The sequence below is a fragment of the Acanthochromis polyacanthus genome, chromosome 19, assembly GCF_021347895.1.
Source record: "Acanthochromis polyacanthus isolate Apoly-LR-REF ecotype Palm Island chromosome 19, KAUST_Apoly_ChrSc, whole genome shotgun sequence".
NCBI lineage: Eukaryota > Metazoa > Chordata > Actinopteri > Pomacentridae > Acanthochromis > Acanthochromis polyacanthus.
Genome location: NC_067131.1, coordinates 3,723,259 through 3,956,038, shown reverse-complemented (window position 1 = coordinate 3,956,038; position 232,780 = coordinate 3,723,259). Strand labels below are relative to the sequence as shown.

The following is a 232,780-nucleotide window of genomic DNA, read 5'->3' as shown; positions in this document are numbered from 1 at the left end:
CACTGTGAATACTGAAGCATCACTTGCAAATTACAATGTCATTTCAAAAATATTTTCCACAAAGCATGGAGCCATAAATTCAAATCATTTGCAGTTCTATAGAAAGACGGCTGAGATTTATCATCCTTTAACCCTCATGTCGTCCTGTGGGTCAAAGTCGACCCGTTTTAAAGTTGGAAAATGTGGAAATTTTTTTTATTTTTTTTCACATTTTCAGCATTTTTGGGAGAACTTTGAACATTTTTGGTGGAAAAAAAAGAAATGTTAATGTTAAAAAAAATCTATTTTGCTGGATTTTGGTACATTTTTTGTGAATGTTCTTAAAGAAAATATTAGAAGTTTTACTGATATATATGTAATCACTTTAGATTTTTTTGGAAGATTTTTACTCATTTTTTGAAAATATTTACAAGAATTTTCTTGCCAAATTTGGGGGATTTTTTTTTTAAATAAAACTTTTAAGGGAAACTTAAGGAATTATTAGAGTTTTCTTCCTGAAAGTTCTGCAAATTTTCAGAAATTTTGGGAATTTTTTTGCTGAATTTTTGGGTATTTTTCAGACAAGGAAACAATATTTTTTGGCACCTGTAAATGAAGAGAATCGGATTAAAATCACAAACTCAACCTTTAAGTCATTCATTATAACATGTGATCAACATCAGAAATAACATCCTAAGTGGTCAATCGATTGAGAGATTAGTTGCTAATTAAAAATTTAAATGCTAAAGCAATAAATAGGAAACAAACCCTTTAAAAATAAGCGCGACATGACACGGCGCTGTAACAAAAAGTGGTTTATTCTCCAAAACCGACAAGCAAGACATAATGAAAAACACTACAAAGATTACTAGTGGACAAATTAAGCACAGAAATCGTATCCGTACACCAAACGGGCATGATTGAAACGGCTAATAATGTACAGTTTTGCCTTTGAAAGCACCAAGGTTTTCTCTTCTTTTTTTTTTCTTCTTTTAAAAATGGCACTGTAAAGAAATAAAAACATCACCTCACTGATACGATGTCATAGCAAGATGACCGAGCACTGACCGAGCTGTGAAATGAGAGCGGAGTGGATACTGAAAATTAACACTGCGCCGCTTTACATTTCATTGGAGCGAACCTGAAGCATATATACATTTAGTTTATATCCAGATAAAAGTAGAATCAGATGAGTGATACTACACTAAAAGACAAATGAGTCCGATGGTGTCTTGCTTGTCTCGGCCCCCCTTCATGCCCTCCCGCCGTCAAAACCCCCGCTGAAAGTACAATGAAATTCAAAACTACAGTTTCCTTTCCCCTTTCCCCTTCGCCCGCCGTTAGTTTTTGTCGTCCTTTTTCTCATCCTCTGACGGATACGAGTGCCAGGTGAGTCTCTCTTCGTAGAAGGAGATGACCACCTGCGGACACTTCACGTTGGCCTCTTTGGCCGGCACAAGGTCGGCTTCATCGGAATTTTTCCTGCATAAACAAACAAAAAAAAAGGCACGAAACAAAGTCAGCCAATTTAGAAGAGGCTAATATTCAATGACACATTGTAATTCCCCAACAAACAGGTTAATTTTTCAGCAACAGGTGTCCAGAAGTTAAAGGGAAACTTCGGTTTTTTTCAACCTGGGGTCTGTTTTCATGTCATTTCATACATGTGAGTGATGGCGAAATGAATTTTCGACATGGCTCCAGTATTTAGCCAGGCAGGCAGCTTAGCTAGCAGCTCGGCTCACGAAAAGTATGGGGCAGCTGGCCCCCCGCGTCAAAGTCCGCCCTAACGTGCTTTTTCCCCACACTGACCGGCTCAGATAGTCTCAATGAGTGTCCCACAACATACTAGAGATGACAAGTGAACGAAAACCTCCACATTACCTGGCGATCGCTCTTTGTTGTGGTCTGTATCCAAATCTCAGGATGCTAGAACGCAAATCTCGTTCCGAAATCACGCGAGAGCTCGCGCCAAAACCGGTGTTTTGAGATTTGCTTTCTAGCTCCTGAGATTTGGATACAGACCACAACAAAGAGCGATCGCCAGGTAATGTGGAGGTTTTCGTTCACTTCTCATCTCTAGTATGTTGTGGGACAATCATTGAGACTATCTGAGGCGGTCAGTGTGGGGAAAAAAGCACGTTAGGGCGGACTTTGACACAGGGGGGCCAGCTGCCCCATACTTTTCGTGAGCCGAGCTGCTAGCTAAGCTGCCTGCCTGGCTAAATACTGGAGCTATGTCGAAAATTAATTTCTCCATCACTCACATGTATGAAATTACATATGGAAACAGACCCCAGGTTGAAAAAAAACGAAGTTCCCTTTAAGGCCAATCCATGCTCTCATGAGGGTCAGACCAAAATTTGTGACCATGCAGACAAGAAGCACACCAACTGAACATGTGCAAAGAAAACAAATATCTGGTTGGAGGAAAGACAGCAGGAGGTGATTCTGTCATCCACACCTTCAGAATTCATCATTAAAAGAGCTGTAATTGAAATAATCTCAGCCAGACGTCCTACTGATGCAGCATAAATGCAGTAAGAAGTCCTCATTTCTCCAGATATCCTGTGCTGCGTTCACACACTTGAAGAATAATCTCACTGACACGGTGGTACAACATAACCTGGAACCAGCTGCTATATCTCCATGTTTACCTGTATTCAATATGAGGGGAAACAGAGCTGTCCCGTGTACACACTGTGGAACGAACTGTGCACAAAGTGGACATTACTGTGCTATCCAGTGCTGCTATACGTACCATTTCATGAGGAACATGAGCTCTCCTGTGGAATCTGTGGCACCAATAATCCTTTCTGGATCCAGACCTCGAGCGAAGCCCCTCAGCTTCTCTGTCTGAGGATCAATCAACAACAACAACGGGACTCAATTAAGCACAAAAACATACTGAACAATTAAAACACTGTAAATAGGGTGGGACGTTTCCAAAACATGTAAATTTGAGGCACAACAATGAGTTTCTGGGGGTTTAATCAACAACTACAGAGGGACTTTAAAGCCGGTGTGTGTTTGTGCCTTTAAAAAACCTTTAGATTTAAATGTCAAACAGAGATAAACAACGCAGGTAAACAATCTTCAGCCCTCTCTGTGTATCCTGAACCTGAACTCAAAGGTCAGCCCTGCACACTTAATCCTGTAAATTCAGTTTAGGTGTTAATAAGTCATGAATTCTTGCCAGACTAAACATCAATCATCAACCAATTAGAGCCTACCATCTTTTACAACCCGTGTGATGTCATCAGGAAGGAATTCCACGGACAAACAACGAGAATGTAAACAAACGACGGCTTCCGAAGTTGTGTGTTTAGTATGAAGCAGTCTGTCTTTGTTCCCCTCTATCTGTGCTGGACTCCTATTGGTTGTGACGTTGTGACGTGTCCTACATGCAGGATCAGCTGGAAAATCAGTCATGGAAAGCAGCTAAGCACACCTACTCTGTAAAGAAGTACTAATTGAGGTGTTTCTTTACTTAAGTTATTGTAATTTCTGCTACTTTGTACTTCAGCTTCACTACGTTTTAGAGGGAAATATTGTTCTTTCTACTTCACTACATTTGCAGCTTTAAGTGCTTTTAAGGAGATTTTACACAATAGATAACATAACAAGCTTTGAAAATAGAACACATATTACACATTATATTAGTGGTTTTAAAACTTTTTCATGTGTGGTCAGATGTGCATTTCTGATGTTTTTCCTCTAAACTTCTCAGTTTCATTTCAATAACATGATGAAGAACCTCAGCAAAAACTGAAAACGAGAGAAAAACTGTGAACAGATTTTTGTACCAAAACTTAGTTTTTTCTTCTCTCCCTGAATATTAATCATCAGATTTATCTTCTGTTCCTGCGTATAAAACTGGATATAAAGTAGCAGCTTGCTGTCGACACACTGATGCTTCACTTTCAATAATATAGATTGATTAAATAAAAATATAACGATGTACAAATATAATAACATATTTGCCAAACCAGGATATTACTTCAGCACTATATTAGTACATTTTGCTGTTATGTATTTCTACTGAAGTGAGACATTTCATGCAGGACTTCTGCAGTGTTACTGTGATTCTTTTAGCGCTTTTTTAACCCTTAGATTCATAAGTGGGTCAAAAATGACCTGGTGAGGTCATTTTCTTGCGATATCTTTGTAATGAAAAGTTTTTATCATTTCATATTCCAGTCCCAAAAAACATGTTTTGGACATCATTTCATTTACATTTTTACAGAAATTGTAATATTTGTATGACTACCCCAAGCTGTTTACCAGTGATAGTATCATACAGAGGTGATGGAGGGACTGAGAGCAGCAACAGCAGGAGGAAAAGAGTGGAAACATGTCAACCAAATGGATGTTGACATTCTTCTGTAATATTCTTCTTTTTCAGTTATCAAAATGTTCAAAATCAGTTATAAAGTGAAAAATAAACATATTTCAAACACGAAATATAAAAAAAAACAATACAAATTATTATTCTGAACCAAAATGATCAAGACGGCATAAAACGCATTGATTCTTATACAGTCTTTTTTTTTACCCATTTATGGAAGAGTGTAAGGCTCACTCACTGGTGCATCTAAGGGTCAAAACTTCTAACATAACTAAAGGATCGAAATACTTTTTCCACCACTGGATAGAATGTTAAATTGCTGTGCCCGTCACCTGTACTGGGATATTTTCATACCAACGTAATCGACAATGATGGATCTAGAAGAGAGGTGCAGTTGATTTTTACTGAAGCTCCTATGATTACCGTGGCCTGGATGACTGACAATCTTCACAGATTCTTTTGATTCAGTTCACATGAACCTGTTTTCTGACTGCACTAAAGCACTGAGAGAAACAAGCGTGTGTGGTTGACTCCTTCTCGTGTGCGACCACACTGAGGATGCTTTCTATGATGCCTACATCCTCACATCCTCTCTCCTCCTACGACACGGAAAACATTCCCCCTCCGCCAATTACCTGAACGCCCGTCATGCGGACGAAAAAAGGAGGCTTAGAGCGAGGAAACGGAGCTGTATCCGACACAGAAGCCTTTAAATTCTACACCTTTGACAGTTGCTCTGACAGCTGATACAGATGTGCAGCACATCATAAGTAACTGACATTGCTTAAGACGGACGCTGTGGAGCTCAAGGGTTCAGCCTGGCAATTTCCGTCTTTTCCTCTCATCTCTCTCTCACACCCTGTTGATGTGAGGAAGAGACACGAGGGAGGAAACAGAGGAGACATGTGAGCGTAATACAAAGCATCCACAAGGTCTCCTGCATGTGGAGTGATGCTGAAGAGACGCATCTGAGTTTCCGTATGGTTTGGAAACAAGCATCCTGCAGCACAATAAGGACCTGAGACGAGAGATTGTGGTGTGGGCACCGCACATGAGAAAAAGTCAAACAGCTGCTTCCATTGATGAGGGTTAAGGTTTGCCTCAACTACGACAAACACCTGATTTCTATAGCTCTTCCACTAACCAACTCAGCTTGGTTGGTTTGTGTTGTTCGTCCCACATGAAATACTGAAAAGTGTCTCATCTCAGGCTTTGTCGATCAAATGAGATTCATTTGTGTCCATCTTTTTTTATGTTCTTCCTCAAGCATACTACAGGAACATTTTACAAGGCATACTGTCACATATTCCAAAAACTACTGAGTGGTTGTGTCCTTGAGCAGGTTAAAAACATCCGTTCATGTTGGTGGTCAGCTGTCGTCTTTGTGCTGCGTTCAAGTGCCACATGAGTTTCTGTCTGTCTACACTAAGGCTGTATTTTGCAGCTTAAAACTGAACCCTCCGAACGTCAAACAGTTTCTTGCCTATTTCTGCTCCTGTCCCATTTTTCTTCACTTTGGGCTCATTTTTCAGTCCAAAATAAAGTCCTGTAAATGCTGCATGAAGCATGTAGGCATGATCTGATGAAAGATCAGCACTTTAAATATATTCCAAGTTATTTTTCTCAACAGAACCAACCTGTTTCTGGTGTAATTTATATATTTGTCATTTTTCTCTTGGGCTGTAATTAATGATTATTTTCATTGTCAGTTAATCTGTTAATTATTAGCTGTTTCAAAATGTAAGAAAACTGAGAAAAAAAATCTGTGTACATGAGACAGTCACACTTCTGATGACAACTAGTGCTGCAACTAACAATCAGTACCATTACTGGTGAATCTTGGCAGTTATTTTCTTGAATAATCAATTGGCTGTTTGGTCTATAAAATGTCAGAAAATGGTGAAAAAACTGACAGAAAATAGTGAAGAATGTCAGAAAATTCTGAAAAAATGTCAGAAAATTCTGAAAAAAATGTCAGAAAATTGTAAAAAAAAAAAAAAAAAAAAAAGATTCTGGAAAATGGTTTAAAAATGTCAGAAAATGGTGAAAAAACTGACAGAAAATAGTGAAGAATGTCCAAAAATTCTGAAAAAATGTCAGAAAATGGTGAAAAAAATGTCTGAAATTTGTAAAAAAAAAAAAAAAAAAAAGATTCTGGAAAATGGTTTAAAAATGTCCGAAAATTGTAAAAGAAATGTCAGAAAACTGTGAAAATTTTCTGGAACATGGTTAAAAATGTAAGAAAAAGTGAAAATTGTCAGAAAATGGTAACAAAAATGTCAGAAAATGTTGAAGAATGTCTGGAAAATGGTAGAAAATGTAAGAAAAAGTGAAAAGTGTCAGAAAACGGTGAAACTGTCTGAAAAAGGTGGAGGCTGTTTTAAATGGAAAAGTGTGTTTTGAGGTTCAGAGAGGTGTTTATTTAATCTAAATACTGTCACCACTGATGTTAAATCTGAACAGGTTCAAGATCCTCTTCCATATCTACCTTTTTTTCTCACAAAGCTAACAACATATGATTCATTGTGACACTAAACATATGACTTCATTCTTTAACGTCATTGCGGCCATTTAAACCAGTAAATTATTCTGACATGAATGTTCTTATGGCGCCGCTGCAGTAAATTTGAAGAATTGGGACTTACATCATCTTTTTTCTTCTTTGATTTACTTTCATCTCCTTCTCCGTCTCCGGCTGCCTTCCTCTTTCCGTCGTTCGCCGTTTTCTGGGACTGCAGGAATTCTGCAATCAAATCTGGACAATCCAAGTTGTCCTCAGGCTCCCACGTGTTGTCTTCACTGCAGATGGAAGCACAAAACACAATATTTACTGATGAATGTAGTCACCGGTTAACCCTGTCTGCATCTCAGTTTTCTCTCCGTTAACTGATTTAGAGATAAAATATAAAGAGGAGGTAAAAGTTCAGAAAACCCTCCCTAAGCACTCACTCAGAGAAGCCTTTCCACTTGAGGAGGTACTCTACTCTGCCTTTCACCACTCGCCGATTCAGGACCTTTTCCACCACGTACTCTTCCTCTTCCTCCTCTTCCTCCGGCACGTCATCTGGCTTCTTGTCCTTCTTCTCGACTGCGGTCATTTTGTTCTCTGTCGGGTCGTAAACGTGGCATGAGAACACAGTTATTGCTCGGGAAGACACTCACCTTTCAACGCCTTCAGAGCCGTGAAACTGAGAACTCTCTCTGCCTGCAGGTGTTAAGACTCAGCGGCAGAGTTCGAGACGTTGACTTTTGTTTGGTGTCTGCCGAGTACTCACGGATCACAAACATGTACAGTGCCACTCTGTCCACATACAGAATTCATCTCTTGATTCTTGACACACACCTTTACCGCACAACGACAAGTGATACAAAGAAAATGTATGTTAGAAAAGTAATGATGTGTAAAACCTTCTGTAACAGTGGGACCATCGTTAGAGGGCTCTGTAGTCAGGCTCATACTCAGCAGGTACACCTGGGGACCAGCAGGTTCCTGGTCAACATCAACATTGTTGGGAGCAAGCGGCGGTCAATGTGGTAGAGAGGAGAAAACAGCATTGGAGAACGGGCTTCAGTGAACAGATACATGGGTGACAACGTGAGGCAATACAGATTATTAACAATCAATACACGGTTCGCTTGGTAGGGCTGCAAATGACGAGGAAGATGTTCTGAATTTCCCTCAGAATTAATGAAGCATCTATCCATCTATCTATCTATTCATCTATCCATCCATCTGTTCATCTATCCATCCATCCATGTATCTGTCTATCCATCTATCTGTCCATCTATTGTCTATTTATCCATCAATCATCCATCCATCCATGTATCTATCCATCCATCATCTATCCATCCATCCATCCATGCATCCATCTATCCATCCATCCATGTATCTATCTATCTATCCATCCATCCATCCATGTATCTATCTATCTATCATCCATCCATCCATGTATCTATCCATCCATCCATCCATGTATCTATCTATCCATCCATCCATCCATGTATCTATCCATCCATCCATCCATGTATCTATCCATCCATCCATCCATGTATCTATCTATCCATCCATCCATCCATGTATCTATCCATCCATCCATCCATGTATCTATCTATCCATCCATCCATGTATCTATCCATCCATCCATCCATGTATCTATCCATCCATGTATCTATCTATCCATCCATCCATGTATCTATCCATCCATCCATGTATCTATCCATCCATCCATCCATGTATCTATCTATCCATCCATCCATGTATCCATCCATGTATCTATCTATCCATCCATCCATGTATCTATCCATCCATCCATCCATGTATCTATCCATCCATGTATCTATCTATCCATCCATCCATGTATCTATCCATCCATCCATGTATCTATCCATCCATCCATCCATGTATCTATCTATCCATCCATCCATGTATCCATCCATGTATCTATCTATCCATCCATCCATCCATCCATGTATCTATCTATCCATCCATCTATCTTCCCTGTTGATTAATCTGTCCACTCTCTTCTCAAGTAGTCAATTGGTCGTTTGGGGAATGAAACGTCAGAAAATTGTGAATAATATCAATCAGTGTTTGTTTACATCACAAAAACATTCATTTTACTGTCATATAGGAGGAAAGAAAACAGAAAATATTCACATTTAACGGGCAGAAAACAGATAATTTAGACTTTTTTCTGAAAACAAACCTCAAACTAATTAATCAATTATCAAAATACCCGATATTTAACTCAATAATTCTTTTTTTTTTTTTTTTGCAGCTGTACTTCTCAGAGATTTCTGTCTAATCTGCATTACCTACTGTAATGCAGTAGGTAACCATTAACCTTAGAACATGGTGTAAGCTCACTAGATCTCTAAGGGGAGGTTTGTCTAGTATATGGTGGAGAGTAAAAAATAGGTCCTAATCAAATTAATTACCGATCACCTTTAATAAGATAATTGTACATCTTTATTAGGGGTCGACCGATTATTGGCCTGGATGATTATGAAATCTGATATTCAGCAATTTTCACATTCACAGTATCTTTATTTTTTATTATCTGAATTGTTAAATTCCTAGTAACATAAAAACTTAATGCCAAATCAAATTAATTTGGTTCTAATGCCTCTATATGTATCATCACAAGCAAAGTTATTTTTCCAATTGTACGTATTAAAAATGTAAACTAAAACATTTAAATTTACTTTTTGTGACAGAGTTTGTGTATTTTAAATGCTTACACCAGGATTTACATTTTGTCACTATTTTTAATTAGACTTATGTAAAATATAACTAAATAAAAGCATTTAATTCCTATTTTATGCCATAGTTTATGTTGTTATGAATGTTTACATCAATATTTTATTGTTTTTCTGCAAATCAGTTCTCTCTGCATCAGTTCTAAATATTGGTCATTTTTCTCCAGGGCTGTAATTAATGACTATTTTCATTGTCAATTGAGCTGTTAATTATTAGCTGTTTCAAAATGTAAGAAAACTGAGGGAAAAGAATCAGTGTAAATGAGAGTCATGCGTTTGTGATGACAACTATGCTGCAACGAACAGTTAGTACCATTATTGGTTAATCTTGTCAATCAATTTCTGGAATAATCAGTTAGTTGTTTGGTCTAAACAATGCCAGAAAACGGGTGAAAAATGTCTAGGAAATGGAGGAAAAAATCATAAAATTGTTCAAAAATGTCAGAAGTGGTGAAAAAAAGCCTGGAAAATTATGAAAAATGTCATAAAAATGGCAAAACATATTTAAAAAACATTTAAAATATCAGAAAATTGTGAAAAACGTCAGAAAAATTGTAAAAAAAAACGTCAGAAAAAATTCTTAAACATGTCAGAAAATGGCGAAAGAGGTTAAAAAAAGTCAGAAAAGGGTGGAAAATGTCAGACGATGGTTCAAAAATGTCAGAAAATGTCGAAAAAATTTCCAGAAATGGTGAAAGATGTTGGAAAAACGTCAGAAAATATGGTGAAAAATGTCAGAAAATGCTTTAAAAAATGTCAGAAGGTGAAAAATGTTAGAAAACTGAAAGATTTCAGAAATTATGAAAAAATGTCTGTTAAATGGTGGAAAAAAATGTCAGAAATTGGTGAAGAATGTCAAAAAATGCAAAATAAAAAAATCTGAAAATGGCGAGGAATGTCAGGAAAAAAGGGGATATATGTCAGAAAATGGTTAAGAATGTAAATCAGTGTTTTCTACAGCCTAAGATGACGTCTTGTTTTGTCACAACCCAAATGTGTCCTGTTTTCTGTCACAGAGGAGGTAGAAACCAGATGTGTTCACGTTTTTGCAGCTAGAATCAGAGGACTTTCACTTTTTTCCCCTCTATCAATGAACACCTAAAATCGATGGAGCTATTATTGAAACAGTTTAATCATTGCAGCTCTCTGTCTATTCTGAATAAGCGCCACATCGGTCGACCCCTAACGTTCATCATCCTGCTGGTTAATAACAAACCAAACACAGACACGTTCATGGCAGCATCAACAACAGGAGCTTTGCAACACCTGGCGGCGGCAAACACCAGCAGCATGTGCAAACGCAGGGCTAATTGTGCAATAAACTGGGCTTTACTTTAAATTAGCATCGTCCTGGCGTAAAATACAGCCTCGGTGCTCATCTCAGACATGGCTGTTGCTAACGGTAGCGAGCGAAAAGAAGAAAAACAGCGCGCGACAAAAGCCCAGAGAGGAGCCACAGTTTGCAGCTAGCCGCCGTTTCCACCATATTGCTTTCGCGATATCAACTAATGCAACACACTGAGGGATGCCTGTCTGTCGATGATTAAGATTTATGGTCGCACGTATTGTGTCTCCCGAACTAGACGTTAGAGCGCGGAGGCGGTTTCATCAATGAAAATATGCAGTAACGGCTAGCTAACGTGCACCATCAAACGTTACCGAAACAACACGTTTGGAAGGAGGAGGGGGAAAAAAAATCAACTCACCGATGACTTACAGTTTAAATGTTTATTAAAAACTTCCACCCGGACCGAAATAAAAACTACTCGGCCGCCTCTGTGTCGCAATTCTACAGTGATAACGTGGCTGTTGGTGGTGATTTGTTGTCAAAACGCAGAGCCGCTAGCTTGACTACAGCCAAATGTGTCGTTTCCGCCCCTTCGTCTGCTACAAGAGAAGAAGAGCGCGCGGCCGTTGGAGGCAGTGGCACAGGCGCAGTTTCACCGACTGAGAACCGTATGGATTCAATCAGCAGGGCGGCAGCGGCACGCGCGATTGAGAGCGCAACTTTCATAGATCTGGGAACGCAGCATGCGCGCAAAGCGAGGAGCGGATGAACGGAGCGTCTCCGACTGCATGAGGAACACAGACAGAAGCACTTTATGAATCCCAATGGGCCGAACATCAGAGCAGACAGGACAACCAACTAGGGGCCCCAGCTTCAGGGGCCCCAAACAGTCCACAATTATCCCATATAAGATAATAACAATAATAATAATAATAATAATAATAATAGTTCAAGTTCAAGACTTTTTTTGTCACAAACAGAATTGTACACAGTATAACGTGCAATCAAAGTGTCAAATAGTGCATACCTTACACAACATACAAGGAATATGGTTTCAGCTGTTGGTGTCACCCTAGGAATATGGAAAGAGAATAATAATATTTTGTGTGAATGAAATTTTCTGGGTGTCACCAAACTTTTGAACAGTAGTGTATTTACAGTATGTTACAGTACAAACAGAATGAACAGACCAATATATGAATATGTAGATGTGCGAAGAATATAAAATAGATAATCTAAGTCTACTGGTAGGGAATGATACTTATATAAAGAGTATAAATAGCATGAATAGTCTAAACAGTATTAATGCAACAAGATACATGCAGTATATGTACAGGATGAACAGAAAAATCATTATGAACAGAATTAATTCTATGAGACGTGTTATATATGATATAAGATGAACAGTATGAACATGTAGGATATGTGAAGGGGCATATCTGCAGTATATACACAGCATGGACAGGGTAAACAGAATGAATAGGATAATCACTATGACTAGTATGTCCAGTGTAAATAGTAAACACTGTGTGCTGCCCTCAGGTTGTTTAGAAGGTTTCTCCAAAGACGTGGACCATATTAACCAAACCCTTGCTTCACTGTAGGTTTTTGTTTTTGTCTTTTGATTTAATTGGAAGGCCACTAACAGCAGACCTGAGGGTCCTAGAAAGTTCATAGGACAAAACAAATCTAATAAATAGGAAGGCCCAAGACCATTAATGGCTTTATAAACCAATTAAAGGATCCTAAAATCAATTCCAAAACAGAAATTGATTTAAAATGGCAGCTGCTGTGCCAATTAACCTCACAAGTATATGTTTTGAGGTTAAGACCCTTTAGTTTTATTAATGATCTGAATTTACCTGAGTATCCTAAATACTAAGGTCTAACACCCTACAAAAATGGTATAAAATACAACTTTACCTGACAATAGTAAGTATTAAGGATAAGAACCTACAGCAGGGGTGTCAAACATGCGGCCCTCCGGCCACATCCGGCCTGTTCTGTTCTTTATTCATATCATTTTGAAATTATTTCCCTTTGTGTTTGCTTAACAGTAGTTTTTTTTCACTCCAGCTAAATATAATTTTTTATAAATAAATTCCAATAGTTTTAAATGCAGATACATTTTTTATTGCTTATTTAATTTGAAGGGACACATGTATTATCTTATTATATATTATATCTTATTGGTCTCTATGTTTAGGCACTGCATTTCTTATGTAAAATAGTTTTTTTTTTTTTTTTAGCAGTGACTGGCACAAGAATTCTCTTCCTTATTAAAAAAGTTTTTATCTTATCTTATATACTTACCATATTATTAGATTGCTTTTAAAGAAAGCCTTTCTTTTCCTTTGTTTATTTTTGGTATAAGTCCAGACAAACTCATAAAAGCTTAAAAAAACGAACTCTGGGGTTCATTGTAATTCCACACCCATACCCTACGCCCCTCCCCTGTTCCCGACGTCACTCTGACCACGCTCGGTGATGTAACCACGCTAGGATGTGACGCTACGACGGGGGCGCTTGTGACTTGCGAAATGGAGATAGGAGCTGTCCGTGAAAACAAGCCTCCTTGTTTGAGGATTTTGTTCTCCGGTGTTTCAGAAATATCGACGGGCAGGAAAACGGCGACAGCAGCCGGCCGGACATCACCGCAGCAGCCCGCACAGACCTTATGAAAGTAAGTGAGGGTCGGCCGGAGTTAGCCTTTAGCTAGCTTGTTATTCAGGCCAGACAAACAGAAACCCGAAGAAAGTAGTTAGACGTTAGTCAATAGCAACAGCTCACGATTTAACAGTTATAGGTTCTTTATTTAATGGCTATTTCTGTTAGTTTCTCTGTACAACTTTTGGAGAGTCGCTAATTTAAGTCAATTAAACTAATTTAAGAGTACATGTACAAAAAAGCTTAATTTCAACAATCATAGCTGAATTATTTAGCTTGATTTGGTGGAGAAATAGTGTTAAAAATACCAGTAATCGTGGAAATCACTGGTAGAAGTTAATTCTAAGTATTAATTCCTTTATTTTCTAACATTATAAAGTGAATGTCTGTACAATGTAAATGTCACCTCAGGGTGTTTTCTCCACTTTGCCCTTTAACAGTCATTACTTAATAACATTCTGACGTTGTCCTCCTGATATCCTTTCTTGTTAATACAATTCTTCTCTGAGGGAAATAAATAATCATCATCAACCACTGAAAGTATCCCATCGTGGGGAAATGCCTGGGTCAGTTCCTAGTAGTAGTAGAAAGTGGTAAAATTAGTTTCTCTATGTCACATGGTCTGCTTTTTGTGTGTATTTTTTAGTGAAACAAGTGCAAATTGTTTAAAAAAAACAACAACAAAACTCATAAATATTTGGTTCCAGCTTCTCTGGTGCTGACTTCTCTATTCCATTATATTCAGTGGAATATATTTTTTTTTGGGGTGGCGATTGGTCACACAATGACATGACATGTTGTAATTTACAATGTATGGAAAAGTCACCCTGTCATCAAAGTAGTTTTTTATTAGTTTAAAGCCAAACTGGTCCCAGTCCTGACCACTCTGAGCTTATGATGTATGACTAATATTGGCAAAAGGAATCTAAATCTACGGTAAGTGACAAATAATCTGCTTAAAGGTAATTTTTCAAGCAGTAAACAACCATGAGTCGAGAGGAGGTGGTGGCTGGTTACTATTTTTAAGGAAATAAGTCCTAATGGTAAACACAAATAGCAGCAAAAGTGACTAAGTTTCCTGAAGCTGACCGGTTTCTCTTTTTTGAGGGTGATTCATCAGCTCATGACAACACTATAGAATATGTACCCAACATGCTACAGCTCCTGATGCGTTTCACTGGAACGTTCACTCATTGATTTCTCCTTGCTTTGCAGTGCAGCACTCGGTAGGATGATCAGACATCACGAAGAAGATGTGAGTAGCATCCCGCTCTCTCATTAAACATTAATCCACCGTTGTGAAACGTTCCTTTGGTGAAACATCTACAGGGATGCATCAGGCACCCGTTAAGTAAACTCCCACTCGTATGCCAAAGAACAATACCACTCATTGATGCGTTGAAACTCATTTGAGGAACTTTGTTTTTGCAGAAGAAGCATGTGTCGTGCCTGCACAGCAATCTAGATCTCAATCTGCTGGGCTTTACCACGATACAGCAAAATGCAAACATGCGAGCATCAAGTGGTTTTCTTTCGTGTCTTCTGAAACGGTGTATTTGTTTTCTGTCCTTCAGGAGTTTGTTGCGGTGCGGGTCCAGGATCCCCGCATTCAGAACGAAGGCTCCTGGAATTCATATGTAGATTTTAAGATATTCCTGCATGTGAGTATGAAGACAAGTCTGAAGGGCTGAGGGGTAGTATTTTAAAGTACAACGGAGACTGAGTGGGGTATTTTTCTACCATTTACTGAAGTTATTTCTCCTAAAAGTGGGTTTAAAATGTATGACAGACCTGTTAAAATCCTTAAAGTGCGCCCTAAACAGTCTGTGAAAAGTGCTTTGCTTAGAAAATTCTGAAACAAAACACTTGATGCTTAATAACCTCCTCTTGCCCGGTGAGAATTACTCGTAGTCATACACCGGTCTACAAACACGCGCTTTGGAGCTTCAGCTTCCACTTGCCAAACGAGCACAGAGCAGACGGATTCCTTACACGCTGTTCGGACAGGAGCTGACGTTGTTGTCGAGGCGGTAGCCGGCGTTGAGGAATGCTGTGTCAGCGCTGAGGCTCCGTGCCCAGATCGACATGTTGAGTGGGTGGTGACTCAGGAAATTGACTAAAACCATGTGACTCACCATGATCTCACATCGGGTTGTTTGCTGCTGATTGCAAAGTTGAGGTGTGAAAACCCCCAGTGGTGTTTGGTCAGCTGGTTGACAGTTATTTTCGCTGCACAAACACCCTGCAGAAAAACATTTATTACTACATTTATTGCCTCATTTTGTACACAGAGTGCCCTCAATTTAGCTGTATCATCGCACACTGAAACACTCGAATAGAACATTTTAAACAAAGAACAGCTGCAACTAGTAGTAGTTTTTATTACTGATTTTTGTCTAATTGTTGCCCAAACATTTTTAGATGTCAAAAATGAAAATCTAGCCTATTTATGCATGAAATGTGCAGAAAATGTTCAAAATGTCTGCTTAAAAATTACCCAAATAATGCTGCTATAGTGTTACTGCAGCTCTAAATTTCTGTCTGATTAAACAGAAATGAAAAAGAACAATGCTCCTGAGAACTTTCCCTTAACTGGAATTTGTTCATCTGCGGTAAAGACGTGACTTTAAAGAACTCGGCTCCAGTTTTAATCGATTACAGGCTGTCAGAGGGGGGCTTGTTTTGCAGACGTCACTGGACTGTGTCACACGTTACTGGAACAAATCTGACATGTGATAACGCTTCGGTCCCGCCATGAGCCCGGCAACCGTTTGAACAGCTGGAACACGAGCCATTCCGGTCACAGCAGGAATCCCCAAATGAATAAAGCGGCTTCATTGTACTGAGCTGTCACATTAAAGGATGAAGACGCTGTGGTTTTTTACTTCACTGACCTCCCTGCTGTTTGTGATTTTAAGCCTCAAGCGTGAAAACGTACATCCTGAAAAATAAGTCACTATATTTGGTTGTGCTCCATAAAAAATGGTTCAGAGTTTTCTTCTAAACAGCCAGACGTTGGGAGTAAATAATGCATTTGTTTGGAACAGTTTTCTGCAGCGTGATAAATTACATTTGGTGCACTTGTGAGAATTTCTGGCTCCCAGAAATAAAATAAATCAGGCTTTGATACACCGACAGTACATTTGAGTCAGATCAGCTGATTGGATTTATCGATCACTTCGAGAAAAACGCATAAAACATCACCTGCCTTCTGTTTTAATGTGCTCTTACATCACCTCAGACTGTTGCTCTGTGTTTCAGTGCTGCTGAAAGTAACACTTTTTTTTTTTTTGCCTCCTTCCTTCTCAGACCAACAGTAAAGCCTTCACAGCTAAGACGTCCTGTGTGCGGCGGCGCTACAGCGAGTTCGTCTGGCTCAGAAAGAAGCTGCAGAAGAATGCAGGTTTGGTGTAAGTCGACCGTTTTAATGTTTGCTCTTTGCCGAGGCGATAGTAGTGAGCATTCCAGTGTCGGGTCGTCCCGGACCAACAATGTGGGCTGGAGGCAGTTTAACATACCAGCATGTCTGAGAGCCACACTGCACCTCTCAGCTGAAATAAGATGTAAAAACACTCCCGCATAAATTCATCTGTAGCTTTCTGTAACTTCTGAATCAATACATTCACTCATAAAGACATATTACCAATGTAATTTAACTGTACATGCAGACTCATAATCCAGCACAAGACTGAAATCTATTCAGTGTATGGTATAAAATCAATAATAAGGAGAATTTAGACTCCCTAGAATTAAACACACATTGACATTTATCTTGCTCCACTCCTAGAAAACAGCCCATGGAGATAACGATAGATATTTGTGAACAAAACGTGTAAGTACATACCCATTTTTATATCTGAACATGATTAAAACATGCTAAAGAAGGGAGGTAAAGGACAAGATGAGCAGATCAGTAGGTAGCAAGTGCTAAATGATGACATCACACAAAAGCGCATAGATAACAGTCCATTTTTAAATAGATTAAACATTGTGTGTACAGAGTATGTGAGCCTCACATCCTCTGTGAGGCTGACTGAGAAGGCCTGTCCCCTCTCTGTTATTGATCCGGAGTTTGGAACAGTAAGTGAAGACCTGCCAGAGGATTCGGAGGCTGTGTGGAATTGTATGAAGAGGTCAGGCCGTGAATAGTGATTAGTAAAATCTTATAATCTCAAAAACAAAGCGGAGGGATGCCAGAACTGCAGCAGCTTCGTTCTGGGCATATTTCTGTACAAACTATCATCACCAACTCTGCAGTTCCACTTAGCTCCGTGATGTATTTTAACGTCTTTCTGCTCATTTTGGTTTTACAGCCGGCAGCTTTATAGTTTAAAATCACTCTTAATTTAAAAAGCTAAACTGTACGCCACCTGCTCGGCACCAACAGACACAGTTAGAGACGAGTTTGAGGAAACAGTGGAGCAGTTAGCAGCTAAAGAGTCAGATATTTACCAGAACAGAGCTAAAATGACACTGAATGCCGGGTTTAGATCCATCAGGTGGCCAGAAAATGACACTAAATAGACGATAATGTTGCTCCAAAGTCTGCTGGATGGGTGCATAAACAACCATCAGCTTTATAAGGCGATAATATGTCAGAGTTGTGTTTGTAATATAATATAAATGTGCTTGTTTTCATCCTTGTAGACCAGTCCCAGACCTCCCAGGAAAATCCCTCTTCTCCTTCAGCAATGAGGACTTCCTGGAGAGGAGGAGGAAAGGACTCCAGGTCTTCTTGGACAAGTCAGTTCCTGTTCCTCTAAACAAAGCATCAGATTTGCTGTAGAGTCACAAATTTTATTTAATGTGTGTTGTACCTTTGTCGTGGCAGGGTGGTGCACACGACGGTTTGCCTCTCGGACAGCCAGCTCCACCTCTTCCTGCAGACCCAGCTGCCGGTCGGCCACATCCAGGACTGCGTTCAGGGACACACTCCCTACTCCGTGACGGACGCCATCCTCACCTACGCCTCGTCCAATCGGGGGCTGGCTCAGGCTCAGGAGGACGATTCCATCAAGGAGCCCAGTTTGACCGTTTCTTATGAGTCCATGGAAAGGTACGAGGAGGGATGTAAACTCCTCACACAGAGCTAATGATCACCTGTTTACATTTCAGTTTAGATTACTGATGCTTTTATATTCTGGACCATTAGTTAATGAATTGCAGCTTATAATTAGCACTCAGTTTAATGCCAGTACACTTATGAGGCACTTTTTTTAAATAAAGTATTTTAATTCAATTTCAATTTTGTATTTTAAACTTGATTGAACAGTTTGACATTTTGGGAAATTCACTTCTAGCTGGGCAAAAACGAAGCTACTTTTAGCAGCTGGTTGGCTAACTGTCCACCTGCTCTGCTAATGAACAGCATTACCCATAATCCTTGTTAAACCTGCAACTAGTTGTTTGTGCAAAACAGTTTATTAAGATTTAAATAGACAAGCTGTATCATGGGAATTATTCATCTTCAGAAGTGATTTTTTGTGTGCGGATTTTGTAGATAATTTGCCGTTTGCAGTTTTTAAGCTATGCTAAGCTAACCAGATGCTACATCGCCTCTAATACATAGACATTTAAGGGAAATTAATTTTCTAATCTAACAAACAACAGGGTCAATAAGCAAATTTTCTTCCAAATTTCCCCTTTAGTGACGTTAAAGTTGCAAAAATTAGACCTGAATGATTTGAGGAAAACAGCTACATGCAGTTTTTCTGACAGATATTTTAAAGAGAGTCAGTTTTTTTTACTATTTATCAGATTTACCACATGTGATGTAGCGTTACCGCATGAAATATCATCAACAATGTGACTGTCACACAAAGAAGGCGGCGTGAACATGTAGAATCATCAGCACGACAATTTAAACTCTGAGTCACATGTGCTGCATGACTTACACGCTAAATTGCAGCCTTTGCTATTTGCTAATAGCAGTTAGTAATAAGCTAACATCCTCTTATTCCTCTTCTTGTGTCAGCTCTTTAGTAAACGTATATCATGTTGAAGCTGAGAGAAACAAGGTTTGGAAAATTCCAATAATTCATTAAAAGTTTCCCTTAAAAGTTTTATTTTAAAAAATCCCCCTAATTTGGCAAGAAAATTCTTTTAAATATTTTCAAAAAATGACTAAAAATCCTCCCAAAAAATCCTGAAAATATCTAAAACAATTACATTTATATTAGTAAAACTTCTAATATTTTCTTTAAGAACAATCATCAAAAAAATCAACCAAAATCCAGCGAAATTCGCTGGATTTTGGTTGATTTTTTTTTGATGATTGTTCTTAAAGAAACATTTTTTTTACATTTCTTTTTTCCACCAAAATGTTCAAAAATTTCCCAAAAATGTTAAAAATGCGGACGCGAGAAGTTTCACTGAAAGTATATATTTTTTTCCACATTTTCAAACTTTAAAACGGGTCAACGCAAGGTTTAAAATCAATGCACTCAAGTTAACGTACATGTTTCTCTCTTTTCTGCTCCACAGCCCAGCTCCTCATCAACCTTCTACGCAAACTAACGAGACCTTCAGCCCTCAGCTTCTGTCCTGTGGAGACTCCGAACCTCTGGAAGGTTTAACGGAGCTCAGTGAGCAGGAGTCGGTGGAAATACTGCAAAAGAAGAACTCCTCAATAAGGATCTCCCAGAAGAGCAACCATCTGGAGGCCGTCATCGAGGACTGTCAGCCATCAGAGGCGGCTTTTTATCTGGGGGAGAGTCCCAGCTCTGCAGAAGGCACCCAGCACAGGAGCTGCCAGATCCAGACACCGGTGGAGGTACACTCGCCCATGGGGTCTGGATTTGACTGTGGGGTTGAGGAGGAGGTGGAGCATCCCGACACCCAAGAAAATAGAAGGAGAGAAAGTGACAATAATGAGCCTGAAAAATGTGCGAACTCTGTAGTGATTTTAGATTTAAAGGACAGTAACTCTGAGGAACAAGTTGCAGAAAGCAGCTCTCAGGAGGAGGAAGTTCTGGAGGACCTCTGCTCTGAGAATCAGATTTTAGGAAATCATGTAATCTCTGCGGTTAATGAGGGTCACGCTGCAGATGTCGACGACAAAACAAATGAAGAATCAGGAAACAACGAGGAGATGCCACTTCAGCCAGAAAGCCATGACGGCGCCCACAATGTGAACGATGTGCCAGAGGTGATGCGAGATGGTGACGACAAGCTTCCAGGAATAAGAGATAAGCAGGAGCTGGATTTGATGGGGACCAAAGACGAGAGCGACGAGGATTCGCTGCCATCCTCCAACGAGAGCATTGTGAAAGTCAGCGATGAGGAAAGCCTCCACGAGGACACCGAGTACTCTGTCCAGGCCGCTAACGGCTTCATGAAGGCGTCTCCTGAGGACGTGGCTCACTGGTCAGCCGTGGAGGCCTCCAGCAGGAACATTTTAGACCTCCAGATGAACGGATGTCCTGAAGAAAAAGAGGACATTCCAGGGCAGGACGACCTGGATAACCTGCAGTACGTGACCAACATCGGCAGCCTGAGCAAATCCCTGGACGTTCACTCGACCGTAACTGACGGAGATTTGACTGAAAACAGTGATATTAGCATCTTAGAGACCAGCTGTGTGCCTGGATTAGCGGATAGTAAGTTTACAGAGCAGGAAGCCCTGTCCTCGCTGTCTCTGGACGCCTCAGAGGAGACTCAGGAGGTGGAGTTGCGTTAGTCTGATGGATTCCGCTGCAACAATGAATCGTGAGAGTCGTCCTCTGCCAAAGACGCATTCAATCACACAGACAAGGTACAGACTGGAGGTCATGTAAACTCTGCTCGCTGTATACACAAAGTGGTTTAACAGGTCTGTTAGTGGCAAACTATATTTTAAAAGCACCGTATTTACATCTTAGCCTCACACTGTCAGTCATGTTGTTGCTATTGCATTTTAAATATACAGCTAATGTTAAACTATATTTTAATTTACACTCAGGTACATAACATAAATATCGGGCACTGGTTTATATCCTCTGACTGACTTGAGTTACCTTTTGTGAACAGCAGAGGGCGCTGACGTTCACAGAAGCTTCATTTAAGATAAAATAATCCTTTATTGATTGGGAAATTCAAGTGTTGCAGCAGCACAGGGCAAATACAAGGATACCAGGGTAGTAGCATGCATTGGGTCCAAGAATTACACAGTTTTAGGACAAACCAAGGGTCACGTATAATAAAAGAAAAGGGGAAACAATATTTCTCTGATATTTCAGTTTTGTGAGCTAAAGATGAAGTAAAACGAACATGTTTGGCTCATTTTTTTTCCTGAGATTATTCTAAAAACCAAACACTTGACGGACAAATTATGACTGGAATATACACTAAAATTAAAGGGTAAGTTCACATTTGTTTACAGTCTATTTTAACACAGGACTCCATGAACGTTAGGGTTGAAACAATTAATCGATTGGTCATCTTCTACTAAATTAATCTCCAACTATTTAGAAATTTAATTACCTGATCTGAGTCTTTTTTTTAAGAAAAAAAGTCGATTCCAGCTTCCTAAAATTGAATATTGTCTGGTTCTTTATGACATTAAATTCATTTCCCAACTCAAACAACTAATTGAATATTTGAAAATATAACAAATTAGTTGCAGTCCTCCTGATCATCAAGCAGTACTTTCCTGATGTGATTTTAAAAAAAGAAACTTAGAAAATGGACATTCTTCAGTAGACAAATCATGTGGGTATTTTCAGAACTTCTTGTCTGTTTAGTCCCACTTTAACTCCCTTTAAAAAACTCAGTATTTCTTTGCCGAGCTGCAGTGAAAAGACAGGAAAAAAAAAAAAAGACTCCACTTGATTTGTCTACGTCAGACAAAATCACTCTGAATTGACTATCGCAGACGGAAGGAACAATTAAAGCAACCGAAAACCGTTTCACTGTACATTCGGGTGCATTTCCTTCAAAACGGACTCCTAAAAATGAACCCATCTTTAAAACCACTGGAGACTGTGCACGGCTATTCCTGTTTTCACGTCCTCACTCATGTAAATCATGATTATTTTAGTCAAAAACTGTGTCTGAATGTTGTTAGAAGTTAAAGAAACAGCCGGTGTAGAGTTGCTGCTCAATAATCCTGCTACAAAAGACACGTCTCACTTGTCTGTGCCTGTTTGTGTTGCAGCATTTAATGAATCACAGGTGAAAGTCGCCACTACAGGATGTAAAGCTTCGACTAGAGAACTATCACAGATGGACTTAGATATTTAGACCGAAGCCAAGCAGACACATAGGTGACCTCTTTGCACACACAGCAGCATTATATTTATGAACAGATCTGAGATTTGAACAACAGCAGCGTGACTTGAAGTGGTTAATTTACTCCGGAACCGCCGTGCAGGAGACACTTGAGGCTTGTGACCTTGATTCTGATGTGCACTGTTGTAATATGTGCAGTTGTTTTACTGGATTTCATTTCTTCATCTGGCCTCCCTGATGAGAAAAGGGATGAATCACACAGCGCTGCCTCTTTTCTAACCAAGTTCGGTTCATTAAGACGAGCACTGTTTGTTTACTTTTTTCCCGGATCTGTGAGCCTTAAGTCCAACTGGTGCAACACATGTGTAATATGGCTGCAAATGTTTCCACACTACTGCTGTTTGTGCTTCTAATTACTTTTCAAAAGGGACCCAGAGGTTTTATTGTGGTGTTTAAATGTCAGAATTACACTTTTTTTTGTCTTAGTGTGGCGATAGTGTCAGACCTACTGCAGCAGGTGGATTGTAACCTACTGGGTTTTGTTTTCTTTCTACACTGTAAAGGACTGCAGGTGTATTTTTTTGTTTCTTTGAAAAAGTTTTCTTTTTTAAAAGGAATGTTTTAAAGCAAAAACCCCCCTTTCAAATGAGACCTCCCTTTTAAAACATGGATCTACAAGGGTAACGCTGACATCCTGAGTGATGCATCCATGTAAATATGCAAATTGTAACCTTATTTTATTTCAAATAAACAGGTTTTCTTCCGTACTGTGTCGCCTGTGGCTGGGCTTTGTTGTGCACCTCTCACCAAACGGATACTAGAGCAATCCTGCCACCTAGTGGCAGAAAACGAACAATGAGTTTAATAATTAAAAACACCTAATTGCAACTGGAAAAAAAAAACCCAGACACAAGCAGGTAATGTTTGGTTTCTTCAGAACATCTTTTTCAAATATAAGATAATGTGTTTTTGGAATAACAGTTTGAAATATTCTGCGTATTGGAAATCAGCAAGTGATGAAAGAACTTCTGCTTCAAGAGGAAATCATTTATAAGTCACTAAAAATCTGCATGTTGCTAATTTTAGCCAGCGGATTAATAAATGCATCGGCCCACAATTACTAATCATTCTCAACTAAGGGTGCAGCTAATGGTTATTTTCATTATTGATGCATCTATCAGATTTTTTCTGAATAATACATGAACTGTTTAGTCTATAAAAATGTCAGAAAATGCTCTTTGAAAGTTTCACCAGCCCAAAACAGTGACTTAAAACACAAACTTAAAAAAACACACACACACATAAGAAGGTGTAAATATAGGTATAATTTATGACTTATCAAAATTCCTTGTGATTAATTTTGATTAATTAGCTCATTATTTCAGCTCTAGTTTGCACATCAACATAATGCAGGCCTTTATAGTGTACAGGAACAACATTTACAGGACAGAAATTTACCGCCTTTTAAGAGGTAATCATGCTCAAATTACAAAAGATTATCTGACGGATCCGTGTGTGAAATTTGCGGCTGGACGTGGCAGTGGCGGTGGCTGTAGAAGAAAATAAAAAACACCATCAGAGGAGCGTGCATTAATAATTCAGCGTTCATTTTAAGCCGTGCCCATCAGTGCAGCATTAGGGAATCATTTTCTTAAATAGGACAACTGAAATCATGCTTTTGTTGCATTCATACACTCTGAGCTGTTGGCCGTCGCAGCATTTATGCAGTTCTTCTTCCGGCCAGCAGATGCCACAAACGGCAGGTCAACAACTGAACATATCTCAGCGGCAATCTGGACGAGCACCAGGGGGACCGTTTCTGTGTATTAGGCCACAGTAATGGTCCATAATGCTGATGATAAGAGAGTGCCTCGGTACCTGTCGCAGCTCAGAGGATGTAGGCAGGGTGCAGGAAGTCCTTGGGGACGATACCGACGGTGCCGTTCAGCTCGCCGACCCACCAGCCGTGAATGTTGTACTCCTGGACCCAAAATGAACAAATAAAGAACAGTGAGTCTCCGAGGGGTCCGGGAACAAAGCAAACCAAGCAGGGATCAAGCACCAATCTCACATTTTTATTTGATTTGAGAGCACCGTTTATCCCGCATTATTAACACAAGAACAACCATTCGAATGATTTGAGCTGCAATCGCACGTGGCCCCAGTCCTTTTTTATTGGACACTAAAATACTGGAACTATCAGGTGCACTGCTCACACTCGACTCCAGCGAAAGGAGAAAAGCCGGATCCCGTCCACGAGCAGCCATGTGCAGTATTCTAATAGACATTTTGGAGCATTAGCCTCCGGGGCTTTCATTCAAAAATGAGCCAAACAGTAAACAAGGCTATCGAGACAGTGAGCGTCGAAAATAAAACAGCTTTTTTTAACTGCACAAAAGCCATAACCACAGCTGGCCTGTTTCCCCAGACTAATTATAGCCAGATTTCATGTCTGTGCTGTGATTAAAAAAAAAAAAGAAAACACAGGATCAGACTTTTTCATGTGTTTGTATGCAGAAACCCTGGGTAATATTAATAATATTAAATCCTGTCGACCCAGAAAAAGGCCTCAAAAAAGTGAAGAATCTTTTGCTGACACAATTTTCTACATAAAATAAATACCTTTATGGCTTTTTTTGACAGGCTGCAAAACAAAATAAGCAATTTGGGGAAATCTTTTTTTTTTTGGAACTTTTGATGAAGTCTTTACTTTTAATTTGAACATTTTTAACACCGAACAATTGCTGCTGAAAATATAACTGATTTGATTAGGTAATAACAATAAAATTAAGGGGTTTATTACTGTCTGACTCATCTTTATGCAAATAACAAATCACATATTTGGTGCTTGATTTAAAAAATAAAGTCTGGAAGAAGACCTGAAAATAAAAGTTAGGAAAAACTAAGTGCTGTTGCTTGAGGCTAAAATCTGGCCTTAAAAATAAAAGTTATTCTTATTAACAGAGGCCTAATGTAAAGATTCATTCCTGTTGGTTAAATCAGTTACTATTTTTATTTTTGTTGCACTTGTTGGAAGCATAAAAAATCAATCCAGGGCTAAATAATGTGAAAAAAGATCATATGATTATGTTTTTTATTTTTACAGATATTGCAATAGGATTTTGGTGCAAATTGTCATTTTTTTCCATTTGCTTTCCACAGAAATAAAACTAACAGTTGATTTTTTTTGCAGTCTGCTTCGAACAATCATATTTCCTTACATCTATGGAATATGATTTTTTTTAGGGTATTGTAGCACCACAATGCTTTAATGGTTTGATTTGACACGTTTCAACTTTACTAAAAAAAAAAAAAAAAACGCAGCTCCTTCTTGCTATCTGACTGCTTCATTCGGTCATATTGTGATCCTGATAATATTTTGAATAATTCGTAAGCTCTAAATTAATAGTAATGAAAGATTCATGTAAAATATTAATACACACATAACTGGTAATTCTGACTGATCACTAATACATTTTTTAGAAGTGAAAATATCCTTTTTCAATGAGTTTGTGTCATTTTTTTTCTAATTTAAAAACTCTTTCATTTTTAAACTATTTCAGTCCTCTCATGTAAGACTGAAACAACAGAACCCTTCATTCGTTTAAAGAGTTACGTCAAGCTGCACCTGATCATCTGATCCCAACAGTCGGGCTCTAACTACATCTGTACTGGATCAATATTTGGCCAAAGACCAGAGGGACGTTAAAGCCCAGCGGAGGAGGCACCAGCCGGCCCTCATCTTCCCGCCCTGATGGAGCAGAGAGCCGTGGACGCTCATCTCTCCTGAAAATGGCAGTTTGAACGGTTCATCTACACTGAGGAGAAGATGAAGCGTTCCTGTGTTGCATATGTGCGAGCAGACACGTGTAGAAATGTGGTTCTGTGGGTTCGAGTTGTAAAAACACGCAGTGACATGATGAAATGTCAAAGCTTTAGCCGATCATCCCGACCTGACACCTCTCTGCAGCCAGAGGGATGAGGCCCGCGGCTAATGAGCGGTGTTTGGACAGCAAGGATGAATGAATCGCTTCGGCGGTGATAAACCACAAGACTCAAGTGTTCCTACAGCACAAACAGGTACCCACAATAAGCAGATTGTCCACCCAGGCCTCATCGTTCTCCCCCACGAACCCCACTGACAGCTCTGCCCGCGATGTTGCAGTGTGCTTGGCTCTCTGACAAGCCGACAATTCGCTGTGTGTCTGAGCTCGTAACGAAGGGGAAAGTTAAGTCCGAAATGGTCTTTTTATGCTCCCCATAAGACTGTGGAGGGGAAAAGCCCGGTTGCGGAAAGCTGGCTCTGGTTGCCATTCGAGGCAACATGAACGGAGGAGGAGGAGAGGGGAGACAGACGGACGGGGGGGAGGCATCGGAGAGAGGGAGCGAAACAGTTTTTCTCTCCCTTGGGGGCGTCGCAGCACTATTCCACCAACCGTAGTGACAGAGAGTTTTATTTATCTCCGTGGCCCATCTGTGCAGTCGGTCTCAAATTCTCCCTCAGAAAGGTCTTTTGGATTATCAGCGCCGCCATTTTAATACAACTGCTACATCACAGAGTGGGTGCCAATGGCGGTGGAAGTCTGTCAGGCGTGCAGAGTCCATCTTCCTCATACTTGAAATGGGTTCATCCAGAGTACACCTGCTGTAATAGGGACATTCCAAAAGGCGTGGAGAGTAAATTATCCAAATGACAAAAACTATGCTAACTCCTCAATGCCCCCCTTCCCTTCTGTTTGTTTTCTTCTCTTCTTTTTGTTTTAGCCTTTCAGGTGCAATTCTGTATCTGTGCACTGATTGGAAGTTGTTGAGTTAATCTAACATGGAAGATGCACTGACTCCTGGGAGATTTTCTGTGAGGACGTAGCGGGATACAGCTGGAGATGTGACATGTATCAGAGCCGGTGTTTTTGCTGCAACCTGGCTGCAGATCCGGCTGACTCTATGAAGGGAGGATGAGGAGGGGGGGGGAGCCGAACAGCGCCGTGTCGTGGCGGCTGCGGCGCGTTGACTCGCTGACCTCCCGGTGACTCCTCCGCCGAGAGAGCGGGGAATGGGTGTGGGCGGGGCGGGCACTGTGAGTGGGTTGCCATGACAACACCTGCAGTGTACCGGCGCGATCGTTTATTTACCACTCAGGGGGCTGGCTAATGGTGGCATTCTGATAGGCCCATCGCTCATGTTCCCGACCGGAGGACAGATTGACAGCTACCCGAGCCTGAAGCGGGGAGAAGGTGAGTCGAGGTTGGCTGGCTGGATGCGGTGAAAGACAATGGGCGAGGCAGGTGACGCCGCCATCGTACGCCGAAAGCAAAACACGCGTCTCTGAAAAACGCACCGTTTTGGGAGTAAATTCTGACTCCGTGTCCGCTTCCTTTTTTCCTATTTCCCCTTTCTCGTCTCACGTCGCACACATCCCAGATGAAACGCACACACTCGCACACAATCCCAAATGCATACAAACTAGGGGGAGTGCTAATAAGCCTGACACATGAGGCATCTTTCCTCGGCCACCAGCTGACTGAGGCAGGCCTTGGGCGTGATGGAGCGCAGGAAGTCTCTCATTGCCCTGCCGCTGAACCCGCCGCCTGGGTGTTACAATCTCTCCCCTCCCTCCCCCATTTCCAACCCCCCCTTCCCCTCTTTCCCTCCCATTCCATCTCTCCTGTAGCTCGCATCCTCTCTGTTTCTATTCCGGCGTTTCTCCTCCACGTAGACTCATCAGATGCACTGCAGCTCAGCCCGATAAAGAAACATGCACAGCTCCACCAGCCTCCTCACCGCTCTGCGATGGTCCCTAAAAACTCCATAGATTTCTAAATTATGAGGATTTTGAGCCAAAACAATCTTGTTGAAATCCGTCTTAAAATACTCCTGCATAACAAGAGATCGAAATGGCTACTTAGTGTCCATTTTTTTCCAAGTGGGCTTTTAATTAAATCAGTGAATTGGCTTCAAATTGGAAACATGACAGAGGATGAGAACGTTTGAAAATATCTCAGGGACGATGAGATTTAATAAAAAGAAAACCTACTCGCTCCTTTCTAATGCACGCCTGGGATTACAGATAGCTCCTTAACTTAATAGCAATTTAAAGTGGATTTGTGTATGCCACTGAGTGTCTGTAATGATGGCTGTTTACGCCGCCCCTCATTTATAATAATTAAGCAGAATGGATTGGGGGTGGGATGCTCGGACGCGGTTCTGGGCTATTGGCTTGGGCTGAATAATGACCTACTGTAGTTGACCGGGGGATGACCGCTGCCTCCTGCATGACCCCAAACCCCAGACTCACCCCCTGTTACTTTGGGTGGTAAATAGGATGTCTTGCCTGTCTATAGCGTCTTGGTGTCTATGGCCACAATAGCAGCTAGGGGTCTTTAAATGGGTGTGTGACAGAGAAAAGGAGAAAGAGAGGGGCACAGGGTTCGCACAAAAGGATAAAGGGATCTCCCCCCTCTTTGTCTCTCTTGCTTGACTTTTCCCATCTGATTGTTTGCCCACTTTTCCTTTTCTTCAGCTGCATTCAGTCGCTGTGACCTGTGGGCAGCGGGCCAAACCGGCTTGTAAAACAGAGAAAAAGCCACAAGAAAGTTTGTCCCAGGTAGCAGGAACAGAATATAAGTGGCGCTTTAAATATGAATTATTCAGAACTTCTAGAATTACAGTTTTTTACACGTAGGAGCTTGAATTTTTTAAAGCGCTATAAATCACAACGCGTAAATCAATAAAGCTGTAAATCAGTTCTCAATGTTGGTATAAGCTGTCATGTTAAAAAAAAAACGCCCCAGTTACGAGCTGGAAACCGCCACAAGGTGTCAGTGGTGTCCACGTTCTCATTGTCGCCAACAAGCAGCTGCAGCTGAACACTTTGGCCAAATGAGAGGTGACGCTTTGCTTTGGGAGCCGCAGTGGATTGGCTGGCTCGTCGCCCTCTCTCTGGGTTTTGGTTGGACGGCGGACGGAGGAAGAGAGGTGAGCAGGGCGACGGGGAGAAAGAGGGAGAGATGGCAGCGGCGCTTGCCAGAGTTTTAAGGACCCTGGATGGGTTTGTGCCATAAATCTCTTCCCACTCCATCCCGCCGTTCTCCATGAGTGCCTGTGGGAATACAGGAATGTGACAGCTGACCTGTAGAGCCCATGTCTTTTGATTCTGGATACATAAATTAGAGGGCAAGAATGCAGGACAACCTTATGGTTCAGAGTGGGACATGGCCGACAGAGTCCACAGGTATTACACGTGTCAGGGAGAAGTGGAACAATAGCTTTTAGCCGCTGCGATAAATTAATCTGATACTGCAACAACACGTTGTAAATCCTATCACAAATATCGCTGAGCTGCTCTTGATGCAGTGGAAGCGTGTCGGAAACGTCTCAACAATTTTAAATCAAGTTAAAAAATCTGAGAGTGTGATATTGCAAAAAACTCAGCTCCCCAGTATTTGTCATCACACACTGAAATGTCAGCGTAAACCCATAATGTGCATTAGAAAAATGCAAGCTCTCAGAAATGAAATGCCAGAGCAAAAATCACAAGATGGATTTGACGGTGTGTTTCTACCTCATGTATCAGCGGGCTGAGCATCGCCATCGAGCTCTGCGGAAAGCAAGTCAGGCATCGCTGAAACCGGCGGCAGAGGCTCACTACCAGATTAATTCTCTTGAACTAATGGGATTCGTATGAGTTGTGAGGTTCCTAATTTATTTACTTTGTCAGTGATACACAAATACGAGCGCACACAGCAACACACGAGGGAAAAAAAAACACAAATACAGTAAAAATGCCCCCACTTTACAGTAAGTGAGAGATCAATAATGATGGATGAGGGCCTTTTATACAATCGGCATGTTCTCCTCAGTTCACAGCCATATGACACCACGCCTGTGGCTATCCCATTCTGCACTTCAGCAGTCAATCACATCCCAGCTTTAAAAATAACAGTTTGTTAGCACCATTGATTTAGCACTTAGAGCGTGTCCTTATTACCTTGTAATTATGGTCAGTGTTGACATAACAGCACAGACGACCAGGCCTCCCACCCTCTAAGAGAATTTATGGGCCCTGGTTTTATTACGGCCATTTCATGTGTCTGGGTCCCCGGTTAAGCGACAGACTTGAGTTCTAGCCAAGGGCCCGTATTTCACTCATCGAGGTCAGGGTTCTCAGGAATCCCCCGTAAAACTGAACGCCGCCGGGGCCTGCGTGTACATACAGAAGACATAGGGAAGCCCTCCCCAAGGGCTCATTAAAACAAATAGCTGATAACAGGCTATAATACAAATAATGCTATTCATGAGGGAAATGCAATTCTATTAGGACGCAAAACGGGACACGAGTGGGGCCGTGTCGTCACAGAAAACCAAAACATTCGGAGGCGGTCAGGAGATCGCCTCTCAGTAATTTACAACCAGACCCCGGCTTTAAATCCATTAGAAGATAGTTAGAATGCTCTCTCGTAGTCTGTCACTGTGTTATGACTTTAGCGTACAGCTTGACAAAACAAGAGTAATCTGTGTCATTAAGATTGTGAGATACAAAGACCAACTCTTCCTTCCAACCTGGACTTGGTTTGCTTTTAAGGTCTTCAGTGAAGCAGTAACCTGATCTATACAGTGAAAAGTAATACGCCGAGCCGGTCTGAGGCTGTCTGAGGCGGATCTGTAGCACGGAGCCAGGTCCCCTTTGTTTCCCCAAGTACGGTGCCTTTGTCATCGTTACGTGAAAAATGGACATGGCTGTTTTGACATTTTCCCCTATCAACCAGCACACACAGACAGAGAAGGCTGGCATCTCATTAATCTGGCACTGCCAAGAGAACCGCAATTAAAAGTCCATCTTCTGTGAAGAGCATATTTCACCTGTGCTTTATCTGTTGTTATAAACAAGAGGCTCATATTCCCCCGTGTTTATCTATCTGAACCTAAAACCTTGACTTCTTTAATTTTACCACAAAAATGAAAGCACTGCGTTTCTCCTTGAAAACTGCTCAAAATGAAAAGAATAAAGAAATAATTACAATTAAATGTCTTCAACTGCTAATTAAAAATGCATGAAATTTTAGGGTTGAATACATAATTTCCCAATCTCTAAAGCGTAATTACTAACAAAAAAAGCTTCTTTCTTCCTGCCTCTCCTCTTCAGATAATTTAGCCGAAACACAGAACATGATGATTCAATTTGAAACCGACCAATAGCAACAGTCCGGGAACAAGTCCCTGTACGCGGCAGAGTAAAAGTGCCCAAATTACAAGCCATTGATTTCCAGTAGGGTGTCTTTTCACTGGTAGATACTCTGCATGTAACGACAAGATGGCCATAAAACACGAGGAAATAGATTGAGAGAAAAGAGCTGAGATGCAGGATGGCTTCACCTGCAGTTTATGTCAAACAGAAAGGAAGAGCTTCGCATGGCTGCCTACTCAATTAACCCCTGTGATAGAGGCTCCATAATGAACAACAGCACCATTACGCAGCGCCCGAATGGCACTTCACCCTAGTGGCCCCGGAATAGACAATGCCACTGTTGGTGCTTCTCTGCTGCATCGAGATACCGGCGCTCGCTAACAGAGGAATTTAGTTGTTGGGGATATCAGCATGTACGGAGAGTAAATGAGGACGTGGTGATTACTGGAGTTGATGTTGTTTAACCCTTAAATAATTACGCATTTTACACGTCTGCAACTCATTTTACTCATCCTAAACTGCTGTAATTATATCTTCCAGTCAAGGGTGCAATCAGGAGTGGATTTCCATTTGAGGTAAACGGCAGAACGGTAATCGCCATCGAACTGACTGGTAGAATTGGGACCAGAAACCTCAGAATTTGGAGAAGTGTTTAAACAACCTCTCTGTTTGTTTTGTACTGATGCTGACCTTGCTGATGATGTAGATGAGATCTCCTCTCTGGAAGTCCAGCTCGTCCGGCTCGTCGGCCTGGCAGTCCCATAAACCCTGGTAGTAGTTAGCATAATCTGTTGACGAAGCTGAGAGGAAACACAAATTTAAACAAACCAAGATGCTCCCACAGAGATGGAATAATCTCATAATTGCCTGTGATGAGATTCTGACCTGGTTTCTTTTCAGTGTCACCACTTTCTTCCGATGGGCCGAGAAAATCCTCTTCTAAAAACACAAAGCAAAATGATATTTGTGAAAGAGCCGTCTAACATTTTAATTCATATTTATTCGATTAATTAATAACCGAATGACACAAATTTGGTTGCAAAATAGCGACATGAAACATTACCTGCTACGAGTGTGACTCTTTCGAGAAATAATTTATTTTTGCTGCACACATTAAGGACAAATGGCCAGTAAAAAAAAGAAAAAGAAAAATGACAGAATAAGACAAACAATAAATGAATAAAAAGGGTCATCAGCAAATCCCTGATGAATCTCCTCGTGACATGAGATTTTAATTTGTCTTTAAGCAGACTGAGGATCAATTTGTTCACATTCATCAGAGCACCAGGCAGTTAAGAAAGGAAGGAAGAGGCCGTCTTTAAGGCATGCAGAGGCGGACGTGTCATTGACTGCGGGGCGTGGCACCCGGCGGTCTGAGAGGTGACACGGTGATATGCCTGCCCTCTGTCTCCCACATCCATCCTTAACACTAGCGGGCTGACAGCAATGCCACAACCCGGCAACACTATCCACCTTCCAGCACAACCTGCGCCTCTGCTTCCAGGAAGAGCAGGAAAGACGACACACTCACACACACAAATACACACATACTGGACGTCCACGTGCATATTTGCAGTCGTGTGCGCAGTTTGTATTTGAATCCATGAAGTTTCCTGTATTTTCTTTTTCAAACACATAATCATTTTCATTTCTTAAAAAAGCTTGCTGTGCAACACCAAAAGAGTGGGGAAAGAAAAAGCAATCTGTTTGCTGCGGGTTCGAGCATTTGTTCGGTTTTCTTCAACTGCAGCAGAGAGGAGCATCATTCCGTCAAGAGGCCACCGCTATGGGCCAACGCTTTCTATATCAAAGTGATTTAATTTTCCAGTCAATAAAATCAGTCATCAGCACCAAGCGCCAATACCACCATCGCTCTGCATTCTGCCTGCAACTCAGCCATGTTCTGAGTTTTGTTCGACGCGTGTCATCCCTTTAAAAATTGCAGATACATTCGTACAATATCTAGGCGTTTACTCTTAACAATTTCTGGATAAAAAACTTGAATGACAAGTTCTGCAGTGTCATTTTCAACATTTATGTGTGCTACAGAAAATAAGCAAAGGAAAGAGGGAGTACACTAAGTGGGATTATTTGTATTTCTTGAGAAAGGAAGATTCTTTAAATAAAAACAAAACAAATGTTAGCTTTCCTCGGTCCTGTTTTTTAAAAAAAAGCCTAATAATGTAGCAGTCTCTAATCACTGTGTAAAAGCTGTAAGTGAGCACAGAGAGGTGCAGAGTGATTGATAAGTGAAGGGGTGAGAAAGTGAACGAAAGAGCCCGTCATTCGATATGCCATCTGTGGTCAGGGTCTGTACCTCTTCCCAGATGGCTTTGAACGCCGGCGTGACAGTTTGAAGACTGATTCCCCTCTCACCACTGATTTTGGCAAAGGTAATGTACTCACTGAGTGAAACAGAATCTTGATGTATCTTATTTAATAGAAAGAGTGATGGACGACGGCCCTGAGAAGATCGGATCACCCCTTTTTGTCCTTCTTGTGCATCTTGTAGCCACCCTGACACACGGGACTGTCTCTCGCTCGGTAGGAACTCACACACTGTTTCTGGGCTCTCGTCAGTCAAACTCTAATTTCTATTAAAGATGTGACATTAAGAGCTCCAGAACTATTTTAAGCCCTGAGAGATGCAGTTTTTACTTCCTTTCAACTAAATTGCTGTTGCTAGGCAATTTTAGCCAAAACTCTGCTTAGTGGATTGAATTGTGGGCTATTTGTTGCCTGGCAACATTAGCTAATTGGACGTTCTATGACAGAGCATTCGAAACTGCCCGGCTCTCGCTGATTTCAACAACATCACTGTTCAGAGAGATAAGGAGGGAGAGCAGGGGAAGCAGATTTCGAGTCAGTGTAAGTGAATCTTCCCCTTCCTGTCCTGTGTGGCTCTGCAGCAGCCGCCACAGTGCTGACAAGCTTATTAGTGTTGCTTGATTTAAAATGAGTGATCATTCCGGGCGTTGTGGTGATAAGGAGGCACCTGGCAACACAAATTTCGCAGCCAGGGGAGATCACAAATATTTCTTGTTGCAAAAAAAAATCCCCTCAGGGTTTGAGAGAGTGTGAGTCACAGTGTCTATTTGTCTGACTGAGTATGATGAGGGTCTGTGGGTGCAGCGCCTTCCTGTCTATTTATCTGTGTGAGTGCTCTGCATGCGAGGTGCCCACATCCTCATACCTGGTAGCTCCTCGTAGATATCCTCGTCGTCCTCCTCCTCCTCTTCCCCAACCTCCCCCGCCTCCTGCCCTCCTCCCCGGCTCTGGGAGGCCTGGGCCGGCCGAGGAGCGGGAGAGCCGGCCACCCCCTCAATGTCATCGTAGGTCTCCTCCTCTTCCTCCTCCTCCTCGTCATCGAAAGGGATGAAGCTGGAGCTGAGATCTAAGAGGGAAGCAGAGACGACGTGATAGGCAGTGGTAGCATCGAGATGGAGCACAGCGTGGCACAAAAGACAGAGACATGCATTAAAAGGTAAAGTAAGAGAAATGTTGGAAGGGTCCTCGCTGCACAACAGGCGACAAGACACATAAGACACATGTCTGTGTAGCAGCAGAGGCAACACTGGAGCCTTGAGGTGGAAATAGTTTTTTTTTATATTAGATATGAGCGGATATAATTTAATTCTGACTAAGCAATAAATGGTTGACACTTTTAAATGTCAGAAATAGTGAAAAACAGCCATTTTCGTGCTGTATAGAAATTCAAACTTCGAAAAAAAAGCAGAAAACGTTTGGCCCTTTTGTTTGACAAATAACGGAACTGTTGCCAAAACTGAATTGCTATTTCTTTTAATTCTAATTCTCACTTTTACATCTTTCCCATGTTTCTTTAATGCTTTCTTTTTATTATATGCACTTTGTGCTGTCTGTTGGTCTTGCAATTCATTCACCTTGTAACAAATCATACCATTCTGTTTATCTTCCCTTAAATTTAAGTTAAAATGCCTTCAGAATTTCCTTAAAGTTCTTGAAACCAAGACAACACACACACACACACACACACACACACACACACACACACACACACACACACACACACACACACACACACACACACACACACACACACACATAAAAATGACAGTGCATTTTGCAAAAAGTCTGTCTCGTTCTCAGGTGAATCCGAAGGTTAAGAGGATAAATAATCATCTACAAGCTCCGGATCAGACTGCATTTTGTAGTAAAAACTGCGCTGGATGGAAGTAAGACAAACTGCAGAGTGTCTGTTACTTCCCGCAAATCAGTGGCCCGGCCCGAGCCCATTTTAGAGTAGACGAGGCACGACTGCTCGCTCAGATGGAGGAGCTGTCTCATTGCAGGCGACTGGCCACTGCAACACAGGGTATCAGGTCCTCGGCCGTACACCAGCAGCCAAGCAGAAATCAATGTCACTGGAGGATAACCAGAACATCTACCAATCAATTTCCTGTAAGCTGGAATTCGGTAGGAGGGTTAGGGGAGGAGTGGGGTGGTGGAGGACTAGAACTAGAGCTACATGATGGTGCACATGACACGGCGGGTGACATGCCGAATGGGGAGATTCAGGACTCTTGGCTGCGCAGTTAGTGATGGATCAGGTGGTTTTTATATGAGTCAGAGATGACAAAGAGCCCCCTCGAACTTCTGACCTTTCTGCCCCTCAAAAAAAAAAACTTTAGTAGGAAATTGAGAAATAGATGGTTAGAAGGTTTACACTGCTTTAACTGTATTTTCCTGTTAAAAAGTCAGCTCGAGTCAGTTTTATTTACACACGCCAATACTTATGTGTCTTAAAAGGCTGTGCAATCTGATATGACATTCTCTGTCCTTAAGCCCTTTAGAGAGAAAGGGAGGAGATATAAAGCAGGGATTGTTTTTCTGGAAAAAAAAACGCAATAGGCGAAAAGAGATGCTGGCTTACCTGTGAGTACAAATTTGATTTGGTTCACCCATTCCCTGGCCTCTTGAGGGCTGCTGGCAGTGAACTGAAGGGAGAGAGAGGCAATAATACCGTGATTATTATCGCATCGAAGCATTTATACGTGCAGGTTTTTAATCATTGAGGCATTGATCAAATCTATTTCCAGCCGTCTAATAAAGAGGAGAAAAAGAACAAATAGAAATAGCCTCTTATTTAAAATACCTATTAAATTATCATCTGTAATCATTTTAAATGTTTAATTAGGACATATTAAATTGTAGTGAGTGGGAAAACAGCGTCTGCCAATGTGCCTGCTAATGAATAAAATGTTTTCCAAAAAGATTTTCATTAAAGCCTGGCTGACACTGGAGCTTTGAACCCAATAAATAATATAAGACAGAGAGATAACAATACACTGCAGATTTTTTTAAAACATAGAAATATTTTAACTAATAATGATTTTAATCAATTTTTTTATTATTATTAACTGCTTGGTCCATTAAAGGAAAGCAGTTTTAAAACATATTTTACAAAATCCTCATCACAATTTCCTGAGCCCAAGTTGAAATCTTTAAATTTCTTTTTGTCTGATGAAAAGACCACATTCCATTAATATTCTGTTATTACTACATATAAATTAGAAAACATATTCACATGACTGTCAAAATAGCTGCTAGCTTGCTTTAGTATTCATCAGCATAATCACATGTTGTATAAAGTTTCATTAGGAGAGCTTCCATTAGCTTTTCTTTTAATGAATTGTAACCAAGAGATGCATTGAGTTTGAGGTTTCTATAGTAAAAAAACTTGTCAACTATAGTATATATGGATGAAATGGCTTCTAAATTACCTCAAACTCACACTGTCTTTAGTATTTCTTTCCTGCAATATACTGGACAACATACACAGATATTAAAATTTCTGTGATAAAATCAAAGTAGGTGTGTCAGGTGGGCTATAATCCATTTAAAGATTATATTTATTTACACTCTTCCAGACTCAAAAGCTCTTATATTATTTTCAAAACAGTATCCATCAAACTATAGGATATAGTTTTATGTGAATTAACAAACACATACATTTAGTCGTGGTAATACAGACCTGGAAGGCCCGTCGTCCAGGCGCAGTGAACTCGAAGCAGGCATTTTTCTTGGAGTCTTTCCTCAGGTTGGTCACCAGCTGTACGTCGTACTCATTGATATAAAATGAACCCTTCTGCTGTTTATCTGTACGGAGAGAGACACACGGTTATCTGATGCAGCTTACGTAGCTGTAATATTTCTGTATGCCGGCATTTCAAACAAACCTTTGTCACTCCCAAAGTAGTAGAATATTGAATTGTTCAGGACGCACCATCGCTTCTGCCACTCTGAGCCGAAGAAGCTGTGGTCTAACGAAAAAAATGCACAATAAAAATACACCAAAATGGGAAATTATTCATATGCAGCTGATTTGTTTGTGTAGAAATTAGAGCAAATACAGGACAGATGGAGAATGATGCATAAATTCATGGGACATTTTCTAGAAAATGCACTCATTTCATCTACCTAGCACTATCTATTTGTTGCTATACCTTTTCGTTTCTTTTCCAGGTAGCCTTGCTTCAAGATGTTGCTGAGGTCCTGAGCTGCCACAGGAGGGATGTCACCAAAGTCTGCCAACACAAGCACATTCAAATGACGTCTTTTGCCTGGTTTACAGTTCAAAACACAACTTATACTCATATGAACGACATAAAAAAGCAGCAAATCTGCAAAAATGAGAGCTCAAATCACTTAAAGTTTGGCATTTTTTCTGGATAAATGACTGAAATTGCTTTTGTTAATCAACAAATTAATTAATAAATGAATTGTTTCAGCACTAACTTCTAATAAGCTACACTTAAACTTTCTTAATCCCTAAGACAACAGCATGCACACACAAACGCACGTCAGAATATAGTCTCCAACCCTGTGGATCAAATCCATCCCTGCAAGGCTTTAGCAAACTGGGATCAATACTTCTACAGTGCTGCTGAGCACTGCAGTCCATTCATCTGCTCACATTGCAATTTAATGAGAGCAACCTTCCTGTGGGAATCCTGCAACTCTCTTCAATTTGCAAAGTCAAATTTTAAACATGATAGTACAACGGCACAACTTGAGAGCCGTAAGTTGATTAGTGCGGTAGCTGGGAGATGCAAAAACGCACTTAACGTAGCCTTTAGCCGACTGTGTCACCAGTAGGGTGGAGATGTGGCTTTGAGATCACTCGTTTGGCATTTTCTCTGTTAAGGGATGGCTGGAATCTAACCAGGGATGATGCAGCTTTAACTATTCCACAGCAGGTTGCCTCAAGAGATTCAATTTTAAGCAGCTGTTCCACGTTGAAGTTAGCGTTGAAGTTCTATCCAAAACTCTGCTTATTGCGTCCCATTTTCTAGTCTTTAGCTATTAGAGGGGAACTTGACCCCTGGGCGGCCTCCAGGTCCATCTCCCACCATGTGTTTCAACAGGAGTACCTGGCTTTTCTACGTGTTCATTAGTCAACTGGCATCGGGTCTTTCAGGGGGGAAAAGGAAACATACGACGAGCGGGGACTGGCTTCTTTAGAGTGGAAGATGGGAACAATTTAAAGATCATTTACACAAGTCAGTGTGACACCCCCATTCAAAGCGCCGATGACAGGGGGAATGCCTGGAGTCCATCCCCCCTGAGAGAGAGCCTGCTTAACTGCTGGGAAAAACCAAACATGTCATCCCACAACTGGCTCCTCTGGCTTAAACAAAGAGCATCCCCCAACATTAGACAAACAGAAAACCTCTGTCTCATTCACAAAAAGAAGAAAGAAAGAAATCTGAAAACCGAGTGGGCACTGAAGCCGGCTGAATGTCCACTCCAACTGTGTGATGCACTCTCTGAAAGTTGCGGCTCGCAGTCTCTTCTCGGTGGATTGTGTCTGAATAATGTTGATCTGCAGAGCTAAATAAAGCTGATGTTGCTTGTTTGCTTGACTAACATTCCAGAGATGTAGGTTCACAACAAACCAGCGTGTGATCCGATAACCCCGCGCTGCTTCGGCTTGCGGTCCTGACAGATGAGCGGGTCATTCCAGAGCAGAGCCCCAGACACCTCACAGCACTAACACGCTCACATATCATCAGCCTGCCTTTGTGGATGGACTGACCGGTGACACTATAAATACAGAGGTGCTAAGGACTGTTTTGTCAAAGAGAACCTGATTCAGTACATCATAACAAACAGCGGTCATTAAGCTCCTCCACCTCATTTATCCGCCGGCAGTCCGTCCATTTTTTTTCGGGACCTGCTTCCCTGTTGCGGCCCACTTCTAATCCCCTCATCCGTCTGCCTTCCTCGCTCTTCATTTATCTCAAAGGTCGAGCCCGGCTAATAGATGAGGAGGTACAAAATCAACACAGGATCGTTCTGATCTGCCTGAGTCAATAAACATTACACATTCATGCGTGCTTAACACTTTAACGCCAGGTGACCTGACCTCACTTGACTGTCCTTTGTATGAATCTTAAACACGGCTGTACACATGCACTGCAGTGAAACATGCACACAATAGTTCTGGATTCTTCCACAGGGTAGCAGCACCGGCTAAAAGCATCTCGCCGGTTTAACGCTTCTCGCACAAATCCTTGATCCCACCCCAAACAAAAGCACAACGTGATTGGTCCTGAGTTAACAATGCCTCCTTTAATGAAAACCGCACACCAACACCTCTTTGGGACCGATGCTATTTTAAGTGGATATTCAGAGGTAATGTTATTTGAAAATGTGTAATTCAGAGCATTAAAAAAACCCAAAACCATCATGGTGTTTGAGTTTAGAGTTTGAGTAGAGGCACAGAGAGACACATTAATGCATCTAATTAAGGCCTCATCAAAATCGCAGACAGACGGCACTCTTTCATAAAAATCATAAATTGCGTTATCAATTATTCAGGGCAATGCCATGACTTCATTTTCATCCCTTTTGCGTTTTAATTAGCACCATCCACAGCTTTGGTATTGACATTAATTTGATGGCAATTTATTGATATTTCAGCATAACCTATTTAGCTGAGTGCAATTACCAACAAAGAGAAGCAGATAGATGTGATGTTGGAGACGCATCCCGTGTTTCGTAAATCAAGGTGAGGAGTTGCTACGGGCCGCGCTAACTGAATCTAACGGCTCTCAGCGGTCATCAGCAAGAAAAGATTCGAGTCGCCCCATTTCCAAATGGAGGGGAATAATCAATAGAAATTGACCAGAGATATGTGTTTAATTGATCCCGACAAAAGGAACATTTCCATAAGCAGGCTGACCCGTGTGCTGAGAAGCTCTCCGCTGCCGTCCTGAACTTGTGTTAAACTCGGAGGGGATACACAACAATGCATCCGAGCTGCCAGCGGTTTGCCACTGCCGCAATCTCTCATTTGGTTATTCACACTCTCTCAGCATGGTGTTATGAGCTCAGCAGTTGATCCCGCAAGAAAAGGCTGATTTATGTTAGCATGACCAGAGGGAGTTAATGTATTCTCTCATTAAAATCCACTTTAGTTAGGCTGAAAGTCAATCAAAGGCTGGATAGAGAGTGAATCAAAATGAAGGGAAATGGCAGGGTGGGAGGACTAATATGTTACATTACATCTAACGGTGGTCATAACGCAACAAAGATGTTATGAAAACACAAAAACACGCCGGAGATGTTGATGGTGTTGCAGAGGATGGAAATGTTGACGCAAAGGGAGAGCTCCCTTTAGCGTGTTTTCCTGGAGATGGCAGAGGGAAGCGGCAGCACTGGTGGGATTCGGTCCCAGCAGGAAAACTTCCAGAGGCTTCGGTCTGAACAACGACCGCATCCCCGGCTATAACATTTAATTTGGACAGTCACATGGAGAGAAACGCTGCGAGATGAGAGCAAAAAGCCCTTTAACAGAAAAAAATGTGACTCGTAAAAACTGCTATTCGGGGCTGGTTTAAAATTTTGCCTTGCCGTTTTGGTTTAACATGAAGACTGTTGATAAAATGTTTGGAAAGACATTAAAATACAAATTAGCTGAGAATAATCTGCCCTGCCCATCAATACTGTATCTCTGTGATGTCTAATACTGTTGACTTTATGTGCCTGTTCTATTCTTTTAGTAAACCGGAAAACCTTCATTTGAGCAGATCTTTTTGAGATTCTTTTAATTTATTTTTACTATATTATCTCTGATTAATCGACTTTAGGGCCGCAACTAATGATTATTTTCAGTTAGAATTAATCTGTCTGTTATTTCTTGATTGCAAATTAATCTTCTGGCCGACAAAAGTCAAAAAATTTGAAAAATTAAGCCAAAGTTAAGAGATTCAAACTGCTTTTTCTGTCCAGCCAACAACCCAAAGATGTTCTGTTTTCTATTATAAATGACGAGGCAAACAAGTTTCTGCCATCACTTAACGGGCGTCTTGCTTTTAATCTCTGACATCAACCTGCCTACAAAACTTTCAGCTGAATCTTTGTTGCACAACATTTCTCAAAACTACAGCATGATTTCTACTTTTCAATCCAGAGGTGCAGAAAAAAAACACCTGAAATTGAGAATAAAAATTACATTTTCCACTGGATCTTTGATGCGTGACATCCCTTGTAACTACTTTAAATTAAGTATATATTGGTTTTTAATTTTTAATCCAGAGGTGCACAGAAAAACAATATACTGCAAGTAAATCGTAGTATTTATTGCTATTATGAGGTAAAAGGTGAGTTAATGGGATTAATAGTCTGTGAGCAGAGGTGACCCCCTCGAAGCACAGGTAGAAATTAAGATCAGAAAGTTATCATACGTTTTCTTTCTCCTCTGCTTAGACCTTGAGCGCGGGGGCTTTCACAGCGCCTTTCGATGCAAGAGGTATTGCATTGAATGCAGCATCAGGGGGCAGGACCTGACCCCCGCGTGAACTCTGCTGATGAGGTGAAACAGAAGGCAGAAAGAGGCTCCCCGGCCCTGAGGGGGCTGCGGGGAGGAATGCTGCCGATTCTACAGACGGAACGAACAATCCTCTTCGATACTGTCCTTGATTAGGAAAAAGGATTCACTCAGTGCACCTTCACCCACCCGGCGCTCAATCTGCGCACAGGCCAAGCTAAATTGATACATTTTTCCTCATTACAGTAGGAGGCCTTCGCTGCACGTCCCTCCAGCGAGGCGGCCGTCAGAAGGGAGGAGAGAGACTGAGAGGCTCTGAGGTTAAGGGCAGAATGTCTTCCCTGCCCTCCTTCCCTCCCCCTGATTTGATTAGGACTTCAGTCATCGATACATAAACCATGTTTAGAACCTCCTAATGCATGTGTTTGAACCAAAGAAAACATGCAGTGCATTATATCAGGCTGCATGATGCCTGCATCACCGTCTAATAATCTTTAATGGGGCTGGGAATTTATGCAGAAGGGATTAAGTTTTTTTTTTATTCTTTATGATCAAAGATGTCAATCAGGTTAAACAATAAATCTGACGTGAGATAAAAGCGACCGAGCGAAGCCCTCAACAGGACGGAGTAAAAAGTTTAACATACACGGAAATGATGTGGTAAATATTTTATCACACTTCTTAAATGATTCCTGGAAATTCGGCTAGATTGCAGCTATAATGTGAAGCAGAGATGTCTGGTGTGTCTGTTACACTTCATGCAATTTGTAGGAAAAAAGACATTTCTGTGCCCCCACAAAGGAAAAGATACCGAGTCATTCTGAGCTGCGTTTTGCTCGATTCATACATTCAAACATCACAGGCCGGCCACTGTAAAGACACTAAGAGGCTAAATTTACTATGTGACATCGGCTTCCCCCTGGGCAGCCATAAGCAGCGTCTACAGCGACCCTGAATTTCCCTTTTCTAGATTTACTACCACTATTCAAATGCTTAACTGCAGATACAATGATCCCCTAATCGCTGGGGATGGTTTTCAGCTGCTTCACTGACAGAGACAAAAAAAAAACAGTGCTAAGAATATAAATACCAACAATGGAGGAGTTCGGGCCCACAGAGGAGCCTGCATATCTGCGATAAAAATGGGATATAACACAGTCAACGACAGAGCCTGGAGGGAAACACTCCACAAAAAAATCAACACACTTGCCCTCTGAATATACAGTTATTGCACCTTCAAAACGCTCCTGTTATTTCCACTTAAATGCTTTAAATATAATTTTACTATGGACCACGGCATTGCAGTGAGCTTTCTGTGCTATATTCCACACCTATTACCATTTTATATAAATCACTCTTATTTTATAGTCACTGCAGTAACATATTATGACAATAAATAATTATATGATGCGTTATTATTTGACTCTTTTCATAAATCACCGGCAGGTCCTTTGGGCAACAGGTGCTACAGAAAAATAATTATTTTTCAAGGGAAAATAAGGCCAAATGCTGATTGAAATCAGTGTTTTATTTAAATCTGATGCAGTGTTTTGTTTAAAATAGACATTTTTATTTAAATAATTTTATATGGCCAAATTATATATTATCTACATATTGTATATTTTTAACGTAACAGGATTCACAGAAATAAAAACAACTGCTCTCGTTAATTAATAGTAAAATGAAGACTATTAATTTGGATTTTTTTCTCATTGTCAAAATTAATTAAATTTGCTTAAAACTTTACTTTTACATTTTGTAGAAGACCAACAAATAAATACTGCAATATTTCTCATTATATTTTCTAACGTTTCATCCAGTGTTTCAGAAAAAAGGTATGACTGAAATATTTAATTTGGATTTGGCCTTTTGAGGCAGATTAGAATATGTCTTATTCTTTTGTTTTACTTTCCTCATTCAGTGGAGAAAACATGCCTCATTTTGGAATAGCTGCATTAAAATAAATAATTCAGTTATTAATTCAGTATATCACTGAATTAAAATGTAGTATTATGACCAGTTAAAATACAAGCAAGTGATGTCATAACAAAATAATAATTGCAAAAATAGGTTTGAACTTCTGAAAATAATTCATAAACTTTTCCCAACTTTTCTTTGTCTATTCTTTCGTATTTGTTTAAAAATAATATTAAATCAGGGAAAAAAACGAAGCCGCGTTGGTTTTGCGGAGCTTCATTTGCAAAGAAACGGTAAATCACTTTTTACGACAGTAACTGTCACACAAGTCTTTTGAAACTGCTTTTCTGACAATATACAAATGAAAGTGAAATAATGTAAAACACCAAGAGTGACTATTTAATTAATGTATGTCTCAATGTTATTCTACAGCTATGTTTGCACATATTTTTCCTATTTTACCGCACGGCAGCCAACATTACAATCAGTGAACACATTTAATTAGACAAAACAGCCCGATACAGTAAATTTAAAAAAGAAAAAATTATGTTTGGTTAAGCCTGACATTTAATTTCATAAAATGCTGTCACTTTAATTGAGATCAGTGCTGTGGGGAATTTATCTTTTGAAGTTAATTATCTAAATGCATTTTTTAAATAAAACTAAATGCAGTTTTGATATTGCCAAACAGGACAAAGTTCCTTTGCAATAAAAATGTGTTCGCAATCGACCGGCTTCTGATTTCTTAGAGACAAACTAACTTACAGCAAAGGCCGCTATAAATCAATGGTAAAAATTACCATTGTAGATAAGCAAGCTTCCAGCAGCATACCAGCCCATGGCAGCCCTGTCCCACTTGGCACAGACACAGAGAGGCGACTTCTCCCAGCCGTGCAGAGATCCCGTTGTAAAGAGGGATGCAACCTCAACATCCTCAAATAACTCCACAAGGGCATGTTAATGACCTTAAAGTGCTACATTACAGCAACAATTAAACACAGGGATCCCAGAGGCATTGGGAGCCGTCGTGTCACTGTCTGTGTACAGGCCAACACATCTCTCCCATCTCCATTTATTTCCCTAAGAAATCAGCGGGGCCACCTGGGCTTGGCATTGAAACTTCATTCATCTCCAGAAATGGATTCCAGTGGAGGGCAAAATCAAATTCTCATTTGCAAGGCAGGGGGAGAACGAGAGGGAGTGAATGCAGGAGGTACCTGGGAACGCTAACCTCTGGGTGAACCCGCCGCATCTGATAGTTTTGCTATTTGTCTGTGACATTGACAGCTCTGGGGGAGATTAGGAGCCACCCTGCCCCAGCTTCCCGCTTTGCATTCTGCCTATGTGCCTCTTTACAGATGGACTGCTGCACATTTACCTTCGCCTGTTTTCCCTGGGTTTCAACACAGGCGCTGCACCAGAGGCAACGGAGGGATGTAATTATATGCGGCGCAACAATAAAACAAAGCAAATGAGGGGAGAGCTGCATCGGAGGGCTTTGCGAAAACCAGGAGGATGCAGGAAAACTACGCGGTGTGGCTTTTGGTGGGGGTGAAGCCGGAGATGAGAGTGATGGATGCCCTTCGGTTAAATACGTCCAAATCCCCCTTCAAGCCGCTCTCTTCTTGCCAGGCTGTGTGAGTGAGTGTGTGAGAGAGAGTGTACAAGATTAATAGTGTAAACAGCGAGGGAGAGAGGGAAAGAAAGGCAGCCAGGAGAGAGGGAGAAAGAAAAGACTATCAGCATCTGCAGCAGCACAGTAGCCCTAGGGGAATAGAGTGAACTTTTGAACCCTGATGGCGAGCAGTCGCAGCAATGCACAGAGCCTGCTCCTGCCTCGTAATGTGTGTGTGTGTGTGTCTTTCTAGAAAAGCACACAGACAGCAAGTGAGGGAGGAGAGGAGAGTGAAGGAGAATGAGGAAGAGTGGAGGTCATTAACATATTCCTCGCTTCCTTGCAAACGAGCAGCCGCTATCCAAATGTCACAAAATCCATACACCGATGAATGCGGTGAAAAATGAATCTCCAGGCAGATATTCTGACGGATAGATACAGTAGAAGCTATCAGCAAGTCCAAAGAAACTTCGTGACTGATGGGCGTTTTGTGACAGCGAAGGCCGATCCTTCAAAAGACCCTGGGCTGAAGGCAGACGGGTCACAGGTTGGCCAAGCAAGAGGCCGGAGGTTAAAAGTTCAGTAAGTGGGCAGACAGCACGACCAAAGGCCAACAAACCTGCAAGGAGGTCAGAAACACTCCAAATACTGTCCAGGTGCTGCTGTAAAAAGCAAAGCAACTGGAATGAGTAGATTGTTCAGCTTCAACATTTGCCTGTATTTGCTCCTCTGTGATTCAAACTTCCTCTTCCTCCGTGACTTCATTTGACTCTAAACACAGACAAGGGCCAGTTGGCAAATTAAACATTGCTGATTAACCCTCTAATGGAGCATCAATCCGTCAGCTGGCATGGTGTTTTTTCGATTTCAACTGCCAAGAGACCCGGGCATGCACCCCTTCAAAAACACTTCACTCTATATAGCTTCTACCAGCTTCAGCCAAAATGACAGACTTTAGATTTAATATTCTATTTACAAGCCGTGTGTAATAATGTTGTTACTGTGCATTGGCCCCTCATATTCAAATGAGAAATAGGCAACAGCGAGACATAACTTCAAATTGGTTATCCTACTGCATTCTATTGCCAGTAATTGGTTTAGGAAATTGGGCCGGCACAGTGATCACTGACAAGAGTCGCATTCCTGCTTTCTTTACATCAACCTACACATCGGGACACACCTGTCTTTAGAGCAGAGCCTATTAGTTAATTAATCAATTTGTCGATTGCAGGAAAAATTTAGATAAATAAAAAAAATGCTGAACGTCTTGTATTGTTTCTCTTTGTCTGATGTGGCAATAAACTTTATATCTTTGGTAATTAAACTCGAGAAAATTTCAATTTCTCCTGTTATTTTAATGCATTTTAAATTAAAAAATATATAATTTAGGAAGTAAACAATAAAATTAAAAGCTCTAGCCCTACGTGATTCATTAAATTATCTGCAACTCATTTCTAATAAACCCAAGTGTGTAAATAATATGTCAGATTATATATAGTAAATTTATAAAATGGACGTCAGATCATTTCATAAAAAAGTCAAATTACACCAGAATCGGATAAAAGCTGGTTCAACATACCACAGACATGGAATCTAAGTTTTGAGATGAAATCCTGAGGGCCTACAGCTACACCTGAGTAAATGCGGACTATATGGGAGATCATAATAGAATCATTCCGATCACAAAGAAGAAGACGGAGACCTATCGAACGCGCCATCTTTTCTGCACGCCTCCTGAAACAAAGCTCTTCCTGCAGTGCTCTGTCATCGCTGCAGCTTCCCAGCAAACATCCCAGAGCGCCCAGCAGTGCTCCCCAATCAAAGAAAAACAAACAGGCCATTCTGACTTCGTAAACTTGACCTGCAAACAGCATGACAGGGCTAAAAGCCCCACATCTCCAGCTGTCTCCCGAGGTCTATTTATGTGTGTGTGTGTGAGGGCATGTGCGTGTAAAAGAGATTTTGCATGCCAGAGGGGGAAATTTTGTGTCTATATTTGTTTGCATAATGTACTGGAATGGCATAGCGTTGGTGATTGTGGGAGTGGAGGAGGGCGGGAAAAAAAAATCTAAAATTGTGCTCCAAATAGCATGGAGGTGGAGGGTGCTAAAGGGGGCAGACGAAGCCGGGGTGAGGCTGCAGGCGCGGTCAGGTCACCGGTGCGGTCGTCGGGTGAAACTCAGTTCACATTACCATGCAGACACCCGGGCTAACAATGGAGGCTCCATCTGTTCCTGTCAGCCATTACAAATCTGGTGTCACCCAGTCCGCTGAAGACAACAGGCCACCGCATCTAATCAAACGGCACAGGCTCCTCCTGCGTGTAAAAGCAGCCATCGACTTCACACTCACTCACTCTCTGGTTAGGGAACACAGAGCAGCGAAAGGCAAGGCAGTCGATTACCACAGATAATACATTCTCCGAGTCACAAAGTCTCTATTGTGGACAGTGGGCTCGAATAAAATGATACAATCAAACTCGAGAGAGAGAGAGAGAGAGAGAGAAAAACTCCACCTTTTACACTACTGTCTAAATCACAAAGTTATCATTCGCTTTCAAACAAAGGCATTGTAATTTTTTTGTGTGTTACAAGGAATAAAAGAAAATTCAAATAAAGCCAAATTGTCATCACGGCCTAAGTGTCCCTCCTAAAATGTCACTGATTGCATTAAGCGGTCAGGTCATTATTTTCCACAAACACTCCCTCTTCCCTTGAAACCGACCGCCCAGCAGAAAAGTGTGAGCCATTTCTTTCAGCTGGCGGGGCAGTGAACAGAGAATGAACTATGAACTCCGCATGCCCTTTCAGTGAGGACACAGGCCATTCACTATGCTAACACGGTCGCCGTCTCCCAGCAATAAAAGACGCAGCGCTGCGAGGTGCACATTTTTCTTGCAAAGTCAAATGTTATGATTATTGATCCGACCGTGTAGCTACACAGAGTCGAACGGCATCAGTCGCAGATAGTCACAGCCAAACGCAAACAGAAGGAAAAAAAATAGAAATATTCTGGTTTTGCTGCATAATTAGCCACTTCTCACATTTAACACAGACAATGGCGTGACACCGTGTTCGAGTTTTAACAGCCATCGCTTTCCACAGTAACAGACGGCGCAGTTTGTGGTTGGGCGTGTTACCATTATAGCCTTAAGGGAAATTTTTAAGCATTTTTATAGTTTGATTTTGTTTGTTTCCCAAAGGAAATCTCCTCTTGTTTATACCGAAATGAACAATTTCAAAAAATGAATTATCATTGTCTTGTCTTATTGTGGTCTATCTTCTCCACACCATCTGCCGTGATTTGTTTTCTCTATTTTTCCGAAGTTGCCGAGGAAAAAGCGGCAGTTAGTCTTCTGTGGGCAGAAGAGTTCATTAAGCCATTTCCAAATAAAGCGATTGACTCCATCCAGCTGGCATTAACTACCGGTACGGCAAAATGACTGGAAATATTCCTTTTTCTTACTGGGAAATTCCACGTGAATCCAGCTTCACCTCACAAAAAAAAAGTGCAGATTGGCACCTGAGGCAGCCGAGTCAATAATGCCCACCTGCGGCATGCCACGTCAAGGGCTATTAGCTGGCACATAGAGTCAGAAATACAAAAAAGTCTGAATGGGAGGGAGGCAAGTCCGAGAGAGAAAGATAGAAGGAAAGATTGATAAAAGGAGAGAGGGATGGAACGCACATGGCCCCTCAGGTACAGTGTTGTATTTCAAACCCGGTTGTGAAAGAATAGAGGGGCTCGGGGTCAATCAATCATTGCATTAGCCTGCAGCTACAAAGCCTCCTCTCTGTGTGGGCAGCCTCCATGCCTCCATGTATGTGTGGACTGGGGGAGGATAGTGGAGGATCTGCCACTGGAGGGAGCTCTAGGTCACCATTCAGGTCTTTGTGAACCACCAGCCCTCCTTTCTCCAGCACCAGGATGGCCTACCTGCACACTGGAGAGAGGAGGAGGAGGAGGAGCTGAGCAGGGAGGCAGGAGGCCAGCAGGGAGGGAAATTTCACAGATGTGGTCTGTTTTGTCAAATTAAGAGGATGAGCAATAATATACAGCAAACCGGTCCGCCTGCGCTTCCTGTGGCGAGGTGTAGGTGTGTGTTAAAACTGTAGTTTTCTCAGAGGAATACGGCATTGTCTTCTGTGACACCGACTCCTCCTTTTTGCTTTTGTCTTTGTCGGTGCAGAATTCTTCGCACGCTGTAGCCTTTCAGTGAAAACACATGTTCATAAGGAAGATATAGACGTGCCTTTACTCGGTTGAAATTTCACCCTTTTGTGCCGGCTAAAACTAGACTGTCTTGCCTGCTCAAATTCAGGAATCTTTTCTCAAGTGTTGCTGTGAAGACAAGCCATTAGTGCTGCTTTGCCATGCACAGACAGATACATTTATAATTAGGCCTTTTTGAGCTCGGATCTCTGCATTGCGCAAATAGCCCAAGATCACACACACAAACACACAGAGAGAGTCAGAATCGGCACTGATGTTGACTTACACTCCGGGACTCCATCGTCCTGGTAGTCGGAGGCGTCGTCTGATGGAGCAGAGCGACCAAGGCTGGAACTGTGGTTGTCATCGGAACCGTCTTCATCCCTGAACTCGGCTGAGTGTGTAAAAATATGCATGTGTGGGAAGCAGAGAGACAGAACAAATGGCAGAAAGTGACCCATGTAAGAAAAGACTGTGAGGACTATGTATGTATATATATATATATATATATACATATGTATATATAATCCTGCCCCTAATTCTGTATCAACACAAATGGATGAAGATTGTTTAGAGACATTTTACTCACGTCTTAAGGGGAATTCCTGAGGGTTTCTGTGAAATAAAAACAAGCACAAATCTAAATCTTTTGCAGTGAACTGCAAAGTTTTTTTGTGTGTGTCTTGTTTCTAACACCTCAACTCCAGCTTTGCTTCGAAGATTCAATAATTGTTTCCTGCACAGAAAGCCACAAAACCACAATTTTTCTGCACCAGAACTTCAGCCTTCTTGTCATGCAGTGCAAGCAACCAGCTTCCGGAGTAAACTATCAAGCTTCCTGCTTGAGTTTCACTTATTGGGTTCATGGATTGCACCACATGCTTGGAAATTAAATCACATTAAAATTAAATTGTCCCAATCAAAAAAATTATTCCATGAGATCTTTAAAAACTTTTAATAATAATAAATAAGAGCAAGAATGAAGTCTTGAAGGTGACACCATTAGGCTAAATGAGTTCCTTCAAATGTAATTCGCAAACTGTGTTTAAAGCAATTACAGCAACAATTAAGGGTTTTGTGTGGTATTAACAGCAAAACTTAGATAATGGTGTCATGAGTTACAATGAGCCACTTCTGCGGCAAAGTAGGTTTCTGTGGCTCAGATTTAACGGGGTTAAATCCTACCTTGCGTGGACGACCCTGAAGTTATTCAGTAAGACTTGTCGTGTCTCTTCAGCACTTTCACTCAGGTTCTCATCTTGAAGGATGTCCAACACAAACAGCTCGCAGTCTGAGGAGAACAAACACAATGTAAGCACTGCTTTCATGACATGAGGACTCTTCAGAGGCACAAGCTAAAGAAAAGTCTGAAGCGTTTAAACTGAATAATGCTGATTGTGTTACACAAATTTGCAGAAGTATTTATGAAGATGAAAATATAACCTGGTGTTGCAGATTACAGTTCGTTCTATCTCGTCCGTGGGTCACAATATTCAGAAAAATGTTTAAGAATTCCTCTGTGTCATTTCAGATGTCACAAATTTATCTTTCTACAGAAGTTGGACAAAACAATATGAATCCAGTACAATGCATTAAAATGCCTTGCAGTTTTCACCACAACCTGTCTGTGTACGTAGTCGACCACTAATAATTTAATGTTTTCAGCCAAAGCCTCTCCTTTACAAAGAGTGTAGTATTATGTTTTGATGCCCACCACCTGTACTGCACACATAACACAAGTGGAAGTAAGTAGAATACTTTAACAAAGCCTTACTAATGCAAATAAAGAAAACTAGCATGTTTAAAATGTCACAGTCTTTGTCTAGTTTGTTGGATGTTGCTGTTAGTTTCTATAGTGATTGTTTGCTTGTAATCCCCCCCCACATTGCTTTTCTGAAAAATACAAAGCTACTCTTCATTTTTCTTGACCACTAAAAGAGAAATCACATTTTCAAAATTGTAGAAAGGAACACGTCATGATCAGTATTTCTTTCACTCTCGTAGTAAACTGAAGCGCTAACTTGATTTCAGGTCATAGTAACGTTAGAGAGAAATGTGAGACCCATCTTTATGGTAATGAAGGCAAAACAGGTCACTTATCTGATTCAATTTCTTTATGTCCTCACTCCCACATTACACAAATGTACTGACAAATGCAAATGTTCTTTCAAAGGCGGCATTTGCTGGCGTGGCAGTACATGCAAATGTAGTAAATGCCACGGCACCGCCATGTTGGAAACAGTTTATTGTAAATGACAACAATGGAGAAATATGAGGCTTTTTATGTTCTACTGTTTGCTTTTGTTAATGTGACAATCTGTAATTTTTAGGCTGTCACTTCCAAGTTCTCTTAACTGTCTGTGTACACAACCAGTAGAAGCATAACTCTACTACTGGTAAATTCTAAATGTCATTTTGTTGTGATAAGCGCCCCTGCGTACACTATATTTCCAGTTAGGCTATTCTTCAGTAACAGCGTTTACAAATAAAACTGTGCTGTTGAAAGCAAGACTTATTATGAGTAAAAAAAAAACCAAAACAATAAAGGCATTACCATCCAATAGTCTTCTGATGTCGGTCGGGATTGTCCCCATCCTTGGTTTTCACCTGTCCAACACAAGACACTTTAGCTCGCTGACTTATCGGCCTTTTTTCTGCCCCTTCACACTTTGTGTTTTATTCCCCGAGGCAGCCTATGAACACCCAGCCTCTGTCATACTGTTACAGCTCCATGACAGAAACCAGAGCCTAGCACACACAGTCGCAGATCAACTGGCAAAACGTCTAACCACCTGTGTCCTTTAGCACTGAAACCTGAAGCTTCCGTGCATGCATCTAGATTTGCACAAAACGGGGTGGAGCAGGTGCACAGATGACAACTTCCTCTGCAGTCTGGTTTTTCTGTCGAGGCTGGTGTAGGTTTGACTGACAGAAAGAAAACCCTCTTTGTCGTACAGTGCTGCGAAACTAGCTGAAGCAGGGGCCATGTTACTGCACATTGGGTGCCTCTAGCAGCACTGAAGCCCAATAAAACTGCCCAATACAAGGCAATAACAAAGAAATCTTATGTATGTGCAGGTGTTTCTGGTGAATGAGTAACTCCAAACACTTAAAAAGATGAGTAATTTGGGTCTCTTTTGATGCTTTTTCTTGTTCACCTTTTCCATAAGAAGATTTTTTTGGATCCTGTTGTCAGGCTTTTCACGTTAAATTATATTTAAAAGTGGTGTAACTAATGAAAATTCCTCTTAATCATACCTTCAGATATTCAACGAAATGCCCCGCAAGCATTCAGCCCGTAGAAGTGTCCTTGAGCAGCATAGTGAATCCCTATCAGCTCCAGATTTGCTGCCATGTAGCTAATCTCTTACAGCCTGACCTCCCTGCAAAGTGGGAAAAACCAAAGAGACAATTTCCCCACAGGGATCAATAAAGTACCACATTGTTTTAAAAAGTGCTAGTCAGCAAAATGGGATTTCCCAGGAAGAAGATTCTTCTTCTGGTGCACATGTGGTCCCTGGAAAACCTCAGACCAAACCGAAAGCAGCAGAGAGACAAACAGCAGCAGGCCAGTATACCAGACACTGGTGAAGTGGAGAAATTATTCAGCATAACTTTTACACCGAGCATAAAGAGTAAACAAGAGCTACAACAACAAATTAATTTGTGAATAGACTGAAAATTAAGTGAATGTTCGATTATTTTCAAAACATTTTAAGCACACATTCCAAACATTTATTGGCTCCAGCTTTTCAAATGTGAAGTTTTTCCATTGTCATTTAACATGGACATTATTTTGCTGGTTAATTAATTAGTTGTTTGGTCTGTAAAAAATAATGCCAAATGCTGATTATCATTTTCTAAAGTCCAATGTCCTCAAATGTCTTGTTTTGCCCACAACCTAAAAAATATTCAGTTTACAGCCATAAAAGAGTACATAAACCAAGAGATTTTCGGTTTGAAAAGTGTGGAATCATGACGTTTCACTAAAACCAAATAACTGACGGTCAAAATAGCTGACAACTAATCAATTGTTTGTTGCATCTCTTACATTAAATTGATTCAATCTGGATTTTGTACTGGCAGTTAGACACAACAGGACATCTAAAAAGGTTGATTCGGGATATAGTAAATTATAAACAATATTTTTTATATATTATTGATAAATGCGAAACTTTATTAGTTGTTTAGTCTTTGTCTCACTTTTCTGTGAAGACTCATTAAACACTGGACTACTTCAACAGCAATGTTTGTTTTATACTGAAATAATTCACATCTTACTGGAGAAATAATTCCAAGTGTTTCATATTTTTTCACACAACCACAAATATAGTTAGTTTAACAAACTAATAGTGGTCAAAGTAATATTTTACACGTCATAACACTAAAAACGAGAACAAATACATTTCGTGTTAGCTTTCACGAGTAACAGTAGTATATTAATTTAGCTAATTTAACGAATTCAGGACATCTTTGTCGGTAAAAGTACTTTTATTTATTAAGTTTGTTTGATTAATTAGTAGCTGTAGGCCATATTTTAACCACCTGACTGGTTATGTCTGGTTGGAATGACCTTGGAGCAATCGCGTAGCTGCTAACTAGCTTCCTAGCTAGCTATATAAACCAGTATCCCGGATGTTGTAAGTTACCATCGTTCCCCTCATGTTCCAGGTGACAATGAAGGCTTCCTGAAAGCACCTGTTGTGCTATATACGTCTAGCGTACCATTCAGACCATGTATAGCAACCACTGACTGTGAATAAAGCTAGCGTTATTCATTTGACTACCCTAAACTGCTAGCTAACTTACCTGTGACGCAGTTTGAAGACGTTTACTAGCTAACGTTAGCTTGTTTAAGCTAACCGACGCCTGAAGGCAACTGAAGTTCGTCTTCCAACAGCATTTCTCCGAGTAAGTTTAAATATTTACGACCTAAAGTTACAATAAAGGTGAAAATCACTCTTAAAAGTCGTTGTATTTCACTGCAATCATTTTATCTCCGATTTTAACGTCTGTGCTGCATTCAAGTGCTCACAGTAACTGTCTTAGCTAATCAATTGCAGTTTTTTATGCTGACGTTTCATTAGCTACACGTTTTGTCATGCTTACTGCAGTTGCTGAAAACATGTTTTTATGTCATTTTTTTTAATTGTGTAATTATTTAACGTTGGCTTTTCAATGGGCCCTGCATTCAAGTGCCATTTTGACTAATAACATCGTAAAGTATGGTATCAGAGTTTTCAATATTTCATTTATTTTTTATATGTAGTAAATTATTTTTAAATAACTTTATTTTATCATAACCTGCCTTTATCAATCCTGTGTTTTTAGAAATATTTTTTATTGAACGTTTTTGTTTGTGAAGTAGTTTTTGTGCAGATGCTGCCATCAGATATGCACCGATTTAGTGACTATGTAATTGTAAATTAAAGATGTTATGTATTCAGGTGATGTCTCACAGGAAATCATGACATAATAGAATAGAAATCCAGTGTTATAAAGCTGTCTTGTGTTTAAAGATAAGAACAGAAACAACAGCCAGGAGGCAGTTTGCGGTTTAGCAGCAATATAATAAAACAATATAAAGCTCAATTATTAACTCAGATTTTTAAGTAGTTAATCATTATCTTTTAAGTAGTAAATAGCACATCTTGTCAAACTGGGTATCAGAAAGTGTCATTTTTTTTAATGTGCCACTTTCATCGGTTTTTGATTTAAGCTGAAAAACCAATTAGGATATTTCTGACAACACACGAATGCAGCATCAGTAAATTGGTCCCTCAGTATATCTGACAGGGCACGGATGAATGGTTTAGATTACCAGTAGAGGGTGATGGGATGGACTGGAGTGGGCTTTTATACACACAGTTGACATGTGTAGGAGATGCATTTGCAGCAGCAGTATTACTAATAGAATAGCCTCACTATCGTCTTATCGATCCTGCGCTGGTGGACTGATGTTATAATTTTCTTGCCTTTTAAAATATGGAATGTGTGTTCAGGATCGGGAGATAATTATTTCAGGTCTTTTAGGGAACATCACACAGGTGCACGCAGCATTAATTGCTATTAAATGGACAAACAGACTTGCCTCTTTAACAGAAATGTGTCCTAATGCAACATTTTGTTCATGTGAATAATTTACACGTTGCACTTGAGACCACAGATTGCCTCTAATGTTGCATTTTATGACAAAAAAATTACGATATTTTCCCACGTTTAAAAGCCACAGCACCACTTTCTCTTGATTCTGTTGTCATATTTTAAGCATTTGTGTATATTTCTTATTGAATACTGTCTCACGATGCTCTCCTCTCCTGTCACTTCTCTACAGGAAGCCACGGGGTCAGTCCGAGTTGAATCCCACGTCAGGATTGTCCCCACGTTGACCTGCGCCTGACTGGCCTCCCAGCAAAAAGCCCCTGTGAAGGTAAGAGGAACTGGGGTCCCCTCCCCTGGAAAAGAGGTTCCCTCCCCTTGACAGCTCCACAGAGCCCCAGCCACCTGCCTGCTGGGTGAGCCCCATATGAAAAGGGAAGCTCTTTGTAATCCGACGGGGATTACACCACCCAACAATGCGCCGCTGAAAGAGCGACAAAAGCCCTGTATCAAACGCCGCTGAGGGGGAGCAAGGCTATGATCTCCCGCTACTACCAACACTGACTCCTCGGCCACCTCTCATCTCCCCAAGAGGCTCTTCTCCCCTTTAGCATTTGCTGCTGCCCCTGTCCTCCTTCTGCCCTCTCATCTCTAGGATCTGCCCTTTTATCAGCGCATTCCTTTTCATTTGCATTGCGGTGTGGGGAGGGACAGCAGGTCTCTCTGATCTGATAGAGCCAAGAGAGAGGGAGAGAGAGAGTCGGGAGGATCCTTGGGGCATGAAGGCATGTGAGTGTGTGTATCCTGTCTTGCAAACACACACACACCACATTGCATTCTCGAGATAGGCAAGGACTCCTTTGCTGTCCAGTGGGGCAAATGGCGAAGCACCCATGCCTGTCTTTCAAGCTCCGGTTGTCTTTATTTTAGAAGAGGGAGTGCTGAGGTTGTGCGTTTTACAATCAAAATTATGCAACATTAAAAGCTAGAGGACTCAAGTTGCAAATTATACAAGTATGATTTGTTTAAACCGTCAACATAAATCACCCTGTCACCCTCTACAAAGGCAAATATCTCAAGTTGGTGCTCAAATGTGGCCCTGATTCAACAGCATATTCAAACCCTTCGTAAAAAAGAGGTGTTTGGCCCGATTCTTAAGGGTCTGTTGTAAATGTTTGTGTTGCTCGAGGAGATAAAAAGAGGTAGTTTACTTTTCGGATTTCCTCAGAATCATTGTATTCCCAACCCACCCATTGCTCAAACATGTGTCAGTGCAGGGGGGAGCTTGTGGTGGTGGTGGTGAAGTTAAAAAAAAAAAAAAGTGATGATAGATTGAGGACACAAAAGATAGAGGAGCAAATGTGTTGCGCTAAATCTACAACCTTCAGTCAGCCCTCACATTGACTGACTCGCAGAGTTACCTCAGCTTGTAGTCGAATCAATGTTAGCCCTGAGAGCATTGAATAGAAAATCATTCAAATTGTGTTATGTTAGGATATATGAGCCATTTCAAAATATTAATTCAGCATTATTTGAGGTGTCTGTTAAGGATAGCAGTTACAGCTAGCAGCGCGTTGACTCGACTGAGTGATTACACACCTCTATTACATGTGATATATGAATCTGTGAGAGGGACCTATTTTTCATTACCAAGACATTGTCCCTAGAGGCAGTTGTTAAAGAAGAATCTGTGAATTACCCCCCTGGAACAACTGGCCCTTGTCATAAGCCAAAAAGGGAGAAGCGCAGCGCTATTGATACTGTTGGGATTGAGAGACTGGAAGGACGCCAGAAGAGTGTGTCAGCCTTTGCTTGTGATCCTGCACACCGCCGCCTCTCCCTCTGTCCAGTTAATTGGAATACAAAGCAGAGCAGGGTCGATGAGAGAGCGGCGGTGAGGACGGAGGAGGAAGCGGAGGGGGGTAGCTGCTGTCTGTCTCCAGCAAACGCTCAACCTTCACTGCTCGCTGGGAATTGACTGGGGAGCCAGCAAGCGAGACCGACACACTGTCACTGGTAAAATGAACTGTCACCTTGCATTTCTCAACCCCCTGGCAGCATCGAATTGGCCGCTTTGAACCATGTGACGTGACACTGATTGAGTTCTGGTTTCCCCCTCCTGGGCTCCAAAAGGAAGGAGCTGGTTTAGTTTCAAGTGTACAGACTCTCCATGCAAAGTGCGAGCCGCTGGTGTGCCAGTTTATGGGCAGCGGGCATCGCTTTGCGAAGACCTTTAGGCCAAAACCTTCTCTTGGTCGCTCCGTTTATCCCTCACCACCCCTCATTATTTCATTGTGCTGCTTCGTTACTCTGCCTCTCAGCTAGTCTTGTTTTTCTTACGGCATATAGTCATGGCGGTCTGACAGGCACGCGAAGGAGGAAAACTATTAGGGGTAGCCATTTGGATCCTGGAGGCAATCCCAGGGAGTATTAAGACGTTAACCCTGGCCAAGTCACTTGTCTCTCTCAGTTACTATGCTGATGGAGTGGGGAAAGGGATGCAGTCGCAGGGGGACCCAGGAGACGGGAGCTTCAGGTCGGCTGGCGCTTCCAGATCCAATAGAGCCTGACTTGGAGGGGGGGATGGTTGTCAAGAGTCTCCTAGGCTGGCCTATAAAGAGCCTCAGTGCCACAACAAAGGAAGGAGAGATTTGTGCCATTCATACCTACAGGCAGCGGCAGCGAACAATAACCCTGAAAAATCATCATTATTAAATCAATATTGATGAAAATTTAGCATAAATCTGACTGTTTACGGTTTCTTTTGTGCCTTTTTAACCTTGTTAGGAAGTGCAAAAAAGTATATTTTTCTTCTAATTAATAGTAATGTATAATATGTTAAGATGTCTTCATGCATAGTCCATTATAATAACTTTAATCCCATTGATTTTTACTCCTTGAATAGCATCATATCAACACTGTTTCTAGGTCTCCTCTGTTCTGTATGTTTCTTTTAAATGCACTCAGCTAACAGTTATCTTTATTATCTAATTGATAACTGTTTCTCAGTTAGTTATTTAACAGTTTTCTGGTTTTGGGGAAGAGTAAGCATGAGGAAAACTCTGCAACAAAAGACAGACTAACATGCAAAAGATGTCAGATGTACACAACAATTTTCTTCATAACTTCCCACTTTCAAAGGTGATTGTTTAGTTTGAAACACAAAGATATTCAGTTTATAATATCACAGTTGAGCAAGAAAAGCATCAGATCTTTCCCTTGATGGCACTGGAGGCAGCAAATGTTAGAATTTCTGCTTTAAAAAATGAAAAAAAAAAACCTTGGTCAGTTAGCAGAATTGCCAATAATTATCCTTCTGTCAGCCTCCTTTTCTTACTTCAGTTTACCCATTTGTAGTTGTTGGATTTCTTTAATAAGACTGATTAATAAGATAAGATATTCCTTTATTACTCCCCTTGTCCGGGGAAAATTCCCATGTTACAGCAGCATGTATCATACAGTAGAGCAACAATAAACAACAATATAATGATAATCATAATAACAATCACAATATTTTCAGGAGTGTAGGATGGAAAAAAAGTGGATTATGGAATGATGTGAAGTACAAGAAGACTCAAATAGTACAAGAACTGCAGATTATTTGATAAAAGCCAATGTGATAGAGTCCAGTTTTGTTTTAACATCAGCCAGTGATGCTGATGTTATAAAGTCTTATAGCAGATGGAATGAATGACTTGAGATAGCGCTCCTTCTTGCATGTTAGCTGTCTCAGTCTACCGCTGAAAAAGCTACTTTGAAACATCACAGTGTCATGCAGTGGGTGAGAGGGATGACTTCGTCCTAATAAAAAAACAATAGAAAGTTAAAGAAAAGTTAAAGAAAACACTGAAAATAAATGCATGGCTTCACTGTTCTACCCTCGACGAAGTGTTCTGTAAATATATTAGGATGCTGTCAAGAAACCAGATTGAAATATTGCTCGGTGGAAAAATTTCATTCCTGCACTCCATTTATTCCTGCGTCCTGTCAGCTGTATGCGGTGTTAACCTAAAAAGCTGTGTTTGACATCTGCCAATAAAAAATGACTCCTCTGTGGTATCTCTCAGATGACCAACCCCCCGTTATGCCATGAATACTGTATCTGGTTTTCCTTTGAAGCCCGGGGACCCTGCGGAGTGACATGCGACAGAGGAACTGGTAGAAAACCAAGGAAGTGAGCCTGGCAATAGACTTGTAAAAGAGCCTGCAACAACCGCAAGCAGCATGGGGTACAAACAGCGCCGGGTTGACCTCAAACAAAGTGCGGAGGGAGGTGGGGGGGGTGGCGGCTAAAGATGTGAAAGGTATCTGAGAGGAAAGAGGCCGCGTGGATCTATTAATAGACCTCATGTTTGTGCAGTCAGGTGTTTGAGCGATGGGGTTTTCTGATTTTATTTGTGGCCATAATGGCATCTTCTTTCTTGTCCCTTTTGTGTTCATTAACCATTCCGCGCCCCCTCTCCTCTCTCCTTGTCCTACATTCTCTGGCAGAAGGCGAAGACGCTGATCCGAAGGTGAAAAACATCCTCCGCCTCTTGCCCCAGCTGAACATCTGTCTCCGTGGTGTTGGCTGCAGCACCGACTCTGACACCTCCAGATGGAGAGCCCGCTGGGAGCGCTGAGGTATTACCTACAGAGATGGCAGGGATCACACCTCTGGAATGAAGTCCCACACTTGTTTTCTGCACCGTCCCCTTTTTTTGTTGTTGAATCTGTCACTATTCACCATATCGATTGTCGCCTCCGCAGTCCTTGGCCTTGTGACTCCTCTGAAGAGGAGGCGTTGGGCTTTTGTAAAGAGGTGCACGGCAACAAACCCCCTCAGCCCTTTTCTAATTTACAGTAATGGGCTCTATGGTATTTCAACTGTAACTTCTATTCATGGAGGTGTATTAATTTTTAATATAGTTGTGAGAGAACTGCATACTCATGCAGATATATTTCAAGTGATTGCTGATTTCCATTTTCTGAAAACATGTTTTTCAGAGGCCTCGAAGAGATTAAAGTTCGCACAGTCTAGAACATAGCCTAAATGTCCTACAGCTTTATTAGTCTCGATATTAAAAGCAATACCTGCGAAAACTAAAGTATGAGCGGCGCCGAGTTTACTTCTCCGAGCCACTCTGGTGTCTTGACGGATTGACTCTGCATTCATTTGTGCCTGAACTCTGAGTGAACCTCAGCTTTGGGGAAAGAAGGGCACCAACAGGCCAGTGCTGTTGGGGCAGAAACTGTGTGTGCAAACCCAACACCCAGTGCAAATATTGGAACTGCTGCCCCTTTACCATGAGAGGAAACTAGGTGGTCAGGTCCGGCCAGTGTTTGGCCAAAGGTGAGGCGCTGAGATGTAAAATGATACGCTTTGTTTTTCTTTCTTTTTTTGGCAGGAAAATGTGATGTAAATCATGTAAAATACTTTGTCAACCTGTGTCGGCTGTATCCAAGCAGAATTTGGGTAACAAATCACGGGTGAGACCTGGCTCCCTGGAGTTTGTTGTCATGTTTAGAGCCCCTGGAGGCATTTCGAGGTGAAAAGGTCACCGGGAGCCACCCCATGTGTTGTGAAAGATTCCTTCTTGCCACATTATGCAAGGGAACTTTGGGAGTATTAATAGAAGTAAATGTAGAGGAAAAAAGGAGTTTGAACGCCACACAAGATTTTATTTGAACAAATTCTGTATCAAAATTTAAAGCTGCATTGGGCTGAATGTGGATAATCAGCGTCTCCTTTTTACAAACACAAGAAATCAGATTCATTTTTATAGACTTTATTAAGCTAAATCAGCTCAACAGTTGTTGGAAAATACCCTGTAAATAAATAGTGCAAACAATGACACTGAGTTCATCAGTGCTCCAACTCAAAACACAGCATGGGCTTATGATAGGAGGATTACAAATACAAGAAAAGACATTTTTTAAAGAGTTTTTTCCCCCCCAGCATCCGCTTCAGAGATCAATGACTACCCTGTTTACTTCAGAAGTCCTCAAGAAAATTTCACAGTTTTTTTTTTTCTGGAATGGTCCAACTGCAGGGAACAGATGTGGAAACTTCTGCTCAGGCCTCCACTGTCCTTTTCTTTCTTTATTCCTGTATATTTTTAAGGTTCACAGTTTTTCCCCTTTGCCTTTGGAGAGCTGTCAGAGCCACAGAGTTTCTCCTCAGGTGCCGGAGTGCTGACCAGAACGCAGCCCAGCTTCTCTCGCTTCTTCTGCTTCATCCTGCGGTTCTGGAACCAGATCTTCACCTGCGTCTCGTTGAGCTCCAGACTGGCCGCCACCTCCACCCGCCGTGCCCGCGTCAGGTACTTGTTGAAGTGGAACTCTTTCTCCAGCTCGGTCAGCTGCTTCGTGGTGAAGTTGGTGCGGATCACGTTGTGCTGACCCGGAACCCCGAACTCCGACAGGACAGCTGTAGGGAGAAATGGATGAATGCATGATGGAGAGTCTCATGGAGCTGGAACGTGAATGGAAAAAACGTGAGAATGAGGAACAGAAGAATGCACAAAACATTAGTTGCCAAATGAGTCTGGAACAATTTAAAACACTTTGGCTTCATTATATCAGCTGGATTTGGTTTTACGCAGCAATTACGCACAGCTCCCTCCAGCTCTTTCTCTCTCGTGGGTTCTTTAAATTGCACTCATTCTTAACTCGAACTTCCAGGAAAAACAAACCTGTTTTAGGAGGATTCCTCTTCACTTTCATCCAGTCGAAAGTTTTGGAAGCTTCCTCCACATGCTCCAGATCCTTGTCCTTGCACTGGGGCGGTAGCCTCGTGTAAACGCCGTCTGAATATTCTTGCTGCCTCTGATCCCCGAAGTGCAGATACTGGCTGCTGGGCGCGACCCCAGGCCCGCAGCTGTCCCCGGTGTAAGGAGCCATGTTTGTCCCGAGGGGCGAAACCTGAATAAAGCTCCGGTCCTGCTCGGGGGCGAGGCCGTACTGGTGATGTCCGTACTCCAGAGGTGAGCCGTACGCGGAGTTCCCAGGCGCTCCGAACTGCAGGTCCAAGTTGACGTGGGTCTGGTGGTGCAGAGGGAGGCTCTGGGTCTGGTGGGGCGCAGAGGTCGCGGCCACTAAGCGACCGTCCGGTGCGTAACTATCACTTGTTGTGCACGAGTTGGACGACATGTATCCATGATTGAGGTTGTGGCATCCGGTCTTGGCACTGAAGATATTCGCCCCCCGGTTGCACACGGGGTAGTCTAGGTAGGAGTTCATCCTGGGCCTGCTGTTTGTTCGGAAGTGATCTAAACTGAGCGGTCATTAATCGGTGCTCCCTTTGCCCTAAACCTTCTAGGTAGTATGTCAAAGCTGTAAAAGTGCCTTCCACCCTCATATCACCTTCCTGACACACCATGTGACCCGCTAAACGCCAATGGCGGAGGACCTCCAGCACTCTGTCAAGTCTGCGGGCTCGTCCATCAAACGGCTCGCATTTACATGACAAACGCTTCAATCAAACTCGCTCATCCATCTGATAAGAACACCAACATCAGGACATAGGCTGCAGTGTGAGGGGCAACTGAAAATGACAAATTAATGACAAATAAAAAAAAAAATGACACATGTAACAGCAACGATGATAAAAAAATGTGGATTTAAATAGTTGTAATATCATTAACTTAAGAAAATCATTTTTACTGATCTTGAAATGGTAAACATTGCTGCAGACATGTGTAAATTAATGTTTATTCCAAACCTTAAAGCTGCTGTTTAGGTAATAATTTAAATGTATAAATCTCTAAAAAGTACAACAACAGACCTATTCCCACTACTTAATTATTGCAGGATTAAATAATCCAATTTACTGATTTAGATAAACCTTTAAAGTTGCAAACATTATTTTGATGGGTTCATTGAACATAATTATAACAGTAGTTGCATCAACTTAATATTTTGTGTAATTTAAAGTCAAATTTCTGCATTTGTTGACATTCAGGTTAATGGAATTTTCTTCAATGCTTAATTTTTTCTTCACCTTGTGTTTAAGATTTCATGTCCCATCCTTCATAACTTCCAATTTCAGTCACTTAGAATAGATAAATAGAAAATACACAAAGCTAATTCCCTTAATTCGGTGTAGTTTCTTGGTAGAACTTAATTTAATTAGGAAATAGGCTTAATTTTGTTGTTTTTGTTGTGCCCAATCATTCTTTTTTCAGAGTGGATAGCCTGTATGCTGTTTTAGCTTCAATATTATTCGTTTTTTCTTGCACTAATTTAGCATAAAGTAAATTTAGACACTAGAAACAAGCTCAGCCTAAATGTAAGTTTGGTCTGAAGGTGTCTTGGTTTAAATATTTGTTGTATTTCTGCACAGAATCCTGCAGACAGACTCTGAATCAGACTGAAACAGGCAGTGATCCATCATGCCTCTTTTTACAGATTGACAGCTTGTTTGGCCCATTCTGCCCATAAAAGAACAAAGACACTTTTAAGGACCTTATAGGCTCTTTTTTCCAGCTTCTTTTTTTCCTGCTTCAGAGCTTAAGACACTGAGGCTATAATGTAAAATCTTCCCAAAACTATACCATCCTCAGTCATCTGAAGGAGGCCCTGTAATTAAGCACGAGTTAATGTGATGTTTTACACCTCAAGTGCTAATTAAGCTTTAGCTAAAAAAAAAAAAAAAAAAAATAGAGAGTTGCCCTTTTTTGGCTGCATCTCAGCGAATTTCCTTTTTATTTGTGCAGCTTAAATAACAACAATGAGCATTTTAGTTTAAATTTAACCTGGATTGTGGCACTTCTAAGGAGGCCCGTGCGTGCGTAAAAGGTAACACAACAATGGATAATAAACACACAAAATGATTAAATATAAACAAAACTGGAGACTGATATATATATATATATAGATGAATTACTCCAGTAAATAAATAGATAAATAAATAATAATGCATGCATCGAGTTGGGTCAGGCGTCTTCTTTTGTGGAGTCACAGACCCACAGATGCTACAGATGAGTCAGTTTTGGAGCCTGCATGATTCTGTCCTGAGGATTGCAGCTCTGAGAGAAGTAAGAGCCGCTCAGATGGTTTGGGTTCGGTGTGTGTGAGGAGGTGAACTGCCCGTCAAACTGCGTGAAGCCTTGAGCTGGATATTTAGGGTATTCTGCCGGGTACGTGGACTGCTGCTGCTGGTGGTGGTGATGGTGGGACTTGAGCGGAGGGGAGGCCGGCTGGTAATCCCCGCCCAGATGAACATAACCCAGGCTGGACAGAGTGGGGCTGCCCGGGGCGGAGGGGGAGGACGGGGGCGAGCAGGAGGAGCTGGTGTTGGTGTTGGAGAGGCCCTGAACCCTCTCGTCCTTCTTCTGCTTCATCCTGCGGTTCTGGAACCAAATCTTGATCTGCCTCTCGTGGAGGTTGAGCAGGCTGGCCATCTCCACCCGCCGCGGCCTGCACAGGTAGCGGCTGAAGTGGAACTCCTTCTCCAGCTCCACCAGTTGCGCGCTCGTGTACGCGGTGCGCGTCCTCTTGGAGGCCGGGCTTGAGCTCGGACACTTCTCGGCGCAGTCTGTGGAGCGGGAAGAAAGGATAAAAGCTTCATTTTTAATTGTTTTTACACTTGAACCTCTTTGTAAGTCCCAGCCCCATTCCCGATAAGTCTTCCTGACTACTCCCAGCTACTCCGCACCTCATTTATTCTGTCTTATTAATCGACTCTGTTCGTGGTATTTTACTGCTATTATAGCCTGATAAAATATTAACGGGGCGACGCGTAAAAGAGCAGAGAACCTACCCTACAAATAAGTGCTAAATAAATAAATAAAAATGAATCAATGGGCGTACAAATCAGCGGCAGCACAGTCAGAGGGGGAGAGAGGTGGAAAAACACAGGAGAGGAAGGAAACACTGAGACAACAGAGGGCTGAATACGAGTGAACTGGAGGGTGACAGTGCGTGATGACAGATCAGAAGTGCGTGTGGGCTGAGCTGTGTTGACCAACTTTAAATACTTTAGGCTCATATTGCACATTTTAATGCTAGATTTTAAGTGGGCCATGTTTAATTTAAGCTGTTTTTCTTAGTTTTTCCTTTCCTAAGTTGCATTTCTGTCTTTATCTGGACAAATTCTAAAACTGTCTGATATAAACCTGTATAAAAATAATCCATTAAATTTCATAAATTATCATAAAGCCTTCTAATAAAAGGTATTTTAATTAACAGCTTTTTTAAAGCTGCATTTCTGCATTAATTGATCTTATTATGCCAATAATTGATTTTGTTTGAATGTTAGATTTTGTTAAACGTGAAAAATGCAAATATTTTTTAGTGGTTTTTTTTGTTATTGTTCTCTTGACTGCAGCTGAATTAACATCAAACTGGCCTTTTGGAGCTAAAAATGAAGCTAAAAGCTTCTTAAATGGAAACTAAATGAACAAGCTGCCCCCTTTTTTATGTCATACAAACCTGCCATTCTCCTTCCGGGTTTCTGATTTGACTGTCTGGACTCTTTCATCCAGGGGAAAATCTTTTTGCTCATGCTAGACTTGGGGTTTTGCTGCTTTGACCTCCGGGGAAACGTGCGCTCAAACGTCTCCACTTGCGCCAATTGCTGGTGCGTCAGTGTTTGGTGGTGATGAGCGCAGCCAAACGCACTGACACCATCCAGAGACTCGCTGAAGAACGAGTCGTCGTGGTGGTGGATGCTGTTGTTGTTGCTGCTCTTCTGCATTTCCATTAAATGCGCATCACCGGGGCCCCCTCTGACCTTCTGGCGGAGCGCAGGCAGCCAAATGTCACATGGCAGGTTTCCAGAGAGCCGAGGGCTTCTGGCCTGAGAGATCCAGGAAAAAGAAAAAAAAAAAAAAGAGAGAGAGAGAGAGAGAGAGAGAGAGAGAGACGGGGACAGAATCAGGGAGGAGACTCAATGATCCATCTTATCAACTCAATAGTGCGCTGACATGAATAGCAAACCTCTCCAGGCTAGAGAGGCGAGAAGAGTTTGGCAGAAAAGCAGCAAGAATCTGCACAGAAACTCACAGATTTTCCTTTTGTTTCACATTCCAAATAAGAAAACCACCTAAAAACATAAGTTTTTTTTAATAATTGCATTTGGTTATGAGAAGAAAAATATCCACCTCTGTTTTGGGCCTTAAGTTAAAAAAAAAAGTCTTATTTACAAGTGTAATTTTGCAGCAAAAGAAATCTTCTTATCTTTATTTTTCATGTCTCTCTAAAACACACAATTGCAGATTTGTACAAACACATGTAATCCAGTAATGCCCAGTCTTCTAGAGTCTCTCCATGTGCTGATGAATCACACGAAATGTGCCTTCAAGCTCTGGAAATTACGCATTTTTAAAAAATATTATCGTGTCATTCAGAAACCGAAGTAGCCAGGAAGATAAATATATTCTTAGAGGCTCTCTTTTGTTTGGTTCGGAGGTAAAAAAAAAAAAAAAAGAATTAATGGCAAGGAGAATAACGATAATTAAGAGAGATAAATGTAGATAAAATCAAGACACTCATTTAATAGCCTAAAAATTAACAGTAGCCTGTTTTTATTCTGTTTTCTGTGGTGTTTCCTGAAATTACATTAGGCCCGCATGACTGTTAATAAATAACAGCCTGTGTTCCGTTAATGGATAGTCCCGTCTTTAACATTTTCGGGGGAACAAATTAAATGTTATATCACAATCTAGTGGAAAAGTCATCCATCAAAATAATACAAGAGTCCATTGTGCGCTGCAGCTGCTTTATGCGCCTCAACCCGAGCAAAATCTGTGCTTTTTTTCTTCTTCTTCTTCTCCTGTATCTCAATTAAATTAAATTCTCCCGAAATTAAACAGAATTATCAAGCTGGATGCAGAGAGGATTGTGCGCGTAAAAAGAGAGAAGAGAGAGGAGAGGGGGAATAAGTCTGGAGGCATGCAGCTTTATGAACTCTGGTTGAACCGCGGCTGGAGTCAGGCTCGTAAATCATAAAGACACATAACCCAGTCCGCCGCACAACAGCCCGGCTGCCTTACCTTCACAAGCCACAGTCAATCCTCGCGGAAACAAACACTGGCGGCTCCTCTCACCTTTCTGGAAAATCTCCCAGATTAGAATAATCCCTGCAGAGAGAGAAAGAAAGAAAGAGAGAGGAAGGGAAAAAAGCCCGGGCGCGCTGAGGATGGAGCTGCTGGGTTTTGGTGATGTGGCTTTGGGGAGGTGAAGCCAGAGTGGACAGTGTTTCCTGCAGCTCACACCGCCCTGCAAAGCATTTCTGCTACACAGTGTCAGGGCGTGGGTGTGTGTGTGTGTGTGTGTGCGTGGAAAAAAGAAAGCCTTTCTGCTGATCATGCAAGCTCATATATGGTAATAGCCCTGCGATAAAGATAAGAAAGGGGGCTCTTTTTTTACGCGTTTCTATACCGCGAATGGCAATTAGAGCGCAGTGAAAATCCAAAAACATTAAGAGGGCAGGAATGCTGACAGATTTTCGCCACTAAACTCCCTCTGAAGTGGGTTTAGATAAAGAAAACGGCCTTTTATAGGAAAACACGCCACGAGAATGAATTGAAATAATACAAAAAAGGCTGCTGCGCGGGATTTGAAACCCCCCTCCAGAAATCACACGTCTCTGTTTAGCTCAAACAATCCCGGGAAGTGGTGCAAAGCTGGGACAATAAATTCAGACCAGGAAGCCAGAGATGCCATAAATTACTGAGGCAAAAGAGAAGCTATCAGTGTTCAGTCTGAGGTTCCACACATGCACCGAATGCATCACATCTTCTTTATGTAATGAGATTGTTTCTTTTTTTTCTGCTCGTCTCTAATTTAAATGAGTGATCAGATGGAGGCATGTTGAAGCAGAGACAGACAGCGGTCAGCAGCACAAGTTGATGCTGTAATGAGGCCTGCGTGCGCATCGATTGGTGCCGCTTTGATCTCTCATCTTCGCTTGTTTTTGCTCGATCGCTTTGATTGGCTCCTGGAGGTAATATTTAACTGAGTGGCGTTAATTAATGCTAATGGACGTGTTTGATCTGTGATGCATGAGGGGGAAAAATCCAAATATCACATGTTTGAGATGGGAAATGGTCTTTTTGTGCACAGGGCAAGTGGGATTTCTGCAGAAAAACGTGCAAATAGGCGTTAGGTGGCAATTTATTAGGTACAGATGCATATAATTTAATGCTACATCCCTGAAAACATGCTCAGTCTTTGTAGGAAGAGCTGCAGACTGCAATTAATGAGTATTTTTGCTGTCTGTAAAGCTCTAGATTAGTCATATGGTCTGTAAAATGTAAGAAAATAGTGAAAAAAGCCTTAGATGACATCTTTCAATGTTATGTTTTGTCCATAACCCAAAAATATTCAATTTACTGTCATAATTTGGGAAAGAAATCAGAAAATATTCACTCTTAACAAGCTGGAATATCAGAATTTTGGCTTTTTTCTCTTTTAAAATGACTCCAATTATCAAAATGGTTGCAGATTAATTTTCTGGTTGATAATTAATCGCTCTACCTAGACGTATTAGTTCTCCTTATGCTCAGGAAGCCCACAAGATGTGGTTGAAAGTGCTGGAAATTTGCACTAAATGGGCCTTGAGCTACCAAGTTTCTTTTTAATCAGAGGAAGCTGCAGTTTGTGGTTTTAAACTGTGTTTTTCTAACATTTTTCCCCTTGCAGAATGGGACATCTGTTACTTATTTGTAATGCAAAAAGTATTGGCATGAAAAATGTCTGAGGATTTCAGAATATGTTGGATTATGCTGTCATTTTTCTTGCTTTTAGGTGCAAGCCTCACTTTAAGGTCGCAAATTTGGCCGAATTCTAAATACTTTGCATACTGACCAATGAGGTTTTATCTGAAGTTTGGAAATAATATCTTGGTTATATCTTGACATATGAATTTGCAAAGTTATCAGATTAATGTAGCAGAATGAAAACCTTTCCCTATTTAAGGTAATGAAGTATAAAGTACGAGAACGCAGAAATACTCGTGTACTTTAAGTGCAGTACTGCTGGATACACGTGTGGTGACTTATGGCTCCATAAATCTTTGCGATAGCCAATAAAAAGTGCTATAAAAACACAAAGAAAATCAGCAATAAGTGCGCTGTTTAAACAAATAAACTGATATATGGGGAGGAGGCCGGTTTGGGGGAGGCTGGGGGTGCAGATGCTTGGAGCTGATAAGCCTCTGCTGCTGAATAAAGACACACAACGTACATATAAACACACGTCTGAACCCCAGCCATCCTTCACGTATGACAACATCCCCGAGCTGCACTTTACATCCCATCACTCCCCACTCTTCAGGCCGCCTGTCTGCTCCGTGATGGACACTCCCTCCCCCCTTTCTCCTCACCCCTACGCTCCCCCCTGCTTCCACCTCCTTCCATTCAGTCTGCAGGCCTGCTGACAAATGCAGCGCTGTGCAGCCTCTCTTGTCAATTAGCTGCAGGGACCACGTGTCCGCAGAGGAGGGGATTTATTGCTCCGAATTAATTCAGAGACAGTTGAATCAACAGTGGCAGCGACTGGATTTCCCACAGATGACACAGGAAAGCCACTAAATAAGCTCATGCACAAATAAATAAACAACATAGATTGGAAAAAACATAAGTTTACAGTGGGGGAAAAAATGGCAGAAAGCTGTAAAATCGACATCAGCAAGCGATTATTTGGCATTTAAAGCAGCAAATGCACAGATAGAGCAGATTTTGGTGCTAGATGACACAATATAAATGCAATGTATGCTTTTCTATAAAGTCTAAACACTTATATCTGCCTTTTACTTCATTATAAACAATTCACTAGCTGTTTGTGCCTCTCCTGCTGAGTATTTGTACCCTCAAATTCAACCCACAAACTTCCCTCCTGCAGGAATAACTTTGCCAAACTTACTTTTTCCTTTTCGATCTCATCCTCAGCTGCTCCGTCCGGTCCGGTCCAGCCTGCCGTCGGTCCGTTGGAGCCGTTTGTCGAGGTCCTCCTCACGTTTCCCACCCTTCGCTGAACTAAAACTCCTCCTCGGCTGCAGACAGTGGCGGTGAAAAGAAGACGTGACAAATGATGTGCGGAACAATGCCCACATTGAAGGCCTGTCCTGCAACTTTCCCCCAGATGTCATATCCTCCAACAATGTGGCGCTAAAAAAAGGAGGGAAGAAGGGGGGAAAAAAACAGCCAAACTGTGCTGGAGGCCTGCAGGCAGAACTGTGAGTAAAAAAAACTCCACACAGAACAGTTTCAAAACTCACAGAGGCCCAGAAAATGTCAGACATGTCGCAGAGATGTACACGCAGGAAGCACTTCTTGTCTTTTTAATGCATGTTTTGGAGCCGTGGAGGTGAAGCGTCATCACCTACATACTCCCCAAGAAGCGAATTTGTGGCGGCTGCTGCGTTTACACAAATTCGGATCTACAGGGTGTATATAGATGACAGTTCAGAGGTCTCATGGAAGCCTGGAGCATTATGTAAATACTCAAAATTACACACTTACACCTGGTTTTGTGAAACGTCACACTGGATAGTTCAATGCATTTATTTAAAACAAGAAAGATTTATGAGAAAAAAGTATCTATAAGATGAATGAGAGGCTTTATTAGTGGTTAGCAAGTTGTTTTCATATGTTATAAGTCATAAATCTGTTTTTATTTGGTCATAATGCAGATGTAAATGTTGGTAATCCATTTATAAACTTCCTAGCGAGTCCTTAAAACCACCATTATAAATGCTCATTAATCATAAATAAAGACTTTTAAGTCCACACTTCTATACGATAATAGTCATTAATAAAAAGCTTTTATACCTCAGCTCCACAGCGATCAACTTTAAAATCACAAAATATGTACTTATAAGTATAAATAATTCATTATTGATGAGTTTTGTTCACCAAGTCTGCAGCTATAAACATAAATAATCATTAAAAATGCTGTTTAATGCATCACATTTGTAGCTGTCGGTAACATATTAATAGTTTAAATCACCAAATTTGCACTTACAAATGATAAAAGCCATTATTTAAGAACCAAAAAACACCAACTAAACAGCTATAAATGTTAATAGTTCATTATTTAAAGAGTTAAATCCTTTAAATCTGTCAATAGTGATATTAATAAGTCATAGTAGAGAAATTTTACTCACCAAATCTGCAGTTATAAATGTTAATAAATAATTAAAGCACTGTTTTAATCATAAATGATGTTAGTCATCCAGAACGACGTTTAATGCATCACATCTGCACTTGTCAATACCATAGTAATAGTTTAAGTCACCAGATTTGCACTTTTAAATGATAAAAGCCGTTAAAGAAGCTAAATACATGAAGTAAACAGCAATAAATGTTAATAGTTCATTATTAAACGGTTAAATGCATCAAAAAGTCATAATATAGAAGTTTTAATCAGCAAATCTGCAGTTACATGTGGTAAAAGTCTTTAATAATGGGTTTTAATAATTAAATATGTAGCTATAAGTCATTTATGGAGATATTTCATCACCAAATCCAGTTAAAAATGGTAATAAGGCACTGTTTAATCATAAATGTTGACAGTCATCCAGAAGGAAGTTTAATGCATCACATCTGCAGCTATAAATGCAAATAATTTATTAATAAAGAGTTTTAATCACAAAGTCTGCACTTATATACGATAATAGTCATTAATAAAGAACTGAAGCACATCAATTATAATGTTATGAATCATAAATAAAGAGTTTCAGTCAACAAATCTGCAGTTTTTTATGTAAAAAGTCATTAATAGAGGATTTTAATACACTAGGCCTGATGCTGTAAATGTTAAGTCATAAATAATGAGTAGCTATAAATGAAAATAAGTCATTATTGAAGAGTTTTAATCACAAAGCTTGGTTATAAATGTTAAGAAATTATTAATCGAGTTTTAATCACTAATCCTGATGATATAAATGTTGATAGTCAATAAAAAAGACCTGATTCTTCACATCTGAAGCTATAAACAACAATAAATTATTCATGAAGCATTTTAGTCCTCATGGTTGCGCTCCTAGATTATATTAATTCCAATTAAATATCTAAAATTCATGAACTGTACAGCAATAAATGTTAATAAGTCACTAATAAAGAGCTTAATGTGTCATTTCTGCAGTTACAAATATTACAAAGTCATTAATAAAGAGTTTCAATCAACAAATCTGCAGTTTTGCGATGAAAAGTAATTAATAAAGAATTTTATACATCAAGTCTGCAGCTCTAAATTTTTATTAAATCATTAATAATGTGTTTAAATCACCCGATATGGAGTTATAAATATGAATAAGTCATTACTAAAGAGATTTAATCACTAATCTGCAGCTAGAGACGTTAAGAAGTCTTCAGTAAATGTTTTAAATCACCGAGTCTGGAGTCATAAATATTACTAAGTAATTATTAAAGAAGTTTAATGCATCATCTGCAGTTATAAGTCATTAATAAAGAAGTTTACCACATCAAGACCAGACTTATAAATGTTTAGAAATCATTAATGAATGGATTTAATGCATCAAAAATCAGTTTCTACAGCCTGCCGATCCAAAATCCCTTCTTATTTACGTTTTACAGCCTGTCTGTAAAGCATTAGTTTAAAATAATAAATGATAAATTACTTATTAACCATCAATAAAATCACCGGTTGAAAGCAGAAACAAAAACAATCCAGGTTTGGACCTCAGGCTGTATTATGCTTTTATAATAGCAGATATAATCAATTATAAACATGTTAAAGTGACTTAACTTATTATTTATGCACAGTATGAGCACTAAGAGCAGCAATTTAACTATTTGGGAGACACAAATATACATGAAGTCCGTCATTTACTAATTTTAAATCACATATAGTTGAATTTTCAATCTAAATTTGAGGATAAATACCACAAAAAGAAAAAAAAAACATTTTCTGCTTTACAATCTTAGAAGTACCTGAATTTTATGATCAAAATGTTAGTAAAAGCTTATTAAAAGGTTTGAAGACATTGCAGTTATTTTGTGGTTCCCAACATAAGGGTCACGTCCTGCTAAAGGGGCACAAGAGAAGTGTGAGGGATCATGCATGAGATAATTAATGATAGAGGAAAAGTTCTGCTGATAAATGAGTATTTTTCTGTTACACTTTTTATTATTGATAATTTAATCTCTTTTAGGCTCGAAAATGAAACAATCTGAGAAGTTTGGACACATTTTACAAAAAGTAGCACATCATTTTCATCAGCTGGTGTTAAAAACAGGATTAAAGTTTTAAAAAACAGAGTATTATCTGGTTTTAAAGTACAAGGATTAGCCAAACCCAGCCTCCTGAATAAAAATCAGCTTTTCTAACCCTCATCTCCAAGTGTTCAGGATTAAAGCCGCACTTCCTAAACTCAACCTGCACCAAGGAAAACTTGTAAAGAAGCTCTGATTTCCTTCTCTTCTGCTCTCCAAACCCACAAGCCCCGGATGATCGGAGGCTGAGCTGGGGGCGAAGAAGGGAAAAGAAAAGCCATCCATCATCAGCCCGGCCGGTCTGAGGCGCCCTCTGCTGGCGGAGCTGATGCCTTACAGCCGCCTCCACCAAACCTACACAGCCTGCCAGATGTTCAGCATCCACCCCAAAACACGTCCAAGGTGACATTTGTTTCACGAAATTCGTCATTATTATGAAATTAACGAGGCTGCGTTAAATGTCATGTGAGAGGTGGGGATTAAAAGCGGTGATTTCTGCGCGTCTGCATGTAAAATAAACCTATTATTGTTATTTAGAGTAAATATTTGCACTGATTTGATATTTTTATTGACGTTATTCTGATTTTATAGCACACATGCGGTTAAAACTAGAAGCTGTGACGCTTTGTTTGCTTAAGATGCACAGCTTTAAACTAGACAACCAGTGCTCTTGCTGGAGCTAAAGTTTAAATTTACGCACCAATCTGGCACCGATTTGCACCCAAAACTACAGATTCCAAAACTGCTAATAAATGAGAACTAAAAGCTGAAAAAATTGTGCTCTCTGGTGTGCTGAAAGTGTGAGTTCTTTCGGTCCCGGTGGTGACAGTGCAAAGTCTGGCTGCCTCCTCCTGACGCATCCACGGCTGCAGTCGTCTACTGACCCAGCGATGATCCCCGCCGCCATGAATTATGCATGAGATCCGGGTACAGATTACCCCTATCAATATGCAATACTCATTACGCTGGTTAAATTGCCACTTAATAGTTATGAATATGCGGAAAATGTCTGGGACCCATATAGCCCACCACTGCTTTTAACTTTTCCACCTGAAATGAGTTTGGAGGAGACTTTGAAAATATTGCGTAAAGTCTCATGGAGCCTCCAGTTTCCTCCACATAATATCATTATCTTTTCTCTTTTTTAGTATTATTTTTATTATTATTATTAGTGGCCGGTAGACAATGCACCGTGGGCCACTATAGGCTGAGATTTCTTTATGTAAAACCACTGAAGCCTGTGTGTCCAGCAGCTCCCAGCTCAGAGTTGTCCGGGACTTCACCTTTGGCCGCTCGGTGACTTGACAGATCCGGATAAATCACTCCAGGAGCTCGCTCAAGTTCGTTTCATGGCAGCTCCATAAAAGCCTCTTATTAGCCTTAAAGAGATTTTCCTTTTATTGTTTCCTCCAGAGCATTTTAGTGTTTGGAAAATTACCCACTTTAGATTATTATTTTTTTTGCCTTTTTATTAAAATAAATCTCACAAACTCTCAATATGTGCGCATTTTGAGCAGAAAATAAAAACTACTTCCTAACAGCAAAAGTTGAGATTTTTATTTAAAAGTGTATAAATAAATAGTGTTAAGAAATATAGCTTTGGTGTCAAATTCTAGGAGTGTAAACACTATTTTTAAGACTTAAATTTACGCGCAACAGCCACAAATAAAACGCACAATTTAGCCTTTAATTAAAAAATATATCCATGTTTTTAATTGAAACGATTATTCCAAGTTTTCCCAGCAGCTTAAACTAACTAAATATGACTGGACACCACTTCTTTCCCCCCCAGTCCAGCCTTTTCCAGTCCCATCCATGCAGTTAAGCCGTCACTTTCATTCAAGGTTGTGAATTATATAGTACATTGTCTACTCCCCAAAACCATAAAACCAACTTTATGGACCTCACGTGACTTTTCACAGTCTGTAAGTAATATAGGCCTATACAATCTTTGGTAAGAGGGGATTTTTTTACCAACTTCCAGCCTTGCCTATATACCTGTAAAGCCAAAGCTATACGCTTTCTTTTTTTTTTCTTAGGGGGGATTTTATCAACAGCAGTTTATTTCCCACATGGCAAACGCGCGTCTCGCTTTGGAGAGGTCAGAAGAGGTAAGTTTTTTAAAAGTCTTCTTTCACTCGTGTCTTGGTAAAATAATGCTTCAGAAAAGTGGCCTAAAAATCTTCCTTGTTCGTGTGACATTTTAACAGGTCTTCTCGGTTAATCATTAATAAGTTTAATTCGGGTCAGAGAAGTTTATCCGCAGCTCCAAGTCTGTGCGTAAAAACCGTGCGTAAAAACGTCCCAAGCGTGTGTGTGTGTGTTTTCTTTTTTAAATCTGCGTTTGCTCTAATTGATAATACAGTCGAGACACGTTCAGAGCAATTTGGGAGAAACTTTTTTTATTTTCAAGCGCTATGAGTTCACTTACAAATACAAAAAGCTTATTGGCGAAAAAAGCTTACATCACTGCCTATCCACAGAATAACCCTTTGCACTAAAAATTTATCACATTGACAGGTTGAATACATTTGCATTGCTCATAATTAGTCCTAAACAATAATAATAATAATAATAATAATAATAATAGATGCACAAAATATCCTAGAGCTACACATTGGCTTGTTTATGAAAGTTTTTATGGATCTTGGCCACAAGTTAACCATCAAAAATAGCAGTTAAAAGTTACACTAAAGCGCTTTTTGAATGGCCCCCGGAATACATTACATTCAATGAAGAGCAGCATATGGTTTGGAAACTTTTTTTCTTGTTTTTTTTTTCTTTCTGAACTGTACAATGATTTTTTTCTTTTATTTATTGTTTTTTTTACTCCTGTTAGACCGTCAAGAAGTTACAATAAAGAGCTCAAGTTGAAACACCTTCAAGAAAGAGAGACAGAAGGAGAAAGAGAGCAAAGAGCATGGACAAATACCCCCAGTAATATTTACATCTTATTTTTCCAACATCTACAGCTATCATAGTACAACAACAGGGAACTAAAAATGGCATTTTGAGGACCACAGAATACTTCTTTTTCTATCACAATAGCATGCTGGAAGGTGCTGCGCTTTCAATAGCTTTACAGTACTCATGGATTTCTTTCTTTTTTCCTTATTTTTTTTAGATTTATTCTCATTTTTTCTTACTCTCCGCCCAACCCCACAACAGCAACAACAACAGAGGAGAAAAAAAAGTTATTCAGTTGTGGAAGGCGCTGCCTCCTGTTACAAGACTCATGCTTTTCAGTTTATTGTCCTTCTTCCACTTCATCCTGCGGTTCTGAAACCAGATTTTGATCTGTCTTTCGGAAAGACACAGGGCGTGGGCTATCTCTATCCTCCGCCGTCTGGTTAGGTACCTATTGAAGTGAAACTCTTTCTCCAGCTCTAGCGTCTGGTAGCGGGTGTACGCAGTTCGGGCCCTTTTCCCATCAGGTCCAGTCATATCTACAATTTTACAGAAAATCCACAAGAATTAGCAAACCGCACTGCACAACCAACAACAGAGGGGGGATTTCACTGCTTTATCTGTGCTTTTTTTTTAGAGGGGTGGGGGGGCTTTTGCTATGATGGACAGAGGGGGTCACAGCGTGGAATGATGCAGGGAAGGAAGCATGCAAACCGACAGGACACACAACAACACTCAGATATACACTCGGTGCCTTTTCTCGTCCCTCTCGGCTCTCAGCCCGCAGCCAGCCTCTGCCTGCTTTTTGTGCCACATTTAAATCCACATTTCACAAAGCATCCTGCTCCGGCGGCAGTTAACCCGGACCCCACCGGCTGCAAACAATCCCATAAACACTTTACGAACACTGCCCCGTTTTTTCCCCCAGCCATCCACACCAGCTCTGCTCACTCATGCAACACTTGACAGATTTATGGCACACCGTCAGCGTGACATCCTTCAAAACAAAATATTATTAGATGTGTAAATATACCATGGCTTATGTGCAGTTTCCGCATCCAGGGGAATATTTGTGGCGTTTGGCAGTCGTTTGATGTGGGAGTGGAGGAGGTGGCGTTGGGTTCCTGGTGCTGCTGCTGCTGCTGCTGCTGCGCCCGCGGTGCCGTGCTGGAGCCGCCGCCGCTGCTGTGCGCGCCTTCCTCGGTCTCGGAGGCGACGGTGGCGTCCTCTATCTCCGTGAAATGAGCGGCGGTGCTTTTGTTGAGGCTGTTGCCGCCCGAGGTCGCGCTCCGGTCAGAGGGAGGAGAGGGGCTTTTTAGTTCCAGCGGCTCCCGGCTGGCCGTGGCGCACGACGGCGGCACCGGCTCTGGAGACGAGAGCGAGCAGTTGGGCGTCTGTCTGTAGCGGGCGTCCGGCCCGAATCCCCGGGCATCCTCTCTCACGGCCCCGAAGTGGCCGCCGGTGGTGGTGCGGTTCACGGTTAGGTCCATGCCATTGTAGTTGTAGCCGAAAGACCCGGAGTGCATGGTGCCAGGGTCTCTGAAGGAGCCGCTCACAGCGCCGTTAGTCCCATAATTTAGTAACTGATAGTCGGAGCCATTTGGATAGCGCCCTGAGAACGAGTTTACAAAGTAAGAGCTCATTTGCTTGGATTTTTAAAGCCTCGATTTGTAGATCTTTGTCGCTATAATCCTGTGTGCTTGCACGATTTATGGATGCAATCATGAATTATAAGCAATGAAGCCCTACTGTACTTTGCCAGGTATGCGGCCAAATATGGGAGAGCGTTCGGGAATCACGTGCCTTTGTTGACCAGTCGTAAATCCTCACTGATGACTTCAAGAGGTAATTCATGCTCCATGGTTACAAATGATGACGAAATAATGGTCGTTAGGCTCCAGTCAATGGTGCCTCCCCGCTGCGCCCCGAGAAGCGCGCAGGCAGAGAGCGCCATCTTGCGGACAGCGGCGGGAGCGCTGCGCCGGGACGCGCTGTCAGGCCCCGGAGTCATCCATCATTTATGTAACACACTGATAATATAGGCCACAAAAGGCTCAGGTAGCACATAACCGAGACTTATCAGCCGCTCTGTTGTCACTTTAACATGCAGTGTGTCAAAACTGAAATTATTTTAATGTGTACGCGGGTTTCCGGTGAATTTATGGGCTTATTGTGGCTCCTAAAGCAGCTCAAACCCCTCTGATGTTAATAATAACAGCTGGAATGATAGAAATAATGATGATAATTGTCTCGTGGAGGAATGACGCCACCAGATTTTCCAATATACATCAAAAAGCCTTTATTTCTATGTACAATTTCCTAAACAAAATATTGCACACAATATCCAGATGTGCATAGAACACAGGTGAACGACAATAAATAACATGTAACATTTCTGATCTGTACAAATGATGGCACAGCTGTAAACAACAAGCCTATAGACTATTACAGAGCAACTACACCACGAGATGTACAGTGAAAGGACAATAAAAAGCCTCTTTTAATGTCACGAGGATCAAATAAAATTATAATAATAATTTTTAAAAAACAGAATGAGGTAACAACATTGTCGAAAACCAAAAACACTAAAAGTTATTTACATTTTGGCGGATTTATTTTTTGTTTTTGTTTTTGCATAGTCCTCTAAATTAAGACACGAGCACAAGGACAAACAGAGGAGGACCTGATTTTAACCTAATGCGGACATTTGTTACCGTGCAGATACTGAAATAAAGTCACTCTACACAGTCTCTAACCTGTGTTTTGCAGCACTTTATATCTACAAAGAAATAATACATCGTTTTATTTTGGAGGGTGTGCACACAAACACACACATGCCTTTGTTTCAGTGTCCTTTTTTTTATTTGTTGATTTTTTTTTCTTGAGTTTTCTTTTAGCTCTTCTTCTCCGCCTGCTCCTCCTCCTCGGGTGTCTTTGAGGGATTCAGGAGTTTGTTCTCCTTTTTCCACTTCATCCTGCGGTTCTGAAACCAGATTTTGATCTGTCTCTCCGTCAGGCACAGGGCGTGGGAGATCTCTATCCGGCGCCTCCTGGTCAGGTAGCGGTTAAAGTGGAACTCCTTCTCCAGCTCCAGAGTCTGGTAGCGGGTGTAGGTCTGTCGGCCCCTGCGGCCACTGCTGCCAAATGGGCCTGCAATAAAAAAAGAATTCATTAGTTAATGATTAAAGTGGAAATTTTACAGTGGAGGAGGGAAATCTGGGTTAAAATATGCAATGATGTAACTGAAAAAATACCCAAATAAGTGTTTTTAACGTAAAAAATGTAGCATTTGTGTGAATAAAATAGCAAATAATTAACTGCACTATTGTAAGAATATATATTTAACATTATTTTTAATATCTTGCTGTAGATACAGACCCATTTGAGGCAATAGCTTATATTCTTTGTTAAAATATATATTCTATAATCTTCAGTTAGTATCCCTTAATTGTGCCAGTTGTGCCAAATTACGCACCATATAGTGAGTTTAGGTGTGAAACTATAGGACAATATGGCATGTCTGGTGTATTTGTCACCTCTATATTGTTCTGTAACACACAATAGGGATGTGTAGTCACATGCACGCTGCTCATTGTGTTGTCCTTTTGTTAGTTTTATTTTTCTTGTAATATTTTTGACGCTTCTTCGCTGCTGGAAGTTTTCGTGCGATATTTAAAAGTGCGTAAAAATCCGGAAAAAAGCCCATGTGACGCGGGCTCAGAGCTTTAATTTGGAGCTCGGGGTGATGTAGGCCCAGTGTGTGCGTGTGCTGCTGTGTGTGCGTGTGCGGTTCGTGTCTGTATGTGATGATGTTGTTGGTATCCAAAAAGCCCTGAAGGCGCACGGAGATCTGTGCGCAATCAGTGCAATCACGAAGGCTCCCGTGATTATTGTGGTGCAGTTTTTCCTGTTTGTAAGCTGATTAAATGTCGGACGCTGACAGGTAGCCTGAGCCTGGGTGTCTGTGAGGCGCGCGGCTGCTTCCCTTCGTGCGCTCTCCCACCTCCGGGCAGCTGACAACAACACAGCCAAACGTGCACTTTCGTACTCACCGGCGGAGCAGGCGTTCATCCTCTGCATCCATGGGTAGATCAGAGTGGAGGACTTGTCGTCGATGCTGCTGCTCATGCTGACACTTTGCTCCGGGCACTCCGCTTTGCGCTGCTGGTGCTCTTGAGTGACAAACAGCGGCTGGTCGTCGCGACTCGAGAAAGCGCACGAACCCTCCGCGTCCTTGTAGAAAGTCCCGACCGGGTTGTAGTCGCAGGGCGCACCGCCGCCGGCCCGGCCGTAGATAGCCGCGGCCGCTGCGCCCGTCTGCTGGTAGTAGGACGCCGGGTAAACCTTCTCCTGCATGTTGGCGGCTGCTCCATATGTGGCCGCGTTGGAGTAGTGTCTTAACGGATCGGTGTATCCCGAGGAATATAGCGGTATCTGACCCAGGAGAGAGTCCTGTCCTCCCGGCAGAGACACGGGAAAAGTTGAGTTAACAAAATAGGAACTCATTGGGTGGACAACGGGGTGTATATACTCCGGAGGAATATGATTTGTTGTCTTTTATAGTCCAAGTGCTTTTGCCATTACTTTATCGGAGATTTGGTTTTTGCTGAAAGGGGGGGTTGTGAGGTGCCACTGAATACAGAGGGGAAGTGTACCATCTGATCAACCTCTGGCCAATCACCGCCGTCTGTGCTTGCACTATTGCACCCATGGGGGGCTCTTGTTGCGCGCAGGAGTCCCCGGTGAATCGAAATGAAGCGCTCGAGCCTGTCGGTCTTTACGCACGCTCACGCACACACTCAGAGCTGCGACGCACAGAAATACACTTACATATATACTTTTATTTTTAAAACAAAGCAGCATATATGAGCTGCATATGAAGAAGCACATGACTTATGCAAATGCAGGAATAACGCACAAACTGCCCCTTTCTTTCTCTCTCCCACACTCACAAAATGTACAAAAAGCAGCAATAAACCAAACGAAACGCCAAACATTTTTCCTTTTACGCACAAACTACAGCCGAGCATCACCTTCCCTGTCTGTTCCCCTGCCTCTAACCTTCACCTCCATCTTATTAAATAATTTAAACACACTCTTTCCTCCACGCATGTGCCAGAAATCCACCCCAAAAATAAGCACCAAGTGATCCAGGAAACACTGTCAATAATGCAAATGTGTCACTCTCCAAAGGTGTGAGCTCAGCCCGGTTCCTGATCCATCACCAGCCAACTCTGACTCAAGTCCATGAAGGCGCGCAGGGAGCAGCATGGAGAGGACGCTACACGCACACACACACACACACACACACACACTCATCATCATCATCATCATCAGCCTCATCATCATCACCGTAACACGCCGTGATCAAGTGGACAATAACTTCAGAGGAGGAAAAAAGGTGAGTATAAAGGTAAAGGTGGAATAGTAATCAAGTATTTGTCCTGTTGCCATCTTCATCCTAATTTATTTACTCATTAACATCAGTATTTAGGATAAATTAAGCAGTTGCATTGATTTTACTGTTAGTACATAGCAATATCGTTATTATATTCATCAAATAAACATGCATTATTGATTGTTGTAATTAAAAACAATCACATTTAGCGTCTGATTCTGCAGCCGAAGCTCTTAGCATATTGAAACTATATTTATAATAACACAACATTGCAGGATTTTCGTGCAAAGAATGTAAAATTTGTTGAATTGGGTGTTTTAATTTGGATTTCCTCATCATTTTCAATCTATGTAAACGAATTTTTCCAATTTAAATTGACGTTCGTCTTTGGAAATGTGCCATGTTGTCCAAAAGAAATAGATTAAAAATGAAACAGAAGAGCTGATTTGTTCAAATAATGTGAATCTAAAAAGTTTTTGGAGTTTTTTAAAATTAATTAAGCCGACATTTTTTTTTAAATATTTGCTGCATATTCACACATACAAAAACGAATATTGTCGTTTCCACTGCGCTTCCGTCGTCTGGATGTTTAGTTTGCGCAAGAAAATATTTAAATCCTAAAATTTTAACTAAAAAATCTAAACCTTTTAGCTTCACTAAGGACACCTTTCAACCAGGCCGCAACCTGTGCAGCCTGATTACAGCTGAGGAACATCTGAAAACGCTGCTAGGAACACAAACCCGTGTTTTCATGTCAGATTATGGCCCAATAAAACTGCAGGAACCAAAACCAGACATGGGGGGGGGGAGAAACGCCGCAGAGGCGCCAGAAATAGAAAATAAATAAATAAAGCAGCGTAACGTGGTGATTTCTGACTCCGCAGATGTTGTGAAAACAGAAATAGGAAACATCAGAGGGAGTATTTCTGGAATATTGCGTAAAATGTGGATAAAATGGAGGCGAAAAGGCGACGATGGGGCGATAGCGCGGCGCAAAATCAGCATAAAGGGACATTTTGGCACGTTTTTTACGAGTAATAGCGCACAAATGTATTGCATAAAATAGCATAAAAATGATTATAAACCTTGCAGGAGAGTGAAGGTGGGGAGATTTTTAAGAAAAACGCGCCTCAGTTGGGCGCACAGGCCCCTGCAGGACCGCCGCCACCATCATCACCACCATCATCAAAGTCAAGCCTGTCTGTCTGTCTGGCCTGCAGCCGCCTGCTCCTACAGCGTCTCCAGCAGGCCTCAAAACTTGCATCTATTGACCGTTTTCACCCATTTTCAGGTGAGATGTTTAGGCAGCATCTCAGGGGTTAAAAAGACAGAGAGCAGCAACTGGTTGGGAATCGCAGCAAAATAAATAAATAAAAAAATCAGACGCAAGATGCTTCAAGGCTGGATAATTGCTCCGCTTTATTAAAAGACAGATTCCCCCCATCTGCAGCTCTCTAAACAGCAGGCCTACGCTGACAGTTCAGCCACAACAGCGCAGCAGCTCCGGCGCACTTGTGCTCAGTTAATCGCTGGCATATTAGGACCGTGGTGCCCTTACCTTTGTTGATAATCCATCATTTCCAGTGTGGCTGCCACTCCGCCGAAGCTCCTCTCTGCGCCCGCCACTCCTCTCCCACCGTCCAAATTCTTGTTTAAGTGATTTCATCAAAGTAATCCCTCCATCCAGGAGTGTGGTCATCCCTCATTTTCACGAACATAAAGCCACACAAGTGCAGCCACATTAACATGGCGCACAGTGGCGTCGCGCACAGCCTGTTTTTCTTTTTTCTTTTTTTTTTGGGGAGAGAATTACGCACGTACGCAGCGGCCGGCTCCTCACCACAACACCCCGCACGCCTCTTGCATATACAAAGAGCCAAGAAAAAGGTTGTGTTACTACTGTTAAGTGAATGGAGCGGTTGGAAAACAGCAGCTGCAATATAACCTCATGGGAAATAAGTTCCCATTCCTGCTGTCCACATGACCGCCAGCGACCAATCCCCGAGCCTGGCGAGTCGTAAACTTCCACGGCAAAGTTGTAAATTTTCATAAACAGCAGCCGTTTTTGTGCTTTTGGACGCGCTTTTCTCATCGCCATCTTTATTTCCTCCAGAAGGCTGAAGTGTTTTTGGGTTTGGTGGCAGATGAAAGAGGGGCAAAGTGTGAGCAGAGTGGGGATAGCAGAGTGGGGATGGGAGAGTGTTTGAGGTGAGGAAAGACGCCGCTCAGGATGCGCACTTGGTTCTGTTCCAGCATCTGGTTCGTACCGATTCTTATTGTTCTCTGAGCGGGGCGTTTAGCAGCTTTAATCAGGTGATTTTTGGCTTCAAATCTGCAGAAATTTTCGTTAAATTTCCTCCAGTGTGATCTCAAAGCCTCCAACGCGGATGACTGAGGCGCCTTTTTTTGCTAAAACAATGTGGATTCAGGCGTAAAGATTTCTGCATTTACGACTTTTACGATCTCTTAAAAACGACAAATTTTCTTCAGATCAATTTGGCAAAAGATGGAAATCGCCTGATTAGAGTCCTGAGGCGGATCTGGAGCTCACAAAAACTTGAAACAGCCAATTTTTCCCGTTACGAATACCAGAGGGGAAATTAAACTTCCTTCGTTTGGGCTCAAATGAATTCTTTACAAACTTATTTCTTCCTTTTATTGTTGTTTCAAATGGTTGATTTCCGCCTTCTTTTGTTTAAAAATGTCCCTTTTCACTTGGCAGGCTGGTGTTTCCCGACATTTATAGAGGCAATAAAACCATAAATACCTGGAATACAACACATTCTCCTGCTGGGATTTTCTCCCTCCAAGATTAAAGTCTAGTTCTTAAAAATGCAACTTTGGATAAAAAAAAATACACATTTTTGAAATTAGGACTAAAAGTTTTTAGTATTGTATTGGATAAAAGTTTTAAAAAACGGTCCCCCCTCCTCTATTTAGGCCCGTGTTTTATGTCTTTATTCACTAATAATCATTCCTACATTTAACCTTATAAAAGAACTGACTTTCTAATGTGGTTATAAATAAATAATTTTTAATCTGTGGGCCTTCCAGAGGAACCTGCGGGGTTTTTTTTTTACGCACAAATCACTTCAGAGGCATTTAAAGTTAAAATGAAAGTCTGGCTTCTTTCTCTTTCTTTTGCAGAAAATTCACGTTAAATAATATTAATTTATAATGTATGACTTTACATTTTAAACTTTATTCCTATTATTTTCTGAGCTATAAAAAATAATCCTGAATAAATGCACATGTCGGCCTGTTCCTCCCAGGATGCATCAGACGGGGATGTTTTGGATAATTTCGTCTCAGGTGGTTATTAATGACTGTTTTTATTATTTTCTTCTTTTTTGTTGTTGTTTTGTCTTCAGTCTGCCACAAAAACAAAGGATCAGGAAGAGCAGAAGCTGTAAAACTTTATGGCCTCTGGACTTTAAGATTAAACCAAAAACGCCATTTTTTATGAACATTAACTGACAAAAAACAAAAAAATGCACAAAATAGTATTTGTTTTAATATGAAAGTATGAAAACAAAGAATTTCACAATAAAATAAAAGAGTTTTTTCTTGCAGAATCTAGATTTCAATGAAGATGATGAAACTATATCAGCTTAAAAAAGACATTTTATTAATAATCAGTGCAAATAAAATTAGTTTCAATACTTGAATGCACAAATAAAATTCCTTGAGATAACAAACAACAGGTTTTTATTTTTAATATCCTTCACTTTAGTGATTTTTCAAATTGAATATTAGGAAAAGTTCAATAATCATGAACCAAATTTGGTTTGTTTGAGCCAATTGATGATGAAAACCAAACAATCAGTGAGTTTATTCTAATAATGCAGTTTATTTCAGGTTAACTGTGCAGGTTTGATGTGACTTCAGGCCTGTCTGCTCTTCTTTTGGCACTTTGGAGCTGAGGTTTGTTGGAGATGATTCATCCTCAGAGTAAATTATTCCATAAATCTGAGCACACAGTCAGTAGAAAAAAAAAGTTTAAAAAGCCTTAATGTTGCTCCTGCAGTGCTGGAGGTCATTTAGTGGCAGGCAGCGTAAACTGCAGGTGTGGGGATAGAAAACCTTTCCACAAACGGGACACATTCATCGCAGGCACAGTGTGTTTATGCATTTTCACAGTTCAAAGCTGCTCTACCTCCAGCTCTGCTCACATCCTGCTGCTTGTCTAAAGTACTTTAAATCAGCTTCAGAGTCCGGATGCAGCCGGTCTGGAGCTCGGCGACTTCAGGAGTCGGTGCTCCGGCTCCTCACTGGCCTTTTCCGTGCTGGGTGGCTCTGCGGGAGGCGTTCCGGCCGGCCTGAGACAGTCCAGGCCTCCTGAGCAGCGGGGCGCGGGAGGAGATGACGAGGAGGCTCTGCAGGGCGGTGGGGTCGTGGGACGTGTAGGAGCAGCGCAGGCCTCCTTTAGGGGCGTAGTTTATGAGGGGGACGCCGGGCCGAGGCCGGGGGTCGACCTGGGAGCTGCTCCTGCTGTCCTGTCTGACGGCCAGAGAGCCACCGACTGGAAACAGACGAGAAAACATCAAATGTGAAAGAAATCCCACAGAAAGACTCACCTAAAACACTTGTGCTTCAAATTTAACAGCATTTTCTGTTGTTTTTATTATATTAATGCAAAAAGTGCAACCATAGCAGAAGATTTAGTCTAAAATAAGAGCACAGATTATTTAATCGCAAATACAAAATGTTCACGTCTAATGCTAAGCAATAAGCTTTATTTTGAGGCAATATTTGTGATTAAAATGTATTAATGTTTTCTTACAGCGAGATTTATTTTTAAATTAAGATAAAACTTAATTAATCCAGAAGGAAATCTTTGAGCCAAATAAAGGAAATGGTAAAAGATCAGAAATGCAGAAAGCAATAAGAGCTAATACATTACTGAAATAAACTAAACTAAAATAAGGCTAGAAATTGAATGAAAAGTAATTCCTGGTAGAAATACTGAGGTAATGTAACAAAACAGACAAGCAGCAGTAGTTAAACATATGAAACTAGAAAACATCCAACAAACACAGACAAAAAAACAAAACAAAGGAGCTGAAAATATTCCTTAAGCCTCAAAAAAAAAAAAAAAAAAAAATTTTTTTAAACATTTTATAGAAGAAAAATCTGGTTGTGGCTGCTTATATGTGAGTGTTTTGGAATATATAATAATAATGACAATAAGCTGAATGTCTGTAGGACAAGGAAGGGCACAGGAATTGCAATTAAATGTTTTTCTCTATATTTTATAAACTGTCATTTTAATTATTCAATCTCTAAAATAATCTCCAGAATAATCAGCAATAAAAAAAATTAAAGATTGTAGTTGCAGAAACATCTAGAACAAATCCAGAAAAGCCTCCAGAAGCTGTTCAGGCTCAACAATCCCACCCAAACAGATGTGTCCAGATGTGTGTACCTGGCCAGGGGATCCTCTGGGTGCTGATGCTCTGTCGTACCTCCCCTGGCCTGCCGTGGTTCTCCGGGTCGTGCTGCTGGCCCGTGGACTCGTTGAGGCTCCGCTGGTCCACGGAGGGCCGGAGCAGACGCTGCTGAGTGGAGTGGGAGTGGATTCAATCATGAAATCACGTCCTTTTAATTCCACGTCGTTACGATTATCCGGCAACGCAAATTAACACGGAGCAGCCCGAGAGTTATGAAACGAGGAGCGAAGAATAATTCAATTTCATTCCTTTGTGATGATGATTTCCGGTGTTTACACGGCGGAGCAGCTGCTGGATGTTTGGGGCAGTTTGAAGCTTTGACTGGACGAGTTTAGATTCAGAGAAACTTTGATTGAATTAATTGAACCAGCAGGCAGCGCTTTGTCACCAGAAAAGGAAGTTTTTGACACATATTCAGGGAAAAAAAACTTGAATAACTGTTATGAGCCATTATAAGCAAAGCTGCATTGATTAATCAACTGGATGATTAAAACTAACTACTTTGATTATTTATTAATAATTTGACAAGCAAAACACAAAACTGTTTTATCTGGTTAATGCTGCTTATATGTGTGATTATTTTTATTTTTGCTGGATATGACATTAAAAAGTTTTATGCTTACAGGATGTGGATACAGACTGGAATCGTAAAGAACATTTTTTCTCTATTTTTTAAACATTTAATAGACTGTCAGCTTCATTATTTGCCTCCTAAAATAATCGGTAATGAGAAAAAACTAATTGCATTTTTTTTAACACAAGTTTCTATTTAAACTGTAGAAGTACAGATTAATGACTCTGAAATGATTATTTCTGAATTATTTTTTAAGGGGCAGGGCAGCTTTCTTCACAAAATACCTTAATTAAACCTAATTTGTTGAGAAAAAGGTGGATTATTTTTGACTATATTAATGGAGAGCTACCTGCCGTGACGTCTGAGTGCAGGGCTGCTGCTGCTGCTTCCTCTGAGAAAACTGCGTCAAAGAATCCAACTGCAACAAAAATATCAGCGGTTTCCTCATTATTAAAGAACAGGCGAGGTTTGAAGCCTGAAGCAGCTTGCTGGTGGCTGTGTTTGGGTCCTACCTTGGCCTGCTGCTGCCTCTGGTTGGCCTGCTTGCTCTGCTGCTGGCTGCAGACCTCCTTGCCGTCCTGAACTCCTCCTGCCTCGCCTCGGCCCTGCACAAGCCGCTGGATCAGCTCCACCACCCCCAGATCCTCCAGCAGCTTCTTCCTCTGGAGCAGCGAGTTGAGTCGCTCCTTCTCCTCCACTTCTTCTTCCTCCTCCTCCTTTTCCTCCCCTCGCTGCTCCTCCTCTTCCACTCCTGCAGCTTCTGGATCCAAAGGAGGCTGCAGAGAAACATTTGATTCAATTTGCGTTTATTGCCTCTCTGTGTATGAAGCCGCCAGGATGCATTCACGTCATGTCAGCCGTTACCGTCACTGAATCGCCTCCGTAACACTGTTTGTTTGGTCGGCCCTGACAGTAAAAGATATATCAATTTAAACTGAGCGCCAGACGATTAAAAATCATCTGCAGGAGTCATATTCTGGCTAATTTTAATTGCACATGTGTGGCTGTGAGGGGTCAGGCAGGATATGAGGCATTCATCAGAGGAGCGGGCTGAGTGACGCCCTCGTGTGGCTTCATGTGGGCGCTGCAGCTTTAATAACAGCAGGACAGACATACAGGCGGCAGGTCACGGTTAGAGGAGGGGGGTTGAGCGGAGGATCGTCGTGGTTTGACTTTCTCCCCCGCCGTCTCCCCCTGAGAGTCCCTCCTCTGGCCTCCCCTCTGGTATCGCTCCTTCTGCTCCTGTTTCAGACGAAGCTCCTGCAGCTGTTGCCTGAAAACAAACACAAAACATACCACAATTATTAATTATAGTAATGCACAGTTAATTAAATGTCTTATTTGATGTTTCTTTTTTCACCTCAGTGACGGAAGAAATGTATAAATAAATGCAGCAACGCCACGCTGAGGAAAATTATTCCTTTACAAAGATACGCCAAGCATCATTTCAGCAAAACTGCAAATGTACAGAAAGTAAAATGTAATTAAAGCAATAAAAGTACAGTTCAACGTCACGAAGCAATTTTGAATATACACAACCTAAAAACCATTTTAAGAAAAATTAAGACGAGAAAAAAAGGAATCTTTTAAAAACAGACTGTTGCTCAAAAGACGACAGAATGAAGCTGGTTGCTGCGCAGTAATTACAAATATGAAGCTCTTTTCTGAAATACTTCAGGCCCAAAAACTAAATATGACAATAAAAAAATGTCTAGACATAAAAAAAATGTGACACAAAAGAAGTAAAAGATGTAGATGGAAAGCTGTCTCCAGGGCTTTCCTCCCTCTCTTCTGCTACATTAGAGTTGAACAGCTGGATCTTTGTGTGTGTTGACACAACCTTGGAGCTCCAGATGTTCCTCAGATGCGGCTGAAATGTTTTAATTATTGATATAAATATCTGATTCTGAAGAAGAGAAACATGCTGCTGTTATTTTGGTTTATCCGACTGGTTCTGTTTAAATTCTGTTATGTTTAAATGTGATGGTTGAACATATAGTTCAGGCATATGGGTTCTGTAAAGCGTCTTGAGACAATTTGACCTCTAATTGGCGCTATATAAATAAAACTAAATAGTTAAACTGTCGATCAGCTCATTTAGCGACAAGTTTGAGCTTTTTGTGTTCTTTTTTATGAATATTTTTTCCTCACTGTTTGTAATTTCAAGAATCCTTTGAAACCTGGTTTCTAATTTTGCTCTCCTGCATTACTTTATTTTGAAAGGTGCAATATAAATACAGATTATAATTATTATTAGACTACCAGTCAGAAGTTTGGACACACTTTCTCATTCAATGCTTTGTATTTATTTTTATTATTTTCTACATTGTCTTTTAACAGTTTTGTTTACATGATTCCATCTGTATTCTTCTATAGTTCTGATGTCTTCATTATTAATCTACAATGTAGAAAATAAAATAAAAACCACTGAATGAGGAGGTAGTGTATTAGTGCCTGCATTTATGTACACATTTCTGTTTTTCCTGCATTGAACTGCTCCCCTTCCTTTTTCCCCTCATTTAACTGCTGACCTTTCCAACATTTCATCCTCATGTGCTCCATCGAGACAAACAGCTCTTGTTATTTCGGTGTTGACGGCGAGCTGCAGGTACCTGGCACACTCCTCTCTGGCCTTGGACGCCGCCGTCTCCTGAAAGAGCGAGCTGCTGTGTTTGAAGTACTTGTCGTATTTCTCTCCTCCCTCTCTGGGGTAGATCCTCCTGAAGCCTCCCAGGTGTTTGGCCTCGTACTTCTCCATCTGCTCCACCGTGGCCGCCTGGCACTGACGCAGCTCCTCCGACCTGGTGGGAAAACGACGCACACAAACGGGCAGGAATGTGTGGACCGCACGTCTTCGCGACCTCGGGGAAACCTTCACGCGCCATTTCTGCCGGCGTACCTGGCCTCCCTGGAGCGGTTCTGCTGCAGCCTGTCCTTCACCCTGCGTCTCTCCTCTTTGGTGATCTTGCGACGGTCGCAGGCGCCCAGGTTGATGAGGACCAGAGTGTCGTACAGCAGAGCGTCCTTCACCTCACGGTCCAGCTGGGAGTCGGTGGTGAAACTCGGGGAATGGTTTACCTGCACGCACGCATATACCGACTAATTTACACATCTAATAAAACATTTTACCTACTTAAATCTTACCATAAACTGAAACTGCACAGCTAAATACTGTCCAAACCCACAGGACCTTGAACTCACACTCTAGTGGAGATCCTAAACATTACAAATCAATAAGATAAGATTAGCCTTCATTAATCCCACTGTGGGGAAATTTGCATTGTTACAGCTGCAAAGGGAAACATACAAGCATTAAAGGATGCATAAGTACTAGTTCTAGAAATAACAGCACTGCAGGGCTGGTCCAAATAGCAGTTTCTGGGCTCTGGATAGTCATGCCCGATTAATGACAAATACATGGATATTTACTTCGTGTACGTTCGAATATTCGGTTCTCAAAATAAATATTCAGATATTCAGGTCCAGCCCAACAGTACTGCACATATTCTTGAAGAATAGAAATACGGAAAGAAGTATTAATAATGCGCATATTTTTATCTATATTGCACAAATTTGTAAGCAGAAAAATATAATTTTTATATGTTCTATAAAAAAAGGAAAAGATATTGCAATTAAAGCCTATCGATAAAGTAACTTGTGTTAAGGTTAGTGCAATTCTGGAAAATGCCTTCTCAAAATGTAATAAAATTAATTTAAAAAAAGACCTTAAAATATGAATAGTTATGTAAAAATAAAAATAAGGTCAGAGGGAATTGGACATATAAAACACGTATACAATAAAATGAATGCAAAATAAAACGTATAATAGAAATTAAGCACTCGAACAACAAAAAAGGCTCAAGATATTTGCATCTTCAGATTCTCAGGCATTATCTCAAAACTAAAATCTCCCTGAATAAAAAAAAAAATCTGTTCCCAAACTTTAGAAAAATTAAAAGCTGCCTGTTAGAAAACCAGGAGAAATATGTCAAGAAATGTAGATGCCAAAGAACCAACAAAACCAAACTTCTGGCTTAAGTTTTGGGGTAAATATGTATAAAAAGATGCACAATGCATGCAGAATATCTTCATTAGATTGAGTTATTTGACCTCAGAGATACCAAGGTTTCGGTTTAAATGTGCAAACATCACAGAGCTTCAATAAAGAGCTAAAATAAAATAATTAATAGTAAATATTACACTGTCACATGGTATAATATGATGTTTTTTCTAATGTTAAAGGGATTAAACTTGTCTCAAACAAACTATTCTTAAAACAGAAGGCAGTCCAGACTATGAAAACCTGAATTAGGCTAAATAATAACCCTTTATGTGTAGCTGGTATCTAACTGAGGCGTCATAGTTAAATCAATCACCGTTATTTTTACAGCCGGTAAAAAGTAGTCTAGTGTTTCACCTCCAGCACCCAGGGCCTGAGCCGGCGATCCAGCAGCACGTCGAAGCCCAGGATCTCGAAACAGGCGCTGCCAGTGGTGTGGTTGGGGAAACACGTGTGGTAGTTGTGTTTGAGGATGGGGTGAGCAGAGATCAGAGTCTTTATGATCACGTCCTCGATGTCGTTCCACATCTTCTCCGTGTTGCAGCTGATGGCCTCGAGGTGCTTGTTGAGGGTGGACAGCTTTCTGGAAGACACAGAGTGTCAGAAATATGCAGAAATATTAAGAACGTCTGTGTGCGTTTACCGTTTGCTGCCGGTGTCCTCGTCACGGACAAAGTTCTCGCTGTTCTTGTTGATGGAGTAGTTGGTGAGATGCATGCACACGTCGTCCTGAAAGACAAAGTTTATTTTAGTGTTATGCTAAAAATGTCCACACGAGTGCACAGGACAGAACATGAATAAAATTAATAAAGTAACATAAAAAAAGAGTTTAAAAATGTAAAGCGGCTGTGCAAAGATAAATTGTATGTACACCCCCTGTCAAAAGTTTTAGGACACTTCATCATTCAAATAAATTAGAACCTGTCCTAAAACTTTTGACAGGGGTGTATATGTTCATCCACACACGCAGGCTAACACAAATTTGTAAAAAATGAATATAAGTTTTCATAGAAAAGAGAAAGAAACAGTATGTTTACATCAAGAATAGAAGTTTTCTGCACAGTTTGTGTATTAGAATTACAGTGATCGGGCAAATAATCGATTAAAAGTGCAAAACGTTTACCGGTTAGCTCATCAATATTGAAACAAAACGTCATCAATTCCAGCTTCAAAAATGTGAGAATTTTCTTGTTTTCTTTGTCTTAAATGAGAGAATATCTTTAGGATTCAGATTCCTGCTTAGATAAAATAAAAACATTGTTTTGGGGAGTTTTGTGCAAATGTGTGGACATCTAACAGACAAAATGATGTATTTGTGCATCAAACAAAAATAAAGTCCTCTTGATAATTATTATGAGTCGCGGCCTGCAGTAGAACTTATCATTGCTGGATGTGTCCACTTTATTCTGGAGTTTTATTTTTATGAAGAACAAATTCAAATTGTGGCTTTCTAGCATTTTGTTAGTTATTTACATCTCTTACTTCGTTCTAAGTGAGGTTCATTGCAATCAAACAGTTTACTATGATGTTACAGCATCATCAAATATGACTTTTTATTGCAACATTTATTGCAGTTGATCTTTAAAGAAGATGTTTTTCCATATTTTGATAATTGGCAACAAAGCGTATGAAAACTAGTGCATCTCTCAATAATTTTTGAGTTCTGTATCCTGTCCAGAAGTTCCTCCTGAAGATCTACGCTCAACAAAAATATAAACGCAACACTTTTGTTTTTGCTCCCATTTTTTATGAGACGAACTCAAACATCTAAAACTTTTTCCACATACACAATATCACCATTTCTCTCAAATATTGTTCACAAATCTGTCTAAATCTGTGATAGTGAGCACTTCTCCTTTACTGAGATAATCCATCCCACCTCACAGGTGTGCCATATCAAGATGCTGATTAGACACCATGATTAGTGCACAGGTGGGCCTTAGACTGCCCACAATAAAGGACACTCTGTGTAAATCTTGACAAATATATTGCTTCATTTTTTTCTCAAACAGCGGACCACTCAAACAGAAAGTATTTGTTGGGGAATAATTCCAGCTGCCGATGAATCCACATTTGACGTTGCAGTGAGCAGCAGGATGGTGTGTACGTGTCTGTGTGTGTGTTCATTGTAATGAATGAATAAGTCATCCAGAGCAACAGAGCAGATGATGCTGATCAGTTCATGGTTGTTTCTTACTGCTGACAGTTTGAAGAATGCAGAAATCCTCTTACCACGTTGCCGTGTGTCGGTTCGTTGTACTTCGTGGTGCAGAAGCGAGCGAGTCCCTCCTTGAACATGAATATGCTGAACGGGTCACATGACGTCACCAGAACGTAGATACGCAGGTCGAACTTGTATCCGTCGATAATGAGAGGCTGGGAGATGGAAAAAAGAAACGGGTTCAAATCTCAAGCTGCGTGTTTTTGTGCAGGTGTTGCACGTGTCACGTCCGTCCTCTCACCCTGGAGATGTAAACCTGGCAGATCATGTGTTCTCCAGGCGGAATGTCCTTACTGGATTTGGTGATGAAGATGCCTTTGCCTTGGCAGCCGGTGTCTGGCTTACAGATGTACGTCTTGCTCTTTTTGGCCCTGGTGAACGCTTGGAAGTCACTGTAGCTGCAACATGCAATCAGATAAAGAGCTGGCACATTAACACACTGAGACAAAACAAAGGAGAAGAGAAAATAAAAGAGCGGAACCGACTCTGCAGGGAGGCACCACGTTCTGGGGAAGATGTTGTAGTCTTTGGGGAAAAGCTTGAGCATCCGGTTCATGTGTCTCGCCAGTGAATCTTTGCGGCAGATCTCACTCATCCCTGGGAAATGGTTGATTTTCTGCAAAGACAGCCGCATTTACAGGACAGGAGAGGACTGTCACCAGACTTTTCATATCAGATCATAGAAAAAAAATCTCCACTGATTTTCTAGCAGAACACTGAGGGACTTCCTGCTGAACAGTAACTGAGCTGAATTACCCAATTAGTTTCAAATTAAAAGCCTGAGCTGATAACAAATGTTACGAGCCATGAACACTGCACCCTGAAAATGATCTCATAATCTCAATCAAAATCTACTTTTCTTTATCGTTTCATGCATGAGCATATTGAGGAGAATATCACCTGCTTGAAATAACACAAAGACACTCCCCCACGGTTCATTTTCTGCCACACAAATACAATCGCACACTTAAATTCGTGTAATTGAATTCGGTTTCGATGGCCTTTTCCGTCGGTGGCGGTAATGCGAGTGTTGCTGTGGGCAAATTGAGTCGGATACCTGGTAACGCTTCATGTCCTTCACACGGTCCAGAGACACGGAGCAGTCGGTCCAGAACAGCGTCCAGTCTTCACCCTCCATCGCCTCCCTGAGTCCGTATCTACGAGCCGCTCGGCGCACTGAGACAAATCAGACATTCATTAGTTTTTAGGCGACCCAGATGTTTCCTGAGAGCAGCCGGGTGAGACAGAGTCCTGTTTTTATGGCTCTATTTGTTAAAAAGAAATTAAAGATGTCTAATTTTATCTCGCTTTTAATTTGATTTCGTCCAACTTTGGTGTTTAAGTAATTTTTCCATGTTGGTTTTATGAGTATAATCAGTGTTAATAATAGTTAAATGTATTGTTATGAAGTGTTTTAACTATTTTAATGGTTTATTTTTGTTTTTGGCCTGGCGTCTTTGTGAAAAACATCTTTACCATAAATTACACAGTGAAACCCATTTTAAATACACTACATGAGCAAAAGTATGTGGACACCTGAATATCTCATCATCTCATCTGAAGCCACGAGTCCAATCTGCTCCTGTAACGTCTTCCTCTCTTCTGCTTTCAGAGTTTCCACCAAACATCGAGCCTGCTGCAGAGATTTGCTCCCATTCAGCTACAAGAACATTACTGAGGTGTTAGGTGGTAAGATCTGGATCATAGCGGGGGTTTAAATTGATCCCAGAGGCTCTGTGCAGGCAGCTCAACTTCTTCTACACCAAACTGGGAGAACACTTGAGCCGTGCTTGTGTATGGAAGAGACGATCATGTAGAAAGAGTAAAATTATGAAAACAAACCGTCATTGACACAAAGCTGGAAGACACAACTGTCTCATATATCATTGTACTGTAGCATTAAGATTTCCCTTTAAAGGGTATAAAGGGGCCGATATGATTAAAAAACTGGAGTTAACAGACACTCCTCAGTGCTTCAGTAGAAAGGACCTGGACTTCTTTGCTTCTGTTTTTGGTTCCTGAAGACATTTCGCTTCAAATCATCAAAGTTTTAGAAAAACAGTTTCTGCTCGACCATTTCTTGTTTGCATAAAATTTTTTAGAGCATTAAATATGCATTTTTATAAAGATCAGTGTGACATTTTAGCTCTATATGTAAAATAATTACTGAGATGTTTTTTTAATTTGCTCTTTTGCCCATTTTTTTTTCCACACACTGAATTTTGAAGCTGTACAATATTTCAGGAACTACTAAAAGAGCAGCCAAGTCGTCATAAAGATTCTAATCTAAGAGATCTTATTTTAAAAAAAAAGATAATTCAACTAGTGATATCTGAATCACACTTAGCTGCATGTCACAATAAAACAAAACACATACAATCATTTTAAACATGAATTCCTTGATCACAAAAATGAAAAAATAGAGTTATTTACATTTAACTTATCCAAGTAAAGGAGAGGTCTGGAGGTTCCAAATGCTTCTCCAAACATTTTTCCATTTTTGGATCTGATAAATCAATCTAAAATTTCAGAAAGCCTTTTAAATATCTATAATCTGATGAGACAAAAAACTATTTCCAACCAGTCAGAGCTGGTTGAGCAGAAGTAGATGGAATCACTCGGCTGTGTCTTCAGGTCTAACTCGTTCACCTCCAGAGAGTCGACTTTTGTTTTACCTCAGGATCAACAAACCACCACTCTGACACCACTGGTTCCAGCGTCTGCTCTACAGTTTCTTTTATTACCCCTTCTCCAAAGGATTCTGGTGGAAGCGATAAGGTGTATTTTGGTTGCTCCAATTTGGCTCACAGATATTTATTTTCATCCCCAAATCACATGACTCGCGGCCCATTGGAGACTTAGATGCTTTAAGATGTGAATGGTTGCAACACTGTCTGGAGAGAATCATCTCAGGACTGCATTATAAGCACCTGACAGGACAGTTTATATATTGTTATTTCTATCCAAGGTTTTTATTTGTGTACCCATGTCTTTTGTTTATTTTCTTCCTCAGCTCTATAGTAGATAAAACCTCAATACTTTATTGTAGTTGGAGTTATAATAAGTATTGAATAAATATTGTATGCAGTGCTGGAGTGCAGCCTTGTCCAGCTAGAATGATTCAGATTTATGAAGATATCTGCACTTAACATCAGAACAATGGACACTTATGATTTAATGATCTAAACGTACCACTTTCATATTTGCAGTTGGTCAGGTTGATCCACAGTCATCTGAAAGAGAAGAGACACAGAGACAGGGACAGACATCTGCTTTGCTGCATCGTCCTGCGATCGGCTGGGCCTGCTTTCACAAATGATGAGGATAAGTGAGAAAACAAATATCTAAGAGCCTCTGGGACGAGTTACGGAATCATAACTGCCAGCCGTTAATATACCTGCAATGGGAAATGAGTGCAGGAGTGCAGCTGGAGGAGCTCCAGCAGTAAAGTACCTCCTCTTGTTCTTCCTCCTCTTCTTGCTGATGGACGGCGTCGTGCTGCTGCAGGCTTCAGTTTGGCTTCGACTGTCTTCTTCCTCTCCTGGCTGCTCATATTTATATGCATCATCATTTCTGTCTGGGCTGTCCACAGGTAGACCCATCCTGAACGAGAACAAACACAGAGAAATGCGCCCGTCTGATTTGTGAGCGACTGCAGAAAGCTTATGTGATAAAGCAGACAAAAAGCAAACAAACAAACGATGGCCGTTCCATTTTCCAACGCTCATCGGCTCATTTACACGATTCTGTTTTAATGGGATGTGCTGCACAGCCTCACAATGAAATTCAATCAAACAGAACAAAGTACATGCTGTAAATGTGTGCATGGAATCATGTTTCTGTTTCCATCCCTCTCATCAGGTGAGTGCCCTGGCTGTCAACACGCTGTCACACGCTGGCATTCAAGAGTTATTGTGGCAGGACGGATACCAATAGTGAGTAATACTGCGACAGCAGGGCAGGGAATTAATCCAAACACCCATCAGAACCACTGTAATAACATACATGTGCTGTATAGAACTTCATACTTAAAATTCCAGTTCTTTTCAGAATGAAAAGAGAATTAACACCAAATATCTCAGTCTATTTATTCTTCATATCAAGGTTTTAGGAGGATCCTGTTGCCAATTCTTACTAAATTCTTGATTGTGTAATTATTTTCATACACCTTATCTGTTCTACAACACCCAGACCATCTCAGATCAGAGGGTTTCCTTTCTGAATCCGGAGTACCCGGAGAAAACCCAAACATGCACAGGGAGAACATGCAAACTCCATGCAGGAAGATCCCAGGCTCACCCCGGGATTTGAACCGGGGATCTTCTTCCTGCAAGGTGAAAGTGCTAACCACTACTCCACTGTGCAGGTCACAGGTCTAAAAATGTAAATTAAGATGGGTTTAGGTCAGCTTTTGTGTCCTTCCTCTGTGAATGTCTGTCTGCACTCTGACCTGAGTCCGACTGTCACGGCAGCGTCTCGGCTGCTCACCTCTGCGTCCTATCTGGTGTCTTCGCAGGGTGAAGGACGGGTCAAGTTAATCCCTGGTAATGATCGCGGTAGAATACCGGGGGTGCAGGTGGCATTAAGGAGGGACATCCCAGGTACGCGGTGGGAGGTTACGGTGCTAGGTAACCGTATTCTGATCCAGTGATCTGGATAATCCTGGCCCTGAACTGTGAGCTTTACACTGGGTCGAGACGCCCCACTGACCTCAGCCCGGATACAGTTTCAGCCCCGCAAACGATTTCTCAGAGGCTCTCCCTCAGGGCGCAACAACAACAGCGACATGAAAAGCACCTTTGTATCAGCTGTCGTCAGCAAACAATGACTGGATCCAGGAAGAATAAGTACGATGCTTAATCGTTACTGCGTAATCTAGCATTCACTACACCTTGACACACCACCACTTATCTAGTTTCCTATTTAGAAAAACTGACACTCTAAACACTCTCTTAGTTATTCATTTAGAGGACAAACTAGTGATGTCTGACAAGCTACACTGCTGTAATGTAATGTTATAATGGAGGAAAATTCAATACAAAACACATACTGCAAGTCTTATAATAGGTAAACAATACCTGCTTTCACATGTAGACACTCAAGTTACAGGTTTACTATCAAATTTTTGTATCTGTTGAAGTGCAAAAATAACACTTAAGCTCAAAATCAGGTCTTCAAACTTCTTAATGTGTCATTCAGTAGTTAAAAACTCAAAAGAAGTTAAATTTCAATGATTTGAAAAAGAAATAATGCAATTTTTACACATTCAGGAGGCACACGTACACAAAAATTCTCTGTTTTTAATCAGATAAATACCCACAATTATGATTAAAATCACAATCAGCTTATCAATTAATGAATTAACTCTCACTTTGGTTTAAGTGGTGCACTACATTTCATGACTTAGCTAAAACTAATCCAGTTAAACGCACCAGTCCTGCAATAAATCCTCTCTTGAGATGATTGAAAACTGTTTTAGAGAGCTGCTGATTTAACATGTGGATGCAGTTTGTGTTGCTGTTGAACTGAGTGAAAGATGTAGTGCATTTTTACTGATATAAACGAGATGAAAATATTAGTAGCAACGCCTCTTAGGGTATAAAATAAACACAAAGCATCAACAGCTCTCTAAAACAGCCAAACGGAACATTAAAACCAAAGTATTCCTGGTACATTGACACCTGAGTAGCTTTGTTGATTGGAAAGTCTCTCCATCAGCCTTTGAGAAACTTACCTCAGCGGCAGCTTTAAGCCTACATCTGTGAAGACAGTGCTGCTGGAAGACGACGCCCTCGTCCGTTTACCTCTTTAAAACCCGGATCTTTGTTTCAAGAGCCCTCTAAGATGCCGTCACACTCCTCAGCTGACAATCCAGTGGACCACATCTCAGCTTCGTTGCACCGTCTGCCTCTGGAGTCTTAAAAAAACAAAAAAAAGACACACTGAGAAGATTTGTATCATCACAAGGATGGTCCAGATTGACTTACACGCTGGAGCAGTGGATCTGGTGACCAATTAGAAAACTGTGGCGACAAACACCCGATCCCTCTCGACATGATGGAGAGAAAATGAGAAGGAGACCTCAGCAGGGAGCAAGCTGAGAGGGATAATCCCTGATATTTGTTCACTGAAACAGGAGAAGTGCTTTTCAGCGCCTTGCTTTGTTAAATTTAAATCTGTGCTGAAACACGCTGCGGCACCGTGCGGTGTGAGTGAACATCCCCAACATCTAGCTTCTTAGCCAAGATGAAATGAAGCACCTTCAGCGGGAGCGAGGCCTTTTATCGGAGACATTAAAAATACAGCAGGGGCTGAAGAAGAAAAAGTGGACAAACAAGACGCTCTTTCTTATGTTTCCTGGTTGCCATGGCAGCTACCAATCAGATTAAGCAGGCCTGAGTGAGAAGGAGGTGAAAGAACGGCACAAATCTGGTGAGTAAGTGATTAATCAATTAATCAGCGTTAATTAATCATCAGCTGACATCTTACACCCTCCGATGCTCACTTATCGATGTGTTTGTTATTAAAGATCACCTGCTGATCTGCCAGGATGTGAACTGAACTGATGAGTCATGACGGTGTGTGAGCCTGCAGGTATTTAATTTGTTTGTGAGCAGGGAAATTAAATTTTAATGTGAAGATGTTGTATTTATATAGACTGATACTAAATTAGAGAGGAGAAGTCGCCTGGATGGAGTAAAGAAAAGATTCATGTCATCAATAACAGCATATTGTGTCGATTAGTTTGGAAAACGCGTTTAAATAAGAAGCACAGTCCAGTGGATTTGCAGTTTGTTAATCCCGGACTTTTTGGAAATAATTTGACCAAAAGATGAGTAACTTCTCTTGTCAAAAGAGCAAGAACTAATGATTAAAAGAGACAAAAATGACGACAAATATTGCAGCTGTTTAGCATCTTTTCATCATCCCTTTGTGTCTCTTTGCGGTTGTTTTGCATTTACTTGTATTCCTCTTCTGCCTCTTGCTTCTCTTTGTGGTCTGTTTGCATCAATTTCTGGTCACATTGCATGTTGTCGGGTTGTTTTTTCTCTCTTCACAGTTTTTCTGCACCGATTCGTGTTCATTCTGCAGCTCTTTTTAGTTGGTTTGGTGTCATTTTGTATTGCTTTTTTCAATTGTTTCTTCTCTTTATGCTCTGTTTGCAACTCTTTCTAGTCATTTTTTCATGTCACATTGCTCCGTTTGTTCCTCTTTGCCGTTGTCGTGTGATGGTTCTGTCATTTTGTGGTCGGTTTGCATCTATTTGTGGTCAAAATGACTGTGTGGTTCAGTGACTTTATGGTCTGTTTGCATCTTTATATTATTGAACATTCCAATATTGCACTGTTTTTAACTTATTTTTTTCTGGCACTTTTGCTGCCAGATGTTTACGGATTTTTACAGTGCATATTGGTTCCAAATATCAGTTACTGATCTCCTTGGTAAATTAGTATCAGCTCTAAAAACAACACATTGTGACAATTAAGTGTGAGAAGCAAGAAATGCATAATTTGAGATGTTTTATAATTAATATTTTTTAGTGCATTCAGTGTAAACTCCCCCCAAAAAGGCACAAATTAACTTTTTCCATAGTAAATTGTGTATTCACTGTCCCTTATCTTTTCAAAATTTACATGAAGAAAAATATTTTCTACTTTAATTTACTAGTACGAGTGTCTTCTTCAATTTAAGCTATTAATTGTGGTTCTATGATCCTTACATAAGATAAGAAGTTACTAAATAGAAAAGAGTTGATGGGGGCTTCTTATGTAGACTAAACCGGAAGCATCGTTGGGGGGGGGGGGGGGGGGGGACGTATCGAGATTTAAGTTTCAGTGATCTGCATTTAGTGTTTATTAATAAATTATACTGTTTTAAGGTTTAAGTTTTTCCCTGGCTTAAAAAAAACAGCAAACACGAAGAAAAACCACCAAAACAGACAGCTCAGCTTCAGTGTGCTGTGCTGTTGCTATGGTAACAGAATACCAACTTCTCCCCGGCAGCAATTTTCCGCTAACTGTCTTTAGCACCTAAACTGTGAACTTTAAACGGTAACAAAAACGGTAGAAAACTGGACTTTACCGTAATAAAAAGAGCTTCCTCTTGTTCCCGGTGAGTAACACCGACCGAGCACCGTCCGTTCCTGCGTCTGTCGCTGCTGTGTGGCGGTTCTGACCGGACGTTCCGACGAGCTGCAACCGACCAATGTAAACATGGATATATGCCTCAACACGCTCTGCCGGGCCGCTCAGGTCTCATTCAGCCAATCACAGGCCGGGGGTGTGCGCGTCCTCGTCTCTGATTGGTTGCTGACTCACCGATGAGAAAAGATGCAGCAACAGGTGCAGCTTTGAGCGCAGGTGTTTTCTATTGAGGTAATTATCACAGAATAAACCAAATCCTCTGGATCCATTCCTTTCAGAACAATTTATTAGTCATTCCTGCACTGAAATACTGTAAATAAGACGGAGTGTTTGCTATTTTATTGTAGCATTCAGAGAAAATGATTAAAATGTTTATTTTAGGGTTTATTACATATATGTTGTTGTTTGTTTCAAGGAGCAGCTACCTCAAACCGACAGACTGGTAAGTTACATACCTGTTTTAACATTTTAAAATGTATTTTATTAATATGTGCAATTCAAAAACATCATATGTTAATTACCTTTATACATCTTACTCAAAATAAATGTAGTAAAAATAACTGCTTGAAATTATTATTATTATTACTTTATTCTTACATCACACAGGCAGAGATGACATGTTTTCTGACATTGTGTATGCTTCACTAAAATACTTTCAAAGCACATACAAAATATAATTTTACTATTTAACCTATCTACACACAATATTGAACTACTGGTCTGATATCCTGCAAAAAGGGACCTTAAAGGCACATGCATCTTAATTTCACCAGGTTAAGTCCAGAATAGTGAGGGGGAAAAAAGGGATTATTTATGTCAAAATGGAGGCCTAAAAGAAGTAAAACTCTAGTAGAGGCATTACTACTGTCTCATAGCATAGTAAAACCATAAAATAAAATGAAAAATGGCACTAGGCATATGACAAAACATTAGAGTTGCAGGTTGCAGTGCAGATAAAGATAAAATAAATATAATCTGAGAGGATAATTCTAAAAATTCTGTCTAGCATTTTTTGCATTGAGGTTTATTATTGAACGGCGTGGTGAGGCATTCTATTTCTTCCTCTAAGAATAATAATAATAACAATAATAATTAGTAGTAGCAGTAGGAGTTAATCTACTGTGGGTTTTTTTAAGTCCTGAATTCTGGAAATGTCACTTTGCTTCTTAAATGTATTTGAGGTTTGTTACAAAGACTAAATAAAGTAAAACCAACATAATAATGGAGTTTAGACTCTACAGTATTTAAATAACAGCCTCATAAATTAACTTTTATGCTTCTTCGGTAACCAGATTCATGCCTCAGCTGAAAAGAGTTTGGCTCCCTCTTGTGTTTTTCTCTCACTCTGTAGGAAACGGGAAGAAGCAGTGAGTTGTTAAAACTTGGACTACATTTCCCATGATGCAACCTTCAGGTGTAAATAAAACGTAACCTCTGATACCTTGACAGATAATCAGAAACATGAGGAACGTGTCTTAGATTTGCAGACATAAAACAACTGAAATCCGCTCATGTCACAACACTGAAGTCAAGTTTAAATATGCACATATTCACAAAAGTTAATGTCAGTTTGTGTTTTATTTTTGACTTCTGTTGCTTTTAGGTTTGTATTTTATTCCCTGTAGTTCAATTTAAGTACTTTTTTTTTTAAATTTCAGCTTGTTTGCATTTAACAGGATTTTTCCATTTTTAACTTCATTGAAAATACCAATAAACAGAAAATGCATAAAAGAAATAAAAACAAGAGGTTGTTGATTTAATAATTTCTGTTTTATTTCATTATTAATTATATAATATGATCTTTTTGCTGGGACCCAGCTAAAGGTATATGTTTAGTTTTATTTAAATTTATTTGGATTTAATTCGAAAAATTATTCTTTATATATCTGGAAATGTGCACAAACGCAAAACATTCACAGTAAATATTAAAACCTGCACACCAAATCAGGTTAAAAGACTAAAACTTTTAAAAAATGTCCAAAAACTATAAGGTGGTTGTTGTTTACACACACACACACACACACACACACACACACACACACACACACACACACACACACACACACACACACATATATATATATATGCTGACGTTTGTATTTAGTTTTTTTTTAATTGATTTTCCTGTGTTTCTCCTGAAGACATTTTTCTTTCTTTCCTTTAAACAGTTTTTTTTAAATCAGTTTCTTTGCATTTAAATGCGTTTTTTTTTTCATTTTAGAAATGATAGTGAAAAAATACATAGAAAATGTACACTTCAACGAAACAAAATTAAAAAGATTTGCATTTTTCAATCATCAGAAAAATATGGAATTAAATTTATTTATTAATTTTATTTATCTTTCCTTTTATTTCTTTATTTAAATGTCCCTGGTTCCACTGAAAGCATTTTTGTTTTATATCAGTATATCTGCATTTGACACAATTATTTTATTTGCAAACTTGAGCCAGAAAATGTGCCTAAAAATATAAATGTGTAAAAGAAATGAAATTCTAAATGAACAACAGATAAAAGTAAAACTACAGTGAAGTGTTATTAATTTTGTAAATTTATAAATCCTTTTGTCGTGAAATAAAAAAAAAATTCTTTAAATGTAAGGTTTGCTACGTCATGTGTCGTATTTACGTTCAGGAGGTTCAGATGTCCGAGGATCACCTGAACGCAGCGCAGACTCTGGTTCTGAGCGAAGCGCAGAGAGTGAAGCTCGTTGCTGCGACGTCTGAAAGCAAATATGTAAGTTTCATGTGTTTATCTGAACATTTCTCTGTAGTTTTATGTTTATTAGAAGACTTTGGGAGTATAACTTTATTGTTCGTCACCGGAAACGTTATATAATGTCTCGGGTGCGGTCGTTTTGGGTCGCTTACTTTCGGTTTCTTCATTTCAGTGTCATTTCTTGGCATTAAAAGTTTTTACAATAGATTTAATGTCATCTAGAGGAGACAGGAATACTTTCTGGAGAAATCTGGGGTAGTTTTTGTAGTCAGAACATTGATTTGGGGTGAATTATTGATGCGCCATCAGTTTTGAAAACAAGAATGTAAGTGCGTAAAAACAAACTGTACAACATGAAGAGGAAGGAGAAAACCTGAAAAACCACTCGTGCTGCTTTTTGTCACAACACAGGAAGCTCTTGGCACCTGTTGCCAGCAGTCAGACTCCTGATATGTCGTTTCATCGTCGCTCTTTCTGTGTTTTTTTGGCAGCAGCTCAGCATGGAGAGTCCTCCGGAGGCAGCAGCTGACTCTTCAGCACGCAGCTTCTCCCAGGTGCTGTTCACGGACATCCCTCACTCCTACCGGCCCTCAGCCCCCATCACCTGCTGCTACAGCCTCACTGCCACCTTCCAGGCCAGCACCAGGGACTGGGTGGGCATCTTTAAGGTAGGGGGGCAACTTTAAAGCAGCATTTTATCCCTGAAGTGTCATTTAAACAGCGTCTCTTGAAGGTTTTCTGACTGTTCCGTGCAGGTTGGATGGAGCACCACTAAGGATTATCATACCTTCGTCTGGGTGGAGACCACTGTGGATGCAGAGCAACATTCTCTGACCAGACAGGTGGTTTTCAAGGGTAAGAATCAGTTTCAGTTTTAGTAAAGGGAAAGTGCTCGGCTGTGTTTGTAGTGTACGCTCATGTCTGTGTCTTCAGTGCAAACAGTCTTAGTGTCATTTATCCACCTGTGACCTCTTGGATCTGAGTCACATTTATGTTTGTGTGCAGCTGATGTTAGTTTTATCACAGTTTTTATCAAACTTTGCCTTCCAACTATGACGTAATGTCTGCTGGTGACCCGTAATCACATGCTGTAATCTGAATGTAGGCCTTAAAGAGTGTTTGAAATGGAAACGAAGGAGAAAAACTGATCATGACGAAATAGAAATTAATTTTTGCCCGTTCGTCCCTTGTGACTCGTATTTATCTCGAGTGCCTCAGGAGGTTCTGACTCACATTGTGTTCGGTTTCTGAGAAATGGCTCTACAGCGAACGATAACCCTGTAAAACCCACTGCTGCAAAAATACAACAGTTTTGTTTTCTTATTATTTTCTGTGGAGCAAAAATAAGATTTGGGTTTATGTATATGTGTATGTTTTTCTTAATTTTAAGAATATATATAATTTATAATTTTATTTCATTTTTTGCAAATTTATTTTTATATTTGTACATATACATGTTAGTTATATTTAATTTTTAATTTATTTTTTTTCTACATGTGGATTTATCTATAACTTAGCTTAGATTTTTTTTCTGTTTTTCTTATTTAATTATTTGCTCATTTTGGGTGTTACGGGGTTAAAAAAAAAACAGGACAGGGCTAACATGACATTTAATAGAATTTAATGTTTCACGATTGCAGCTTGGATAATAATACCTCCTATTAATATTATTAATTCATAATTAAACAGCACCTGCAGTTGTAAAAGCAGCAGAAACCGAATAATAGGTCCATCAATAAATAAATGTAACAACTAAATTAAACTGATAAATTTGTGATTATCGTGCGCTGAGGTTTTTCATGCCGAGATTTTGTACGTGTTGGACAATATGACAATTTATGTGTATTATTTAAATTTAATCAATTAGTGAAAATTAATTAGCAACTATTTTCAATCAGTTTAAAAAGGAAAAAATGCAACAACTCTGATGCTTGCTTCCATAATGTTCAGCTTTTCTGACTTTCATCCAGTCCATCAGTCAACTAGACGACATCATGTGGTGTTTTGAAGAATTCCGAAGAACGTTTATCGAATTTGTCATCACTTTATCTTCCTGTGACGCTGTAATCTCTCACGTCTGTGCCGTCAGAATACTACCTGCCTAAAGACGAGGTCGAGTTTTACCAGTTCTGCTACGTCGACGGTGCCGGCCAGGTGCGAGGAGCCAGCACTCCTTTCTGCTTCAGGAATCCAGCGGAGCAGAGCATGGAGATCAGCCCTGACGACGAGCTGCTGGTCATCACGACACAGGTAACGAAACGAAACGATTCTGTCCTCTGTGGGAATACTGGAGATTAAACGGAGAAGAAAAGTTCACAGATTATGGATTCATTTGGAAACAGAAATTCCTCTTTAACACAGTTTAATTAAAGGAGAACAGGATAACAGTAGCTCTGTATAAAACAGGTAAAATAAGCTATGAGTGTCTAGTTTGTTTGATGGGAGTTATTCAGAGCTTTAATCGCTGAGAAGAAAAAGGACATTTTAAATGTAGTGTTTGAAATGTTGTACTTTTTGTACTTGAGAGATTTTCTAGTTACTGTGCAGATTCAGATCCGTCAGATGAAATACATTCAGCAAATAAATCATGGTTTATTACAATGAGTTCAGACTTCAGATTTCAAGGGGGACTTCACCATAAAAGCACAAAATAATGCAGTTAATCTGCTAGTATAATGTACATTGTTAAGAAACGAGCTACTGGCTGAGAAGGTAAAGGATATTTTAAAATTAAATGTAGATTTTCTGCAAAGGAAAATGTTTTTTTGTAGTTGCTGATGTATAAGATAAAATACAAACACTTTAAATTAGGATTCTTATATTTTATGTTTAGACTTCGAGATTTCTAGGCGGAATAAAATAATGCAAATAATGTGCTCTTATAATGCAAATTATTCAGAAAAAGGTCATTCTGTTTCAAGCTTACTTTCATTTTTGGTGTTTTAAGTATATTTTTGGTCAAATGTCTGAATGGGTGCCTCTTCCAGTAAGCAGATCTCAGCCTCTGCAAAGTAAATAAAGCTTTTTATTGACTCAGTCCGTTTCACTGACCTCAGGAACAGGTCGAACAGAGCGTCCGAGAGAAAGCCGAGCTGCAGAAAGAGCTGGATCTGATGAAAGCCGAGCACGAAACCGTGAAAAGTGCCTTACAGAAGGAGCAGCAAGAAGCCGCCAACCTCAAGGTTTGTTTGGTTAAAGAAGAAATCTGGACATTGAGCAACAGAATAAATAGCTAAACGGGAGTTACAGCGTGATAATTTGACCTTGTGTGATCGATTTGAACAGGAGCAGAACGAACAGAGAGAGAAAGAAAGAAGCGACCTGGTCAAAGAGTTGGATCAAGTCAGACGGCAAAATGAAAACCTCAAAAGCACTTTAGAGCAGCAGCTGAAGGAAAACCAAAACTTGAAGGTTTGTTCGCACTTCACATGTGACATCCAGATTCAAAACCACACTATGAGGGTGAAGATGTAACTTTAATGTCGCTGCCAGGAGGAGATGTTGGTCCAGATGACCAACCAGATGGAGATACAGCAACGCAAGACTCAAAGCCTGAGTTTGGGCGGCGCTTCGAGAACAAATGAGGTAAAGGTGGTTTTATCTCGCCTTTAAATCTCACATCAGACTCTTCCTGTTAACGTCGCCGTTTGTCTCTGCAGGAGAAATACGACCGAGCCGTGATGAAGATCAACCAGCTGAAAGAGGAGCGAGAGGAGCTGAGGGGGAAGCTCGACGTCCAGAGTGAGGAGATTTCCAAGTGAGTCAAATCTGCACTTTTCTGTCGACTTCTGTCTTCAACTCGTAGATGCCCTTAGTGTTTTTATGCCATTTTCCTCATTTTGGTTGAGAATAATGATTTATATTATTTATTTGTACTATATTTTGTTTAAAATGTTTATTTTGAACATTTTGATGGTTGAAAAAGAAGAATATTACAGAACAGCAATAGAAGAATGTGGATATGTTTCCACTCTTTCCCTCCTGCTGTTGCTGCTCTCTGTCCCTCCATCACCTCTTGTATGATTTTATCAGTGGTGAAGAGCTTGGAGTAGTCATACAAACTTTAGAATTTCTTTAAAAATGTAAAAGGCAACTTAAAAATTCAAACGAAATATCAGAAACGTGTTTTTTTTTTTTTGAGAAATACTGGAAAATGAAATAATATTGCAAGAAAATGACCTCACTGAGTCATTTTTGAGCTACTTATGCATCTAAGGCAGCTTTTAGAAGTTGTTTTGTGACGTTTTCTTGCCACCAAATCGTGTCTTTCAGGCTGAACGCCAAACTGAGAGAAGGAGAACGAGAGCTGTTCATAACAAAAGACAGAATCCAGCTTCTACAGGTAAATCCCATTTCTACTTTTGACTTTAAATAAATCCCATGAAAAGAGAGAAAACCGTTAAGATGTTCAGGCCCATTGGTGGTCCAATGAGGATTGCTGGGGACTACTTTCAGTGGCGGATTGATACACGTTTGCTGCTCCAGTGAGTATTTCCTGCAGCAGGATGGCGTACGTGGGACTGGTGTTACAGTTCGAGTCCAAAGGGGCGTTTCTGGACGCTTTCCATCATGGGATGTTTGATGATTATTCAACTAGACAGTGTCACAATAGATGACTGACAGGAAACCAATCCAGGCTACACCCTCCTGCAAAAGCACCGACTGCACTCGTCTCCTGTATTTAAAACTAGAACATCATGGCAGCTCCTTTGAACAATTCACTAAAATGTGCTTCTAAAAAACATTTCAGATGAGAAAAAAGCCAAGCAGCTGCTCAATTTGTTTTCATTTTAGAGAACTGTCACTTCTAAGGTTTTTGAGTTTACAGAGATGGAAAGTCCTATTAGATGGCCTTGAATTGCGTAAAGTAGCCTAAAACTCTTAATTGATTGAAATGATGCAAGACACAAAGCAGTGCTATGAGAATACCCTGCACTGCTGCTTACAGAGAGATTAGTGTGTGCAACCAAATAATTTAAACTCAAAGCTCTCCTTGCTAGCTGTTCCTGGAGTCTCCAACAATCTTTTTGCATAAAACGGACACCAGAAACACGAACGTCCTTTTAGATCGGATTCAAATGTAGCTAAATTTTACCAAACAGTTCTATTACATTGTACTTTTTAGCCATTTGTGCTTTAGTTGGACTCAGAGAATACAAATAAAAGACAGATGTAGCTACTGTAGCGTCACCCAGTGGTTCGTTGGCTAATGTTTTGAAGCCTTGAATTTGGAATTTGGCTGTCAGCATCTTTGTTTTTTGAAACCGTATGGTGAAAGCGACAGATGACGTGTCCATATCTGTTTTTTTTTTTTTTCTGGCTCTAAAAGTCTGTTACTTTATTAAACAGAAATCTATACATTTTGATGTTATTTCTGACCATTCGATAAACAAAAGTCTATTATGCTTAAGTATCAACACAGGTTAAAATAATGTTGTTTTTATCATTATGGTGTTGATGATTTTGCACTAAAAACTCTTCTATCCTGTACAAATCTGCCATACAGCAGCAATTTCTCAATCACTAGCTAGCCCTGCCCTCAAGCACAACTTCCTTTATTGTCTATTTCCTGCTGAATGAGACCATCATTTACAAATTAAGCATCATGCTGTATTAAAAGAGACTTCAAACTAGAAATTGAGTCCATAAACTCTTCAGGAAAATGTCAACTGAGGTAACAAATCAACTGAGAAGTTCGGTCATTCTTGAATAGAATTCTTTGCAATGGGACACTTTTTACTACCTTAGGAGTCGCCCCCTGCTGGCTGTTGAAAAAAAATGCAGATTCAAGGCGGAGATTACATTTATCTTTCTTAGACAATCTGCAGGTGGACATTAGAGCAGGTAGAGTGACATTCCCTCTGCATTAGACAAACTATTTACTGATGATTGTCTCAGTAATCATACAGTAACTCCCTTTCCTGGCAAAGCAGCGACAGAAGTGAAACGTGAGAAGTCAGTTTCTCTCTTGGCGGAGAGAAACTGACTTTAGGAAAACAACTGGAATCAAAAAAATATGTAAAGAAATAAAACATTAAAATGAAATCAGATAATAAGGTGGCAAGTTTATAGTCAGTCATTTCTAAGTTGAAAACTTTTTTTTTCTAATGTCTGTAGATTATTTTTCAGTTTCAAGAAATCACTTCAACACCAAAATAAATGTTTGAATGTTAAAGTTGCTCTTTCAAGGTGAGACTTGAGGTAGTTGTGTGTGTTTTATAGCAAAATGAAACAAAAACTACTGAGCCGAAAGTCTGGAAACTTGCTGAGGAGGTGGAAAATCGATACAGGAAGACATCGATAAATTGTTTTGCTGATTAGGAATACTTTTGTTAAAACTGCAAGATAAGGCATTGGAAGTGGTGAAGGGTGTACTTTTCAAGTGCCTTTCTAGTTTAAAGATGGTATTTCTGCGTGTCCTCCTGCAGGCAAACATTACAATAAACCAGTTTTGTGCTGGGGCACCGTCACTGCATCCTGGGCTAAACGCTGCCTAAGACAGCTGTGATTGTTTAAATAAATACAAACAAGCCAGAGTATGTTCTCTTCAAGTGCTCTTCTAGTTTAAAGATGGGATTTGGCATCAGGGGGTGTTTTAGCAACCATATTTGCTCGTACAGAATAACTAACGGATCTTCAATTACAGTTTTTGTGTTCACGGTAAGGAAGGAGAGCGTCGCCCAGTTTTTAGACAAAAATGGAGCTTCATGGCACAGATGAATAAGAATTCCCTGACTTTGATCTTTTCATGGGATTTGTTGGCAGTAACCTTTGGAAGCAGATAATAAAAGCAAACAGTCAGTCACTACTCTGCCAGTAAAGCTGAGCAGCAGCATCATCATCTGACAGGTAATCCAGTCAGATTTTGGATTGTCAAAATGTGCGCTTTACCTCCGTCAGGTCGACCTTCAGAGCAGCGAGAAGGAGAAGGACAGACTCTCTGCAGAGCTGCAAAGGTTGCAAAGCCTCACGCTGAGCATGGACGAAGTGAAGAGAGAGAACCAGGAGCTGTGCAGGAGGCTGTCGCAGCAGGACGCGCCGCAGAACGCGCCGCAGAACGCACCGCAGAACGCTCCGCAGAACGCGCCGCAGAACGCTCCAGAGGACGAGCTGAAGGTGGGAACGAGTCTAAAAAAAAAACTAAAATTAACATTTGAGACAAAGGCAGCGCGGCTTAACGATGCGTCCTCTTCAGGTGCGCTGCCAGACTCTCTCCAGGCAGCTTCAGGACGCTCAGGAGAAGCTGGCGGCTGAGAAGGAGTCGTCGAAGAACACCAAGAGACGGGCCGAGTTTCTGGAGAAAGAGCTGCAAGAAGTGAAGCAGCAGCTGAACAGTCTGATCCCGTTATACGAGCAGGAACAACGGAAAAGCAGCAAGTATGAGGTGAATGCAAGGATCCGAAGCGCAGTTTAGATTTAATAGGTGGGAAAAGTATTGATTTGGGGTTGTCTGTGCTGCTAACATTAATACTTCAGCATAAAATGATAATGGTGTGCTATCATCTGTGTGGCAGAAGTTTGTGGACGGCTGCTTTCTGTCGCCACATGAGGCTGTGCACAAAAGAAAGCAGGTTCAAAAACAGAAATCAAAAAAGGGCATCACAAAAAGTGGAAAACTGGGAAGATGCCAAGTCAAAAGTGTGTATAAATGAAGTTGGTCTAAATACTGATGCACATTTTATGCATCCATAATCTGCATGTAACTGATATTAGAATCCCCTTTTTCTACAAGAAACAACTCCCAAGCATCAATCTACACATAAGTCAGAACTGTATGGTTCTTTTTTTTGTGAATTTATAATTTTGATGACAATGTTTCACCCAAAAAATTCCCCTAAACACTGTTTTACAGAAACCCCATCACTGCATCCTGGGCTTAGCGCTGCCTAAAAAAATTAGGATTGTTTTAGAACAATACAAACGACTCAGAGTACTTTTCCCCTGTGTAATAGAATGATGATAAGCTGCATGCAGACCATTCTCCTGCTAGATTTCAGCCTGGCTATGCGACTCTAAAATTAAGCCCCCTATAAACGTGATGTAAAATATTTGCCCCAGTTTAGCTTCTCTGAGGTTTTATAAGGGCTGTACTTTACCGGTTTGCACAGATTCCTGACCTTAACCACTTAAAACACCTTTGAGATAAACTGAAACACAAACATCAGTGATGGACCTATTGGGGAAAAAAGGAAATCCCCACAGCAAGTTCATCATCTGGTGAAAAATATGAAACTAGACTTTCTGGTTTTGGAGTATGATGCCAAACAGTCACACCCAACACTCGAGTGTCCACATATTTCTGGCTACATACTTTATAAGTCCATTTCACTTTCTGTATGTGTTGGAACTAAAACTGTAGCTTACTTGGCTTTAATTTTTCAGCTCCAACTCGAACAGATGAATGAAATGATGGCCGATAAGAACATCGCCTCAGACGAGAGGGAACAAGTGATCCGGCTGGTGAAACAGGAGCAGGAAGAGCTGGAGAGGGAAAACCAGGTACACAAACACCGTCTGCACTCGGGAAATGTTCAGTCAGATTTGTGATTTTTACAAACCCCTTATTCCACCAGAAACTCCGAGGCGACATCGAGAGGCTGCGTAGAGCTTACAGCGACATCCAGGCAGGTTCTGGAGACTCGCCGTCCGTTCAGGATTACATAATCACACCGGTCGGCGACGCTTCAGAAGCTCCAGACCAGGAAGAGACGCCTGAACAGAGCGAGCAGCTGTACGAGATGATGGGTGAGGAATCAAACATGAACACTCATGCAAAAGGTGCGGATTCATTTTAGCAGTTAGCAGAAATATCGAAGGCTAAGCTCACGGGAATCACAAAACATTATCGTCTCTGAAGTTTTAGGATGTTTGCCGTGAACGGATTTTTGACTGTGACGCTCTGAGAATTTAATTTTTAGAAAGGAAACCTTCTTTTTCCAGAAACAACCTAGCCTAGCCACGCTAGACAACCTACGGCAACGAATTTAATTCTCTGCCAGGGTGGGTCTAGTTACCCTCCATAAGGCTCGAGGCTGGATTCTCCTAAAACTGGCCGATGAATCCCCATGAAGTGTAGAGTCAGAAGGCGGGTGTAACTAAGTGACGACAGAGGCGCGACGATTCTGACAGAAACAACCGGAAACAACTAGCCTAGCCGCGCTAGACAACCCACGGCAACGAATTTAATTCTCTGCCGGGGTCGACGACAAAAACGACAACAGTGGTTGAGCTCCATTAGCACCGACTCTGAATAATCTTTCTGTTAACATGTCTGTAATATACTTGAGCTTCACCCATTGACTGTATAAATAAGGCTTCACCGAACTTCCGCATCCTCTGATTTCCGGCGCTCTAGGAGCCTAGTCGTTGCGCTGATTGGTTGTATACCTTCCCAATTGCTGCAGAGTGATTTGATAGACAACCTTTCAGCCCGCCTCCCTCCCTGTCGAGCGTTCCTAGACCCTTGTGCCTTCAGAACATGGGTGTAGTGCGGCTAGGCTAGGAACAACCTGTTTTTCTTAGATATTCCTCAGCTTCAGTGATAACAATCAAGACTAGATGTTAAATTTGACACTGAAAACATAAACTTGGTAAACTAACAAAATGTAGCTTTTGTTTATACTTTCAAGACATTTCTGTAAAAAAGTGAACAGGGAGGAAGAATTAATGTGGTTAAATGATTTATCTGCTATTTAACTTAACTGTTTTTCTATCAATTAACTGTTCATGGATAGATTTTCCTGTAGATCTGGACTCTTCTTTGCCAAAAATTATCTTACATAGACGGATAAAAACTTTATTGATCTCTTCCAGGACATTTCTTTATTCCACCAGCACCTTACCCAGCTCTAAAGGTGGAACATTTCACGCACAGAAACTATTCATAGAAGCTCTTAAACGTCCTGATGACATTTAATCAGTTGTCAGCCGCTTAATGCTGCATTTTATGAGTCACAGCAAAGTTTATTGTACTCAAAGTACAGAACAGAAAGTCTCAGCAAGATCTTATCCATATGGCACGCAAAAACGAGTGACACAACTTACCAGATGTCGTTAAAGCAAAGTTCTGTGAATCATTTAAGAGCGTACGGGGCGCTGTATGTCACAGTTACAGCTGAAATCATAAACAGACAGGAAAAGAATCTGCAGCTCTTAAGATGTCATTTCTTAAAGAAAAACTCCCCAAATCACCTGCTTCAGTTGTCTCAAATATAAAATTTGTAGCTTTTCATATATTTAACTTGATGTCTTTAAGTTTTGTAAGTAAGCAATGGCTTTCATTTTTTTTTTTTTTTTAAACATTCAGCACCTGGAATTACATTTAAAACGTGCCTTGTGGTGTATAAATAATGTTTAACTGACTGGTTGAATTTCCAGATGAATGAGTAATGACATTTTCTACAGCCTTAGTTAAACTAGAAGTAAATAATTATTAAAAATTATCTACAACTAGGGCTGGACCCGAATATTCGTTCACGACGGCGGTATCCGGATATTAATTTTGTTATCCGTATATTCGCCCCCCCGCGCCGGTCTGACGTTACCGGGTGGAACGAATATTCAGCGTTACTGTCTTCCATCGCTCATCCCGTCGTGTGATCACATAAACATATACACATATGTCATAAACAACAAATATTCGTCTTTAATAAGGCCTGAATATCCAGAGACCAGAAACCACTATTCGGGCCAGCCCTAGTACTAACTGATTTCCCTTTCCTTGCTGCAGGTACTGCAGGACAACAACAAGAGGAGGAGGAAGAGGAGGTAAGTTAAATAATTAGTATTAATACATAAACAGAGGCCACAATCATATCTGTCCGATAACTGACACGATTATTGTCCAAAACATGGATTGACTGGGATTTTAATTATTTCTTTTCCATAAATAGTCTCTAGAAAGTGGAGCAAAAAGCCTCCAGTGTGCAGCAGTTCTGAGAGTGAAAATATCTTCTTGCTTAAAAAGTCAAAGGGGAAAAAAAACAGATCGAAGATGTCAGGGGAAAAAAAAGCAAAACAAGTTTCATCCTGTTAGTGACAAAAAGAACAAAAGATGACAAATGTCTCACTTGTGGATTTACAACTATACAAGCAATAAAATCCCCAAAAAATACTTGGGAAAAATGAGTTCTGATAAAATAAATGTTAAATAGTAACTTTATGAAAGAAAAGAATATCTAACTGTCCAGATGGACAGCTTATGTAAAACTGGACACTACATTAAAAACACTTCTGCTGCTGCAAACAGACGCAGAATCTGAAGAAATTAACATTATTCCACCTGCATTTTTTAGCTATGGTCTAGGAGGGCCTACAGAGTCTGATGTTTAAGATTTAAGTTGATGTAACAGCAAGAAAAATACATTTTCTTGAAGAATCTGTACTTCCGAGATCTCCAGATGTCCTTAGTTAAATGTGAAGTATCTCAGATTAGCATCATCTGCACGCTACGGGTTACTTACCGCCTTGTACTCTCCTTCTAAAGGCTTTTTTCAGGCAGGAAAGCGCTCCACATCACAAAGCAAACGTCATCTGAAGCCAGCTCCAACCACAGAGTCAACAGATATCAGTGCAATTGGTAGAACAAAGCTAAAGTGGGATTTGTTTTCTCAGGACTGTGTTGAATCGATGAAACCAAGAATTTAGGCCGCACTAGTGTCAACCCGTGTTGGAAAGGTGTAACTAATAACCAGAACTTTTCTAATAATCACATAAAGTGAAGTTTAATATCTGCTTCATTATCCAACATCAGAGTAAGAACTGTGAAAGCAAAGTAGGAATTAAGAGGCCTGAATTTATTAGTTTAGCATTTAAATCAGGATTTTGAGTGTCTCCTCAACTGTATGTTTTAATAATATTTTTAATTATTAAACAACATAAATTTGATTAGGGCTGCAACTAATTTGCCTGGGGACCAGACAGCCTTTAGATTGTATATTACAAATACACATAAAGTCAGTCTGGAACTGCTCCATTGAACCAAATCTTGTCCAGAGGCGGGACTACCGATCACAGCTTGAATTGGAGAGAGCCAATCAGCGTAACATGTGTGACGTAATCACTAAGTGACCTAACAATTGCCTTTCCGCCATGATGTTTTGTAGTTTTAACAGCTTCCTTCGCCGTACAGGGGTCCTGAGGAAAATCTAAGCTCTCCCTTTCAACAGTGGAGGGCAGCATTACGCATTCTATCGTACAGCCTGCCTTAATTAAAAATACATCCTTTTTAAAAAGAAAAGCTTTAAGAGCTGCTTCTTGTTGAGGTTTAAAGGACAAATTCAGCCGGTGCAAAACAGAGGAAAGCGCACGAGAGAAACCTCGCTCTGTTGCGGTCGCATCGTTAACTCCCGCCTCTGGTGCTCTGATTGGTTCGGTCTGATCTGCTCTGAGCTTGAAAACCTGTCAAAATGTGTCAATGGAGGAGGGCTAGACCGTATTCCCGTATATCCCTTATAACAGGAATACAGTCTAGCTAAGCTAGGCTAGCAACTAATGACGAGTCGTCTCAGCACAATACCTCATCAAAAGCGGAAGTGAGCGCACAATGCAACAGAAATCAGCGTCCGACCGGAGCGCGGAACACAGATGGACGTCAGCGCTGCATCGTGCATGTATTATGTATGCACGATGCAGCGCGGATGTCCGTGTGTAGATACAGCTGTATAGTAAAGGCTGACATCCATGTTCATGCATACATAATACATGCACGATGCAGTGCCGACGTCCGTCCGTGTTCCACGCTCTGGTCGGATGCCGATTTCTGTTGCATTGCGTGCTCACTTCCGCTTTTGATGACGTATCGTGCTCAGACGATTAGTCGACGCGTCGTTAGTTGCAGCTCTAAATTTGATAGAAAATGGATGGACAGATTGATAAATGATGAAATAACGTGCGTTTAATATGCATGGATTTGCTATAAAACTAGAGAACCAAAGTGCAGTTTTGCAAAAAATATCTTACAAAAACATCTTTCAAGTGTACATTAGGCTACGAAATGTATTTAATCAGAGCTTTCTGGACCTGCAGATGCCCCGATGAAGCGGCCACTCAGTGCAACAGTGAATATCACATAACCACTACTCAAACTGGGGTTTAAATTCCATCTCTGGCCTCTAATGAGAATAACGTCCTGCGTCATGTGGCCACTCGGCTGTTTACTGTTTATTTTCGTGGCGGGCTTAAAACATAATCCGCCGCCTATTTCGTTACCGCCTCTTCTATTTCCGTCCCCCCAGCAGGTCCTGGTGTGTCGTCACTGCCAGGAGAGCTTCCCCGGCATCACCCAGAGCGAGCTGGAGCAGCACGAGCAGAGCCACCGGGTGTGCCCCTTCTGCACGATGATCTGCGACGGCATGGAGCAGTCTGTGTTCGAAGACCACGTCTACGGCCACGAGCTGTGAGAGCAGCGCTGCGAGGTCTGCAAACGTCTTACAACAAGCACGAAGGACCATTTCACTCGTTTACGGCAAATCGCACGACTGTTTTCCAAATCGTTTGAGCTCCGAGCGTCTCATCACTCGAGCCTGCAGAGACCTGAAACCCGCCTGCGTCATTTAATCCATCACGGCGAGCGTCGTGTCCTCATTTATTTTTGGTCAAACGTTGATCTCCTCGCCGCACGGTAGTAAATTTAAGATTTGTTTTGAAAGCTCTGCAGTGTGCGCTGGGTGTCCGGTGGCATTTTTAGCCATAATGCCCCACAAAATTAAAAGCATTTATCTGTACCTTTAAAAAAAACAAGTGTACAATTGGCAGAAGTCCAGCCAAGAAATCAAAGTTTTGTTTACGTTATCCAGAACACACTTATTTCTTGTTCTGCCTTCATCTTAATCAGGTCACATCAGCGATTATATTAATCTCAATCAAAACAATCTTGACTTTTCCAACATGAGGTTTGATTTGTTTGCCAAAGATTTAGTAAATTTGTCAGCTCTTTAATTAAGTTTTCCTCCTGGCAGGTAGTGACCTAGATATATCTGAGTAGAGCTCACTTTTCGGGGGGGAAAAAAGTAGCTAAGTTCTTATTTAAATCACAAACTATTGGATCAATAAGTAAACAACAAGGTTAGGCAATCTGGATTTTAGTGTGACAGACTTTGACCCTGAACCGTGCAAAGAATTTAACAGATAAACGGGTCAAAAGTTAAAAATTGGAATCCTCAGCTTAAAAATAGCAGCTGACCAATAAGTTTGTTCTGGAGCCGATGCAGATCTGGTTTCAAGTAATCAAGGAGACCGAAAGGACGTGTATTTGGAACTGATATACATTTGTTATTAAAATGAAAATAGGAGTGTTAGAATTTGAAATAACCTTCTTCAAATACTTCAGTTCTGCGTGTTTATTTTAGAGAAACTCTGAATGTTTATCCTTCACATTTGACTATTATTGGCAAAAATGCACCAATCAGACTGAGATAAGCGGCTGCATCAGTGCCAAAATCATGCATTTGAAAAAATATTTCATCTAAATTAGCCAAAAAAAGTCAAGAATAATCCTAAAAATGCTAAATATTGGATCTAATAATCGATCACATTAATAATCGGGTCAATCCTGTGGAAAACAGTCGGCAGGAACACGAACACAATTTGCCGTAAATGGGTTAAAACATGCCAAAGCAGCGATACGGTTCTTTAAGGAGGTGAATCCATAATATAAGAATGGCACCATTAACATTTAATATATTAACCAGTGTTTCTCATTTACAGTACAACGTTTCATTTAGCGTCTCTCAGAAGAAGTTCTGAACTTTATTTAACCTGGTTTCTGATGAATGTTGGCTGCAGAAGTGGATCCATGTGAATAACTAAGTGCATTTAAATGAATAATAAAAACTCAAACACCACATGTGCGATTGGCTTTTCTTGAAACGTTTATACATGAAAACTTTAGTTATATATTTTGTACATTGAGAATTATCCCCGATGACCCGTAAAGTGCAACAACACACCGAGTTTCTCCTGAAGCTGTTCCCAGTGACTCCATAATAATGTCAGTCATCGGAACGTTTTCCCTCCTTGCGTCCAAAAAAATGAAATCCGAAGAAGTTTGCTCGGCCTGCCAGCTGCAGAGAAGCAGCCAGCTCCATCACATGAGCCTCTCCTTCCTTAACAGGCACATTTTGTTTACCGACACGTCTCAGACGTCCATCCATCCGTCACCTCCTAAGGCGTCATCTGACTGGCTTCCTCTGGTGAGACGTCACGGGAGCTCAGCTCAGAGAAGAGTGCCGGCAGCCAGTACTGAGCTTCTCCAGCTGCCTGAGAGTCCAGCCAGGCCAGGCCTTCTTTCAGCAGGTGATCCTGAAAAAGTCAGGCACAAATCACACTTAGTTTCCTCAGTGTTTTAATATATATTAAACCCTTAGATGCCAGTTTAGTTTGTTGTTGCACCACACCATCTTTTTTCCATCACGCACCGCTGATCCAGACTACACATGCCGCTGTTAATTGAAATTCCTTTGTGTTTTTTCAGATAAATAACTTGTTAATTAACTTTGCTGTCACAGATCTTATTACTTCAAAGACCTTTTTAATACCACACAGAATCTGATTTATTACCTCTTACAAATCGGGTCATCCAAATTATGAAACGATGCCAAAAAAAGGCCACAGCTTTGAATTATTTGTTATTGAAGTATTTCCTGGGAAGCTCCCAACTCGCTGAAGCAATCAAGTGTTTAATGTATAAAACGCTGTGGAAAAAAACACTATTCACAAAGTCCTAAAGGTTTTCAGAACCAAAAGATATTTAATTTACTGTCCTATAAGATGAAAAAAGGTTTAAAAAAAAAAAAAAAAAAAGTTTTTCCTGCATGGAGGAACTTTGGCAGGCCCCACTAAATGAGCATTTACATTATTTTTTTAGAGCACAGAGTCCTTTATGATGATTTTCAGAACAAAACATCCTGTCACAATAGTTCTAGTTTTTAGGAGTAAAATGCCTTCTAAGAGTCTGTAAACAGACTTTAATGCTCACTGCTAGCAAGAAAAAGTACTTCAGACATTTTAATATTTAATGAACATCTAAATTACTTGTTTTAAGACTCGTAGACATCCTGACTGCTGTCACAGGAATACCCTAAATGAGCAGACGTGCACTTACCAGGACGTGACTGGCTCGTTCCTTCTGCCAGTTCAGACTTTCTTTGATCTCACTCACTGTAACGTATCCCTTTTTCTACAAAGAAACAAACAAGGAGATGACAGTTTGCAGGAAACGGCAACCATCTTTATTTTTTTGAATAGTATACCCAAAAAAGTCAGCAGTATTGTCATTTCATCTTTCTGCAGAGTATAACTCGGACTTTAGCCATGTTGAGAGAGAAAACTGAATCAGGGACTCATTTAGACATCAGATTATGAAACTTCCACCACTTTTCTGAAAACAAGCGCATGTCTAAAAGATGCTTCACACTGATGAAAACTACACGACTAGAGCTCAAAATAAACTGAAAGCACAATCAGAAGGTTACGTTTCACAAAATAAACCATAGCTAAAAGCTGCCTTCAGGCCTTGACTCCATCTACCACTGAGCTCTGAGGTTTAGCTCTGGTTGCAGCCGCCTCACCCACCACTGTGAATTGTACGCTAAAGCTGGCATGCCTTCCCTGAATGTAAGGCGATATACACACTAGAGGAGTCCGGTTTATAAGGCGCTTCTTGGCTTGGGTCCTGCTTTATTTATGCACTTTTCTTCAGAGAACTAGAAGCCGTTATGCCCTACGATCAAATGACATTTTGTATCTCTCTGTTCTTCGTGTTCGAACTGAAACGAGAAAGTTCCTCTGCTCCCTCTGCTTGGAATGCCCTCCAATCTGAGCTGAAATGGTCAGAATTTGTTTCATTAGAAGCCTTCCGCTCCATCTTAAGAAATCAACAATGGAAATCCTTCGAACAGTGCCTGTGCTCTTAAATTGTTCCTGCAAAAATAACTCCTGTAGCCTAGCCGCGCTAGACCCATGTTCTGAAGACGCAAGGGTCTAGGACCACTCGACAGGGAGGGAGGCGGGCTAAAAGGTTGTCTATCAAATCACTCTGCAGCAATTGGGTAGGTATACAACCAATCAGTGCAACGAATAGGCTGACGTAGTTCCTAGAGCACCGGCGGATTGTGGCTAAGTCCCATTAGCTTCCCAACCAGCGGAGCCAACTGGTATATTAAGGATTTGCCATATCCCGTCGGCATAAGTCCCAATACGTCTTTCTTCTCAATGAAACACTTCAGTGCCGTCCTTTGTTCATCTTTCAAGTTGAATTTTAGCTTCAAATCTTTAAGGGCTGTGGCCAAAGCCGAGTCCAAAGATAACTGTTTATTGTGCGCTGGTTGTTTCTGTCAGAATCGTCACGCCTCTGTCGTCACTTAGTTACGCCCGCCTTCTGACTCTACACTTCATGGTGATTGGTCCGGCCAGTTTTATGAGAATCCAGCCTCGAGCCTTATGGAGGGTAACTAGACCCACCCTGGCAGAGAATTAAATTCGTTGCCGTGGGTTGTCTAGCACTGCTAGGCTATAACTCCTGTACATTACGTATCAAATTGCTTGTATTTAATATTTTAATGTTTGTCTGTTTTTGTTTACGTTGACGTTTGCTGCTGCCTGTCTTGGTCAGGTCACCCTGATGAAAGAAGTCCTAATCTCAGTGGGTCTTGTATCATAACTGGATCTTACCTCGGCCAGCTGTAGAACCACAGTATGATCCATGTTGAGTTCTGCTGGGACTGACTGGACCAGATAAGAACCGCCAACAGGAATCATCCCAAAACCATTCCCCATCACCTTCAGCTTCTTGATGGCTCTCACCAAGTCGTCTCTGTAAAGTGCATTTTCAGGTAACATTTATACAGTTTACGCCTGATAAGTGTGAATTAAATCGCCCAAATAATAAACATGCACATACACAAATATAACATTTTTGATTAGTGATACTTACTGGCTGACTTCTTGAGCGTATTTACCCCGTCCCTTGAGGACTCTCTGATGGAGTTCATCCAGAGTAATAAGCCCTGAATTAGAAAACATTATGAGCTGGTTTCAGTCATTTGTAATTAGAATATCTACATCATTATTATTACTATTAATGACTCTCTTATCTCAATGACCTGTTGCTAATCTGGACTGAATCTTCAACACCAGAACATTACAGACACGGTTGAGATCTACAACAATAACTTCACTTTCACAAACTACAAACCTCCGTTTCTGTGTTTCAGGGCGAGGCACACTTCAATAATCTGAACGCCGAGTTCATAGTAGAAATCACCGACACCGAGCATCTCAGACCAGAAACCTTTTCCAGCTGTACACAAACAAACAAAAAATCCTATTTAAATGTGAAATCTTTTCACAACAACAACAAAAAGTCAAGCACTACAGAAGCTACTCAAAGATCTTCTAGGTGGCATTTATTTTTGCTGATTATATTCAGAATGTTTCTCACAGGCGAGCGGATCAACGCCGATGGTGGCACACATTTCCTGAAACTGAACCCTGAACTGTGGGTTTTTGCGGATCTCTTGTTTATGTTTGCTGGCGAACTCCTCCAGGTGGGACTTGAAGGTCTCCAGCTGCTTTGACATCTGGCAGAAACACAGAAAGAAAAAGTTGACAATGTTTTCATCTGATTCAAACTTTTTTTTTGTCCTGCAAATGGTTGTCAAGTATCTATTTTCATTCTATGTCTGTATCAAAAAAAAAGTGAGACAGACTAAATACAAAGTAGATCACTATCTTTTGCTTGCTTATCAAAGAGGTTGTTGATGATTTCTGGTCACGACTACTCAGTGCAGCTGAATTTGTACATAACCATTCTCAAAGGAAATAAAACAGACTGTAACAGACATGAACAGAGCAAGACTCACCTGAACAATCTGATCCTCTGCAAGAACACTCCCTCTTTCTTTATATTTAGCCTGAGCAGAAAACAAAAATCACTGGTGAGATGAAGCATTGCTCCAACTTCACTGAAAACTGAGTTCAGGGTTACATTTCAGTTACGGTTTTTAAGTCAATGGATTTGTGTAGATTCAGCATAACATCGTCTTTTTGCCTCTGTTTATAGATATGGTGTTTACATGGAACATTAAAACCTGGACATTTACATTCCTGAGGAGATTGTCTTAAACTTTAGAACTAAAATGAGAAAGTAACAATTTCACTCCAAACTCTGGTCCAAGTCAGTGCTACTTTCACATTTTCATATCTACAGAATAGTCAGAAATGACACTAATTCCAGGCACAACACTGTAAGACTAATGTGGAACTTCACTTCTGGTGCATTTTAAAGTCCTGCAGACACCTTGAAGTCACAGCAAAAACACAATAACAACTGTAACGTTACCTCCGCCCGCTTCTTTTTGGCGATTGCCCCCGTACCGACTCCTCTCCGCATTGTGCCGAACTCTGGTAAAACAAAAATGCCAAAAAGAAAATCTAAAATCCGTGTGTGAAGTTAGTTACGTGCGATTTTAACGCCAAGTTAGCGTTGAGTTAGAGCTAAGCTAACTCCGCTAGCTACTTCAAGTCACTGGCGTCCACCAGTTCTCGCGATTTTTGCCCCAATGCAGTTCCTCGGTGATTTTAGCTTCTACAGTCGAATCCACTATGCAGTAAATTCGTTCAGTCCTGAAAAAGTAGAGTTTTCTGGTATGCTTCGCGATGTTTAATGGTAATTTAGTCCGACTGCTTCCATTTTGAATACCAGGAAATAAACTGTGTCCGGTGGTTGAAGTCAGCATCTGTCTGTGCATCGCCCCCTGCTGTCCGGGAGAATATAGCAGGACAGTACACTTAGAAAAAGCTGTAAAAACCTGAAAAAACTATCTAAAATTCAAGAAAAACTGAAAATATATCCAAATGATTCTCATTAACATATTGTAATAGCTGTATTGCTGTAAATTCAACCTTGTGGGTATGTCTGAAAACCGTTGTTTACTAAAAATTTGGTCAGAATAGCAGCATTCTAATAATTGAAGTAATTACATGAAATTGGCAGTATGGCAAATGATTTATATTATGATTAATTGTTTGATGTAGGAACCATAAAAGCACTATTCAGAACAACTATTAAGTTTCTCTCTGTTACATTATTGCATTATATTTTTTAGTTTTATTATTGCTTATGCTTCAACATTAATGCTTGTTAATGCCTATGGCATGTCTAAAATGAACTGTCTTACTATTTTTGGGATGCACAGTGATGTCAGCATCAGTTCACAATATAAATTGACAGGTAGATAGTACTTTTTAGGATGAAAGTTTACAATTTTTGTTAACTGTATGCGTTTACAAAGCATTTTTCAATTATTTCCACTACAGGAGAGACCTGCTGCACTCTTGAATTATATGAAAAAATGCATGTGCACATATCAACATTGTCAATTTGGAATTCATCAAATATTGGTAAATATCCGACGCTGTGCATCTGTAGATTACACTGTATAAAATGATTTGTGTGTAAAATCCCAAAGTGAAAAATAACTACTAATTATAGTCATTGAATGTAAATAACATATAAATGCACTACAGCAAAATATTACATTTATACTTAAATAAATTTACCCTAAAACTGCGTTGATGTGAATTTCCAACACTGATCTACAGATATTTAACCTGTATTTACTACTACATACATCAGGGAAACAAAATGGAGGACAATTAATTTCAACTAATCATTTTATTTATGTTGTACATGTAGATGCTGCACATTAAAGATTATACACTTCTACACACATTGTACAAACTTCAAACAGTCAGAGGAAAAACATCAGAAGAAATGTGATCAGGAGCTGTAAGATGATTTCTCCACAGCATCAGAGCACCTGGTTGGAGAATGAAAAAAGTGTGAGACACAATATTAAACACAGATGTACAGATCAGTTTACAGCCACAACTCACCACAGATCTGAGTATTAATCAATCCCATTAATTCATTCCTCAACTGATTAATTATTCAGGCAGATTATAGGCAAATATGAACCTTATTATATCCCATTGATGATTGGGTTGCACTTAAATGTCATGGTTAATTACCCAAGAGGACAAGGAAGTGCATCAAACATGCAGCTTTTTGTGAATTTCAGAACATTTTTCCCTAAAAAAAATTACTGAAAAGATTATTTGACTACTGCACAGTTGACTTGATCTGTACAGTTCTGCATGTATTTTTGTTTCTAATATGCAAAACATATGTGTCTGTAAAAAATAGCATTCATAAATCAAGAGTGACAATGTTCTTAAATCAGGCTGGAAATAAGGAACAATTCATCATGAACTCATTTTAAAATGATTTCTTGACAATTAATCAAATAGTTGGGTTATAAAATGTCATAATGGGGTAAAAAGTATTTATTGTTGCATGTTTTGTTCAACTACTGGTGAAGAACCTTGAAATATTCAGTTAATTGCTACTTAACACAAAAAGTTATTCAAATCTTAACATCTATAACGTTGGAACTGAAGGGAACGTTTGTCATTTCTGTTTGAAAAATAACGATGAATCAATTATCAAGTTATATTTTTCTGCAAATCAACCAACTCATCAGTTTGTCTGGGGATTACGTCATACAATATTCTATTTTTGGCTGCTAATTACGTCATTTGTAGGCTTTCTGAAGAATGAAAAACCCACCTAGATGTTTCCCTGCTTGTCATGCAGGCTGAGCTTCAGCAGGTCGTTGTACCAACGTTCCTCCTGATCTTCCTCTACAGCAGCAGACCTGTGAGAACAGAAACCACCTGCATTCAGTGCATGTGTTCTTTTTCTGTAGCTGCTGCTTCATTCACTCACTTACCTGCTTCTTTTCCCCTTTTGACTGAGCAAGAAATTGATGAAGTTTCTCTGCACCATGGAATCCCTGATTTTGCTGATTTCGCTGGCGATGACGGACTCGGCGTATCTTCTCCTGAGGTGCTGCTCATCTTCGTTGAAACTTAACAACCACACAAACATAAAATGAGGCAAATGGAGCTGCAACAATTGACTATTTAGAGCATTTTCTCAATTAACTGATTGGTCTTCTGGCTGCCAGCAATATTCAGATGTGCTGCTTTGTCTTGAAAACAGTAAAAGTACAAATATAATCACTTTGTAGATGAAAGAAAAGCAGCAAGGAAATGATTGGTATTTTTTGTTTGTAAAACATCCTCAGTATAATTATTTGACCCCTTAAGAGGGAGCTTCATTCTATGCTGACTTATATCCGAAAATCTTTGTAGCAATTGTTTTATTTCATTACCATGGTAACCACAGTGAAATATGACAAAATGCCTAATCAGTGCACTGGTCCATACTTAAAGTACTACGTGGTGCATTGGTATCATTTTATGTTAAATATTACATGAGAAATACAAGATGTAATTTCAGGTTCCATAATTCAGCAGTATTTAATTTCAATCCAGTTGTTCAAAATGAAAAAAAATTGGTTTCACAGGAAAGTTGGTGTTTAGAGTTCTCTAAAAATATACACGTTACAAACCATAACGGGTTTAATGTTGCTTTAGTGCACTGTTCCTAATGCTCTTTAGTTGAAGAGCCCTTTCATCTGCACCCACCGTCATGTTCAAAATGAATTCCTTTGAATCTATTTAAACCAGATGTTATTGAACACGACAAACTGCAGTGAATACAGGAGGAAATTATTTAAGTACTACATTTCATGCACGTTTTTCAGTTGCAGCAGCAGCTTTTGGATCATTGATAGTTGTCTGAAATAACATAAGTACGGCCCCACGTTTCTTTCTCAAGTGTTAATTTTCCTCCTAAACACATACATGTAACATATTTTCAGTGGAACATACTTTCTGTGTTCAGATAAGACTCAGGTAAGAAGATTATGCATCAACTCCATCTACCCTCCTCATTTCTTGGCAGCTCTCTACAGTCTGCCCCAAAATATATTTAAAAAAACATTTCTGACTATTCAGCAGCACCAGAATGAGATTCAGACACATTAAATACATACAAATGCAAACAATAACTTCTCCCATGCAAATTCAAATCATTCAGAGGATTACATTTGAGGTTTGACAGCCTTTGTCTTGCACAAATCCATAATTTTGCTGCTGTCAAATATGATTTAATGTATTTTACGGGGGAGCAGCAAATGTAAAGCATATGTCAGTCTTGTAAAAACTAACCCCATCTCTTCTGTTTGAGTGTTTGCATGCAGCCCTCCAAGCATGAAGATGACCAAAAGTTTAATCATCAGTGTCTTCATGTCGACCTTAAAGCAAAAAACAAAGAATTTTACCTACAACAGCAATAGATATGAATCCGAGCTTAAAAGGAAAAGTGAACCAATATAAGCACATCCTGCAAATGGTTGTCACAAGGTTTTGTCAAGAATCTATTTTCATTCTATGTCTGCATCAAAAAAAAAAGCGAGACAGACTCTGAATACAAAGTAGATCATAAGAGGTTGTTGATTATTTCTGGTCACACAACTACTCAGTGCAGCTGAATTTGTACAGAACAATTCTCATTCGAGAACAACAACAAAGCAAATAAAACAGACTGTAACAGACATGAACAGAGCAAGACTCACCTGAACAATCTGATCCTCTGCGAGAACACTCCCTCTTTCTTTATATTTAGCCTGAGCAGAAAACAAAAATCACTGACGAGGTAAAGCGTTGCTCCAACTTCACTGAAAATTGAGTTCAGGGTTACAGTTCAGTTTTTAAGTTAATGGATTTGTCATCGACATCGACTCACCTTTAAATGTCTTTAAAACGAGCAATGAGAGATTCGTCAGCTGCTTTCCATGGTGGGCTGCCTTCAGAAAATGAGCTTATATACGGTTTATTCACAGCTGCAAAAACATTTTATTTCCACCACATTAAGTAATTAATGAAACACACATAAAAAGGTGACTACTGATAAGACAAACCGGTAACAATGCAGAGAGTGAACTAATTTAAGTTTGTCAAACAGTTTTCAGCCCACAGAAATCACACACACCATTAAACTAATGAAAAAGTCGTGCCTTGATTGTATGAGCAAAAGAAGTGGTTTGCTTATGATACATGACGATAAAGAATCTTTCACTGAATGTTATCTTAAAAAGAAATGTTATTTCTAACTTTGTTTATACATCCTGCAACAGCTTGGAGCCTATAAGCACCAGCTTCTACCCCGTGTGGAGTAACATTTAATATTATAACTTCACTTACCAAAGCCAAACTATTCTTTTGAGACAAATCTTTTCCCCCTGCACACTTTATTCTTTTCCTGGGCAAGCAAAATGTCAGGGCTCCTTCCTCACCCCCGTCCTTCCCACCTGACATCCCCAAATACCCCCTTTCCCATCTCCTCCTTTCTCCTTCTCCTGTTCCTCTCCCTCTCATGCTCCGGTCTCCCATCTGCTCCTCTGCCCTGTCTCTCCCTTTACAGCTCGGCGTCTGAGTGGAGTTCAGCTTCCCAGCTGACTCCACTCAGGCAATCAACCACCTCCACGGCTCCCGGACAGCTGAGGGACATCACACTGATTACTCCCCACCACAATAAGAACCGGCTCATCCTTCCACTCCCTGCCAGATTGTTGAACAAAGACCTCACAGTCAGTTTGCTCTCTAGCCTTCTGTTAAACCTGTTAAGTTTTGCCTTCTCTTATGTTGTTTTCTCCTGCTCCTCGCCCACAGTTCAGCTGTCCGGGATCCCCGCCATCCTCCTTCCCCTCCGGCTCTCCCCAACCCAGTCATCACCGGTTTCCCCCTCCTGGACCCCCCTGTTCCTGCCTGGACCCCCATTCCTGCCTGGACCCCCCCGTTCCTGGCCAAAACCCCCCACTACACCAGCCGCTCCCCGCTCCTGCACCTTGGTTTTCCCCCCACCGAGCCACTTTTCACCCCTAACAATAAAGCACCTTCATTTCAGCCAGCCTTGGTAGTGTGGCTCTCTGCCCGGGTCCAACCCGCTCATTCGTGACACAAAAGGCCTGATTTCAGGTCATGTATTAGGTTTAAGACTTAAAAAAAAAAAAAAAAAAAAAAAGTCAAACCCAGTTGCTCTACAGTCTACCTGTCTATATAGAGCTGCAATCAAACATCAAGCAGACTTATATAAATGAATCATTAAACACACTAGGTTGGTAGCTTCTCACCTTACTGAATGTTTGAGACTCTTACTAGCTGAAAATAAAACTGATCTTTAATAGTAAATATGTGCAGCTTAATGACACACTTACTGAACAGAGAAAGTTTGATTTAACTTACAAAATTTAACTTGGTCAGGTTCATTCTTATTATATTGTAGGTCTTAATTAAAGTTTAAATTATTATTGTAAATTGATTTTAAAATATATTATTGTAGTGTCTTTATAATATTCTAATTAATGAGGTAAATAATTATGATAAATATTGCTGCATGGTATTAATCATATTTGAATTATTTATACAAATTTATGTAATAAATATTATTACAGTAAATTTGTTATGTCAATCTTACTACTCCACAGGAAAGCAATGTTTTAAATCTGCAGTGACATGACTTCAACATGAAATGAAACTAGACTCTAGGCATCTGTTTGTAAAATACACTTTTAGTCAAACTTCCCTGATAATATTTGAATTATTTATATAAAATTATTTTAAAAATACTATTATGAGTTCATAACTCTAATATTCTAATTATTAAGGTAGATATTTATAATAAATAGCATTGTAGGGTATTAATATATATATTTATATATTTACCAATATATTAAATATTTATAGAAATTTATGTAATAAATACTATTCCGATAAATTTGTAATGTCAATCTTACTATTTCATAGGAAAGCAATGCTTTAAATGTGCAATTTAAATAACAGTGACTTGCCTTCAACATTAAATGAAACTAGAGTCTAAGCCTCTGTTTATAAAATACGCTTTTAGTAGAATTTTGCTGCTATAATTATCTTTTTAAAATATAGCACCAATACGGTTTAGCCCTTGTAACCTCTGACCCCTTACGTCAGCTATACGTAGGCCAGACCCCACCCCTCGGTCTTTGATCTTTGCTGCTCTCTGCCCTCCGGTGCATTTTTTAAATAAGCTGGGAGGAGGGTTCCAGCACATAGACAGATTTAATGCTGTAGTTCCGCTTTGAGTAAAACTACCAAGCCACTTTCCACCACAAGTTAATATACAATAAAGACTGGATGATAATTCTCAATAATATTGCATTTTCGCTTTATTTTATAATGACAACGTAATGTTTCGTTGTGTACTGTGAACCTCTGTCCTGTCGCCCCCTGCTGGCGCCCTTCTGATGGAACCTTCCAAAACACAAGAAATGGCCATCCAACAAATTACGCATGCGCAGTAGTAGGCGCTTTAAAACAAGTCTTGAGGAGGGAACATGAAGGCATTTGCAGGTGGACTTGAATTGTAGTCGAGGTAAGCTCGAAACGCATTAATGCATATTTGTAAAATCGGCTCTGTGTGAACGGTGACCGTTACGACACGGTCGTTAGAGCAGAGTCGCTCCGAACGCGCATTTTGTTGGTCGAAGTAGCGGCTAACGTTAGCCTGCTAGCTAGCTGTTATTGTTTTTCATGATTTCGCGAGAACCAAAATGGAGGAGATGGCTGCTGCCAGTGTCCTACACAGCCACTCCCGAGTCCTTGTTTGAAGCCCTCGCCCTGAAATGTCTGCCCGAGCGCAGTATTTACGAGTTAAAATCCTCCTAAACCGTCTAGTTTGTTTCCGAATTAGCGCTATTGTGTTTGTACTGCAGAGTTAATGTATCTTAGCTTAAATATTCACACCGGGCGAGCGATTTTAGGAAAGGGATGCCCAGGATCATGCACATTTTATTCTTACACTGTTCTTTGGTTTATTCAAGTGTTAGTAACTGGTGTTTGTCTTTCGCTCCCAGCTCAAGACGCCAAGCTCCTAACTGAACAGACAACGGTTACAAGAGAAATGTATTTTTTTTGCTCTTTGTTTTGCAGGACAGCAGCTGCTAACTTCACATGGGAAGTAGCGGTGGTTAAATTGCTTCGCCGAGGCGTTGCAGGATGAAAAGTGGCCGTGTTCGCCATGACTCTGAGATCCACGCTGTTTCCATACACAGGGTTCAAGCAGCACGCTAGCACTATCGACTTTGACAAAACTCACATCGGGTTGGCCACTGTGAGTCCTGTAAGCGTCAAGAGGGAGTCCTGCGACTTGGTTATAGATGTGCAAGGGGGCGAGATCCCAACCAAGCCTAAGGACTTAGAGCAGAATTACATGACAAGCAAAGTTGCTCTCGCTGCTACAGTTGCAGAAGTAGTTCAAGGAGACAATAAAACTGTGGGGATATTGTCCCCTGTCAGACCAATGGGGGGTGAGGGAACCCCAGTGAAAGGTAAACCCCTCTCTGTTGACAATATGGATAATCCTCAGATGGCTGTGAACAATAACCCAAAGGATGCCGGTGCTGATGACAGTGCAAAGGGGGTTGTCCCTGGAGTCCTTGGCACAGCATCCATTGAACTCTCCTCTGAGGGCAAGTGGAGGAACATCAGGAAGACCCCTGCCAATCCACACACACAAGCCAACTGCCTCCGGCAGATTCTCCTCTTGCAACTGGACCTCATTGAACAACAGCAACAACAGCTGCAGTCCAAGGACAAGGAGATAGATGAGCTCAAAGCAGACAAGGAGACAGTATGTAAAAGTATATTCTTAAATATTAATATGGTATAAAATGTGTTATTTTGGTATGGCACACAATCGAGTTTTCATTCTGCATTCATAAGTTTTTCTCTTCACTTCTTCTCTTTTGCAGTTGCTTGCACGTATTGAACGCATGGAGCGTCGCCTCCAGCTCACAAGGAAAGATCCTCCTCGTGACAAGCGCCTTTTCCAGCCCCTGGAGCCGTGGACCCCTGACAAAGAGGACATGTGGGACCTGGACATAGAGGAGAGTCCACAGCCCAACACAGCCACTCCACTGCCCTTTAGTCGGGGTGGCAAAGGTCAAAAAAGGTAACATAAAACACGACAAACGCAGCACAGGTTCCAGTTTGTGTAAATGAAACCACAGGAAGAAAATACACAAAATGATTAGTTAGTGCTGATGCAAAAGTCAAACGGTGTGAAGTTTCTTCTCATAGTGAGGCTTTTAACTTTACTCGCCTCATTTTTTCTCTCTTGCCCACACAGGAAATCCTGCTTTGGAGATTCAAAAGCTCAAAAATCTCGTGGCAAAAGTGCCAAACTTAGCCCCCAGAAACCTGAAATTCAGCCCAGCTCTCCCAATCAAAGAGAGCTGCGCAGTAAAGAAACCCCAGAGAAGACTGTCCCTGTGCGATCAGGGCCAGAGAAGGACATTTTGCTCCCATGCAAAGAGGAGCCTGAGCTGAGCTGTCAGATGGAAGATCTGCCCTTCATGTCTACCACAGAGATGTATCTGTGTTGCTGGAACCAACCTCCTCTGTCCCCTCTGCGTGAGACTTCCCCTAAAAAGGAGGAAGAGGTGGCCAGTGAGTGGACTCCTCATGTAGTACATGATATGCTGATTGTTTGTAAGCCTAACCTATATCCCATCTTTAATCACTTTATCATTTAAATCCAACACACTGCCTGTGAATGACGTCCTCTTTCGTTCTTTCTCCCTGCTAGTTCCTTCTTGGAGGGAAAATTTCATAGAGCCCTTGGATGAAGACCCCTCATTTAACCCTCCTGAGGTAAGACAAAGGAAAATTCAGCTTCCAAAGTTATCCCACGTCACATTCGAAAGCATTTAATTCATGAGTTACATGTGTGAATTTGTGCTTCTGTCAAGCCGCTGGACGACGGTGTGTTTTTGAAACGTCACATGAAGCTCGAGTTGGATGAGAAGAGGAGGAAAAGGTACCAAACACTGACTTTAGTGATCGATAAATCTGCTTACGTTCTTGAGTTTTGATGTAAGAATGACTGATACAGAGCACTAGAGTTAAAAAGAAACAGTCATATAACAACAGCTATGAGTTTAAATTTGTTTTTGTAAGAGTTGTGGCTAAAATATGCACAGAAAAGGGATATTTTACGGTTGAAAAGTGATGTTGATCAGGAAGAGTAACAGATATAAGGTAACATTTTGAACATAAATTCAGTTTATAGTGGTACAGTCAGTAATTGGATGTGAAAAAACAAAAATGTGAGGCAAGAAAAATGAGACTCCAATAACAAGGCAGGCCATTAAACTGTCAAGGTAACTGAGCTATAAAAAAGAAGGCGGTTTTGTAGAGGGGAAGCTTTTAAATTTTGTTTTTAATATTTTGCTCCGGTAATTCTCATCTAATAGTCAAAGTTTAATCAAAAATGCACTTTAAAACATGTCATTAGCTCTTTTGTAGTACGATTTCTTGTCTGCAAACACCTAGAAATGGTTAAATGTTTTGACCTTTCCCTTCATATTTACAATACTATATGTCTAGTATTCATCTTTGAGGTCTTTTGTTTATTTTTTTAAGTGTTTAGTTTTCAGTTTTATCAGATTTTTGTGATGGGTACAGCATGTGCACAATATTATCACTGTTCTTTTTTTCAGAAGGCAGTTTCCCTTCCAAGATAATAAAATAAACAGAAACATTAGGAAGTGACCGTTATTTTCTTTAAATTTTTAGACTCAAAATTAATTTTAAATTTTAAATTAATTTTTATATATGCAACTCATTTTTCCCAACATGCTACAAAGCAGTTTTATTTTTGGTTTACAAACGCTGCCATCTCTTTCATTTTATAAATATTCTGCGTTTGCCTTTTCTTTAGTTGCAACCAACAAAACGCTCAACAGATTTTTACCTTTTTTTTTTTAAGGCCATTTTTAGGACTTAAAATGTGTGAACGGTGATGAAATAGTGCTGAATAATTACTACTACATATTAAAAAAGAAGCTCACTGTCGTGCACATTTGGTGCTTCCTGGATGACTGAATTTTAATCTGGTGTGATGCCCACTCAGCCCTCAGTGAAGTCTTTATTTCAGGGTTTTTTCCCTGTATAAAGGATTTTTGGCATCTTCCCAAAGAGACTTCAATCAGCGCCAAAAATTCTAAATAAAAAAAAAAAGGGTGTCATTTCCTCAAGCATAATAGACATTTTTGTTCCATCAAATGTTGAGAAAAAAAAGAGAAAAATTCAGCTTTCTGTCATTGGTTTTTCAGTGAAGAGACTGATGGTGCGTTTTGTTTAGTCGCCCCCCTAAAGACTCTTTCTGAGTCAGGGGAAAACAACTCCTCCTGCTGATGAGTCACGGTGTGTCATGGCTTTAAGGCAAACCTACGGCTTCACGGCTCCGTTGTGCTCTTCAGGGAGGCGCTGCGGTTCCTCGTTACATCCTTCCTCTTCCCGCCTTTTTCATTAACCTCGCATGGGCTTTCAGGTGGGACATCCAGCGAATCAGAGAGCAGCGCATGTTCCAGCGTCTGCAGCAGCGCATGAACAGGAAGAAAGTGGTCCAGGAGACCGAGCCGGAGCTGTCGTCCTTCTATCCCGACACTGAAGACGGTACAGCAGCACCGTTCAGCACCAGAATGCGTGCAGTGTAACGTAGAAACACGGACATGATGTCTAACTTTATGTTCTTATTGTTTCTTCCAGTTGAAACTATCGTGATCACTCCATTCTTGCCTGTGGTTGCATTCGGGCGGCCGCTGCCCAAACTCTCACAACAGTAAGTTGGAGCTGTTTTCTTTGGATTCTGAGCAGCTATCTCAGGCTGAAATGTCTTTGATGCTTCATGGAAGAGGAAATCAGCAGATTAAAGAAACTCATGGAGATTTATTAGAAAAAAATATGTATCAAAGACTGTTTACTGATATGAAGAACTCCCTGATTTTGCTACAGTGTTAAAGAAGGGTTAAATTCTGCTTGTTGAGTTAAAATATTTGTTATAAATTATTGTAAAAACCAACGTAGATGTCTCCAGAACAGCACTGGTGCTCTTTGTCATGAAATTATTAGTTGTAACAGCTTGTTTATCATAATTAACAACATTTTTTACAAGACATTCCCTCCGTTGTTTCCCTCTGGAGATTGTCTTAAACTCTTGCAATTTATGTGATTGCAATAATGGAAGAGAAGATCGTCTGTTTTTCATCCCAGACGTCTTAACTCGATGTTCATTCAAGCTCAGAAACGAAAATGAAAACACCTGAGAAAGAGAATCAGATCAGGCTTTGAGGTGCTGCAACTAAAGTTTATTTCAGTGCTCAGTCAGGTCCCATAAAATGGTGAAATATTTCCATAAGTGTTTCCCAAATCCTGAGACGACCTCCTCTAATATTTGGTTTTTCGTCCTCAACTCAAATTATGTTTATTGTCAGAGAAGTAAAGAAACCAGAAAATATTCAAACTTGAGTAGGTGGAATCAGAGGATTTAGCTTGTTTTTTTTCCCCCTTAAAACTCAAATTAAATATCAAAATAACTGGCGGTCGGTTTAATAGTTGATTTCTGACATCATCATGGAGGATTTTTGGTTACTTAAATGCACCGTAAGGAGATGAAGAGTAGAGAGGAGTTTAGAGCGGGAAAACAGGCTTCTGCTTAAAAATGACACTGCTCAATTCAATTCAGATAACTTTATTTGTCCCCAAGGGGCAATTTAAAGGGCATTTTCAAGACTTGCTGTAAGTTAAACAGACAAGCAACAAATTACTAGAGGAAAAGAGACAGGGCAAGATCTTATAAAATGATTTCTTGCCTTTTTAAAAAAAAAAAAGCTTTACAGTCACCAGATTCCTGATGGAAATTTGGACGTTTTGTTCTTTTTAGAATGAAGGATCTCTTCTTGGCAGCTTCGGCTTCTTCGTCGTCGTCTCTCTCATCCTCTCTGGGAGGAGCTGTTGTTTTCCAGCTCCCTTTCTTTGGCTGTCACTCACTGCTGCTGTCAGCTCTCGTCTGACAGCAGCTCCAAGTAGAAATGCCAGAGAATACTGTGGACTCTGACAGCTCCCAAGGTTTTTTTAGAACACAGAACGAGGCTTAATTCAGTCTTTTATTGGACTAATGTTTCAACATTGCTGTGAATTCTTTAGTTAAACCCTCAGAGCTCAGAAGTCTGTCTGAGCTAAAATCATCAAGTAGTTTGAGCTTGGAATCTAGTGACTGTAAAGGCCGTTTTTATAGTCAAGAAATAATTTTTGTTTAACTTACAGCAAGTCAAGTCTTGACGAGTGCTGGATACAGAGATTTAAACGAAGCATTGGTGTTGCTGTGACAATGAAACTGCATCAGTGGTGTTTGCTCCAGGAATTATTCTCGTACGTCGTCATCCCTGAACTGAAAGTAAACTGTCTGAACGCCGTTTTCCTCCAGGAACTTCGAGCTGCCTTGGCTGGACGACCGGAGCCGATGCCGCATCGAGGTCCCCAAGAAACACACGCCTCACCGGACCTGCCGGAAGTGAAACGTACGCGGCGTTAAACCGGCGGAGAGACGCTGCTCCACGCCCAGATGCTCCGTTTGTCCTGTCTGGGGGCGGGGAGGGATAAATCATTAGTCGCTGTGTATAGCTGCTGTCGCTTTCAGTCTGTGGGAGAGAAAACGACTCTCCAGCCTCCACACGTCACCACAGACCAGCTGATCTCCTGCAGAATACTGGCTCTGAGGGGTATTTTTGGTCTCCCTGCACCTCTTCCATTCTGCAAGATTACAGTCCTCATGTCAGCAGCTGCTCCAGAGTTACATGCATGTTCTGTAACATGTCAGAGATCCATGTTGTTGGAGATCCTGTTGCTTCCTATGCATAGTGGACAGAAGTGGGGACTCTAATCTTGAGAGCATTTTCAGCTGCGTTTCCACCCAAAGTAACCGGAACTTTTAATGTGTTTTTCCGTAAATTGAAGCGTTCCTTCACACCGCGGTCTCGATTTAGCAAATTGGGGAAAAGGCGGCGGCTGTTTTTACATATCATTTTTGTGCACGGCTGTACCGTAAGTTGTTGTCGGTCCGTCTGTCGTATGCTTTCCTCTGCAGCACCGTGAACAACATGCAGCTACAGGTCTTTAAAATAGGACAGCTGACAGAAAGTTCTCAACCACTCATGATCAATTTCTGTACTTTTGGAAACAAAGAATGAAAATTCGGAGTTCAAAATGTCCCTATTTCTCAATTTCCATGGTGGAAACGCAGCTTTTTTGGCCATTTAGACTGAAACTAGAGCTTCAACTGTTCATCACTGAGCAATACAGCTTCATCCTTTTGCTCTGGGTAGTTTTCCCACTCATTCTCCCTGCCTAAGTGGGGGGGGAAAAAAGTCCAAATCTGACTGTATTGTGCTGTGTATTGCCTATATCGTTGTTCGCACACAACTTCAATAAGATTTTATCACTGTTCAGTGTGACATTGGGAGTTTTGAGCCAGCATGACTTCATATATTTTAAAAAAAATTGCAGTTTTTGAGCCAATCCAATGGAAGGAGGGAAAAAAATTAAGCAAACAGATGATCGTTCTTAAAGGCACGGAAAATTTGACGGGTGGTAAAGTTGGCGTGAAACCCAGTGATCTGTTCCCTGTTCTGTTTCTATTAGTTGCATCTTTTTATATGTGAGCTGCATGGACTCTATTTAGCTGTTTGAAAAGACGATGATAGCATGGCTTCACCCCAGAACGGAGAAGAATCTCTGCTCATTGGACGACAAAATATCGAAAGCATGACTTTTGGCTGCTCCGTTCAGCCTCATCTTAATCCGAGAATAACAGTTCTGATCTTGATTTCCGTGTTTCCGATCTTAATACGCTTACATTCAGTGAATATAAATCAACTTATGTGTATGCATTTGCTCTCTCGAGTTCGAAAGGGAGCCGTTTTAGACGATAAATAAGCTTTCTAGCCGTAGTTATAGCCACCAGTATGCTCTCTAACATGCTGCCAGTTAATCTCTCCGGGTTCGTCTCGGTCGCAGTCTGATTTTTCTGCCGGTGTTTCTTCCTCTTCCTCGCTGCGTTCGCTCAAACTGTTCTACGTACGACGATGCAACGGCTTCCTGCAGCTTCAACACTTCAAACTGCTACGTGAAGGCAGGTTTTTGGAAAGTTGATTTTCCTTTTTTTTTTCCTGTACATAGCTTTCAGAAACAAATGTACATAAAACATGGCTGTTATTTTTTTATTATTTAATGTCGGAAGTGTTGAGTACATTCAGTATTGTTCTATGATTGTATGTTGACAAAATTGACAGTTTTGAAAGTTAAATTTTTTTGGAATAAAATGAATATGTCTATGATACGCGGATCCAGTTGTGTTGTTCCTTTTAAAGCTGATTTTTGGTCACATTTGTAGTGAGCTGTTCTCTCCGAAGCTAAAACGATTTTCTAATCACACGAAAAGTAATTTAAATCTGGAAAAAAATGTTTATTGAATAAAGAAACAAAACAAACAGGACAGTTTCTGAAAAACAAACACCACTGATTCCTTATTTTGGTGTAAAATGCTGATCTCTCCCTTTCCACTGCAGCTGAACAAACCTTTCTTTGCCAAATAAGCTGTCACCTCCCACAAAAATAATCAAAATCCTCTCATCAGGGGCGCTAAAAATGTCATTTTTATGGTGGCAATGATACAAAGAACACCAAACCCTCCTCGTGTACAAAAACCCTGACATTTCTAGACTCCAACCATATAAAATTTCACCCTCTGTAATATCACCAGCTCTCATTTGGGTTCCTAATTGTAATAATTAGTGTTAATCTGTGAAATCGTCATGCCTTGAGGAGTTAGTATTTACACAGACAGTGAAATAAATGTTCACTTTCCCTCCATTTGTCACTTGGCAAAATCTTAAATGAGACAAGAATCTGCTGGACCTATGAAGGCTGATGACTTCTTTTTCTTTGATCAAATACATATTACACGCATTAAATGGAAAACAACACCTGGAACAGAAAGCCATACACCTTTTAGAACCCAGCCTGTCTGCTGAGGCAGCTTAGCGCTCCAAAAGAATCTAGACACAAAGATTGGAGTATGTTTTGCATCTTTCACGCTGTCGCCACACATCGGCTTCAGTCTCTTCGGAGGTTGTTCAGGCGCTGCTCCAGGTCGGCGTCGGCGTCGGCCAGAGCGGCTTGGGGCTCCGCCTTCTTTCCCGCGGCCACCGACAGGCTTCCTCCGGTGCTCGGAAGACCTGGAATGAACACGCAGACGATATCCGGCGTTAGAGGAGAATATCTCAAGAGACGTGTAAAATGTTTGTAGGTTTTCTTACCTGAGAGCTCGTCGGACAGATTCAGACCCAGCTCGTCCAGCACTTGGGAGACGATGGCGTCACTAAGAAGGGACACAATGATAACCAAAATGAATAGAAACTTAAAACAGGGTTCGTTATATCAGACTGTGGAGGGCGAATAAAGAAGAAAATCAAAGTTACAACCTGATCAACAAGATATAAGATGTTAATCAGTTTTAGAGGTGCTGCTAGACAGATTATATTGTCTTTTGGTCAGAGTCTAGCTAGCTTTAACCCTCTCTCATTTATGGTCACCAAAAAATATTGTTTCCTTGTCTGAAAAAAAAAAAATTCAGCAAAAAAATTTCCCAAATTTCTGAAAATTTGCAAAACCTTCAGGAAGAAAATTCCAAAGAAATCCTAAAAATATCTAAAATAATTACATATATATCAGCAAAACTTGTAAGATTTTCTTGAAGAACATTAACAAAAAAATTTTTTGTGAATGCTTGGAATATTTTTAACATTTCTTTTTTCCCGCCAAAAATGTTCAAAGATTTCCCAAAAATGTTGAAAATGTGGACATCAGAAGTTTTACTGTGAAAAGGTATTTTTTCCCACATTTTCAAACTTTTAAACGGGTCAATTTTGAGGCTTAAGCTAAGCTAAGATGTTGCTGGTAATAACTTTACAAACATGTAATTTCTCCTTCATGTTTTGCTTTGGGGGACGCTTGGGAGGAGATGCTGCAACAACAAACAGGAGTTATTAACATATGAATCTTCAAAAGATGAGTTTTGTTGCTCCTCTCAGTCCCTCACCTCTCCTCCTCATCATCTTCGTCTCCCATGGCGTCGTCGATGGCGTCATTCATCATCTCTTCCTTCATTTCCATGATTTCACTCTGTTTCTCAAACTCCATCATGATCTTCTGAATCTGAGGCAGTTTCAGCTGCAGGAAAGGAATAAGTAAAATGTCGTAAACACCAGGAGGTGTGTACTTTATCTCCGGTGTGTTTCAGTGATGTTGTTACAGACCTGTCTGTTCATGGTGGCCATAGCTTTGGTGACTCCTTTCATAGCCTGCGCCATGCTGTTGTTGGATTTGAGCGTCTGGATCTTTAGACTGACGGCCTGAATGTTGGCTCTCATCATGATGAACTTCTTGACGTAGCGCCTCGTGCGGACCAAATCCTTGGCCATGATCTTCACAGCGTCCTGCAAAGATGTACATGATACAAATTAGAGCGATTTCTCTTTCCTTCATACAAATTAAATCCCTCCTTGTGAGCTCCACCAACCATTTGTCCCTGTTTGGCCATTTTCTTGATGTCAGCGATGATCTTCTTCTCCTGCTGCTCCAGCTTTGAGCGCTCTCGGTCCAGATCTCTCATGGCCCGGTTGAGCGCCCTCTGGTTCTGCCTCAGCATCTCCTCTGGAGTCTTTCTTCTACCGAATAATTTGTCCATCTGGTCGAAAATACCGAAAGCAGAATGTCAGACGATGTAAAGCAACATTTCATAGAAAAATAATTACACAAGAGCTAAATTATGATTATGATAACCACTGTAACTGATTTATGGACATTTCCTGCATAGTCTCTGCATGAAAGTACAGATCAATTAGTGAGCTGCAGTGATAAATCAATTAGCTGTCAACTATCAACTTAATTGGCAACTATTGCTAACTAACTAATATGTTTGAGTCATTTTATAATTTAAAAAAGTGTACATTTTGTGACTCAAGCTCCTTCAAAATGACTATTTTCTGGTTTCTTTGCTCCTGAATGACATTAAACTGACCATTTTAAGTCATTATAAGACCAAATAACTAATTGGTTAATTGAGCAAAAATCTATTGGTCAGAATAAATTAGATAATAAATGATGTCACCGTCCCTGTGATCAAATATTTAAAAGATTCATTAATAACAAAAACAATCACCAGTTATCACAAGAATGAGAATCGATCAGTGAATGATTTGGTGTACAACTTTGGAATATCAAGCCCAAATATTTAATTAGGTTTAATATTATACGTGATCAAGAGATGTCAGAAAATGTTTCCCAAGGCCTTAAGATGCTGCCCTCAAATATTTTGTTCTGTTCAAAAACCAAAGGACTTTCAGTTTATTGTTATGGACAAGTGCAGAAATAAAAAAATATCCAAATAGAGGAAGCTGGAATTAGAAAATTAATAATAATATAGGAATAATTATAAAAAAATTGTGAGTGATTAATACTTTCAAACTAACCGATTAATTATTTCAGCTTCACACTTGGTTGGACAAAAGAAGACATCTGAAGATGTCACATTAGTTTTACAGAAATAACTACAAGCAATTTATCAGAACTAGTCAGCAGGTTGATCCATACAGAAAATAATCATGACCAGGAGCCTTACATAAAGATAGGCAGCAAATTCAGGCTGAAACCTGAGACTGGCCAGAATTTTTCACTTTATTCTCCTAAACAAATACTAATTAAATTAACTGAACGTCAGATTAGTTATTTTTGGCCAATCAGTTCATCAATCAGCTCCACTTCGGCAGGTAGTTGTGAAATCTTTGGGGCTTTTCCACTTGGACCAATCAGTCCATCAGAGCAACTAAACCTACACCGAAAAGTAGCAAATACTGACAGTTTGTCCGCATATAAATCATTTTCTAGCGCAGTTCTAGTCATGTCAGGAGCCCAAACGTTTGCTTCACTACATCACTGAGCAGGTATTTATGTGAGCGGAGGCTTGAGGTCTAATTTGAGCCGTGTTTAGCTCGGCTGTCCTCAGATCTGTCTCTTCTGTTTCCATTAAAGTAGCTGTAAGCAGCGGCTCAAACTGAGGCTAGCGGGCTGAAACTCGGACTACAGGGGTCAGTCCTACCGTGAACCGGGCTCGTCGGTAAGAAGACGGTAATTCAGACGGTAAACAGTGATCAGGGCGTCTTCTCCGACTTCAACTCGATGCGAATTTAAACGATTATTTGTTTTCTTCCCGACACTTCCGCGTTGCGACTGTTTCACTTCCAGGAAGTGACGTAAACGCATACACGAACATAGACGTAAGTTTTACCGTTACGTCACCGCTGTCAAATCACCGACATAACAAGACAGGAAGGAAAAAGACCGAAGCGACAGTAAAGACTCATTCACATATCTGTGACTTTTTATGACTGACTGTAGTTAAAGCAGTATTAAGATTATTTATTTTTCGTATCAACTATATAAATATGCATTGAAAAATATAAACTTTTTAAAAAATTGAATCTTATATGTTCGTTCTGCAGTGTGGGATATTTTCTAAGCTGTTATCAAAGCCCTTCAGCACCGCTTTGCTCAGTTACAAGAATAACCAGAATCAGATACAAAGCTTAGTCTTAATCATAACATCTTAAAGCAATTGTACACTTGCAAAATGTAAATATGTACAAATATATAGATGTATACAAGCACACATATTTTTGTGGGTATCCTATTTCAAGGAATGTTGAAAAAAAAACTCTTTCTTTACAGGATTAATCTGCATTGCTCCACTGTAGGAAAATACTTACTGAGGCAACAATTCAATCAGCATTGGATGAGCGACTCTGACGTCTTTAGACTCTGTTTACCACCCCGCAGTAAGATTTATTACTGGTGATAATTATAATACTCATCACTGTGTGCTCGGGTAGCCCTGACACTCTGTAAGGTGTAATAAACACTAGGTTTCATTTATTTATGATGGCCTTAGTGTTTTTCCCCCCTTACATTACCTCATTACACCCTGAAGTGATTAGACTATACTGCAGCTGTTAACCTGTTTTTATTGAACTTGGAAAATCCAGTTTTATTCCATGTGCACCTGCAATAACCTGCTGCTGAGCAATCTAAAAATAACTTAAATTGTATCATATTTTGATTCCACCTGCTCTTCTTTTAGATTCATGTGTTTTAAAACAATTGCTCTTTTTAATTTGTCATTATTTTACTCATTTATCTTATCCTATCTTGTCAAATTATTTTAAGAATATGTTTACGCTCACTCTGACTACCTTATTAAGTATATTTGTGCTGATTAATGGAATCGAATGCAAGTGTGCCATAAACTTTAATTTTATGATGCATTCAGTGTTCAGATTTTGTTGGCATAGTCAACAGAGGTCAAAGTGCTGAACTACAATATATTCAGAGGTGTTACTAATAGGCAATTCCGTCTTTTTGGGGTGAAATTTTGTTTGAAAAAAAATCTAATGTGTATTACTGCCTCTGCTTCTTCTGTGTTTTCATAAATAGCAAATGTTAGACTTTTATTTTCTAGGCAGCAGGTCTGTACATCCGGTCGTAATGCTGTTCACTTGATGCAGCTCAGTTGCACATGTGCGTAGCTAACGTAAAGGCCACAAACATGTCTGTCTGGAGGGTAGTAGATGCTTGAACAAAGGTAAATATAAGGTTTGGATAAAGGTATGGACTCATCTTTTATGGATTAATAGACTCTACAGGCTGCTGAGCTGAGCTTCTCCAGGGCAGACTTTGTGCCTGTGGACATATTTCCAACGACTTTTAAGATGTGGCTTTTAAATTTTGCACACCAGCACAAGTTGCTGCGTGTTTGGAGGCTGCACACACCTGCATCAGTTTCAGCTGTTCGCTTTCAGGTTGAGTCTTATCATTTCTCAGCTGCTCTGCGTTGCCCAGAGGATAGAAGATTGAACCCTGGAGCCAGGAGACGCCTCAGTGTCCAACACAAGCCTGCAGACAGACAAGAGAGGGCAGCTCAGAGTGGAGCCTTTAAAAATGAGACGTTCCAGAAGCGCTATCAGCGGCGAGGAGACGACTGCAGAGTGTCAGCTGAACTCAGGAAGCTGTGTCTGGAAGATTTCCCCGCGGACAAAGAGATGCAGCGGAGACAGAAGTCAGCGCCAGCCTCCAAAGCAGAAGAATCTGAGATAGTCTTTGGCGTTGCTCCTTGTCTGCTGGCGCTCACTCAGGGCAGACGGAAGGCCTGGAAGCTGTTTGTTAAAGAAGGGGAGTCCTCTCGAAGGGCTTCTGTGATAAAGGTGTGTGAGGAGGCTCATCAGAAAGGAGTGCAGGTTCATCGGGTCAGCAAGAAGGATCTGGACAAGATGTCTTCTGGAGCAGTGCATCAAGGGGTGTGTCTGCAGGCCAGTCCTCTGAGATACCTCACTGAGGACTCGGCAAACAAAGGAAAAGACTCCAGCCTCCCTCTGTGGCTCGTCCTGGAGAGGATACAGGACCCGATGAATCTCGGCGCCATCCTTCGCTCTGCCTACTTCCTTGGCGTGGACAGAGTGGTCAGCAGCCTTCGCCACAGCTGTCCTCTGTCTCCGGTGGTCAGCAAGGCCAGCTCAGGGGTCATGGAGGTGATCGGGGTGTACGGGTATGAAAACCTTGGAGATATGCTGAAGATGAAGGCGGCTCAGGGCTGGCATGTGGTTGGAACTGTGGGGCCTGAAGCAGAGGTTCCTGTCACCAAGTGTTCAGACTTCCAGATGACCAAACCCACGCTGTTGCTGATGGGAGGTGAAGGGGAAGGACTCTCCCAGGAGCTGCTGTCTCTGTGCCAAACTCTCCTCACCATCCCAGCTGGTAGAGACCTTTTCCCCGGCATCGAGTCCCTCAACGTCTCCGTGGCTACAGGAATCCTGCTCCACTCTCTGCTGCACTCCAGGAGGCTTTCAGATGATGAAAACCAAAGATATCTGCTCCACCACAGACACAAAAGGAACTAAGTAAAGAAAACGAGCATAGGTTTCATCTGATTATTGAAGGGGACACTTTGCATTGCATTCCGGTGATCTTTATGCAGTGATTTGTCTCTTTACTGCTTTGATTCATGGCAGAAATGTCTTTATTTATGGAAGGAAAACCTAGAAATTGATGCACCAGGTGACAATTCAAAGCAAAATGCAACTTATACAGATCGAATTATGTTTTCTGCAAAAGAATCGGGTTTTTTAGAGCACATAATTCTTATTTTGAAGGTAAAAAGAGACCCAGTGTTGAGGAAACATGATCCACTCTAGCCGAAGCCTTTTTTGGTCTATTAGTAACATTACAGTGGTCTTTATGTGTGCAATTGAATATTTCACTGTAATCCTCCAAAATAACGGAAAGAATGATGCTTTAAACCCATTCATTGTCAATCACGTCCATGAAAATTTACATTTTCCCAGTGAAGGATCAATAAAGTTTATCTTTGTATCGAAATTCTGATAACATGAGATTCATTCTTGTCAAAAAAACTCTTCAAAAATGCATATTTCTTAATTACGATGAACACACACTATTAATTTGCCTCAGTCCCACATAATGAGCCATCCTGCTGCCACAAGTGCTCCCCAGAGCACCAAATGTGTATTGATCCAAAGCTGAAAATCGTCCCCAACCCTCCTGTTTGAGGAACAGTATCTTAAAACTACAATGTCCAGCTGTTTAGAAAATAGTGAGGCTATAAAAAACACAAAGTCCAAATATTTTTCATCAAGTTCAATCTTCAGAAGGAACCAGCAGGCCTAGAGATACAGAGGGATTTTGTTAAAATTAAAAAAAAAAAACTGGTGTAATAGGGGCTTTAACTGACAAAATACTGCTTTAATGATCCCTTGAAACACCCACAAAATTGAAAAAATACCTGCTCTGTCAGTGTTGTGGTGTCAAATAGGAATATCTTAATGATTAGATTTAATTTTTGAATAAAATTAAACTTGATCGTGGTGTTAGTTGACTATGGTATCCATGGCTACCTCTTAATTATTGTCTCTGGGAATTTGTTGCTTTCGACAGCATACAATTACAAGTAAAATACACATAGTTGGTTTTTCAGGGCTGATTTAGGTCTTTTTCGACTTCATAGTGTTAGATTTTATTGTTTTAGGGAAGATAATATGACTTCTCAAAATTAATTCTGGTCATTGACACCACAAAAAAATGGTTTAAAACTGCATGAATCATCATTTAGGGAGTAGAAAATGTATTAGAACAGGAACATCTATGTAAAAGATGTCATAAAATAGAGCTATTATGCCATTTTTGTGACCATATCCATAGATCTTGACCCTTTTAAAGTCATATAAATGTATATTATTTACAGAGTACCTGCTCACTGCTCACTAGATCAAATGCTGAATGTAAGAAGATTGTCTTCATGTGGCACTAGAAACTGAATTTGAATAATTTATATTTGAATTTGAGTTGCTCAACTTCAATGAAAACTGTAATGAAAAAGTGAATTTTGCCCATCGGCTGATTTTTAAACTTTAAAATTCAAATCATAAAGCCGTATCTGTGACTCTCTCTGTTGAGGACATTTTGAGTTCTGACTGTAGATTGAACTCAAATCATTTCCGATGACGTCAGCTCCTTCGGTGTCTCACTACGCTGTGACAATGAACCTGAATGCACCTCCCCCAGATGGAATGCAGCCGTCACGACCACACCTGAACCGCTGTGACTCCGCAAAATGTCTGCTGTTGAAAAAGGTCCATGCAGGTCTCTGGTGTGAAAATCAAACCAGGTCAGTTTTATTTGTGTTGCTGAGTATCACATGAAGCGGTTCAAAGGGCCTGACACACCCACACGTTATCGACTTGAGACGAATCATAAGTGTATTATATAAAAACAAAAAAAGAAAGCCCTACAGGAATAACACCCCATAAAAACACAGAGAGATGAGCAGTGAAAACACACCAGCAAGTAAGACAAACTGCAATATAATTAATGTTCTTCTCCGCCATTATAAAACCACTGGACTGGTAATAGCAGCTCCATTTCCTGTCCTAAAACTGGAGCTCCACTGAACCCACATTAGTCTGTGAATCCACTCTTCAGGCAGACAGCAGATACAGTATTGATTAAATAATTATACATCAGTTCTATATCTACCTAGATCACTTCAGCTGAAGCTAGCAGCTTCAACGGTAGAGCTATGAGAGATTAGATTTGTTCAGTATTTGCATTCCTTACTGTGGAGCTATGATCATGTGTCCTTGGCTGCAAACATTTATCTCCATTCAGCCTCTGGAGGATTAATGAGATTCAGCCCTGATGTTGGGTGATAATGTGTCGATCACAGCTGATGTTTCAGTTTTTATCCCTGAAGTGTTGGATGGGGTTGAGGTCAGGCTACTCGCGCTAAAACACAGAAAACTGTCGCTTTATTGAACTTTAGTGCATGAAGAATAACCTCAGGCCAAAAGTGCACATACAGGATGGATCCAGAACTGAAGAAGCCTCTTGGATGAGAGGTGAAATGTCTTCAATGAACTTTCTTAAAGTCCAGTGATTGATAAAACAACTTTGGATACCATGACCTGGATGAATGAGAACCTACACAGATACAGGACGGATGAGAATAGTTTATTTATATTTGCATGAAGAAATTCTACCTTTTCTGTGATTTTTTAAAGGATTATTGACTGATTTTAACTGTCTTTGACATCACCGTCCTTTTGCAAAGGGACGACTTCGTTCCTCCCCTGTTTGTCCTTGATGGATAGTCCTGTGGGATGCAGAACACAACAGAAGTGATTCCATTGTTCCACTGCTGTCAGAACCACTTAAATGTCAAGCAACACAAATTGCATCATCTCTCGATAATCTCGTTATTTTCAAGCTGACAAATACAGTTTTCCCTCTTATGTTCAATTCAAAACAAATGCTTCAGAAAGTCTATGTTGAAAATACAGGCCTCAAAGTAAACACTTAATGAGCAGAAATGAATACATCTATGATCACTGGCACAAAATTGAGTATACCTATGGTTTCCAAACAGCAAGATCGCATGAATATGGCAATAAAACGAGCTGTGAGCACCAGAAATTACTCAGTTTTTTCACCTGTGTCAATCCTCATGTCAAGAATTATTAGAGGACCTGAAAGAAATACTTGTGAAACTTTACAAAGACAGAGAAGACATGGGAAGGTCCATGACCAACTAAACATCAGTGAAAGAAACAGTTTCAGAAGAAATCATGAGGTGTGAATGAGTCCACTCAGTATCACTATTCAGGGTTTAAATGGTCCTCTTCTTTAAATGATGCCTCTGACAGTGCACTACTTTCATTATCTTGTTTTGGGTTGATGCACAGGGCTTATCAGTGGTAATCTCATTTTCAGTGAGAGCTTGGACAGCGTAAAGAACAGTTCATCATGTCAGCCTCTGTGGAATGAGTCAAGGAAAAACACTTCGCTGCTAAACTGTAAATGTAAACTTTGTTAAAAGACATTAATAGAAGCCTGATGACTATTAGGAGCACATAATCAATGAAGATAATTTCACAAAGTAGGTATTAATGCTTATTTCTTCAAGCTTCCATCACAACACAAGGGTGTGTATTTATTTATTTTCATGATAGCAAATAAAAGACAATAATATTTGGAGCTGCAGGCTGTTTCCACACGGCGGCAGTAAGCAGAAGCCGAGCTGCGGAGCTGCCTGGCTGCTGACTGGGGAAGAAGAGTTGCGCACACAATGCACTGCACGGCTGACAAGGGTTGTGTCTCCCTGATTTTCACGATAAATTTCCAATTGAGTGGAAACTTGTGAAAGCAGAAGCAGCGGCGCCGTTCGCTTTCTCTCTGTAAATATCTGCACACTGGATCTAGCGAGAAAAACCAACAGGAGACGTCGGCGAGCGGTCCAACTTCTCCCAAACATTGGATTACAGAGGCTGCATCCAGGAGCTGCCCAGCCAAACGGGGGCTTGGCCGACACCCTCGTTTGTGGAAATCGACACCGAGGCTTTGATATTTGGGCCTCGGTTTTTTTCTTTATGATGGAGGTGGAACGAAAGAAGAGTTGCGTGTGAAGAAGCGAGATATTATTATTCTGTGTGTGATTCGTAATGAAAAAAGATCTTCCGTTTTCTTTCTGCTTCGTTTAAAAAAATAAAAAAGAGATTGTTGCTAAGCTGGCTAACAGCTGGATCGGCTAGCAGCTAGCCGGAGTGCTAACGTTACGTCTTTCTTTTGATGTGATGCAAATTCAACCATTACTATCGGCCATCAACATTTCGACAGCAGGAAAATTCGCTCTCTGGGCTGCGGGGTGTTAGTTAGCTTCACGGTCAGCCACTTGGCCTGTCAGTCTTTCCTCACAAATTTTAAGAATATAGTTTTATTCTTAGCTCGCTGGCTGAATATATTGTAATGTATTGAGTTGTACATGCTAACCGAATGAGCTAATTGGCTGGAGTCAACACTGACCTAACCTTAGCTAGCAGTAAAGTCAACCAGACAGCTCGTTTTACTCCTTAGATTAGGCGTTGTTCACAGTAGCTGTCAACATTAACACGTCAAATTTAACAATAATACGAAAAGATGCGACGGCCACCGGTGTGCTAATGTCCGATATCTGGGTTATTGGCCTTGCTAACTTGCTAACATTTTGCTAACAGGCAAATAAATTTGTCAGCGTGTGCAGAAATTAAGGAAATTCTCCGGTTTTGTTATGTTGAACAATGCCAACGCTGACGTGATTTTGTAATTCCCTCGATTTGTCCGTCTTCGTCCGCAACACGACGACACTTGTTTGTGTTTTTTTTTTGTTTATAACTTATGTGGTTATCGGTTGCATTTGTCGTTAGCTAGCTAACGTTAGCCGTCTGAGAGACACAATCAGCGATGTCCTGACATTTGTGTTTTGTCGTTGGATGTGTCGAGTTCCCATGTGGATCTGAGTTTGTTTTCTAGATTCAGTGAAATGACACTGAAGTTTCGCCGAAAGAAAGGCACTGATGCCAATAGACTGTTGTCAGAGGACGGTAAATAATAGCCACCGGTTTCATTAACGCCATTTTAACGGGGGCTCCCTGCGAGGGCCTGTCTGTGTGGTGGTGTTTTATTTGCGGTTCGGTGCCTTCCGCCGGACCGGGACTTGAATAAAGTGCCTTTGGTGTCACTGGAGTTACAAAAGGAGGTGAACATGGAGGGCCCGAGCCGGAGCACTGGATTCAGGCAGAGCCGACGGTCCCGTTCACAGCGCGACAGGGAGCGGCGGAGGAGGCGAGTGGACCTGACCGAGGAGCGGGCCACATCCCTGTCCTCGGGCTCCGATCGGGAGGCGTGCGGGACGAACAGTGTCCTGGGTCCCGGCGGGAGAGAATGCCGGCCCGGGTTCGGGAGACACAGGCCTCCACGTCGGAGGAAGAGGGAGTCGGTGTCCTGCGAGGAAGACATCATTGACGGCTTCGCTATTGCGAGCTTTATCAGCTTGGAAGCACTTGAGGTAAATATCTCCATTTGTCGTCCTTTTTTGTTTTATTGTTTTACACCCACCAGCTGCTGTCATTCACTGAAATTACTTGGTGATTCTCAGTCAGAAATATAAACACTACAATGCAATTAGATAAACATCAGTAGAGAAATATGACCTAAAATGTAAACCTGAGTAGGAAAATAAGTCCTGAAAATATAAACACAAGTACAAACAGTATAAGCACAAATGTTAAATGTGCTTTTCCTAAGAAAATAAAATGTAATTTACAGTGTAATAAGTGGTGTGCTATTGCATCAAGCTGCATCTATTTCCCACATTAGTTTAATCACAGTGATTGATCCCTCTTTAATGTGGCGTGGCAGGCAGTTGGCTCAAACCTTTCCCCTAATTTATTTGAATTGATTGGCGTATATGGAGCTTTGATGGCTGTTTTAATCCTTGTCCTTTTGCGCTCCTCTCCATCACGTCTTTTTCCCTGCAGCCAAAGGTGATAAAGGGCTTCACGTTGAACTCCTCAACTCTGACACCATTCCTAGCTCGGAGAAAACGATCCACTCGGGCCAAACCCCAAACCCCAAGGCATCCCTCTGATGGGTTCTGGAAAGGACTCAATTATTCATGCTCTAATTCTGAGAGGTGTTGATCAGCTGCCAAATGGGTTTTTTTGTTTTTTTTTAGAAAAAGACCGAAAAGATGATTCCATAAGAAAAAAAACTGGGATAAATGTGTACCACCCTGCGGCTGAGCTTGGGTTGTCAAGTACTCGGATCAGTTCACTTTTTCACTTAAACATTTTAAATTAATACCTTACTTAGATCAGTTGTCAATCCTTCAAGAAAGGTGATATATGAGATTATTATATAAGATTAAGGAAATTCCTATTATGCTTTTAGAGCTTTACTACATTATACCTAAATATATACACATTGGAATCTCAACTAGTTATAATTTATATTGTTGATTAATCTGCTGACTATTTTCTCAATTAATCGAGTAATTGTGTGGTCTTTAAAATGTCAGAAAATGGTGAAAAATGTCAGTGTTTTCCAAAGCTCATGAAAGTGTCTTGTTTTGACCACAACCAAAATATAATCAGTTACGAGAGTAAAACCACCAGTAAATATTGACATTCAAACAAAGAACTGAGATTTCCTCCACCAATTAATGGATTCTCTAAATGGCTGACTACTAATCTAATTGCAACTCTAATATAAATATTGACTGACATGATGTTGACGTGTGGTAGCATTCAGATACAACCGAGATGATCTTTAATATTGGTTGTATTAGCGTGGTTCAGGGTGGATCTGCTTTAATTTGCTTGTGACCTCGGCATCAGGATAGAAAACCAAATTATTTGTCAATAGGGCATGTTGTACAACTCGCCATTTACACACACAGTCATACGGCTCCACTGTTATCCCTGGTAACGAGATTTTACAGTCAAATGAACCAGGGAATTTCAAGATGGTTGGTTGTTACATGACGCTGAAACTGCTAGTAGAAAAAAAAGTAAACAAACCAGATAAAAGTTACTTTAGAGTGGTGATGGAGCGTGGCAAGTTCCGTCTGTAAATGTTTCATTTCCTGGTTGCGTTTATTTACTCTACCAGTTATTCTGTAAGACACAGTTCCCTAATTGGGATTGACAAGATATGTTGACATAGATTTGGGCCAATTTACTTGTACCTAATGTTTACTTTTTTAAAACTATTTTTATTCAAAATTCCAATAGATTTGATATTTTTACCCATTAAATAACACAAAATAAGTTTGAAGCATCCAACCGAACAAATCTGCCAAACAGAATATTCAAAACATGTGGCAGTTTAAGGGAGTCGAAATAGCACCTCGTAATTTCCAGATGTTATTTCACTTTATTGCTCTTGTTTTATGTGTTAGTAATACTTTTATTTGGGTCCAAGTCATCTATAATTGTCACTTTAGTACAAGTAATACCTTTAAAGCCACCACAAGTCTCTTGAAGTTGGAAGTCACAATTACTATGTAATTACCTGATCTCAATTATTTGGACTCCCTGACATCACTTTGCGTAACAGTTAGAATCGTTTCCAGTCACCTGCATAAAAACAGGAGATGAAACTAACAAATGCCATAGTTCAGTCAGCGTTTCCGTAGTGTTTTCCACTGTTTGCACCCAGTACACCCAAAGCGTTTTTCCTCAGGAAGTTTCATTTCTAGTATTTGACCTGAATTTAAAGATCTGTTAGCATGAACTTCATGGATTCAGATGTAAACACAAACAGTAATAAAAACACTATGGGAACATTTAGGTTTAAAACGAATTTTTAAAAAAAGGAGAGCCCAGTAAATTGGCGGTTTGTCAGATTTACAGCAAAAAAGGTGGTGGGGGAATGCATCAATATCACTCATCTAAAACGAACAAAATCAACAATAAAAGGCAAACTGTTCATTGCAATTAAGTATGACAGCTATAATGCGATGATTGGCAGCTCTAGTTTGAAGAACTACTTTATTTACGTCAGTGGTTCTCTCTTTTTTTTTTTGAAGATTGTGACACTGGAAAGCCAAGAAACTGGTTCTCATGACCTCTGATCACAGACTGGTCACATCTTCGAGCCATTTAATTAATTTTTTTACTCTTTTTTTACCCTTTTTTCTTTAAAAAAAACAATGTAATTATGATCATTTGGCTATATCTTGATCGCTAATGATTTCCACATCTCTCCTGATGTGTCCTGTGACTCCTGGGGTAGACAAGATAAATAATGCGAAAGATTCCAATCTCTATTTTTATTGTGAATTTCTCTCAGAAAACCGTTTAAACTAATGAGTAGCGTTTTAGGCCGCATGTTGGCGCTGATATATTTGGTATATCTATTTAAATGGAGTTGACACAATCCTGAGGAGGTAAATGTACAAAGCGGCCACAAAATACAGCCTAAAACCACACCATATAATTGAGTCTACACACTACACAGCTGAAGTATTAGTCTCATGCGGGCTGCACTGCATTACATCATTCTTTCTATTTTTGCGATCGCTCTCAGTAGAAACTGTGCAGAAATTAGGCTCGTCGGGGCCTTAATCAGCATGTAGCTCGCCCATGTTATTTTGCCTCAGGCGCGCAAATTTTGGGCTTTTTAATAGATATTTAAACACTGAATTTTTCTCCCCTCTTTCACTATCAGATGGATTGCTCTCTGAAGCCCAGTCAACGCACTGATATGCTGGGAAGGAGGAACAAGGGGAAGAGAGGGCCGGAGGAGAACGGTGGAGGTCCGCTGTCAGAGCCGGAGGAGGTCGGCCCTCACAGTTACCCCAGCAGCTGTTGGAAGAACAGAAACAAGAGGAGAAAGATAGAGGTGAACCCCAAAGTTATCACCGCTGTAGTGGGCTGCGATGTTGTAATCAAATCTACTGTCAGCTTCTCGTGCTGGATGATGAGCCAATTCCTGATCAAACAACCGTGTTTACATTACTGTAGCGCTAATGACCTGTATATCCTGCTGTTGCAAATGAGCTAGTAGAACTGGTTCAGACTCACGCTGTTGCACAAACGCCAACAACACCCATCACTCAAGGGTGCATTTTAAATGAAGCTGTGTGATGTAAACTACAACCTGAAAGCCCATTGGAGATAACATATTAATCTTTTTCTTCTAGGGGCACCCTTTGGAGACTGGTTACATTGTAAGTTTATTTTCTAATGTTTTAGTTCACATACATAAATACTCTAAAGAATGCAAGTCTGAATGTTTTTTTTTTTCCCTCCATCTTCTTTCAGTGTGACACAGAGAGTGATACAGGAGACAAGGTGTGTACTGTTTGCATGTAGTCTTATCAATATTAATAGCAGATTTTCAGTATTAAAGAGCAATTATGTGACGCAGCAGGGAAACGCGGCAGAATGTACTCGTATTCTTTCTGTATCTCAGTAATTCCAAGCTCCTACAGAAGAATTGCGTTTGATCCGTGTGTTGACTTTTGTTGAGCATTAAAACATCATTCCAATAATGTCCTTGTTTTGTTTTCCCGTCTAGGCCTCCGATAACGACATGGATCCCGTGTTCACAGTCAGCACTAGAAAAGGTTTGAGAAATTTAATACCACCACTCCACTTTACTTCCTTTTTCCTGCTGCTTCACATTCATGAAGCGATGAAGAGATGTGTCAGTCAGCGGTCTCTCGTGAGGCTATATTTGGAACCTTGACAGAGAATTAGTTAAATAGCCGGGATTGTTTTCATTCTCTTACCGTTACGCTTGGATTCAAAGGGACGTAGTGGCACTGATTTAAATCTGCAGATATTAAAACGGCACAAAACGGAGGCATTCGCAGCACACAGAGACGTACGGAGACGTGATATGGGATGAAGGGCAACTTGTTTGGTGTTCAGGTTTAATTTGTAGTGATTTTTGCATTTCATGGCTTTAGAAAATGACAGAAACCTTTTGTTTATCACAAGAGAGTGGTGACGTGTCTGATTTCAGTTTCCTCAAAGGAGGTTTGTAAAGGTGTTTATGAATGCCTTCCCAGGTTTCATTTATTGATTAATTATATTAGCAGATATTTTGTTTTAAAGCCTGGAAGATAAAAACCTGGATATGTCACTGTGTGGAACTCATGGAGATTATTTTTATGAAGAGTAAATGAGGCCAGAGATTGCTGTGGAGCAAATGATAGCAGCCTATCATTACTTAATAAATGTATGTTTTAATAGCAGTGATAAGGAAATTGCTTTGTACAGTTTGTTCAGCACATCTGGCTGATAGACTTCTGTCCACTGATTGGAGTATCAGGATTGTGCTCAACGTCACCCGTCAGATTGCTTACACAGCGGTCCCTCGCCAAATCACAGTTCACTTGTTGAGCTCTCACTGTATCGTGGATTTTTCTCTATATCGCGTGATTTTGTGGTGTATGGGCATTCTTATATATTTATTATTATGGTGAGATGTGTTGAAGAACGACGCTGGAGAAAGGATATCTGCCTTTGATGCGCTCTGCAGCTGGCAGATGCTTTTATTTTGACACACACGGAGAGAGCAGTCTTATTGAAATTGTGGCAGGAAGTGATCTAACACACGACGCTTCACACTTACGGTTCTGACAACACGACACTTAACCAAACTAACTGGGCTGACCGAACCACAAAAACACAATAAAACGCAAATAACGCTGTAACACTAACATAAACCGCAATAATGGCCTTTAAACCCCCAACATCCCAAACTCCCATGGTGCATTGCAGCACAACAGTACAGTCGTAGCAACCGGCTCTGTAATCTCTTCATTATTATCCCCCGCCTCCACGAAGTGGAAAAGGGGGATATAGGTTTGACCTCCGTCCGTCCGTCCAAACGACATGAAGGGGACAGCTTTTCTCGGAAACTATTACAGCTAGGATTACGAAATTTAGTGTGTCGCTTCACACCATGGACACCTTGATCAAGTTCGAAAATGAGACCTGTGCGATAATATTTAACAGAGTTATGGCGCTTGATCACTATTTTGGATATAGACTCATAGACATCACATGTGGCGGGGGATATTGATGACCATGTCGTCTTGTTTTAACAATTTTTGTTGTCAAGTAAGTATTTTGTAGCCTAAAAAAATTGAAAACAATATGAAAAATATATTAAAAAAACAAAAATAATGTAGCATCAGTCTCCTGGTTATAGCAGCATTTAGCATCTCGCCTCGTCCATTTCACATAGACGTCTGACCGCTGCGCATAGTGTTACTCAGCGGTGTGCGAGGAGGGTTTATGAAGCTTTAAAATGTATACAAATAATAAGCTAAATATGGTCATTACTTTGCGGATTTTCATCTGTTGTGGGGGTGTCTGGAATGTAGACGAGGGGCAGCTGTATTTGTATTAGTAGACCTCTTTTCCTAAAACTCTCATTGCTGTCTTTGTATCCTGTATAAATGTGGAAAAGGCAAAATACTGAGTGATGTTTTTTTCCCCCCCTAGTCGTGGATCCTACCCCTTCAAACATGGGCACTTCCATGGGCAAGAGCTCTTCTCTACCGCCTCTACCGGCCCGTTGTGGCGGGGTCTCACGGTTAATGGTGACCCCACGAGTGTCTGGCCTGGAGCGAAGTCAGGAAAAAAGCCTGGAGCCGCACTTCCCAGAGCCTGTTTCTTCTTCTACCTCTACTGTCCCCTTTCCTTGCCTGCCCTCCCACTCCCCGGTCTCGGCCTCCGTCACGGTCCCCCGGCCCAGCCCGCTCAACGGCAGCAGCAGCCGCAACGGCAGCCCTCCGCTCTCCAAACCCAAGCCCTTCCTCACTTTGCCTGGACGATCTCACATCTACAACAGGTCTGGTAAAGCTTTGATTTCGAGTCTTGCTGACTTGTATTGTTTTATGTTCTACAAAGGGCAATCTTGATTAATCTTCCGCTCTGTTTCCTTTCAGGAGCAGCACCCCAGTCAAACCGCCGTCATCTGCTTCATCTGTTGCGTCTTCCTCATCCTCCATGCGCCCCCCGACTCCCTCCACCAGTGTGTCTCTGTCCTACATCAGGGGCTCAGGATCCTCAGGGCCCCTCCGACCCCCGTCCCGAGCCAGCTCTGGAGCCCTGTTCACATCCTCACCTGGCCTGCCTCCACCTCCACCTCTGCTACAAGGTCCTGCCGCAGCAGGTACACGCAACAGAAATGTCGCTTTTCACTGCTGGTACGCTCTGATGGTCTGTTCCACTTGTTCATGGGAACGTAATGACGAATATGTTACAAAAATAAATCAAACCCAGACTTCCTCTCGCGGTTGTCTGAGATGTTGAGGAAGTTGTGTATTGATGAACTGAGATCTGGTAAGTAAACACAGCAAGTTGTGGTTTCATTACATAAAGCAGAAGCTCCATGCTTGATTGGTAGTGTAGTTACTGAGGATGTGAAGCACTTCTGTACACATCTGCAGATATCTGAAGCAGGGGTTTAAATCAGATAGATGGTTGGTTTATTAATCTTGAGGGGAAATTCAAGATTTACATTCAAGAAATTCATCAGAGCGTGTACTAACAGGGTTTCTGCAGGGCATTAAAAAGCGTTAATAGTCATTAAGTTGATTTTGCGAAAGTTAAAGCCTTAAATGGAATAAAACAATCATGAAATTTGATTCTCAGTGGAATTAAAAATTCTTTCTGCAGTTTTCAAGAAAATCTTTGACATTAATAATAAATAATTATAGACTGCGATTTGTCAGAATCACTGCAATAATTGTTCCGGACGGTCGGGTGCAATTGCCGAAAACTGCATGTTTTTAAAGTGTCCGGCAGGCTGGACCAAGTGGAGGAGAGCTGGGAAATGGGGAAATGCAAATTCCAGCAAAAATGACTAGAAAACATGGATTTCAGAGACTGACTACGGCCCGTGGGTGATCACAGGTGGTTTCAGAAATAGTGAAATGAATAAGAATCATCTTTTACGGTAAAACCCGTATAATTTGTTGAGTTCACGGTCATGGCGTTAAAGTTTTTATAGTATAGCATTAAAAAGCATTAAATCTGACTGGTTGATTTCTGCAGAAACCCTGATCAAGTTTGGCATATTTTAGATTTGGTGGAATGAGGGTTTGTTCTCATGATTTCCCCAAGATTCAAGAGGTTTCTTGTCTCATGCAAAGAAACCAGACAGTTGCAAATTCCTACATTGCTGATCCTCCAGACTTGGAATCGCTGCCTCAAGTCCTTAAATCTGTCGTTTCCACCAGAACGCGAGGGCCGGCGCAGCGTCCCAGGGGCTGAGAACAATGCGGCAGCTGCAGGCCGCTCCACTCCCGGTGGTCCGTCAGCGTCGAGCTCAGCACCGGGCTCGTCGGGCCGGACGTCTCAGAACCAGACGAGCATCCCGCCGCTGTTCCAGTTCCATCAGCACAACCACCAGCACCAACACACGCACACGCACCAACACTTCACGCCCTTCCTGCACCCCACAGCCACCGCACCGCCTCTGGTGAGACGCTCTCTGCTGCTGGATGAACATCTGTGTCGTACTTGGAATTCCGATGTGGCTGGAATGTGGACCGTATTCATTTTGTTTTTAGATGTTTTAACCCCCTGCTTTTGTTTTGCAGTTTGATAAGTATCCGGGCAAAATGGACGGGCTGTACCGACACCCTGTGAGTACCTTGTGTAATCTTATTGATTTTGTAGCTGGTGATGCATAATGACAAGACTGAGAATAGATTTTAGGCCCTAAATCTTTGGAAAAAATAACTGCATTTAAAATATACGGGATGACGGTGATTTAATCGACACTAAGCTGCGTATGTTTGTGTTTCAGTTCTTCCCACAATATCCGCCTCCCTCAGTGCCGAGCATTCAACCTGTGATTCCTCCCACTGGGCCTTTCAGCTCCCTGCAAGGAGCCTTTCAGCCAAAGGTGAGAGAAACTCTGCTTGTGTCTTTGTGTATTTCGTTTCTGGGCCCCCACTAGATGCCATTTTGTCAGGGGATATCTCACAGTACCTGCTGTGATATGTTTTTGTCCAGAGCAACTATGCATTTGACCTCCCACACTGAAAGACTAATGATGAAAATTTGAAGCACGTTTGAGAACAATTAGAACTTCCCACACAATGTTGTGAGCTCTAGAGGCTAATTTGACAAGGAGCACTGATCCTCTAACAGCAGGGGTGCCATAAGTCCTCATAATGACTCTGCTCTTGCAAAGCTGTTGTCAGAATCTCTTAGCTTAGCCCTACCTGCATCTGTTACAGTGATGAAAGAACAATGCCAGATTCTAATCACTTGTAGGCTTGTAGGCTGTGGCTCATGTGTTGTGCTGTGTGTGACAGCCTCTTGTCCCTCAGGGAACCGGTCCCGACATAACCGCACGACTTGGGGTTGTGCCTCACCACCTGCAGCCCAAAGACCCCAGGGTAAGGACAACGTGCTTACCTAGATGGTTAAAGTTTGCATTATCGCCTTACCTGTATGCTCAGAAGTACACTACTAATATGCATAACCAGTTTAGGCTAGGATGTGCTGCAACATGGGCCTAGTCAGTGCAGTAAAGAGTGCAAAACTATTCCTGATAAAGAGTGAGATCTGTTGGATTAAAAGTGGTTTTACACTTCTGTTCTCTCGTAGCTAACTGATCCATTTGGGACATCGTTGAAAATCAGTAATGTAAGCAAAAACAGATGTTTCTGAATCCCTTGGCTCCTCAAAGCCTTCAGCCTGTTTTACTGTCTCACTGCTTCGCTCACTCTTTGCACTAATCTCACTTGTAATCTTGACTGCTACTGGTCTATTCTCTGCCCTTGCACACCCAGTTAGATATCTCGAACCTAGGAATTAAGCCATGTGTGATGAATGTGGTCGTTCATTTCTTGTATTCCTCCTTATACGTCTTTCACCGGCTCTTTTTCATGTGTATATATATATATATATATGTATGTATACGCCTAAACTTACACTGAAGCCTAGCTACTAACCTCATCTCCAGCCTTATGTAGAGCCTAGACCACAGGAAGAACATCTGACTCTGTGTGCAAAGCCTTCATACATGCAGCATTCATGCAATAACACAGTGAACCCTTGTGATTTTTGTGCCGTGCAGAAACCAGGAAAATGGTGCGCTATGCATGTATACGTGGCCTGGATGATTCTAAGCCATCAGAAAAAAGTAAAGGTAAGGATTCAGTAGATTAACCGGAGCGGTCGGATCAGAAGCGTTGTGACCCGATAACGCACCACGTTAACCGTCCTGCCTCTGTTTCAGCTGATGCACGCTGATCCGAACAAGCTGGACTTCCGTAGTGACCTGCTGGCCCGTTTTCCTGGCGCTGGGGGACTGGGCCAACTGGGACCCATGGGAGGAGCCATGCCTCCCACTCACGACCTGACCAGACCTCCCACTCTCTTCTCCACAGGTGCATTTTTGTCTCTGTTAACCCTCCGGTTGTCCTGCGGGGGCAAATTGACCCGTTTAAAGTTTGAAAGTGTGGGGCAATATATATATTTTCACAGTGAAAACTTTCACATCAGCATTTCTGGGAAATTTCTGAACATTTTTTGGTTGGGGGGGGAGAAGAAATTTTAACAAAAAAAATGTTTCTGTAAGAACGTTCAGAAAAAAAATCGCTGGATTTTGGTAGATTTTTTTTTCCTGTGTTCTTCAAGAAAATATTAGACGTTTTACTGATATGTATGTAATGACTTTGGGTATTTTTAGGAATTTTTTTGGAAGATTTTTATTCATTTTTTGAAAGCATTTACGATTTTTATTTTCTGTATTTTTTAATTTTTTATTTCTTGCCAAATTTGGGGATTTTTTTAAAAAAAATGTTAAGGGGAAACTTTTCAGGAATTTTTAGAATTTTCATCCTGAAGATTTTGCAGATTTTTTAAAAATAAATTTGAGGACTTTTTTTTGCTGAATTTTTGGATTTTTTTCAGACAAAAGAACAATATTTTTTGCTGCCTGTAAATGAGGACAACACGAGGGGTCTAAAAAATCCCTCAGAATGTTTTTTATTTATTTGAAAATTCAAGAATTGCTCATGTGCTACTTGACAAACAGAATAGTGTTCCAGCTGTGAGTGCTATTTGATTTCTTTTGTGTTTTATTTCTGCATTCATATTTGTTATTTTCTGAGAGAACTCGAGTCCTTCTCTTGCCACTGATCATTATTTGCTTTTCATTTATTCCGTCCTCACATCCCCGAGGCTCGGCAGCTCTCACAGCCTTCCTGTCAGAGTCTCAACATTAGCTGTGAGTAGCTCGACGCGCTTGATTTGAACTACTCTTGACATTGTTTTTTTTTTGTGTTTATCGCTTCTTTCCCTCAGCTGCCGTCAATCCGTCCTCAGCTCCTTTCATCTCTCCATCAGCGCCGCACTCCTCTTTCCTCCCACCGTCTGCACACTTGGGTAAGAGTAGTTTAAAGCGTAATATTTAAGTGTTTGTATGTGCTATTCTAGTATTTACATTTTTACTGTAAATGTATGTAATCGTCTCCTTGATTACTAAGAATCACTGCTGAAAAAATCATACCGGTCGGCCACTAGTTAGCACTTATTTTCTATTAGTGTTCGTAAAATAGAAGTTCATGAAAGTTTCCTGTCTAGACAGTATTCCTGATGCTGTCCTGGTTTGTTTTAGATCCGTATGGCCGATCTCCACCCTTCACCCCGCTGGGAGCTCTGGGCTCTGGTGCCTTTGGAGGACTTGGCAGCCCAACACTGGGTCAGTCTTCCAGTATATCCACTCTAGAAGCACTAAACTTAAACGATAGGCTAAAAGTTTTTCAAATCTGTCTTAGTACAGTCTGAACAAAAGAAAACAACCGGCGATAAGATCATGTAGACTTACCGGACACCACAACGCTGCACAGTGGCGAGAATAATTTGAGATGGGATTTTACAACTCCGGTGGGACGGCAGAATTTTTTTTCTTTTATCAGAGTAACATTCATTTTTCTGTTTTCGACTGACCGATGCCGTATCTTCTCGGATGGGGCGGAGCCAGAACTCTGCATTGAAACAATCTTCATTTCAGTCAGCTGGGGGCTGATTTTTGTAATATTATTTTTTCTAACGGAGCTGAAGTCCGTATCGGTCGCTGTAATCATCCTCCTCTACACTGGACATGGCATGATCCCTTCCTGAGTCTACTTCAGAAATGGGGTACAAAAATCAACAATCAATGCAAAAAATATATTTCTTAAGTTCCGCCAAAGCTAAAATAAAGCTTAATGAAGTCTGACGTTTCACCCCGGCTGTTGTGTATCGATTACAAACCGAAATGAAACCATCAGGAAGTTTGTCGTCTTTGTGACTCGATGAGGAAACACTCTGGGGAAGCACATGTAGGGACATTTGCTCCAACTTTAGATACTTGCTGTGCTTAGCTAAGTTCACACTAGTACTTTTGTCTTTTCAAACACATAATTTCTGCTGCGTGTACGCTTAGCATCTACAGTACTCTGGTGCTTAAGGACCCCTAAAATAAACACTGCTGACCCTCTGTAGCTCCTGGGTTGTGTTTTAGTCCGTACAGACAGGGATCACAGCCTGTCTTGTACGTTTTCTTTTTACTTTAAGTGCGTCCTGCAGCTGCCATTAAAAAGTATGTATTGTTCTCTTCGGTATGCACACAATTGGGGCATAATGCTTTATCAAAATAATACACTTTGAGCCTTTAATGTTGTCGTCTACTCTCTGTGCTCTCAGAGCTTCCAGCTTGTTTATTGTTGCGCGAGACATTGTGACCTATGTGATGTAATTTCACAGAGGATTGTGGATCAGAATGACCAGAAAAGCACGCTGGATGCAAATCCAAATGGATGTAGAAGGACATTTAAGTATTTCTGGCATCCTACTTTTGACATCCTGTGTACTAGGATGTGGTAAATCTTTTTTCTGACGTACTACATAATACTTTATGCATATTAGAACACACCTGGGGATTTTTGGACAGAAGGAAGCAGACGTCTATGTTTGCTTCCTGATTGCGTCGTATCAGTCATTATACGTCCTTACCTGATTTGTCACACTCCTGTCATGTGACCTCTTTCCTCTGTCTTAGAAAACAGCTCTGTAATACTTTGTAGAACTAAACCAACCCTCTGCTTCCCGTTTACACTGGCGCACGTGTGATCAGTGTATGTGGATGGTCATGTGTTGTGTGTCGTACACATTGAAATTATTCCTGGAATGATAGTCGTCTGAACAGATATTGTTTTCATATTAATACGCAATTTTAAAGTAAAAATGTTAGTGTGGCCTAACTTGTAGTGCTGAAGCCTCATATTTGCTTCAGATAAACTGATAAACGTGCCTCATCTTTGACGGTAAAGTGACAGCAGGAAGAGATCATTTAATAGCCAGTAAAGCACAGACACGGACAGCAACCAATAAATCAATACTACATGTGGCATGAGAGCGTTGCATCGTGACCGATCCTTTAAGTCCTCAGTCTTGGGGGTTATTGCTGTGTTGAGTATTTTTAAAGATGTTAAAGAGGATTTGGGGTCTGTAATGATTACAGTTAGTGATCTTAGTCAAAGGATAGAAGCAGAAAAGAACTAGTCCTCACACTCATGTGGTGCAGCACATATTGTTTCTTAGATTATAAATATTTAACACATCCGTGTGAGCGGTAGAGCACCGTTAAGCACACGGGTCGGCACATCTACGCTGCTGATGAGAAATGATGGTGAGCGTGTTGTGGCTCGTCAAGTCACACCTTTCTTGGTTGAAGCTGGGAGTGAAAACAGAGCAGGAGCACTAGAAACTGCCTTTTATTTAGCACCATCTATAGACACAAGAGCTTTACTGATGCCAGGTTGATTGACTATTTATAAAATAGCCTCACAGCTTAATATAATGAAGCATTGACATTTTTGTATACCGGTGAAGATTTAGCAAGTTATTGGTGCACAAGTTGTAGCTGCCGTAGATTCACTTTCAGCAGCTGATCTCATCTGCTGAGGGTTGTAAAGCTAACGGTTAGCACTATTAAAAACAGGAAGTGGGATGGTGGGTGCTTCCAAAGAAACTCATTTGCCATTCTCATAAGACAGAGTCATGGTTGTAGTTGGTTTCCTTCTAATGAAGCCAGGATATTTTTCAGGAAACTGAGAGGCGATTCCAAGAAAAATCATCACCACAGCCTCTGATACGTGTTAGGACGAGCGGTGCAGCCTCGATTACGCCCTAAAGTTTGGTAATAATCATCAAAAGAGGACTTATTTGATGGTCAGATAGCAGGGTATAAACATGTTTTTCATTTTTTTTTAAAAATGACTAATTACAGTATCCTATTAAAAAACAAACATCCAGATAGTTGTTTTCATGTTTCAGATGCAGGGTTTTTCCCACGTGCAGGAATTTTTGCTGCTGCCCCAAAACATTTTTACAAGCACCAGAGGAAAATCACCAAGATGACAGGAGCTGAGAATAAACACAAATAACACTTTTCTAACCTGATTTGTTATTTGTAATTTCATTCACTCAAGCATAATAGACGTTTTTGTTTATTAAACATTCAGAAATGCATAGATTTCTGTCGGATACGGTGAAACAGACTCACTGCCTTCACTGTACTCAGATCAGTCGTGCTTACTGCCGTCACCACCCAAAGGCCCATTCTGAGACAGGAGGAAGCCTGAATTGTTTTCAGTACAAACATGGAGCAACATTTTTGTCATTGATTTTGAAAATTGTGAACATGATGTCACCCGGTCTCATGGGCTGTGCTTCTTCCTGTAACACAGAGGCAGTCAAATGCAGGGATGTTGCCAACAAAGACTGTTCTGTTTAGTATGAAATGAATAAGAAACGCATCAAGACAAGTGCAGCATAGTCACAATGTAGTTAACCATTAAAACAAGCAGTGCATTTACATGTTTGGATTTGCACAAAGTAGCCCTTCCTTTCTGTCTGTTTTTTTTTTTTTAACAAACTTTATTGAATTGTTAAACTGGGGGCTGCGTGGCTGCATGGCGTCCAGATGACTGACCTGCACAGTGCGAGCAGAGAAGTCCCTGCTTTTGGTTGCAGGAAGACCGATTAAAATGTGTAGCGCGATATAACGTGTCGTGCTACGTTAAAAGCTGCTATAGCTGTGCATTGCCAAAACATTCGAGGTGCAAATTTGCGTTCTGGAAATTCTGTTGGAGGTGTTTGAATTTGGAGACACGAGTGGATTTTACAACACTGAACCTTCCTTTACCAAAATGCTTCTGGAATATATGAACTCTTACACCCATATTTTAAGAATAATCGCATCAATTTGCAAAAATCAGATGACGAATCGGACCGATCACTCAGTGGAGTCACTTTTATTCGCCTTAGTTCCACTTCTGAGTAGGAAACGCTAGTCTTAACTCTGCCGAAGGCGTTTGTTTGTTATCTCTCAAAGCTTTTCTCCCCTTTTACTACTTTTATCTTCTGTCACTGCAACATGCTGTGAATGGCTGTCCTGGACTTTATCATTGATATACAAGTGCAAAGTTTCAATTCAATTTTATTTATATAGCGTCAATTACAGTCAAATCATCTCAAGACGCGTCACAGAACCCATATGCCTGACCTCCAGAGCAAGTCCAAAGGCGACAGTGGCAAGGAAAACACCCTTTTAACAGGGAAGAAACCTCGAGCAGAACCCAGCTCTATATAGGGGGGACCCATCTGCCTGCTGGCCGGGCGGGTTGAGAAGGACAGAGGAGTTTGATGCATTAATTTGAGTGACCATCAAGAGCGGCAGCAGTCCAAATACAAAGAAATCATTTCTGCAAAATTAGGGGAAAACATCTTGGTTTTTGGGAGCGTGTCCCATCGTTTAGTTGTGTTTAATCAACTACACTAATCTGGGGCAGTTAATTCATGTTTCCAGTGCTGAAACGTAGCAATTAAAATGGTTACAAGAGGTTTGATCATCCAGCAGGCATCAACTTAGTTTGATTATGAGGTTTGTACGTGCTGTAGGAGAGCTATACAAGCTAGTTTAGTGTTAGAATTTATGTAGGTTTTGACTGAACTGCTGCTTAGATGTTTGCACCACAACATGTGTGTTTTTGCCTCCACAAGATGGCGCTATCAGTTTAGTAAAATATTACATTTGAAAGTTTAGGGTGGAAAATCGTGTGTACACTACTGTGCTGTTTTTTCCTAACAATTTTTTCCCTCCGTCTGCAGCAGGCTCTGTGTTTGGCCCTAAAGACTCACCAGCCAGTGTGGTCGGGGGCTTGTCCAACCCCAACCATCATGACCCGTGGAACCGCCTACACGGTGGCCCATCTGGGTTCCCCCCTGCCCCCAGCTGGGCTAAAGGGGCAGACAAGAGGGAGGAGAGGGACCGAGGGAAGGATGGAGAGAGGAGAGACATCCCCCACATCAAGGATGAAAAGGACAGGTAGGAGGTTTAATTGTTTTTAATACAGAATTCAAAGGAACAGCTGCATCTTTCTTAGAATGATTTGCTATTAGTTATTGAGTCGTATTTATAATGCACATAAATCTCCCATGATCGCAGATCTTTGGGGGGAAAAGTAGCACATCTATACAGCCTAAAAACATATTTCACAATAAAACATGAAATTATCTTACTTTGTCATGTGTGACATTACTTTTACCTTATTTAACTGCCACTGTTGCTTTTTACTGTTCTATTCTCGACTTATTTTGGCTTATTTAATTCATTTCATTTAACTGATTTTAGTACAAAATCAATTAAATTGTTAAATGAAATTAGTGTTGTACCTTTGTCTCGTTGGTTTTCTACTTTTTAGGCACTACATTTCTTATGTTCTGTCATTTTCTCTTTTCTGATTTTAACATATAAGAATATACAATATTTCTATCCAAAAACCAAATCTATCACTGTGACATAAGAGATAAACGTAATTCATTTTAATGACTCATACATACTGAACACGACAATGACATTTATATCTTGAGATGAAGGAAAAACAGATTTGGCTGCTTGTGCACTGCTATTCCTCTGTTTAATATTATTCATGATGACTCCAGTAGCTGTGATGAACTTGATTGTTTTGATTAAATATCTGGTTTACAGCCTGAACTTTGTGTGCTTGGTGTGTTTTTCAGAGACAATATACTGTATGGCCGACCACCTGTGAGAATGTCTCCAGTTGCCCCTTCCTTCAAGCCTCGCAGTAGCACCCCGGTCTCCCACATTAACGGCCACAGCAGCGCCCTGATGGGGGGCAGCGGGCCTATCGAGGACCTGACACGCAGCTTACACAGAGACCGCGAGCGAGACAGAGATGGGGACAAGAGGCCGATGCCAACAGTGTCTTCAAGGGGGCCTCCTCTGGGCCCTTCATCTTTAGTAGCAGACAGAGACAGACCGCGGTCTTCCTCCTCCTCCGTGCTCACGACTCCCCCGCCCTCCAACCGCTCAGCAGCATCTCCTTTGGACCTTTACCCCCGCCCTCTGGGCCCGACAGCACACAGCCTCCACAGCGAGCCCTCGCACTCCCAAAGAGACAGTAACCTCCCTGCGTCCTCTGCAGCTTCCGCCTCTGTTACTTCTTTGTCTCAGGCCAAGAAGTCTGACCGGACCACAACGCCTGTCTCCAAAGCTCCACTGCTTCTCCCACCGGTTAAAGTCAAAGAGGAGCGGAAGGAGGAGCCGGAGCACATCCCCATCACCCTTCCTCCCCCAGTACCCAGCCACGGCTTCGACCGCCCTAACAGCCATCCACACCACCACAGCTCTGGCACCCCCTCCTCTTCCTCATTATCACTGACTCCTACTCCTGGCGTTTCCCTCCCGCCTCCCACTCCAAACCCTCCTCCCCACCAGCACTTTTCCCTGCTGGACCGCTCGAGGGCCCTCGAAGCGTACCTGGGGAGCACGGCAGGTGCTGGGTTGGTGGTGGGCCCGGGAGGGGAACGTTTCTCCCACGGTCCACCTCAAGGACCATCACAGGGTCCGCATAGCTTCACCTGGGACCCCTTGAGGGAGCTGGCAGCTCAGCAACATCAGCATCGTAGAGAAGCTTTGGCACTTCGGTCGGATCCCCACCTGGCCCTGCGGACCGATCCACACCTGGCTCGGCTGCTCCAGCATCATCGCCTTCTAGAGGCAGCAGCAGCCGCCACCCCTCACCACCCTCCGACTTCTACCTCTGCTGCCTCCTCCTCTGCTGTTCGCCCGGAATTCGGCCTCATGGCTCATCACTTCGACCGCCATCAGCTGGGACCCCCGGGAGGCGGGCTGATGGACGAGGAGCAGCGCGCCCAGATCCTGAGGGAAGACTTTGAGCGGGCTCACCGCTTTGGGATGCACTCACACCTCCCTCATGGCTCTCACCTCTCGAGCCCCTCTCATGCTGCTACTGCCGCTCACCTGGAGCAGTTCCACCCCGGCCTTCTCTCCCACCCTCTCCCTCCAGGAGCCTCCGCTGCTTCCCAGCACCACGCCGGCCTCTACTCCCGTCTGGGCCCGCTCAACCCCTACGTGCCCAACGGCATCCTGGCAAAGACCACTGCAGGCTTGGTGGGACCTCTGACAGTGGGGGCGCCGCCTCCGCTCATTCCGTCCGTCTCAAACCGGTCGTCCACGCCCCCCCGCAGACTTGGAGGCACTGACCTGGGACTGTACAGCACCCACAAAGATGGAGAGTCCAGATAGTACAGGGACAACACTGGAGGAGATTAAGGGAAATGTCAGGATCACTGTGCTGCTCTCAACCTGCCCCCTTTTCCTCTTGCAGACTACTAAACCCTGCCCTCCCAGTTACACAACCAAACCAGCTCCAGTCCGCCCTCTCTCCCCCCAGGAAAGGGCCACCGTGACTGGCTGGAGGTGACGGTAGGGAGGGAAATGCAAGACTCGGAATATGCCCAACGGTTCTATCAGTGCAATTTAAAGGTACATGGTAATTGTGCATCCTTGGTGTATTTTTATTTTATACTGGCTGTCGGTTGTTACAGTGCTCAGTTTTGAAAGCTGTAAGAAGAGGCAGAGGACAGCTTTTTCATTTGTCAGGTGAATTATGATCCGTGCTTTTAAGCAAGCCTTTATCGGGTGGATTGGAAACGACTTCCAGAGGGATGTACACCTTGCAGAACGTGTCCAGGGTTCATCCTCAGCTTGGTTAACTTATGGGATACTTTAAAGCCCTCCTCTGCATAAATCAGCCCTGCTTTAGGCATTGTGGACGAGGGTTTTTAGACATACAGTGGTAAAGTGGTGCTCTCTGTTCTGTTTTTGTGTCTTTTTGTCATTGTGAAGAGACAGATTGAGACCATTTAATTAAGATCAGTAAGCATCGTACCTCAGTTTCCTGCTTTACCCAAAAATGTAACTCCAAACCCTCAGCTTCACTGATTATAAGAGTCAACCTTTTTTTTTTTTTGGCTTGTTTTTGTTTTCAAAGGATGAATGGCGAAATGAACTGTGCTACACTGTGTGAGTGAACACGGTGTTTTAGAGCTTCCTGTAACTGTTTCCCAGTCTCCTCTTGACTATATGAGCAGGACCAGATTATAGTAGTCTAGAGAAATTGCCTTTGTAATTATTATTCTTAACATTAATTATCTTCTATAATAATAAATATATTCACTGTTATGTTATTTGTCATTGTTTCGGGTATCAACCAGTACTCTCTCCCCAGGTAGTAATGTTTCAAAACATGCAAAAGACAAAGCAAAAGGCTTGCTTCACAGGAAACTTTTTAATGCTCGTGAACATTAAGCCGCATCCATTGCAACCTCTGGCTTCTTCAAGGATCTCATCTATGACTATTATGCTGAGGGGGAGGTTTGCCTGCGTGTCATTGGTTGTGTGTTATAGCCATTTGGGACTATGGGAGCCTTGTACATTGAACTGTCGAGTTGTTTCATCAACAAAAATAAGTTATATACATGGATAAGTGGGACATGTGCTGAAGAACTGAAAAAAAATATAAGTACTTGTGTCAAAAGACAACTAGACAGTGGGTATCCTGAGAGGGGAAAGACTGGGTCGATTATTTTAATATGACCATTTTATACCTTTCAAACCCCTCCCCTAGAGACCACAAAGATTAATTATTAAATGAATTGTTGTTTACTCTGTTGTGTGGGTCTTTTGTTCTGAATCCTTAAATATTAAGAGTGCAAGTAACAAATAGTTTTATTATAGGCTAATATGGCCACTCTTCCATTAGTTAATTCATCAATCGCTGTCCGTAAATCATCTGAAAGTAGTAAAACATGTGAATCGCAACTTCTCAGAGTACATTCTGACACATTGGCACTCCTATATTTAGTTTATTGGAAGAAAACTAGCTCATATTTACATTTTAGGAGCTGTAACCAGGGATTTTTTGAGGGGCATTTTGTTTCTTCTCTATTCAATTTAGCATTTAATGCATTTATACACACAGTCAGGGCTGCAAATAATTATTTTTCATTGTTTAATCTGATGACCATTTTCTCAGTTATTTTTGAATGTGTCAATGTATCGGATATTCAGTTTAGGAGTAGAGAAACCTGAAATAATTCACATTTAAGAATACAAATCAGTGGATTTAGAGTTTCGTTCCATAATAAATTATTAGCATAGTTGCTAATTACCTTAATTGAACAATCGCTCAATCCTTACAGCTCCATAGACAATCTAACAAATAATCATTGACACTTGAACGTCTCTTGGGATCATTAACATATAAAGAAGCCACACAGGTGATATTACTAACACTACATTTAAAGGGAATGAGCTGCTCTGCTTTAAAAGCCTGTTCTTAATTAGTAGCAAGCAGACTTCCATGTCAGAAAGCCTAAACTGTTGGTTAAATGTGTCAAAAATAGGAAATCACGCATATATATGTTACAAATCAGTTATTTTAACATGATTGTGATAGCTCATAGTAAGAAAATGGTATGTCATATAAAATAGAACTATAGGGATGTATATATGTTGTGTATTACCTAAGTGAGGAAAGGAAATTATTGCAGAAACTGTTGTGAGCACAAGTGGCAAAAATATAAATATATCTGTTATTATAAAGTGCCATGTTCATATTAATAGAATTAGTACAATATGTAAAGTCCCGATTTAATATCACTATTTTGCAAAGTAAACCTCTGGTAAACAAGTAAAAATTAATGATTTATGATATTCGCTCACCAGCACCGGTAAATAACGTGCAAACTATCAGAAATGTCAAAATTTCAAGTGGCGCGCTTGACCACATCTCGCGAGATTTCCGTGCGTTCTGTACTTTGTCAGCAGCAGCGGTCCTCCACCATTTCGCTGCGTAAAGTCTCCTCCCCGCGACCGCTACATTCTGCGCCGAAACCCAGTCTCTCCCGGTCCGTATTTTAACTTCTTCCCACAGACCTAGTGGTACCTCGTTGGGTACCGGGAGGCAGTTTGGATTACTGGCATCACGGATTGAGTGCGATTTTGCGCGGATGACGACTCCTTCAACGAGAATTTAGTAAAAGAAAATTGGTCGGAAATTTCAGGTAGGTGGGAACTTAAGATGGCGGCCTTGAGAGGGAGGGGGGCAAGGAGGAAGTAATGGGGGACTTGAGGGGGGCTCAGACTGACGAAAGGACACAATAAGACTGCATTACACTTGGTGGTATTTTTTGAAGCGTATTGCGTTAAAATATTTCAGACATTGCAACGAACTAAAAGGACACCGACACACAAAGCTGTAACGCGATATGAATGCTAATGTAAATTGTGTTTAAGGAAATAAATTACTGTTGAACTTTCATTTCCGTACCGTCGCTTCCAAAGAGCCAGCAGTGGGACCTTGGTAGTCCCCCTAAATCCCCCGTGTAATCATTGCAAAATTTATATGGAACTTTCAAACATTCTTTTTTGCTCTTTTCCATATTTACGCCGAAAGTAATAGCTGCCGGCGCTCGAAACTGAATAATTTTTGCTAATTAATTTTCTCTAAAACAGATTTGACCCCACGCAGTGACGTCACGAGTGATTGTCCCCCCCTCAGTAAGTGCCTGCAGAAGCGGGTTTTAAATGCGACTTTCCGATGTCTTTTTCGTGTGCCTCGCCGCCGAAAGCGACTTAATCAAACGTATCGGCACAAAACGGGGCTGCTTTTGGAGCTGCGAGCATTACATAACTGCGGGTGGGATGGGGCGCCTGCGCATCAAATGAACGCACCCTGTACTAACTCTTGTAGCTCGCTAGTTAGCAAGCAGGCTTTCTCCCCCTCGTTCACAGTGCCACCCAAGCACAGTGTTATTGTAGGAGCTAACGTTGGCTAGCTCAGCACACGAACTACCCAAACCGGTAAACAAAAAAGAGCCGTTGAGGCGTCAACCTCCTTTTTAAATTCCTTGTTAAATGTGTGTATGTGTTGTAGCTTCATTGCCACTCGGAGATTTCAGCTTTGTAGCTACGCAGCCAGCTAACGCTAACACATCCACCGATTAAAAAGACTACGATCCCCTCCCCTCCTCCCCAAAGGTAGAGGTTTGTGTTCGGGTCGGTGCGGCGACAAGAAGTCACAATGGAGAAGGAAGGAAAAAACCGTTAACGTTCATCTTGAATGACCAGAGGCCCGCGCGCTTGGTCACCGGCTTTTAGCTTCGAGAGCGCGTGCTGCAGGATTCCCAACATCTTCCTGTGGGCGACTGCAGCAAAACGCAACTTGGAGCTTTTTTAGCTAGCAGAGCTGCTCGTTTTACTGTCGCCCCTCCACGGACTGTTATTTATTTATTTTTATTTTTTAATTACTGCTGCAACAGAACCAAACACAGCCACAGAGAGCAGCTACAGTCCTAGCAGGAGTTGGCTAGCCTCGCTATCCCAGTGTTTCTCTCGTGACGTGACACCCATCCTACCCCACACATTGGGATATTTTTGTTTACTAATTGACCATCTATTAAGGATAAACCGCACGCTTTAGCTGTCAGGGGGCTTTTTTGCACGTTGTGGTCTCAGCCCAGCCTCCGGAAATATGTCCATCCTAACATGCTAACCTGCACCACTTGCAAGTTATTTCAGAGTAAAATGAGTGTAAAATGTGAGACTGTGCTGGAGGCAGAGTAAGGTCATCCCACTTTGTTTCTGTGCTCACATTAATATATCACAGAGTGCACAGTGATATTTGCATAGTTGTAGATGTAAATGCATGACTTGGAAATGCTTGTTTTCATTTGCATGCATGCAAGTTTATTGGAAAAAGCAAATCATCATAAACAGGTGATGTTACCTGGAAAGTGCTGCACAAGCAAAGGTGAAATTCACACGTGCAAAAAAAGAGATACAAAATTATTTAAAGCATCACAAAAATAAGAAAACAGTACAGTACAAAGTTGAAAAAAGTAAACGCTAGTTTTCTTAGAATTAAAACAGTGGAAAAACACAAATGACGAGAAAAATGATGATGTAATAGATAAAATATACAATGAAATAATAAGAGTGCAGAATAATGTTATTGCTAGTTCAAACTAGACTTTATGAAATACAGCTGATTAATAGTTGTGGAAAAAACTTTTAAAAATGGCGACATTTGGGACAAATCCAAGAGAAGCTGGTTCCAGAAGTGGGCAACTTATCGACTTAACATCATTTCACCTCGTCCAGTCAGCACTCCAGGCATCACTAACTGACTGCAAATTTAATTTAATAGCAATTTAGGTGACTGACCCTTTAAATGGTCCAGGAGAAGAGATGCAGGTGCTGGTGAGGGGGAGAAGTTGTCCCATAATACCCCAAATAAATAACAAGAGCAGAAATATAAAGGCAGCATGCAAATAGTCTTTTCTGTGGTGTTCAAGTGGTGACAAATTCCCAACCACAGAGTCGATCCTCACCCCAGTCAGGTGTGGCTTTGAAGGACGGCGATCAAATAGCAGGTCCAGACACTCCTTTGACCAGCAACTATAAAAGACCACCTTGAAATGCAGCTTTATTCAAATAACACAAAGCAACAGATGATGAGAGAAAAACAAAAACGGGCTGATCAACATGTTGGATGCACCACGTCAGCTAGGACTGTAGCAAGGCTCTGGTAGAAAGTTCTGGTTTGACATATCCGATTAAGAGATCCTATCCCCTAAAATGTTCACTAAACGTCATCAAGCTCATTGTAAAGAGTAGGACGATATTCCACAGCAGCAGCATCGACAAGCTCAGTAATTTTATGCATCACAAATGTATGACTCATTACTGACTTTTGATTTTTGGTCTTTGACCTCGCACTCGTTTTCCCCATTATCATTATAAATGTAGTGCATACTTGGTTGTTTCACGATGTGCATTCTGTTTGAACAGCAAATACTTGTTCCCGCACTTTGGAAAGAATGAATAGTATTTGATAAAATATGACATAACGCATTTATATAAAGAAGAAACGTGATCCTGGGCTAACGGTAAACCCTTACGTGCTAGGCTCAGACCTAAGGATGCCAATGAAGATGATTTCAGCTTTCACTCATTTTTACAAACCCTGCAGCACTAATTATTGTCCTCATGGTCTTTGTGCAGTGTTGCAAGAACAATAGCTTGCTTCATTAATGTTTTTAATTGTGAGATGTAATTGCTCAGTAATAAAGTTAACGTTCCTTTCTGTGTTTTGCTTCCTCAGAATATGTGGAGGGGACCGTAATTTCAGCATCCTGGAAGTAGAAAGCACAGAAGATCTGTGTCTCACACCACAGACAGGTGAGAAGCTGTTGCTTTCTACACGCATCCGATTAGATCTGGCTGTAATATTATATCCGCCATTTGATTAGAACTTGCTTATGAAGTGTCTTTTGGCATTTTAGTTCACTGTTTTCTGCACAAATTCGCATTGCTTTGCATCTTTTGTAAGTTCCTGAGTTGGACAGCAAGTAGACGACGAGAAGAATACAGTGTCCTGCATTTGAATTACAAAAAAATAGCACATTTGACTGCCTACCTTACCTCCAGTAGTTATTTTTTCCTGCACCTGTCAACATATAACCCACTTCATCCAGACACATTCTTAATAACCTGTATCGCCCACAGGTGCAGTGTGTAGTCGGGGCAGCACAGAGGAAGGAAGCTCTGGGGAGGAGGCGGTGCGGCAGCACGCCTCTCCGGCTGTGGATGTGCTGGGTGGCAACCCCCAGGCTGCACAGAATGTGGCTGGGGAGTCACCTCGGCATGCCCCGCAGCCGGTCGCAGCTGCCCCCCGCCCAGTCCCTCCGTTCACCAATCCGTCCGCTGTGCCATTGCCGAAGAACAGCAGCTCAGCGTTCCCCGGCATGGAGAACGCCCCTCCAACCAGCTTGCCTGAGACTCTCCAAGTCAGCAGCGACTCTCAGGACGTCATCTCAGAAGAGGTCCTCGCTGAGGAGAGCGTTGCCGAAGTTGACGGAGTTGCGAGATCCTTGCCAACATCGCTCATTGAGGACTGTAGTTCCTCTACTGAGATGCAAAGGCTTCCAGCTCCCCTTTGTCCTCCTCTCGCCTCACAGATTGACAGCACAGTGCAAGAGCTGCAATACGGGTCACAAACTGGTAAAGAGAAAAGCCACTCGAATACTCAGACGAACCAGATTCAGCCACCTAGAGACGGTGCTGGACTTGTGCTTATTACGGGGACAAAGGAGACACAGGCCATCACCTTGGAATATAAACCAGAGACTGGAACAAATATGGAACTTGGTGGAAAAGAGCACACAGGTGGAAATATTCTCCTGCAGCCCCAGTCCCAAATCTATTTCACAGTCACATCTCCCTCGGTCCCACAATCAAGTGTTGGTTTTAAAGTCACCGCAGCACATGGGGCTCTGGGGCAGTCTGACAGGGGTTCACTTGTCCACGCAAATCAAGGCAGCCATATACCTCCATCAGGTGCTGCGAAGCAGGCAGGCGGTCACCAGGACTCAAAACTGTCTGCGCTCCATCTATCCTCAGCTGAAAATAGAGAGATTAAACAAACTTACCTGTCAAAAACACAGCCGAAATTCATCAAGGAGATCTCAAATGATGCCAGAGAAATACAGAACACAAATTCTTTGGGATCATTTGAGACCTTTGAGCCTGTTGAAGCACTTGTTGACGCTTCTCACAAAGAAAAACAACCTCATTCAGCTGAAATACTTGAGACCCCAAAGGCAAGAGAATCACTTCCTGGAAAAGGAAGCTCAGTGTCCAGCAGTAACGAGGGGATCCACAGTCCCCTCGAAGAAATGCAGGTGGAGAGTAGTACGAGGGAAGAACAAACTGACACGACCACCTCCTTGTCTGACACCACAATGCTGCCAGAGTGCTCCTCCTTACAGGAGAGTTCCTCAAAACCCTCCACTGCGTCCCCCCTGTTTGACACAGGTCTAGTTGTCTCGCTGCAGTCAGGGGAGGTTATTAAAGCAGGAACATCTCATACCTCTGATCAAATCCCCACAACACAGACATCGCTGATTGCCGAGCTTGTGCACACTGCCAATGCTCAAGAAATAGTAGTAGTCAGAGAGGAGGCTCATATCAGTGGGGACTGGTCTAACATGCACCTGAATCAGAGTTACCTCCTACAGCGAGAAGATGGAAGCGTCTGTGAAGCTGCCATTGTTAACGAACTGAGCTCTGAGCTCTCTACTGGGGAACCAAAGCTGTATGAGGAAAGTGTTCAGGCAGAGATGGAGTTAGACTCGCAACCTGTGGAAGTGTACCAGTTTTGCGGCCTGGTGGAGGAGGTTGCAGAGGAAACTGTCTGTGCCAGTAGTAGTGCGCAGATGCCTCATTCTCCAGGATACGAGGTGAACCTATTCAACGCATTACTAGAAAACTCTGAGGAGTACACTATCAAAGAGGACCTCGAAACAGCTATCCACACAGTCGGTGAAAGTGGCACCATCATAATTTCCCAGCAGCCTTTGCCTTCATCAAGCGATCTAAATCAAATACAGGCTTGCTCCAACAATAATTCCCATAATTTGTCCATACAAAACACAAGAGTAGCTGCAGTTGAACAGCATTTGGTGTTAGATGCTAACCAAGCTGTTGAAGTGGCAAACTCAAGTGAGGTTTGTTTAGTTCAAGTAGCTGCTGTTGCCTCTGACTCATTCACTGTTGAACAGTCAGACACCAGTGCACAAATCGGGACACATTGTTCACGGGTCAGTGCAGCAGTCTCAGACCAAACAGAGGTAAACGACTCTGCCATAATTCAGACAGTTCTCCCAAAACAGGAAACGGAAGCAACAGCTGCTTCATTATCTATCTTATCCCCAGTGGTTACCGTTTCTGGCGAGGACATGGGGGTACAGTCGCCCGTTGCTGTTGCAGTGCACGTTTCTCATGTAGAAAACCGGCCTTCCCTAAATCAGACCCCAGGAGTCACTGTTGTAAGTGCCACAAAGCCTAAGGTCTGTGTTTCTTCTCATGAAGGGACCAAAGAAACCCCTGCTAGGACAGAGACTCCATCACAGAGCATTCAGAATGTTGTTGTGCCCACAGAAACCAAACCAGAGGCTTTTCGCACCGTTCACTCTGGTATAAATCCAAAGCTGCTCCTTCTCAAACCGGGAGAAACTCCTCTCCTGAAACACCCACCCTCCCTTTTGGCACAGGTGTCCAAGCAGCAGAATGCGGCCGGCAAATTGGCCAATGCCCACAGCTCTTGGTCTGGCACCGTGTCTGAGGAGTGCCTTCCCCAAACTATCTCAGCAGCAGACTCTTTATGTGCTCCTGTGGCTCTCAGCAGCCAGACGGATCAGACGCAGTGCTCTGTCAATAAAACTTCGGTGGCAGCAGCTCCTGTCAGAGTGCAGCAGCCTGCTGTGAGCCGCAACATTTCTCTCCAACTTGACCAAGCTGCATCTGTCACCCCCACAACTCCAGCAAGCAAATCTGAGGCCTTAACTGTTACCAAAACAGACCCTGATTCTCAAGATGTTGTCGGGCCTACCGATGCCCCCCGACTCGCTACGCCTCGCGCCCTTGACACAGCGACGGCAGCGGAAACGGAGCAAACAGCCACGACTTCCACCGGTCCCCAGGAACATGTTAGCCAGCCTGACTCCATGTATGTGGAGGAGGAGAGCGAGGACATGGAGCAGGACGAACCGGCGGGAGAAACCGAGGCTCAGGAGGCCACTTCAGGACAGGTTAGCAGTCCAGAGGAAGGCAGTGATGAAGAGCCTGACAAAAGTGACATGACCACCCCCAGCTCATCACACAAGGTATTTTTTATTAACGATCACTTTAATAAATCGTCTTATCAAAGACTGAGAAAGCTACAGAGTGGGGTAAAGAGATGAAAAAGAGTTTTGACAGGATTGTGGGATCGAGGCCGTGAGCTTCATAATACTGAAGACTTTGTCCTTGAAGGTAAAGGAATTATGTCAGACTCCACTAAAAGAGGGCGTAGCTGAAGTGAAAATGTTCATGGGCGTCTTATTAACAGCTACAATATGATTAAGATGATGATAAATTGTGGTTATTGCTGTTTTTGCTTTGTTATCTGAGTGATATATTGGATGAAACTGAAGCGTACGTGCAGTGAGAGTTCACCAGTGCACAGGTTGTTTTACTTTTCTGAAAACACAACATTTATGTGCCGCACTGTGTAGATGTACTGTTGACGTAATCGTCTTTAAGTCAACGCTGCACCTGGAGAGTATCATTAATTTTTCACCGTAGCTAAAAACAAAAGCAGAACTAATTAACACACCGTGATCAGGTACACCGGCATGTTTCTACTGTCGTCACTCTGCATGAAGTCCATCTTAATGTACCTCGTGTGAACAGTGTTTTTTTTGCTATGTAGTGATTTATTTCTTTTAAGTTGGCCGCATGCTAAGCCATGTGTGTTTTCCAGCATGGACAGAGCAGGACAGACAGAAAGGCACTGTTCCTGAAGGTAAGTGGTGGTTGTCAGACACCCAGATAGGCTTACTGTAGCAGGACATTCATGAGCACATCCTAGCCAGACACTGTCACTGTTAATTAGGTGGAGAACTTAAACTCAAGGAGGCATTCCTTTGACTTCAGCTGTTCTGAGTGCATGAGCAAAAGGCTGACAGAAATTCACTCATGGCCAGTTTGTAATTCTGGAACACATCTGCTTTTTCTTCTTAAACTCTCGCTCTAACCCAATTCATGCATGTGGCTTTTATCTTATTAAATTCTAATCTTTCACCTTCATCAGTTTATTTTATTTTAAATAATTCCCTGCTCGTCTTTTTCCCTTGGCCGTTAGGTACGCCAGTGGATAGCAGACAGAGTCACCGTGAATTCATCACCCGTCTCGCCCTCCACGTCCTCCTGCCACCCCAGTCCCTCGCCCACCGCTGACTGGTCCACAACACGACGGGAGAGGTCCTCACCTCTGCGTGGTCCGCATGGAAAGTTTGTTTCCCCTTCCTCTGTCGGAGGCTACAGTTCCTCCTCTTCCCCACCAGACCAGGCCACCACCCAGCGGCCCCGAGGAGAGCGTCACACTGACATGGCAGAGCTGGCAAAGCATGTGAGTGAGCTTTAAGATGTACGAAACATTGTTCTTTTAGTTTGATAGTAGTGGAGCTGCTTCATCTTAGAATCACTACTGACGCTTCGACGTCTTTAGTACAACTACAGGTTGTTTTATGTGCCCTGAAATGATTCGGTTATAGTCCTTTGCTACATCCTCAAACTACTAAAAGCATCTGTGCATTCAGAGATTTTTTGCCTCAAGTCTTATGCTTTAAATAGGCTACTCTAGAAGTATGAAAAGTAATTAATAAACAACAAACGATATCCAATCAAGTTGTCATTGGTCGTACAATTGCCTGTGTTGCATGTGAGAAAGATGCATGAAACATTGTTCCTTTAGTTTGATAGTAGTGGAGCTGCCTGATCTTAGATGTTTAGACATCTTTAGTAAACCTACAGGTTGTTTTATGTGCCCCAAAATGATTCACTTATAGTCTTTCACTACATCTTCAAACTGCTAAAAGCGACTGCACATTTTGTCTCAAGTCTTATGCTTTGTTTGGCTACTCCAAGAGTATGAAAGGTAAATAGTAAACAACAAACAATTGCGCTGTGCCCTTATCCAAACAAGTTGTCACTGGTCGTACAGTTGCCTGTGTTGCATGTGAGAAAGATGTATGAAACGTTCTTTTAGTTTGATAGCAGTGGTGCTGCCTGATCTTAGATGTTTAGACATCTTTAGTAAACCTACAGGTTGTTCTTTGAGCCATGAAACACTTGCAGTGAGACTGTGTTGATTTGGAAAATGTGCATTGTTTAATTACAGTTTTTCACTACATGCTCAAACTGCTGAAATCATCTGCACATTCAAGTCTGATGCTTTACTCTAGGACCATGAAAAGACATCAGTATAAACAATAGCGCTGTGGTCTCTAGGTCAGGTGGCTGTATGGTTGATTAGTTGGTGAATATGCTCTTATCCAAGCAGATTCTCATTGGTCGGACAACTGCTTTTGTTCGTTTCATAAGAAGAAAACAGTGTGCAGGATTCATACCTTATTTTTGGTAGCAGGAAGAACAGACTACCTATGAACACCCCCACGTTTTCACAACTTTGAAGTGGCCCAACCTAATGGAGGCTGTTTAGTTTGGCTTATTTAATGTTTTCTGAACGTTTACTGGAAAACTAACTGGCACTGTGGCAAAGAAGTTGTCTGTGCGGCTGCACTTGGTTCGAACTGATGGTCAAAAAGTCGAGTGTAAACTGTGAAACCAGCAGTTGTACATCACAGCTCAACAAGCAACATGTCAGATCATCTAGAAACAGCAGCTAACTCGTCTTTGTTAGTAGGTGATGTGACATCTCTCACTAGTTCTTGTCCTGGATCACCAGATGATGAAGTTCTGTTTCCAGAAGTCGTATGAATTTGTGCAGCTGCTCTGCTCAGAGTCTGTTCTCATAATTTCAGTATAAAATAACCTGGTTCACTTGATTTAATATGCTGCAAATAGTAGCTTTTTATATTCATTTATAATTCATTTAAGCAAATAAGGCGAGCAGGTAGAGTGCACTCAGTACGCTGTGGCCCATTTCGTTAATGTAGCGATAACGTGCAGATTTTTTTCTCTATGGCCAATCGATTGGTGGAAGAGTAGGTGTGATTTCAGGTGACCAATGTTTTCTCTGGTTTTCTACAGGCCTACGAAACTAATCGCTCTGAATTTGCTAAATATTACACAGTGAATGTAAACAACCGGAACCCATGAGAGATGATGCACCTTCCTTAAAAACACATGTATGTTTGAGATGCTCGTTTCTTAAACGTTTGATGTACACATGGGTCAATAGGTACTCGTTTTGTATTGAATATGGGCCACTTTAGTCCCATGTTGTGCATCAAAGGGTTAATTAGATGCAACTTAGGACCAGTTTTCTTAATCGGCTGTCAGTCTACATTAGGGCTGGGTGATACGGTCAAAAAATAAAATCTCGATTTTTTTATTTAGTCATCTTGTATGATTACGATTTTAATAGATTTTTGTTGTTTCTTTGCGGTCTGGTTGCTATGGCTAGTGCTAGCCATCCTGTAGCTGCAGCACTCTTCCCATTCTTTAGGATGCCTCTGCCAGAGGTGCTGAAAGAGGTTAGTCGTGCTGCTACTCTTCGTTTTCACGGTACTTTTGCAAACTTTGCACATGACTGTAGTTTGCTCTGTGTCAGTCTTGTCAAAGCCGAACCACTTCCATATAATCGATGTAGCATGAGGCCCCCCAACTCTTCGTCTGCTGTTCTGTCCGCCATGACGGGGGTGTGAGTGTTTTGGTGGAAGGAGATGAGAGGCGGAAGCAAACGCCAGTGCACAAGTCGTGAAAGGCAGAAGAAGAATCTGTATTGTTATATATTTAAGCTCACCTCGATTTTATGATTTGGCAAATTTTCAAATCGTCAGGTTTTAAAAAGGCAAATTAATTCGATTTATCGCCCAGTCCTACAGTCTACAGTCAGTTTTTTGTGAAGTAATTCAAAAAGGTCAGTGTGCGACAACCAGTGAGGATGATGACAGAATTGGTGCAAAGACGCTCCACTCCCAACCCGCTGTTTTATAGACTTCCCTCAAGTCTTTTTGACTGTTACATTTCACTTTCCCTGATTGCTGGATTACGCTGAAGAGCCGTGTAGAGCTCTGCCCTGAATCAAAACTGTCATGTTCAAGTGGTGAAGACACTCACCGCTGCCGCTCTCTCTTTTTACCTGCATTACAGGGTGGGAATCGAAGGGGGTCTCAGGAAAGGGGCGGCATATAGTTATGAAACACAACTGACAGTTTAGCTAAGTGGTGTTGTTGAAGGTTGCTGAGAATAGCATGAGTATCTGGTTTTAGTATTGGAAAAACAAGCTGCGTTCATTTGGAAGTCCTCTGTCTGTATGAAAACAATGAAACAACAATGTGACACCGGTGGAGAACTGCCTCTTTGCACAACAGGAACACTCGGGACAGCTTTTGTTATCAAAAAACGTTGTATGAGCATAAGCCCCCTAAAATTAAACTGTTGTTTTTCCCCAGGTGATGAGAGTTGTTTGAAGTGCTGCAGCTGGTTTTGTTTGTTAGTGATGAAGTATGCTGCTCTTTGAGTGATGAGGTACGAAATAATCACAAAATACTTCACCCTCCTCCTGCAAAGATTAAGTAATTATATCCGAAATGTGCTCAGCCTTTCTCGGAGATGAATGACAAAGAAGCAGCCATGCAGCACCCGTAGTTGAGTTTTTTTGTCTCACCACCAGCGCGGTGTTGCATTATTCCAGAAATCAATGTCTGCCGTTTGCGAATTGATTCAGAGTTTTGTATTTTTCACTCACTCGCACTTCACCGTTTCAGAGAAAGGATTTACTGACCGGTTTGACCGCTGTGTCCTGTAGGAAGCAGACATTGAGCATCGAACCCAGGCGCTGAAGCGAGAGGGATTCTGGTCAATGAAGCGTCTCACCCGCCTGACGGAGCCGCCGCGACCCAAAGTTCACTGGGATTACCTTTGTGAGGAGATGCAGTGGCTCTCTGCTGACTTTGCTCAAGAGAGGCGGTGGAAGAGAGGGGTGGCGAGAAAGGTAGGACGTGATGATTATCGCAGACGTTTGCTTTAATAGTATGAAGTTTTACACATACACCCCCTGTCAAAAGTTTTAGGACACGTTCTCATTCAAATAAAGTAGAACCTGTCCTACAACTTTTGACAGGGGGTGTATCTACCAAATTTGGTACACATATGCAGCACATCAGGCTGAACAAAAAAGTCAGTGACAGCCACATTCCAAACCCAACAGGAAGTGAGCTATTTTGAAATGCCAGATTTTGCCCATTTTTCTTTTTTTTCTAGAGCGAACTCCTCCTAGGGGGAAACTGCAATTCACCTCAAATTCGGCCAGTACATACAGGAGGCCTTAATGATCCAAAGCTATTAAAATCTTCATTCAAAGTCAAAGGGTGTGTCCGTGGCGGCCTCTGGAATTTTGATCCTTTGCCATGAAATTTCAAATGCTGTGTAAATGTCCTGAACATGCTCCAATCTGCCTGAAACTTTACATGTATGATCAGAGTCCTGCCCTGATCACATCCATATGATGAAATACACCCCCTGTCAAAAGTTGTGGGACAGGTTCTACTTTATTTGAATGAGAAAGTGTCCTAAAACTTTTGACAGGGGGTGTAAATGCTGCCTAAACAGAGGAAAATGTGTGTTTTGTACCTATAAAAGATATGCTCCAGACATGCTCTGTTGATGTGTCGTCAGGTGGTACGAATGGTGATGCGACACCACGAGGACCTGAGGCAAAAGGAAGAAAAAGCCAAGAGAGATGAACACGCTAAGATCAGAAGAGTCGCCTCCTCCATCGCAAAGGAAGTCCGGGCCTTCTGGAGCAGCGTTGAGAAGGTGCAGATGATTCACAAAAACCGAGCAAACAAAACATTCTGGTTCAGTGTTCAGCTGTGGAATATGAGGAGATCATCGTCTGTGTTTGGTTGGATTTGTGACAAAAATAAAATCCGCTTCTCAGACAGTGAAATGCACATATAGTGAGTCAACAGGTGCTGTAACATATATGTGGAGTCAACATTTCTATTGAGTCTTGCCGTCCTGTTTTTGCGTCCTTAAAGGTGGTGCAGTACAAGCAGCAGTCCAGACTGGAGGAAAAGCGGAAGAAGGCTTTGGACCTGCAGCTGGACTTCATTGTCGGCCAGACAGAGAAATACTCGGACCTCCTCAGCAAGTCTCTCGCTCCCACCAGGCCTGCTGAAACCGTCCTGACTCCACAGAAATCTGCGCCGCCTCCCGTGGATGAGGATGGTGAGAAGTTTTTACCTAAATAAAAGCTGCCTCTTACAGATAGCTGTGAAAGCAGCTCTGTCGCCGTGCTACATAACTGCTTTCAGAGCTGATTCATTGGTTCAGACAGAGACGTTGTCATAGCTACACACCGAGGACTGAATCGCCCACAGAGGTAAAATGTTTCGTAGAGACAAAAGGCTGTTCAGAACTGTCAAGGTCACTGAATCTTTGAGAGAATCCACCGTGTTCTCATATTTCTGCGAACGTTCTCACCGACTACCTGACTGCCTCAAATGCACTTTGACTCACCGAGACGATGAGTCCGATATTTCTCCGACCAGTAAATCACTTTCTGGTGCAACAGGTCCAGGGTTCTGTACCTAGTGCTGCTTGGCAACCGCCAGACCCGAGACTCGTCAAACCTGTTCGACGGGTCCGCTGCCCATGACAGCAGCGGCAGTTGATTCCTAAAATATGAAGGTGAACTTTGCTCGCTCAGTCAGAGGAGGAACAGACATGGCAGTGGCTCTGTTCTCTGCACCAGTAGCCTTGTCCCACCGTCATTTTTTTCACCCGGCTCCCTTTTGTGGTGCTGAAGTGCAAATGCAGCCTCCTCAGCCATCAAGAAACTCACATCACTGAGAGCAAAACTTAAATTTTCACTAAAAATTCTCCAACCAGATGGCTTACTAAAGCAGTTTCTTGGCTTTAAAAACCTGCAGCTGAAACCTTGCAGAGTTGAGTGTTTTGTGTGTGTAAATGAGTCCAATCAATTAAAAAAGTGAGACACTAAATACATCTGTTGTTTTGAGATTCAAGAGGTGTTCAGCTTGTTTTTTGGTCAGTGCAGTCGGGAGACTGGTCTTTCTCAGAGCAAAATCTCTCATCTCGATGCAGACAGAGACTTCGAGCCTCCGTGTGAGGAGGAGGACGACGAGGAGACCATCGAGGTGGAGGAGCAGCAGGAGGGCAATGATGCTGAGAGCCATCGGAGGGAGATTGAACTGCTGAAGGAGGAGGGCATGCTGCCGCTGGACCAACTGCTCAGCACCCTCAAGCTGCCACAGGTAGCTGCATATACCAGACTAGTTGTGGGATTGTTTTCCAAAAAGCAGAACAAAAGCAAAGCCTGTGTCACGTCACACTAAACTCTGATAAAAGCGTTTACATATGGTTGCATTGGCTGCATACAGTATGTTTCTAGTTTAGTCCTATTTTCTAACTCGACATTTTAAATATCACTTTGGGCCCCTTTAGACAAAATGGAGACGGGATGCAGTGAGCTAAATCTATGAGCTATATTATTTTGTACACATTTTTTGGGAAATTGGCATCATTAAAAGTGGAGCTGTTAGCAGTTCCAGGTTGCATTCGTACATTCGTTTCATTAGTTAGTGGAAAGCCCCTTGAGATGTAGCATCTCGTTTTCGAGAGGGTTCACAAACAAAGAAAAAAACAATACAGAACAAAAGCAACTATGATACTAATACATATATGGAGAGAATGTACTCATTCAGCAGTTACAATATATACAATAACTTGTAACACAGACGTAGACTTACACACACATTCACAAGACAGACAAGCTCCAGGTACCCCCTTCACACCACCTCCACAAACAGTGCAAGACAAAAGTTAACAGTGGTTCTCCAACCATAGCAGTTCATAATTATTGTGCAGGTGATTCATAGTTTTACACAGTATATTATATTTAAATATTCAACAAAAATACAATATATTATGTTTATTATATATGTATGTATAGCTAAACAATTAGAATCTAAATTATTATATATTATATTTATACATTATTATTAAAATAATAATATTTCAAGTTATGGGATAATTCAATCAAAATCAAATATATGTTAAATGTTTACTAGTGACACAAGATGGCTTAATAAAAAAAGCATAATTTTGCAAAAGCAAGGAGAATTAGATTTATACTATCGGACACTTAACCCTTTACGCTTCAGTGCGTCGTAGGTGTACCGCCGGCGGTACACCTACTAATTTGCATAGGAATTTCAAGAATGTCCGACGGCTGCAAACACGATTATACAAACACTATACGCCGATGGAAAGCTTAGATTCTCATGAATCCGCCGGTATAAACCACTTTCAGATGTGATTACCACAGCGGGTGAGAAAAACACATTTGTCCGACAAAAACAAATATTCATCCATCCGTTCTCTATACACGGCTTCAACGCACACAGCGCGACTCACATTTCTGGGTTCATTACTACACACAGAAAAAAAGATTCCACAAAAAACGGCCATAATCCAACCTTTTACATCCAGACGACACAAGCCAGTACACTGTTTTGTCCAAAACATGTCCTGAAGTCGTATAAAATCCCCGAATCGGTCATTTTCAAGGAAATGCACCTCGTGATGCCCGTCCAATATTCCCCGTATTTTTCGTAATTTTTTTATTTAAAAATAGAATATTAGCGATTTTTTGTACTGAAAACGGCTGGAATTGACTGAAGCTTAAAGGGTTAAAAATGTGGCGATTCTACACCAAGTCCTGGAGTTTGAAAGAGAATCTTTTTGCTTCAATTTATCAGCAGATTTATGAACAGTTTGAACTTCTTTCATATCGTGCCTTTCATAAAAACATGCACCCCAGAGCGCTTAAAATGGCAAAACTAAACCCTAAGAACAACAATATGCTGTCAGTGAAATGCCATAAATGCCAGGGATAGGAAATGGTTTTAAGAAAACAAAGATTAGAATTTAAAAGCTATGGTTTCAGTTTTCTGTTAAAAATATTGAGAGATGTTGTCGTTCTGAAATCTGTTTTGCAGTTTCGGAGTATAAAAACAAAAGGGAGCCTCACTGTCACTTTTATGGACACTTAAGGAACATTAGGAGGATGTTAGAGACTGAAAGATTAGGAAAGAGCAAGGTTAATTTAAAGCAAGTATAAGGACGTAATAAAGCATGTTTTAGATTGGATTAATGTCAGAACGTATGCAGATAAACATCCTCTGGAATGATGTTTCCTTCAGCTATGGCTAACTTATGACTCTAAAAGTTTTTTTGTTTTTGGCAAACGGTGTAGCAAGCTGTGCACCTCAGCCACTGCTGCAGCTACATCTGTTGACTGTGTTGAGACGGAAGAAGTAGCAGTGAGACAAATTACAAAAAGCTAACTTCCTGAACACCTGCGTGCACCTGTCCCTTTCATCTCAAGCACTATGTTTTCCTTCCTCTGCAGCCCCCTATGGAGCTACATTTAAATAAGCCTCTGGTGTAAACACATTAATTGTGAAAGCAAAAGTGAATATTAAAATTATCACTGTGAGTTTTCAATAGATTTTACGTGTGCTCTACTTCAAGTCCTTGTAGGAAAGACTCTTGGTTTCACCCTTGAGTTGTTCTTTCAGGATTAGATTCAGGATTTACCACGCTGAACCAACACACCATAAGATGCTTTCACCTTCATTTTCACTTTAACCCTTTAAGCTTCAGTGTACCGCCGGCGGTACACCTACTAATTTGCATAGGAATTTCAAGAATGTCCGACGGGTGCAAACGCGATTATACAAACACTATACGCCGATGGAAAGCTTACATTCTCATGAATCCGCCGGTATAAACCACTTTCAGATGCGATTACCACAGCGGGTGAGAAAAACACATTTGTCCGACAAAAACAAATATTCATCCATCCGTTCTCTATACACGGCTTCAACGCACACAGCGCGACTCACATTTCCGGGTTTATTATTACACACAAAAAAAAAGATTCCACAAAAAACGGCCATAATCCAACCTTTTACATCCAGACAACACAAGCCAGTAAACTATTTTGTCCAAAACATGTCCTGAAGTCGTATAAAATCCCCGAATCAGTCGTTTTCAAGGAAATGCACCTCCCGATGCACGTCCAATATTCCCCGTATTTTTCGTAATTTTTTTATTTAAAAATAGAATATTAGCGATTTTTTTGTACTGAAAACGGCTGGAATTGACTGAAGCTTAAAGGGTTAAAAGAATTCGTTTCGATGATGCAATTCAACTCTATACTTGTTAAACTTTCTTATTCTGTTTACAACTCATAACAGCAATGATCATACGTGACTAAAAGCAGAGTTTGCAGTTGTTATGAAAATACAAAACATATGTGAAGCTCAAGAAACTTATCAGTACACTGTAAATGTAATGCAATGCTGCATTTGTATGAGCGTGTTTACACAGATGTTTGTAATCACTGAATCATTGGATTACGTAGGAATCGGGCTCAGACGAAGAATGCTCTGATGAAACATCTTCATCGGCGGGGGAGGAAGAGGAAGATGGGGAATTCACTGCCAATGAAGAGGATGGTAAGAAAAAAAACAAGAACTTTTGGTACACTCTAACTCCTGAATATTCACGAACAAAATCCCACCGATATTTCCTTTGAATGCTCTGAAATTAAATCTTTTCCTGCATGTATCTCTAAATGATTTATTTCTGTCTGTTTTCAGCCGAGGATGAGGAGGAGACCATCGCTGCCCAGGAGAAAGTGGAGGGAAACGTAGATCATGCAGTGGAGCTCGATGACTTAGCCAAAGAGGGTACGTGCTTTTTTTTCCCTCTGTTTTCTTGTATATTATCAAAAGACTCTTGTTAATGTTTATGTTGCTTTGAAGAATCAAGAGCTTCTTTTATGTGAAGAGAATTTAGCTTATGGGGAAAAGACTCTTGACACGTTGAGGTGTTGTTTCTGCACAGCTGCACTGTTGTCGCTGAATTGAATCGCCTGAATGTAACTATTAACTGTGCACATGTGAATGATGTTTTCATTCAGTTCTGGAGAAACGGAAGCAGCAAACCTGATCTCTCGCATGTCTCTGCTAACCTTCCAGGCGATATGAGTATTGAGGAGCTGCTGGAGAAGTACAAAGGAGCTTACGCCTCAGACTTTGAGGCCCCGTCTGCTTCCGGCTCTAAAGCGAGCTCTGATTCGGAGGAGTCTGGGGACGACGAGGTGGAGACCGAGGAAGATGAGAGCGATGTGGAAAGCAACACTTCGTCCTCAGGTATTAACCCGCTCATAGGCAACCGGTGGCTGAATTGTTTATCTGCTCCCACTCTGACGAGCCGAAGGTGTGAAAACTGTGGGGAATATTTCCTCCTTCCTCTTTTGCTGCTCTTTGTGAAGTCGTTGTGCCTCGTGTGATCTTTCAGATTCGGCAGGAGACAGCGCCGAAGAGGATGAGAGTGAGAAGGAGGAAGAGGAGAGCGAGGAAGAAGAAGACGATGACTGTGGAGATGAAGGGATGGAGGTGTTGCTAAAGGAGGGAGATAACAGCCCACCTTCCACCAGTTCACGGCCAAAGAAGGAGATCAGCCACATTGCTGCTACTGCAGAGAGCCTGCAGCCTAAAGGCTACACTTTGGCTACGACAAAGGTCAGTCTGGAATACTAAGAGCAGTATTTTTAGCATTTTATAAACTTACCCTTTCAACTTAAAGCAGTTCCTGGTTTTTTTTTTTGTTTTTTTTTTTTGCTCCTGTGGGCTCATTTTTAACTGCAATACAAAGTCCTGCTAGCCTAGCCGCGCTATACCCATGTTTCTGAAGGCACAAGGGTCTAGGGCCGCTCGACAGGGAGGCGGGCTAAAAGGTTGTCTTTCAAATCACTCTGCAGCTATTGGGTAGGTATACAACCAGTCAGCGCAACGAATAGGCTGACGTAGTTCCTTGAGCGCCGGCGGATTGTGGCTAAGTCCCATTAGCTTCCCAACCAGCGGAGCCAACTGGTATATTAAGGATTTGCCATATCCCGTCGGCATAAGTCCAAATACGTCTTTCTTCTCAATGAAACACTTCAGTGCCGTCCTTTGTTTATCTTTCAAGTTGAATTTTAGCTTCAAATCTTTAAGGGCTGTGGCCAAAGCCGAGTCCAAAGATAACTGTTTATTGTGCGCCGGTTGTTTCTGTCAGAATCGTCGCGCCTCTGTCGTCACTTAGTTACGCCCGCCTTCTGACTCTACACTTCATGGTGATTGGTCCGGCCAGTTTTAGGAGAATCCAACCTCGAGCCTTATGGAGGGTAACTAGACCCACCCTGGCAGAGAATTAAATTCGTTGCCGTGGGTTGTCTAGCGCGGCTAGGCTAAAGTCCTGCACCTCTATGGAAAGAGCGCAACCATAACTTGAAGTAGAGAGAACTCAAAAGTATTATAATGCCATAATTCATAACAGAAGTTGAATTTGTTTATTTATTTTACAAAGATGGATGCAAGTGCCAATAGGTGTTACCAGTACTGGAAAATGAAAAGGTGGTTTGACATACTATATACATCTTACTACTTAGATTTTTAATTTGCTTCTATTCTTTCTGCTTTTTGTAAAGACGGTGTGCAGCTCAGCCGTAAAGTCCTTGAACCTCTGTCTGTTGTCTGTTGATCACAGTTCGATTCATTCATATCTTCTTAGTTGCATCAAAGAACTCAGATTTTTCTTTTACAGAATCTGGTTAGAGCAAGTGGTCTTTTTGGTCAATCTTTGAATTTAACATGCAGAATAAAGGGATTTTTTTTTAAATGAAAATGTCACGATTTTAAGCTGAAATTCAGTTAATTTTCCACACCAAACTGCATGCAACAGAGGAACATTTCAAGGATGGTCAGAAAGTTAAACCATTCTTTCAGTTTTTATAGTTTCTTTCTCTGATAAGTGGTGCAATTTTACCAATTTTGAAAAGCCAAAATACCTGCGAAACCCGCATTTGAAGGGTTAAACTACTTTATTAAAAGCTCCTAGTATCAGTTTCTAAACCTTTTTGCAGTTCTGGACCATAATTTTCTAATTTGTTTTCCAACTAAAGGTCAAAACCCCCATCCCATTCCTGCTTCACGGCACATTGCGAGAGTACCAGCACATCGGACTCGACTGGTTGGTCACCATGTATGAGAAAAAGCTGAACGGCATCCTGGCTGATGAAATGGGTCTGGGCAAAACCATCCAGACCATCGCTCTGCTGGCTCACCTCGCCTGTGAAAAAGGTAACGCACTCGCTCAACATCCCGTTAGTGCTTAGTTTTCATACAATACTATAGTGGAGTAGCTCATTGCAGTTCATAGTATAGATGTGCGTTTCATGTGGAGGGCATGTTTAGAACTCATGCATTTGCTCCTCCAATAAAAGCATGAAAAAAGCAAGTGAAAGAAGTTGATCTACAGGAGTATAAATATTTGAAAGCAATGCAGAATGCCCGAGAGCCTTACTGAATCATATTCCATTATATTTTGTTCCTGTGGTGCCCCAAAACGAAAGACATTTCTACCAAAAAAACGGATCCAGGAAATTAACTTAAAATTTCCTTGGGGAGAAACGCAGACTGGGGGTGTGTGGTCTACGGAAATTTTCTAATTTATTGTGTCTCCTGGTGTTAAAATACTCTCTGCTCCCATGCTTCACATGCTTTAGAGTGCTTTTTAATATTATTTTACAGCTATAAAACATCCTTTTTATGTTTACGTGCTGGTGAATTGGTCTGTTGTGTTCAGGTAACTGGGGCCCTCACCTCATCATCGTTCCCACCAGTGTGATGTTAAACTGGGAGATGGAGCTGAAGCGCTGGTGTCCAGGCTTTAAAATCCTCACATACTTTGGGAGCCAGAAGGAGAGAAAGCTAAAGAGACAGGTAATGAGGTTTTCTTTCTTCCTTTTTTTTGTTTCTTGAAGGTTTTTGGGCACATTTTCCTTCGCCTGTAACCTCCAGAACTTGGTTAAAAAGCAGCCAGACCTGCCTTCATAGTCAGTCACAGCACGCTTTCCTTTATCCATTCTCATTAATTTTAGCTTGTGTTTGCCACATTGTGTCCCTTCTGGCTTTACCTCTGTCATCTGTATTGGAATGACGTTTTATGCTGTCACGTTTAAACTGCCTGCGTCTGTTCGGTTGCGTCTTTATCAGTTGTTTGCTTTGTGTGCTGGTCGTTTCACTCTTTTAAGCTTTTTTAGTCCTTATTATTTTCTCCTCCTAACAAGCTGTTGTTTAATTATTGTTTTAATGGATAATTTAACATCTGGCCAAAGACAATAGTTGAAAATTAGCCGCTTGGCTAACACTTCCTCATGTACAGAGATTTTGATTAATGCGAGTTTGCAGAGAGGAACTGCGGATTTTTAACTAAACGTAAATGACAGATATTGTAACAGTCAGACAAGAAATTGACAGTTTCAATTCTGAAATAATAAGAAGACGACTGTTTTTCTGCTTGTTTGTTTTTTTCTTAGGGCTGGACGAAGCCTAATGCTTTCCACGTGTGCATCACTTCATACAAACTGGTGCTGCAGGACCACCAGGCCTTCAGACGGAAATCGTGGCGGTATCTGATCCTCGACGAGGCACAAAACATCAAGAACTTCAAGTCTCAGCGTTGGCAGAGCCTGCTGAACTTCAACAGGTCAGTAGAGTCTGTGCAAGCTTTAAGGTCGAGCCCAAGGAGTGAGAAATTAGCCATCTATGCATGAATGAGTCGTATTTAAAAGTGAAAATCAGGGTGTCCCTGTTTATTAATTTTTCAGTGGAGTATTTCAGAAACAAGTCAGCACCTTAACATGAAAACAAAGCTTGACTCCATATCAAATGCTGCAAACAGTGGACACATTTTCAGACTTACTTCAGGCTTAGATTTCTGCTTTATATTCTGTTTTAGTAAAAATCAGACACCATATATAAACAGATACATCTGTAATGGATTAATATTGGCTGCCTCTACTGTATCCTGTAATTAAGTAATTTTGTATCTCTGATGTGTCAAACCTCTGAAATTAGGGAACACCACAAATTACTTAGCCTCTTTTAAGCGCTCAATATCATGCATCATACTCTTTTAGACCAACCAGCAGTGATCTGACCCTGTATTGTGTCCAAAAATTTTACTTTAAGGCTTGAATATAAGACATGCACCTCCTCTCATCACCATTGTAGCGTACATACTCTGACCTTAAAGTCGTCTAATTCAGAGCTGACATGCAGGTATCCCAGCGACAAACCGATATCGTTATGACATATTTCTGTGGGCTTGTTGTGACTCTATGTGGAGAGAGTCTCGTATGTGGGGTAAGAAGTTAATTGAAAGACTTGTGGCAAATTTATGGGAATCGAATCGCTGCTCAGGACATCTGCTGTCATGTACAATGCACCCTAACCACTCTGGTGTCACCTAACAAGATGTTTTTACTATTCTAACAGTCTCTGAGTAAGTCTAAATATACTAAATAATGCACAGCGATGCATTCTCTCAAATATCCGTATAACACAGGCAGCAGTGGCTCGGCTCGTAGTGTCAGCTGGCCGATCATCATGTGGTTGGTAGTTTGAATCCTTCAGCAACACATGGACCCCAAAATTGCTCCTGATGTGTGCATGTCAGAATGCTAAGCATGCCCAGTGCTGCTCTCTGGTGGCCTTACAGGAGGCAACACTGTGGAAATATAGCACAGATGTCAGCCATTCATGCAGTGTAGAAGCAGCACAAGTTACACTTTTGTTTTTATCCAGAATGCACAGATTTGGCTCACATAGTTGTGTATTTTGTCTCTGAGGCACACTAGTAATGTATCTTGTACGCTTAGTGACAGTAGTGTTAAAAGATCATGAATCTTCTGGGAAATCAGGCTCACAGGAGGGGAAATAAGGTTCAGTTTTATTCAAACTAGTGGTGCTTATTGAATTACATCTCTCCTGTCTCTGCAGCTCTTTCAATCAGACATCCAAACATACCGAGTGTAAGCTACTGCTGGTCACGAAAATTCAGCGTGCAACCAGCCGTAAAAGACACGCTGTCATTCAGTATTAGTCATGTTCGACCTTGACTGCATCCCCAAAATACACCGGAGCGTTAAACTGTTCATCCACAGCCCACAGTGGTGTGTAAACACAAAGTTTGAGGGGCTAATCTTCACATTTGAGATGGTTTGTTCTTAACAAAATGGCTGTAATTGCACTAACTTGTCATCGTTGGCTGGTGGCCTGCCTGGTCCAGCTGGTGGTGATTTCTCACTGTTGTGTGAAGCTCCAAAGAGTGCTTTAGCTTGTGCACATGAGGAGATACTTACTGTTTTATTATGTCCAGTCATTAAGTCATAGATCTTCTATTAAGGTACGCAAATGGAGAATAAATGAGGGAGTGCACTTAAGCGTATGCACATAAAGGCACTACAGTGATGCAGTCTACAGATATTGAACCGTACAGATACTGACATTGTAGTTTACAAAGATGAACTAAACATGTGGAAGCTGTTGGATAACGGTCATAAAACTGAAACTCTGTTATTCAGCTATCAGTTATTTTGTTTTTCATGAATCATACAAATTGTTAGATTAACCCGCTGAACCTTAAAATCCACCAGTGGGTTTGAAAAGTGTGTTATTTTTTTCTAAAGTGGCATAATTACGCCATTTGCCACAGCCAGAAACTGTAAAAACAAATCGAATCAGTGGATTTTTAACTTTCTGATAGGGAGGGAATGAATCATGTATGAATCTGCGGTTGTATTGGAAAAATTAACTAAATCTAGGCTGAAAATCGTGACGTTTCATTAAAATCCTCTCACTCTAGACGCTGAAAATAAAAACATTTGTACCAGATGTTTTTTAAAAAACCCAGAAAATGTATGCAACCAGGAAGCTATGGGTAACTCATTTTGGAAAATTCTGTGAATATCCAGCTTGTGAATAACAGACTGAGAGGAAAATATAACACACTTGAGTATTAAAATAAATACAGCATGGATCAAGAAGATACGTCCAGCATGGTGAAACATCTCTAGTGTTTATGTGTGGAGTTGTGTGAACTCTGTGTAGTTTGGTGAGGTTGTAAAAGAGGCAGCATTACGCCTTTGTCATACTAAAAAAAGACATTTTTGAGTTCCTTCTATTTCTAGCCATGTTTGTCCTGTTTCCATAGAGGTGCAGGACTGAATATTGCAGGTAAAAATGAGCCCACAGTGAGTAACTAGAAAAGCACTCGGAGAGTGCAGACCTCTGCCAAGGACAGAGAGGAAAACAGGAAACCCATGCAGTAAAGCAGGGATGTCAAACTCATTCCACAAAGGGCCGGTGTGGCTGCAGGTTTTTGTTCCAACTAAGCAGCATCACACCATACGTGACTCATTTAATCAACCAATCTCAGTCTCCAGACAGGTGATTGGTCAGACTGTGTGCTCTAAGCTACAGCATTTAGTTCCAACATATCCACAGCACACAGTCTGACCAATCACCTGTCTGGAGACTGAGATTGGTTGATTAAATGAGTCAGGTCTGGTGTGATGCTGCTTAGTTGGAACAAAAACCTGCAGCCACACCGGCCCTTTGTGGAATGAGTTTGACATCCCTGCAGTAAAGGATCATGAGCTGGAATCAAACCTGTGTCTCTGACACAGTTCTGTTTACGAATCACCTTCTTAACGTGTTGAGCTATCTGGACACCTTGCTCCAATTTGTTGGATGACATACTAACCTATGATGTTTTTGTCATATTTTGGACCACATACTAAAACATACTAAAAAATTCAAAGTGATCCAGAATCCTCGATCCTTTCCGGATTACCACCAAAATTAAATCAGCTCTTCCTCTTACCATAGTCTACATCCCCTCAAAATGTCATCTGAATCTGCCCAGGCGTTTTTGAGTTATCTTGCTAACAGACAGACAGACGGACACACAAACACCGGGTGTCACATAACCTCCTTGGCGGAGGTAATAAAACATACTAAAAAATTCAAAGTGATCCAGAATCCAGGATCCTTTCCAGATTGCCACCAAAATTAAATCAGCTCTTCCTCTGACCATAGTCTACAAGGGATGTGATTTTTCCGCGAATTCGTGGAATTCCGCTTTTTTTCAGGGATGGGAATTTACCGCGGATCCGCGGATTTCATTTATTTGAACGCTGATTTCACAAGTTTGAACACTTTATTGTCGCTGATACTCCCGCGCGATGGTAACGACGTTAACGATAGCTTGTTAACGACGATTGTAAACGGCCCCAGCGATTGGAAGTCGCTGCCCCCCCCCCCCCCCCCCCCCCCCCCAAAAAAAAAAAAAAAAAAATGTCTACATCCCCTCAAAATTTCATGTGAATCTGCCCAGGTGTTTTTGAGTTATCTTGCTAACAGACAGACGGACGGACACACAAACGCCGGGTGTCACATAACCTCCTTGGCGGAGGTACAAATGTGACATGAACCAAAAACTACTTGAGTTTCAAAGGCTTGATTTGTTGAGTTTTGTTGTCGCATCGCATATCCCGCATGTCATGGTATTGATTCAGTCACAGTACTCTAATCAGCATTGTTTTCAGCAGAAAAAGCTCTGACTAAATCCACTGAGTGCTACCTGCTCAGCACCAAACAGCAGTGGCAGAAGTGGACCATTTAGAAGCTAACGAGTAGATATTTCCCTCGGGAGTTGCCACAGACTAAAACAAGAAGGAGAGTGATGATGTGGTTCAGATTAATCAGGTCGACAGCAACAGAATTACAAATACGTGTTTGTCACTCCATGCTTGCTGGATGTGTAAACAGCCGTATAGACTTAATAAGATGACAATATATCACTATTACTGCTCAGTGCAGCCAAGAATCTGTATGCACGGAGGAGGAACTATAGTTTGCTGATAAAGTAGGCCCTCAGACTTTTTCATTACAATTCTGTGTTTAGTTTTTTTTCCACATTTGCTGTAAACACCACATTTGATGGATTGATGTAAATATTTAAAAGTTTACCAGTTTAAATTACAGCCAAACCTCGGGTATTCATAAACATACATGCCCTCTGTTCATACTATTTGGACCCATTTCACAAATTTATAAAGTCAGCTCAAGAACAGCATTTTAACCAAACATTCCCTCCACACTCAGATGTCATACAGCTTTACAAGAATTGCTCCATTTATTCTCCGTAGCCGCCTGAAATCCTGACGTTGTACACTTCGGCGTATTTATCTGAACCTCTTCTCTCGTTTTTGCCACTCGCAGCCACCGGCGGCTGCTGCTGACGGGAACCCCTCTGCAGAACAGCCTGATGGAGCTCTGGTCTCTCATGCACTTCCTCATGCCCCACGTCTTCCAGTCCCACCGCGAGTTCAAAGAGTGGTTCTCCAACCCGCTGACGGGAATGATCGAGGGCAGTCAGGAGTACAACGAGGGCCTGGTCAAGAGGCTGCACAAGGTGCTGAGGCCGTTCCTGCTCAGGAGGATCAAGGCCGACGTGGAGAAGCAGATGCCCAAGAAATACGAGCACGTGGTGCGATGCCGCCTCTCCAAGAGACAGCGATTCCTCTACGACGACTTCATGGCACAGGCCTCGTAAGTTACGGTCCAGGAGAAGAATTATTTTAGGAGATAAATAATGAAGATTTCTCAGCAAGAAGAGGGGAGAATAACTAGTCAAAATTTATGGACAGCAATTAAATGTTTATAACTGCAGAAGCATGGTGATTGGGATAACTTACTCGCACCATGTTATGCTTCACGTGTTATTTTTACCCTAAGCTGCTTTATTTTTACACAAACAGGCTCATTATGACTTGTATCGTCTACATTATCAGTTTGGCTTCTCTTCTGTTCGCAGGACCAGGGAAACGCTAGCCAGCGGTCACTTCATGTCTGTGATTAACATCCTCATGCAGCTCCGCAAAGTGTGCAACCACCCCAACCTGTTCGACCCTCGACCGATCCAGTCGCCCTTCATCACGCAGCCCATCGTTTTCCATACGGCCTCCCTGGTGCAGGACGCGATGGAGGTCTCTCCTTTGAAGGTCGGCATTAAAGGGAACTGAAAAATCAAACCTGAAAGAGTGATGCACTGATTAAAAATTTGTGTAACTGACGCTGACGGACATGCTTTTGCGTCCTCAGCGCTGCGACCTTTCCATGTTTGACCTTATTGGCTTGGAGAGCCGCGTGTCCCGTTACCAGGCAGATGTCTTCCTGCCGCGCCACAAGGTCAGCCGCCAGCTAATCCAGGAGATCATGGAGTCCCCCGAACCCCCTCCGAGACCCAAACCGGTCCGCATGAAGGTCAACAGGTACAGACTACAGCTGTGGATGCTGCAGCGGTTCATATGAGCACAGGTTTGGCAGGAAAAATAAACGAGTTGCCTCCTAGTGAGATTAAATCCACACCTCAGCGCCTGCCATCAGTGTGATTCACAACTCGACGCATCGGCCAAGTAAAGCTGATCAACATTTGGCAGTTTTTTTATTAGTTTTTTCCCACAATGTCTGTTTCTTGACTAAATATTTCACTGCAGGAAACGGACAATGGAAGTTTAATAGTGAAATGTGAGCTCTCTCCATCTTTGTGGACATTCAGTTGTTGTCCAGCACTGAAAACCGGACAATCTGCCAGTAGATTTGATGTTGGTGTGAACATGTGGTCGTGTATCAGCCCTTTTTTCTAAAGTGTGAAGGTAGAATCTTCATTTAATTATTAATCCTAAAAAATGGGAGAATTTTGGAGAAGCTGAAGCAGGTGGGCATCAATCAGTGGGTAATGAACCAGGCTGTTGATGAATATAAAAGCAAATTCCTTCACAAGTCTGCAGCAAACCTTTTTCATGTATCTGCAGTCAGTCCACGGTTTGTGATGGTGTGGGACTCTGTATGCGCTGCAAGCCCCCTGATTTTGCCAGTGTCAGGAAAACAAATTATCCTCAAAACAAATGCTTCTTCTGAAGAGAGGCTGTGTGAGGAGATTCTCTGTTATCCAGACCTTTCTAATCTATCATTAAAAGTTCTCACTGAAGTAGCTGCTGCCGGACTTTGATTTGTATCCCAGATGCATTCTGTCGACGGTGCCCAAACACAGCGGGAAGTTTAAAACCTCCAGATACCCTTTGCTGTGTCTGCCCACTGTGCTCGACACACCTCAGGAGTAATCACTGACACGGCTGCTGCTTTATCCGCTATAGAGTGTGAAGCTACTGCAGGCTTTCAGAAAGATCCACAGGAGCCTTGTAGTGTGAGCAGAACCTCTGTGTGCTTTCTAAGTCCGCATTGATCAGCACACAGGGGAGCAGAAACCATCAATCTGCCTTAAGCTTTGTTTTATCACACCGCTATTACAATGTTTGATCCTTCATTTGCTCGCTTTAGGATGTTCCAGCCACCTCCTAAAGGTGATAATCGACCGGTGCTGCTGATGAACAAACCCACGTGCTCGGTTCCACCTGCTGCTCAGATCCCCAAGCCTCCTCCAGTCACTGAAGTGGCCTCAACTCCTCCACCTGCTCCTGTTGTTCAGCAAGGTAAGTGGAGGAGGAAAATTTCAACAAATATGAATTCAAGTGGCAGAAATATTTGAACATGTGTCCCAGAAAATGTGGATAATTAATTGTACATGTGTCCTGATGCTTCTTCTGTCCTTCAGTGGTGTGTTCAGTGGCACTCACACCTCCCACTCGCCCGTCTATGCATCCCACGGCTCAAACGGCAGTGCGATCCACCGCTCCCAAACCGGTGCTGACCGTTCGGCCTCCCGCTGCTCCCTGCACTGCCAGCATTCCTGCTCATCCCAGTCCAAACGCCAGTAGCGTCATGCCCCAGAGGGTTCTGCTCAGTCCAGATATGCAAGCTAGGCTGCCTTGTAAGTCCGCTGTTCTGTGTAGCGTTTGCAGGAGTGTTTTGATCGCGTTTTGAAGTGAGGACTCCCATTAATTTCTCCTGCAGAAAATGTTAGCTGAAGAAGAAATTGGCATGAAACTCTCCCAGTTCGGCCATCAGTTATCTTTTTTTTTCCTCAGGAAATAAAAAATACAGGCTTTTGTAATGAAATATTCAACGGATATCCAGTCGCTTAAAGGTAAAAATTCTCAGTTTCGTGAGCCGCGAACAGCAGGTGGAAGCTAAAGTTTGCAGAAATCTGAAAAGCCGTGGATCAGCTGCGGGCGAATTCACCGACTTTGGCGTCTTGAATTCGCTCGACTTAACACCTTTGGCTGTCCTTGTAGCTATGGCAACCGCAGAACAAAGCTCATGGGTGTTGTAGTACTGAAAACTGTCATCCACTTTAGGATTACCGGCAGAACATGATGCATCAGAAGGAAAAGCTTAAATAATTAAAACTGGTGTGCATAATATAAACCTGTAGGGTTGTTGTAATATACTAGGGGGATTGTGCTTCTGTGTTCAGTGAAAGTAGAAATATTTGTAGAAAAACAGATGCAGACAACCACAAATATCAAATAAGGAATAAAACATGTTATTTGTAACTCTGTTGTGATTAACTCATATTCAAATAGTGACTTAATTTGTAATAAAATGAATGTAATATTGTTTCTAACCCGCGTCTCTCTTGTTTTCTTTTCTTAGCTGGTGAGGTCGTGAGCATCGCCCAGCTCGCCTCCTTGGCAGGTCGACCGGTGTCGTCATGTCAGGGTAGTAAACCCGTCACCTTCCAGCTTCAGGGCAACAAACTGACTCTGTCTGGAGCTCAGATCCACCAAGTCCCAGCAGCTGCCCCTCGCCCAGTTCAAGGTTGGTGCTACAGACTTACCGAGGGTTGATTTCTGTGTTTACAAGTCTTATTTTTTCTTATAATAATAGTAGTTGTGTAAAAATAGTGAATCTTCTTCATACCTCTAATAGTGTCTTCCGTGCTTGACGACACACACGAGCATCTGTGAGCAAAATAAAAAGTTAACCTGAAGAATCAAGAAATAGTTCCTGTAACTTTCACTGTCAGAGTGTTTCTCTGGAGCAGGTTTACTGGTCAGTTAGTAGGCTATTATGCTCTCAACTCACCAAGTTCTCACTGGACAATCACCAGTGTTACTCTTCATCAGTAGCCCTCCAAAATTAATCTTTTTTTTTGTGGTTGAGCTTCATCAACCTAATGGAAACTCCTATGTCAAACGTGTTTAATGTTTGCTCAACATTTACTTTGAGTTTGGCTCCAAACTAACTGACACCATGTCAAAGAAATCAACAATGTGGCTGCATTTTGTTCAAACTCGTGGCCAAAAATCTGAGCGTACACTTTGCACACAGCAGTTTATGTATCGCAATTCAACAACCAACATGTAGATCATGTCTAAACCGCAGCGAGCTTGTCTGTGTTTTATTCCTCAGTAGTTAGAGTGCCTGTATAACCAGAGTGGCGACAACTGGGGATTTGACGCCATTTTGTTTCCATTCACTCAATATGGGACGCGCAGCGCGAAGTGCACATTCACGAAAACTAGCTATTTGTGGATTGCTTACTGATTTCAAGACATGTTTTGGACAAAATATTTTACTGGCTTGTTTTGTCTGAATGTCCAAGGTTGGATTATGGCCGTTTTTAGTGGAATATTTTCATCTGTGACTAATTATGAGCCTTCAAAGGTGAGTTGTGCTGTTTACGTTATTTGCTGTTTGTTGGACAAATGTGTTTATATTACCCGCTGTGGTAATCACATCTAAAAGTGGTTTATAGCGGCGGATTCATGAGAATCTAAGCTTTCCATCGGCGTATAATGTTTCTATCATCGAGTTTGCAGCTTCGGTAAATTTAGCAAAATACGTTTGCACATACGGGCCGCTTAAGTTTAACGGGGTAACCCGTATTTCATGCATCTCCATTCATGAAAATGGTCAAAGTCAAAATAACCACAACTGCCTAAAATCACATCAAACTTTTCTATCTGTCATTCACCCATACATCATAACATGAAAGTACATACGGGACTAACCTGGCACAAAAACCATGATGAAGTCGGTTTCCATCCCACTCTCCAGACTTTATTTTCCCACAGTTTCATTCTTTCACTACTCCTGGGAAATGTAAACATGTGTAATCCCTTCTCCGATCGATTTGTGCACCCAAAGGCACAACAGCCCGTCATTTTTCAGGTATTTAGGGAGCGAAAAAGACCTAGAATTACTCTCTGCGGTGTAAACAACGTTAAAAGGAAAACCCGGTGTTCATGAATTGGAAACAAAATGGCGCCCATAGATCACGTGACCAAAATTTTTTGGACCCGTCATGTCGCCACTCTGGTTATACAGGCACTCTATCTTGAGTTCTTGAGCTGGAGTTACCAGCTGCTACAGATCTGTTTTTGTAAATCACCATTTCAGTGTGAAATTAGAAGGTTTAAATTATTTGAAATGCAGCAAATCTAATAAACCTAGTGCAGTGTGATTGATTCAGGTAATGTGGAAATTCAAATTGCTTGACGAGTAAATACGATTTCAGTCGACCTAATATATAGTCTAAACTGGATCAGGATATGTCAGATGTTCTTTTGCCTCATTTGTACTTAACTGGTTTGAAGAGTACTAATTAAAGGAAATATTTGTCTCAAGGTCCTTGTAGAACCTAAGAACACCAAAGTAGCTCGAGTGCGTTACAATAAACATTTAATTATGTTATTATAATAATCATTGAAAACACAGATGATGTTACTTCTGCAAGAAAACAAAATAGACACTGTAAAATTATTTAATCTTTAAATCCTAGCACAGTAATGTTTGCCATAATTGTGTCATCTTTGGTTTGATTTATCAGATTTACACAAGTCTAATCTCTTCATGAGGACATGATTGCAGTCTTTGCAAACGATGACGTGTGATGGTGTGGTTACTGACCGATCACTCACTCTGCAGGTAATGTGATGCACCTGGTGTCCAGCGGGGTGCAGCATCACCTCATCAGCCAGCCCGCTCAGGTGTCTGTCCAGGGCACCGCCAACACACACCCTGCAAACACACCCTCCACTGCTGCTCCGGCAAACCGGCTGCCGAACAACGCCTCTGCTCAAGGTACGAAACCCTCCTCCTTACTTTCCCTTTCATCTTCAGCCTCTTTAACCGCAAAGAGGCTGCGCTTGAAATCAGTCACTAACCACTATGTAGGGCTGTCTGAATGCTAAGGTACAGTTATTACACCACATAGAGGGCACTCAAGGTATCCAACAATGCGTCGTGAAAAGCAGTGTACAGCCGATGGTCGCTAACCAAGAAATATGTCCCATCATGCACTGCTGAGAAGGAGAGCGTCAGAGGGACAAGGGAGCCAAGAGAGGATTGGCGGCTTTCCACAGATTTCTGATGGCCGTTGTAGATTGTATAGATTTATTTTCTATGGAATTTATCTTTTCCAGATGGATGGATGGATACTTTAATCATCCACGTGGGGAAATTCAGTATCCAGTAGCTCAAACATGTTACACACAATAGATAAAGGAACAATGTACAAAAGAGCACGCAATTGAGGTGCTGGTCGAAGAAACGGCGATATTGGCAGTTACAGAAATGTGCAAAAATCATTAGTATTTACAATAAGGTGCAAATTGGTGGCATTTATAATAAAATACGATGTTCTACTCCAATGTGCATGAGATAAATCCACGATTTATGGTGTGAAAATGCTAAAATTAAAAATAATAATTCAGAGTAATGGAGTAGGAATGAGATAAGATAAACTTTGTTGATCCCATAGGAGGGAAAGTTGACTGTTACAACAGCTCAAAAGACAGGTGTATAAGGGCAGTTTAGGATTATATCATCACAGAGCTATAAGACGGCTTTGTTTCCATTCTCTGGTTGTACGCCACCTTGGATTGTGTTACATTCATTAACTTTTTGTCCTTCATTACGGCTTCTAAGCGCAAGTCAGACTCTTCTGATGCTTGGAAGAATAGGAAAGCAGTCTCCATGGAAATGAAATTGGACAAAATAAAACGCTTGGAACAGGGCGAAACGCCAACGAACATCAATCAAGTTGTGAAAACAGGTCAACATATTTTAGCTAAATAACTACAAAACTTTGCTCCAGAATTACCCGCCGTTCTGGCGCTCTCTGCTGCTGACTGTCAACCAATCAGAGGTGAGCTAACTAAACGTGGCACGTTCACTGACATTAGGGAAATCTGTAACTGGACAATAAACGTTAAAACCTAAACATCAACAACATCAGTCTGTTTTTCTGTTATCTTTTTGTAAAGTTACTCCTTCACGCATGAAAGTCGTTGGTATTCAGGACTTTTCTGAAGAACTGATCGATAAAGTCATGCACGTAACGATTTGGTTTACATTTTCATCGGAATTCTGACGTATAGCGAGAATCGGCTTACATTGATCGGTAGGAACGGAATTCTGACGTAAATCGAGGACCCCTGTATACAAAAGATGAGATTGCAACAAATTATTGCACATAACGGTACAATTATTGCTACATTAGTAGCAGCGTCAGTAGAACGTGTACATAAAAGAGAAAAGATGCAGCAGTAAATGTGGTAGACCAGTGAGTTATAATACCTGACTGGATGATTTCAGACATGTCCAAAGTGTTTTCTGTGATTACCAACTGGAGATGGTTGTCCTGTGTTTTACTTCCAGTGCCCTCGTCTGTGGTGAGCAGCCCCGGCGTCGTGAAGATCGTCGTGCGTCAGTCAGCAGGCAAGGAAGGCGGGCCCGTGCCCACTCTGGCTGTGGCCCCTTCGCCTCGCGTTGCTCCTCAAGCATCCCCTTCCCTGCACCCCAACACAACCCCTGTCAGGAACACTGCTCCACTGCAAATTGCCCAGCGCACCCCCGGCCCTGCTACCGCCACCTACACCATAGCTCCTCCCAGAAACCCCAGCTCCACCCCGAACCAGCCCCAGCCCCCTCGCCCCGTCCTCAAAGTAGTTCAGCCTCCTCCGGCAAGCACAGAGCAGCCAGGTGAGAGGACGAGCTCGAGCTGTAGTCCATGACGCTGTGAGCGAGCATGCATGCCTGACACGCAGAGCTTTTGCAACTAAATCTGTAGGAGTTTATCCTCCCTACTGTCCTGCTTCATTTTTTCAAATCTGCTTCGATGTGTGCTGTGTCATATAAGACGAAATGTGCAGGGAAGCTTTGACGGTCACACAAAAGTATATCAAAGCCAGTTTAGCATATTTTAGGATTCCTTTCAGACATATTTTAAGCCATTAAAAAAATCTGTCAGATGCAGATTTTCCTCAAAGAAGCTAAATTAATGAGCCAGAGCTTAGAATGTGAGGAATAAGCTGCTTCAAAATGAATCATGTTACTTACAGCAGGCATGTTGTGCTTTGCTTTGCCTTTTCATCTCTCTTCTTCAGCTCCATCTCAGGTGACCTCCTCATCCTCTACGTCCAAGACTTCAGCAGCACCGCGGGACAACAGCAGCAGTCAAACACCAGCCCCCACAAAGTCAAAGCCCAGCCTGAGTGCAAAAGCCTGCCCTCCACCCAGGAGGATGCCTCGCCCGCCTCCACGCTCCCCTTTCTACATGGTAAGCAACGGACCTGCAGCGATTCATCAATTAGTCGTCAGCTAATTACATTAATCAGCAGCTGCTTTGATAATTGGTTAATCAGTTTTTGAGAAAAACAAATTCTCAAATGTGAATATTTTCTGGTTTCTTTCCTCCTCCTATGATGGTAAGCTGAATTTCTTTGGGTTGTGGACAAAGCAAAACATCTGAGGGAATTATCTTGAGCTTAGGGAAACACTGATTGACCTTTTTCACCATTTTCTGACATTTTATACCAAACAATTAATTGATGTATTTGACAGTGAAAGTAATGGTTAATTGCAGCCCCAGAAAGCAGGTTGTTTCTCACCACTATCATACCTCATTTCTCAATATTTAACACTTCTATAATCGATATTTGTATTTGAAATAACACTGTAAGCAGCTGCTTTAACCTTTGTGTTGTCCTGCGGGTCAAAATTGACCCGTTTTAAAGTTTGAAAATGTGGGGAAAAAAAATATTTTCACAGTGAAACTTCTGATGTCCACATTTTTGGGAAATCTTTGAATATTTTTTGGGTAAAAAAAGAAATATGAAAAATGTTTCTTGAGGACATTCACAAAAAATCAACAGATTTTGGTTGATTTTTATGTGAATGTTCTTAAAAGAAAATATCAGACGTTTTACTGATCTATATCTAACCATTTTAGATTTTTTTAGGATTTTTTTTGGAAGATTTTTACTAATTTTTGGAATATATTTACAGCAATTTTCTTGCCAAATTTGGGGGATTTTTTCAAATAAACTTTTAAGGAAAGATTTTGCAAATTTTCAGAAATTTGGGGAATTTTTTTGCAGAATTCTTGGATTTTCTCAGACAAGGAAACAATATTTTTTGATAACCTTAAATGAAGACAACAGGAGGGTTAAGTAATGAGGCAACAGAGACTTCTAACTCTGTGTGCAGCCTTGGATTCATGAAGTCATACATTGAATTTTAGATTTTTTTAACTGTCCAGCTACAATTTGATTGCTCTTGTTGGTTTTACAGCATCAATTTTTGGCTGTTTACAGCAGAAAAGCTATTAAAAAAACGAAAGCATCAAACAGCAGACCGATAGTTTGTTCGCAGCTGGTGAACAACATAGTGGAGCTTTTATCCGGAGCTGGTAAAGCTCAAATACAGAAATAAAACATATAATTGGTCTGCATTCAGCAGGTGGCCACAGACACGACTACAGATGAATGCTGCTCTGTGTATATGAGAAACTGCTTGTCATATTACCTTTAAAGTTCTGTTTACTGCTTGTTTCCACTGCCCCCATGTGGCCAAAACAACTACAGATGTTTATGCAATTATTTACGATATAAATTCACACAATTACTGCCCTGTTCGCCGCTTGTGTTCCACCTCTTCACCTGTCTTTCTACATCCCTCTACCTCAACAGTCATGGCTGGCAGATGGCCACAAACAGCAGCGTGACAGCCGGCTGGACTTCATCCTTCGAGTCAACGAGCTCCACTGTGGGGCAAAACCCGTGTACGGTCGGGAGGTGTTGGACTTCCTGACTTTTCTGCCCGGCCCTCGTCCGTCGCCGGCCGCCCTGAACTCTCAGCCGGGCTGGAGCCGCTCGGGTCACGGCAGCTGTCTGTACGCACAGCAGCAAAACAAACAGGACTACTGGTTTCAGAGCCACGCCGTCAGAGAGGCCATCCACAGCATAGAGGGGCGGCTGGAGCTGCTCACTGATATCATAGACAGGTAGATAACCAGTTTCCCTGATGATGCAGGAGCCTTAGCTGAAGGAAAAGACTCACGAGCTTTCTTCTTGTCGTTTAGGTTTACATTTGTGATTCCCCCAGTGGAGGCTCCTCCCATCTCGATGCACTGCTGCCACCCTCCTCCCTCTCTGAGCCACAAGCAGGCCGTCTTCTCCTCCATGTTGTCTACACAAGTCGTACCGCTCACCGGCAGCCTCCACCGCATCCAGTGTTACATGAGGACCCAGTTCCCCGACCTGAGGCTCATACAGTACGATTGTGGTGAGTGGTCAAGATGCTTTTTTACTACATGAAGTTCTGTAACAGTTTAACATCCAACATAAGGGATCAGACCTGCAGATTTTGCTCACAGTACCACGTTAAAGTGCTCCTACCTTGTTTCGCTTTGTTGATTTGTCCTTGAATTCAGTTTATTTTAAGTTGCATATTTATTTGTGAATCTGTAGAACATCTTCTGGCCCTAAGTGACTAAAATGAGCGGGTATAATGTGATAAATTATACGGTTAAAGTCCAAATCCTTTACTTTTTCATCACTCTCACGCTATCCTCATAACACTTCTATATTATGTGCTTCTCTGGTTTATTTTTCTGTTCCTGTGTGAGTTGATTTTCCTAAATAATTTCTGTACCTGGTCGTGTGCAGGTAAGCTTCAGACTCTCCACACTTTGCTGCGAAAGCTGAAGACAGGAGGCCACCGGGTGCTGATCTTCACTCAGATGACGCGCATGTTGGATGTGCTGGAGCAGTTCCTCAACTACCACGGACACATCTACCTCCGTCTGGACGGCAGCACCCGAGTGGAGCAGAGACAGGTCGGCCCTGACAGCATTTCTCTTCCTGAGCAAAGGCGGCTCTGCTCTGCCGTCTCTGATGCTTACTCTGAACACCTTCGTTCCTTCTCCCTCAGGCCCTCATGGAGCGCTTCAACGCAGACCGTCGCATCTTCTGCTTCATTTTGTCGACTCGCAGCGGAGGCGTCGGGGTGAATCTGACCGGAGCCGACACCGTTGTGTTCTACGACAGCGACTGGAACCCCACCATGGACGCCCAGGCTCAGGACCGCTGCCATCGTATCGGCCAGACCCGAGATGTTCACATCTACAGGTGACGCTTTTTTGATAACTTTGTCACAAAATCCGAATGCACTCGTTCAAACGTTTGGGGTCACTTAGAAATGTCGTCATTTTTGAAAGAAAAGCGTTTTTTTTTTCAATGAAGATAACATTAAATGAATGATAAATCCAGTATAGACATTGTTAATGTGGTAAATGACTGTTCTAGCTGGAAATGTTTAATGGAATATCTCCATAGGGGTACAGAGGAACATTTCCAGCAATAAAAAACAAAAGGGGGCTACCTTTTTGTTCTGGGATAATCTGAAGTGCTTCCAAATGTTCCAAACGTCACACACTTTTCCCAAGCAGCCCATGAATGAGAGAAGCCAAAAACAGCTGATGTTGTGACGCTGCAATTAGATCGTGATACCGAAGAAAACCATCAGTTACAATTAAACTAGACGAGCCCTCAGTAGATGGCAGAACCACGCCCATGCATGCAATATGCCAGAAATGTGTTAAGTGACCCCTGTGACCTTGACCTTGATCTGCTGACCTCTAACTCCACAACTGAGCAGGGGACCTTAGACCGATCGTCAGTGCCAAGTTTGATTATCCTGACTTCAGCACTTGCAGAGATATCTGACCGGACATACACACACGCATACATACTTACCCAGCCAGCCAGGCAGATACTGAAGCGAATGCAGTAACCCCGCTGACGTACACGTCAGGCGTGGTTAATAATGCATTTAAGAAGAATCTGAATATGTGCATTGATGTCGACGCTTTCTGGGTCAACGTCAAACCTTAATGTGTTCCATTTGTTTCCATTTAAAGCAAAGAAAAATGACAAATTGTCACATTTGTTTTGCGATTTTCTGCTTGAAATGATCAAAACAGCTGCTGGAAATGCGCTTTGAACAACCTACGCGATTTTCTGTTCCTCTTCAGGCTGATCAGCGAGCGCACAGTGGAGGAGAACATTTTAAAGAAAGCCAACCAGAAGAGGATGCTGGGAGATATGGCGATAGAAGGAGGAAACTTCACCACCGCCTTCTTCAAACAGGTGTTTTATTTACAGTTTGTGGCATAAATGTACTTCAACGGACCATATTAGCTTCTCTGTTCTTTCTAAGTGGCCTCTTTAAAGTCTCTTTTTCTGGCTTACTAATCACGCGCTGATGAATCATTGGGCTTATCCAGACACAAACATGTGGGTGAGTCCTTGGTGACTGAGCTGCCTGACTGACTGCAGTCTCTGGTACCACATGAAGAAATGCCATTTCATTGCAGAAGCACAAGCCAGCCTCTCTTTCCCTTTACTTAAATATGGTCAGATGTGTCTTTTATATTCATGCCACTTGTGCTTTTTGAAGGACGCTGACATGGCGACATTTTCGTCTTTTTGAGTTTATTGCGGTAATAATGGCAACAGGCAGTTGAAGTACCTTTTTATTTCCTTTATTCATTATAAAATCGCCCTGCTTGTGCTAAATGTGTCGCTGATCGTCGCTTTGCTCCTCAGCAAACCATCCGAGAGCTGTTTGACGTGAACGACGGGGAGAAGAGAGAGGTGGCGGTGGAGCTGTCGGTGCCTCAAGCTGAGGAGGAGGAAGGTGTAAACAAACAGAGCACCACTATTCTGGAACAGGTTAGATTCATGCTTATTTACCACCTAACTGTTGGTAATTAACAAAAAGGAAACATGCTTTTTGCCGCACCATCAGATATAAACTGAATAATCTCCTAATGCGCACTGCACCTCAAAAACTCAAAATCCTACCAAGTCTGTTTGTTTTATTTTTGGTCAAAATGTCTCATCCCACTTGTTTTAAGGCAAATTCACTTAACAAGTGACATTTCAGCAAGATGGAGAGACTCGTTCTTAAGAGAAGAATAGAAGTTTTACTGATAGATATGGAATCACTTTAGATATTTTTAAGATTTTTTTTGGAAGATTTTTACTCCTTTTTTTCAAAATATTTACAAGAAATTTCTTGCCAAATTTGGGGGATTTTTAAAAATAAAATTTCAAGGAATTATTGGAATTTTTTCCTGAAGGTTTTGCAAATTTTCAAAAATTTGGGGATTTTTTTTTTTTTGCTGAATTTTTGGATTTTTTTTTTCAGACAAGGAAACTTTATTTTTTGGTGCCCGTAAATGAAGACAACGGGAGGGTTAAGACAATGCATCTTAAATGTCTGAAGTCGAATAATCTTGAAATTATCTTTTTTTTTTGTTGAATTTTACAAGAAAATTCAAAATAAGTTTAATACATCTCAAATTAGGAGGTTACATGAAAATAAAAATATATTTTTGAGTGTAAAACTGCAATTATTGTTTTGTTTAGCATATCTGGCTTATTTTAAGACACCTAAGCTTGACAATCCTAGAAACCCAGAGCTTAAAATAAGTTTTCCCAGCTCGTTTTAAGATCTCAATATTCTAAATATCATATCTTATTTCAAGCCATTTTTCATTTGTTCCATTGGCAGATTTTTTCACTTATTTCAAAGTAAAAGTTCCTTGAAATAAGGTGGGGTTTTTTTTCCTTGTTTTGAGAGGGGCATTTTTTCCAGTGTACTGCATAAAGGTTTTGTATGACTTTTGTATTGGTTGCCGTTCTGCAGGCGCTGTGCCGTGCCGAGGATGAGGAGGACATCGTCGCAGCCTCGCAGGCCAAAGCAGAGCAGGTGGCCGAACTGGCGGAGTTCAACGAGAACATACCGCTGGACGACGGAGGGGAGCAGGAGGAGGTGGAGGAGCTCTCCAAAGCCGAGCAGGAAATCGCTGCTCTGGTGGAGCAGGTGGGTAAAACTGCAGCTCTGTACCTGAAGGCTGGGTTACGCTTTCTGCACGAACGAGCCGTGCAGAAACGAGCAAGCATAAAACAGACTCGACAGATTCGTTGTTGAAGTCCAGGGTGACATCTGTTTGTCTGTGTAATATAATTTCGATATGAACAGAAACGGTGCGATTTTGGGCCAGAATCGTGGCCATATCTTTGGTCTTGGCTCTAAATCGGGGGTCCCGCGTCGCACTGTGAGACGGGCTCAGGGACGGCTGTTGTCATGGCGACCAAAGACGACAAGCTGCCATAAAATTCTGTCATAAATTTGGGGTGATCGTCTCACAGCGCGACTGCTGCTGCGATGTACGCCAGCTAGCTAACCAATAGAAATGCAGGATGAAATGGCGCCACACTGGAGCGAAACCCTAACGGATTATTTGCAGCAAAACGCATCAAAACAAGTACGTGGCTGTCGACTCTCGTACATCGTAGGCTGCGATCCAGCTGCGTTTTCGTCGTCAGTCTGCTCAGAGCAAATGTCACGTCGTGCCCAAAGATTTTCAGCATGTCGTACAGCGTAGCAAACTATTAACTTATAAGATTATTAAAATCACACCGTGTGTAGAAGCCTTGAGGATCAGCTGAATTACACAGTTTGTTTCCACTCACTGAAAACGCCACATTCTCTGCTTACCTCTAGCTCACTCCCATTGAACGCTACGCCATGAACTTCCTGGAGGCCTCATTGGAAGATGTATGCAAAGAAGAGCTGAAGCAGGCTGAGGTAAGGCCGCACGTTCACCTTTGCTTTGTGTTATTTGCCTCATCAGCTCAGCTTGCTCAAAGAACAGTGAATTAAAAGGATCAGGACTGCAACGATGGGTTATCTGATATTTGTAGTTATTTGATCCATAAAATGTCTCATAATAGTGAAACAGCTCCGAGTTCTTCAGATAGTGTCTGATCAACAAACCAAAACCTAAAGATATTCAGTATTAGACTCAGCCGTCACATTATTGTCTGTTAATTCTCTCCTTTACACTTCTAAATGCTCTCTGGGGCATTTCGGTTTTGGCTGACGTGTTTATTCAACTTTACTTTCATGGACACGGTTCTTTTACAATTAGGAATTGTGGAATTTGACGTTGGTAATTTCCAGGTTTGATAAGTGTCAAAAGAGAGCATTGAAAGTTTTTTCTGATTACGTTCCTTATTCTGTTTCCTAAATATGAGCTTTAGAGTTTCAAAGAATGAATGAAAACCACCAACAACATTATCGGCATTATTGTTGTTAGCCGTAGTATCTTTGAAAGGCGCACACGTATAGCATCACAAATGGTCAAATATTAAACTTGTCTTGTTATGCAGTGATCAGGAAAGCAAATAGATACGACAGTAATCTATACTGTATGAGGAAACCATACCTTTATGACAGCATTCATCATCGTTTCCATGAACACAGTGATGACACAAGGCTGCACAGACGCTGAAAATAAAGTCAACTCATTTATGTTCTTATTGTTAAAGAGCAATAATATTCTTTTCTTGCACTGTTTCTTGTATTTGCTGCTGTAACATTGAAAATTTACCCGCTGCGGGATCAAAAACGGTTTAATCTATCTATTTATCTATCTATAAAACTATTTATTCAATATTTTAAGGGGGAAAGAAATCAAATAAAGGCAGAATTGACCCTCTTTGGACAGAGATGTTGCAGCTTTAGTGCAACGCTGCTTTGATTGATTTGTCTGAGCTGCAGCACCACAGTCAGAATGCAGCCGCTTGATTTTAAAACTACACAATAAGCATCAAGCTATTAGTACTTAGTTGCTGAATTTAATCTAAAAAATCTATGTAGAATTCTGGAAGTTTGAGTCTGAAGTGTGTAGGATTGGTCATTAAAACTGGAACCCTAAAGCGTATTTAAAAGGATAACAATCTACTACTACTTTAACTTAACCCAAATGAAGAAAAACATTAAGACGGTCTGAACGTTTTGTAACACTGAACTTCCATAGCTGCATAAATGTAATAAACCATTCTGCTTGTGTGTGTTCAGGAGCAAGTTGAAGCTGCCAGGAAGGGTCTGGACCAGGCCAAGGAGGAAGGCCTCAAGCTCCACGCTTCATCGGATGACGATGAGGACGACTTTTTGACGGCACCAGCTTCTGCAGAGCCTGCTCAGCCAGCTCCGGCCCGTCGTGGTCGTAAGCCCAAGGACAAGACGGTGGCCTCGACGAGGACCAGCGGCCGACTTCGTGGAGCTTCGCCTGAAACGGAGCCGGAGCCCACGACCCCTAGAGAAGTGCCTGAAAGACTCCGCTTCGGTCTGAGAGGACGAGGAGCTGCCAAAGACGCTGCTACTGTGTCGACCACCCCGTCCCGCTCAGACCATCCCAGAACCTCCTCATCAAACAAGCTTCAGGATTCCTCCAAATCCTCCAAAGCGTCGTCTCCCGCCAGAGATCACCAGACGGTCAAAACCAGAACTCAGCCGAACCGCTCCCATCCCAGTCCAGTGCCTTCCCCTCCCACCAGCTCCCCTCCTGGAGGGAAACACCAGAGTTCTGGGGAGGCTGACGACAAGACCTCCAAAGCAGGCAGAGAGGAGAAGGATGGGGAGAATGAGAGGAGAGTTTCTGAGCCGTTGGTTGAGTCCAGCTGCCCAGCGGAGCATCAGACAAAAGAAGAAGACAACAAGGACCACAGCGCCATGTCTCCTCCCTCCACCAGCTCCCGGTCGCCTCGTAAGCGTCAGTCAGCAGACGACGAAGTCCTGCGGGGCCTAGTTGAAGATTCACCTTCAGCCAAAGTCCTGCGGAAGCTCCCAGGCCGGCTGGTCACAGTGGTGGAGGAGAAGGAGCCGAGAAGGAGGAGGCGGCGAGGAAGCGGCACTGGAGGTGGAGGTTCTTCAGAGGAGGCAGCCGTGGAGGAGAACGCTGCTGGATTCGTTGACGAATCAAACAAAGACACTGCATCACCGGGTCCTGATGGAAAACCTAAAGTGACTGTTACCAAATCCCCTCAGGAGCAAGACTCCACCCCACCTCCAGCTGTGCAGCCACAGCCTGTCAGAGGTTATCCTCCTTATTCTCCACCCCATCTGTCCCCTGACATGCCGGTGCTGAGAAACCTTCCTGTGCGACGCCGGCTGGAAACTGAATCTCGAATGGCTGCTCAGCTGGGAGAGCAGCTGCTGGGCAGAGGAAGAGGAGGGAACCAGTCCAAGAAAACCGACACGCCGCCGAGCAAAGACGCAGAGTCCAGCATGAATTCACTTGGAACTCCGTTGAAAAGAAAAAGGGGCCGGCCCCCTAAGACTCCCCCTAGAATATCTGAGACTGACAACACAACAACAACAACAACAACAACAACAACGACTCCTTCACCACAGCCCACCTCACCGAGTGAGGAAGGGAACCCTCCTCTGTCCCCAAAACGGAAAAGAGGTCGTCCTCCTAAAGACTTTGTCACCGCTGCAGACGCTGTTGGTGAAGAACAGAGCTCTGATGTATCTGCTGCATCAAAAACTGATATTAGCACAGAGGCAGCAGACGCATCGGAGACTCCTGCTGCTGTTTTCAACACAAGTCTGGACTCGGAGTCCACCAAAGCTGAGGAAACGGACACTAAGACTGAAGTTTCAGCTCCTGCAGCAAAGACAAACCAAGACTCCACATCAGTATCAGCTTCAGACCCGGTAGCCTCACCTTTACCTGTGGCTGTTGCTACCGAGGTTGTTAGTTCAGCTCCTGCTACAGACACGACGTCCTCCGTCAGTCTGTCCACATGTGCCACTACTCCAGTCGCTGCCACAGCTCCGTCACCGCCTGCCAGCACCGTGTCCTCCACCGCTGCGGGTGAGAAACCAGCGCTCGTGGTTTTTGCAGCTTCCGAGGCTGCCGTCGAGCCAAACTCTTCACCACCGGCGCCCGTGAGAACAACAAGACCAGACTCTGCCAAAACCACCACAGTTGCCACACCAGTTGCTTCCTCTCCACCCAGCGTGTCGCCTGCAGCTCCACCATCAACAGACCCAATCGCAATAGCAGCAACTGGAGCATCGAAAGCAGCCAGTGATGCACCAGCAGTCACCACTACAGTGAAATCACTCACAACAACTGCTGCTGTAAAGGCCACGCCGCAAGTCTCTGCTGCAGCTGCTTCAGCCTCCACCCCACCTGCCCCTCAGAAGCTTCCGGCAGCTTCGCCAATCCCAGCTACAGCTTCACCAAAACCAACCTTTACGGCTGCATCGCCTCCACTACAAACAGTCCAATCTAGCTTAACAGCTCCAGATCAAACACGTATTTCAAACTCAAGCCCGACCACGTCTGACGCAGCTTCTACAACACCCCCAGTAACAAATGTTGCACCACGTACTGTAAATACACCTCCACCTTCTTCACCCAAAGCAAGGACTGATGTCACAACTAGCAAAACTCCAACCTCACCAACAACGACGGACATTCATGTGTCTGGACAGGTTCAGACATCTACCGAGTCTATCAAGTCTTCAGCGACCTCCCCTTCACCTCCGACTACATCTGCTGCAGCAACTCCATCACCACAACCAGAGGAAGTTAAAATACCACCACCTGTACCTGCAGCACCTTCCAAAGCACACACTTCCCCTTCTTCTGTCCCTACAACAGCTGCAGAAAAGACTGTTAAGACCCCAGTATCAGCCTCCATAGAGCCCACACCAGCTCCAACAACTAAATCACCCCCAGAATCCTCCGCTGCCACCACAACTACACAACTATCCACTATTACCGTAGCAACAGTCGCAGCATCCACCGCTGCTCCTGCGTCCGTCGCACAAAGCAGCGCAGTCATTTCCCCACAAACCTCTGCAGCCACATCTGCTCCCACATCTGGTGCTTTACCTGAGAAGCAGCCCGTAGAGCCGACGCAGGAGGAGTCTGAAAGTGAGCCGGACAGGCCGACGGAAATGGAAGTAGATGCTGTGGAGGCCGAAGCAAAGAATAGCAAAGAGAAGGATGGTAAAAAGCGGGACGTCTCCAAGTCTCAGCCTAAAAGAAGAAAAGCGGAGCGTTCCTCTGAGAGCAAATCCAGCGAGTCGGGAAGGGACAGAGGAAGAGAGGCGAAGACTCAAACCAATCCTCAGAAAGAAGAAGCTAAGCCACAAACTGAGGAGAAAAGTACAGAAGATCAGAAAACTCCCAATCAGAGAAGGTCCCTCAGTCGGCAGAGCAGCCAGGAGTCGACGCGCTCCTCCTCGCCATCATCTGGCTGCTCTACGTCCACGCTGACCCGCCACGCTCATCACAAGAGGACGTATGAGAACAGACATCCTGCCAAGAGGAGGCGGATGGACGTCACCTCAGAGGCCGGGACAGAGGAGAAAAAGGAAGAGGGTGGGGGGAAGGAGGAAGGAGGTGAGACGGAGGTCAGCGCTGCCGTCTCTAGAAGGAGGCGCTCCAGGTCTCCCTCCTCGTCCTCCGACTCTGACAGCAGCAGCGGCAGGAAGGAGCACCGGCTGACTCGCTCAGCCAAGCGCAAGCTGCAAGACGAGGAGACAGAAAAAGGCAGCAAGGAAAGGAAAGGAACGAAACTTTCACGCAGCTCAGATAGAAACTCCTCGAACAACGCCAACGCTTCCACAGGAGGAGAGTCGGGCAGCGACACGTCTTCTGTTCGGCTCACCAGAAAGTCTGCGGGATCTCAGCCTCCACAGGAAAGCAAACCGCAGACCAACAGCGCTCCCCCGCTGCCTCCTGAGCCAGAAGTTCTGGGGAAAAGATGCTCGGCGCTCAACGCAGCCGCCAAGCTTCTGGCGATGAAAGGCAGAGTGGACACACCGGGTCACACCACCCGCAGAGACTCAGGAGCTAAAGCTGCCGGGACTTCCACCGCCTCCCCTTCTGACAAAAACCAAAAGCCTAAAAGTAGAAGTGTACCAGCCTCTCCCCAGACCAACTCTGTACCTCTCACCAATAACAAAAACGGTGGCAGCAAACCTGTAACGCCCAATCAGACGAGCCGCCCTGCGTCCCGCTCCACCAGACAGTGTCCCGGTTCTCTGGTTCCACCTCTAGAGGACGAGTACAAGAGGTCCAGACCGGAGGACAAAGACAGGGGCAGAAGGAAGCCATCGAGGGCAAAGGAAGGCGAAGGAGAGGCTCAGTCTACGTCGCGTGGCCACAGCGCCTGCAGCAGCATGAGCAGCGACGGCGAGGGCGACGGCGGCGGACGCAGCAGCCGGAGCCGCAGCAGCAGCAACAGCAGCCAGCGGACCCACAGCATCAGCTCTCAGAACACGGAGCGCCGAGGGTCCCGGTCACGCGCCGCCTCCTCCGGCAGCGAACGCAGCTCCGAGCGGGCCAAGAGTCGGGACACAAAAGAGAAGCAGCAAAGGGAGAGCCGGAAGGACAGCAGGAGGTCTCAGAAGCTGCCGCAGGAAGTGACGAGCAGCTCGGGGACTGAGGGGACGCCGGACCGGGTGCTGAGGAGCGTCGCGGCACTCGCGGCGGTTCAGGCCCGGTCACCGGCCGCCAGCACCCGCTCCTCCTCCAGTCAGCAACGTCACAACAAGACATGATCGCAGTGCCAAAGGGAAAAGCCAGAGTGTTGCCGAGCATGTCACGACCTCCTGCTTTGTCTGCACTCCGAGGGAAGCAAGGGAACTGAGTGCTGCACAAGCCAGGGACCTCCCTGCCTCTCGGGCCCTCTCCCTTTCTAACTGGAGCTGGTCCCCTCGCCAGCTCACACATTGACGCTGGGGGAAGGCTCAGGGATGCTTGACTGACAGTAAAAAATAAAGTGGCGCCGTTGTCGTGCGTCCGTAGACAGACAGAGAGGCAGAGCGGTGGAGAAATCCATCGCTGGGACTTGAAGGAGCAAAAGGTAAAAAAAAAAAGGCGAGTTGTTGGTTCACATTATGTACTGTAATCATTAAAGACTGGAACACTCAGAGCCTCTGTGTTAAGATGGGATTATACAGCGCCCTCTGTTGGGGTTATACATGAAAAGTCATTTGTGTGACATTTAAATCTTTCGAGTGACCAGTTGTATTGTAAGTTGGAGGTTTTAGAAAGCCTGGGTTTTGACAGATTTCGTCAGCTGTCCTGACTATCGTTTCTTTGTAGTCAGTTGATAAGTTATGCATATTTTATTATTTCTTCCGGGGTATTAGGAAGAGAACAGATCTGTCAATGTGATCTTTGCTGCACTATGCTGGAGCTTGTCTTTGCTTGGGCCCCTTTTTGTTTTTCCCACGTCGATTTCTGTTCGTTTGGATTCAGATCCAGCCTTGCATATCTCATTTGCACATCTGACAACGTGGCCCTCGGCTCTGAGTACATTGTGGTGTGGTGAAGCGTTTTGTACGTCAACTTAATTAATTGGTACTTGGCGATGTATCTCTACGGAAATGTATTAATTGAAGTCGCAAATTGTCTGGAAGGCGTTTTGCTTTACACCACAAATCCATTGTTTTTTTTTCTCTCCCCAAAGGCAGTTACAGTCGTCGTGTATTTATGCTGTGAGGGCGAGTTAGTGAAATTTAAAGAGTGCCTCTTTGGCCAAATGGTTTTGAACCTCAGATTGCCTTGTGAGGGGTGTCGAGCTTCTCTTGTTTAAAGAAACAAAAAAAGCCAAACAAACTTTAAAAAAAAAAAAAAAGGAAAAACACACAACTCCCCTGCAAAACATTCAGAAAAGCATCAGTGCTACCAAATTAATGTTTATTTTCACTTGGGATTTTGTCACCATCACTTCATTGCTCTTGGTTCATGTAATAAGAAAAAAAATACTTGGACGAAACATGTGAATAAAATTACTGGTACAGTTCCAGATGACTGTAAATTGTCGATTTCCTTTCGGACTCGTTGAGCAGCGGTGACACCTGGCGGGGGACGGACGGCTAGTTTATGGTGATGGTCTTACTTTCTGATTTGTCTCTCTTTATTTGTTGCATTCCTTTTGATCCCTTGTAATTCCACATTGTTTTACTTGAAAATTAAGACAATTACAGTTGAATAAAAAGACCAAAAATTAGTTGACATTTTTCATTGTGTTGAAGGTTTGTTTTGCTTCATCAGTGAGCTGCTTCCACGGCGAGAGAAAACGCAGAACACGTACGTTTTTTTTCACCGCGACATGAAGTTCTGCACCTCTGCGGGAAGTTTACAAACATGGCCAGAAGCAGAGAGAGTTCACAAATCTCTTTCTTGCCGTTTGACAAAAGTATGTTAGGAATCATACAAGAAAAAGCAAAGATGAACTGAACAAAAATTAAGAAAAAAAGTGGAGTCGGCACGTACACTTTTCCAAGTGTCAACAGACGTTACCGATGCGAAAAATATGAATCTATTTAGTTTAAATATTCAGAAAGACGTTTCACCATCGATGAATTCTGTTTTATTTCCCTGTAAATCTCCCTCGTCGTCTCCTTTGTGCTGTCTTGTTCAGCTGAGTAGTTCCTGAGTCAATTTTTTTTACAGAATCTGGTGCAAAATGTTTATTTTTGGAAGCAGATTTAAGCGGTTTAGATGAAATATCCCAAATTTAACCTTTGATCCAGTTCATTTTCGTGACGGAACAGCAACTCATGAGCAGTTCAAGGACGGTTGGTAAGTTGGAAATCTGACAATTCTGTTTTTATGATGTCTTGCTGTGATAAATGTTTTCATTTTTGCATTTTCTTTAACCCATCTGTTGTCTTCGTTTACAGGCACTAAAAATATTGTTTAATTGTCTCAAAAAATCCCCAAATTTCTCAAAATTTGCAAAACCTTCAGGTATAAAATTCCAGTAATTCCTTAAAAGTTTCCCTTAAAAGTTTGATTTAAAAAAATCCCCCAAACTTTAACAAGAAAATTTTTGTAAATATTTTCAAAAAAAAATAGTAAGTCTTGCAAAAAAATCCTAGAAATATCTAAAGTGATTAGATATGAGTTAAAATTCTAATATTTTCTTAAAGAACATTCACAAAAAAATCAACCAAAATCCAGTGAATTTTCCTAGATTTTGGTTGATTTTTTTCTTAATGTTCTTTAAGAAAATATTAGAATTTTAACTCCTATCTAATCACTTTAGATATTTCTAGGATTTTTATTTTTTTTTAATATGTAAGAACATTCAAATATTCAAAGATTTCCCAAAAATTGAAAATGTGGACATTAGAAGTTTCACTGTGAAAATTATATTTTTCCCCACATTTTCAAACTTTAAAACGGGTCAATTAACAGGAAAATAGCATATTTTCAAGCCCATGGGCGTGTTAATGATGGAACACAAACACAGAATAATCGAACGTGGCAGTTTTATTTTAAAAACAAACCTATATTAAAATAATAGATGCAAAATTCGACAGTCGTAATTTTTCCACAGCAGCGGAATCGCCGCTCCGTCGTCCTTCAGCCTTTTTCTAAAGAGACTTCAGCGAGAACCGGGCTTCCTCCAACAGATTCGTCACATCGTGGCCTCATCAGGTTTCCGTTTGTGTCCCTAAATGCGTCTACTGGTCAGCAAACGTTAGATTTACCTGCAGAATTAAACTAAACGGCACAATGTGACAGGCTGGTGAAGAAAAACGCCAACAGATCCGGACTCACGGCTGCAAACGTGTGGATTTAGACGCGTATAAACAGAATTAAAAACTCGCTCCATCCCTTCTTGACAATGTTAGTGCACAGCGTCACTTTCCCGGCTCGATGCAAAGGAGAAGGCACAGTTTTGACAAACGGTTCTGTGTTGTAGTTATAAAACCTTTCTCAATCAGATCATAAATACAAACTGATAGGACAAATAAAAAGGGGACTTGGGCCTGTTGCTGCAGCGCTCAGACACCTTTGTGAAATTAAAGAGAAAAAAGAGCAGTTATTTCACAAAAAGCAAAAAAAAAAATAAAAAAACTATTTACATTTGTTTCACGCAATCAGTCTGAAACGACCTTCAAGTTTTAAAAACAATCTGCATATAGTTTACAGTATTTAATCCCCAGCAATACAGGTTATGTACAATTATATTAGTCTATATATGCCTGTAAAAGAAAATTGTTCTTTACGTCTCCAATTCTTCCAGAAGCAACAAGAGTCGACGCACAGTTTCCTGAGTACAGTGTGATCAGCGCCAGTGTTGGGTTTCAATACTGCTTTGTGCCTTTGCTCGAGGTGATTTCCTCTTTTTTTTTCTTACGCAGGAGGGAGGGGACGGACGTAACAGTTCAATCTGTCCTGCTCTTTGTTTTTGCAGAAGAGAAAGCGACATAAAACCTGCAGCGCTGCAGGAAAGACTGAAGCCGTGAGTTTGAATAACAGAGAACGCAACAGAAAAAGCCCGTTAGGCGGACAGAGGGGTTAGAGAGACGAATGAAAGGGTCAAAACGGACCACTGACTAAATTCACCCGTACATCCACTGGGCTGATGTATTTACATGAAATTGGAATTTTTGAATCCGTAATGTGGTTCTGTCACTAGCTGAAGGTGGTGGCCAGCGCGATGACGAGGATGAGGATGAGGATGGCCACGCAGATGGCGATCCAGAGTTTTTTCTGTAGAGGAAGAGACACAGACGGGTTAAAAAAGTTAAACAGCTTTTTTGTTTTATCCTTAAATCACTTTATCTCTTAAATGACTCGAAACTTGCCCAACCTGACTGAGAAATTGTTCAAAATGACAGAAGATCTCCAAAATGACTACATTTTTTTAAAAAAAATAAGACTTAAAGTCTCTCTAAAATAACCCCAAATCGTCCAAAATGACCTAAAATGGTTCAAATTATCTACAAGGAATCAAAACTTTTCTAATCAGACTCAGAACTTGACTACAATGCTAGAAGACCTCTGAAATGACTGAAAAATGTATCAAAAAATTACTTAAAACAGGACAAAAATGATTCAAAAAATATCTTAAATGACTCAAAACTTGTCCACAATGAGAGAAGATCTCCAAAACTGACTGTCTCCCTAAAATTGGACAAAAATGACTGAGAAATTCCTTACAAGGACCTATTACTTGTCCAAAGTGACTGACATTGTCCAAAATGACTGAAAATCTCCCTAAAATAACCCAAAATTGGCCAAAAATGACTCAAAACATGTCTACAACCACAGAAGATCTCCAGAATGACTCAAAATTGATCAAAAAAATTGGACAAAAATGATTCAAAAATTCTCTTAAATGACTCAAAACTTGTCCACAATGACAGAAGATCTCCAAAAATGACTCAGTCTCCCTAAAATAACCCCAAAATGACCTAAAATTAGACAAAAATGACTCAAAACTTGTCCAAACTGAGTCAGAAAATGTCCACAATGACAGAAGATCTCCAGAATTTCAAAAATGACTCAAAACTTCTCTTGTCATAAACAGGTTCCAAAAGACGGTAAGATTTAGTATTAAGAGATGTTAATGATGGATTCTTGCCACTACTGTGGTTTAGAAAGTAGAAATTTTGACAAAAACTGCCTCCATACCCATTTAAGTGCGGATATCCAGCTTCTATAACTTTCTAAACAGACTTGGTCATTCCTGTTGGGTTCTAGAGCGTTCTACTGCAATATACTTTTAAAAAGTCTGCAGTTGGAAGTTTCCAAGACTAGGATGTTACCATGAGTCGTTTTAGTGACTCAACATCCTGTAATGAAAGTCTGAGTGATGGACGCTGGAAAATGACCACTAAACCACCATCAGTGCCAGTAAACTAAAGCTGAAGTGTTTCCTGTGAGAGTTCAGGGTAGAACCTCGGTTCCTTGGAGGTTTTCTAGAGGACATGCTGGACAGATTACAAACATTTAAGCCCCACGTCTTTGTAGTGACTTTTTACTCGACCAGTAGGTTTCTTCTGGCAGGAAATGACACAATCAAGTTTTAAATCACAGTAAAATAGTGACTTAAAGATGTTTTAATGCCTGAAATTCTAATTGTGGGTTTTACTGTGTGCTTTCTGACCTCTTGGGATGCCCCAAGAGGAGCTGGAAAACCTTCCTGGTCCCGTTCTAATGTTTTACTTTGAGTTTTTTTGGCTATTCTCTGAAGCAATCATCGGCTTTTAAACGCTTCCCGACCTCCCAGCGGGGCAGCCCCATCGGACGTTAAACCGCAGCGTGCTTCAAAGTCTGAAAGTGTGTAAATGTTGATGTTGGAAATGGGCCAGGTAGAACCTGCTCTGCACCAGTGGAGGCCAGCAACAACAAAAGGCATCACAAATATTCAGGCAATCCTGTTCTCCATCGACTGATGTTTCCAACCTGCTCCTAGTTGCATTCATGAACTGTGATTGACGAGTTTTATCCATACATTTGTTGACAGTTTCATAGATACTGAAGGAAAAGCTCCAAGTGTAAGTCATTTTGGGTTATTTTAGAGAGATTTTAAGTCATTTTGGGTTATTTTAGAGAGATTTTAAGTCATTTTGGGTTATTCTGGAGATCTTCTGTCATTGTGGACAATTTCTGAGTCAGTTTGGAGTCATTTAAGAGCATTTTTGTCCAATTTTTAATAATTTTAGGTTATTCTGAAGAGGTGGAATCATTTCTGAACCATTTTTGTCCAATTTTCTGTCATTTTGAGTTATTTTGGGGAGATTTTGAGTCATTTTGGAGATTGTCTGTTTTTGTGGACAATTTCTGAGTCAGTTTGCACAAGTTTTGAGTCCTTATAGATCATTTCTGAGCTATTTTTGTCCAATATTATATGATTTTGGACATTTTTGGATTATTTTAAGGAGATTTTCAGTCATTTTTGACATATCTTGAGTCATTCTGGAGATCTGGCATTGTGGACAACGTCTGAGTCAGTTTGGACAAGTTTTGAGTCATTTTTGACAACTTTCGAGTCATTTTTGACATATCTTCTGTCATTGCAGACAATTTCTGAATCAGCTTGGACAAGTTTTGAGTTCCTTGTAGAGAATTTGAGTCATTTTTGTCCAATGTTAAGTCATTTTAGACAATTTTGGGTTATTTCAGAGAGATTTTGAGTCATTTTGAAGATCTTCTGGCATTGTGGACAACCTCTGAGTCAGCTTGGACAAGTTTGGAGTCCTTGAAGATCATTTCTGAGCCGTTTTTGTCCAATTTTAAGTCATTCTGGGTTATTTTAGAGAGGTTTTGAGTCATTTTTGACGGGCTCGGTTAAACCGTCCATTTTCATGCGTATTAAAGCACGCCTTACCTTGCGTGCTTTCTGCTGATAGATAACCGCCTGTTGCGTGTTTTCCTTGGCTTTCTCCACGTAGTTAGACGACTGCTTGATGTTGTTCTCGATCCTGTCGACCATCTCACCCTGCAGAAGAACAAAGCGGTCAGAATCAAACGCTGTCGGTGACGTGAAGCAGCGTGAAGGAGCCGATGGTTGCTGCTCTACCTGAGCCTCCACCTCCATGGCCAGGTACTGGAACATGTCGTGAAGGTCTCTGATGCTCCTCTCCAGCTTCAGGATCTCGTCGTGTCGTGACTCGATCTCATTCAGCGCCTGCTTCGTGGCTTTAGCGTCGATCAGGATCTGTGCGTTACGTGTTTATTAGACAACAGAAGCGTCCGGTTCAGGCTCTATGACAGGACTCCTCACACTATCGGCTACGTGGGGGTCTAAGGGCTGCACTTGGTTTTCTTACCACATCTGTTGTCCGGTTTGAGCAGCCAGAGAGGCGACAGCAGAGCAAATCATTTCAAACTGCGTGAAGTTCAAACTAAACTCGTGCTAAAGCGATCTTTGGTAGCAAACGGCTGCAGCAGAGACTTTGTGTGGCTTCAGCCTCCCTTCATCTCACACGTACTCACGTTTTGGGTGAAAACGTCCGTCTGGCCGCTTTCCAGCATCGAATCGAGCTCCTCATCCGTCACGTTGGTGCCAGCTGAAGTCAGAAGGAAATAAGATCAGAGAGATGCGGCAGGAGAGGAATGAAAATGGAAAAAACACTTCCTCTATCGGTGTGTGTGACTCTCTCTAAAGCAGAGCTGATTCAAACACACTGCAGGAGTCAATCTCAAACATTTTTCACTTTGCTCGTTCTGTCAGCCACAAAATGTCACAAAAAATACTCAAAAGTTGTCCTAAAATGATTTAAAATTAAACAAAAATGGTTCGAAAATTCTCTTGAATGGCTCAAAAGTTATCCACAATGACAGAAGAGCTCCAGAATGACTCAAAATTGATCAAAAATGCCTCAAAATCTCCCTAAAATAACTCAAAATAACCCAAAATGACACAAAATTGGACCAAAATGGCTCAGAAATTACTCCAGATCTCTTTAAAATAATCCAAAATTGCCCAGAATGACTAAAAATTGGACAAAAATGACTCAAAATTTGTCCAAACGAACTTACAAAATTGTCCACAATACCAGAAAATCTCCAAAATGACTCAAAATTAGTCAAAAATGCCTCAAAGTCTCCCTAAAGTAAATCAAAATAACCCAAAATGACATAAAATTGGACAGAAATGTCACAGAAATTACTCTAAATCTCTTCAAAATATCCAAAATAACCCAAAATTTATCAAAAAAATTGGACAAAAATTATTCAAAAATTCTCTTAAATGACTCAAAATTTGTCCAAACTAACTTAGAAATTGTCCACAGTGCCAGAAAATCTCCAAAATGACTCAAAGTTTCTCAAAAATGTCTTGAAATCTCACCAAAATGACCCCAAATTATCCAGAATGACTCAAAGACTCTGCTAAATGACTAAAACTTTTCCAAACTGACTTGGAAATCGTTTACAAATTCCCAGAAGCAAATTGACTAAAACTGAAATCGGGCTGTTGCGTCATCCAGGAGTGTTGGAACGTCGCACAACTTTGGCTTTTTTGCTTTGGAAACACTCGGAGGCAGCAGCCGTTTTCCATGAATCTCAAACATCACATCCAGTTTTTTTTTGTGGCCGAATGTTGGACTAAACGAATGCAGCGACTCAGAATGATGCTTCTCATCACCAGACTGCATATTAAACAACATATAACTTATCATTTTAAACAGAAAATAACAGAGAAAGGAGATAACGCGAGACTGAAACCTGCATCTACGCCGAGCCGGCAGGAGACAGAAAGCCCACAAACCACAGATAAGCTGTGTGCACTCACTGATTTTCAGCTGCCTCTGGATTCTCTCCACGTTGCGATCTCTGTACTGGGCCTGGATGGTGTTACAGTGGCCCATCAGCTCCACAAACTCCTTGGACAAGACGCCGTGCTGGAAGGAGAATGATCTGGATGAAATCTGCCACCGATAAGTCATCTAACAGAACAGTCCTGCACTAAATCCTCCCTTAGTGACCGCTATGTTCAGTTTATTGCTGATTCCCCTTCAGGTTCCAAACATTTTTACTATCTAGAATTTAACAAAACTGAGAAAATCTGTGAAACATTAGCTTAAAAAAATGGCTTACCATTTTTAAAAATCTCCCCAAAATGACTTAATATTGGACAAACGTGACTCAAAATCTCCCCAAAATGACCCAAAATTGATCAAAAATGACTAAAAATCTCTAAAATGACCCAAAGATGTCCAAAATGACTTAATATTGGACAAACATGACTCAAAATTGATCAAAAATGACTAAAAATCTCTCTAAAATGACCCAAAGATGTCCAAAATGACTTAATATTGGACAAACATGACTCAAAATTGATCAAAAATGACTAAAAATCTCTCTAAAATGACCCAAAGATGTCCAAAATGACTTAATATTGGACAAACATGACTCAAAAATTCTCTTAAATGACTCCAAACTTGTCTAAACTGACTCAGAGATTGTCCAAAATGACTCCAGATTTTTTTTTAAAAAATGACTTAAAATTGGACAGAAATGACTCAGAAATTCTCTTAAACGTCTCAAAAGTTCTCCAAACTGACCCAGAAATTGTCCACAATGCCAGAAGATCTCCAGAATGACTCAAATTTTTTTTTAAAAAAGACTCTAAACCTCTCTAAAAAATAACCCAAAATTGGACAAAAATGATTCAGAAATGATCTACAAGGACTCAAAATTTGTCCAAACTTTTTCCAATCTTAATGTACAAAAAAAACTAATTTTTATATCTACTTTTGCTGATTTATATTTTTTTAAATAGATTTATTTTTGCTGATTTAAATACAGTAAAAAGTAGAGTCATTATACGGTCAAAACTTGTAAATAAATTTAGATATTTTTTCTGGGATTTTATCAGTTAATATCTATAATTTAATTACACTGGTAGAATAAAAAGAATAACATGTCTATTTTTGAACAAACTGAGCAAATGTCCCGTTAATCAAGTATTTATTTCCCCACATGCCTCATAAAGGAAACACATCTCTGCATAAACGCTGCAATCATTTTTAGTTTTCTCACTTCTAGCCGTCGTTTCAGACTGTGGTTACAGGATATCATTATTGTTCCCATTTCCTCTTTTTCTTCACATGATGACTGAACACTTCAGTCTTTCTTCCATCTTTCTGCGTATCTAAAAGCTCCTCACTGCAGCATACGGCACCGTGTGACTGAAACGATCAACCTGCCGGGCTCTACTCGGTTTCTCGCTTCAAACCGCGTCACAAAGAGACGGTTCTTTCCAGAATAAAGTGGCTTCATGCGGAGACAAACGCCAGCTCCGTATTTCCAAGAAACATTGTGATATTTTAGGATTAGAAGTGAGAACATAGCTAAAGCAAAGTCCCATAAAGGTGGAGGTAATCTTCCTAAAAGCTGCTGATAAAAGCGAAGTGAAGCGGCTACCTGTGTGCGCTGCATGCGGATGTTAATGGGGATGTACTTTCCATCCTCTTCTCCCTTCTTGGGTTCAATATCTGCAAAAAGATCAGCGAGGATTAGATTTCAGATGACTTCAGAACACACCAATACAGGAAACCCTCGACATACATCAGAGTTCTGTTCCTACGGTGAAAATGTAAACAAAGCCGTTCCTGCATCACGATTAGGGACGCACAGATCCACGTTCTTTCACTTACGATCTGATCCCGATGCCTGAATTTGGATATTTGCCGATAGCGACACTATTATTATTGTTGTTTATTTATGAGACCGTAATAAACTCCTCTCTACAGGAAAGTGCGATATGTACGAACTTTTGCCCCAGAAGGCAACTTGAGGTACGTATAAGATCAGAAAAACAGGAAATAATGTTAACAGGAAGAATCCCAATCCTGAAAACATACATGCAGCTGTAAGCCTGTGTGTGTTTGGAGCCATAAAGAAGTTAGTGAATGTAGCATAATCCAATGTGGCGGCAAATATAAACAAAGCCGTCTTATAGCGCCGCGTGACGACGTATTCATCCGCTCCGCTCGCCAACTAGTTCCACTGAACCTGTTCTGACTTGACGCCGTAAGTCGAGGACGCCGTAAACCGAGGACCTTCCGTATTTAAAACACTTGACTCATAAAATACTCACTCTTCAGCTTCCTCTGGATCTGACTGGCCAACGTTTTGATCTCCTCTCTGAGAGTCTGCAGCTCCTTCTTCATGCCTGACGGAAGAGGAAAACATTGAGGAAACAGAGGCACCGTATGAGACAATGTGAGCGTCCTCTGTGCTGATTAAGATGAATATGAAGGCCAGGAGTTCAGAGAAACCGTTTCCTGACCAGCTTCTACCTGCGTTTGTGTAAACTTATAAGCAGTCCTCTACATAAGCTCATTACTTCTGGCTAAACAGTAAAAGACTTGAACGGTTCTAGCCATCGTCCTGCATATTTTCCCTTCCTGGTGGTGATCGGTGCCTGAACTCAAACGATCATACGTACTCTCCTCCGGCAGCGCCACGCCCAGCACCGTCTTCTGTTTGTTCTCCAGCTCAGACACCATCCGCTTGAGGCTCTGCAGCCCCTCGTGAATTTCTTGCACCTGAAGAAGCGATGAAGACGTTTAAGTTTCAGGATTCATAGGCAGCAAAGCAGCTACATTTTTTAGGTGATAATTCAATGAGATGATCACCAGAACAATTGTTTGTCAGTTTCCCATCTATCGAGCAGAAAGACCAAAACTGCTCCAAAAATTTGTCTAAAATAACCCAAAATTTATCAAAATGACTTAAAATTGGACAAAAATGACACAATAATTCTCTTAAGACTCAAAATTTGTCCAAACTTTTTCAAACCTTAATGTACAAAATCTAATGTATCTATTTTTGCTGATTTAGAAACAGTAAATAGTTGCCAAAATTTATAGTCAAACTTTGAATAATTTTTTTTTCTGTGATTTTATTAGTTGATATTTACAATTTAATACAACTGGGGAAAATTGGACAAAAACAACTCAAAAATTATCTTAATTCCTCAGACATTGTCCACAATGACAGAAGACCAACAAGATGACTCAAAATGTTATAAAAAAATAAGTCAAAATTGCTCCAAAATAACCTAAAATTGACCAAAATATCAATTATCTATAATTTAATAATAATAATTGTCAGTTTATCTCATCTGTCGAGCAGAAGGACCAGAACTCTTTGGTTCTGGGTTTTTAAAGGGGAGAATTTGCTGGTTGTTTTACATCACTGAAAACTGTTAGCCTCATATGTTCTCATATTTTATAAACACTTCATTGATTATATTTTAGTATGTTATGAGGCAGCTGTAGTTGCAGCATCTTCTGGGGCCGAACAAATAATCAATTTCTAATGAAAACTGCATTTTAAAAACATCAAATCACCAAGACTGTGTGAGGAGTGGCTATTAAACAGTGGAGCTAATTTTTTAAGTAAGTTTTATTCAATTTGATTGATAATTTGATTAATTATTGTACACTGTGTGGTTCAAAAACGAGGCTGAGTGCAGGTGGTTTGACTAAGATGAGCCCATTTTTATTATTTAAAAGCCCCTCCTCCTACATCATGACCTGAAGTCAACGGTTTTACAAATTCCAGTCGTCCTCTTTGTTGCTTTTGACGTTATCTCATGTGACAGTTTTCCATCACATGCTGTAAATCTATTAAACGGTGAAAACTGAACAAAGGAGGACAAAAAAAACTATAACGCTGCAAGGAAAAATGTCAGAACTGGTGCATTTTCTGACTATGTTTAACATCGTGGTCCTGTTGTTCATGGCAGCTAGAAGGAGACTGAGATCAGCGGAGATGGAAATGTTGACAAAACAAACGTAGAACGAAGCAGCAGTCTGGGTTACATTTAAGCCTTTTGCTCCATTTTCCAGAAATGTGAGGATTTTATGGGAAGATATTCCTCATCAGGGCAGCACAATTTATTGTTTCAGCCTCTAAACTGCAGCGCCTGCATGCTCCATTATCAAATTATAGCAGGGGTGTCAAACATGCGGCCTGCGGGCCAAAAGCGGTCCTCCAGAGGGTCCAATCCGGCCCTGAAAGTGTAGAAATTCCCAAAGAAGACATGAACTGCAGACTATAAAGTCGTAAATCTATAAATTTAAAACTGCATTATAGAAACAGTGATGCAAAGATTTCACACTGCAACTTTTTTTGCTGTTTGACAAAAACAGAAAACTCACGCAGCTCTCATTTTCTGTCACTAATCTACCAGAGAAGCCTGCCTGATATAATTTAGTCCCATTTAAGGGCTCCTGGACTCACTACGTCTCTATTTTAGCTGCATTAGCACGACAGAGTTTTTTTTAACATGTTCACAGCAAGACGAGCAACGGGAACAGGAAGATTTGATTGCAAGCAAAAAAAAAAAAAAAAAGCCATGTCAGTTAAATGGAAATGTTTCACTGCAGAAGGATGACCAAAAACAGGTTCTCTGTCTGCAGTGTCGCTACACAAGGAAACAGTTTGTTTTATCGTTTAAAT

The 232,780-nt window shown here is 41.4% G+C and overlaps 17 protein-coding genes and 3 long non-coding RNA genes across 35 annotated transcripts in view; 9 read left to right on the top strand and 11 right to left on the bottom strand.

The window, feature by feature from the left end:
- Nucleotides 1-779: 779 nt before the first annotated feature.
- Nucleotides 780-9,082, bottom strand: cbx1b (chromobox homolog 1b (HP1 beta homolog Drosophila)). The gene is made up of 5 exons (XM_022194562.2): nucleotides 7,736-9,082; nucleotides 7,277-7,433; nucleotides 6,973-7,126; nucleotides 2,741-2,835; nucleotides 780-1,461 (listed from the first exon to the last, which is right to left on the bottom strand). The coding sequence occupies exons 1-5, from the start codon at nucleotides 7,782-7,784 to the stop codon at nucleotides 1,320-1,322; spliced, it is 597 nt and encodes a 198-aa protein (XP_022050254.1). The 5' UTR covers nucleotides 7,785-9,082; the 3' UTR covers nucleotides 780-1,319.
- A 4,279-nt stretch (nucleotides 9,083-13,361) lies between these two features.
- On the top strand, nucleotides 13,362-23,515 carry snx11 (sorting nexin 11). Of its 2 annotated transcripts, none has more exons than XM_051939533.1 (7): nucleotides 13,362-13,557; nucleotides 14,762-14,796; nucleotides 15,116-15,202; nucleotides 16,851-16,951; nucleotides 18,189-18,284; nucleotides 18,373-18,597; nucleotides 20,025-23,515. In XM_051939533.1, the coding sequence occupies exons 2-7, from the start codon at nucleotides 14,773-14,775 to the stop codon at nucleotides 21,217-21,219; spliced, it is 1,728 nt and encodes a 575-aa protein (XP_051795493.1). In that variant the 5' UTR covers nucleotides 13,362-13,557; nucleotides 14,762-14,772; the 3' UTR covers nucleotides 21,220-23,515. The 2 variants fall into 2 exon arrangements, with proteins under 2 accessions (XP_051795493.1, XP_022050250.2); XM_022194558.2 differs by having other exon boundaries at nucleotides 14,757-14,796.
- A 543-nt stretch (nucleotides 23,516-24,058) lies between these two features.
- skap1 (src kinase associated phosphoprotein 1) lies at nucleotides 24,059-53,283 on the bottom strand. Its single transcript, XM_022194561.2, has 13 exons — nucleotides 53,044-53,283; nucleotides 51,675-51,780; nucleotides 51,079-51,104; nucleotides 50,776-50,883; nucleotides 38,418-38,498; nucleotides 38,151-38,234; nucleotides 37,946-38,070; nucleotides 36,845-36,908; nucleotides 35,126-35,326; nucleotides 32,818-32,871; nucleotides 32,623-32,732; nucleotides 24,627-24,729; nucleotides 24,059-24,298 (listed from the first exon to the last, which is right to left on the bottom strand). Exons 1-12 carry the CDS (start codon nucleotides 53,081-53,083, stop codon nucleotides 24,637-24,639), a joined length of 1,092 nt encoding a protein of 363 aa, XP_022050253.2. The 5' UTR covers nucleotides 53,084-53,283; the 3' UTR covers nucleotides 24,059-24,298; nucleotides 24,627-24,636.
- Nucleotides 53,284-62,340: 9,057 nt separating this feature from the next.
- On the bottom strand, nucleotides 62,341-63,809 carry hoxb1b (homeobox B1b). The gene is made up of 2 exons (XM_022194556.2): nucleotides 63,263-63,809; nucleotides 62,341-62,997 (listed from the first exon to the last, which is right to left on the bottom strand). Exons 1-2 carry the CDS (start codon nucleotides 63,807-63,809, stop codon nucleotides 62,687-62,689), a joined length of 858 nt encoding a protein of 285 aa, XP_022050248.1. The 3' UTR covers nucleotides 62,341-62,686.
- A 1,709-nt stretch (nucleotides 63,810-65,518) lies between these two features.
- Nucleotides 65,519-85,069, bottom strand: LOC110951472 (homeobox protein Hox-B3a). Of its 3 annotated transcripts, none has more exons than XM_051939249.1 (4): nucleotides 84,613-85,069; nucleotides 68,564-71,565; nucleotides 67,002-67,368; nucleotides 65,519-66,105 (listed from the first exon to the last, which is right to left on the bottom strand). In XM_051939249.1, the coding sequence occupies exons 3-4, from the start codon at nucleotides 67,270-67,272 to the stop codon at nucleotides 65,543-65,545; spliced, it is 834 nt and encodes a 277-aa protein (XP_051795209.1). In that variant the 5' UTR covers nucleotides 67,273-67,368; nucleotides 68,564-71,565; nucleotides 84,613-85,069; the 3' UTR covers nucleotides 65,519-65,542. The 3 variants fall into 3 exon arrangements, with proteins under 3 accessions (XP_051795209.1, XP_022050249.1, XP_051795208.1); XM_022194557.2 differs by lacking the exon at nucleotides 84,613-85,069 and having other exon boundaries at nucleotides 68,564-68,650; nucleotides 71,436-71,915; XM_051939248.1 differs by lacking the exon at nucleotides 84,613-85,069 and having other exon boundaries at nucleotides 68,564-71,915.
- On the top strand, nucleotides 76,739-91,922 carry LOC127531050 (uncharacterized). The gene is made up of 3 exons (XR_007937910.1): nucleotides 76,739-76,860; nucleotides 82,850-83,057; nucleotides 91,793-91,922. It is a non-coding gene; the product is annotated as an uncharacterized LOC127531050 (long non-coding RNA).
- hoxb5b (homeobox B5b) lies at nucleotides 77,125-79,510 on the bottom strand. Its single transcript, XM_022194554.2, has 2 exons — nucleotides 78,690-79,510; nucleotides 77,125-78,195 (listed from the first exon to the last, which is right to left on the bottom strand). The coding sequence occupies exons 1-2, from the start codon at nucleotides 79,297-79,299 to the stop codon at nucleotides 77,948-77,950; spliced, it is 858 nt and encodes a 285-aa protein (XP_022050246.2). The 5' UTR covers nucleotides 79,300-79,510; the 3' UTR covers nucleotides 77,125-77,947.
- Nucleotides 79,939-82,500, bottom strand: hoxb6b (homeobox B6b). The gene is made up of 2 exons (XM_022194555.2): nucleotides 81,709-82,500; nucleotides 79,939-80,806 (listed from the first exon to the last, which is right to left on the bottom strand). The coding sequence occupies exons 1-2, from the start codon at nucleotides 82,160-82,162 to the stop codon at nucleotides 80,550-80,552; spliced, it is 711 nt and encodes a 236-aa protein (XP_022050247.1). The 5' UTR covers nucleotides 82,163-82,500; the 3' UTR covers nucleotides 79,939-80,549.
- Nucleotides 86,661-101,234, bottom strand: ttll6 (tubulin tyrosine ligase-like family, member 6). Of its 2 annotated transcripts, XM_051939247.1 has the most exons (16): nucleotides 101,094-101,234; nucleotides 98,814-98,962; nucleotides 98,552-98,590; nucleotides 96,417-96,535; nucleotides 95,845-95,975; nucleotides 95,601-95,757; nucleotides 95,371-95,514; nucleotides 93,782-93,867; nucleotides 93,496-93,721; nucleotides 91,978-92,156; nucleotides 91,691-91,879; nucleotides 90,195-90,351; nucleotides 89,591-89,854; nucleotides 89,428-89,496; nucleotides 88,480-88,612; nucleotides 86,661-87,576 (listed from the first exon to the last, which is right to left on the bottom strand). In XM_051939247.1, exons 2-16 carry the CDS (start codon nucleotides 98,959-98,961, stop codon nucleotides 87,323-87,325), a joined length of 2,295 nt encoding a protein of 764 aa, XP_051795207.1. In that variant the 5' UTR covers nucleotide 98,962; nucleotides 101,094-101,234; the 3' UTR covers nucleotides 86,661-87,322. The 2 variants fall into 2 exon arrangements, with proteins under 2 accessions (XP_051795207.1, XP_022050245.1); XM_022194553.2 differs by lacking the exon at nucleotides 101,094-101,234 and having other exon boundaries at nucleotides 98,552-98,592; nucleotides 98,813-98,946.
- Nucleotides 96,546-103,134, top strand: LOC127531049 (uncharacterized). The gene is made up of 5 exons (XR_007937909.1): nucleotides 96,546-97,048; nucleotides 99,221-99,294; nucleotides 99,551-99,693; nucleotides 99,876-101,791; nucleotides 101,889-103,134. It is a non-coding gene; the product is annotated as an uncharacterized LOC127531049 (long non-coding RNA).
- Nucleotides 103,135-106,074: 2,940 nt separating this feature from the next.
- calcoco2 (calcium binding and coiled-coil domain 2) lies at nucleotides 106,075-121,062 on the top strand. 3 transcript variants are annotated; one of them, XM_022194549.2, is made up of 15 exons: nucleotides 106,075-106,237; nucleotides 106,711-106,887; nucleotides 106,975-107,074; nucleotides 108,309-108,469; nucleotides 109,276-109,401; nucleotides 109,505-109,630; nucleotides 109,712-109,804; nucleotides 109,879-109,976; nucleotides 110,492-110,561; nucleotides 113,120-113,335; nucleotides 113,415-113,603; nucleotides 114,602-114,718; nucleotides 114,793-114,964; nucleotides 116,949-116,986; nucleotides 119,458-121,062. In XM_022194549.2, the coding sequence occupies exons 1-15, from the start codon at nucleotides 106,115-106,117 to the stop codon at nucleotides 119,617-119,619; spliced, it is 1,968 nt and encodes a 655-aa protein (XP_022050241.2). In that variant the 5' UTR covers nucleotides 106,075-106,114; the 3' UTR covers nucleotides 119,620-121,062. The 3 variants fall into 3 exon arrangements, with proteins under 3 accessions (XP_022050241.2, XP_022050240.2, XP_022050238.2); XM_022194548.2 differs by having other exon boundaries at nucleotides 106,084-106,237; nucleotides 106,714-106,887; nucleotides 119,455-121,062; XM_022194546.2 differs by having other exon boundaries at nucleotides 106,087-106,237; nucleotides 119,455-121,062.
- Nucleotides 121,063-121,066: 4 nt separating this feature from the next.
- On the bottom strand, nucleotides 121,067-129,819 carry snf8 (SNF8 subunit of ESCRT-II). Of its 2 annotated transcripts, XM_022194550.2 has the most exons (8): nucleotides 125,559-125,948; nucleotides 125,080-125,130; nucleotides 124,659-124,797; nucleotides 124,413-124,517; nucleotides 124,152-124,224; nucleotides 123,890-124,031; nucleotides 122,322-122,396; nucleotides 121,067-121,519 (listed from the first exon to the last, which is right to left on the bottom strand). In XM_022194550.2, exons 1-8 carry the CDS (start codon nucleotides 125,607-125,609, stop codon nucleotides 121,382-121,384), a joined length of 774 nt encoding a protein of 257 aa, XP_022050242.1. In that variant the 5' UTR covers nucleotides 125,610-125,948; the 3' UTR covers nucleotides 121,067-121,381. The 2 variants fall into 2 exon arrangements, with proteins under 2 accessions (XP_022050242.1, XP_022050243.1); XM_022194551.2 differs by lacking the exons at nucleotides 125,080-125,130; nucleotides 125,559-125,948 and adding an exon at nucleotides 129,763-129,819.
- gip (gastric inhibitory polypeptide) lies at nucleotides 127,628-129,749 on the bottom strand. Its single transcript, XM_051939250.1, has 3 exons — nucleotides 129,356-129,749; nucleotides 128,011-128,148; nucleotides 127,628-127,935 (listed from the first exon to the last, which is right to left on the bottom strand). The coding sequence occupies exons 1-3, from the start codon at nucleotides 129,433-129,435 to the stop codon at nucleotides 127,848-127,850; spliced, it is 306 nt and encodes a 101-aa protein (XP_051795210.1). The 5' UTR covers nucleotides 129,436-129,749; the 3' UTR covers nucleotides 127,628-127,847.
- Nucleotides 129,820-129,969: 150 nt separating the features above from the next.
- LOC127531051 (uncharacterized) lies at nucleotides 129,970-131,092 on the top strand. The gene is made up of 2 exons (XR_007937911.1): nucleotides 129,970-130,776; nucleotides 130,859-131,092. It is a non-coding gene; the product is annotated as an uncharacterized LOC127531051 (long non-coding RNA).
- Nucleotides 131,093-132,460: 1,368 nt separating this feature from the next.
- Nucleotides 132,461-140,400, top strand: msl1b (MSL complex subunit 1b). Of its 2 annotated transcripts, none has more exons than XM_022194544.2 (9): nucleotides 132,461-132,596; nucleotides 133,154-133,853; nucleotides 133,975-134,174; nucleotides 134,352-134,671; nucleotides 134,811-134,875; nucleotides 134,974-135,041; nucleotides 136,557-136,681; nucleotides 136,775-136,847; nucleotides 138,492-140,400. In XM_022194544.2, exons 2-9 carry the CDS (start codon nucleotides 133,242-133,244, stop codon nucleotides 138,580-138,582), a joined length of 1,554 nt encoding a protein of 517 aa, XP_022050236.1. In that variant the 5' UTR covers nucleotides 132,461-132,596; nucleotides 133,154-133,241; the 3' UTR covers nucleotides 138,583-140,400. The 2 variants fall into 2 exon arrangements, with proteins under 2 accessions (XP_022050236.1, XP_022050235.1); XM_022194543.2 differs by having other exon boundaries at nucleotides 134,352-134,713.
- A 104-nt stretch (nucleotides 140,401-140,504) lies between these two features.
- Nucleotides 140,505-144,387, bottom strand: chmp2a (charged multivesicular body protein 2A). The gene is made up of 6 exons (XM_022194545.2): nucleotides 144,222-144,387; nucleotides 142,644-142,811; nucleotides 142,381-142,560; nucleotides 142,164-142,294; nucleotides 141,382-141,443; nucleotides 140,505-141,300 (listed from the first exon to the last, which is right to left on the bottom strand). Exons 2-6 carry the CDS (start codon nucleotides 142,809-142,811, stop codon nucleotides 141,179-141,181), a joined length of 663 nt encoding a protein of 220 aa, XP_022050237.1. The 5' UTR covers nucleotides 144,222-144,387; the 3' UTR covers nucleotides 140,505-141,178.
- A 1,286-nt stretch (nucleotides 144,388-145,673) lies between these two features.
- Nucleotides 145,674-147,550, top strand: mrm1 (mitochondrial rRNA methyltransferase 1 homolog (S. cerevisiae)). Its single transcript, XM_022194529.2, has one exon. It carries the CDS (start codon nucleotides 145,888-145,890, stop codon nucleotides 147,070-147,072), a length of 1,185 nt encoding a protein of 394 aa, XP_022050221.1. The 5' UTR covers nucleotides 145,674-145,887; the 3' UTR covers nucleotides 147,073-147,550.
- A 3,229-nt stretch (nucleotides 147,551-150,779) lies between these two features.
- On the top strand, nucleotides 150,780-172,087 carry fbrs (fibrosin). Of its 5 annotated transcripts, none has more exons than XM_022194540.2 (18): nucleotides 150,780-152,567; nucleotides 155,732-155,905; nucleotides 156,207-156,233; nucleotides 156,328-156,357; nucleotides 156,584-156,632; nucleotides 158,524-158,872; nucleotides 158,970-159,196; nucleotides 160,266-160,507; nucleotides 160,629-160,673; nucleotides 160,838-160,936; nucleotides 161,367-161,435; nucleotides 161,647-161,685; nucleotides 162,119-162,190; nucleotides 162,281-162,431; nucleotides 163,351-163,431; nucleotides 163,664-163,747; nucleotides 168,202-168,418; nucleotides 169,114-172,087. In XM_022194540.2, the coding sequence occupies exons 1-18, from the start codon at nucleotides 152,265-152,267 to the stop codon at nucleotides 170,663-170,665; spliced, it is 3,810 nt and encodes a 1,269-aa protein (XP_022050232.1). In that variant the 5' UTR covers nucleotides 150,780-152,264; the 3' UTR covers nucleotides 170,666-172,087. The 5 variants fall into 5 exon arrangements, with proteins under 5 accessions (XP_022050232.1, XP_022050231.1, XP_022050230.1 ...); XM_022194539.2 differs by having other exon boundaries at nucleotides 161,352-161,435; nucleotides 168,205-168,418; XM_022194538.2 differs by having other exon boundaries at nucleotides 161,352-161,435.
- A 1,169-nt stretch (nucleotides 172,088-173,256) lies between these two features.
- On the top strand, nucleotides 173,257-221,069 carry srcap (Snf2-related CREBBP activator protein). Of its 4 annotated transcripts, none has more exons than XM_051939008.1 (34): nucleotides 173,257-173,487; nucleotides 176,589-176,665; nucleotides 176,993-180,150; nucleotides 180,789-180,830; nucleotides 181,170-181,436; nucleotides 184,803-184,988; nucleotides 185,672-185,812; nucleotides 186,037-186,226; nucleotides 187,106-187,275; nucleotides 190,452-190,545; nucleotides 190,690-190,779; nucleotides 191,071-191,244; nucleotides 191,393-191,616; nucleotides 193,038-193,215; nucleotides 193,721-193,857; nucleotides 194,454-194,623; nucleotides 199,204-199,533; nucleotides 199,799-199,985; nucleotides 200,086-200,255; nucleotides 201,325-201,476; nucleotides 201,599-201,814; nucleotides 202,540-202,704; nucleotides 204,817-204,972; nucleotides 206,551-206,610; nucleotides 207,279-207,451; nucleotides 208,863-209,176; nucleotides 209,255-209,457; nucleotides 209,841-210,010; nucleotides 210,106-210,302; nucleotides 211,208-211,322; nucleotides 211,782-211,907; nucleotides 212,887-213,063; nucleotides 213,748-213,831; nucleotides 215,107-221,069. In XM_051939008.1, exons 3-34 carry the CDS (start codon nucleotides 177,232-177,234, stop codon nucleotides 219,610-219,612), a joined length of 12,483 nt encoding a protein of 4,160 aa, XP_051794968.1. In that variant the 5' UTR covers nucleotides 173,257-173,487; nucleotides 176,589-176,665; nucleotides 176,993-177,231; the 3' UTR covers nucleotides 219,613-221,069. The 4 variants fall into 4 exon arrangements, with proteins under 4 accessions (XP_051794968.1, XP_022050224.2, XP_022050225.2 ...); XM_022194532.2 differs by having other exon boundaries at nucleotides 206,551-206,874; XM_022194533.2 differs by lacking the exon at nucleotides 180,789-180,830 and having other exon boundaries at nucleotides 206,551-206,874.
- Nucleotides 221,070-222,319: 1,250 nt separating this feature from the next.
- stx4 (syntaxin 4) overlaps nucleotides 222,320-232,780 on the bottom strand; it is a 12,393-nt gene continuing 1,932 nt past the window's right edge. Inside the window, exons 3-10 of the mRNA XM_022194536.2 lie at nucleotides 230,760-230,859; nucleotides 230,409-230,483; nucleotides 229,733-229,803; nucleotides 228,099-228,207; nucleotides 226,799-226,872; nucleotides 226,383-226,520; nucleotides 226,191-226,301; nucleotides 222,320-223,567 (exon numbers count right to left, since the gene is read on the bottom strand). Coding sequence (XP_022050228.1) covers nucleotides 223,490-223,567; nucleotides 226,191-226,301; nucleotides 226,383-226,520; nucleotides 226,799-226,872; nucleotides 228,099-228,207; nucleotides 229,733-229,803; nucleotides 230,409-230,483; nucleotides 230,760-230,859 — 756 coding nt within the window. The 3' untranslated portion in view covers nucleotides 222,320-223,489. The remainder of the gene's footprint in view (nucleotides 223,568-226,190; nucleotides 226,302-226,382; nucleotides 226,521-226,798; nucleotides 226,873-228,098; nucleotides 228,208-229,732; nucleotides 229,804-230,408; nucleotides 230,484-230,759; nucleotides 230,860-232,780) is intronic.

Bases quoted from the DNA above. Each gene is read 5' to 3' on its own strand.
- cbx1b (XM_022194562.2), bottom strand. From the start codon at position 7,784: ATGAGCCTGACTACAGAGCCCTCTAACGATGGTCCCACTGTTACAGAA. The intron at 7,434-7,735 runs GTTTTACACATC...ACGACCCGACAG, and splicing joins TGGTCCCACTGTTACAGAAG to AGAACAAAATGACCGCAGTC. The intron at 7,127-7,276 runs GTGAGTGCTTAG...TTCCATCTGCAG, and splicing joins AAGTGGAAAGGCTTCTCTGA to TGAAGACAACACGTGGGAGC.
- snx11 (XM_051939533.1), top strand. From the start codon at position 14,773: ATGATCAGACATCACGAAGAAGAT. The intron at 14,797-15,115 runs GTGAGTAGCATC...TCTGTCCTTCAG, and splicing joins TCAGACATCACGAAGAAGAT to GAGTTTGTTGCGGTGCGGGT. The intron at 15,203-16,850 runs GTGAGTATGAAG...CTTCCTTCTCAG, and splicing joins ATTTTAAGATATTCCTGCAT to ACCAACAGTAAAGCCTTCAC.
- skap1 (XM_022194561.2), bottom strand. From the start codon at position 53,083: ATGGGGACAATCCCGACCGACATCAGAAGACTATTGGATG. The intron at 38,499-50,775 runs GTAAGTCAACAT...TTGTGTTGGCAG, and splicing joins GGACGATGGAGTCCCGGAGT to ACTTTGGTGACATCCCTCCT. The intron at 38,071-38,150 runs GTTTGTTTGAAA...CTCTCCGTACAG, and splicing joins CTACTTTGGGAGTGACAAAG to ATAAACAGCAGAAGGGTTCA.
- hoxb1b (XM_022194556.2), bottom strand. From the start codon at position 63,809: ATGAACTCCTACCTAGACTACCCCGTGTGCAACCGGGGGGCGAATATC. The intron at 62,998-63,262 runs GTTTGTTTTTCC...TTCTCCCTACAG, and splicing joins GAGGAATCCTCCTAAAACAG to CTGTCCTGTCGGAGTTCGGG.
- LOC110951472 (XM_051939249.1), bottom strand. From the start codon at position 67,272: ATGGAAATGCAGAAGAGCAGCAACAACAACAGCATCCACCACCACGAC. The intron at 66,106-67,001 runs GTTTGTATGACA...CCCGCTCCACAG, and splicing joins ACCCGGAAGGAGAATGGCAG to ACTGCGCCGAGAAGTGTCCG.
- hoxb5b (XM_022194554.2), bottom strand. From the start codon at position 79,299: ATGAGCTCTTACTTTGTAAACTCGTTCTCAGGGCGCTATCCAAATGGC. The intron at 78,196-78,689 runs GTATATTTACAC...GTAAAATTGTAG, and splicing joins GAAACTGCACATAAGCCATG to ATATGACTGGACCTGATGGG.
- hoxb6b (XM_022194555.2), bottom strand. From the start codon at position 82,162: ATGAGTTCCTATTTTGTTAACTCAACTTTTCCCGTGTCTCTGCCGGGA. The intron at 80,807-81,708 runs GTGAGTACGAAA...TTTTTATTGCAG, and splicing joins GATGAACGCCTGCTCCGCCG to GCCCATTTGGCAGCAGTGGC.
- ttll6 (XM_051939247.1), bottom strand. From the start codon at position 98,961: ATGGGTCTACCTGTGGACAGCCCAGACAGAAATGATGATGCATATAAA. The intron at 91,880-91,977 runs GTACGCCGGCAG...TTTTCCCACCAG, and splicing joins AACCGCTCCAGGGAGGCCAG to GTCGGAGGAGCTGCGTCAGT. The intron at 89,497-89,590 runs GTAGGACCCAAA...TTTTTGTTGCAG, and splicing joins AGAGGCAGCAGCAGGCCAAG to TTGGATTCTTTGACGCAGTT.
- calcoco2 (XM_022194546.2), top strand. From the start codon at position 106,115: ATGTGTCGTATTTACGTTCAGGAGGTTCAGATGTCCGAGGATCACCTG. The intron at 106,238-106,710 runs GTAAGTTTCATG...TTTTTTTGGCAG, and splicing joins CGACGTCTGAAAGCAAATAT to CAGCTCAGCATGGAGAGTCC. The intron at 109,977-110,491 runs GTGAGTCAAATC...CGTGTCTTTCAG, and splicing joins CAGAGTGAGGAGATTTCCAA to GCTGAACGCCAAACTGAGAG.
- snf8 (XM_022194550.2), bottom strand. From the start codon at position 125,609: ATGCGGAGAGGAGTCGGTACGGGGGCAATCGCCAAAAAGAAGCGGGCG. The intron at 122,397-123,889 runs GTAAGATCCAGT...GTTTCTTTGTAG, and splicing joins TGGTTCTACAGCTGGCCGAG to AAAAAGGGATACGTTACAGT. The intron at 121,520-122,321 runs GTAAGTGCACGT...TGACTTTTTCAG, and splicing joins AACGAGCCAGTCACGTCCTG to GATCACCTGCTGAAAGAAGG.
- gip (XM_051939250.1), bottom strand. From the start codon at position 129,435: ATGAAGACACTGATGATTAAACTTTTGGTCATCTTCATGCTTGGAGGG. The intron at 128,149-129,355 runs GTTAGTTTTTAC...GTGGTTGTTAAG, and splicing joins ACTCAAACAGAAGAGATGGG to TTTCAACGAAGATGAGCAGC. The intron at 127,936-128,010 runs GTAAGTGAGTGA...CTGTTCTCACAG, and splicing joins CAAAAGGGGAAAAGAAGCAG to GTCTGCTGCTGTAGAGGAAG.
- msl1b (XM_022194543.2), top strand. From the start codon at position 133,242: ATGACTCTGAGATCCACGCTGTTTCCATACACAGGGTTCAAGCAGCAC. The intron at 134,714-134,810 runs GTAAGCCTAACC...TCTCCCTGCTAG, and splicing joins ACATGATATGCTGATTGTTT to TTCCTTCTTGGAGGGAAAAT. The intron at 134,876-134,973 runs GTAAGACAAAGG...GCTTCTGTCAAG, and splicing joins CCTCATTTAACCCTCCTGAG to CCGCTGGACGACGGTGTGTT.
- chmp2a (XM_022194545.2), bottom strand. From the start codon at position 142,811: ATGGACAAATTATTCGGTAGAAGAAAGACTCCAGAGGAGATGCTGAGG. The intron at 142,295-142,380 runs GTCTGTAACAAC...CCTTTCCTGCAG, and splicing joins TGGCCACCATGAACAGACAG to CTGAAACTGCCTCAGATTCA. The intron at 141,301-141,381 runs GTAAGAAAACCT...TGTTCATTCCAG, and splicing joins TCTGTCCGACGAGCTCTCAG to GTCTTCCGAGCACCGGAGGA.
- mrm1 (XM_022194529.2), top strand. From the start codon at position 145,888: ATGTGGCTTTTAAATTTTGCACACCAGCACAAGTTGCTGCGTGTTTGG.
- fbrs (XM_022194538.2), top strand. From the start codon at position 152,265: ATGGAGGGCCCGAGCCGGAGCACTGGATTCAGGCAGAGCCGACGGTCC. The intron at 156,234-156,327 runs GTAAGTTTATTT...ATCTTCTTTCAG, and splicing joins CTTTGGAGACTGGTTACATT to TGTGACACAGAGAGTGATAC. The intron at 160,674-160,837 runs GTGAGTACCTTG...TTTGTGTTTCAG, and splicing joins ACGGGCTGTACCGACACCCT to TTCTTCCCACAATATCCGCC.
- srcap (XM_022194532.2), top strand. From the start codon at position 177,232: ATGGAGAACGCCCCTCCAACCAGCTTGCCTGAGACTCTCCAAGTCAGC. The intron at 181,437-184,802 runs GTGAGTGAGCTT...TGTGTCCTGTAG, and splicing joins TGGCAGAGCTGGCAAAGCAT to GAAGCAGACATTGAGCATCG. The intron at 194,624-199,203 runs GTCAGTAGAGTC...TGCCACTCGCAG, and splicing joins AGCCTGCTGAACTTCAACAG to CCACCGGCGGCTGCTGCTGA.